The 205,806-nt window shown below is 50.4% G+C and overlaps 14 protein-coding genes and 1 long non-coding RNA gene across 36 annotated transcripts in view; 4 read left to right on the top strand and 11 right to left on the bottom strand.

Annotated features, from left to right (window-relative positions):
* LOC125702760 (uncharacterized) overlaps positions 1-6,281 on the bottom strand; it is a 6,859-nt gene extending 578 nt beyond the window's left edge. Inside the window, exons 1-7 of the mRNA XM_048966469.1 lie at positions 3,387-6,281; positions 2,808-2,961; positions 2,351-2,607; positions 2,068-2,153; positions 1,432-1,556; positions 804-915; positions 4-488 (exon numbers count right to left, since the gene is read on the bottom strand). Of these exons, the coding sequence (XP_048822426.1) occupies positions 4-488; positions 804-915; positions 1,432-1,556; positions 2,068-2,153; positions 2,351-2,607; positions 2,808-2,961; positions 3,387-3,725 (1,558 nt within the window). The 5' untranslated portion in view covers positions 3,726-6,281. The remainder of the gene's footprint in view (positions 1-3; positions 489-803; positions 916-1,431; positions 1,557-2,067; positions 2,154-2,350; positions 2,608-2,807; positions 2,962-3,386) is intronic.
* A 1,570-nt stretch (positions 6,282-7,851) lies between these two features.
* On the bottom strand, positions 7,852-11,982 carry LOC125702759 (uncharacterized). The gene is given in 15 exon segments (XM_048966468.1): positions 7,852-8,001; positions 8,003-8,234; positions 8,275-8,426; positions 8,428-8,461; positions 8,776-8,887; positions 9,412-9,536; positions 10,053-10,138; positions 10,336-10,368; positions 10,370-10,465; positions 10,467-10,594; positions 10,798-10,894; positions 10,896-10,952; positions 11,379-11,440; positions 11,601-11,656; positions 11,658-11,982. Coding segments are annotated over 15 exon segments (1,485 nt in total). The 5' UTR covers positions 11,723-11,982.
* A 3,330-nt stretch (positions 11,983-15,312) lies between these two features.
* Positions 15,313-20,316, bottom strand: LOC125702671 (uncharacterized). Its single transcript, XM_048966262.1, has 8 exons — positions 19,621-20,316; positions 19,403-19,464; positions 18,824-18,977; positions 18,367-18,623; positions 18,084-18,169; positions 17,448-17,572; positions 16,819-16,930; positions 15,313-16,504 (listed from the first exon to the last, which is right to left on the bottom strand). Exons 1-8 carry the CDS (start codon positions 19,739-19,741, stop codon positions 15,874-15,876), a joined length of 1,548 nt encoding a protein of 515 aa, XP_048822219.1. The 5' UTR covers positions 19,742-20,316; the 3' UTR covers positions 15,313-15,873.
* A 3,171-nt stretch (positions 20,317-23,487) lies between these two features.
* On the bottom strand, positions 23,488-30,290 carry LOC125702670 (uncharacterized). Of its 2 annotated transcripts, XM_048966260.1 has the most exons (8): positions 27,623-30,290; positions 27,405-27,466; positions 26,826-26,979; positions 26,369-26,625; positions 26,086-26,171; positions 25,450-25,574; positions 24,821-24,932; positions 23,488-24,506 (listed from the first exon to the last, which is right to left on the bottom strand). In XM_048966260.1, exons 1-8 carry the CDS (start codon positions 27,741-27,743, stop codon positions 23,876-23,878), a joined length of 1,548 nt encoding a protein of 515 aa, XP_048822217.1. In that variant the 5' UTR covers positions 27,744-30,290; the 3' UTR covers positions 23,488-23,875. The 2 variants fall into 2 exon arrangements, with proteins under 2 accessions (XP_048822217.1, XP_048822216.1); XM_048966259.1 differs by having other exon boundaries at positions 27,405-30,288.
* Positions 30,291-30,525: 235 nt separating this feature from the next.
* Positions 30,526-36,325, bottom strand: LOC125702758 (peripheral-type benzodiazepine receptor-associated protein 1-like). Its single transcript, XM_048966466.1, has 7 exons — positions 36,178-36,325; positions 35,357-35,421; positions 33,681-33,758; positions 33,284-33,343; positions 32,276-32,344; positions 31,475-31,640; positions 30,526-31,288 (listed from the first exon to the last, which is right to left on the bottom strand). The coding sequence occupies exons 5-7, from the start codon at positions 32,277-32,279 to the stop codon at positions 30,526-30,528; spliced, it is 933 nt and encodes a 310-aa protein (XP_048822423.1). The 5' UTR covers positions 32,280-32,344; positions 33,284-33,343; positions 33,681-33,758; positions 35,357-35,421; positions 36,178-36,325.
* A 38,609-nt stretch (positions 36,326-74,934) lies between these two features.
* Positions 74,935-78,594, top strand: PRF1 (perforin 1). The gene is given in 4 exon segments (XM_048966325.1): positions 74,935-75,151; positions 75,477-75,896; positions 75,898-76,019; positions 77,171-78,594. Coding segments are annotated over 3 exon segments (1,956 nt in total). The 5' UTR covers positions 74,935-75,151; positions 75,477-75,485; the 3' UTR covers position 78,594.
* A 1,090-nt stretch (positions 78,595-79,684) lies between these two features.
* On the bottom strand, positions 79,685-83,424 carry CFAP119 (cilia and flagella associated protein 119). Of its 6 annotated transcripts, XM_048966327.1 has the most exons (8): positions 83,359-83,424; positions 82,806-82,837; positions 82,458-82,523; positions 81,557-81,702; positions 81,415-81,485; positions 80,811-80,927; positions 80,610-80,724; positions 79,685-79,861 (listed from the first exon to the last, which is right to left on the bottom strand). In XM_048966327.1, the coding sequence occupies exons 1-8, from the start codon at positions 83,380-83,382 to the stop codon at positions 79,701-79,703; spliced, it is 732 nt and encodes a 243-aa protein (XP_048822284.1). In that variant the 5' UTR covers positions 83,383-83,424; the 3' UTR covers positions 79,685-79,700. The 6 variants fall into 6 exon arrangements, 5 of the variants coding, with proteins under 5 accessions (XP_048822284.1, XP_048822283.1, XP_048822285.1 ...); XM_048966326.1 differs by lacking the exon at positions 83,359-83,424 and having other exon boundaries at positions 82,806-83,352; XM_048966328.1 differs by lacking the exon at positions 83,359-83,424 and having other exon boundaries at positions 81,557-81,931.
* A 271-nt stretch (positions 83,425-83,695) lies between these two features.
* Positions 83,696-91,473, top strand: LOC125702701 (uncharacterized). The gene is made up of 3 exons (XR_007380662.1): positions 83,696-83,802; positions 87,985-88,109; positions 90,164-91,473. It is a non-coding gene; the product is annotated as an uncharacterized LOC125702701 (long non-coding RNA).
* Positions 83,795-109,395, bottom strand: LOC125702700 (ankyrin repeat and MYND domain-containing protein 1-like). 10 transcript variants are annotated; one of them, XM_048966315.1, is made up of 16 exons: positions 108,049-109,395; positions 107,394-107,540; positions 104,367-104,803; positions 103,204-103,420; positions 102,248-102,412; positions 99,971-100,029; positions 98,515-98,686; positions 98,020-98,160; positions 96,079-96,240; positions 95,331-95,438; positions 93,785-93,916; positions 92,945-93,058; positions 91,597-91,762; positions 90,121-90,187; positions 87,944-88,098; positions 84,670-84,956 (listed from the first exon to the last, which is right to left on the bottom strand). In XM_048966315.1, exons 1-16 carry the CDS (start codon positions 108,094-108,096, stop codon positions 84,793-84,795), a joined length of 2,454 nt encoding a protein of 817 aa, XP_048822272.1. In that variant the 5' UTR covers positions 108,097-109,395; the 3' UTR covers positions 84,670-84,792. The 10 variants fall into 10 exon arrangements, with proteins under 10 accessions (XP_048822273.1, XP_048822276.1, XP_048822272.1 ...); XM_048966316.1 differs by lacking the exon at positions 91,597-91,762 and having other exon boundaries at positions 83,795-84,956; XM_048966317.1 differs by lacking the exon at positions 87,944-88,098 and having other exon boundaries at positions 84,739-84,956.
* A 1,412-nt stretch (positions 109,396-110,807) lies between these two features.
* On the top strand, positions 110,808-116,881 carry LOC125702412 (ficolin-2-like). Of its 2 annotated transcripts, none has more exons than XM_048965607.1 (4): positions 110,808-112,646; positions 113,442-113,555; positions 114,077-114,130; positions 115,005-116,881. In XM_048965607.1, exons 1-4 carry the CDS (start codon positions 112,439-112,441, stop codon positions 115,151-115,153), a joined length of 525 nt encoding a protein of 174 aa, XP_048821564.1. In that variant the 5' UTR covers positions 110,808-112,438; the 3' UTR covers positions 115,154-116,881. The 2 variants fall into 2 exon arrangements, with proteins under 2 accessions (XP_048821564.1, XP_048821565.1); XM_048965608.1 differs by having other exon boundaries at positions 114,334-115,117.
* A 3,941-nt stretch (positions 116,882-120,822) lies between these two features.
* LOC125702410 (dual specificity testis-specific protein kinase 1-like) lies at positions 120,823-136,574 on the bottom strand. Of its 4 annotated transcripts, none has more exons than XM_048965602.1 (10): positions 133,666-133,714; positions 132,263-132,326; positions 128,380-128,638; positions 126,225-126,349; positions 126,035-126,083; positions 125,470-125,619; positions 124,243-124,416; positions 124,002-124,085; positions 122,120-122,206; positions 120,823-121,492 (listed from the first exon to the last, which is right to left on the bottom strand). In XM_048965602.1, the coding sequence occupies exons 3-10, from the start codon at positions 128,563-128,565 to the stop codon at positions 121,391-121,393; spliced, it is 957 nt and encodes a 318-aa protein (XP_048821559.1). In that variant the 5' UTR covers positions 128,566-128,638; positions 132,263-132,326; positions 133,666-133,714; the 3' UTR covers positions 120,823-121,390. The 4 variants fall into 4 exon arrangements, with proteins under 4 accessions (XP_048821559.1, XP_048821561.1, XP_048821562.1 ...); XM_048965604.1 differs by lacking the exon at positions 133,666-133,714 and adding an exon at positions 133,215-133,635; XM_048965605.1 differs by lacking the exons at positions 132,263-132,326; positions 133,666-133,714 and adding an exon at positions 136,552-136,574.
* Positions 136,575-141,575: 5,001 nt separating this feature from the next.
* Positions 141,576-161,366, top strand: DPP7 (dipeptidyl peptidase 7). The gene is given in 14 exon segments (XM_048965599.1): positions 141,576-141,719; positions 141,722-141,799; positions 141,979-142,092; positions 144,234-144,373; positions 144,741-144,904; positions 146,663-146,798; positions 149,121-149,202; positions 150,644-150,810; positions 151,872-151,932; positions 158,721-158,839; positions 158,915-159,071; positions 159,257-159,321; positions 160,228-160,298; positions 160,988-161,366. Coding segments are annotated over 14 exon segments (1,614 nt in total). The 5' UTR covers positions 141,576-141,601; the 3' UTR covers positions 161,130-161,366.
* Positions 151,942-158,714, bottom strand: LOC125702411 (kelch-like protein 9). Its single transcript, XM_048965606.1, has 4 exons — positions 156,960-158,714; positions 155,446-155,698; positions 153,942-154,102; positions 151,942-152,848 (listed from the first exon to the last, which is right to left on the bottom strand). The coding sequence occupies exons 1-4, from the start codon at positions 157,992-157,994 to the stop codon at positions 152,429-152,431; spliced, it is 1,869 nt and encodes a 622-aa protein (XP_048821563.1). The 5' UTR covers positions 157,995-158,714; the 3' UTR covers positions 151,942-152,428.
* Positions 161,367-162,034: 668 nt separating the features above from the next.
* MAN1B1 (mannosidase alpha class 1B member 1) lies at positions 162,035-184,142 on the bottom strand. Of its 3 annotated transcripts, none has more exons than XM_048965596.1 (13): positions 183,934-184,142; positions 182,699-182,807; positions 181,947-182,083; positions 181,019-181,179; positions 179,392-179,501; positions 177,098-177,283; positions 173,621-173,769; positions 172,820-173,008; positions 171,697-171,887; positions 170,351-170,471; positions 167,946-168,143; positions 167,516-167,647; positions 162,035-166,681 (listed from the first exon to the last, which is right to left on the bottom strand). In XM_048965596.1, exons 1-13 carry the CDS (start codon positions 184,066-184,068, stop codon positions 166,478-166,480), a joined length of 2,022 nt encoding a protein of 673 aa, XP_048821553.1. In that variant the 5' UTR covers positions 184,069-184,142; the 3' UTR covers positions 162,035-166,477. The 3 variants fall into 3 exon arrangements, with proteins under 3 accessions (XP_048821553.1, XP_048821554.1, XP_048821555.1); XM_048965597.1 differs by having other exon boundaries at positions 181,019-181,176; XM_048965598.1 differs by lacking the exon at positions 183,934-184,142 and adding an exon at positions 183,804-183,869.
* A 3,293-nt stretch (positions 184,143-187,435) lies between these two features.
* Positions 187,436-205,552, bottom strand: UAP1L1 (UDP-N-acetylglucosamine pyrophosphorylase 1 like 1). Its single transcript, XM_048965600.1, has 9 exons — positions 205,188-205,552; positions 198,989-199,193; positions 197,280-197,455; positions 195,922-196,094; positions 193,991-194,187; positions 192,798-192,938; positions 191,229-191,414; positions 190,445-190,511; positions 187,436-189,798 (listed from the first exon to the last, which is right to left on the bottom strand). Exons 1-9 carry the CDS (start codon positions 205,459-205,461, stop codon positions 189,712-189,714), a joined length of 1,506 nt encoding a protein of 501 aa, XP_048821557.1. The 5' UTR covers positions 205,462-205,552; the 3' UTR covers positions 187,436-189,711.
* Between the last annotated feature and the right edge of the window lie 254 nt (positions 205,553-205,806).

Genomic DNA, 205,806 nt, shown 5'->3' with positions numbered 1-205,806 from the left:
CGCGAGAGCCCGTTTCTTCTTTGATGGGTGGCAGCAATCCAGGTCGCTTGATGCCAGACTCCTCAGGCAGGCTGGACTCACCACGCAGTGGTGATGGTGTCATCTGCTTGAGCTCTTTCTGCACTCGCATGATCTTCCTTGCCCTCTTCCTGAGGAGTCTCACGGAGTCGCGTGCCCGAAGGAGCCTGGATGGTCTGCCTTGAGGCTGCGCAGAGTGAGCCCTTGAGGAAGATTCGGAACCTCTTCTGGAAGTCGGTCTTGGCCTCAAGGACATGTGATGGGGTGTGGCCTTGGCTGCCTGCAGTGTTTGCGCCGCACCCTCATGCTGGTCTTTTTCAGCCCCCTGTTGCTCAACAAGGAAGCTGACACGTTTGGTTCCCGGTGCTCGGGGCAGGTCTTGTTGGCTTGATGTGCCTGCCTCCCCCTGCAGCTGGCAGGTCACCGGCTGCTCTTGGGCTTCAGGCACCGTCCGGATCGCTGGCAGCAGACTGAAAGGACAGAGCGGGAGGGGTCCGCGTGAGTGGCTGATGGCTTCGGGGCTGCATGCCGCAAGCCTGAGCCAGGAGCCTTGGCTGCAACGCAGCCCTGCCCACAGACTGCTCACCGGCTGCCCCGTGGCTCCTGAGATGCGCAGAGGGGCAGCCCTGTGAGCTGGGGGGCTCCTGGCGTCCCCATCCCAGCACGGCCGGGTGCCGCGCTCAGCACTGTTGGGCGGCCACAAACAGGGACCCTTTGGGGCCTAGGGAATGGGCTCTCGTTGGGTCACCCCCGTGCACATGGCAGCCCGGGGCCCTCAGCCTCACCTGAACCTGGAGCTCTCCTTCCGCAGTAAGCTCCTGATCCGTCTGAATTCTCCTCCATCAATGCTGTCTGAGCTCAACCGTCTGATGAAGGATGGACGGCCAGTAAATCTCACTGCAATGGGGAAGCAGAGGAGATTCACCGTCAGCCCTTTGGCTCGCTCACCAGGGGCGCTCAGGCCTGTTCCCAGAACAGCCGAGAGGGCCGCTCTGCTCCCCCCGCTGCTGCCATCTGCGCCGCCCTCGGCCCCTCCCTGACAGCATCCCTGGCCCCACTCCTCCTCTCTGCCATTCAGCTCTGTTTTGGGACTGCATTAGTGGCGTTGGCTTTGGGAAAGAGGAGCTGGGTGGTGATGATGAGGTGGCAGGGTGACTTTTGGGGACCGTATCCTTGCACTGGGGGAGGGCAGGGCCTAAGATCCGCACATCCTCCCAACAAAGCCAGGGATGAGGGCACGTCACACCCAGCGCCTTAGTTAGGGAGAGGCCAACAATTCCTCATGGGAAGAGGCCGTGCTGAGCCGGCGTGAAGCTCTGACACAAGTCAGAGACCGTGGCTGATGGTCAGCAGGGGATTTCCCATCTCAAGTATGTTGCCCGTGCCACGGGAAGGAACCGGCAGCTGCTTTACCTTTCTTGCCCTGGTCCAGAGGTGGCAAAGTGCCTTCTTTCTTTGGTGTCCCCCAACTAGAGAGGCTTCCTGAGGACTTGCGGTGTATTGCGGGTGGTGGTTTGGGTACAAACTCCATTTGAAACCTGCACAACAGGAGAAGACAGCGAGCGGTGTGACACAGCGCTCCAGCAATCCTTGTTGCTCTCTCTGATTGTCTGCTCACAGGCACATTTTCATGCTGCATTAAGCACACTACTTTCGAAAGCCTTTTGCAGGGTCAGTCGGGATAGGTGAAGGGGAAACAGTTTCAAACGGCAGGAGGGAAGATTTAGGTTGGATATAAGGCAGAGGTTTTTGACAGAAGGGTGGCGAGGCACCGGAGCATCTTGCCCAGAGAGGTGGTGGGTGCCCGGATGGGCTTTCAAGGTGGGGCTGGACCAGGCTCAGAGCAACCTCCTCTGGGGGTAGGTGTCCCTGTTCCCTGCGGGGGAGTGGGACGAGGTGCCCTCTTGGGGTTCCTTCCAGCCCAAATCATTCTGTGATTCTGTGACACACACTCACGGGCAGGACAGTCACGGACACAAGGAACAAGCACTGCGGAACGAGAGCTGAGCAGCTGCGTCAAGCAGCAGCTACAGCCACCAACGTACTCACATGGGAAAGACCACAACGCAGCCGGAGAGCGCCAGGGAGGCCACCGGTGCCGCCCGGGACACCACCACGTCCAGCAGCCAGGGGGCCTGCAGGGGAGAAACGGGGAGGATGTGGGACGTCCTCGTCACGGCTGAGGCACAGCGGGCACGAGGAGCCCAAGGCAGGGAGAGCTGGCAGCAGCTCAGCACTCGCACGGCCCGAGCAGCCGGCAGCTCCTGGTGGGCCACAGCGGGCACAGCAAGGGTCACGGCAGTGCCTGGGCCACGGAGAAACTTCAGCTCACCCTGTGAGCAGCTCTTCTGAATTTCTTTTTCCCTGACAGCTTCTCCAGGAAGTCAAAGAAGTACTTCATTTCAAAGGTGAGTCCGTCAATGTGGAGCACGCCGACGTCCTTTAGGACAATGGCAACGTTCTCCCCATTCTGCAGGCAGCCGGCGACCAGGGACATGGTGCTTTGGATGCCTGTCCTGAGTGTCTCCCAGTTCAGAGAGGCAGCTGCGGCCGCCTTGCTGTATTTCATGGGCTCCACCTTCCTAAGGACTGAAAAATGCAAGGGACAGAGTTGATGATAGGGTTGGTTTTCCACAGGTGCTTCCCTAGAAGTGCTTCTGGTGGACATCAGCCAGAACGGCCCCACGTTTGGACGGGCTCCTCGGAGGGAGAGGTTTGCTTTTGAGAAGGGAGGCGGTGGCCGTTTGCCCTGTCCACGAAGCCAGCAAAAGTTTAATCCCCCCTCCTACCTGGCAGGGACTCCTTGTGGGGCTTGAGGTGGTGCGTGGCTGTGAGGTTTGAAGCCAGGTTAAACACGGGCCACTGCAGAGTCACGGTCCCTTCCTCAGTCCGGACGTCTTTGGGGACGGTGTCAAAGGTGCCGAAGGTGGGAATCCAGACCCCCTGCAAGTGGAAGAGAAAGGAAGGGCGGAAGGGTTATGGGACGGCCGGAGGAAGAGCCGGGGGGGGTCCGACGTAGGGGCAGAGCTCAGGAGCCCTCTCCCGCCGTTCAGAGGCACGAGCCAGGGCATTGGGCATGGCTTTGGGAAGGGGGCTGCACGGTCCTCTCCTTCCCCTCGCCCTCCCAGATGCAGCACAGCAGGCTGCAGGGCAGAAGCAGCCCCATGGGATCCAGAGGCTTCCAGAGAGCGGGATCAGCCCTGAGATGCGACAGGGCCCAGCACGAGTGATCGTGCATTTGCAGGAAGCCCGTGGGATGCCCAGGAGAGAAACGTGGGGGGAGTCTCCTGCTTTCTGCGGAGGGGAAGACGCAGAGGAAGTCCAGGCTGAGCCGCACAGGGACAGGAGGAACCCGACGGCCAACACACCTTCTGCACCAGGAGCTGCTCCCGTACGTAGGCGGCCACCGCTTCCCAGACGGCGACTCGCTCTGGAGGGCAAAGGAAAAGCAGGTCACACTCTGCATCTGCCGCTTCCCGGCACCGCCACCGCTGCCAGGCGGGAGCGAGGCGGCAGATGGAAAGGGTCGCCTCCGTGCCAGGGGTGGCTGCAGCACCGCTCCTGTGCCGGCCGTGGCCCCGCGTACCTTTGGTGTCGCTGCATGTCGGACTGGAGGCGCGCCCCGCTGCGGGGCCGACCTCGCTCCTGCCGTTCCGCCTGGTGCCGGCGGGTCGCTCCTCGTTGGCGCCAGCCATGCCGGAGCTCATCCTTCAGATGCGTCTGCTCTCTGCCAGATGCTCCTTCAGGATGCGGGACCCAGCGCCGCGCTCCGCCTTTTATACCCCTCCGGGTGCCCGTGTCACAAACGTCGCCACGGCGACGCGATGACAGCGTGGCCGGTGCTGGCCGCTGCCCATTGTGACGCGGGCACCGGCAGCGGCTGCCCGGCCCGGCTGGGAGTGCTGACCCCTCTCTGCTTTCTCTCTCTTCTCTCCTTTGCTCCCAGTGGGCTAGGACTCGCTCTCCTTCAGCGGCCGTTGCCTGCGTTGATCTTCAAGCAGGCGATACGGAAACGAGCACTGTTCCAAAGTGCCCTGCCCGGAACGTTGATGACCTGTTGTCAGGAAGTAGCTCAGTTTTGCGTGTTTTAGAAACATAATTGCTGAATTATGGGACTAAGTCTTTCCTGCAATCCTGCAATAGCTGTTAAACGTTCCAAGCAATGTGGGAATCGTGGTAGGGATTAGCAAACATCTTGTAGGGTTGTTCTGTTAGGATAAGCAGCTGCCAGCAGAAGAAAACAGATTGAACAAGCGTCAAAGAAGCCAGGGCCTCTACACGAGGCCGGACTGTCTGACTCCGGGAGAAGGTTGGGGTGTGACAGGCAGGCATGGAGATGCTCCCCTCTGTCCTCCTTCCGAGCTCATCTCTATGCAAGGGAGGACAGGCAGATACCCAGAAACAAGGACCAAGTGTGGAGTGAGGGTCAGAAGCTCATTAATTAGTTGGAAGTTTACGCTCAGCCAGCAGAGATCTCTGTTTGTCCAGTGTTTGACCTCACGGTCTATTGCTGATGGGAAGAGAGCAGACGTTTAGGGGGCATGGAAAATCCTGTGGTGATCACCATCAAAGAAGAGATTTAAACAAAAGAGAGTTATCATAACCTAGTATGGAGCATCCAGTGCAGAGACTGAGGGACATCATGGCTAATCTGTACAGGGGCAGTCTGGGGGGTACCTGGCAGTGTGCAAGTCAAAATAGATGGGGGTTTTTGTTGTTTTATTTGTTTGTTTCTTTGTTTTGAGGCTGTAGGTGTGAAAGATGTTATGTAATGTCCATAAGGAAGTTTGTCCACACAGTGGAAGAGCAAACCTCATTAGGAGACGCCTTGGATGAATGCTGACTGCAGCGTGCTGCCTGAATTTGCCTTCAATAGCGGAGAAAACATCCATAAATAAACAGACTCGTTAAATGTACTTTGGGCTCTTCCTCTTTAAGTGCACTCCTGATAGCTCTCCAGTTATCTGTACAGGTTCTGAAGGCTTGAGGAAGATGTCAGGACGGCGCAAGGCACTTGAGGGCTCTCTGGGTTGAACTGGTCTCCCTGGGGTATCTGGTGCGGAGTCCATACCCCAAAAGCACTTTTAGCACCTGTCCACAGAGTGAAGGTTCTTGTCAAGGCAGTTATTTCAGCCTTCTGAGTGGAAGCCCCCACAGGTAATGGCTTGGTGTCATGTACCTTGTCAGCAGCAGTTACTGCATGTGCTGCCTTACAGTTTCCTTGTCTCACAAAACTGCTTCCGCCCATGAACCCGGGAATCCTCAGCGTCGCCCAACGGTTCCTCCTGTAGCTCTGACCAGCTGGCACAGAGTCTCCGTGCAGTCGCACGCTGCTGGCTTGGAGGCAGCCCTCCGTTGGTGTTCTGGGTGTTCAGCAAATTGCTTCCCTCTCTTGGATCAGTGGTGCTTTCTGTTGAGAAACTCGATAGCCATTTAAATCAAGAAATTCAGCAAACTCAGTCCATTGCACACCGTCCTCCTTTGTTACTGTGGCATCCACGTACTGCAGTAAAGTTCCACCATGGCATAGAGGAACCCAAATCTCAGGCTCACAAGCTGACCGGTTCTCAGAAATCATCGGGCTGCTCTCACAACCCTGGCAAACGCTGTCCAGGTTAACTGACTTTTATTATGATCGGTATTCCCTGACCTCGGTCCGTGCACGAAGGTACCGGGTCGCAACGGCCAACACCCGTGCCTGCCTGCCCCTTGGCTTTCACAGAGCCCGTCCTTGTGTAACAGTCTCGGTTTCTGATCGGCTGTCCCAAGGAGTCAGCCCACCGCCCAGGCAGGACCGCTGCCATCAGCGGGGTGCCCCTGATGTGCGGAATCAAACTCTCTAGCCCACGTAAGGTTAGAAGAGCAGATAGGTTTTATCTCAGCGCTGCGCCACACGCCGGGTGCCAGGGGGATGGCTCCTCCGAGCTTGCACACCACAGCGTGGGGTCTCGATCCATTCCTTAGCCAGGCCATACCTGTTTGGTAGTATTACCCAAGACCCACTGACATATTCAGTACTTTCCCGGGAATTCATTTACATACTGTCCCCCCTCCCCGGGGCACGCGCAGTAGCTTCCATTGGATGAAGGCTCGACCTCTTCCTCCCCGTTCGGTGGTCGTTTGGGATGAAGTCAGTCGTCTACCTCGCCGACCTTTGTCCCAGTTCTGGGCTCTTCTCCTGCACTGCAGGCCTCAGCAATTTCCCCAGCAAACTCTCCCCCCGCCTCCCACCTCCAACTCCCCCATTCTCAGTGATGGAGTCCTCTTCCACCCGGCCCCTCAGTTCCTCCGTCAGCGTCTGCCCCTGTTCCCCATTCTGATTCCCAGGGTCCCCTGTCCGACCCCCTCCCGCCCGTTCCTTCCTCGGTCCCCCACTCCCATCCCTTGTGTCCCCTTTCCCGCCCCCCCACAAGTCTTGCCATTTTGTCCCCGACATTCATCTCCCCCCCCTCCCCCCCGTCCTCTCTGACACCCAGAATTCCCCGGGGGTCAGACCGAGGGACTCGGGGGGTTGTGGGCCACCCGTGGAGGGGGTGGGGCGAAGGCAGTAAAATACCCTGGAATGAGGGGTTGGGGGGAGGGAGGGCACAGGGCCTGAAGCCTGAGTGGCGCTCGAGGGGCAGCGGGGGGGGGGGGGGGGGTTGAAAAGAGTGGGGGGAGGGGAGGGAATGCTGGGTTAAAGCCTGCTGGCCGGGCAGGGCACCCTGCAGGGTTCAAAGTTGGGTTGCCGGCTGGCCTGGGTGATCCTGCCTGGCCGGCAGTATCGCGGCTGGCCGGGTGCCCTGCCAGGCCAACATCTGGCAGGCCAGCCAAAGTGGGGAGCCCTGCCTGGCCAAAAGCTGTCCTGCCAACTCAGCCGTCTAGCTTTGCCAGGCCAGAAGATTCCCAGCCAGCCGGGGGGATCCTGCCAAGCCAAAAGGCAGCAGGCCGGCCGGCCTGTGGATCCCTGCCTCCAAAAAGCCGGCTGGTCGGACAGGGGGGCCCTGCCAGGCCAAAAGATGTCAGGCTGACTGTCCCGGGTAGCCGTGCCATGCAGGAGTCTCCCAGCTGGTCAGGAGGTCATACTAGGCCAAAAGCCAGGGTCCCAGCATGGCCAACTGCCAGCCAGCAGCTTGGGAGGGCCCTGCCGGGCCAAAGGCTTGCCAGCCGGCCCAGCGGACGCTGCCAGGCCAAAAGATGGCCATCCGGCTGGCCGGGAGGGCCCTGTGAGGTTTAAAGGCGGCTGGCCCTTGAGGCCGTGCCAGGCCAGAAGTCTCCCGGCCGGCCGGGGGGCTCCGCCAGGCCAAAAGCTGGCTGGCATGAACAGGGGGACTGTGGCAGGTCAAGAGCGGATAAGCTTGTGATCCAGATAAGTCCAAAGAGACGCTGGATTTCCTTTGGCACCAAGTAAAGCATCGCGCGACGCTCTGATGCCCTCTCACAATTCTTTCTCCCTCCACCGGCATAAAAAGAGCCGGCATAAAAAGACGCAATGACACTGTCACAGGCATTCTGGAGATGTTTAAAGGAGGAGGCTTTATTGATGGTTTTGCCCCTCTACACTTCACTCTAGATCTCCTGACCTCATTGCAGCCTTCCAGTCCATGAAGGGAGCCTCCAAACAGGAGGGGAGTCAACTCTTTGATGGTGTAGCTAAGGTCAGGCCAAGGGGAAGTGGTGTTGAGTTGAAGATGGGATGTCAGGTTGGACTGTTGTTTACAGAGAGAGTGGTGAGATGGTGGGAACCGGATGCCCAGAGCGGTGGGGATGCCCCGTCCCTGGAGGTGTTCAAGGCCAGGTTGGATGGGGGCCCTGGGCAGCCTGGTTTACTATGAGCGGTGATGCCGATGGGATTCATGCCTCTGTCTTGCAGCCCTCCAGTCTGTCTGTCGTGTGCACCCCAGGCCTGAACCAGTGTGGGTAGGGTGTGTCCTTCCTGCGGCGTGGGGTTGGGCTGCTCGGAGGCTGACACTCGCGAGAGCCCGTTTCTTCTTTGATGGGTGGGCAGCAATCCAGGTCGCTTGATGCCAGACTCCTCAGGCAGGCTGGACTCACCACGCAGTGGTGATGGTGTCATCTGCTTGAGCTCTTTCTGCACTCGCATGATCTTCCTTGCCCTCTTCCTGAGGAGTCTCACGGAGTCGCGTGCCCGAAGGAGCCTGGATGGTCTGCCTTGAGGCTGCGCAGAGTGAGCCCTTGAGGAAGATTCGAACCTCTTCTGGAAGTCGGTCCTTGGCCTCAAGGACATGTGATGGGGTGTGGGCCTTGGCTGCCTGCTGTGTTTGCGCCGCACCCTCATGCTGGTCTTTTTCAGCCCCCTGTTGCTCAACAAGGAAGCTGACACGTTTGGTTCCCGGTGCTCGGGGCAGGTCTTGTTGGCTTGATGTGCCTGCCTTCCCCTGCAGCTGGCAGGTCACCGGCTGCTCTTGGGCTTTCAGGCACCGTCCGGATCGCTGGCAGCAGACTGAAAGGACAGAGCGGGAGGGGTCCGCGTGAGTGGCTGATGGCTTCGGGGCTGCATGCCGCAAGCCTGAGCCAGGAGCCTTGGCTGCAACGCAGCCCTGCCCACAGACTGCTCACCCGGCTGCCCCGTGGCTCCTGAGATGCGCAGAGGGGCAGCCCTGTGAGCTGGGGGGCTCCTGGCGTCCCCATCCCAGCACGCCGGGTGCCGCGCTCAGCACTGTTGGGCGGCCACAAACAGGGACCCTTTGGGGCTAGGGAATGGGCTCTCGTTGGGTCACCCCCGTGCACATGGCAGCCCGGGGCCCTCAGCCTCACCTGAACCTGGAGCTCTCCTTCCGCAGTAAGCTCCTGATCCGTCTGAATTCTCCTCCATCAATGCTGTCTGAGCTCAACCGTTTGATGAAGGATGGACGGCCAGTAAATCTCACTGCAATGGGGAAGGCAGAGGAGATTCACCGTCAGCCCTTTGGCTCGCTCACCAGGGGCGCTCAGGCCTGTTCCCAGAACAGCCGAGAGGGCCGCTCTGCTCCCCCCGCTGCTGCCCATCTGTGCCGCCCTCAGGCCCCTCCCTGACAGCATCCCCTGGCCCCACTCCTCCTCTCTGCCATTCAGCTCTGTTTTGGGACTGCATTAGTGGCGTTGGCTTTGGGAAAGAGGAGCTGGGTGGTGATGATGAGGTGGCAGGGTGACTTTTGGGGACCGTAATCCCTTGCACTGGGGGAGGGCAGGGCCTAAGATCCGCACATCCTCCCAACAAAGCCAGGGATGAGGGCACGTCACACCCAGCGCCTTAGTTAGGGAGAGGCCAACAATTCCTCATGGGAAGAGGCCGTGCTGAGCCCGGCGTGAAGCTCTGACACAAGTCAGAGACCGTGGCTGATGGTCAGCAGGGGATTTCCCATCTCAAGTATGTTGCCCCGTGCCACGGGAAGGAACCGGCAGCTGCTTTACCTTTCTTGCCCTGGTCCAGAGGTGGCAAAGTGCCTTCTTTCTTTGGTGTCCCCCAACTAGAGAGGCTTCCTGAGGACTTGCGGTGTATTGCGGGTGGTGGTTTGGGTACAAACTCCATTTGAAACCTGCACAACAGGAGAAGACAGCGAGCGGTGTGACACAGCGCTCCAGCAATCCTTGTTGCTCTCTTCTGATTGTCTGCTCACAGGCACATTTTCATGCTGCATTAAGCACACTACTTTCGAAAGCCTTTTGCAGGGTCAGTCGGGATAGGTGAAGGGGAAACAGTTTCAAACGCAGGAGGGAAGATTTAGGTTGGATATAAGGCAGAGGTTTTTTGACAGAAGGGTGGCGAGGCACCGGAGCATCTTGCCCTAGAGAGGTGGTGGGTGCCCGGATGGGCTTTCAAGGTGGGGCTGGACCAGGCTCAGAGCAACCTCCTCTGGGGGTAGGTGTCCCTGTTCCCTGCGGGGGGAGTGGGACGAGGTGCCCTCTTGGGGTTCCTTCCAGCCCAAATCATTCTGTGATTCTGTGACACACCGCCTCACGGGCAGGACAGTCACGGACACAAGGAACAAGCACTGCGGAACGAGAGCTGAGCAGCTGCGTCAAGCAGCAGCTACAGCCACCAACGTACTCACATGGGAAAGACCACAACGCAGCCGGAGAGCGCCAGGGAGGCCACCGGTGCCGCCCGGGACACCACCACGTCCAGCAGCCAGGGGGCCTGCAGGGGAGAAACGGGGAGGATGTGGGACGTCCTCGTCACGGCTGAGGCACAGCGGGCACGAGGAGCCCAAGGCAGGGAGAGCTGGCAGCAGCTCAGCACTCGCACGGCCCGAGCAGCCGGCAGCTCCTGGTGGGCCACAGCGGGCACAGCAAGGGTCACGGCAGTGCCTGGGCCACGGAGAAACTTCAGCTCACCCTGTGAGCAGCTCTTCTGAATTTCTTTTTCCCTGGACAGCTTCTCCAGGAAGTCAAAGAAGTACTTCATTTCAAAGGTGAGTCCGTCAATGTGGAGCACGCCGACGTCCTTTAGGACAATGGCAACGTTTCTCCCCATTCTGCAGGCAGCCGGCGACCAGGGACATGGTGCTTTGGATGCCTGTCCTGAGTGTCTCCCAGTTCAGAGAGGCAGCTGCGGCCGCCTTGCTGTATTTCATGGGCTCCACCTTCCTAAGGACTGAAAAATGCAAGGGACAGAGTTGATGATAGGGTTGGTTTTCCACAGGTGCTTCCCTAGAAGTGCTTCTGGTGGACATCAGCCAGAACGGCCCCACGTTTGGACGGGCTCCTCGGAGGGAGAGGTTTGCTTTTGAGAAGGGGAGGGGCGGTGGCCGTTTGCCCTGTCCACGAAGCCAGCAAAAGTTTAATCCCCCCTCCTACCTGGCAGGGACTCCTTGTGGGGCTTGAGGTGGTGCGTGGCTGTGAGGTTTGAAGCCAGGTTAAACACGGGCCACTGCAGAGTCACGGTCCCTTCCTCAGCTCCGGACGTCTTTGGGGACGGTGTCAAAGGTGCCGAAGGTGGGAATCCAGACCCCCTGCAAGTGGAAGAGAAAGGAAGGGCGGAAGGGTTATGGGACGGCCGGAGGAAGAGCCGGGGGGGGTCCGACGTAGGGGCAGAGCTCAGGAGCCCTCTTCCCGCCCGTTCAGAGGCACGAGCCAGGGCATTGGGCATGGCTTTGGGAAGGGGGCTGCACGGTCCTCTCCTTCCCCTCGCCCTCCCAGATGCAGCACAGCAGGCTGCAGGGCAGAAGCAGCCCCATGGGATCCAGAGGCTTCCAGAGAGCGGGATCAGCCCTGAGATGCGACAGGGCCCAGCACGAGTGATCGTGCATTTGCAGGAAGCCCGTGGGATGCCCAGGAGAGAAACGTGGGGGGAGTCTCCTGCTTTCTGCGGAGGGGAAGACGCAGAGGAAGTCCAGGCTGAGCGCACAGGGACAGGAGGAACCCGACGGCCAACACACCTTCTGCACCAGGAGCTGCTCCCGTACGTAGGCGGCCACCACTTCCCAGACGGCGACTCGCTCTGGAGGGCAAAGGAAAAGCAGGTCACACTCTGCATCTGCCGCTTCCCGGCACCACGCCACCGCTGCCAGGGCGGGAGCGAGGCGGCAGATGGAAAGGGTCGCCTCCGTGCCAGGGGTGGCTGCAGCACCCGCTCCTGTGCCGGCCGTGGCCCCGCGTACCTTTGGTGTCGCTGCATGTCGGACTGGAGGCGCGCCCCGCTGCGGGGGCCGACCTCGCTCCTGCCGTTCCGCCTGGTGCCGGCGGGTCGCTCCTCGTTGGCGCCAGCCATGCCGGAGCTCATCCTTCAGATGCGTCTGCTCTCTGCCAGATGCTCCTTCAGGATGCGGGACCCAGCGCCGCGCTCCGCCTTTTATACCCCTCCGGGTGCCCGTGTCACAAACGTCGCCACGGCGACGCGATGACAGCGTGGCCGGTGCTGGCCGCTGCCCATTGTGACGCGGGCACCGGCAGCGGCTGCCCGGCCCGGCTGGGAGTGCTGACCCCTCTCTGCTTTCTCTCTCTTCTCTCCTTTGCTCCCAGTGGGCTAGGACTCGCTCTCCTTCAGCGAGCCGTTGCCTGCGTTGATCTTCAAGCAGGCGATACGGAAACGAGCACTGTTCCAAAGTGCCCTGCCCGGAACGTTGATGACCTGTTGTCAGGAAGTAGCTCAGTTTTGCGTGTTTTAGAAACATAATTGCTGAATTATGGGACTAAGTCTTTCCTGCAATCCTGCAATAGCTGTTAAACGTTCCAAGCAATGTGGGAATCGTGGTAGGGATTAGCAAACATCTTGTAGGGTTGTTCTGTTAGGATAAGCAGCTGCCAGCAGAAGAAAACAGATTGAACAAGCGTCAAAGAAGCCAGGGCCTCTACACGAGGCCGGACTGTCTGACTCCGGGAGAAGGTTGGGGTGTGACAGGCAGGCATGGAGATGCTCCCCCTCTGTCCTCCTTCCGAGCTCATCTCTATGCAAGGGAGGACAGGCAGATACCCAGGAAACAAGGACCAAGTGTGGAGTGAGGGTCAGAAGCTCATTAATTAGTTGGAAGTTTACGCTCAGCCAGCAGAGATCTCTGTTTGTCCAGTGTTTGACCTCACGGTCTATTGCTGATGGGAAGAGAGCAGACGTTTAGGGGGCATGGAAAATCCTGTGGTGATCACCATCAAAGAAGAGATTTAAACAAAAGAGAGTTATCATAACCTAGTATGGAGCATCCAGTGCAGAGACTGAGGGACATCATGGCTAATCTGTACAGGGGCAGTCTGGGGGGTACCTGGCAGTGTGCAAGTCAAAATAGATGGGGGTTTTTGTTGTTTTATTTGTTTGTTTCTTTGTTTTGAGGCTGTAGGTGTGAAAGATGTTATGTAATGTCCATAAGGAAGTTTGTCCACACAGTGGAAGAGCAAACCTCATTAGGAGACGCCTTGGATGAATGCTGACTGCAGCGTGCTGCCTGAATTTGCCTTCAATAGCGGAGAAAACATCCATAAATAAACAGACTCGTTAAATGTACTTTGGGCTCTTCCTCTTTAAGTGCACTCCTGATAGCTCTCCAGTTATCTGTACAGGTTCTGAAGGCTTGAGGAAGATGTCAGGACGGCGCAAGGCACTTGAGGGCTCTCTGGGTTGAACTGGTCTCCCTGGGGTATCTGGTGCGGAGTCCATACCCCAAAAGCACTTTTAGCACCTGTCCACAGAGTGAAGGTTCTTGTCAAGGCAGTTATTTCAGCCTTCTGAGTGGAAGCCCCCACAGGTAATGGCTTGGTGTCATGTACCTTGTCAGCAGCAGTTACTGCATGTGCTGCCTTACAGTTTCCTTGTCTCACAAAACTGCTTCCGCCCATGAACCCGGGAATCCTCAGCGTCGCCCAACGGTTCTCCTGTAGCTCTGACCAGCTGGCACAGAGTCTCCGTGCAGTCGCACGCTGCTGGCTTGGAGGCAGCCCTCCGTTGGTGTTTCTGGGTGTTCAGCAAATTGCTTCCCTCTCTTGGATCAGTGGTGCTTTCTGTTGAGAAACTCGATAGCCATTTAAATCAAGAAATTCAGCAAACTCAGTCCATTGCACACCGCCCCGTCCCTCCTTTGTTACTGTGGCATCCACGTACTGCAGTAAAGTTCCACCATGGCATAGAGGAACCCAAATCTCAGGCTCACAAGCTGACCGGTTCTCAGAAATCATCGGGCTGCTCTCACAACCCTGGCAAACGCTGTCCAGGTTAACTGACTTTTATTATGATCGGTATTCCCTGACCTCGGTCCGTGCACGAAGGTACCGGGTCGCAACGGCCAACACCCGTGCCTGCCTGCCCCTTGGCTTTCACAGAGCCCGTCCTTGTGTAACAGTCTCGGTTTCTGATCGGCTGTCCCAAGGAGTCAGCCCACCGCCCAGGCAGGACCGCTGCCATCAGCGGGGTGCCCCCTGATGTGCGGAATCAAACTCTCTAGCCCACGTAAGGTTAGAAGAGCAGATAGGTTTTATCTCAGCGCTGCGCCACACGCCGGGTGCCAGGGGGATGGCTCCTCCGAGCTTGCACACCACAGCGTGGGGTCTCGATCCATTCCTTAGCCAGGCCATACCTGTTTGGTAGTATTACCCAAGACCCACTGACATATTCAGTACTTTCCCGGGAATTCATTTACATACTGTCCCCCCCTCCCCCGGGGCACCGCGCAGTAGCTTCCATTGGATGAAGGCTCGACCTCTTCCTCCCCGTTCGGTGGTCGTTTGGGATGAAGTCAGTCGTCTACCTCGCCGACCTTTGTCCCAGTTCTGGGCTCTTCTCCTGCACTGCAGGCCTCAGCAATTTCCCCAGCAAACTCTCCCCCCCGCCTCCCACCTCCAACTCCCCCATTCTCAGTGATGGAGTCCTCTTCCACCCGGGCCCCTCAGTTCCTCCGTCAGCGTCTGCCCCTGTTCCCCATTCTGATTCCCAGGGTCCCCCTGTCCGACCCCCTCCCGCCCGTTCCTTCCTCGGTCCCCCACTCCCATCCCTTGTGTCCCCTTTCCCGCCCCCCCACAAGTCTTGCCATTTTGTCCCCGACATTCATCTCCCCCCCCTCCCCCCCCGTCCTCTCTGACACCCAGAATTCCCCGGGGGTCAGACCGAGGGACTCGGGGGTTGTGGGCCACCCGTGGAGGGGGTGGGGCGAAGGCAGTAAAATACCCTGGAATGAGGGGTTGGGGGGAGGGAGGGCACAGGGCCTGAAGCCTGAGTGGGGCTCGAGGGGCAGCGGGGGGGGGGGGGGGGGGGTTGAAAAGAGTGGGGGGAGGGGAGGGAATGCTGGGTTAAAGCCTGCTGGCCGGGCAGGGCACCCTGCAGGGTTCAAAGTTGGGTTGCCGGCTGGCCTGGGTGATCCTGCCTGGCCGGCAGTATCGCGGCTGGCCGGGTGCCCTGCCAGGCCAACATCTGGCAGGCCAGCCAAAGTGGGGAGCCCTGCCTGGCCAAAAGCTGTCCTGCCAACTCAGCCGTCTAGCTTTGCCAGGCCAGAAGATTCCCAGCCAGCCGGGGGGATCCTGCCAAGCCAAAAGGCAGCAGGCCGGCCGGCCTGTGGATCCCTGCCTCCAAAAAAGCCGGCTGGTCGGACAGGGGGGCCCTGCCAGGCCAAAAGATGTCAGGCTGACTGTCCCGGGTAGCCGTGCCATGCAGGAGTCTCCCAGCTGGTCAGGAGGTCATACTAGGCCAAAAGCCAGGGTCCCAGCATGGCCAACTGCCAGCCAGCAGCTTGGGAGGGCCCTGCCGGGCCAAAGGCTTGCCAGCCGGCCCAGCGGACGCTGCCAGGCCAAAAGATGGCCATCCGGCTGGCCGGGAGGGCCCTGTGAGGTTTAAAGGCGGCTGGCCCTTGAGGCCGTGCCAGGCCAGAAGTCTCCCGGCCGGCCGGGGGGCTCCGCCAGGCCAAAAGCTGGCTGGCATGAACAGGGGGACTGTGGCAGGTCAAGAGCGGATAAGCTTGTGATCCAGATAAGTCCAAAGAGACGCTGGATTTCCTTTGGCACCAAGTAAAGCATCGCGCGACGCTCTGATGCCCTCTCACAATTCTTTCTCCCTCCACCGGCATAAAAAGAGCCGGCATAAAAAGACGCAATGACACTGTCACAGGCATTCTGGAGATGTTTAAAGGAGGAGGCTTTATTGATGGTTTTGCCCCTCTACACTTCACTCTAGATCTCCTTGTTTGGCCTGGAGAAGGGAAGGCTGCGCGGTGACCTCATTGCAGCCTTCCAGTCCATGAAGGGAGCCTCCAAACAGGAGGGGAGTCAACTCTTTGATGGTGTAGCTAAGGTCAGGCCAAGGGGAAGTGGTGTTGAGTTGAAGATGGGATGTCAGGTTGGACTGTTGTTTACAGAGAGAGTGGTGAGATGGTGGAACCGGATGCCCAGAGCGGTGGTGGATGCCCCGTCCCTGGAGGTGTTCAAGGCCAGGTTGGATGGGGCCCTGGGCAGCCTGGTTTACTATGAGCGGTGATGCCGATGGGATTCATGCCTCTGTCTTGCAGCCTCCAGTCTGTCTGTCGTGTGCACCCCAGGCCTGAACCAGTGTGGGTAGGGTGTGTCCTTCCTGCGGCGTGGGGTTGGGCTGCTCGGAGGCTGACACTCGCGAGAGCCCGTTTCTTCTTTGATGGGTGGCAGCAATCCAGGTCGCTTGATGCCAGACTCCTCAGGCAGGCTGGACTCACCACGCAGTGGTGATGGTGTCATCTGCTTGAGCTCTTTCTGCACTCGCATGATCTTCCTTGCCCTCTTCCTGAGGAGTCTCACGGAGTCGCGTGCCCGAAGGAGCCTGGATGGTCTGCCTTGAGGCTGCGCAGAGTGAGCCCTTGAGGAAGATTCGGAACCTCTTCTGGAAGTCGGTCTTGGCCTCAAGGACATGTGATGGGGTGTGGCCTTGGCTGCCTGCAGTGTTTGCGCCGCACCCTCATGCTGGTCTTTTTCAGCCCCCTGTTGCTCAACAAGGAAGCTGACACGTTTGGTTCCCGGTGCTCGGGGCAGGTCTTGTTGGCTTGATGTGCCTGCCTCCCCCTGCAGCTGGCAGGTCACCGGCTGCTCTTGGGCTTCAGGCACCGTCCGGATCGCTGGCAGCAGACTGAAAGGACAGAGCGGGAGGGGTCCGCGTGAGTGGCTGATGGCTTCGGGGCTGCATGCCGCAAGCCTGAGCCAGGAGCCTTGGCTGCAACGCAGCCCTGCCCACAGACTGCTCACCGGCTGCCCCGTGGCTCCTGAGATGCGCAGAGGGGCAGCCCTGTGAGCTGGGGGGCTCCTGGCGTCCCCATCCCAGCACGGCCGGGTGCCGCGCTCAGCACTGTTGGGCGGCCACAAACAGGGACCCTTTGGGGCTAGGGAATGGGCTCTCGTTGGGTCACCCCCGTGCACATGGCAGCCCGGGGCCCTCAGCCTCACCTGAACCTGGAGCTCTCCTTCCGCAGTAAGCTCCTGATCCGTCTGAATTCTCCTCCATCAATGCTGTCTGAGCTCAACCGTTTGATGAAGGATGGACGGCCAGTAAATCTCACTGCAATGGGGAAGGCAGAGGAGATTCACCGTCAGCCCTTTGGCTCGCTCACCAGGGGCGCTCAGGCCTGTTCCCAGAACAGCCGAGAGGGCCGCTCTGCTCCCCCCGCTGCTGCCATCTGTGCCGCCCTCGGCCCCTCCCTGACAGCATCCCTGGCCCCACTCCTCCTCTCTGCCATTCAGCTCTGTTTTGGGACTGCATTAGTGGCGTTGGCTTTGGGAAAGAGGAGCTGGGTGGTGATGATGAGGTGGCAGGGTGACTTTTGGGGACCGTATCCTTGCACTGGGGGAGGGCAGGGCCTAAGATCCGCACATCCTCCCAACAAAGCCAGGGATGAGGGCACGTCACACCCAGCGCCTTAGTTAGGGAGAGGCCAACAATTCCTCATGGGAAGAGGCCGTGCTGAGCCGGCGTGAAGCTCTGACACAAGTCAGAGACCGTGGCTGATGGTCAGCAGGGGATTTCCCATCTCAAGTATGTTGCCCGTGCCACGGGAAGGAACCGGCAGCTGCTTTACCTTTCTTGCCCTGGTCCAGAGGTGGCAAAGTGCCTTCTTTCTTTGGTGTCCCCCAACTAGAGAGGCTTCCTGAGGACTTGCGGTGTATTGCGGGTGGTGGTTTGGGTACAAACTCCATTTGAAACCTGCACAACAGGAGAAGACAGCGAGCGGTGTGACACAGCGCTCCAGCAATCCTTGTTGCTCTCTCTGATTGTCTGCTCACAGGCACATTTTCATGCTGCATTAAGCACACTACTTTCGAAAGCCTTTTGCAGGGTCAGTCGGGATAGGTGAAGGGGAAACAGTTTCAAACGGCAGGAGGGAAGATTTAGGTTGGATATAAGGCAGAGGTTTTTGACAGAAGGGTGGCGAGGCACCGGAGCATCTTGCCCAGAGAGGTGGTGGGTGCCCGGATGGGCTTTCAAGGTGGGGCTGGACCAGGCTCAGAGCAACCTCCTCTGGGGGTAGGTGTCCCTGTTCCCTGCGGGGGAGTGGGACGAGGTGCCCTCTTGGGGTTCCTTCCAGCCCAAATCATTCTGTGATTCTGTGACACACGCTCACGGGCAGGACAGTCACGGACACAAGGAACAAGCACTGCGGAACGAGAGCTGAGCAGCTGCGTCAAGCAGCAGCTACAGCCACCAACGTACTCACATGGGAAAGACCACAACGCAGCCGGAGAGCGCCAGGGAGGCCACCGGTGCCGCCCGGGACACCACCACGTCCAGCAGCCAGGGGGCCTGCAGGGGAGAAACGGGGAGGATGTGGGACGTCCTCGTCACGGCTGAGGCACAGCGGGCACGAGGAGCCCAAGGCAGGGAGAGCTGGCAGCAGCTCAGCACTCGCACGGCCCGAGCAGCCGGCAGCTCCTGGTGGGCCACAGCGGGCACAGCAAGGGTCACGGCAGTGCCTGGGCCACGGAGAAACTTCAGCTCACCCTGTGAGCAGCTCTTCTGAATTTCTTTTTCCCTGACAGCTTCTCCAGGAAGTCAAAGAAGTACTTCATTTCAAAGGTGAGTCCGTCAATGTGGAGCACGCCGACGTCCTTTAGGACAATGGCAACGTTCTCCCCATTCTGCAGGCAGCCGGCGACCAGGGACATGGTGCTTTGGATGCCTGTCCTGAGTGTCTCCCAGTTCAGAGAGGCAGCTGCGGCCGCCTTGCTGTATTTCATGGGCTCCACCTTCCTAAGGACTGAAAAATGCAAGGGACAGAGTTGATGATAGGGTTGGTTTTCCACAGGTGCTTCCCTAGAAGTGCTTCTGGTGGACATCAGCCAGAACGGCCCCACGTTTGGACGGGCTCCTCGGAGGGAGAGGTTTGCTTTTGAGAAGGGAGGCGGTGGCCGTTTGCCCTGTCCACGAAGCCAGCAAAAGTTTAATCCCCCCTCCTACCTGGCAGGGACTCCTTGTGGGGCTTGAGGTGGTGCGTGGCTGTGAGGTTTGAAGCCAGGTTAAACACGGGCCACTGCAGAGTCACGGTCCCTTCCTCAGTCCGGACGTCTTTGGGGACGGTGTCAAAGGTGCCGAAGGTGGGAATCCAGACCCCCTGCAAGTGGAAGAGAAAGGAAGGGCGGAAGGGTTATGGGACGGCCGGAGGAAGAGCCGGGGGGGGTCCGACGTAGGGGCAGAGCTCAGGAGCCCTCTCCCGCCGTTCAGAGGCACGAGCCAGGGCATTGGGCATGGCTTTGGGAAGGGGGCTGCACGGTCCTCTCCTTCCCCTCGCCCTCCCAGATGCAGCACAGCAGGCTGCAGGGCAGAAGCAGCCCCATGGGATCCAGAGGCTTCCAGAGAGCGGGATCAGCCCTGAGATGCGACAGGGCCCAGCACGAGTGATCGTGCATTTGCAGGAAGCCCGTGGGATGCCCAGGAGAGAAACGTGGGGGGAGTCTCCTGCTTTCTGCGGAGGGGAAGACGCAGAGGAAGTCCAGGCTGAGCCGCACAGGGACAGGAGGAACCCGACGGCCAACACACCTTCTGCACCAGGAGCTGCTCCCGTACGTAGGCGGCCACCGCTTCCCAGACGGCGACTCGCTCTGGAGGGCAAAGGAAAAGCAGGTCACACTCTGCATCTGCCGCTTCCCGGCACCGCCACCGCTGCCAGGCGGGAGCGAGGCGGCAGATGGAAAGGGTCGCCTCCGTGCCAGGGGTGGCTGCAGCACCGCTCCTGTGCCGGCCGTGGCCCCGCGTACCTTTGGTGTCGCTGCATGTCGGACTGGAGGCGCGCCCCGCTGCGGGGCCGACCTCGCTCCTGCCGTTCCGCCTGGTGCCGGCGGGTCGCTCCTCGTTGGCGCCAGCCATGCCGGAGCTCATCCTTCAGATGCGTCTGCTCTCTGCCAGATGCTCCTTCAGGATGCGGGACCCAGCGCCGCGCTCCGCCTTTTATACCCCTCCGGGTGCCCGTGTCACAAACGTCGCCACGGCGACGCGATGACAGCGTGGCCGGTGCTGGCCGCTGCCCATTGTGACGCGGGCACCGGCAGCGGCTGCCCGGCCCGGCTGGGAGTGCTGACCCCTCTCTGCTTTCTCTCTCTTCTCTCCTTTGCTCCCAGTGGGCTAGGACTCGCTCTCCTTCAGCGGCCGTTGCCTGCGTTGATCTTCAAGCAGGCGATACGGAAACGAGCACTGTTCCAAAGTGCCCTGCCCGGAACGTTGATGACCTGTTGTCAGGAAGTAGCTCAGTTTTGCGTGTTTTAGAAACATAATTGCTGAATTATGGGACTAAGTCTTTCCTGCAATCCTGCAATAGCTGTTAAACGTTCCAAGCAATGTGGGAATCGTGGTAGGGATTAGCAAACATCTTGTAGGGTTGTTCTGTTAGGATAAGCAGCTGCCAGCAGAAGAAAACAGATTGAACAAGCGTCAAAGAAGCCAGGGCCTCTACACGAGGCCGGACTGTCTGACGCCGGGAGAAGGTTGGGGTGTGACAGGCAGGCATGGAGATGCTCCCCTCTGTCCTCCTTCCGAGCTCATCTCTATGCAAGGGAGGACAGGCAGATACCCAGAAACAAGGACCAAGTGTGGAGTGAGGGTCAGAAGCTCATTAATTAGTTGGAAGTTTACGCTCAGCCAGCAGAGATCTCTGTTTGTCCAGTGTTTGACCTCACGGTCTATTGCTGATGGGAAGAGAGCAGACGTTTAGGGGGCATGGAAAATCCTGTGGTGATCACCATCAAAGAAGAGATTTCAACAAAAGAGAGTTATCATAACCTAGTATGGAGCATCCAGTGCAGAGACTGAGGGACATCATGGCTAATCTGTACAGGGGCAGTCTGGGGGGTACCTGGCAGTGTGCAAGTCAAAATAGATGGGGGTTTTTGTTGTTTTATTTGTTTGTTTCTTTGTTTTGAGGCTGTAGGTGTGAAAGATGTTATGTAATGTCCATAAGGAAGTTTGTCCACACAGTGGAAGAGCAAACCTCATTAGGAGACGCCTTGGATGAATGCTGACTGCAGCGTGCTGCCTGAATTTGCCTTCAATAGCGGAGAAAACATCCATAAATAAACAGACTCGTTAAATGTACTTTGGGCTCTTCCTCTTTAAGTGCACTCCTGATAGCTCTCCAGTTATCTGTACAGGTTCTGAAGGCTTGAGGAAGATGTCAGGACGGCGCAAGGCACTTGAGGGCTCTCTGGGTTGAACTGGTCTCCCTGGGGTATCTGGTGCGGAGTCCATACCCCAAAAGCACTTTTAGCACCTGTCCACAGAGTGAAGGTTCTTGTCAAGGCAGTTATTTCAGCCTTCTGAGTGGAAGCCCCCACAGGTAATGGCTTGGTGTCATGTACCTTGTCAGCAGCAGTTACTGCATGTGCTGCCTTACAGTTTCCTTGTCTCACAAAACTGCTTCCGCCCATGAACCCGGGAATCCTCAGCGTCGCCCAACGGTTCCTCCTGTAGCTCTGACCAGCTGGCACAGAGTCTCCGTGCAGTCGCACGCTGCTGGCTTGGAGGCAGCCCTCCGTTGGTGTTCTGGGTGTTCAGCAAATTGCTTCCCTCTCTTGGATCAGTGGTGCTTTCTGTTGAGAAACTCGATAGCCATTTAAATCAAGAAATTCAGCAAACTCAGTCCATTGCACACCGTCCTCCTTTGTTACTGTGGCATCCACGTACTGCAGTAAAGTTCCACCATGGCATAGAGGAACCCAAATCTCAGGCTCACAAGCTGACCGGTTCTCAGAAATCATCGGGCTGCTCTCACAACCCTGGCAAACGCTGTCCAGGTTAACTGACTTTTATTATGATCGGTATTCCCTGACCTCGGTCCGTGCACGAAGGTACCGGGTCGCAACGGCCAACACCCGTGCCTGCCTGCCCCTTGGCTTTCACAGAGCCCGTCCTTGTGTAACAGTCTCGGTTTCTGATCGGCTGTCCCAAGGAGTCAGCCCACCGCCCAGGCAGGACCGCTGCCATCAGCGGGGTGCCCCTGATGTGCGGAATCAAACTCTCTAGCCCACGTAAGGTTAGAAGAGCAGATAGGTTTTATCTCAGCGCTGCGCCACACGCCAGGTGCCAGGGGGATGGCTCCTCCGAGCTTGCACACCACAGCGTGGGGTCTCGATCCATTCCTTAGCCAGGCCATACCTGTTTGGTAGTATTACCCAAGACCCACTGACATATTCAGTACTTTCCCGGGAATTCATTTACATACTGTCCCCCCTCCCCGGGGCACGCGCAGTAGCTTCCATTGGATGAAGGCTCGACCTCTTCCTCCCCGTTCGGTGGTCGTTTGGGATGAAGTCAGTCGTCTACCTCGCCGACCTTTGTCCCAGTTCTGGGCTCTTCTCCTGCACTGCAGGCCTCAGCAATTTCCCCAGCAAACTCTCCCCCCGCCTCCCACCTCCAACTCCCCCATTCTCAGTGATGGAGTCCTCTTCCACCCGGCCCCTCAGTTCCTCCGTCAGCGTCTGCCCCTGTTCCCCATTCTGATTCCCAGGGTCCCCTGTCCGACCCCCTCCCGCCCGTTCCTTCCTCGGTCCCCCACTCCCATCCCTTGTGTCCCCTTTCCCGCCCCCCCACAAGTCTTGCCATTTTGTCCCCGACATTCATCTCCCCCCCCTCCCCCCCGTCCTCTCTGACACCCAGAATTCCCCGGGGGTCAGACCGAGGGACTCGGGGGGTTGTGGGCCACCCGTGGAGGGGGTGGGGCGAAGGCAGTAAAATACCCTGGAATGAGGGGTTGGGGGGAGGGAGGGCACAGGGCCTGAAGCCTGAGTGGCGCTCGAGGGGCAGCGGGGGGGGGGGGGGGGGGTTGAAAAGAGTGGGGGGAGGGGAGGGAATGCTGGGTTAAAGCCTGCTGGCCGGGCAGGGCACCCTGCAGGGTTCAAAGTTGGGTTGCCGGCTGGCCTGGGTGATCCTGCCTGGCCGGCAGTATCGCGGCTGGCCGGGTGCCCTGCCAGGCCAACATCTGGCAGGCCAGCCAAAGTGGGGAGCCCTGCCTGGCCAAAAGCTGTCCTGCCAACTCAGCCGTCTAGCTTTGCCAGGCCAGAAGATTCCCAGCCAGCCGGGGGGATCCTGCCAAGCCAAAAGGCAGCAGGCCGGCCGGCCTGTGGATCCCTGCCTCCAAAAAGCCGGCTGGTCGGACAGGGGGGCCCTGCCAGGCCAAAAGATGTCAGGCTGACTGTCCCGGGTAGCCGTGCCATGCAGGAGTCTCCCAGCTGGTCAGGAGGTCATACTAGGCCAAAAGCCAGGGTCCCAGCATGGCCAACTGCCAGCCAGCAGCTTGGGAGGGCCCTGCCGGGCCAAAGGCTTGCCAGCCGGCCCAGCGGACGCTGCCAGGCCAAAAGATGGCCATCCGGCTGGCCGGGAGGGCCCTGTGAGGTTTAAAGGCGGCTGGCCCTTGAGGCCGTGCCAGGCCAGAAGTCTCCCGGCCGGCCGGGGGGCTCCGCCAGGCCAAAAGCTGGCTGGCATGAACAGGGGGACTGTGGCAGGTCAAGAGCGGATAAGCTTGTGATCCAGATAAGTCCAAAGAGACGCTGGATTTCCTTTGGCACCAAGTAAAGCATCGCGCGACGCTCTGATGCCCTCTCACAATTCTTTCTCCCTCCACCGGCATAAAAAAGAGCCGGCATAAAAAGACGCAATGACACTGTCACAGGCATTCTGGAGATGTTTAAAGGAGGAGGCTTTATTGATGGTTTTGCCCCTCTACACTTCACTCTAGATCTCCTTGTTTGGCCTGGAGAAGGGAAGGCTGCGCGGTGACCTCATTGCAGCCTTCCAGTCCATGAAGGGAGCCTCCAAACAGGAGGGGAGTCAACTCTTTGATGGTGTAGCTAAGGTCAGGCCAAGGGGAAGTGGTGTTGAGTTGAAGATGGGATGTCAGGTTGGACTGTTGTTTACAGAGAGAGTGGTGAGATGGTGGAACCGGATGCCCAGAGCGGTGGTGGATGCCCCGTCCCTGGAGGTGTTCAAGGCCAGGTTGGATGGGGCCCTGGGCAGCCTGGTTTACTATGAGCGGTGATGCCGATGGGATTCATGCCTCTGTCTTGCAGCCTCCAGTCTGTCTGTCGTGTGCACCCCAGGCCTGAACCAGTGTGGGTAGGGTGTGTCCTTCCTGCGGCGTGGGGTTGGGCTGCTCGGAGGCTGACACTCGCGAGAGCCCGTTTCTTCTTTGATGGGTGGCAGCAATCCAGGTCGCTTGATGCCAGACTCCTCAGGCAGGCTGGACTCACCACGCAGTGGTGATGGTGTCATCTCCTTGAGCGCTTTCTGCACTCGCATGATCTTCCTTGCCCTCTTCCTGAGGAGTCTCACGGAGTCGCGTGCCCGAGGGAGCCTGGATGGTCTGCCTTGAGGCTGCGCAGAGTGAGCCCTTGAGGAAGATTCGGAACCTCTTCTGGAAGGCGGTCTTGGCCTCAAGGACATGTGATGGGGTGTGGCCTTGGCTGCCTGCAGTGTTTGCGCCGCACCCTCATGCTGGTCTTTTTCAGCCCCCTGTTGCTCAACAAGGAAGCTGACACGTTTGGTTCCCGGTGCTCGGGGCAGGTCTTGTTGGCTTGATGTGCCTGCCTTCCCCTGCAGCTGGCAGGTCACCGGCTGCTCTTGGGCTTCAGGCACCGTCCGGATCGCTGGCAGCAGACTGAAAGGACAGAGCGGGAGGGGTCCGCGTGAGTGGCTGATGGCTTCGGGGCTGCATGCCGCAAGCCTGAGCCAGGAGCCTTGGCTGCAACGCAGCCCTGCCCACAGACTGCTCACCGGCTGCCCCGTGGCTCCTGAGATGCGCAGAGGGGCAGCCCTGTGAGCTGGGGGGCTCCTGGCGTCCCCATCCCAGCACGGCCGGGTGCCGCGCTCAGCACTGTTGGGCGGCCACAAACAGGGACCCTTTGGGGCTAGGGAATGGGCTCTCGTTGGGTCACCCCCGTGCACATGGCAGCCCGGGGCCCTCAGCCTCACCTGAACCTGGAGCTCTCCTTCCGCAGTAAGCTCCTGATCCGTCTGAATTCTCCTCCATCAATGCTGTCTGAGCTCAACCGTTTGATGAAGGATGGACGGCCAGTAAATCTCACTGCAATGGGGAAGGCAGAGGAGATTCACCGTCAGCCCTTTGGCTCGCTCACCAGGGGCGCTCAGGCCTGTTCCCAGAACAGCCGAGAGGGCCGCTCTGCTCCCCCCGCTGCTGCCATCTGCGCCGCCCTCGGCCCCTCCCTGACAGCATCCCTGGCCCCACTCCTCCTCTCTGCCATTCAGCTCTGTTTTGGGACTGCATTAGTGGCGTTGGCTTTGGGAAAGAGGAGCTGGGTGGTGATGATGAGGTGGCAGGGTGACTTTTGGGGACCGTATCCTTGCACTGGGGGAGGGCAGGGCCTAAGATCCGCACATCCTCCCAACAAAGCCAGGGATGAGGGCACGTCACACCCAGCGCCTTAGTTAGGGAGAGGCCAACAATTCCTCATGGGAAGAGGCCGTGCTGAGCCGCCGTGAAGCTCTGACACAAGTCAGAGACCGTGGCTGATGGTCAGCAGGGGATTTCCCATCTCAAGTATGTTGCCCGTGCCACGGGAAGGAACCGGCAGCTGCTTTACCTTTCTTGCCCTGGTCCAGAGGTGGCAAAGTGCCTTCTTTCTTTGGTGTCCCCCAACTAGAGAGGCTTCCTGAGGACTTGCGGTGTATTGCGGGTGGTGGTTTGGGTACAAACTCCATTTGAAACCTGCACAACAGGAGAAGACAGCGAGCGGTGTGACACAGCGCTCCAGCAATCCTTGTTGCTCTCTCTGATTGTCTGCTCACAGGCACATTTTCATGCTGCATTAAGCACACTACTTTCGAAAGCCTTTTGCAGGGTCAGTCGGGATAGGTGAAGGGGAAACAGTTTCAAACGGCAGGAGGGAAGATTTAGGTTGGATATAAGGCAGAGGTTTTTGACAGAAGGGTGGCGAGGCACCGGAGCATCTTGCCCAGAGAGGTGGTGGGTGCCCGGATGGGCTTTCAAGGTGGGGCTGGACCAGGCTCAGAGCAACCTCCTCTGGGGGTAGGTGTCCCTGTTCCCTGCGGGGGAGTGGGACGAGGTGCCCTCTTGGGGTTCCTTCCAGCCCAAATCATTCTGTGATTCTGTGACACACGCTCACGGGCAGGACAGTCACGGACACAAGGAACAAGCACTGCGGAACGAGAGCTGAGCAGCTGCGTCAAGCAGCAGCTACAGCCACCAACGTACTCACATGGGAAAGACCACAACGCAGCCGGAGAGCGCCAGGGAGGCCACCGGTGCCGCCCGGGACACCACCACGTCCAGCAGCCAGGGGGCCTGCAGGGGAGAAACGGGGAGGATGTGGGACGTCCTCGTCACGGCTGAGGCACAGCGGGCACGAGGAGCCCAAGGCAGGGAGAGCTGGCAGCAGCTCAGCACTCGCACGGCCCGAGCAGCCGGCAGCTCCTGGTGGGCCACAGCGGGCACAGCAAGGGTCACGGCAGTGCCTGGGCCACGGAGAAACTTCAGCTCACCCTGTGAGCAGCTCTTCTGAATTTCTTTTTCCCTGACAGCTTCTCCAGGAAGTCAAAGAAGTACTTCATTTCAAAGGTGAGTCCGTCAATGTGGAGCACGCCGACGTCCTTTAGGACAATGGCAACGTTCTCCCCATTCTGCAGGCAGCCGGCGACCAGGGACATGGTGCTTTGGATGCCTGTCCTGAGTGTCTCCCAGTTCAGAGAGGCAGCTGCGGCCGCCTTGCTGTATTTCATGGGCTCCACCTTCCTAAGGACTGAAAAATGCAAGGGACAGAGTTGATGATAGGGTTGGTTTTCCACAGGTGCTTCCCTAGAAGTGCTTCTGGTGGACATCAGCCAGAACGGCCCCACGTTTGGACGGGCTCCTCGGAGGGAGAGGTTTGCTTTTGAGAAGGGAGGCGGTGGCCGTTTGCCCTGTCCACGAAGCCAGCAAAAGTTTAATCCCCCCTCCTACCTGGCAGGGACTCCTTGTGGGGCTTGAGGTGGTGCGTGGCTGTGAGGTTTGAAGCCAGGTTAAACACGGGCCACTGCAGAGTCACGGTCCCTTCCTCAGTCCGGACGTCTTTGGGGACGGTGTCAAAGGTGCCGAAGGTGGGAATCCAGACCCCCTGCAAGTGGAAGAGAAAGGAAGGGCGGAAGGGTTATGGGACGGCCGGAGGAAGAGCCGGGGGGGGTCCGACGTAGGGGCAGAGCTCAGGAGCCCTCTCCCGCCGTTCAGAGGCACGAGCCAGGGCATTGGGCATGGCTTTGGGAAGGGGGCTGCACGGTCCTCTCCTTCCCCTCGCCCTCCCAGATGCAGCACAGCAGGCTGCAGGGCAGAAGCAGCCCCATGGGATCCAGAGGCTTCCAGAGAGCGGGATCAGCCCTGAGATGCGACAGGGCCCAGCACGAGTGATCGTGCATTTGCAGGAAGCCCGTGGGATGCCCAGGAGAGAAACGTGGGGGGAGTCTCCTGCTTTCTGCGGAGGGGAAGACGCAGAGGAAGTCCAGGCTGAGCCGCACAGGGACAGGAGGAACCCGACGGCCAACACACCTTCTGCACCAGGAGCTGCTCCCGTACGTAGGCGGCCACCGCTTCCCAGACGGCGACTCGCTCTGGAGGGCAAAGGAAAAGCAGGTCACACTCTGCATCTGCCGCTTCCCGGCACCGCCACCGCTGCCAGGCGGGAGCGAGGCGGCAGATGGAAAGGGTCGCCTCCGTGCCAGGGGTGGCTGCAGCACCGCTCCTGTGCCGGCCGTGGCCCCGCGTACCTTTGGTGTCGCTGCATGTCGGACTGGAGGCGCGCCCCGCTGCGGGGCCGACCTCGCTCCTGCCGTTCCGCCTGGTGCCGGCGGGTCGCTCCTCGTTGGCGCCAGCCATGCCGGAGCTCATCCTTCAGATGCGTCTGCTCTCTGCCAGATGCTCCTTCAGGATGCGGGACCCAGCGCCGCGCTCCGCCTTTTATACCCCTCCGGGTGCCCGTGTCACAAACGTCGCCACGGCGACGCGATGACAGCGTGGCCGGTGCTGGCCGCTGCCCATTGTGACGCGGGCACCGGCAGCGGCTGCCCGGCCCGGCTGGGAGTGCTGACCCCTCTCTGCTTTCTCTCTCTTCTCTCCTTTGCTCCCAGTGGGCTAGGACTCGCTCTCCTTCAGTGGCCGTTGCCTGCGTTGATCTTCAAGCAGGCGATACGGAAACGAGCACTGTTCCAAAGTGCCCTGCCCGGAACGTTGATGACCTGTTGTCAGGAAGTAGCTCAGTTTTGCGTGTTTTAGAAACATAATTGCTGAATTATGGGACTAAGTCTTTCCTGCAATCCTGCAATAGCTGTTAAACGTTCCAAGCAATGTGGGAATCGTGGTAGGGATTAGCAAACATCTTGTAGGGTTGTTCTGTTAGGATAAGCAGCTGCCAGCAGAAGAAAACAGATTGAACAAGCGTCAAAGAAGCCAGGGCCTCTACACGAGGCCGGACTGTCTGACTCCGGGAGAAGGTTGGGGTGTGACAGGCAGGCATGGAGATGCTCCCCTCTGTCCTCCTTCCGAGCTCATCTCTATGCAAGGGAGGACAGGCAGATACCCAGAAACAAGGACCAAGTGTGGAGTGAGGGTCAGAAGCTCATTAATTAGTTGGAAGTTTACGCTCAGCCAGCAGAGATCTCTGTTTGTCCAGTGTTTGACCTCACGGTCTATTGCTGATGGGAAGAGAGCAGACGTTTAGGGGGCATGGAAAATCCTGTGGTGATCACCATCAAAGAAGAGATTTCAACAAAAGAGAGTTATCATAACCTAGTATGGAGCATCCAGTGCAGAGACTGAGGGACATCATGGCTAATCTGTACAGGGGCAGTCTGGGGGGTACCTGGCAGTGTGCAAGTCAAAATAGATGGGGGTTTTTGTTGTTTTATTTGTTTGTTTCTTTGTTTTGAGGCTGTAGGTGTGAAAGATGTTATGTAATGTCCATAAGGAAGTTTGTCCACACAGTGGAAGAGCAAACCTCATTAGGAGACGCCTTGGATGAATGCTGACTGCAGCGTGCTGCCTGAATTTGCCTTCAATAGCGGAGAAAACATCCATAAATAAACAGACTCGTTAAATGTACTTTGGGCTCTTCCTCTTTAAGTGCACTCCTGATAGCTCTCCAGTTATCTGTACAGGTTCTGAAGGCTTGAGGAAGATGTCAGGACGGCGCAAGGCACTTGAGGGCTCTCTGGGTTGAACTGGTCTCCCTGGGGTATCTGGTGCGGAGTCCATACCCCAAAAGCACTTTTAGCACCTGTCCACAGAGTGAAGGTTCTTGTCAAGGCAGTTATTTCAGCCTTCTGAGTGGAAGCCCCCACAGGTAATGGCTTGGTGTCATGTACCTTGTCAGCAGCAGTTACTGCATGTGCTGCCTTACAGTTTCCTTGTCTCACAAAACTGCTTCCGCCCATGAACCCGGGAATCCTCAGCGTCGCCCAACGGTTCCTCCTGTAGCTCTGACCAGCTGGCACAGAGTCTCCGTGCAGTCGCACGCTGCTGGCTTGGAGGCAGCCCTCTGTTGGTGTTCTGGGTGTTCAGCAAATTGCTTCCCTCTCTTGGATCAGTGGTGCTTTCTGTTGAGAAACTCGATAGCCATTTAAATCAAGAAATTCAGCAAACTCAGTCCATTGCACACCGTCCTCCTTTGTTACTGTGGCATCCACGTACTGCAGTAAAGTTCCACCATGGCATAGAGGAACCCAAATCTCAGGCTCACAAGCTGACCGGTTCTCAGAAATCATCGGGCTGCTCTCACAACCCTGGCAAACGCTGTCCAGGTTAACTGACTTTTATTATGATCGGTATTCCCTGACCTCGGTCCGTGCACGAAGGTACCGGGTCGCAACGGCCAACACCCGTGCCTGCCTGCCCCTTGGCTTTCACAGAGCCCGTCCTTGTGTAACAGTCTCGGTTTCTGATCGGCTGTCCCAAGGAGTCAGCCCACCGCCCAGGCAGGACCGCTGCCATCAGCGGGGTGCCCCTGATGTGCGGAATCAAACTCTCTAGCCCACGTAAGGTTAGAAGAGCAGATAGGTTTTATCTCAGCGCTGCGCCACACGCCGGGTGCCAGGGGGATGGCTCCTCCGAGCTTGCACACCACAGCGTGGGGTCTCGATCCATTCCTTAGCCAGGCCATACCTGTTTGGTAGTATTACCCAAGACCCACTGACATATTCAGTACTTTCCCGGGAATTCATTTACATACTGTCCCCCCTCCCCGGGGCACGCGCAGTAGCTTCCATTGGATGAAGGCTCGACCTCTTCCTCCCCGTTCGGTGGTCGTTTGGGATGAAGTCAGTCGTCTACCTCGCCGACCTTTGTCCCAGTTCTGGGCTCTTCTCCTGCACTGCAGGCCTCAGCAATTTCCCCAGCAAACTCTCCCCCCGCCTCCCACCTCCAACTCCCCCATTCTCAGTGATGGAGTCCTCTTCCACCCGGCCCCTCAGTTCCTCCGTCAGCGTCTGCCCCTGTTCCCCATTCTGATTCCCAGGGTCCCCTGTCCGACCCCCTCCCGCCCGTTCCTTCCTCGGTCCCCCACTCCCATCCCTTGTGTCCCCTTTCCCGCCCCCCCACAAGTCTTGCCATTTTGTCCCCGACATTCATCTCCCCCCCCTCCCCCCCGTCCTCTCTGACACCCAGAATTCCCCGGGGGTCAGACCGAGGGACTCGGGGGGTTGTGGGCCACCCGTGGAGGGGGTGGGGCGAAGGCAGTAAAATACCCTGGAATGAGGGGTTGGGGGGAGGGAGGGCACAGGGCCTGAAGCCTGAGTGGCGCTCGAGGGGCAGCATCGACATAATCATCCGTATCCAGCAGGAGATCACAAAGCTTTGGAGGCATCGTTGTCTCCAGCTCATCATCTGAAACCTCTGTCACCAAACTGGAAGGGACCACCCCTCTCGTGCCATCCGTCAGCTCTCCCAGAAACCAGCCGTCCTCATCCACATCTCCAATGACATAAACGTGCTGCCCGGCGGTCAGAGGAAGCTCGCTTTCTGTGTCCTCATTGGGACCCTCAAAAGGATTGTAGCTGTGGCGAGCTATGAACCTTCGAACTACTGGTGATACTCGTCCCGGGGAATGGAGGGTGAAGGACAAACGCTCTGCTGCTGATCCTCCACTCTCACTTTCAGGGCCGTCCTCTGACAGAAAGCAGCACTCACCACTGCCCCCATGGACCTCTTTCATGGCTGGGAGTTCACATTCCAGGTCTTTCAGATGACTGTGAAGATCTTTGGCCTCTGGGATGGCAGAATGGAACGGACTGGAACTACCGCTGAGGTTCTTGTTTGCTTGGGCAAGGATCTTGCTCGTTGCCTCTCCCAGCTCCACTCTCCCTTCATCTCCACTTGGAACTCCCTCCCAGTCGGTGTCAGGATGAGCTCGCTCTGCTGCTCTCTCTCCCCCCTTGCACACACTGTGAAAATGAGTTTCAGAAAGCACTACTCACTGACAGGAAATAAGGGCAAACTTAGAAGACCTTGCAACATAAATCCTGGCAGCGTACTGCCAGCAGCTGATCCGGCTGCCCAGGATCCCGGCACCACAAGTGCTTCATTGCCAAATGCAGCAACAAAGTGTTTGGGGGAAAAAGACAACTCACAGGCATTTTTTCCACAGCCATGATGCAGCAACGCAGGCCAGCACCAGCGCAGACAGCAGCACGGCTGAGAACAGCACCATCACTGCCACGTGGCGCTGCCGCACAGATCTGCCAACAGCAGCCTTTGTGCTTCCCTGCATCCTTTGCTGCTTCCCGGCATTCATCCCTGGAAGAAACGACAACGTCCCACCTTACCTTCACCTCAACACCCTCGGGCGGCTTCGTTCCCAAAAGGACAAAGCCCTCTGGGAACCAGGAGCGGTGAGAGGTGAGCAGCATCACACAGGCTTCTCTGGCACATGTGGAACACCGCTGCAGCACGGCTCTGAGCAATGCCCTGCTGCTGTGCAGGCTGCACACGTACATCAGACCTCAGCTTCACGAGTCTCACAGTGAACACACTCAAGTACACCCACCATGAACTGCCACTTCCATTCCCTTCAGCAATTCTTTTGGATGGTAAGACTCCTCAGAGAATTTTCCTCTTTCCGATTCATCCTTTCCCCTTTCCAGAACGCATGAAGTTAAATGCCACGAGCATGAGGTTTTGAAGACCACTGCTGAGTCAGCGCCATCGCTAAAACAAACCACCACCCCTGGGCATCCACCTGGGCTCCAGCGCAGGAACGAACCAGCGACTGAGCAAAGCCCTCCCTGGGGGCACTTCTGCAACCCATGAAAAGTTTCAGTCATGCACAACAGCATCGCTGAACAGCGGAGCGTATGGGGGAAGCAGTGCCATGAAATGGCACCGAAGTGGGCAGTGAGAGCTCTCCAAGGAATTACAGAGCAGTGACTTACCCATTCCATCCGCCCGAGTTTCAGTCTCGGAACTCAGAGGGGAAGCTGGATCACCTCCTCCACTCACATCTGCAAACAAACGCAGCACAGAGCAACTCTAATTAAACATCCTCCCAGTCGGAACGACGCGGGATGCAATTAAAGCAGGGGACTCCTTCATGACACTGCTCTCTCCCTTCCACATGGGAGCACCTCGGGAACAGTTCCCAGGTACGTGCAGGGGCACCACAATTGTACAGAACTTGCACCGTGTGGGGCTGCCCAGACAAATGCCCTCCTGGAGCTCAGCCCTCAGCTCGACTGCGTGGTGCCGCTGGCTCTGCACAAGGCACCGGGAGCAGCTCGGGGCTGGAGTGGCCAGCAAAGACAGCTTTGCAAGGCAAAGCACTGCACTCTGCACACAGCCTGACCCGTATCTTCCCTTCGCTTCCACAGAGGAAGCAGGAAGTCACACGTCACTCGGAAAGAAAATTAAAGCCTGAATGAAAACTAACAGCTCTCAGGGACTCAGCTGTGGGATCGCCCCGCGTCTCAGGGACCGGATTGAAGCTGGGCTTTGGTCAGCCGCTGCCTGGAGACACGGCTGGAATCCAGGACAGCTGAGAGATGTTCCCATGGCATGTGCCCACCTCTCCTCCTTACTGACCTGCAGTGATGGAAGGGGCTCAATTAATGACATGGGGCAAAAGTTCCAAAGCTGCAGAGGCCCGGTGACCTGACGGCTGGTATTCCACAGCTTTCAAAATACCTCCTCCAGGCCATGGGAAATAATTCTCAGAGACCTCCCAGAACAGCAATCAGCTCCTTCCAATTGTCTTACTGCGAGACCTCTGACATACAGAGGCAAAGCCAACACGACGCCGAGAGCACAGAGCACCCAGGAAACAACAACCCCCCATGCTTCCTGTGGAGAAGAACCCACTGGCCATTGAAAAGCAGAGCCCTTGCTGAACTATCCCAGCCACACATGAGCAAATATCAAGGAAACGAAGCCTGGAGGTGACTTACCTCCAGCATTCCCCTCAGGCTCATGGATAGGATTCCGTTCTGCTGATTCGCCAGCAGGGCCTGCAGGCACAAGTGTGGTCACACAGGTGAGGAGAGCTTCCAGTGCACGTGGGGGCCTTCTTTTTAACACTGGGAGACCTGTAAGGTCTGGCGGTGGGTCAGGGAATGGCATGGCCCAAATACGAAGCTCTGGGCTCTCTCAGCTGAAGAGGGGCAGCGGTGACCTTCCCACCAAAATGTGGCAGCTCTCCCAGCAAAGAAATACTCAAGGCTCATCTGTGCAAGCCCTTCAAGGCACAGACTTGGAAGACCTTGAGAGGATCCTAAGTAAAATTGCACCTGAGTAAACTATGAGGGCATGAATGTTTCTGACTTCAAGGAAACAGACACAACTTACCTCTGGGTTGTCCCTTGGGCACAGGCACGAAATCTGGATCCAGGTGATCATCCAGAAAGAGAGCACCGAGCTCATCATCTAGAATCAAGAACAGATGAGAGAAGTTCCCACTGCATGGCGTGATCTCCTTCCCCCATAGTAACTGGATGTGGGTTGGTTGTGGAACGGGGTGGGAGAGGGACTCGGGTCACGATTTCCAAAGTTGCAGAGCAACCTGCAGGCTGGCACCTGGCAGGGCACACAAGACTCCCTCCAGGCCACGTGCCGCATCCCTCACGGACCGCATGGAAGAAGATGCAGCCCCTCAGGGCTTTCTTACTGGGAGGTCTCTGATGTACACAAAGGAAGGCTGCACTGAAGCACTGGAGGAAAGCACATCTGTCTCCTCCTCTGAGCTGGGAGTCATCTATGGGGAGTACCACAAGCCTAGGGCAGAAAACGCTCACGTGTCTCCCAGCACGCATCTTCTGAGCTCTCCCCAGGACGCCTCCCTCCCAGGATGAAGGCTGTGCTCCAGCCAGCAAGGAGCAGAGCCACGGCCCAGCATGCTGGAGCCAGGCCTGGGGAGCAGCGCTGCCACGGGCTCCTGCCCAGCTCCTGCAGTGCTGCTCATCACCCCCTGCCCAACACCCCCCCACCCCCCCCGGAAGGCAGGCCCCAGGGAAGAGCAGCACAGGGCCGTGCGGACGCAGCCTGACTTCTTGCCCCCACTGCTGCTCAGTTTTGGTCCCATCTCTGCCCACCCACCTGCTCCCGGTGCTCGCCACGGAGCAGCACAGGTCTCCCAGAAACACACGGCCATCAGGAGGAAGAGGAAGACAAGGTGGGCAGGGGCCGTGGCCCCCCACACTCGCACCATGCTTCCACCACCACTGCTACAGCCACAGTGAGTCGCACAGAGCGATGCCTGCAGCACGGCGTGGCGTCACTGCCAGGCCTTGTGAGCTCAGCACAGCACCGCAGAGCACGGGGCACCGCGACCTCACGGCTCTGTGAAGCCGGGCGGAGGCTCCCCGCGGGCTGCTCCGACTGTGATGCACTGCACCAGGGCGGGGGATTGCATCACAGGAACGCAGAACAGCGGAATGGGTAGGGTTGGAAGGGATGGTAAAGAACTTACAAGCTCAAGCCCGATGCCCTGGGCAGGGATGCCACCCACTGGGTCATGCTGCCCAGCCTGGCCTTGAACACCTCCAGCGATGGAGCATCCATAGCTTCACTTGGCAAACCTTTATAGTAACACCACGAGGGCGTTATTTCCAGTTCGGTGCCCCTGTGACACCGCGGGCCATTGAGAAAGAGATGCAATATGGAAATGGGGTCTGCATCAAGGATGCTATAGCACAAGTTATCCACACGCGTGCAATGTGCTGCAATTAAGCACGCCAAGCGGGTAAAGCCTCTCCAGTATGGAGGACGGTGGCTGAAATATAAACACAGGGAGGCTGACCTTCCCACAAACCCGCCAACTCAAGCGCCGTGTGCTTTCCTTTTTGTTGGTACATCTGCAGTTTCATCCGTTTTCCTCCAGTTTTCCAGGACCTTGGCTAAGGACATCCCCTTTCCTACACCAGATCTATTTCCCATTTTTAGCGTGCTTCCAAGCCTGAATTGAGGAGTGGAAACTGAAGACTCGCTGGTTAGCACCTCCCATCCACAAAGTCCCAGGAACTCACCCACTGCTGGCTGCCGGACGCTTTGGGGCGGGGGGTCTGATGGCCAGCACCTGGAGGGTCCCACCCTGCGAGAAGGTAGAAGGAAAGAAAGTAGAGGAGAGGAAGAGAGAAGGTCAGAACAAACTGAGTTACCAAGAAAAGAAACAAAAGGAAGATGAATAATTCTTAAGTTCTACTCAAGTAAAATTCTTCTTAAGACAGATTTCTTTTTGCAGCGTTCGTATCCTAGACAATTCAGGAATATTCAGGAACATTTTCAGTACGTTTTTGTAAGGTCTGCTTCATCCCAGCTGCTCTAAACTACCCAACAGGTGTCAAGGGGGGATCAGTCTTTAAAGGCACTCAGAAAATCCCACTTTTTGTGTCTAACATCGACAAGTTTACCTTCATGAAGGTGTAGAGAGGCTTCCTATGGTCAGGAATCCTCTTCTGATATCCAGCACATCCATTTCGGAGCGGGACACCATCGCTCTGATCACAGTGCTGTCGCCTGTTCCCAGGCCCCGGAAAGCAAAGCAGCCACGTGCAGCCAACACAGAACTGCTGGAGAATCACCCGCAGACACAAAGGTCTCAGGGCCTGGTCCTGTGCAGGAGCTGCTCCTCATCACAGCATTTTTGCATTAATGGAGCAATCCATGAGCAGCAGCTTGCTCCTGAGTATGGCTGTTACCCTGATGTGCAGAAAAGCCTGACTTCCTGGAACAGCCAGTTTCCGGACTGGCTGCAGCTTCCATCTCATGACTGCCAAGGTGCTGCTGGCTGACTCGAGCACGGAAATGCAAGAAAGAAGCAAGCAATCTTACTCCACAATCTGTTTACCTCCATGGATTTACAGTCTTCCAGCAAAGCACGCAGGTTCGTTTCGCACGCCCTTGACTGTAAGGAGAGACAAGAACAAGAGAATTAAGGCCAGTAGAAGCAGGAGGTTTTCCACACAGCTGCAGCACTTTCTTGGTGCTGGTGTTTCTTCAGTCAAGATGCAACTCCAGGTTAACAAACAGCAGCTGCAGTGCAGGCATCCCGTCAGTGATGTGCTGTGAGCTGATGTCTCTGTGCCTGGCGCACAGCAGGATTTGCACAAAGGCCTTCATGTCTCCTGACAGCAAACCTCTGCTGACAAAGCTCCCTTTGGCCAAGCACACCGTGCCATAAAGCACAAAGCTTTCTCACCTGACTGGGTCTGTGAAGCACAGAACCATAGAGTGGTTTGGGTTGGAGGGGATCCCTAAGATCATCGAGTTCCAACCCCCCTGCAGTAGGCAGGGACACCTCCCTCTACACCAGGGCGCTCCAAGTCCCACCAGCCTGGCTTTGTGCCCACAAACAAAGACAAACCACGTCTGCCTCCTGAAACCACGTAACAGCCGCTCAAGGGCAGACACAGCACCTCTCATCGTTTCATTGCTTTGCAGAGAAGGTTTAAAAGCAGGGCGCTCACCCACAGCCAGCAAAGCACCTTCCAGGTCTCCTGACATCTCAGATTTAACGCTGTCTGTTATGTCCTTGTCAGCAGTGCCTCTGTACCATCAAAAACCAGGGGGAAGAATCCATGGCAGAAAGTCAGAGATTCAAAGGACCACTTTGCAACAACGAGCTCCTCATGTACTGCATGAACATTCTATCATTCCTGCAGCGCTGTCAGCTACATCAGGATCCTCCCACAGAAATAATTCCTTTTCATTGCTAACAGTCTTGCTAATTGGACTACCACAGCTATAACCATTTTCAAGACCTGCTGCTTTGCGCTGCCAATCAAGTTTTTAGCTCCTCTCCCCTCTACCCCAATGGCAGTCACAAGAACACACACACAGCATCTGTTATGAGCAGGGCCACCACCTGGGTGCTGCCCACAACATTTGCCAGCCATAACCTGCTAAGTGCAGAACTGGGCCCAGAGCTCTCAGCATCACTGCAGCGCTCCAGCCATCATCACCAGTGCTGCAGCCTCCAATTAAGAAGTGCAGACAGCAAGAAACTGGCAAGAGAGCCACACGTCCCCCGACAGACAGAATGCTCCTCCCCAGTTTAGTTACACCAGTTCAGTTCCTGGTGAAATTCCAGTCTAGCTTCTCTCTGGACAAACAGCAACACCCAGGTTGGCCAGTGCGTCACACCTAAAAGCTCCCCAGACTCCTTCCTCTCCACATCTGCCTGCACACACACACACTGACTGTCAGGCAGCAGGACAAGGCCTGGCCTTTTGCTCTGCTTACGAAGCTTGCAGTTCTCATCAAAGCCACAAATCTCTTCATTGCTGTGAAAAGCCACAGTTTCCATCAGGCAACCTTCACCTGTTCCTGCTCCCTGGGGAATTGCCAAGGCAAGATTTCAGATACCAGCAACTGCTCGTGACGTGCAACCAGGTTTCTTTAGGAGTTCAATCAATAAGAAGACGTACACAGCAAAGCAGTAAGTCCTTGGCCAGAACTTAAGCCATACGAAAGGAAGACTTCCAAACCTTCACCGCCCTCCTTAGTTCTGCACGTCAAACACGGTGCTGGCAGTCATCATCCCAGTGAGCACCCTCTCAGAATTCCCACTCAGCTCCGACTTCAAGTCATCAATCACATCCTGGAAGGCCAGGAGAGGAGAAAGGAGTTCTCGAAGGCACGGCCTTCGAGGACAGAAGGAACTGAGCTGTTCACCACTTCTCTTCAGGCTCCAACCCTCCTCGCATCGACTGCTGCTCTGAACTGAACAGGAACAAAACAACCTTGGTCAGGCAAAGTCTCTGCCGACCTTTCTCTTATGGTCATTAGGTCATTTTTCACTTTTCACCAAGTGACACAACCACGTTCACACATCTCTGCAGAGCACCTACCCTGCCAGGAGTGCTCTTGTAGGTGATCAGAACGCGCTGACGTTGGCAAACATTGAGTTTGGTCAAGATCTTGATGATGGCATCTTCATTCGTGCCTGCAAGAAACAAATGGAAGCTGGTCAGGCTGCTTGCACAAGAATCAGAAGTGCCCTCTGCTCTTGTGCCACCTCCTGTCCCCTACACAGCCGGCTCTCAACAGCCCCAGGACTCCATCTGTGCACACAAAGCTGCCAGGACCAACACCACCAGAGCAGCTGCATTTCGGGACATGAAGGGCACTTCTGTTTCCACTGCCCAACGATTTTTAGGGCAGTTGTGCAGCAGAGCAATGCAAGCAGCTACGCTTCCCTCTAACAAACCACCATTTCTGGTGCAGCCATTCCCAGTGCTGGGGAAAAAATAGAAGCTGGCCCGTGGAGGGAAGGAGATCAACTTACCAAAGCCCTTCATGGCCTTCCTGAGTGCCTGTGCTTCTTGCTCAGTGCTGAAACTTGAAACCCCCTTGATTGTTGCCTGAGGCCACAAGAAAAGGATTCAGCAAAGACAGACTGGCAACGTAGAGTTGAAATGAAACAAACAAACATAATAGATGAACACGGAGACAGTAAAACTCCACCCACACAAGCGATGTTGTATCAGGCCTGTGCCTCATGCAGCAGCCTATTCCAGTGGGACTTCCCAGGCACATCAGAAAGAAGCCACAGGGGCACAACTACATGGAGAACATTTCTCCACACTGCCAAACCCAAAGCAGGGCCACCTGTCTGTGCTGTGGCCAGACTGACTGCGGCCGCCTCACGGCACCTTTGTGCTGCTCCAGTCCCTGCCCTCAGTCAGCGCCATCCCCTCCATCTCACTTGGCCTCACTTGGATACTGAATCAATCACCACTAACTGTACCAAGGTTGAGACAGTCAACTCAAATAGAGACAGCTCTGTGTAAGTGTTGACAGCCTGGAACTAAGTCTTGTGGCTTGTGCTTTGTGTCAGCATAGAAGCTGGTATTTAGAATGTCCATATAGCTTGAAATTGTATAAAGCTTGTGAAAGAAGATCTCTTGATTTCTCATGTTAACTTAAAATCAGAACATTCAGAATGTCATAGGAGTGCATATCATCAGGATATGCCACAGAGGGCTTATCTTTTATGCTCGGATAGGCAACCTTTTCCTGCAAAACGTTTAATTGGGAGGATGTCTCTTTGCCTGCTGAGGCTCTCCTCTTCCATGAACTCATCTGTGAGCCTGTAGACATGTCAGTATTTCCACTGACATAACGCAGCAGCAGCCATTTGCTGCTTAATCTTGTGCTTTGTTGCTTTTTTTTTTTTTTTTTAATTGCAAATGTGGTGCTGTTTTCCTATTTTGATGTTGAGAAAAGGTATTGCCTGGGCCTGCTTCACTCTGGTCTGCCCAGTCAGATTTGGACCCAGGATTCAGTCATTTTATGTGGAAGTTTTGTACTTTTGCCCATGTCTGCTGCGGAAGAGATTTAAGCTACTGAATTTGTGGTGGAGAATTTTCTTCCATTAGCCCTTTCTCAAGCCATCAAACTGCCGTACCTGAGCACTGTTCCATGGCCAGGATCTGCATGCTGCGGTGCTGCCGTGCGGTGCTGCCGTGGCAAGGTTCCTTTCTGTGTCAGAAATTGAGCGTGAGCACTGGAAGATTTGAGTTTGCAAGCTTGATTTATGCAGCTTCAGTTACTCAACCTTTTTCTCATGCTACTGATATGTGAAGGAAAAATTGTATTTTTAGGTGTTTCACTGCTTGGTAGAAAAGGTAGAAAACCTGAATTTATTAGCATTTTTTGTAATAAATCTTGCACTCTGTGCTCTGCACCTCATGGTTTAGAGAGAACCCATACAGAATTTAGTCCGTTCACTTCAAAAGAAATTGTGGTCTCAGTGAAATGTAGTACTGAATTGGCAGCTTTTGCTGACAGATGTTCTGACAAGTCCTGCTTGTGAACTGGCACAGGTCAGTTTTAGATGTCAGGTTTCAGTAGGCCTGTGGCTTTTTGGAAATGGACGCATCGTGTTGGTGTGGCTTGTTCTCAGGCCGTGTCTGTCTGTAGAGGAGGTTTTAGTGTATGTACTAATGGGAGCGAGGAATTCTTGTTAGCCAGAAAGAGGCTCGGCCTAAATAGGAACAAGAAAGTCTCTGTGTGCTCCTTCCTTTCTGCCACTGTTGCAATGTACAGAACTCGTTTTAAGTTTTGCGTTGATCTGAGTCACTGCCAGTTTATCAAAGAATGATGTATTTCTCTGGGTAACTGCATGTTATTTCACTGACACAGTTGAAATTTAAAGCAAATGTTATGAACTCAGCCGTCATCCAACCCCAGCCGGTACGTTTTAAGAGCTTAAGGCTTTGGACATTGGAATGTTTTCTGCAAGCCTTGTGCTTGCAGCAAGCCAGTTGCTCTGAGTGCAGCAGGCACACAGCGAAGTGGTAGAAGTGATAAAGCTCATTGCAGCAAAGCCAGAGGCACGGGCCTCAGTTACTGCAGGACAGCAGCTGTAGTGCAGGTCTGTGTAGTTTGCCTTGCGTGAGCTGTCTGAGTGTCCAAACTCCTCCTCTCGTTTTCGCCCTCAGACCTGGAAAGATTGGAGCTTCAGCTGTCATTTTCTGTGCCAGCCAAGATGGCTGGGTGTGGGAGGTGGGAGGAAGCAACAGAACACGTGCTCTAGAAATACTGAACATGGAAGCCAGGCAAAGGATCTGGCACAAGTTTGGTTTAGGGAGCCAGAGGTGTACTCTGGCCTTTAAGAAATGTCTCTCCATCACTCAAGTACTGCTCAAGAAAAATAAAACCTGATATGCCTAACCAAAAGGGGCTTAAACTGTATGTCTGAAAGCTTCAGATGCAACTGTAGGAGCCTAATTTGCAATGCTTACACTTGACCTTTTTCCAGATGTTTCTTCCATAACATTATCTGCCTGTGCCAGTAGTCCATATGCTTCCCTATGCTGCTTGCAGATAACACTGCCAATGTCAGGACATTACTGCAGTTGGTACCTCTGTGGTCCCTCTGTGCTTAGGAAATTCTAGTCATGGCAAGATCCACAGAAGGGTGTCTAGGAAGGAATAGTTTTCTCTTGATGCATTTAATCTTATGTTTGCCTGTTTTTTGCATTTTCACCATCACAAAAAATAGGTCTTTATTCAATGTAATGCATGTACCTTATTTTTTGTTAGTGCAGTATTTTTATTCATACATCAGGGCAAACTGTTTTAATGCTAATGCGCACTTCTTCCATTTTCAACCTCAGTAAAGATATGCAAATAAATTGTTTCATTGGGGGACAATTTTTGCTCTATTCTTTTTCCAACATTTTGCAAGCCAAAATGTGTAGTTCCATTTTTCCAAGTAACAAAACAGTTGTGTTATGCAGTTACCAGCTGAACTGATGATGGTGTGTAGCCCTGCCCTCCCAGGACAAGGTACAAGGTACACTGTTAACAGAGTCCTCTTTTCTTAGGGGCACCTTGTGAGACAGGTTAGGATGTACATTTTGTTAAGGACAACCAGTCTATATGGGCAGATGAACTTCTGTTATGCTGTATTTATTTTTATTTTTACTGCTTTTGTTTTTATTTTTAGGTTTTTTAGATGTCTGTTCCAGTGCCCAGCCACTCTTTTGGAGAAGTTTTTCTTACTGTTGATGCTACAGTTTGGCTTGCTCTGATTGAATGATCCTATTCATCTCTTGCATTAGGCTGCAGCTGCAAAATGAATCAGCAGGCGTGTTAGCAGGGAAACACGGTAATGGAATTTGCTCCTGAAGAGGATGCTGCCAGCAGACCTTGGTTGCCTCGCTCAGGATTGGTCTGAGCTGATCTCTGCAGTTCTGTCAGGTGTCGTAGCCGTGTTACCGTGGCCGTGTTCTGTTCAAGAGAGGAAGGGTTGAAAGCCCTGTGGGGAAGGACCTGGGGGTCCTGGTGAATGAAAAACTGAGCATGGGCCAGCAGCGTGCTCTTGCAGCTCAGAGGGCCGATGGTTTCCTGGGCTTCATCAGAGGAGGGGTGGCCAGCAGGGACGGAGAGGTGATTGTCTCTGCTGTGCCCTCGTGAAGCCACGTCTGGAGAACTGTAAGCCTCTGTAAGCATGCTTTGTGCATCTGCTGGATGCAGTTCATCCAGTGTTCATGCAAAGGTGTATATTCCAGCATGGAACGTTTTTCACTTCCAGTCTATTCTTTATGGCATGTCCATGTGTATCTTTCTGTATTCAGAAGCCACTTTTTTGTATGTCTGTAGCTGAGTCTGACATTAGCTACCAGTCCACACCATAATGGAAGATAACACATTCATTTAGGTTATTTAATTGTGGAACTCCTGGTACAAAATGCATTCAAGGCTCTGATAATCGTTGGTTATAGCTAAGTAAACAAAAGCTCTTACCTCCTTTCCTTTTGCCTTCTCATTCAAATTTCTTTGGAAATACAATCCCGGTTGCTCTGAAATCCAGCCTATAGAGATTTCACTCTGTCCTTAGAAAGAAAAGAGCCCAAATAGTATACGTGAATGGCTTTTCAGTGTCTAGATTTTTTCTGCCAAAGGACCTGGGTAATCCAGAAGAAGCTAAAGGCATGCTAAGTGTAGTGGAGCTACCACAGCACTGCTGAAAAGTGAAGTCCAAAGATTGCTTCTCTCTGTATGTGGTTTGGTTCTGCAGGAGGGCACTGTTTGCAGGAGGAGGGGTGTGGATAGTTGCAGTGAAACTGAATACAGAGCTGGAATGGCTGGAAGTAGTATATTGTGCTTTGGGCTTGTTGCCTTTGCCTGTACAGTTGGTTGAGTCGTTCACTACCTTGTTTTCTAATTGCTATTTTAGTGACTCCGTTGCTTTCCAAATGTTGGTCTGAATAAATCATTTGCTCTCTTCTTTTTTGTCTTTTTCATCTGCACAGCTTTCATCGAGCTTGTGCTTGAAGATCTTCAAGCCTAATCTGCACCATGAAACCGAGCAAGAAGCCATTGAGTGTCAGACTGCCAAAGAGTGTTTATTTAAAGCAATCCTGAAGGCAGGACTTGGAGCATGGGTGCAGAAACCCATAGAACAGGATCCATTTTCACTCACTGTCTAATTCACAGTCTGCACGTCGTTTGGAAAGGGAATTGTTTTGGAAATCCTGGTGTCCAGCGTTGCTTTCTGGCATCTCCACACCTGTTAAAGCATCTTTTTACTGTTTGGAGTCATAACTTTTTCTTTTTTGAAACCTGAAGTATTGAAACTCGATGATAATCTGACACGTAATTGTGGTTTTTTTGTTATGGGAAGGTAATTTCTGGTGTATTTCTAGAAGTCCTTTTACTGTAGAAAATCTGCAGTGAGGCTGTCATTACAGTATACAGTGACTCATTTTTTCTGGGTTAAAATAATTGCTTTTGTAATTAAGTGTCATTGAGTGCACAAATAAATGAATATTTCTTTAGATTTGACGCTGCACTTGTAAGAAGGAGCTTAATTTTTTAAGAGGAAAATAGGCAACAAATTTGATTCTCCTCCTCTTTTAAGCTGTTTTTGAATTGCGGGTGTTGCTAGCATATAGACCGCTAAGACAGAATGGAGTCTGGCCAAGTAGTCTTCTCCACTTCCTTGCTATTTAAAACCAGCTCCTGAGAAATTCATGTCTTTGATGTATGTATTTATTAGCCTGTGATCCCATTGTTAACGTGCAGCTTTCTTTTCTGGTTTTAGAAATACATTTACCTCCCACCTACACACATTGTGACTTCTTTTTTTTTAAACCATTGTAAACTGAAAACAACAAAATGATCATTTGTAAGTTAAGGAGTTTAGTCTATGATGTGCAGACCTCTCTTTAGATGTAGGTGTTTTGTATATCCTTTGAACTCATTAGAGTGCAATAATAACTACAACATGGCAACTTAGAAAAATTTGCTCATTTTGAGGTCACACATAGGTGTGGATTAGAGAATGTCTGAAACCAGTTATCTGCTCCCACAGTCTGTGTCCAAACACATGCTGTGGCTCACACTTTTCCAAGTGTCACGCTTACTTTCTGGAAGGCCCCGTGGTGGTCATCGTTCTTTTGCAAACAGTGAAGGCGATGTTCCTTGACACAGAAGTTTCTGACACAAAACCCAAGCCAAGTGTGTCTAAGCTGAGGGGCCCTCATCTCTGCATCCCCACTTCTTGCCTGCGCTGCACTGGACACCAGATCTGTGGGCTGGGCCATACTTTGAAGTCAAGGTAAGGGTTTTTCTTAGACCTGCACTGGGTCAGAGACGCAGCTTTCGGTTGTGTTGGCACTTTTATGGAGGAAGGGAAGTGGAGCAAAGGAATCCCTTCAGCCAGCTCTATGGCATAAAGCTCTAAAGCCTGTGTCTCCTGAAGCTGTCACTGAAGTTACCATACCTCAAACCAAGAATCTCTGGGGGCGTTCCCAACTACTTGGGCCATTGGAGACTCTGTAGAAAGCCACCACTTCCCAGCCACCACTTCTGGCCTATCACGAATGTCAAGGAGATGTGATGCTTTTTTATTTCTCATGTAGGAACCCGTTCTCAACTTCAAAAAATAGTCAGGCCTGGTAACTCACTGTGTTAGTTTCAGCCTCTGGATGAGTGTCTTGGCAGTGGTGCATTGAGACACAATTGGTGTGCTTTTGATGGTAATATGGACAATAGCAAGCACTGCTGCAAGAAGGCAAGCAAATCCGTGGATCCCTTCAGAAAAGACTGCTGCTTCCAGAGGCTACCAAGTTTTCCAGGTGCCAGTGGAACAAATGTGCGCTGTGGTAGACAGGCTGTGCTGATTCAGCTGTGTTGGCAGCTTAAGCTGTCCTGCCTGTTTCTGCATTGAAACCAGGAGTGCTCTCATGGCCTCTGCCAGCCCCACAAACCAGGAGGGCAGCAGTTTCTTCCAAATGCAGTCTGGCCTTTGCCATTGGCATCTCACTGAGGCTCAGACTGACTTATTCTAAAGCTACAAGTAATCAAATGCTTTTTGGTCAGAATTTGCAAGTATTTGGGCATTTGCTATTGAGATCAGTCCCATCTTGTGAATGCTGCAGAAATGCCTTTATGGCTATATGTGTGTGCATATATTTTGCAGGATTGAGGGAAAGCTGATTGCTCTGTGTGCATTTTCTTGGGATCACTAGCGTTACTAAGTGAAACACGTTTTTAAGGGACTCAGTCTGTAGACAAATGAAGTCTGTTTGTAAGTTCAAAGAAATAACTTTTACCCACCTTTCTGAAGTACTCAATGAGCTCCAACTATTTTCTTTTACAAAGTCACAAATATGAGCAATATATTTAAGTATTATTATAGACAGTTTTTTAAGCTGTTCGAATGAATAATTTTAATGAAACTGCAAAGAAAGTCTATTCCATTCCATAACAAGGATGTGACTTGTCCCGCTGCCCCAGCCTCTGCTCTGCCCTTGGCTGTTCCACTCAGTGCCTTGGGCCAGGTGTGATTGCCAATGTGTGTCATTTCAAGCAACTATGAAGGATAAGACAACTCAGCTTCCAGCAGCGTTTTGGAAGGCTGATCTCTTTGTGAGAAGCATCACTGCGCTGCATGGGCTGCGTGTGCAGGAGCTGGCCTGAGCAGCAGTCTGCAGTGCCACTCTGTGAGCTGCTTTGGTTCTCTTATTTATGTTTTCACTCCTGTATTTGCCTCAGGATCTTCAAAGGATTTACATAAAGAGGAACAACTTTAATGCCAATGAGTACTTGAAGGCTAATTTGAGGTGCTTATCTTCACATGACAGCCCAGCTATAATAAAGTTCATCAGTAAAACAAGACATCTTTCATTTAGAAGTTTGATACGTATTTATTCTACTGTATCATTTTAAGAAATTTGACCAGCTCAACTTGCTTTCTGCTCCCTGCTGCTCTGTGCTGGAGAGCCGTCTGGGCAAGACTCAGGGAGCATGGGCCAAACAAACTAGCTGCTCACCCACCAGTGTTTCCTGGCCACCACCTTTACTGGAGAAGTCCCAGCTCAGCTGGTTCCCAATAGATCTGATGGTTTCAGGATGCACTGGATTTGTGGCAAATACCTAGAATGGAGCTGGTCCCAATGATCCTTCTTTATGAGATATTATCAAGAGGATCTGAGCAAATGTTTAATGACTGTGAAATTCCTTTTTGGAATTTCATTGAGGAATTTCTACTGATAATCAATAAAGTGTGTTTTTTTTGTTTCTTTGTTTGTTTGTTTCCCAACAGTGAATTGTGCTGATTCACGGAGTTGTGAAATAAACATGCTAAAATAAGCTTATCTGGAGTCGTAAATTCAGTAGTGCCATGCCAAGCAAAGTTGAAGCTCGAGGTAATTTTTAAATTATTACTTAATGAAAGTAAGGATTATTTAGAAAACAAACTCATGAAATCACACACAAAGGAAAAAAAACAACCAAACAAAAAAATGCAACCAATCCAGACTCCTATCTTATTTCATTGGAACTCACGTGCCAAGCATTAACCCTTGGCAGCTGGCTTTGCCGTAATTGCTTCCCAGAGCCAGGCCTGTGTTCTTCTTGAGAATATTGTGTTTGGGTGTTTGTTGCTGGCGATGTCAGTCCGCAGATCTGTTAAACTTCACACTTGGGTCAACACAGTTTTTGCAGGTCATCCTGGCTCACCAGCACTGCCTGCACTGTGGTACCATTCCTTTTGACCCCTTCATTCACTCCCTTTATCAACCTGATGATGCGACTCCTCCATGGTATATCCAACTTCCTAACAACTGGGAAATGAACCAAGGGCCCTATCTACTGCCCATTAGATGCGGTCACAGAAGAAACCCATCATCAAGCCCTTTGCAATGTGATGTAGAGTCATGGAGTCATTAATTGTGACACCAGTCCATCAGTTCCATTCGACACATGGTTGTTGGAAAGCAACTAAGCTTTGATAAGAGATGTGTACGTGCTGGGGTTGCCCCTCTTGTAGTTTATATTGTGGGCTACCCTACACACACTGCTCTCTGAAGTCCTATAGACTGCATCAACATCTGAGCTGGCCAAATCAGTTTTCATCCTGAACCATTTGAACTGCCTTGGAGATGCTCAGATGGAAAATTCTATTTGTGTTTAACCTTGGAGCAACGTGCAGAGTTGCAGCGTGGTACAGTAATACCTCTGCCCAAATGGAGTGTTCAGTTCAGAGCTGACTGCTGGACAGAGAATCTCTATGATATGAGAGAACATATTTGCTCTATATATGGTCCAGGCAAAACATCAAAAGGTCTTTGAAAACACCACCTGGCAAGTCCCCGTGTTGAACAATTGGACGAGACGTGCTTTTGGAGAGTTAAACTCTCAAGTGCCACAAGTACTGAAAATGGCACTGCAACACCAGTTAGGGCTTGATGTGCTGTCACTCGAGGCTTAGCAGAGTGCACGTGGCATGGTTGAGCTAACCAAAGGATAATGCCTTACTGTTCATAATGCCACAACCTCCATAGAAGAAGCTTTACACAAAATACAGTATTGTAATGTGGTCCGAGAGAGAGAGAGAGAGAGAGAGAATTACTTGTCCTCAAAACCTGGCCAAATTTAGAGCCTCTCGCAGGTAATCAGGACCAACAGGCTGTTGTCCCAGTGGTATAATGTCGTCTTGCTCTGACCTGTTTAGAACAAAACCCAAGTAGAGTAATAGGATACTCTGAATAAGGAAGTATTCTATCAGTTGTTCTTTGTCAAGCTTGTAAAGTGATTGCATTAAATTGCTCTAAATGACCAGCGAGCCTCAAACACAATAGCTCTTGCATGACTTCTCAGTTTTGTGTTTGCACAGACAGTTCATCTTAGTAGGTGATCAGCTAAGGAAAATAATGCACTGTGCCAAGGATACATAAGATAAGTGAGCAGCTTGGGATCTGTATAGTTGTACAGTGCTCATGTTCTTAGTCTTTGCTTAGTGAGGTCACCTATTGAATGAAAGCAAAATATATAATGAATGATAGTATGCCCAGGAGAAGAAGCCTCTGAGGCTTCTGAAGTGTCACTGCAGAAAGCATGAACTCTGTTGAAGCAAACTCTTCTGTTTTCTGTGTTATTCCAGGGAGGCCTTGATGACCATCTGAACATGTGCTGTGGAAGCCCAGCATGTGCAGCACCAGAGCTAATCCAGGGCAAAGCCTATATTGGCTCAGAGGTATGCAGACCAGAGTTTGTTTCTTTTGCACCTCTCCCCTCTTTCCCTCCCCAGAGAGCGTTTAAAGGCAGTGCAGCTCAGATACACTCACTTGGTTTCCCTCCTGAATTCTGCTGGGTTGCGTTGCTCAGCAGCTCTCAGAAGCTGTCAATGGCCACAGACTGAAAAGTGCAATGGGCCGCAGTTCACACAGCTGGCTGGTTTGTCTCTGGCTGATCCTCATCTGTCTCCACCAATTGTTCCCTACTTTGGGGCTCTATAAAACAGCAACTTCAGAGATCTCCTTCTATTAGTAAGTTTTTGAAAGAGCGATTTGCTCTGCTAATTGTCCATCATTGGTCAAACTCTTGTGCGGTCTCAGGATCTTACGTGTTTTGTTAGACTTGTCTTTAGCTTCCAAGTTGTGTGTGAAGTCTTGCTTCCACTGTAATGCACAATGTACTAAAAATTGAGAGACGAAAACGTGAAGAGTTTTTCCAGCTTTGATTTCATGTCCAGAATTTTGGAATCCACTACTTGCAGTTGTTCATCTGTCCAAACTGGTCTGGTTTGAAATGCCCTCGTATTTGTTGAATTGCTCTGCTGTTAAAGATGGAGCAATTCCAAATACCATTGCACCACTGTTGATGGCTTCTAATTCTTGCTTTATTTGTTTTCCCCAGACTGCTTTTCAAGCCTCCTTTTTCTTTACAGACAAAGTGAGAATTGCATTGTGAGGTGTAGAGCCTTGTTGTGCCTGTACATAAAGAGGACAGCAGCAGAGCCTCACAGCTGACTGCTGACAGCTCTCGTTGCAGCCAGTAACACTTAACTGTGCCAGATCCTTTGTGATGGGTTTGATTTCATTTTTGCCAGTGAAATCCTTGTAGGTATAAGGTACTGCAGAAGGGTGATGAGCTAAGATGAAGATATTGGTTTTAGTAGTGCTTTAAGTTGAGTGGAAGAACAATTGAAATGGGGTCATATGCTTTCTGTGGAACCATAAAGTTTTTTTCCTGAGGGAAAGATCCAGCTTTTCGTAGGCTGTATGTGGCCTTTGGCAAGGGCAGACAATACAATCTGTCAGTAAGCCATTTTAGGTGCTTCAGGTTTGTAAACTCGTCCTTTTATTTTTTAGGCAGATTTTTGGAGCATGGGTGCACTGCGGTACGCTCTGCTGTGTGGGTTTCTTCCTTTTGATGATGGCAGTGTGATGGCACTCTACAGGAGGATCACAGGAGGTATCAATGGTGCTAGAATACACTGAGAAGGGAAATAGCTGAGCATGACAAGAAGCCTTGCCTTTCTAATGGCAGAACATGCTGAGCTGTGCTGCGTGTGGAAAGGCCTGTCTGCTGAATATTGTCCCCTTTTTTGCTGCTTTGTCTACCAGTATTTTGTGGGTTTGGTTCTACACTTGGTTGGCCTATGCGGCACTGTAGCCTGATTATGAATATGATAGCATGCAGAGCTTAAGGAGAAGTATTTACTTGTCAATGGGCTAATTTTTGGATCTGGTTCTTCAACTGGCTGCTCCCTGTACTACCTGTAGTAAAAATACAAGTACATCGTTTGATTTACCAGAAATGAATGTTATGGAATGCCAGCTCTTCTCATGTCTAGGAAGAGCAAAGTTCTGCATCTGCTATCAGAATTTCCTCTTCCAGAATCAGGAGGAAATGTAGGACCCCATTGATTGCCTTCGAATTCAGCTGTTCGTTCTGTTTCCTTTCAGAGTGCACAACAACCTGAGCGTGTGAATCAAGTGACACGGCTTTTCAGTCTGGTGTGAACTGTGTTGTGCACTGAGCCTTTGTCCCTTTGTAATTAGGACATTGTCCATTTCTGCAGGACTGCAGAAAATCCTTTGTGCTAATCAATGCTCCAATTTGCAGAACGTGGCAAATGGAAAATGATCCACCTGCTTCAGGTGTACATTTCCTTAAAATTGTGGATAGTTTTGGACTGAGAGCTTGTAAGCAGAATGGAGCTCTTAAAGCTGTCCAAGATTGTTTCTGCACCATTTAGTTCTATCTGTCTGATGCACACAGGAGCTGAGGGCTGCAGTGCTTGAACTGGAGGAACTTGTTTAGGTGAACTGGGATGAGCAAGTTTCAGAACTGAGTCAGAATGCAGTAAAAAATGGATACTCTCACCAGTATTAAGATACTGGCTTGCTATTTCTGCGCTGAATTTGTTTTAATTTTATGTGGCTGTGATCTGAAAAGTGCTTGAAATGCAGACAACCAGGCGTTGTTGTGTAATTGACTGTCACACGTTACAGATCCTGAGATATCCTGGAATCTAAAGCTCAGAATTGGTTTAAGTCTGCTGCTTGAATCCAATCAGGATCACAGCATCTGTGTTCAGTGCTCTTTTCCTTGTAATGCTCCACATCACTTCATTTGGGAAATAGGGCATATAGTCCATTTCCTTAAGTAACTGCTGTTAGAACAAAGTATTTCTGGTGTGCTGTCAGGCATTTTGTAGCTCTTGTGAGCAGTTTCCCTTCCAGCATTGCCCTCAGCCAAGCACGTGTTAATTTTTACCATTAAATTTATTCAAGCTGTTCTTAAAGCAGAGTTTGTAATCTCTGTTCCTACACTTTGAAAGAAAAGAGATGTCAATATCATCCAAATAATTTAATAGTTCCTTTTGAGCTAGTTGTTCAAGGTTCATTCTCAATCCTCTCTTACTTGAGTTAAGAAAATAACTTTTTTATTGCAGAGAGGAAAAGACACTGTTCCAAAATGGCTTTCCCCTAGCAGCACGCTGCTACTTGACCAACTGCTACAGGTAAAAGAGCTGCTTCTATTCAGATTGATGTACAAAATGCTGTTGCATCAGCTCAAAGCATTGATGGAGTGCTTAGAAAATATGCAGTGTTTAAACAAGTTAAACTGCTCCACGCCTGATGTCCTTGAAGGAAAGGTTAGCATTGCCTTGTGCTGAAAATTCTCAATTAATAACATAGTACTAGTTGATGGTAATAGAAATAATGACAGTTTTAATAATTACACAGTCTTCAAGCAGCTTGCACTTGGATGTTCTTAATTGTGCTGTGTAATTAAGAGTGATCTGTACACAAAAGCTGTTTCATAAAGGAAGCTGAACGTACTGAGTGTGCCTTTGGGCTGTATCTACGCAGTCTCACATACAAAATGCTCGTGGAACATTTACCATAGGTGCTGTAACTGTTCTTCACAGCTCAGGTGTTTGACCTTCCTTCTGGTGAAGGGAATAAATACTGCTGGTCTCTATTTGTGCTTCCAGGCACCCTGAAGTTGTTAGGAAAAGAATAACTGTCTGCAGTTCTGCTCGGTGATATAAGAAACAGCTTGAATGTTGCTGCCCACTAGGCAGACCCAAAGAAGCAGATGACAGTTAAACTCCTGTGAAATCACCCTTGGCTCATGCAAGGTTATTCTGATGCTGTTCAGTGGCAAAGCAAATACCCAGTAAGTACATATACCTGAAGAAGCCTAAGTGTTTTCTGGAATCTTTTCTGGACCACTGGCATCCTCACAGAATGGGAGCAATAATACATTTCTTCAGAGGCTGCTGACAAGTGGTGACTCTCCGGGGTCCATTTTGGTGCCCTCGACGTCTTTGTCAGTGACAGAGAGAATGGAACTAGAGAGCACCTTCAGAAAGCTTGCAGGCAGCCCCGTGCTGAGAGGTGCGGTGGATCAAACAGGAGGTAGGGATCTCATCCTGGTGGTAATCAAGGCCGGGTTGGATGAGGCCCCGGACAATTTGATCTGGTGAGTTGCAGCTTTGCTACGTGGAGCTTGATGGTCTTTAAGGTCCCTTCCAACTCAAGCCGTTCTATGATTCTCTGAACTGTGCTTGTGCTCCTTATCTCTCAATTGTCTGACCTGTGTGAGAGGTTGGGGTAGCAGGGTTGGGGTGGGAGTGGGAACTGGATGTGTGAGGAAGATTCTTGCTGCAGATACTGAGAAGTTGCTGTGTATTTGCAGCCAATGGCTGCTGCTGGCCTCTGGGTGCCACTGTTTCTCTGAAGAACAGCTGTGCTGACTGTACAGCACTGTGTGCAACTGAATAATTAAGAGGGGATAGAGGTGTAACTTGTGCTCTAGTGAAAATCTCATCTGCTGACAGGCTTCTGTACTTGAATGCAGAACCTGTTGCCACAGAGGGACCATTTGCTGAAGTTTGGTGACTCTTTCTGTTTACTCCTTGCAGTATTTAGCCCTGAGACTATTTAAGATAGAAAATCTGAAATGGTGGCTAGCTATTGACTTGATTGCTGCACATCAGCAGACTATCATGGTGATATTGGCTCTGTGAGATGACTTGGAAGCTGTTTCTTCAGTACAGGTTTTGTTCTTGCAGCTGGGGCACCTTGATGAAGACTGTGCAACAGAACTTGCTGTGTTTCACAACCAGAGCAGAGAGAGTATATCAGCATTAATATCAGAGGTAATGAATGTATGTAACTCATTGTATTTAAGCTCACTACTGCAGTAAATAACCTTTCTGTATTAACAGACTCTAATGCTTGCTTCTTCTCAAACATGAAATATTTCATACCTTTCAGAGCTAAGGCATCCCTGCTGAACTCCATAGTCTATCTGTAGCTAATAACTACATTTCTGAAGTTCACATTTATTCTATTTTTCTCCTTTAATTTTGTTTTCTAAGCCTTTCTGTTATTTTTTACCACGTTAAAATCCTTATGAATCTCTGGCAGTCCAGACAGACTCAAAACAGAAACTTATGGATGCACAGCAGGTGTCAGGTGCTGGCTGAACTCACTGCTCTGAAATGTTTCATTAAGAAGTGGAAAATATCAACTCCTCACTCAGGCAACCAAACAAGTTTTGGGAATTACAACTCACAAACTCTTAAAGAAATGAATCCATCCCAGTAACTTTTGAAAATAAATGAGGAAAGCTAAACTGAGTGCTTGTAGAGATATTGTGTAAATGTCACTAATGGCATTCCAAGCTGCAGAAGAGATTTAAAACACGATGAGTACTCTGGCTTTAACCTGAATCTGAAAATTGTTTCTTGAAATTGAATTGTCTTTCTATTAAATAGAAAGTGGTAGAATTTGGAAGGATTGTTAAGATTTCCATATAACGTTAGTAGGAATAGATATAAAATGTAAGTTTTACCCAGGAGAGACATTTCTACTTTTTTCAGGTGCAGAAAATAATGAGAACAATCTACCTACAAGGGGAAGAAGTTCTTCCATGTTAGTCTGTGATATTTTCACAGTCCTTTATCAGAGGACTTCTGATGCCTTATAAGTAATTCAAGCTGATTGTACTGCACTGTGAGTCTATCAAGCATTTTACCCATGGTTCTCATAGTAGTCAAAAAGCTGCTGAAAATCAAGTTGAATGTTGATGCTCCTTGGAGCTGGGCTGAAACATGACCCCAAAAATGGGAGTTCAGATGGAATACTGTGCAAAATGCATTAACAGGAGCTTTGCCATTCACTCCAGTAGAGCCATTCTGGCACCAGCTTTACTTTTCACTTTCAGCAATTGTACTGCTCTTAAGCAAAAACAAGAGCAGTCTGCTTCTTTATCTTAAACTTGTTGTGTGAGCAGCTAAGGTCTGAAACTAGCCTGATGTGATCAGGTGTGAAGGTTGCACATCAGGGGGAAAATACTCCAGGCATGCAGAAACGTTTAGAAGCTAAGCTTTGTTTGTACTGGCAACTTCTCTGAAGACATCTAAATACTCTTGTTTTCAGGTGGAATTGTGACCAGATGGCACAACCTATCTCTTGCTTCAATCCAGGAAGGTTCGTGGAAGCGCATCCACTTAAGGATTCCATCACAAACGACGTGCAGTACAACGCAGCCAGCAAGCCAGGGGTAAGTGTTAGAGTTCAGCACAACATTCTGGTAAAAACACTCTGTGTGCTGAAGCTCTGCCTGGGTAAACAGCCTGGTGGCCTCAACATCTGTAAGAGAGATGTGTGCAGCCAGTCTTGGTCATCTTGTTCTATGATAAGGCCGCCCACTTTGTGTATGAAGGCAGAGGGTGTAATCTTTCTAGATTTCAGGGAGCCCTTTCATCCTGATACCCAACTCACAGCAGTGTCACAGGTAGTTCTGGTGGAGCTTTTCTGCACACAAATGCCCACTAACACCTAGATAGGGGCTATGGCTCACAGCACTGTGCTGCAGGTTTTCCTTCATGAAAGGAACCGTGAGTCTGTTCTGCAGGTGAGCCACGCTATTGGCTCTTTCCTGGATGAGACTTTCTCATCCAGAAGCTACTTACAGGGGCTACAACGATCCACAGCCCTTAACGCACGAACCAGAAGGATATACTCATCAGCATGGCTGACTAAGGTAGAAGTCTCTTCAGGCAGGGAAAGAATTGGGAATGTTTTCAATGAATTTCAAGGGTTAAAAATGTTACTAAATTTTTTCTGTTTCTGGTCAAGAACTTTTCAGATGCAAAATGACGTAAATGAGGAACACTTCACAGGAACATACGATGACAAACCTGACCAACAAATGCAAGGAAAGGCTGCAGTGTGAGCCCAGCCTGGTCAATGGCTTTCACTGACAGGTGTGCATAGAATGTGTGCCCATGGTCCAGGCCTGGTTCACCTGGTTCCGTGACTGATGGGCCGGGGGCCCACAGACCCACGCCTTGAGATGGGCCTAAAAAAACACAGCAGCAGTGAGATTTAAGTCCCTTAAACTTTAAAGCAAACAGTGATTGCCACAGAGTGAGATTTTACAGGTGGTACGACCAGCACAAGGGTTGAGCTTGATAATAACTGATTAAATTTTAAAAAAGGATAATAAATAGAGTTTGATAATTGCTGACAAAGTGTACATAACATACAGTTCCAACAAACTAAAGTTTTGTATCAGTGCTGAAATAACTTCTGTGCACGACCCCTCCTGCTGCAATATTAGGCCTCTGTTTGGTTTTCAGATGTAGAAATTTAAGCCTCCTAAATATCAGAAATCAGCTGACGATGCCAGCACTGCAGCTGAGGGCTGTAACTGGCCCATAGCTGCTGTGCAAGCTCTGATTTCTGCTTGCTTGCTCTGCTTTCTGGCTTGAACACAAACCTCTCCCAAGAGTTCAGATTCTCCCTGAGACTTGATTCATTCCATTACATTTTTTTTCACTTTGTTATGGTTTGAAACACAGCAGAAATCAGGTGATTTTTCATCTTGAAGATGCATGTTCCAATCATTTAAATGGGCTGTCAAATCCACCAAAAAGGCCAACTAGGTAAGCCATTTCTCACCTTCACCTTTAGGAACATTGAATTGGTGTTTTTTCATCAGACAGATAAGGTTTTAAGGGAAGATGCTGCTTTCCACAAAGCACAGAATTGATTTTTTTTTTATTTTTTTTTTAAATTAGTAAGCAGAATTGGATACATCCACAGCCCATAACAATTCCTGGACCATTGATTCCATTGTTGTTCTTTCACACCCTTACTAGGCTTGGGAATAATCCCCAATCCATAATCAGATACGGAAAAGCTGCAGTTAGGTTTGTCACAGGAAGAAACCTTCTGAAGTCCCTGCAGCAGTGCAGTACATCAGTGCTGTTCCCAGTTCTTTAAAGACACCCGTTGAGAAGTGAATGAAGGAGGTAGGAGCTCCTAAAAACCCTGCCAATCTGAAAAGGAAGCTCCTTACTGATCAGATCTGAACTACTACCTCTAAAAGTTTCTGACACCAAGCACCTTGCTCTAATTGTGTAGGCTGCCGCCCTCACACTGGGCACATGCAGAAGGAAGGAGCACATGTTTTAATGGCTCCACGAGCCCCAGCACGGGGACACAGCGGGGAGCAGGGGCAGCCTGGTGTTAGGTGTGAGCAGCAGAGTCTCTTGGGTCTTGGCACTACGTGGCAAATAAATGGCTCGCATCAAATGAGATCCCTGACAGATCTTTTCATTATGCAAGCTTCAATAGCAAATGGCACCGTTTCCTAAAAGAGTTTTATGGAAACGTGATATTACATTTACTTGGAACAATGAAAAGAACAAACCAGAGTGTTCATCCTTACGCACAAAAAGCACCATCCGTAAAGCAGCTACGCCTTTGTCTGAAGCATTTCTGTGAGAGTGGGTAATTAGTATTTCAAAACCTGCTCTGATCAGCCACTGGCAGCTCACAAGGCACGTGCTCAGCTGCTTGGCACCCCTGTCAGCAGAGCACAGGTGACCAACCAATAAACTCTATTATACTTCTAATAGAAAAGTGATTCCACTTATCTTTGCCTTGCTGGCAACACTGCTTCCTTTCAGTGCACTGAGTCCTATCTGTAGGAGTAGGATCTGAAACGACGTCATTTGCATCCCTACAAGTGCTGTGGATTACTTGGAATTTTAGGCCAGTTTGCTTCCTTCAGGAAAAAACAACTGGACATGGATAATCCCAGTCCAAGGATGGAGCCAGAGAATTATTTCCGTTACAAAATGTCCCCCCCCCAAAATGTGTGCATGTGAACAACTAAGCATTTTGATTTTTAATTTTATTCCATTGTCTTTTTAAACAAATAATTCATATGTTTACTAACACCCTGTGTCACCATTAATCCCAGCAGTGCTTTGCCAATATGTCACCGTTAAACCCAGCAGAGCTGTGCCAGTGGGCCACCATTAAACCCAGCAGAGCTGTGACAATACGTCACCGTCAAAGCCAGCAGAGCTGTGCCACTATAAAAGCCAGTAGATCTTTGCAAATGTGCCACCACTGAACACAGCTGAGGTATGCCACAATTAAACCCAGCAAAGCTGTGCGAATGCTTCACCATTTAACCCAGCAGATCTGTGCCAGTGTGTCACCATTAAAACCTGCAGAGCTGTGCCAGTGTGTCACATTAAATTCAGCAGAGCTGTGCAATGTGTCAGCACAAAAACCAGCAGAGCTTTATCAATGTGCCACCATGAAACCCAGATGTGCTGTGCCAATGTGTCAGCATTAAACCCACCAGAGCTGAGTCAGTGTTTCACCACTAAAGCCAGCAGAGCTCTGCCAGTGTGCCGAAATTAAACCCAGCAGAGCTGTGCCACCATTAAACCCAGAAAATGTTTACCACAGTGTCACCATTAAACCCAGCAGAGCTGTGCCATTATTAAACCCAACACAGCTGTGCCAATGCTTCACCATTAAACGCAGCAGAGCTTAGCCAGGGTGTCACCATTAAACCCAGCAGAGCTGTGCCAGTGGGTCACCCTTAAACTCAGCAGAGCTGTGCCAGTGTGCCACCTTTAAACCATAACAGATATTTCACCATTAAACCCAGCAGAGCTTTGCCAGGGTGTCACCATTAAACCAAGCAGAGCTGTCCCAATGTGCCACCATTAGATCTAGCAGAGATGTGCCAGTGGGTCACCATTAAACCTAGCAGAGATGTGCAATGAGTCAACATTGAACCCAACAGAGTTGTGCCTCTATTATACCCAGCAGAGCTGTGCCAAAGTGTCACCATTAAACCCAGCAGAGTTGTGACACCATTAAACCCAGCAGAGCTGTGCCAAAGTGTCACCATTAAACCCAGCAGAACTGTGCCAATGTGTAACCATTAAACTCAGCAGAGTTGTGCCAGTGTGAGCATCTCACATGCTGCTTGAAGCCTGCTTAAAAAGCAACACCAAGCCATTGCCTCCTTGGACAGTGGAAGTTTGACACTCACCCATGTATACCTGCTCATTCCTAGGTGAATCTAAGGGGTCACAACCCAGAAGACTCAGACCCAGCAGTGGTGCACTGTGTGCTTCCTTCAGCGCAGAGTTTTCAGGAAGCATGAATCGCTGCAGTTCTGATGACAACGTTCCACAGGACAACAGTGATGGGGATAAGGAGCTCATCCACGTTCCTGCCCTCACTTCTGGCTCTGCTGAAGATGCTGATCTGAGCCGAGCAGTTATTGCAGTCTCCAGCCTGGTTTGTGACCCAGTGTCTTTCCAGTGCAGCCCAGCCCAAGCAGAGTCCAAGTGCCAGGACAGCAGCAGCTCCACGAGGAGCAGGTGGGCATCACTGAGGAGCAGCCGAGCCTCTTGGAGGAGGACTTAGAATCAGGCAGCCGGTCCCAGGCAGCAGGCAGCACACACAGGTGTGGTGCAGTCATGCTTCTCTCCAAACTCTGGGCTTGGTTAAATCCGAGAAAGTTTTTATGCCATGACGAGCAAACCATGCTATCAACCAAACGATGTCAAAATATTCTTTCTCACCCTTCACCTCCCTTTCCTGCACTCGAAGCAGCAACCCGCTGATCATCGGGGCTCAGTCTGCCATCAGAGAGTGTCAGTGGTCCTCTGAAGGCTTTCTTGGCTGTCAGAGAACTCTGCTGATCATCAGAGATCTTCACTGACCGTCAGAGGGCTTCATTAATCAAGGGTGACATCGGTCATCAGAGAGGAGATTTGAGGTGCCTAAGGGAGGGGATTTGGGGACTCCATGTTGGGTGGTGATGGAGGGGAAGTGGGACTGAAGGAGGAGGGCTGAAGCGGATCCAAGTGAGGGGCAATTGGCTGCGATAAGGGAGGAGGTAAAAGGAGAGCGACCTGGAGACATCGTGGCTGTGGAGGTGGAACAAAGGGTGAAGGGTTTGGCAGGAACTGGAAGGAGGAATTGGGAGAGAGCAGGGGGAGGGTACTGGGGCTGCTTGGCAGCATGGGGTGCTCCGTCCTTGAGGATTTTGGAGGAGGCAGCACAAAGGAGATGGAGAGGTCCACGGGTGCAGGATGTGGGGTGCGGGACCCCTCCCACCACCTCGGGGTGGCCTCTGCCAGGCAGGGACAGATGTGAGCGGTTCCTGCTGAGCATGGTGACAAGGACACGGACACACAGAGCATGGCTTTGCTGAGGTCTTTATTGATCATTGGAGGATGTCAGCGATCATCAGCATCTTCATTCTTCTTCAGAGGGCTCCATTGGTCAGCAGAGGATGTCAGAAGGTGGCACTGACCATGGAGAAGCCTTGTCTGTGCAGGGTTTGTGCCCCAGGACTTTGGGCAGGAGGAGGGCTGGCAGCAGCCCAGGGCAGGATGTGGGTCCCCTGGGGCAGCAGCCACAGCCCCTGTCCCATCTCCACATGGCTCTGGTCTATCCCTAGGACGGCTCGAGACCCTGCTCCTCTGCACAGCCTCACAAAGCACGAGGTCTCGTGGCAGTGGGGATGGCAGTGGTCCCCTGAAAAGGGGTGGGGGGATGGTGCCCTCCATCCCATCCATCCCAGGCCCTGACGCCCAGTGCTCAGGGCTCCAGAGCGCCCCAGGGTCCCTCAGTGTCCCTGTTCCAGTGCCTCGCTTATTGTAACAGACTTCTTCCTTACGTCCAATCTAAAGACTCTGTCCCTTGCTTTCTTGCTGCCCTCCCTTGAGATACTGAAGGCCACCCTTAGGAGGTCTCCCTGGAGCCTTCTCCAGGCTGCCAAATTCGATGCATATCATGAAATGCATCATAAAGACAAAGCAGTGGAATGTCTTTAACCTCATGAAAATAATTTTAAAAAGGCAGATGGACTCTGCTATACAAGCTAGTTACATGACAGCAAATCTGACTGCAAGAAAATCAAAACCATTTCCTGGTGGTGACTGTAAAGCAATGTATGGAAAGCACAACAGGCATAATGTGTCCTGATTTAAAAAAAAAAAAGCAAAAAAAAGGAGCGGCAGGTGCCTGTATCAGATGTCCGTGGCTGCAGAGGCTCGTAAGGCAGCAGAACCTTATGCTCACACTGCATACAAATGCTACAGAAGCAGAAACAAACCGGGCAGCTCTGGGTTCCTCCTGGGTAGGCAAAACTGCACAGAGATGCACCAGCTGTGTTTGGCAGTGCCCTCCCAGCCTCAGATTTCTTGTTCCCCTGCTCCTCATCCAATCCCACTGCTAAGCCAGGAACGAGCTGCCCAGTGCCGCAGAGCATCGTGCAAAGCTGTGCTGGGACCTCCTGCCCTTCCTCTCCTGCAGCTCGGCATGCGACCTCCCCTCCTTCTCTGGCAGAGCAGCTGATCCTACACATGCCATCAGGATACTCCTCCAACCCAGAGCTCCTTCCCACCCTGACAAGAAAAAACAAACCAGCCCCACCACCGCCTGCACGGCCCGGCAGCAGGGAATGCACACAGTTTCATGCTGCTCCCCTTCCTCCAGTCCTAAACAAAGAGACCTGAGGAGCACTGATTTGGAAATTGGTACAAAACACAGCAGTGTCACATTAAAATGCAATTTATCTTTTCCTTGTCAGGGGTATTGCAGCCCAATAGTTGTTCTAAGTTCATATACAGGAAAATAAAATACAGATGTTCCATATACAAAAGCGAAGAGGAAAGCTTGTGATGGGCTTCCCCAGTGAGAAGTATGATTTCAGAAAGGAACACGTACAGAGAACCCAGAGTGACATCCAGGCAAATGTAGCAATGACTGCTACAAAACCAATGGCACAGAGAGAGAATTCACTGCCAGGAGTATTTCAGTGTCCAACGATAAAGATTCACAGTAGGTCTGCTCACAGGGCGTGCAAGGATGCAGATGCACGTCAGGATGTGCGCTGCATGTGGGAGTTCACAAGAAGGGGTTTGCAGGGAGTCTGTTGGCTTTGCACACGTGTGCACGCACATGTTTGTGTGCAGTGAGGTCTTTGCACAAGGCTGCACGGTAGGGGTGGCCCATGTGGGTGCGTGTTCATATGTGTGTGTACAAAGATGGACACGCACAGCCCTGTGCAAAGGGATGGGGCTGCAATGTCTGCACGTGGGTTTGCACAAGGGCAGGCCTGCACAGAGAACACCGCGTTCAAAGGCACGGGGGGGTGGAGCAGAGTGCAGTGGCCAGGTCCTGTGAGGCACCGAGCTCCACGGGCAACCTCAGGTGTCAGCAACAGCAGTAGCACTCAGAAAAGTGCCTCGAAGAACAGCGCCAGGATGGGAGCTTGGTGGGCTGAAGCTGCGGAGATGCTGCTCTGGACCTGAAGTTGTGCACGGAACACTGCTGGACAAATCGGGCCGTGTGCTCTTTGTGAATCTGTAATTGAGATCGTTTATTGATTGAGATAACCAGATAAGACACAGAGTGCCGAGTCGGGAGGCACTCGCAGCGCTGCCCTGGAACGCCATGCGCTGCAGCTGCTGCCTTCTGATGCTCTTCCTTTCAGTCATTCAGCTGCAGCTTCTGCATCATCTCCACTAGGTCGTTCATTGTGGAGGACTGGAAAGAAACAAAGCAAGGGTAGAAACAGGACAGAAACAATCTAGGGAGATCTCATTAAGAAGGTCTGATCAGTAAGATTCCAGAACGGCCCCATGCAGAACAGCATGCTCCTGCCATTCAGGGCAGTGTCATTACTTCCCACAACACGCTGCCTGTGGTAACATTCATGCTCTGCTCTGGGAACGCGGTTTCAAAGGTCGCAGTGCCTGACATGGCAAGCTACTTCATCACAGCAAAACCCTCCAGCCATTACCAACAGCATCCTTCTCAAGCAGGAGAAAGGCATCCAAGCTCCCCATGGCAGCTCTCACTGACAGTGTGATTTCCTCAAACACACAGCTGGGTGTTTTTCTGCGACATGGCTTCCCTTGGGATTCTTCAATCTCTTTGATGTCTGACAGACGGAGGCACTGAGAACAACAGGAGGGCGCAGGTCTGTGTTCACCAAGGACTCACCTCTGTACGTGCAGCGGCAGCTCTCAGAGCAGCCTTCATCATTTCCACTCTCCTCTCTTTTTGTCGTTGTCTTCTTGCTATAAGGCAAGAGAAAAGATGAATTCATTTTGTCAACAGCAAAACTGCAGAAACGTGGGTACGACAAAAACAAATGACAGAAAAAAGACAAAGGAAATTGGACTAGGAAGCTTGACAGTGAATGACATTTCCAGGGGGACGTGCAGAAGACCATCATGGAGTGGATGGAAAAAGATGGGCTTACATATTTTGCCCTTTGGACTTGATAGCCTTCAACTCTTTCCCCCTTGACGGAGAAAGAAAAAGCAAAGCCAACCCCAAGCAAACTCAGTGCCTCGCCAAGGGCAGCAGCTCACCAGGGCGGGTACCACAGCACCTTCTTACCTCTCCGCTTGGAGCTCCGCGCTGCGGCAGGCCCAGGCTGTGCTGCTGGAGCCGGCACGCTGCCTCGACGCGTTCTCATGGCGTTCTCCCCACTGCTCTCACTCCTCACTCTCTTATTGGCACAGAACGGCTCTGCCAGTTGTTTCTCTTGCTCCAAGCCCTTGCGCTTTCTTCCAGCCAGGGTCGTGGAGACAGAATGGGGGTCCACTGCAGGGAAGGGTCTTCCCCCTGCTCCGGGACCTCTCTTGGGTGCCATGTTATGCTCTGTATTCCTCCCCAGACTTTCCGCAAGGCTGCGCTTCGCTGGAAGGCCGCTTGCATCACCTTCTGACAGAAAGGAAACAAGACATCTTTTTGGAGCAAGATTTTAGCACAGCCAACTACTGACTTCTACTCTTCAACCTTAGTTTCTTAAATTGGCCTTGCTGCTGCTACAGCTCTGTGCCATTTCTGCAGTCAGCAGAGATCTGCAGTGTACTTTCTTCACTCCTCCACTACACACAGCCCTTTCTGCAGCCCTATTTAGCGGCAAGAACCCACACCACAGCTCACAAGAGCTTCTTACCTGTGGAGGCTTTCCGTTTCCCCCCATGCCCAGCACCATCCCATGGACGCGCAGGCTCCGTCCCTACAACAGATTGTGTGTTGATGTCAGAGACACCAGGAGCAGCATTGTCCTGTTAGCCCATGTCCAACCCCCAAAAAACAAAAGACACTCTTCTACAGACAGAACAGAAACTGATGTTTAAACCACAGTGTGCTAACAACAGCATTACTAGCCTCATTCCTGCTCAGATGGCAGCCAATGCACCCTACACTGCCTGACAGCTCTACATTCTGCAGAGCAATGGTGCTTCAGGAAACAAAATGCAGTCAGGTCAAAATGTTGCGACACATGTTTTGGCTCTAAAAGGAATTCACTCAACTCTAAACATTTATACACAGACTTCTGTCTCACTGCTGCCATCACCTGCCGCTGTCAGCCTCTCTAACAGTGGCTCACTTGACATCCCCTACAGCACTGCACCTGCTCACAAGTGATACTCAAAATTCATTCTTCTGTACTTCATGACAGAGGACTGAAGAAACTCACTTTTGCGTGGCAGTGAGGACGGTCCATCGCCATCACGTCCCTCTGCGCGCTGCAGGGCGCTGTGGGATCCCTGGCAGCCTGCTGGCTGCTGCTCCCCAACACGGGGAACCGCGCCGCGCTGCTTCTGAGGAGAGAAAGGAAGAAATGTCGGTGGGGACGGGCAGCCAAGCTTTGCAGAGAAGTTCCAGATTGTGCCACAGAGAGAACAGCAGAGTGCTAGGACATTGTTCATCTCTAAGGGAAAGCACCACAGCCTGAGCTGCGCCCATGCCATTAGCCCAGGCTGTCAGCAGGCAGTGCAGAACCCAACTGGTTATTGAGGTAACAAAAGACCAGTAGGGCTCCCCCTGCTCCACTCCTTCCCCTGAAAAATGCAAAAAAGGGAAGAAAAACGAAGCAAAAGAAACTGAGCCATACCTTTCCGCTCACAGAGCAGGAATTGGAAGCACGGTTGTCTCCTTGCTGAGACATGCCGCTGAAGTCTCCGAGGAAGCCCAAGTTCTGAGGCTCTCTCCACAGGAACTTCTCTCGCTCCTGGAAGGAGCTGGCTTCACTCTTCCTAGGGCTGCCTTGGTCCCCAAAATCTCCCTTTGGAGAAGAAACCTGCAGAAAGTATCAACCAGTAAAAATTAATGAGGAAGAAGCATTTTCCCAGCTTTCTTCCTTCATGCCATTCGGCCTCTTGAGGAGGGCAATGTCTGGAAACCAGCTGGCTGCAAGAGCTCCCGAATGCTCGCTCCAGCTTGTGTCTGACTGCCACGGCTCATGTCAGCAAGTGCTCTTCTCCATCTCCTCAGTAGCAATGCACCCAGCCATCCAGGGGGCAGTGAGGCACAAGTTGCTCTCTGTGAAGTTTGCACTCTTTTTGCTTTCTAATGTCTGACATGAAGGTGGAGGCCTGGCAGTGAACTTCCAGGGGAGTAACAACACTTCATCATCCTAACTGAAACACGGGATGGAACCTCAACAAAAACCCATTTCCCCTGGAAACAGCCATGCTGAGGGGCACTGCTGGAGCTGGCAACTCCTCCCCAGCTCAGCTTTTCTGCTGCCACACCTCCCGGCACCCATCCAGCACCAGCCCCAGCTCACCTGGGCAGCCTGCTCAGCCGGAGCTGTGCCCAGCTCACGCACACGCCGCAGCGGTGCTCCCAGTGGGCTCTCACAGGAAGATCTCTCGAGAAAAACACACAGCTCAGTCTCCGCGTGCAGGACGCTCACCAGAGCACTGGCTCTGCTCACCAGCTGTGGCACAAACGCTCCCAGCCCAGTGACGATTGTGACCTCAGCAAGCGCCTGCATCACTGCTGTGCTTTCATCATAAGTGAAGGAGGTGGACACCTCCCAGATCCAATTTGTAGGAAACCAACACCAGGGTCACCCAATGGGATTATTTGAAGTAAAAGAACGGAGAAGTGGAGATGATTCATGTGCAGCCCAATAAAAACCGGTAAACACCAATGTGGCCTCACTGTGGTCAATGGAGTCTCATAGGAACCAGTAGAAAAGAAAACCCAGTGGCTGGTGCTGGCATCTCTGACTGGGGCTTTAGGCCCCGCGGCCGATGTCATCCTCTCAGGCTGTGGCTCCAAGTCCCGGGGCCAGTGCCAGCCTCCCTGGCTGTGTCTGTGGCTTCAGGCCCTGGAGCCAGTGCCAGCCTCTCAGGCCGCAGCTGTGGCATTAAGCCCCGGGGCCGGCACTGGCCTCTCTGGCTGTGGATTTAATTCCCAGGGACGGTGCTTTCTTCCCCGGTTTTGGCTTTCAGCCCCAGCACCGGTGCCAGCCTCTCTGTGGCTGTAAGCCCCGGGCTGGTGCCCAGACAACTAGTAGGAATAGGAATGCACATCTGTATGCTCCGGGGCCGGTGCTGGCCTCTCAGGCTGTGGCTGTGGCTTTAAGTGCCTGGACCGGCTCCGGCCTCTCAGGCTGTGTCTTTGGTCCCCAGGGCTGGGACTGCCCTTCAGGCTTTGTCTTTAGGCCCCAGGGCTGCTATGGGCCAATGTGGCCGTAACTGTGGCTTTGCAGCCCAGGGATGGTGCCAGCCTCTCGGGTTGTGGCTGTGGGTTTGGGCCCAAAGCTGGTGTGGCCTCTTGTGCTGCGGCTATGGCTTTAGGCCCTGGGGCCAGTGGTGGCCTGTTGGGCTGTGACTGTGGCTTTAGGCCCTTGGCCTGCTTCTGGCCTCTCAGGCTGTGGCTGTGGCTTTAATCCCCAGGACTGCTTCTGGTCTCTCAGGCTGCGGCTGTAGCTTCAGGTGCCAAGGCCAATGCAGGTCTGTCTGGCTGAGGTTTCGGTCCTGGGGCCTATCTGGCTTTGGCTGTGGCTTCAGGCCTCACGGATGGTGTTGGCCCCTCCGGATGTGGCTTTGGGCCCTAGAGTTTGTGCCGGCCTCTAACAGCATGTGTTTTAAAATGGTTCATGTAAGCAAATTAAAGTGAGAGAGCACTGAGCTTTTCTGGGTCTTCCTAGAACTGAGACAGAAACAGGAGAGTGTGCTCAGCCTTGTGTGGTTGGTTGTATCCAGCAATCCCTACGCAGTTGAAAACATCACTACATCTTTGTTATCCTGCTACACAGGAGTAGAATGTGACCAGAAGTCAGTGACCATCAGTTTAGAGGAGGTAATGAATTCAAAGAGTCCCCTTTGTTTTTTCTTGTCCCATAGGTTACAGAGTTCTTCTATGCTATGTGCTTGTGTAATACCTCTGAGCCACAGTTTTGATGGGTTCTGCAAAGCTCATGGCAACAGGCTTGGTCATCCTCAGATCTACATGATGAGAGTGACAGAAAGTAAAAAGTACAAGGCAGTAGCCTTTTTTTTTTCTTGTAGTCAGCATGCCATAGCTAAACCTTCCATAGTAAGACATATGTCTTGATAGGGCTGTTCCCTTAACCTCACACCACTAGCGCAGCACTTTCTGTTGAGATTTCCACAAGTGAAGAAGTGTTAGTGCTACTCCACTGTCTGTCTCTTTTGATCTGTATTTTCTGGAATGCAGGGATTGCTTTTGGTGGCCCACAAACACTGCCAGGATAACCAAGTATAAATTATCACTTTTATTTACTGTCCTCAAGAGAAGATGGCTGTAGTCTGAGGGCAGGGATAAGGGTCAAGAGCAAAGGCAAAGTGGTTTCTTCCTTACTAAATGGAATGACAGTGTTTTCTGCAGGTGGATTTGCCATAGCATTTCTTACAAGGACTACCAGTGGGATGGAATGTACCCTGAAGTAGGTGTACAGCAAAAATACACTGATCAAAACGGGCTGCTCCTGCAGTATTTTACATTAGAAAAGAGGCTACTCCTTCTGACTGCTTTATTCCGTGTCATATTCAGATAAAGATGGGCAGTTTGAAGTTTGTTAAAAAATTCATCAGTTTCAACACCACATCCTTGAGCTCCTGGTTCCTCACACTATAGATGAGGGGCTTCAATGCTGGAGGCACCAACAAGTGCAAGGGAAGTGGAGGAGATGGAAGACGCTTCAGATTGGCAAACATACCTACATCACAAGTAATTAGGATACCCAGCCTGTATAGGAAGCTAACAGCTGCTTAACAATCCTGCTCTCAGCAGGGCTCCGTTCATAGTCATATACATAGTCTGTGTGAGTAGCCATGGGATGACGGGGAAAGTCAAGGAAAGTAGTGCTTTGACAACTGCCATCCTTCTGGCTGCAGAATGAGAGTGCCAGGCCCCTATGGATTCAGGGCAGGCAAAGAAATAGGGCTTGTTGGAGGAAAAGCCAAGAGTCAGCCCCAGTGAGGCTGAGAGCAGCCTGGGGAAAGGCTGCAAGGAGGTACCTGCACAGAAATGGCTCTTAGGTCAGAGCAGAGGTCCCAGCCAAGAGAGAGGGGCTGTGCAGGTGGTAATGACCATGATGAGCAGCAGCAGAGGCCTTTAGGGGAGGGGTCAGTAGGTCGGTTTGAGAACCAAAAGGAATTGCCCTCAAACAGTACTTGCCCATCAGCTTTCTGACACTTGGTTGCCTTAAGCAAGCCCGAGGCTACTTGCACTCCTGTGCAGGTGGAGGAATATCTCCAGAGCATTTCAGTAGTCTGGTCTCATCAGTGGCAGGGTGGTTGGCGCTTGATGATCCTTGAAGTCCGTTCCAACTCAAGCCATTCTATGTTTCAGTGATTCTATCATTTAGGACATAAGAAATCAAAAATGTCAGTAATGGTGCTGTACCACTGAACATTACATAAAGGCTTGGACTGCACTGTGCCTTTCATTAGTATGGCATGTGTCTGCTGGCTTTTTTTGTTAAATAAATAAATAATTTCTGAGAGGTTTTATCATGAATGATAGCACAGAGTTAGCAATGAGAGAAAAAGCAGTGTTCTAAAAACCTCCTGCTAAAGGCCAAGCTCTGAAAAAAAGAAAAAAAAAATTAGTTTTCTGGTACAGAAAGAAAGAATCATAGGAAATAAACTAAATTTTAAAAGTTTATCATAATCAGGAAGTAGACTAAATTAACTTTGTCCATGATTGGACAAGCTGTGTTAGTATTTTAGTGCAGCAGAAGAACAGGGATATGCATTTCAGCACTGGGACACGGAGACAAACGGCTGTGTAGGGGCTGGCATGTACTGTGATTGAGGAGCCATGGAAGAGCAATGAAATAAGCTGGGCAGGTTGCTGGGAACTCAGAAGCACTGCCAAATCCTCAGAAAGCCACAGCAGAGCACCTGGCAGCAACACCCCTCCACCCATGCTGACTGAGGCAAAGCATGAGGGAAAGGCTCTCCTTTAGCAGGTCCTGGAACTTAGGAGCGGGTCCTTCTGGTGATGAATGAACATCCAGGGCCCTCGTGGCATCAGAGCCACCTGCACGTCACCTTTGGCACCGTCTCCAGCAGTCTGCATTCTCTCTTGATCAGCCCCCAGGGTTTTGCTCCTGATGCCCCCATTGCCCTCAGAAACCTGGGACTGGCTTTGGTCTGTTATTTCCTCAGAGGTTTGTTCCTGATGCTTTCTGTGTCTGCAGTTCAGGAGCTGGGCATCAGAGGGCTCACCAACCTGCAATCTATACAAACAAGCCGAGTCTCTGGGTATCACATATCTTAATTCTTCAGGACCAGTGCAGCCGTTCTGGGAGCTTCCAGGAGTGCAGTCATTGCCATCATTAGCCACCTCGACCTTGCTTGCAGCTTGCCTTCTCAAATGTCAGTTTTGTACACTAAAGTTTCTAGCTGAATTTTACAGCTCATACCCACTATTAGCTTCCACTGGCTATTTTTGGGGAACCAGCTGCACATGGCCAAGAGAAGTAAAAGTTCATTACAGAGTAAAATTTTGTGCATTCATCAGCTATTAAGCCCAAGTCACCTCTGCTGAAGTCTTTTCACAGTGGGTAGTGGCACGAGCTGAGGCTGGCTGCTCGCCTCCTGTGGTTCAGGGTGTTTGAGTGAGCTATGCAGCGACCTTCTGGTATTGCGTTTTCATCCAGGCCCAGAGGTCACCTCTGTCTCATGAATGGATTTGCCAATGGCAGCGAGACATTCTGCAGTCATGAATGCCATCAGAGAGCAGCTTTCAGCCAGGTGACACTTTTTTGGTTGTCTAGGGGAGCTTGGGAGATGAAAGAGGGGCTTGACCAAGAGAGGTGAATAACTGAAGAACAGGGAGGAGTTCAAGTCCTGTTGAAGCTAGTGTGACACCGACAAGTAACCTTAATCTCTAATCCTACCTGTAAATGCAATCCCTCACCCCAACAAGGAGTCACTACTCTAAACCCCTACCTCAAATCTTGCTTTCACGACAAAGTCCAAACCCATAGGCCCTGACTCTTACTCTGACTCTGCTGGTCACTCTAACCAGTAGCCCTTATCCCTAGGACTGAAATGTGAGCTTGAGCTTTCTCCTTTGCCCCAGGCCGAAAAGAAAACAGCCTGCAAAGAAAGCCCATACCATAAAAAGTGACCAGGTACCCTAAGCAGCATGTTATACCATCTCTTGAAAATTTGCCTCATCCCCCATCTTTAAAGGTGAGCTTTAATCTTTAAATCCTGTCTGGATCATTTTAACTCCAAAGCTGTGGTGGGCTCATCCCGCCACCATCTGCATGTCTCCTACCCTAAGCTATTAGGCCCCTTAAGGAAGGGCAGTGATCCTAAGACTCCCATAGCTGCCATCTGTTGTTGGAAGGGAAATGTGGCTCATAGGCCAGAGGGAGTGTCTGTACCAGGGAAAGTGTGGGACAAGGCATGGACGCTGCACAATGGGACAGAGAGCAGTGTGAGAAGGGAACAGAGGAAAGGGAGTGCTGCACAGGGGGATCAGCAAAGGGAAACAGCAGCACGTGGCACTGAGGGGCAGAGAGGTACAAGATACAAGAGATAGCCAAGTGGCACTGAGAGCTGGAGGGGAGCACGGGGCCCGCTGGGAAATCAGGGCTAGCAAAAGCGGTGGAGTTCAGAGAACCCCCCATGGTGCCATCTATGGTCCAGATGAACGATGTGGAGGGACCCAAGGGGCAAATCACGTTTGTGACAGCTGATAAGTGGGGAAGGGATTGCAGTAATGAAAGGCAGGAAATACAGTGGATCAAGGAGGAAGAAACAGCTTGAAATATAGAGGAGATGGACGCAACTCAGTGTGGACGGTGGTTTGGTCAGTGCTTGCCTGCACAGACGCTGCCTGATCATTGTGCCTCCTTATTTGGCCCTGCTCCTGGGTATTTGCTGTGTGAGTGTGCTCGCTCTTGTGTGTGTTTAGGAGTGCATGCTTTGCTGTCCAAGAGCAGATGAGGCTGGCAGGTGGAGGAGGAGAACAGCCGAATCTGGAAAGATCCTGGGTTGAATCTCCCAAGTGGATAACAGCCCAGAGCCTGGGCAGGGCATCGGGGAGGCATCTGAACATTGTCATGGATTAGATGGACACCTGCATTTGAGGCAAACTTTGGAAGAAAAGGATTGCAAACATCGTTGCTGGGAAGAAATGTCTATCATGCTTTAGTAATATGAGGATATCCAAAAAAGTCACTCCAACCTGTGCTGTATGTGAAGCTGCAAGCTCACATGTAAATGGTACAGCAGGGTATTTGCACAATGTGTGTTTCTTGAAGAACAGGTATCTCAAGTTTCTGGAATCCATATGTTCCTATAAGGCCATGCCATATAGTTGCAAGAAATGAGAAGACCAATTACTTTTTAATTACAAACAGCAATAGCAATACTCTCACAGGAGATAAGATTAGGAGAAACTGTTTGTTTCTCATTAGTCTCATACTTACAAATCATACAGTGTTTGTAATGTGTCCTTCACTGCAGTGTGAAACATTTGGATTTGGATTTGCACTGTTTGCACAGGAGATTTGGTGTCATTTAGTGGCACACTGATGCTCAGCTGCTTTCTTTAGATATTGCAAGAATGCTTTTTGTCCAATGACGAAGGCGTCCTTTTTATCAGATGCCTGTGAGCCGATCTTAATGCATGGCAATAAGAAGAGGAATGTGAGAATTTCTGCTCTCTTTGGTGTGGGCTTTGGTTAAGATGTGTGAATGCAGATGAACAGTCCCATCAGGATCTGTGGGGTGCTGACATACAGGATCTAACGTGTCACTGCTTCTGATCACAGCAACAGCCGCTGCTCAGGAAGAGGGAAGAAGAGACAACCATCCCACAGTCAAAGAGAAATCTTTCTGGATTTCATGGCCTGGAAGTCTGAAACGAACTCTGCTGTGAAAATATTGCGCTTATTGTCTCCAGTCAGGGATGAATGACTGCACACTCCTTAAATCTGCAGTTGGAAAACCAAAGCAAACCATTGCTGCATAACTGAACTTGCACCTTTTACTAATGGAAACGATTCTGCTTAACTCATACAAATAAAGATGAAAAAGAAATACTAACTGAGCATGTGAAAAGTCTACAGGAAAAGCTTTGAGAAAAAGAGAAACTGGTTCTTGGAGCTGGAGCCCTTGATATGGCTCGATAACATGTATATAGCAGATCTCCTTCAGATTCGCCCCTGGAACCAAGCTGGGTAGGTCTGTTCCAGGTGCTGCTAACATCCCACACAACAGTAAAAGCACTGTGGATACATCATACTAGAGGTAAGAAGGTCCCTCGAACACAATGAGAACTGAAGTCAGCTGGACCCTTAGAACTGTGAATCCAAAGGCAGAAATGTGGGCTCTTGTAATTGTTAGAAATGTTGATTTGATGAGTGCAGCACTTGATGTAAATGCTTATGTATCTCTTATGGAAAACATCATTGCATATCAGTATTGTTTGGTATGTGGGCAAGCTAAGGATTTTAACTTTTCACTTGTTGTGCCATGAGCACCGCTGTGCTTCTCCCTTCTGTGTGGTTGTGTTTGGGGAGAGGAAGACCCAACGCCACCAACAGCAGGACAGCTCACCCCTGGCTTCTCTGTCATGCTTTTGTACAATGTGTGTTTCTGTTCTGCACCTCTCACAGAAGTGTGACAGTTAAGGTTTGGTTCTGAGGCCTTCACACAACTGTTGTGGCTGTTTTTAGTCACCAGTTGGCTGCAAGTCCAACCCATCAGGAGGGTGAGAAATCACCATGTTACAGTTCTATATGGTGTCATAGAGTCTGAGCCAGAAAGAAAAACATTGCTTTATTCCCACAACTTCCTTTATGCCTTCCCCTTCCCATGTCCCTTTACCCTTTCCTTCCCCTTTCCTTCTGTTTCCCATTCCACTGCCTCCTTCTCTGCCCACTTCCCTCCCACCTTCACCTTTCCCTTTCCCCTTTCACTTGCCTTTCCCTTCCCCCTTATCCTTTCCCATTCCCCTTCTACCTTCTATTTTCCCCTTCTCCTTCCCTTTCTCCTTCCACATCCCTTCTCTTTTTCTCTTACTTTCTCCTGCCCTTCCTCTTTCCTTTCCCTTCTCCTTTTCTCTTCCCCTCCCCTTCCCCTTTCTCCTTCCCCCTCCTGTTCAACTTCCACCTTTACCTTTACCTTTACCTTTCCCCTTCCCCTTACCTTCACCTTGCCCTTCTGTTTCCTGTGACTCTTAACCCCTCCCCTTTTCCCTTACAATTCCCCTTCCTCTCCCCTTCCCCTTCCACATCCCCTTCACCTTATCCTTACTTTTCTCTCAGTTCTCGTTTCCCCTTCCTGTTCCTTGCCCACCTTCCTCTTACACTTACCACTTTCCTTTCTCCTCTTCTTCCCTTTCCCTTCCCCTTCACTTTTCCCCTTCCCCTTCCGCTCCCCTTTCCTCTTCCACATCCCCTTCACCTCTCCTCTCCTCTTTTCCTTCCCCTTCCCTCCACCCCTGCCCCTTTCCATTCTCCTTCCATGTCCCTCCACCTCTTCCCTTTTCTTGCCCCTTCCCCTAACCACTTCCCTGCTACCTTTCTTTTTCTCCTTCCCCTTCCAATTTCTCTTCCCATTCCCTTTCCACCTGTCTTAACTCTTCCCCTTCCTATTACTGTCTCTTTCCCCCTTCCCCTTGCACTTCACCTTCCACTTCCCTTTCTCCTTACTCTTATCCTTCTCCCTTACCCTTACGCTTACCCTTACCCTTTGCCCTTCCCGTTCCTCTTTCCCCCTTACACTTACACTTTGCTCTTCCTTTACTCTTTCATTCTTTATTCATTCTCCTTCCCCTCTCCTTCCCTTTCTTCCACTTTCCTCTTTCCTTTGCACTTCACCTTCCCCTTCCCTTTCTCCTCCCCCTTACTTTTCCCCCTTATCCTTTGCCCTTCCCCTTTCACTTCCACCTTGTTCTTACTTCTACTCACTCCCCTTCCCTTCCCTTACTGATTTCCCCTCTCCCTTCTCCTGCTTCCTTTTCCTCCTGTGCTTCCCCTTCCCTTTTTCCTTCCCCTTTGCCCTCCCCTCCTCTTCTCTTTTCTTTCCATCTTTTCCTTGCTATATCCTCTTACTTTCCACCTCACATTCCCTTTTCTTTATCTCTTTCCCCTTCCAATTTCCCTTAGCCCTTTCCATTCAACTCCCATCTTCCCCTCTCCCCTTCTCACTCCCCTTCCTCTTCCTTTCCATTCCCCTTTCCCTTTTGCTTTGCTATCATCCTTCCCCTTTCCCATCTCCTCCTCCTTGCTTTCCAATTCCCCTTCCTGTTTCCCTCCCCCTCCATTCCACAATTCCCTGCTCCCCCCATTTCTCCTTTACCCTTCTGCTTTCATTTCCCCTTTAACCTTCCCCATTCCTTTCCCCTGCCCATCCTCTTCTCCCTTTCTGTTTCCCTTCCTCTTTCTCCATCCATTTCCCCTTCCTCCTTCCCTTTCTTCTTCCTCTCCACCCTTCCTCTTTCCTTTTCCTCTTCTCCCTTCCCCTACCTGTTCCCTTTCTACCTTCCCTTTCTCCTTCCTCTTCTCCCTTTCCCTTCTACTACCTGTTTCCTTCCCACCTTCCCCTTTCCCTTTCCCATTCTCCTTTCCTTCTCCTTCCTCTTTTCCCTTCCACCACCCGATCCCCTCTCACCTTCCCCTTCTTCTTGCCCTTGCCCTTCCCCTTCCCTCTTCTTGTCTTCCCCATCCCCTCTCCCTGCCCTTTACCCCTTTCTCCCTTCTCTTCCTTTTCTCCTTCCCCTCCCACTTCCTTTTCCACTTCCCACTTCCCACTCCCCTCCCCTTTCTCTTTCCTCTTCCTCTTCCTCCTTACCCTTTGCCCTTCCTTTCCTTTTCCTTTCCCCTCCTGTTCCACTCCTATTTCCCTTTCTTATTCCCCCTTCTCTTTCCCCCCACCCCCACCTCCTCCTGTTTCTCTTTCCCTCTCCCCTTTCTCTTCTTCCTTTACCATCCCTTCCACTCTTCTTACCCTTTCGCTCTTCCCTTCCTTTCCTCTCCCCCTTCAATGAATCCTTCATCTTCACTCTTCTACACCCTTCTCCTTCTCCTTCTCCTTTTCCTTCTCCTTCTCCTTCTCCTTCTCCTTCTCCTTCTCCTTCTCCTTCTCCTTCTCCTTCTCCTTCTCCTTCTCCTTCTCCTTCTCCTTCTCCTTCTCCTTCTCCTTCTCCTTCTCCTTCCCCTTCCCCTTCTCCTTCTCCTTCTCCTTCTCCTTCTCCTTCTCCTTCTCCTTCTCCCTTCCTCCTTTCCCTTCTCCATCCCCTTCCCCTTCACTTCCCCTTCCTCCTTTTTCTCCCCCTTCCCTATCCTCCTTCCCCATATCCTTTCCCCTTCCCCATCTCCATTCCACTGCCTCCTTCCCTTTCCCCCTTCTTCTTCTCCCTTCTCTTTCACCTGCCCCTTCTCTTCCTTTTTCCTTTCCCTTTGCCTCCCCCTTCCCTTCCCGTTCATCTTATTCCACCTTCTTCCATTTCCATTCCCCTTCCTCTTCTCCCTTACTCTTTGCCCTTCCCCTTCCCCAGCTGTCTCAAGTTCAGCCCCAACTTTGTCACTATGGTGCCATCTCTGTGTCCCCAGTGTCCCCAATGTCCCCACACCTCCCACTATCCCCAATGCCTACAGTGTCCCCGTTGCCCCCATTGCACACAACGTCCCTATTGTCCCCCTCCAAAAAAGCACTTTGCACCAGCCCCGTTGTCACCCCCATGCTGTGACCCACATCCTGTATCACCGTGGCTAGGAGGTGTATGTCACTCCCCCTCGGGGTGACTCATAGCTGCCGGGAACCTCACATATAATTATTTTAGAGGGGACAGGAAGTATCACCCCCCAACTTGTGGAGCGGGGACGTGTGAAGGGTGACGGTGGGGGTGGGGATGTTGGGGTAGGAGGTGTTGGAACGCACCCCACAGCAGCGGACACAGCAGAGAGGACAGGTGAGTGCCAGCGTCCCCTTGTTCCTTTGTCCCCTTGTCCCCATATACTTATGTCCCTGCGTCCCCACATCCCCATGTGCCCATTTGCCCACGACTCCTTGTCACTATGTCTCTGTGTCCCCGTGTTCCTATGTCCCCATGTCCCCATTTCCTTGTCCCTGTTCCCATGTTCCCGTCTCCATATCCCCATATTCCCAAGTCCCTGTATTCCCATATCCCCATGCCCCCCCCATTCCCATAGCCCTGTGTCCCCACCTCCTCCACCTCCCCCACCTTCTCCATGCCCACACCCCCGTGGACTCACCACATTTCCATTCCCCTGCAGCCGATCACCATGAAGTCCACTCCCCAATGTCTTGCCTTCTCAGTCCTCCTCCTCTTCCATCATCTCCCCACCATTTGCCCCCAGTGCCACCGTGCCGTTGGTAAATCCTGCCATGTCCCCCCGGCTCCTGGCACCAACATTCTGGGTTCAGGTTTGGATGTCACCACCATGTCCCTCACTGAGGGCCAAGTGTTGGCCATCACCAAACCCACCGGCAGGCACTGTGTGGTCTGCGTGGACCATCTCCACAAAGGACAGTCCCTCCTCCTCTACAATGGCGTCAGCAAGTGGCGAGCAGGGAGTAAGTGCCAGCGGAGGTCCTCACTGGCTGCTGGCAGCCAATCCATGAGGATGCTGGTGGCCCAGACAGAGAAGATGGCGCAGAATTGGAGAGTGGGGCTGGAAGCAGCCCTCGGCCCGGGGGGGGGGGGTCACCCTGGCCATGGCCGGGTCCCACTCACGCGTGGCAGAGTTCGGGATGCAGAAGGAGCGGGAGGACCGCTACTCATTCGCCAGCACCGAGCTGCGCTGCGTGCACTACTGGTAGGGCTCCAGCTCCCTCATCCTTTCTCCCTGCTTCTCCATCTCCTCTCCTCTTCCATCTCCCCAGCTCTTTCCATTTCTCCTCCAGTTCTCCTCCATCTCCTCCTTCTCTTCCCTCTCCACTGTGTCCTCCTCGTGCTCCTTGTCTTCCATCTTTCCTCCATCTCAACTTTGTCCTTCTTGTCCTCCATCTCCATCTCTTTTCTCTCTCCTTTCCCCCATCTCCTCATCCTCCATGTCTTCCTTCTTCTCCATCTCCTCCACCATTGTTCCCTCTCCTCCATCTCCCCCTTGTCCTTCTTGTTCTCCATCTTTCCTCCATCTCCTCCCTCTCCATTTCCCTCTCTTCCCTCTCCTCCATGTTCTCCATCTCTCCTCCTTTTCCTCTCCTATATCTCTTCCATCCCTCCACCTCCACCCTACAGATTCCTACAACCCCCCTCCAGCACCTCCACAACACCCCAAATTCCCCTAAAATTCCCCAGAGATTCCACACAATCACCCCATAGACCCCCTCCAGCACCCAAGGGCCCCCCACTGACTCCTCCAATCACCCCATAGCCTCTTGTAATCATCACATAAACAGCCCATACCCCCCACTGGTACTTCATAGACACCCCACAGACACCCCCAAATCATCCTGTAGCCTCGCCATAGACTCTCAAACCACGCCAGGGACACCCCAGGGACACTCCACAGAACCCCATAGAACTCACCCACAGATCCCTTCAATTACCCCATCTACAGAGTGTCTTGTGCTCCATCACTGCCATCCACTTTTGCCACACCGCTATGATGGGCACGGACACCCAAGAAGCAGTTGATTGTTTTGGTGCAGAAATGACCTCCATAGACACCCCATAGATCCCAATCACCCCACACATGGCTCAATCACCCCATAGGCCCCCCACAGACCCCCCTCCAGCACCCAGTCACCCCATAGACCACAAAGAATCCCTGCATAGACCCCTCCAGTCACCCCACAGCTTTCCTCCAACACTCCATAGACCCCTCAATCACCCCATAGGCACCTCAATCGCCCCTCCCCATATTCTCAATCCTCCCTCAATCACGCCTCCCCATAGATCCCCATTAACCACAAAGGCTCCATAGAGCCCCAATGACTTTTTCTCTCTCTCCCCCTGCTTCAGGATCTCAGCTTCACCTAAACCCAGACCGTCCCCCCACTTCCTCCATGCTGTTCGATCCCTCCCACCCGACTTCACCCCCGCCACCGCCCCAGATTATGCCGACCTCTTGGCCGCCTATGGCACCCACTACGTCCACTCGGCCCAACTGGGCGGCCTCCTCCGCTCCATCACTGCCATCCGCTTGTGCCGCGCCGCCATGATGGGCGCCGGCGCCCAAGAAGTGGCTGATTGTTTGGGTGCAGAAATGACAGCCAACGTGAAGTCAACCACGTTCAGCGCCATGTCCAGTGCGTGCCGCAAAGACAAATCAAAAAACAGCGCCCACAGCGCCTTCAATCAACTCTTTAATGAACGGATGGTGGAGGTGGAAGGTGGCGAGCAACATGGCGACCTCCTCTACGGCACATCACAGAACTATGCCGAGTGGTTGAGATCCCTGCAACGCCTGCCTGGGTTGGTTGCCTCTAACGTCAGGCCTCTGCACACCTTGCTGCCCCGCCAGGACCCACGCCGGGGAGCACTGAAGGCGGCCATCGGTCACTACATCTCATGGAGAGCATTGAGGGCAAACTGCAGCCAACAGTGCGCTGCTCACGGCATGGTTGGGTTGTGTCAGTGCGGGTGTGCAGCCAACAGCGTGGTCAATGCCGACTGCTGTTCCAAACACCATGGGATGGCACGGGTGACAGTGACAGTGCAGGAGGGCAGGGGGTGGCACGGTGACGTTTTCACCGCAACCGATGCGTATGTGCGGCTGTACTTCAATGGTCAGCGGCTACGGACAGCAACGGTGTGGAACAACAATCGGCCCAAGTGGGGTGCACAGTTCGATTTGGGGTGGGTGACACTGCACCCGCATCAAAAGATGAAGCTGGAGGTGTGGGATCAGGATCATGGGTGGAATGACCACCGCTTAGGGGTGTGCGAAGAACCGGTGCAGGCTACAGGCAAACAGCAGCGCAACGTTGTGTGTTTCCCAGGAGGCGGTGACCTGAGATTCAGCTACAGTGCCACGTGTGGGCCAAGCCTGGGGGGTTCTCAATGTTCAGAGTACATTCCACAGCCCCCCAAAAGACAAGGGGGGCTCTACAGGTTGTCACAGTGGCCACCAAAGACTGGAGGTGGTGGCCCTGTGGCATGGCCACAGCACAAGGAGGAAGAGGAGGCGGAGAATGAGGAGGAGGAGGAGGAAGTGGAAAAGGAAGAGGATGAGGAAGAGGAAGAGAATTTTTGGGAGGTACCAGGGGTTTCTGAGGACAATGAGATGATGGTTGAGAACAAGGACCACCAAAATCCATCACCAGATCTCCAAAATCCATCATTCAACCCTCAAAATCTATCAGTGGGTCTCAAGAAGGATCCAGATCCACAGATTGCATTTCCACGCTATGGAAATGCAATTCCAGCTCCTCCAATCCTATGACATCCATCCTTCATCTTGATGGAGGCTTTTAGTCCTCCAGCCCCAGCTCCTGCCCTGCAAGTTCTGGTGTCCCCCCACCGCTGGTACAGTGTAATCTGTGGGATGTATACATTTCCCTCTGCCCTCAGCTCCAAGCTATGGGCAGGATTAAATGCTTTTTGCTGCACCATCCCCTCTGACTTTGCTTTCTTGGGGGTACGCTATGGGTCTCTATGGGGCACTGTAGCGCTCTATGGCACCATGGGACTCTACAGGGCTATGTAGGCTATGGCTCTCTTTACTGTGACCTCACCCTCCATGGGACTCGTCGACGTTCCTCCCCATCCCCAGTTATGGTGGTGGCCGGGACACCGCCCCTCCTCCTATTGGCTGTGGAGAGGAGGGTGGGATCATGGGACTGTGGGAGGTGTGGGGCTGCTGTGGGGCCAAGGAATGCTACGGGGCTGCTATGGGGTGTTGTGGGGAAGCAGTCTGAATGTGCTATGGGGCTGAGAAAGGTGTGGAACACTATAGGGTCTATGGGGAGACTTGGGGCAAGGGACCATGGGGAGATGTGAGCGGAGCCACAGTGATGTGCCATGTACCTCCCCTCCCCCACCAGCTCCCCCCTAAGGGGTGGGGCTATCGTGACAAGGGGCGGGGACACAAGGGGGTGGGCAGAGAGGATGTGGGGCACTGGGAACCATAGAGCCCCACAGAGCACAGGGAGCGCCACAGAGCCCCACAGGGACCCATAGAGTCTGATCACATAATCACAGAATTGTAGGGGTTGGAGCAGACCTCCGGAGACCACGTTAGGCCACCCCAATAAAGCTGTTCCATACAGCCAGTTGCCCAGCTCCGGGCAATGCACCCTGGGGTCCCATTGTCATTCTCGGCCACCAAGGCACACTGCTGGCTCATGATCACCCTGCTGGACACGAGGACACCCAGGTCCTTCTCTGTAGAGACCCTCTCCAGCAGGTCATCCCCTAACCTATACTGATGTGTGCGGTCCTTCATGCCAATTCTGCAGGCATTTCTGTTTGTGCAACAGCACAAAACCAGGTCAAATAAGCAATGCACATATAATGGGTTCCAGAGATAACAGGGATGCTAAGGCACAGTCTAAGGCCTTTTATTTCCTTGGCGGGATCCCCGAGGTCTTCTAAGGTGTTTCTTGCTCCTAGGAGAGGCCCGGGGAGACACAGAGACATCCTCTTTACTCAAATGCATCTCTGCAGGAACCTGCATTAGCTCAGGTACTGCTGCCTCCTGTAACAGAGGCTCTGGGAACAGACACACACAGGTATTAGCAATGGGGGCACAGGGATGTGGGAAGACAGGGCTTAGGACCTGACACTAGGGGAACAGGTGACACAAGAGGCCCTGGGAATAAGGAGGAGATATAAGCAAGCAGAGGTCAGACACTAAAGCTGGGGGGACATGCAAACAGGGCACATAGGGTGACAGAAGCTACAGCTTGACTCCAGTGGCAAGGAAGTGCCTGGGGACACGTTAAGAACCTGGCACAGGGGACAGCAGAGACTCGGAACATAAGGGACACATGTCACCAGAAACACAGCAAGACATGGAGAAGAGAGGTCTCAAGACAAAGCTGCTGATGGACAAAAAAGGCCACAGAAGAACCATGGGAATTAATCAATGTATGTGCTGCTCTTGGGAGTTCCCAAAGCCACCCCTGATCTTGGGCTGCCTTCCAGACTTCTCCCAGAACCTCACAACCCTAAGGACTCCCCTTGATCATTCTGCATGCTGTCGTGCTTCACAAGGCCCTCATCATAATCACAACCACAAGATGCCCCTTTAATCCCACTAGACCACTGGGACCACTGCGTGCCCCCAGGAACCCATGGGCCTCCCATTACCCTCCCCATGACCTTCCAGCTCCCTGAGACCCCAAAGTATATCCCAGATATGAGGGAGCTCCTCCACTTACCCTACAGTCCCTTTCATTACCCTGTAGTCCCCTAGACTTAAAATCCCAGCACTTCCCTTGTAACCCCTCAGCCCCACCTGTGCTGGGATTCCCAGTGGTCTCTCCTTGCTCCTCGGGGAGGGTGGGAGGCATCTGTCCCTCTGGGCCATGCTCGGGGCTATCCACATAAACCAGGGTCAAGTCAAGGCAAGCCTGGGCTCAGGGACAGAAGACGGGCAGTGGAATCAGGGCAGGCCTGACCTCCATTGCACATTTACTTTCAACAGTGCTGAGCTCACCTGGGGCGTAAGGACGTAGGCATAAAGCTTGGCGTGCCGAAGGACAGTTCCAAAGAGGTGGGCTGCGATGCGGGCAACCTGGGTCAGCCCAAATACAGCCACACTGACCGGAGGATGCTACAGCAATGGCACCATGGCAGCAGCAGGCAAAAGAAAGTCAGTGGGCAAGAGAAAGTCAGTGGCTGGGAAGCACGCAGGGCACGTGGGAAAGGAGGGGAGGGTGTTGGGAGTCTGAGGGTGTAGAGCACAAGGAACATGCAGGTTCTGGTGAGGCTGCAGGAAGTGTGCAAGAGTGTGCTGGCTCAATCAAATACAAGGCAAAAGAGTACAGAACATGAAGGCGCCAACTTCATGTTGCCAGGAGTGCTGGGGACATAAGTAAGCATATGGAAAGCATGCAAGGAGCACAGGAGGCCCTACAAGTGCGTAGAGACAATGTGAGGACCATGCAGGCTTCAGTAAGCATAGATGGAGTGTGTCAATGCCAATAACTTCATGAGACATATTTAGGTTGCTGTGAGGATGCTGGGAAATATGGGGAGTGTGCAGGGGTTGTGCAAGGAGCACCTGGGGGCCAATAAGCGTGTGAGGGGTGAAGACTCACATGCACAGCATGGCACAGCAGCAGCTCGCTGAAGTAGGCATAGCATTCCTCCACATCAGGCAGGGGTGTCTCTGGGACAGTCAGTGGTGAATGAGACCTTCGCAGTTCTGTGCCCCCCGCCACCCCCCAGCCCTGCACTCACGGGTGCACATGGTGATGGCACAACGCACAATGCGCAGCAGGGCTGAGAGCGGCCCTGGGGCCAGCTCTAACTCCTGGCCCAGTTCCACAGCCGCCTCATAGGCATCCAGAAGGACAGGGGGACCCGGCAGGACCTCTGCCAGTACACTGGAAGAACAGGCATACCACTGGAGGGCCAGACAGGGACACCAGGGGGGACATGGACATGAAAGGGACAACTTGGGACAACACAGCAGGGAAACCAAAAGGGACTGGAACATCCTTCAGAGGTGCAATGCGGGCATTTTTAGGGAGAGGAAAAAGGATACATTGGGACGCTCTAAGAGGTAGGATACAGTGGTAACACCCTGTGGGGAAGACAAGGACACCTAGAGGGCTGTGAAGGAGAACAGCAACACCAGTGAGAGATATGGGAGCATCTTAGAAGGGAACAAATGCACTTAGGACTGGGTTCTAAGGTGTCCTGAGTGGGACACTGGGACTGACAGAGAACCAGGATACCACATGGATGAGAGGAAGACTATAGGAATGTGAAGGTGAATGGCATTAACCCAGTGACATCCCTGGGCATTCTGAGGTGGGGTACCAGGGTTGTCTCAGTGGACTAAAGCATGGTGTCTTTTTAGGGATTCCCAGAGGCATTCTTCAGGTGTCCCATGCATACTTTGAGCATGTTCTGGGGTTGTCCCACAAGTGTCCCACAATGTCCCAGTATGTTCCCAGCATGTCCCAGGTGTTCCAGAATGCTTCTACAGTGTCTCCAGCGTGCCCTGTTCTTGTTCTGGTGGCTGAGCCCATAGGCTTTTTCTCCTGAATGTCTCAAGTGACCCAGGTAGCCCAGGGTGTTCTAGAGTGTGCTAGGTGTCCAAGACCCCTACAGACAACCCTGTTCCCTCACTTACACACGTCGATCCTGCTGGGTTGGGGCTGCCTGAAGTCGTTCCATGACCACCACATCCAGGTCTGTCCTGCAGAGACAGAGATAAACCAGGGAATGGCAGGCAGGAGAGGACAAGGGACATGGGGACAGATAGAGACAGTAGAATCTGAGGAAGAAGGAAAATAGCTGGGGATGTGGGTGCCCAGATATGCAGTTGGGAGCCCACTGACATGAACAGTCCTGAAAGGAAGAATAAGGGACAGAAAGGAGGAAGGGGCAACTGTGGACAGCTGAGAATAGGAGACCTGAGCATGGCTGGGGACAGTAAAGCAGTTCCAGGGTGGATATTTCAGAACACGGCAATACTCACCAGGGACGGATCCCAGTTTCACAGCTGTCAGGCTGGGACAAAAAGAACAGGGCTGTGAGCACAGGCACTATCAAAGCCACCGCCCAAGCCCAAGTCCAGGAACGAGGGAGCCCCAGCATGGCCGGCACCATCCGCGGCACGGATGGGCACATGACATCCACAATCCAACCGGCAGAGCCATCGCCGTCTCAGCCCCGGGGAAAGGTGCAGCCCCACCCCGCCGAGCAGAGCCACTTCCATGCCCACACTTAGGCACAGCGACGGGGCGCCTTCGAGCTGCCAGCGCGGCCACAGCCGACCTCAGCACCGGGGCCTCTCCAGCCTCAATACATCCGCCTCAGAGCCCGACCCTGAGGACACGGGAAGGTCCCAAACCGCTGGCGGGACCTTATCGTCCATCACCGCAAGCCCTTCACTACAGCCCGCGGGCCGCACTACGGCTGCCACGGTGACACAACACCGGACAGGTGCTGCAGTGCGCGGCCGGCGCTGCCCGCCCACCGCAGTCGGCTGCACGGTCACGGCAGCCCCGAGCCGCTCCGCGGGCTCCCACCTCTCTGCTCCCTGCCGTTGCCATGACTGCCGCCGCGCCACCGCGCCGTAGGTAGCAGCCACTCGGCAGGAGGTTTGCTGCAAGGTGCGGAAAGCGATGGCCAATCAGAGAAGCTCTCACTGCTGTCCAACAGCGAGTGGAGAAAGGACGCCAGCCAATCCCCACCGCCGTCCTTCAGAGATGGCAGGGATTCTAACCAATCACAGAGTGACTTCTTAGCAGCACCCTGCTTTCGGTCCCCCATTGCACTTCCCGGAGCAGCAGCCAGACGGGGCCGGCAGTCACCCTTCCTTTCCCTTGACTAAACAGAGGAACTGAGGGCGCCTTCACCTACCATCATTGGTTATGAGGAAAAACGAACAGCACAAATATGAGGAGGCCGTTTAACAGAACCAGTCGGTGCATCCACGATATATGCTCATCTAAGAATTCTCTCTTCGAAAGGTGATGGAATATCGCTGGTATCCATAATAGAAAGAGGCAAATGTAAGATTGTGCAAGGCCAACAGATGTGCTTTCGTTTGGTTACTTGGTCAGAGAGCTACCTGAAGGTCCTGATGGATGAAAAACTTAACATGAGCCAGCAGTGGCATTGCAGCTCAGAAAGCAAATGGGATCCTGGGCTGCATCGGAAGAGGGGTGGCCAGCAGGAACAGGGAGGTGATCGTCCCCCTCTGCCCTGCTCTTGTGAGGCCCCATCTGCAGCACTGCGTCCAGGGCTGGAGCCCCCAGTACAAGAAAGACAGGGAGCTGTTGGAGAGGGTCCAGAGGAGCCACAGAGATGAGCAGGGGGCTGCAGCACCTCCCTACAAAGACAGGCTGAGGGAGCTGGGCTTGTTCAGCCTGGAAAAGAGAAGCTGCAGGGTGACCTCATGGCAGCCTTTCAGTATCTAAAGGGAGCCTGCAGACAGGAGGGGAATCAACTCTTTGAAAGGGGAGATAACAGCAGGACAAGGGGAAATGGTCTGAAGTTGAGGGAGGGAAGATTGAGGTTGGATGTCAGGGGGAAGTTCTTTACAGAGAGAGTGGTGAGGAGCTGGAACAGCTGCCCAGAGAGGCTGTGATGCCCCGTCCATCCCTGGAGGTGTTCAAGGCCAGGTTGGATGGGGCCCTGGGCAGCCTGGGCTGCTGTGAAATGTGGAGGTTGGTGGCCCTGCATGTGGCAGGGGGTTGGAGCTTCGTGATCCTTGAGGTCCCTTCCAACCTGAGCCATTCTGTGATTCTGTGAAGCGTAACATGGATGTACCCACATCCCACACACACCAGTTCTGATGGTATGGAGCTCGTGTGGCATCACGGAAAGATGCTTTCTCTTTATTTCCTCAAAGCTTGTCAGATTTTGTCACTTTTAATCTTATTAGAAGTGGAGTACAAGGCAGAAAGAAAATGGCATTCAAACATGGCCATACAATAGTACGTGGTACTTGAAACAAGTCAGCCATTCTTCTGGTGAGTCTCTCTTCCACCACTCCTAACCGTATCCTTTCTTCTACCTCTCTTTTCTCCACCTTCTCGTCCATTTTTGCAAATGATGTTCTTTTTGTGTCCTTTGTGACCTGCTGTGCTTGCAGATGGAAACGTCTGACCTGTACTCTTCTCTGAAAATAGATAAATAAAGTGAGCTTTGGTTTGTTGTTTTTTTTTTAATTAACCATAAACTGGGTATAAGATTTGAGAATATTCCTATTTTGGTACAAATGCATTGTTAACAGACAGCTGTCAATCCACTATTTGTACCTACTTACGTACCTATAAACTTCCCAGCAAACTGACCACATGCAACTGATACTTGCTGCTTCTTGTAAGCATCTTAAAACTGTTAGACCTGCTGCTAATGCTGCTAATTACTTCAGGACATTTGTTAAACATTGAGTTTTCCTCACAAGGTGCAAAAGAAATGCTAACTGTATTATCCCATAGTTAAGAGCACAGGAAGCAGAAAAAGGAAGCAGAAATCCAAGAGCAGAAAGCTTGTGGAGCAACAGACTGAATGGTTCAAACTGATGTAAGTTAGGGAATTTCACATCTTTTTATTTTGGAGAGAAGAAACAAAACAAAGAAACAAACAAAACAAAAATAAAAATAAATAAACCTTTTCACCTTGAAATTAACCAGAAAGGAACACAGTGTTTGAAAAGTGTTTGTTAGCAGTCCTCTCACATAAGCAAGCTTGTATGTTTTAATTATCACCGTTACTTAACACAGATCTGGGACAAACACATTTAACAATATAGCTGTAATTTTCCCATCAAAATGAGCATTAATTGACATTCTCTCAATTTCATACTGAGAGTGGTCACAGCCATTAGTAAGGCCGTCACCTCCTCTTTGGCACCACTAGAACAGTGCATAAAGGCACCTCAGGATACACAGGATGGACTACATCATCAGTGATGAAAGGGGATGATTCTCTTGTACATAAACCTACAAATTATCATGAGAAAGGTGCCAAACAGCTGTGTGCAGTGAGGTCTGTTTGGTTGGGCATTTGAGTGAAGGCCTTTACCAGAAACGTGGCAGATGGAAAATGCTTTATACAGCTCCAATGTTTAAGAATTGTTATTATATACATAGTAAAATTTAATTTATTTGGTTTTGCTTTTTAAGAATGAATTGTAACTACTCTGTGAGGTAGGAGAGGCTTGTTTGGCTTTGTTTGATTGCAGTTTCAATGTTTTGGACAATTACAAGAACTGCTCCAAACAAAACATCATTGGGCAAGTTGGAAAACGTTGAAATAATTTTCTGGATCTTACGCTCCTTTTCTTGGTGGGAAAAGTAACAAATTCACTGGAGAGTTTTTGCTCCTCTACTCCTTGAAAATGCAGTTTGCTGTTGGATGGATTGGTACAGGTCTGTACAGGATTCACCTACCACACTGGGGTGGTGTGCTTTGCAACTGTTTTTCTGTATCTCCTTCAGAACATTTTATAACAGTAATTCGTTCTTCAGACATAAACAGCTCTGGTGTGTGGCACCAGAGTCACCATTTCAAGTGTTCCCAAGGTGATAAAAGACTGAAAGTATCAAACTATGAACAACAAACATTTCACACTCTACTGCTACCCTAAATCAAACCGTTCCCCGTTCTATCTATATGCTTTCTCGTCTTCCTACTCCCATCACATCTCATTTCTTTCTCATCACAAAGCACAGTATGACTGAGATCAGAAGAGGCCACTTGAGCTGGCTGCCCAGGGCTCCGTCCAGGCCAGGGTCTGATGCCCTCTCAGAATGGAGACAACCTCTCCAGACAACCTGTATCACCACTTGTCCACCCTGACAGTAAAAACGTGTTTTCTTGTGTTCATGTGTCATTTCATGTGTTTTGTGTTTCCATCACCTCTGGTCTTGTCACAGTGAAGAATTTTTCATATTCATTAAGTCCTATTAGGTATATCTACATATTGATGAGATTCCACTACATCTTCTTCATATTGAGGATGGTGAATCTCACATCTCTGCCTCTCATCACAGCACAGACACTCCAAGCCATTAATCACCCCAGTGGTCCTTTGCTGGACTTAGTGCACTGAGTCCATCTTCCTTGCACAGAGGAGCTCAAAACACAGGTACCTTCACCCCAACAGGATTTCAGCCATGCTGAGCAGGGGTTCTCCTCTCTCAACGTGCTGGTGATGCATTTCCCAACACAGCCCAGTATGTTCTTGGTTTTCTTTGCTGCTTGTCCCCAGAATGGCCCTAAGGTCCTTTTCTGAAGAGCTGCTCTCCATCTGGTCACCCCCCTGCACTTATTGGCTCATTGAGTTGTTCCCCCCAGACGCAGGACTTTCCTTCATTGAATTTCATGAAGTCCCTCTCTTCCTGTTCCACTAGCCTGTCCAGCTCCTTCTGACTAGGAATGCCCCCATTTACATTGGCAGTCACTCTTCCCAATCACAGGCAGTTGCTGAAGGCACACACTGTCACTGCTGCCATTAACAAAGATGTTCAATACTATTGGCCCCAAGTCTGTGCCAGTGGTACAGTGCTCCATCCAGACTGTTTGATGCTGGTCACTGCTCTCTAGGCCCAGTCATTTTGTCAGTTTTCAGTCCACCTTGCTGTCTGCTTTTCTAACCCAAACTTCAATAGTTTGTCTGTGAGAAGACTGTTTGCTACAGAAGCCAGTGTCAAGAGCCTTAATAAAGGTGATGTAAACAACCTCCTCTGTTTTCCTCTCATCCACCCAAGCTCACTGTAAGAACCTATCAGTCTGGTTAGGTGTGATTTCCTACATTAAATCCTTGCTGACTGGAAATCCACACATCTGGAGGTTTCCAGCATTAATTGGCTCCACAAGCTTCACAGGGATTGAGGAGGGTGACTACCTGTTCTCTCCTCCCTGAAGCCACATCAGGTCCCCTCCAACCAACCACCCTGTGATTCTGTGCCAATCTTCTACTGCTTCTGTTGTGGGTTTGCGTAGTCTTAAAGCTGGTGGTTTTCCAAAACATTCAAGTGAATGTTCTTAAATTTCTACATAAAATGCATCTGAACAGTTCATTCAAAGGAAGGCATGCCCAGGTTATTATTACATACACACAAATCACCATGCTGACACAGCAATGGTGACTGAACCTACCCAGCAATCCTGAGCACTCACGACTGTGTCGTTCATTCCAGGATTTCCTTCTGCAAGCCTCACTGCAAGTAAAGACCTCATAACAGCGTTTGCAGGGTGACAGCTGGACACCAACAGAACGTCCACACTGATAGCAGTACTTAAAGATGGGCAGCCTGGAACAAAGGTACTTGTCAAACAGAAGTACATTACTGTTCTTTCTAGCCTTAGTCCTGACAATTATTCTGCAGTTGAAATATAAAACAAAGAGTACTTGGGCTGAGGCTGCTGGTGGGACTAGGAAGCAGACTGTTAGATCTAATTGCAAGCTGGGCTCTGCTCTTACAGGTTCTTTAAAAATTTAGGAACTCTTTACAGCACACAACTCCTTAGCATGACCTGTCCAAGCCAAACAGTTCTGTGCTTGTGAAATCTGACAGGACTAGATGTAAGCTAAAGCCAAAGGCTGTTCATGCAAAACCTTTCATTCCTGTGATAGAATTTTCTTAAAAGCTAAGATACATCTGAATACATCATAGCTTTCACAGGCAATACTGAATATATTTTATATGCTACCAATTTATTACAGCCTTCCAGCTACGTGATACAGACTCTATTAGAAACACTGCTTTATCCCTGCACAGCAGCAAGCAGGTTGCACTAACACTTCACCTCTGTCAGTAAGTCATTGCTGACTTTGTAAGATCTTTGTGTGCTTCAACCTTCCAGATTTTCTGTTCTTTTTATGCCCATGCTGGACACATTGGACACATGTCCAACCTGCTGGCTTGCCTGGGCCACGCTAAGTGAAGAGGAATTGTCTGGGGCCACATATAAAATATGTCGTTTGCTCCAAAAGTAATGCCTCCTATTTATTTCCCTGGAATCTACAACAGATACAGTGAGCACAGTAACACTGTTTGATAGAACAAATTATCAGCTACAAAACACAAATTTTCAACATAGTCACCACCATTAGCTCTGCATTTTTACCAGTGATGAACAAGAACCTGTATGCTGTGCTTGTATAAAGCTGCACTGGTAGAGGTGACCACTGTCACTGCCACCACTGCTGAAATGCACCACCCACCCCTCACTGTGCTCACATCCACTGCTCACATCCACTGGTTGGTCTCCATCAATGTTCACAAGCATCAATGAATGGCACTCACTGGCATTTTTTCTGCACAGAGGAATTCAATTCCACATGTTTGCTCCATACACACTCCCCTGTCATGCACCATTCTGTCACACTGCCCCTCTGCTGCCATCTGTCACACAGCAACAACACAATAGTTTATTGATGGGAAGGTTTGGCCTCTGCTGCCATCCCACCAACATCTGTTACTGGTCTTGTGGGCAAACATAAAACAGGAGGCAGTACTTTCAGAGCAGTCCCCAGATGCAATCTAAAGTATATGGGCAACAGAATTTATTTTCTTTATTAAAACATAAAATGAGAAAGCTACAAAGCCGTAAAACTAGTGGGATATGCGATCTTGTTTTTCTGCAACTAATGTCAGTCTGGTTGAGTGGCAGTAGCTGCAGTTCTCATTTAGCTCTCTTGGTCCTCAGATATATTTAATCTCATTTTACTCTTCTTGTACCCTTGAGAACAGCTGTTCATAAAAGTATGTACTGCCAAAAAGCAATGACATCAATAAGGCTGATTGTGAAGTGGGGCGTTTTCTCTCTGGTAAGAGAGGGCTTATAACATTTGGTAAAGATGAGATCAGATTTTTCTTCCAGCTGAATATCTGATTGCAAATCTACACATTCCATTTGAAAATTTGCATGTCATGTGTTCGTGTCAACTGAAAATGGAGTCCCAAATACACACCAAAAAATGTTTTTTCTTGACAGTCTTAAAACATCTTCTCAAATTCCTGTATCAAAATGGAAAGCATGGCTGCGTATTTCTCAGCATTTGCAGGGTACTCTATGGTACTGATGACTGAGTTTAAAAGATGCAGATATGCTGCTCCCACAAGATGACTGAATATTATGCCGACTCTTGTGGTAGAGTCTGAAGATGGAGTGATGTGATCAGGACAGAGAAAAAAGGCAACTGCAGCTGGTAAGACTGAATAGATGAAAGAAAAGTTATGAAAGACAAAAATGGCAGTGCTTGGAAAATATCAGGCCTTGTTATTTTTGACTAAGAACAGTAAATACTTGTATGCATATCTCTGTCCTACCTTCCCTGTTCCTCATGATGGTTCCTCTCTTTTTTCTTTGAAGCACATACACGAATGGCTGAATCCACTACAACAACATGACAGAGAGGAGACCAAAATCAGCGTTCCAACTACAGAAATAGAGCATTAGTCACAAAATCAACCTCTGTTAAAAATTTGGGGCACCACACACTACTTGGTGAACTGTCCACTGTATAAATCTTGAAGACACTGAATACAAAGCATCTCTTGTTAGTGAATCATAGAATTATTAAAGTTGGAAAAGACCCTGAAGATCATCAAGTCCAACCATCCAATTAAACTACTAAGTCCATCACTAACCATGTCCTGAACATCACTGCACTGTTAATAATACCTCCAAGCAGAGCGACTCCACCACTTCCTCAGGCAGCCTGATCCAATGCTTGATTATCCCTTATGTGAAGAAATTCTTCTTGTTCTCCTACTTAAACCAACCCTGGCACAACTTGAGCCTATTTCCTTTGCATCCTATCACTGTGTGGGAACAGAGATGAACCCCTGACTCACCACAACCTCCTTTCATGGAGTTGTACAGAGCCATAAGGTCTCCCCTGAGCCTCCTTTTCTTCAAACTGACCCATTCCAGCTCTCAGCCATTGCCCATAGATCTGTGCTCCAGAACCCTCACAGCTCCATTGCCTGTTTCTGGACGTGCTCCAGGGCCTCAACGTCTTTCTTGTAGTGAGGGGCCCAAAACTGAACACAGTACTCAAGGCGCAGCCTCACCAGCGCTGAGTACAGAGGACACCTGGGCACACTGCTGTCTCACGTTCAGCCCCAGATCCTTTTCCTCCATGCAGCTTTCCAACCACTCTGCCCAAAGCCTGTAGCGATGCATGGGGTTGTTGTGGCCAAAGTGCAGGATGTGGCACTTGCTCCTGTTCAACTTCATCCCACTGGCCTCAGCCCAGCAATCAGCCTGTCCCGATCTCCCTGTAGGGCCTTATCTGCAAAGTTTGTTACTGCAAAGGTAACAATCTGATATTCAGATGTCACTTTTCAAGTGTGATACATCTGCCTCAAAGACTGGTATCAGGAGCTTATAAGCCTCAGGAAGCATTTGAGAACTACTGAGGAAGACCATTTAGATCATCTTAACTTGTATAAATTCATTGTCACTAATTAACACATTAATTAGAGCATTAGCACAAAAGAGATGCTAGGAAAGCAAGCTCCCTCAACCACTCATTAATAAATGGTAATAGATCTTCTGTAGGAATCTACCAGGTAGCAACAGACAGTCACTAAGCTCATACTGAAATTTCTTCCTCCGTGCCTTTTTTGCTCCCTTTGGTGTTTGCAGGAACCCCAAACATTCTCCTTACCAAATATGTCAGCCCAGTTTTTACCGAGTTCCTTTTTCAGGCAGCAAAACCGGAACTCTAACAGTAAATTCCTCTTCACACCTGTTGATGCTACCCTTCATCTCGAAATACTCTTAAAGCCTTAACTAACATTTCTTGGACCTTCTCAGCTCTTCTTGATCCCACTCTTTCTCTTTCAGAATGACGCGCTCACGGAGCTTTGCTGTAATGTGCTCTAGCAGTGCCTGGCGTGCTTGAACAACTTCCTGCTCAGATGCTGACAGCATGTGGTACGGTGTGTTAGCAATTCTCCTGTCCTGAAACATAGTGTGAGTTAATCCACTGACGTATGGCAGCATTAAATCTAATGCATTTTTCTCAAAGCTAAACCAAGCCATTCCAAAAGCACAGCACTGTCCCTAATAGATCCTGGCTAGGAGCTTCACCTGCAGTGAGGGGCACGGGACATGCCCAGGTCTGAAGTTGTGGTTGTTGTGCTTATCAGTTTGGCGAGTACTCAGTGAGTCAACTAAAACAGTTTTCAAACGTTTCAATAAGGTGGAAGCTGCCCTCATCTTGCAGAGCTCCTCTCCCAGCACCTGTGAAAGTGCTGAGAAGCTTCCTGGAAATGGAAAGACATCCAGAGGGTGCTGCTTGCCCACTGTTATGTTTCTCCCTAAAAAAGCTATATATATGTATATGAATAAAGGCAGAATTGCTTCCAATTGGAACCATCAAAGAATCCTTGACTTTTTCAAAGCTTGTTTTCTGAATCAGGTAGGCCAGGATAAAAAGAATCCGGCAGAAATGTTCACTGCAAGATTAGTAAGTACGAGCTTTTACTACAGTAAAATCCCTTTTGAAAGGAACTAATGAATTACTGAGTTTCACTCTATTTCATGTATGTAGTAAACAAATAAACTCATTTTGTTTAGCAAATATACTTAGAATATGTTATAGATAATATACAACATACATATGCATACATACGTATCTTAACATGTTTTATTTAATTCCCTTATTTTTTAAATTCATTATTTTAAGGTTTGATTGATAAGGCATTTTCATAACTTGTAACACACTTCAAGTTATTATCATAAATATGTACTATATATTATTATTATTTATATGTATAATACCATGTTATATATAATAATCATATATATAGTACATCACAATACCTTCTCCTGATTTCATTGTAGCCTCACAGAAACAGATGTGACATTTGTGTTTAGTTTCTCAATGTATGATTACATTTAGCTTTCTCCAATTCAGTTCCGAATGGAGTGTTGTTGTAACAATTATCTGCACAGGCAAAATGCTTAAGAGACATTCAGACTTGAAATGGTGAACAGTTCAGAAGCAATGAAAGGAGAAAGCAAATTTCCATTGAGCATTTTCGAAGGCTGCCCTAGACAAACTGTGAGGATGAAGCAGAACACATATCTGAACGGATACAAAGAACACTGCATTTTTCAAGACAGAAATGTAAGTCATACCTGATAATATTTATAATAGGCAAAGTCAACAGCAGTTCCCACAGCTTTTCTCTTTCCCTCCTGAAGAGTCACTGGTGCAAGGATATCTGCGCCAGCTTCAAGCAGCTTATCAACCTGAAGACAAGAAACCATTGCACATCCCAGCAAAAACAAAAGCTCCCAAAAAAATCTCCTTCATGCTATGTCTAAAGAGACAGGACTGATTATCAGAGCTTAACATCTATTTGTGAGATTGCTTTGTGCATCAAACCACACATTTCTTCTGCTCCATTAAAGCTGTTCATCAGTTGATGATCTAAACATGTTTTCTAAGTAAAGCCTTCTTGCAGGCAGTTGCTATTTGGTTCTGGATATCTCAAAATCCTGCATTCTGAATGAGATCAGCTCTGTGCTTCCTGGGGTGAGAAGAAAAGTTCCAACTTTCATACACACAAACACTGCCATTGACCTCAACGTAGAGAGAAAGTGAGAGAGAAAGTGAGTGGGATTCCCCTATCCACAGTAGCACAACACACCTCTCTCCATGTGAATGGTGTGTTTACAAACAAGGAAACAGATCTTACAGAGCTGTGGGTTCTACAGTAATCCTATTTGCCTTTAATGACATTTTTTTCTTTTCTAAACCAAAAGGTTGTCATCCTCTTCAAACACAAAAACAAATGGCCACACAGATACCCTGCTCCACAGGACAGGAACAGGCAGTGTTAGGAATGCATATATATGAACTGTTCTTCATATATATTAACTGCTTATTACCCACTAAAGAGAAAGGGAATTAAATGCACGTGATAAATATCATTGCTTTTTCTGAAGTTAAAAAAAAAAAAGACATTTTCTCACCAAAGCAATCCTCTGTGCTGTTGTTCTCTGGTGTTCATATGCGGTACTGACAGCTGCACAGAGGGCACTTTCCACGGCTCCACTTAGTGGCAGATTTGGGTCAGCCCCATGTTTGAGGAGTTCAACCACTGCCTGCAAAGGTAAACGTTACAAATTAGTGGCTGAGGTAACCATTTTTGGCAGTTCCACAGCAGGAAAGTGAGATCCTAGTCACATCAGCCAAGGCCATAGAGCTTTAGAGTACACCTGGAACATCCACTAGTATTTGTCACAGAGCTGGGACGTGCACTCAGCACTGCTAAGGCCACAGAGTCCAGTTCTGGGCTCCCCCCTGCAGGAGACACGAAGCTCAAGGTGTACCTAATAATAGATATGTAATATCTATATTATCATGCAAACATAATTTATAGTATTATTATCATGTTGTATTATTATTATTTAAATATGTTTATCTATAAATAATACATAATGTCTATAGACATTACAGACAATAATATCAAAGTCTTTTACCGATGCATTTTTAGACATTATCAGTGTGTGCACAATGAGGTTGAATCCAAGCTCATTCCAGTGCCAATACAAGAACACACAATACAAGGCACAAATTGTAACAAAGGAGGTTCCATCTGAACATTAGGGAGTAACTCTGGGCTGTGCAGCTGCTGGAGCACTGGCACAGGATGCCAAAAGGGATTGTAGAGTCTCCCCACTCAGAGATCTTCATAAAACATCTGTAGGTGGTCCTGGGAATCCTCTTCTGTGTGTCCCTGCTTGAGCAGGAAGGCTGGAGCAGATGTCCTGCAGAGGTCACATCCAACCTGAACTGCTCTGTGATTGCACGTCCACCTGGACATAGAGCTGTGACCACATCTCTGACTGTGGCCATCCAGCCGACTCCTGACCCACTGTACAGTCAACCTTTCAAATCCATCTCACTCCAACTTAGAGACGCGGATGCTGTCAACACACATATCTGCTTCATTACCTGGTTTGGATGTACATCTGTTGCACCATGGTGTCAGCTGTGGACCTGCCCCAGAATGGGCAGAGGAAAGTACATTCCTTGCTCTGGGAAGATAGTTGCTGAATTCTACTGTGTCAACTACAAACCTTATTTGTGGAATGCTTAGTCTCATTAGCACCAAAATCACTTTGAAGTCTGATCATTGATCTTTTCACTTATCACCATATTTCACATATCACCAATGACTGCATTTTTGTCTTCTACCCAGAAAGAAGTGCTTTGATATTTGGTTGAATCACTCTGGGCAGGGAGATTGCACATTAGATGATTCTCATGAATTCACAAACATGAACACATTTATCAAAATATTAAGTCCTTCTGAATTCTACCCAAGTATTTGTGGCTACCTCATTCTGTAGTCATTAGTCATTTCAGCTCATGAAACACCCATGGGTTTAAAAGAAAAGTAAAAACATTCTTGCTAGAAATGTACACTGGCAAGCTCTGTGTAGCCTGGCTATCAGAGAAGGCCTACAGAAACGAGGAAGACATCAAAAACTGAAGATACTTTGAAATGCCCACCAAGTCATTGCCGCTGGCAATCGCTAAGGAAAGTGGCGAATGGCCGCTCCACAGCGTGTTTGGGTTTGCCTTGTGCTTCAAAAGGAGGCGGATAACATCTCTGGCATGCTTTGTAGGTAGGTGGCATGGAAAAAAGAAGAAACAGAACATAGTGAAGTCAACTTTTTAGTATCAGATCAGCATCATAATAATAGAGTAATTAATTAAACAAGCTGCGAAAAACACACTTAAAGCTTTCACAAATTGTGGTGTTATAGTAGAATTATATATCCGTTTTCATCAGATTGAGAGCCCAAGCACAGTAGTGTCAAACATAAACAACCAGATTCCCAAAAGTCATTAACCCTGCCACCAGGGGAATATGTAGGTTTGCTTTCGAGGAAGCACATCCCCTCTCTCATATACCACTCTCCAAGTGCATGCATCCTAAATCGATGACAAGAATCTTACAAAATCAAATTCGCAGAGGCACATGCCAACACTAAGACTGCCTAACTTCAAATTGGCCCTGTGGATGATAAAAGTTTATGGCCAACTAACAAATGGTAATTTGAGTACAGGAGTTTCCCATGCCAAATGGTACTCCACAGTTGAGTAAACTTTTTCACCTCACACATGAATAGATTTATGATCTGTACAACACTGATAGTTCAGTAGGAAAAGAATTTATTCCTGGAACTCAATCACCAACCTCAGAGATGAAGTGTCTTCACTGCCAAAGTTGGTTACTCAGATGCTGTGCTCTTACCTCACTGTTGCCCTCTCTTTGGCATGCAATATGCAGCGCACTCCTCCCACCTTCTTCTGGAACAGGACCGTTATAGGAGGCAAAGTACTCTTGTGGTGGTCCTGCTTCATTTTTCAGTGGCCAAGAGACATCAGCTGACAAACTGGATTCTTTGTCTTGAGGCTGAGAAATCAAAGTGAAATCATCTGCCTATTTGTAACAGAGTTTAAAGACAAGTTAACAAAAGTAAGCCTGTCTGGTAACTCATTGGTCTGGATCTTAAATATAGATAAGACACATTCCCTACAAAATCCACTGCTCCCCTTTTTCTGCTTTCTTCATTCGGTTTTCATCTGCCAGACTGCTTTAGGAGTGCACTCTAAAGAGTGCAGTAAAACCACTGAAGGAGTCCATGGAAAGAAAATTTTAGAGACAGAATAACTTACTGGGCCAAATTATATCGTGTGGGATGCAGGAAAAAAAGAAGCAAGCTCTTAGGCACAAGGGGGCTTCCTTGAGTCAAATTCATCCCAATGTCATTCAATTCAGGTCTATGCCTATAGGCTCACCAGACCAACATATAAATATAGATGATATAGGTATATATGATATGTATATACATGTATGCATATGTATATATGAGAAAGCAAATCTTACCTGCACAATGTCTGGGCATCCTGCAATTGAATAATATTTCTACTTACAGATAAAGTATAGAAATACAAACTGAAAAAGCCATCTAAATCTCCCTGTGCTACAGACATTCATCTTAGTCCTTGTCACAGCCAAATAAATGTTATCAAACTAGTTACACAAGCTGACTCCTTTTTAAGTGAATGAGACCTGATGGTATGCTAAGGAGCTGGACAATGCCCTTACAAGACCCTGCTTACCTCTGAGGAGACATTACTGAGGACTTACAAAAAGTAAACACCACTTTTATCTTATGGGCAAGGCTGAAGGGATCTCCAGGCTGGACAGCCTCACCTCAGCATATGGGAAGCTGAGGGAAAAATCTGAAAGACTATCTCCAAACATATTCCTTATGGGGAGCAGTCAAAATAGCTTTGCAATGGGGAGATCACACCTGACAAATACGTCCTTCTACAATGAGATGAGCAGCTCAGTGAAAGATAAGAAAACACTCACTGTTCTTTACCTTGAGTTTAGCAAGGCATTCAGTACTGCCTCAGACAGAGAGCTGGTTTGTGATCAGCAGCATGACATCCAGCAGTGCTGTGCCCCAGGGCAGATACCGTAGAGATACCCCTAGGGTAGATACTATAATAAAGCCCTAATGACCTCAATGCTGGGACAGCGTGCATGCTCTGCAAGATGATATAAAACTGCAGAGTGGCTGATACAGCAGGCAGTGCTGCTGCTGTTCTGAGGGAATTGGACAGTCTGGAGAACTGGGCAGAGGGAACCAGTACACCATGGAGGCTGAACAGATGGAAAACCTTCTAGAAAACCTTCTAGAAACCTTCTAGAGCAGGACCTGGAAGTCCTGGTGGACAACAAGTTGAACTTGAGCATACACACACCCCTGCAGCATAGGTCAGCAGCACCCTGGGCTGCATCACAAAGAACATTGCCACTGAACAGACTGTCCACAGAAGTTGTCCTTGGACATACTGAAAAAACAACAGGTCTAGATACTGAGCAACCTGCTGCAACTTTGAGCAGGGGTGCTGAACTACACAGTCTTCAGAGATCCCTTCCAATCTTTCAACTGTTCTTATAATAAAAATCACATAATCACAGAATTTAAAGTAATATCTCTAGTAACAAATGCAAATCAATATTATCAACTTCACATGAAATTTTCTTGTTTTTTAAAAGCTAGTCCAGTAAAATGCAAAGACTTCTCTGCAAGGAGGAAGGAGGCTCAGTTTCCTGCTTATGTCCTCTGCAGTCTGAACTTGAACAGGTGAAAGGAGATGAGATGGGAGAGAAACTGACCTCATCTGGACCATATACCTCATTTCCATCTTCTGCCCTTGCATCAAGATCTAGGGCAGAACTCAGGAGGTACTCTGTTATCTGGACTCCTTCCTCCCCAGGAATAGAGGCAGCTATGTGAAGAGGAGATAAACCCTGGAACTGAAAACACAAACACAGCATTAAGACTCCTGTTTATCATAGAATCCTAGAATGGCCTGGGTTGCAAAGGAGCACAGTGCTCACCCAGTGCCAACCCCCTGCTGTGTGCAGGTCACCAACCAGCAGCCCAGGCTGCCCAGAGCCACATCCAGCCTGGCCTTGAATGCCTGCAGGGATGGGGCATCCACAGCCTCCTTGGGCAGCCTGTGCCAGTGCGTCACAAGCAGGACTCAAACAATTTTTTGTTTGAAGAACAACCTGTTCAAACAGTTGAAGAACAGTCCAAGCTCACTCTTCACCCATGCTGTGTCTCACTGACAGTCACACACACTGTGAATTGCAATCCAGTAAAACCTTGGATGGAAGCCGCACATCAGTCCTGGCTCCCTTTTCCAAGAGGAGTTTCACTGCCTTTGCATCAGCAGCTTTAACAGCAAAGAAGAGAAGGTGTGATGGGACACAGGAGACGTTGGGATCTGCACCTCGCCGAAGCAGCAGTTGGATTGTTTCCCATCTCTTCTGTTGCCTAAAGTTGACATAAAAAAAACACCAGAATAACTACTACACTAAGATGAACCACAGGTAATAGAAATGAAAGCTGCCACATTGCAGAGGCAGGACGTGGCATCACAACTACCCTACAGCAACACCCAATGTTATGACCTGAAGAGGTGTACCTCAGCCCTCTGAGCTAAAGGAGCAGTTTGCTAAAGCAGCCCCTGTGATCATGAGAAGTCTGGCATGGGAACAGACAGGCAAAACTAGGCAAGATTCTCTGCACCTCCATCAGGTACTCACTTGTGACTGGAGTTTTTTTAAATCACAGAAGCAGATTTCCTGCTTCCTGGAGGGTTCTTTCCTCACTCACACCTCACTCATTTCCCTAAGGAATCAAGGCTGTAATGCTTCCCTTGATCAAAGACTGGTAAGTAGTTAGGCTAGACTAGGACCAGTATTTCCTTGACACACAGCTATCTATACATCCCACAAAAAAGCCTGACACCATCACAAACACTTTTTCTTTTTTTTTTTAAAGGCAAACTTGGGAGTCACCCAGAAACTCTACTGCAAATCATTCTCAGCAAAGACTCATCTTTTCAAGCATGGTATTAAATAAGCTTTGCTCAATTCAATGGATCTTTGTATACTAATCAACATCAGGTACTATACACGATATTTCAGACAGGACTCATGGAAAGACGTGCCACAAAAGGAAGGAGTCACGGCCAATGTCAATCAGGGAGTTTCAATTTGGGATTTTTAAGAAGGCAGAATTATCTATGGCAACATAAAACACAACACAAAAATGTCATTATGTTTGGTGACTGCCAGCAAAACAGAAGGGAGAATGTGGCCTTTTCCAGGATACACATAGCAAAAATAGTTGTGCCACATTTCAGTCAATACAAATGAACAGACACTTGCATAAAATAACCATTAAGTTCATATGGAGTCAAGACTTTGAGTGAATTAATTATTTTCCTTCCTCACATCTGCACTACATTGCACGTGTCACTGCATACTTAGCAGCTCTTCACGTCAAGCTAACTAGAAACCTTGTGTCCCCCAAGCATGAAGATCTTTGCTTCAGCAACACTTTTCAACTGCAGTCTCTCCCGCTGCCAGCCTGAACTATCAGTGTATAAACAGTGAGTGCCTTCTACAGCATGAAAACAGCATTTACCTATTTATACATACAAAAAATTAGCTTTCCCTGCAATGGATGCACCCTTCTGTGAAATACTATTACTACTCTGTACAAAAAGGTTTATGAGAATTTGTCTGCTTACACAGTAAGTGCAAGACTTACTCTGAGGTTACGCTCCCAGCCACACTGACCGCTTCTGAGGGTTCTGATCGTTTGTTCCACTTTCAAAGATTAAAAAAAGAAAAAAGAGAAAAGAAAGAGGTTACAAAAATAAAATAAAAGCTGGGCAGCATAGAGTTAAAATAGAATACGGTCGAGAGATCTTTTAGAAGTAATTTCTAGTTAATATTAAAAACTAAGAATAATACTCAAACACAGTATTCTTCTTGCCTAACTTTCTTGGTGACTCAAGTACATACAGAAAGATAAAGCTTCCCCCAGCATCCACCACCTGGCTTTAAAGAAAAAAAAAACTCTTTGAAATAAAACAAGACACAGATTTTCAACCTGCATTCGTTTGCATGAAACCTTTAAACTAGGAGCTCCTAACTTGTGTTTCCAGATCTGCAGGTATTTAACATTTAACAACTCTGTCAGTGACACGGACAGTGGGACTGAGTGCACGCTCAGCAAGTTTGTGGATGATACCAAGCTGAGCAGCTCACACCTTCACACCTCCACACCACAAAGGTCACCCTGATGTTCAGATGCATCCTCCTTTGTCCCAGTTTGTGCCTATTGCACCTTGTCCTGTCCATGGGCAGCACTGAAATGAGCCTGGAACCAGCCTTCTCTGCACCCTGCCTGCAGGTATTTGTGTATGTTGAGAAGATTCTCTCTGCGCCTCCTCTTCAGGCTGAACAATCCCAGCTTCTTCAGCCTCTCCTTACAGGAACGCTGCTCCAGTCCCTTCATCACCTTGGTGGCTCTCCATTGAACTCTTTCCAGTATGTCCATGTTTCCTTCTACTGGGGGCCCCAGAACCGGTCACAATGCTCCAGGTGCTTTGGACAGCTTAATTGGTGGCTGGCAACCCTGCTCTCAGCAAGTTTAAAACTAGATGATTTTTAAGATCCCTTCCAACCCATACCACCATATGATTCAACACAGAAAAAAAAGGGAAAGCAACGTGCATTTTTCTTGCTGAATCTCAAGAGACATGACAGGCACAAATAAACACAGAAAGATCTTCTCTCTATCCCAAATTACTTGGTATTATCTCTAAAATGAGAGATAATAGTTTCACATTTATTTTTCTGTGAAGCTTTGAGCACCTGTTGTATATTCATCTCTCACTCTCCTTCTTCCTTTCCCATAAAAATATTGCGACTTCAGCAGTGAACTACCACTCAGACATCCTCTTGTAACTGAAACAGGGACTTCAGAACATCCAGAGATCATGGAATCACAGAATCATTTGAGTCTGAAGGGGCCTTTGAAGGTCCCACTGTCAATGCCATCGATGAAGATGTTAAAGAGCACCAGTCCTGCTACTGAGCCCTGAGGGACACCACTTGTCACCAATCTCCATCCAGATATTGAGCAGAGACCACCACTCTCTGAGTACAACCTCACAAACATTCCTTGTCCATTGAACAGCCCACACACCAAATCCAGATCTTCCCAATCTGGAGAGAAGGATGTTGTGAGGGACCATGTCAAAGGCCTTTCTTTGTCCAGATAGATGGTATCAGTGTCTCTTCCCTTGTCCATCACAGAATGCCACAGGTAGGTGCTGATTTCCACAGAAGCTTCCACAGGACATGGGCCAGTACCTCTCTAGTTTATTTTGAACATCTCAGCACTACTCTTCCATTTTCAGCTTCCAAATACTTCCAACACCATGCAGTTCCTACTTGCCTAGTCCCCCTTCTTATCCATTTTCTCATCCTGGCTGGTGATTCCAGACATCCCTGTTTTCATTTTCGTTTTCATTTCCAGGTTTGCACTGTTACAAAATGCAATACTCCCAGATGAGAAGATTCAGAGCAGGTGTTTTTCTTTGCAGCAGACGGATTGGAGTTTTCCTTTTGTGATCCACCCCATAGCAATCAGACTTCTGACAAGCTTTTTGCTTGCCACCTTAACAATGCCAGCATGACTCCGTAGTACCAGGCGACCCACCTGTCTCCTATTGTTCTAATTACATTTTTGTAATTCCCACTAATTAGCTTGCTGCATCTTCACTGTCTGTAACACCAAGCAAACATGGCCTCACATATCTGTTATTGATACAATGCCTTATTTTGCTTGCAGAGAAAGCTTGTTACTAAGCCAAGCCTTTTAACTTCAGAGTCAGTAGTGACAGGAAGGATTACTATGCATCATTAGAGTGCAAAATGCAAAAAAAATCATTTTTCCTACACAGAACTTGAAAGCGCAAGCTTACAGCCTGAGGATATAATACATTATGTTTTGTCAAATTAGACAGAAACAAACCTGGTAACAGTGCAAGCTGCTCTCAGCAATGTTATCCTTAAAAGATTCTTCTGGATAATAGAGAATAAAGCACATGGAGAGAGCAGATAATCCCTCATCACTACACTTATTCACATCAGCTCCACTATCAAGAAGTAGATTCACAATATCACAGTGGGAATGAACCTGTAGAAGGGAAAAATCCATACTTGCACAATTCTAGCTTTAGACATTGAAAGAATTGACAATAGTTTTTAAATAGGGCTTTACACTGTTCAGCTAATTCAAATGTATGTTTCCCACAAAATAACATATACAATATAGAACCGTGTCTTACAGGGTTCAAACTATGCATCTTTCAACTAAATTCTGTCCTCAAGTATACACTTGCCCTTATTTCTTCCTTCTTTCTGAGAATGAGGGAGGATTTATGTACAGAAGGAGACCAAGATGTCTACAGAAAAACAGTGTTCTCAATTATTATCTTGATTTTGCTAGCAATTTGTAATGAATGCCAAGTATTCCAGAAACTGAAAAGGGCAGGAATAAAAAGATTAGGGGTGGATTTCATGCCCTTCCTACAGGAATTGAAGTTGTGCATGCATGGATTCTAGCCACTGTCACTTCTCAGCAAAAACAAAACAAATCCACCTGACTCTGATTTCAGCCAGGAGAAGAAATAAGGGCACAGTTCTAACCAAGAATGTAGGTCCAATGCACAGCTATAACCTGAAATCAAACCTGGCGTTTGAAGCCATCTCTAATACTTAATGAAGGACTTCCTTTAGATTATTTATTCACAGTGGGGTTTGGCATGATACCAATCACTACAGGCACTACTCATGCCACCCTCTTTTCTGTTCTTCTTGTTTACTGAGCATTCCTTTCATATTCTGTAACAAAACAAGACCAACATGTTATTCAGCCTACTATAGCAGGAATGTTACCGTGCAGTAGCACCATGCTTAGGGTCTTACAGCAGCAGCAGCAAGTGCAGTGTATCCCTGTTTATCAGCCACATCTGGATGAGCCAATCCATTCCTCAGAACTGCACAGACTCCATCAAAATCTCCTCTTGCTGCCTTCTCAATTAACTGCTTTGAGGCAAGTTCCCTGGGGCCTGGATGTCCACAATTACTGCGGACTCCTCTGAGAATGAGCTTCATATCTGAAGAGAACTCTGCTTGAGAGTGCCTAGAAAAAAGAGTGAAAAAACCACTGCACATTGAAGCACGCAGGTATTCCCTGACCACAAGGGCAGTTCAAAATGTGATGGTAAGAAGGGTGGACAAATCAGACCAGCAATCACTTTAAGATCCATTTCAAATAGCATGAACCTGCTGAAGGCAAACCAGAGTACAGGATGCTGGCAGCAGCATGTAGACGGTAATGAAGAGGAGTTCAAATATCCAGCCATCAAACATCAACTAAAAGAAGGAAACAAAATGTAACTTCCAATTATTTCAATGAACCAATTAGTTACACACACTCTTGCCATCAGTTTACAATTAAATTTCCATCACTTGCAGTAACTAGGACTATGAAATATGCTTATGCAGCCTGTGTTTCCATCAACAAAGCAAACAGCAGATACTCTGCCTGTCCGTGCAGTACTCCCATGTACAGCACCAAGTTAGCTGTTAGCCTAGCTGCAGCATATTTTATACTGCCTTGAGGAGAACAAGAGTCAGGATGCCCTCCAAAAGGTATCAGTGGCCAGATTCCCAGTTCTTTTGAAAAGCTGACACTGTTCTCCTTCATATTTACATCTTTGCAGAAAACACTGCTCTCAAAAGAGACGTGGTCGTTCCTCGCAGGTCTCTACAGCCTTTGCCTCCCTGTTGCTATCAAAACTGGACTTCCAGTAATTTCACAAGCAAAAAATTAATCAGACCAATTTTATAGATGTAGCCAGAAGAAAATTGAGGGTTAACTTAATGAATGACATTTAATTTAATTTGTGAGCTAAGAGATGAATATATTATTTGTTGGTTTTGTTTAAAAATTCAACTTGTAATCTCAAGGCCATAAAAAACATCTGGTGCACTGCATTCATGCAATGTAAATTTGAAAATAATGAATATTTGTAGATAAAAAATGCTAACAGTCCATATACCATAAACAAATCATCAAGCATTACCTGTGCTTATAAGCATGCATTTGTATCCTAACTAGCAAAGGAGTTCCATTTGCAACAGGCCAGAGGTCTTCTTCAGGCAGCTCTTTGGTGTTCTCGAAGTAATGAGCATCACAATCTTCCAGGAAAGAGTGAGTCAAGGTAAGATGATCCATGTTACAAGAATATGCAAGGACTCCTTCAGGGAAAATATCCTCATCATCAAAAGGAAGATGTTTGTAGCTACGGAGGAAAGGATCTTCCTTGACAGAAATATACTTCTTTGGAGAACTGTCATCAAAATATCTGTAATGCTCTGGATAATCCAAGACAGAAAAAGAACCAGGTACTTCAGTACACAGTTTAATGAGATGATTTCCAAGCCACAAGCCAACGTCCTGACAGCCATCTGGATAGCTCTCAATCCCTGGTCCAAATCGCTCGTCAGATTTGTACAGTCCCTTAGGAAACAAGTGAGCTCATTAGTATCAGAGATCAAACACAGCACACAACAGTCTGTTATACAACTGATCTGGCTAGTTCTGACTCTGCTGGACCAGTTCCTGTTGACACAGCAATAATAGCTGAAGCCATTCTGAACTTCAAAGCCCCCACATTCACTTGGGCACATTCAGTGGCAAACATCTTCAAGCTCACAAGCAATGGAAGGCCCTAACACTGAGATACAATGTTTAGATTAAACTCCCTGACCACTTTGTGCCCAGCCAAGATTTTCTTTTAATTTATTCAATGAGTAAATGGGGATTCATTAGCCAGGCCAGGACAGATTTTCATCTAGATTTTCCAAACAGAAACCAAGCACCTCTGATACACATCTGCACTGACATGGAAGATAGAATTGATAGCAGTTTATTTTCTTACAATGGTAACTAACAAACATGGTAGGAGACACCAACAGAATAGACTTGGTCACAAAACACTAGAGGAGAGGAGTTTTAATCTTCCTACAACAGTACCTCAGTTTGGCTGTGACACTATGGCAGGCAAGTGTAAGGTCTGATGGAAAACCTCCATCACTGGGGCACTGCTTACCAGAGAAAAACAAAATTGTGTTCTCAGCTGGCAGCTGGAATATGAAACCAGAAGTGCTTGCTGAAGAGCGTGCAGAGTACATGAGAGGGTGTGTATGGCTCTACCCAACGCAGACCTGAGCTAATTCTCCTGTTGCAAGAGACACCTACATGACCAACATGGTAAGGGACAGAGCTTCTGTGACCTCTGACTCAAATGGAGAAAAGGGTCAATGCTACACTTGCATGCAAGTGCAAAAGTTGAATTCCCCCATTCCTACCTTGTATGCAAACTATGAATGCAAATCTTTATCAATGACAGACATTGGAATCAAGTGCATCCTCAGCAGTTTGCTGACAACACCAAGGTGAGTGGTACAACTGATACAACAGCAGAAAGGGATGCCATCCAGAGGGACCTGGGCAGGCACGAAAGGTTGGCACATGTAAACCTAATGAGGATCAACAAGGCCAAGTGTGAGGTGCTGCATTGGGTTGGGGCAATGCCAGGCATTTATACAAACTGGGGGAAGATCCTGAGAGCAGCCGTGCAGAGAAGGACGTGGGGGTCCTGGTGGGCACAGAGCTGCACACGAGCAGCAGTGTGCGCCCGCAGCCCGGGAGGCCAGCAGCACCCTGGGCTGCACCAACAGAGGGCTGGCAGCGGGCAGGGAGGGGATTGTCCCCCTCTGCTCTGCCCTCGTGAGGCCCCATCTGCAGTACTGCGTCCAGGCCTGGGGCCCCCGGCGCAGGAAAGACGTGGGGCTGCTGGAGCGGGTCCAGAGGAGGCCACGAGGACACTCAGAGGGCTGCAGCACCTCTGCTGCAAAGACAGGCTGAGGAGCTGGGGGTGCTCAGCCTAGAGGAGAGCAGGCTGCAGGGAGACCGCATTGCAGCCTTCCAGTTCTTAGGGGGAGCTTATAAACAGGAGAGAAATTAACTCATTACATGGGTCGATAGTGACAGAACAAGGAGGAATGGTTTTAAACTAAAGGAGGGGAGAGTTACATTAAATATCATTTATATTAAATATTAAATATTTATATTAAATATTAAATATTTTCGCTGAGAGGATAGTGAGGCCCTAGAACTGCTGCCCAGAGAGCTGTGAGTGTCCCAATTCTGGAGGAGCCCAAGGCCATGGATGGTCTGATGTACTCTCTGGTTTAGTGGTTGGTAACCCTGTCTGCAGTTGGGGTTTGGAACTCGATGACCTTGAGGTCCCTTCCAACCCAAGCCATTCTATGGGTCTACGACTTCCCTTTAATTTAACCCAAAAGAATCTCAAAATCTCAACAATCCTGATCTGATCAGGTTGTGACAGTAAGGCATGAGCATTACCAAACTGAAGCAGCCTCATGCCTCTGCATCATACATATTGCTCACGGCAGGCTCATCCTGAGTTGCCACAATACCAGAACAGCTATTTGGAGTGAAAAGGCTCCAAAAAAAGTTAGACAAACTGTCTAACTGTAAAGAAACACGAGAAAAGAACTGACTGCCAACAGTACAGCTCTAAGTATGGCTATGATCTGAAGCTTCTCTATTTGCCTCTTCAGATTGTATGTTATCTACTGAAATTAAAGCTCTCCCAAATCCATAACTAGTAATACATCATCAATATTCAGGAAAAAATAAATTGCTATTACTGATCAACTCCCCACTGAAAAGACTGTACAATGGGAGGATTATTTTCCTCCACTCGAGGCTTTTCAGTAATACCTTGTGAGAAAACAAAGGAATGTAAGATTTTAGAAGAAACCACATTCACTCCTTCAAGATTTTCTTATGCAAAAGTTCAGTACAACATAAGGTGAGCAGTTGAAAAGAGCGCCCTAATTCACAGACCAAAGCATGAAGCTTTTGTTCTAAGCAAGAAAACCACTAAGAGCTACAGAGAGCTGTTTGGAAAAAAAAAAAGAGAGAGAGAGAAACATAAAAGAAAGGAAAAAGAAACTCCGTTTTCCTGTACTTACACCGACTTTGAAAGGAGAAGTCAAAATGGTAGGACAGCAGTTACCTGAAATGTTCTGCCATCCTTCCATTCCTGGGTCACATAGCCTTCTACGTGGCCAAGATAGAAAGCTCCTCGGAGTTGGGAGCCATCAGGACAGTAGCAAATGCCCTTTCCATGGCGATGGCTCACATAGAACTGCCCCACATATGTCTGTGATTCAGAACAGAGGAAAAGACAAGAATGATTTAACCGAGAAGACAGAAATAAGTCATTATTCAGCTCTTACTGGACTAACAAGGGGCAGTAAACTGAAACATGGAGAGATTTCAAGATCTCAACAGATCTCAAGTCCATTTTACTCACAAGCTTCAAAATTCGGGCAGAACTGGCCAGAATTGCCCCAGCCAGCAGCTGCTGCACCAAGCAGCCAGCAGCACTGCGTCACCACGGAACGACTCGGGACTTTTAAAAAAGCACAGATGATTGCTGCTCATCTGCACCTCCAACCTGCATGCAGTCCGCAGCTGCAGCTGAAGCCGCTGCAGATCCAACCTTTAGACACCACGCGTTTGTAATGAATACAGCTGCTACTCCAAGACACTTGCTCCTCATCAGCAAGCAGCGGTGAAATTTGACATCCCAAGCGAACAGTAATCATAGAACGACAGGGACCAACGGCTGTCACCGGCAGCTCCGGCACCTCCCGCGCCCGCAGTACCTCGCAGTGCCACCGCCGCTCCTCGGCCGCGGGCGGACCGTCCGCCATGGCCCCCGCTGCGGCACGGCGCGTTGCCCTGGGAACCGGCGGGGCGTCCGGAACGGCGGCGGCCCGTCACCTCAGAGCGGGGCCGGGCCGCGCGGCGGTCCTGCGGAAGCCGTGAGGGAGAACGCGGCGCAGAGGGAGGAGGCGGGGCGGGCCGGGCCGTGTGTGTGTGATTGCACGAAGGGCAACGGCTTCAAAGTAAAAGAGGGGAGATGTAGAGCGTAAGGAAAAAGCCCTTTAGCGTGAGGCGCTGCGCGGAGGGGCGGGGTGCTCCATCCTGCAGACAGGCCGCTGGGGCTGTGAGCTGCCGGCTGGCACCTGGTGGCTGCTGGGCGCCCACGGCCAGCGGCGGCTAGCATGGCACCGTGTGCCTCACGCAGCCTGTCCGTCTTCCTGCTGTACGCGGTCCTTTGGGCCGGGCCAGCTGGTGTGCGGGGGGTTGTAGCTCCGGGCCGGGGGTTCGGGCGGTCGGGAGGCCTTCGGGTGCGCCTTGGGGGCGTGCGGTGCGGTGAGCGTGCAGCAACACGAGTTGGAGCGGGCAGAGAATTGGGGCGGCAGGAGGGTCTGGGGCCAGGGCTGCTGGAGGAGGCTGCCTTCCCGCTTCTGAGCACAGCAGCTTGGGCTTGTCTTGTTCCTATTTCATCTGCTGAGTTATTCTGAATTACAGTGACTCGTGTGACACATTTTAAATCTGTACTGCATTCACTGCGTTCAGAAAACAGCTGCCCCCACACTTTGTCTCCCAAAGAGGGATGGTATTTTGGGTGATTGTAGTGATTTTAGGCACTGTGAGTCTAAGCAGAGACTTAAGGGCAAGAGGGGGAAAAATTGCAAGTGGAGTCATTTTTCCTCTTGATGAAGTGCAAGCAGAGAAAGAACGCCCTGTGCCTCCTCTTTAATTAAACAGACCCTTTTGTGGCAGGATTCCATGGTGCACGCGAGCAGCGCAGGAAGTCAAGCACTGCAGATCACTGGGTTGCGGGCTGTTGGCCTGGAGAGGTCACAGCGATTCAGAACGTATGTCATCTATGTCTTAAGCAATGCTGCTCCTAGGATGCCATGGGCTATCTTATTTGAGAAGCCAGCTCATACATTTTTATGTGAAAACGGTCAATCTGAAATGAATTTACAGTAAAACAAACAGGAGGTTTTCCTTAGCCTCCACTGAGCACTAAACCTGTGAAACAAGCTTTAAACAAAACTCTTAAGCTTTTTATCAACTTTTGTATTTCCTTTGTTTTTAATGAAAAATATACACTTTCAGTTTCCAGAATATCAGCAAAGAAAAAGGGCTTGGGAGATACCTTTTGGGGTTCATCATAGCATGGAGGGTTAAACGCTGCCTCTGCCTACCCTACAGGTAACAACTTTGCCTGTTCTACCTGCTCCTAGATGTTAAAAATGGAATGAAATAGAAAATACCCAGCTGAAGCAGAGTTTCACAAAGAGGCTGGTAGAAAAGGAACCACTAAAATGAAAGCCTTTCTTGTAGGCAACCTCTGTTTATCACCACAGGGAGAATTAAGCAACGGCTCCATGACAGCAGCTCTCAGAGGAAACGAAGCAAAGCAAATGCTCAGCAAGGCCACACAGCTGGCATGCAATAACTGAGAGATATGTGTCCTAACTGACTCTTGAAATGAGGAAACCACTGTGTCCTGAACAAACAATTTATGGAAATGTGGGGAAAGGAAGATGCAGGTTCAAGAGGATGCTTTATGTTCTAACATCACTGCACTGCCTGGCTGCTCAGTACAAAGACGTGCTACAGCAGACATCATTGGAGGGCAGTTATGTGGGCACCAGTCAAGACCAGTGAAACCACCAGCCCACTCTTCTGATAGCCCAGAACTTCCGTTGAAGTTTTCCTGGGAAAGCAGTGACACTTTGTTCAGCAGCACAGCATGTGAAGCCAAGGATACGAGCAGGAGGAAATTCCTCTTTGTTTCCCTGCATTTTCTCCCCCTGGTAAGGAAAACTGTCTTGAGAAACTCTGCCACTTACCTGTGCCTTTTTGGAGCCTCAGGATCTCCTGGAAGCTACGATGCACATCATGTGCAAACCAAAGGCACAGCACAGCCCCTAGCAGTGAAGCACTCGAGCACTTGAAGACACAGTGCAGTTACAAAACTCAGAAGCAGAAAGGCAAAACCAAGTAACATCCTTTGGAAAAAACTGCTTAGTTTGGGCAAATGTCCCCAGCACAGATGGTAAGATCAGTAGTGAAATAAATTATCCGTTGGAAATGTAAGTGTTCACAAAAAGACACCTGAAAACTTTGTTACTGGCACATAGTGAAGAGGTGTAAATAGCATAGAACAGGCAAGGGGAACCCGGATCTCCCGTTTTTGCTTTGGATGATACACTACCCTAGAAGGTTAGAGCACTCCATCCTAGCAGTGCAAGTCTCCCCAAAGGCACCTCCCATGGGGCTGACTCTGTCTCGCTCCAATTTATAGGAGGGAGGTGAGGTTCTTTTAATATCTGTATACCCGGCGTGAGATTAAGAAACAACCGTTCATGTGTTGGTCCAACCAGTTTATTACAAATCCTAATCGGGGGAGGGGGAAGGGAAGAAGGGCGATAGAAAAGATAGGAAAGGAGCAAGAATTGCGTAAAGCGGGGATGGTCAGCGCCAGGATCCAGCAGTGTCCCGCAGCACGGCGTGTGAAGGTCCGAGGCAGAAGCAGCGGGGGGGGGGGGGGGGAGGGGGGGGGGAGCAGCAGCATGGCGGCCTGGGGCAGCAAGCAGGCAGCAGGAGGCGGCCGCGGAGCCAGTGATGGTGGCCATCATCCTGAGGTAAGTCCACACAAAAGAGCACTTCACAGCCGTTCAGCTGCAGCTCATCTCTCCTCCTTGCCCCCGGCCTTGTCCATCTTGTCCCCCAGACAAAGGATTTCACAACCCTTGCCCAGGACTCGTCCATCAAAGTTCTCCAGAGAAAGGATTCCACAACCTTTGCTCAGGACTTGCCTGGACTCATTCATCTGTGTCCCCAGCAAGCTTTGAGACCATGATGTAAAAGAATCATCTCTTACTCTCTCAGGCGAGTTGCTATCTCACACTGCCTGGAGTTACTGATGACAGAGTTGCTCTTTCAGCTCCCCAGTCCCAGCTGTCAGCCCTTCTGGCAGCTGTAGGAGTCGCATAGCAATGTCCTTAGCTATGGGACAGAGCAGGACCCAAGCAGGAGCCAGGATTTCACCTATGACTTCACACTGACCAGTGCTAAATCCTCTGCTGCGTAGTTTTCATGTTCCCACACACACTTTTTGAAGATCTGTTGTCAATCTGTGCCTTCTGATTTGCTAAGCTTTGCTAAGCTTGCTTGAGGTTTTGCAAATCAGTTCAGTTCTGGAGACCTCGCTCTGGATGTTCACATCTCTGGAGTCGAAGAGATGACTGGCAGTGTTCAGAGGCAGTCCCTATTTCATGCAATGTGCTTTAAATTCCTTTCTGCATCTCCAAGGAGATATGGGGCTTTTGAGGTTGACAGGACATTTCCCAGGGCTCAAAGGAGAACACAGAAAAAAAAGACTTCTGATGGTGTAAACAGCAGCACTGTGTGATCTTCACTGGGCCACAGGGTGAGGAAAAGCAATTTAGGACATATTGATCACTAGGCCAATTTCAGAGACTACCTCCAGGGACCTGACCTACTTTGAACCTACATTGGCCAGTGATGCATTGCTTCCAAAAGTGTCTGTGTGTCCTGCAGCATGTGAGCCATTTGGGGATACCGAATTGAAGAGAGAACCACATACTTCTCTTGTCTCTCCCCTGCTTTCTCCCATTTGCTTAGTATTAAAGTAGGCTTTCATCTACATTTTGAGTTTGGAGTGTTGAAGTGGCTTCATTGCAAAAGGGAATGCTTGAGGAGAGCTTGAGGTTTTTCCTCTGATATCCTGATAGCTGTGAAAAGCTCCAAGAAGTCACTGTCTCCGCTGATCGGATGGAAGAATAAGGAGAAAAAGCTTAAATTAAACGCTCTGCTAATACTCATAAACTTTAAGGGCTTTGTATCCAAAGCTAGTAAGAATCTGATTTGCTTTGGCAGTCTGAGCCTCGTGTAGTGCTCCCACAAATGTGCATAATGTAGAAACAGCGAAGCAAAACAGAACACCTCACGTTTAACTCTGATTGGGAACTGGGGAGAATAAAAGCTGGGAAAAAGACATCAGCCATCCTCTTCCCACCTCACTGTCCCAGATCTGCAGAGTTTAAACACCAAATTAGTCTTGAATCCTGTGTGAACTGAAACATCTGCCTCAGAGCTTTCTGTGGGTCTGTGGGAAGCTGCTGGTCAAGGAAGAAGCTCTGCAGACACAGACTGGGAACACAGGCAATGGGCAAGCGCAGAAGTGGAGCTTACACGGGATTTTTTGGTCAGTGTAAAAGCCTGAGACAGCTCAGTACCAACCAGAGCTCCTGGGGCACAGAGAAAGGGAGCAGAGAGCAGAGCGCAGTGCTGGTGGTGGGGAGGGCAGCCGCCGTCCTCCTCGCCCTGCTCAGTGCATCAGCCACCACCTGTAGCACCCAGGATTCCTGTCCAGGTGAGTGCCACACCAGTCCTGCTGCCTGGGGCAGGCTGTTCAGTCCGCCCTCCTGGCACAAGGGCCATTACAAGGCCCTGGGGGAGAGCGGGGGATTTTTCCTTCTATGCACCTTTTTAATTCAGCTGCAGATGGAAGGCTGTGGGTGGGTGACGAAGCCTCAGCTGCGTCCTTACAAAGCTGCTGGCTCTGGTCAGAGGTCCCCTCAGCAGTGGGGTCTCCAGGAACAGGTTTCCCGATTCTTTCAATTCCCAGTGCAAGATGTCCATCTGTGGATCTGCCCCAGGCTCTGCCAGATGCAGAGCTGTATGAAGGGACAATCCAGTGCATGCTGTGTGCCTGGCACCTGGCAGCCCAGGGACACCACACCATGCAGTCTTCTGTCTGTGTTCCCCGGGAAGGCAAAAGGTGTGATTTGAAACTGATCTAGTGTCATAAAATGGGACAGAACATTTACAGTCCAGACCCGCCATTGCCATTTACTCTTTGCCATCAATACACCACAGGATGCCTCACATCTTTTGTTTTATCAAGCTATAGTACCTTTGTCATGCGTGTAATATCCCATATAACAGCCTTCTTCCCAGTAAACTCCTCTGAAGTTAGAGAGGTTCCATGCCTCTCTCTTCTAATGTTAACTCATACAATCATGCTGAGCTCCCATCCTCAGGTAGGACATGACTTCTGCCTGTCTTTGCCTTTCGCACTGTTTCTGAAGCCCAAAGGGCTCAACTTCTTATCCCAAACATTTCAGAATCGTAATAATCTCCAGGATGATTGTCTTCATTTACACAGAGCTGAAAATAGTGGGACTTGGAGAGGCAGACCGACTTGCTGTTCTTCAAGGGTGCCCAGGGATCTCAGGTGCAGCTGGCCGAAAGGGAGAACCAGGCCTTTCAGGTACAAAAGGTAAGATTCCAAAGATATCAGACTGCTTTTTCCTTTGTAGAAAGATGTGTGAAGGGGACACCCCTACCCATGGGAGTCCCTGGAGTTTTTCACAGCCAACTCATAGGGAAAGCGAATCACCTCAGTAAGGGAGCAGCTCCACTGCAGCAGAAGCCACAGACTGGCTCCAGAGTATGCAAAGTTCATAGGAATTCACATGTGAGCTGTAAATCAGGACTTGGACTGGCAATATCATAGAATCAGAGTCACAGAATGGCTTGAGTTGGAAGGTAACATAAAGATCATCACATTCCAACCCCTTGCTGTGGGCAGGCTTGCCAACCACCAGATCAGGCTGCCCAGTACCAATATAATATAGCTTCAGCAGAAGAAATGGAGTGAGATATGTTGTCAAGTATGATCTGATGAAAAAAAACTTTCTTGCTTTTGCAGAAGTTGAGGCCCAGCTGTCCCAACTTCTGTATTATCTTTCCTGTGGTCACACTGCATTGCACACATATGAACAGTGTTTTTTCTTGTAGGAGAAATGGGAATCAAGGGATCCCCTGGGAAAGCAGGACCGCCCGGTGCAAAAGGTAACCCGTAATATATTTAGCTTTAATCCAGAAAATCCAGGGTGTACATAGGATAACTGGATCTACAGAAATGAAACTCTTAAGAAACAGCTCTGAAGTCCTATAGGTTGGGCAGATTTGAGATGTGGATCTCGCATGGGATGGGTACTGGGAACTGCGTCCTTGGGTGGGATCTCAGAGTAAGATATTGCTCTTCTTTACAGAGTTTCTCTTGTCAGTTCCATAAAATCAGACCTCTCCTCATTCTCCTATTGCTGGAGTGGAGACAGCTGGTACGGGGTGAAGCAAGGAAGGAATGGGCTGACCACCTCCAAAATCAGGAGCTGACTTATTTCACCTCTGGCTCTGCACAAGCTGGGGGCACAACTTCATGAAAGCATGTTGGACTGAAGGATTCAAAGCCATGGCCCAGTCTCTGGAAACAAACTGCTACTTCCAGCTCCCAGCACAAGGTGCCACCTAGGAACTGAGTGTGACACACTGAACAGCTGGGAAAGCAGCCCCTTTGCATGTTGAATATGTGCATATTTCCTAGTCAAAAGAATCAAAGACTTCAGCAGAAACCCCCAGCAGGAGGTGGGTGAATGTATTGAATCAGCATCTGGGATCTTACAGATCCCAGACTGGAAACAGAAAGCCTACACAAGAAGGATGGGCACTTATCTCTTGCCTGCAACCTGCTGCAGATATGGGGAGCACTGCTGGCCCTGCCTTCAGCCAAGGCAGTTAGCAGAGAGCACCGTGGCTTTGCGCCATTTCCAGCATTCTCCTGTACATTTTGGGATGTACCTGGAGGAACAGGGGCAGCTGCCTGGGGAGCTGAATTCACTCCCTTTGAGCCACCTGTGATGAATTTTCCTCTTGTCTCTTGCAGGAGCAGCTGGAGACCCTGTATTGCCTGGACCAAAAGGTAAACAATGCAGAGCTGAATTTATGATGTGTGTTCAGTTCAGCTTCCACTCTGAGTCACTCTGGAAAAACACACCAGGTGGGAGCAGCTATAGAAAAATAAAGGCACCCTGAAGGGCAGTGGGTAGGGCCGTCTGACAACAGCCACCCCGCACTGCAGGGCCTGGGCTGCAGGGGCTCACTGCAGGGTCTTGCTGCTGCCCCAGGCATTGTGAGCAGCCCTTCTCCAAACCTGTCACCAACAAGAGCTTCCCACAGCATGGGAGCATGGTCACTAGTTTGCTCCATGTCACAGCTGCTCCCAGAACACCTCTTAAAGCCCTTCCCAGCAGTAGCTGTTCCCCTCTTGGAGCTTTTGATCCTGCTTCCCTCTCTAGGTGTTTCCAACTCCTTCCCACTCCCACCTATTCCTGTTCCATGTGTCCCATCACAGTGGGAGTGTGTGGCACAAAGTGTTGCACCCCGCTCAGTGGGCAGGCAGAGCATACAGGTCCAATAGAGACGTGTTATGTCAGCCTTGCCTTATGGACATCCTGACCCCTTACCAGCTGGTGGAGGAAAAAATCTCATTAGGGGTCCAACAGCCCCAGGCTCCATGTCCCAGGTCCAACTGGTAGTGAGGCTGAGGGTTCACTCCCAGTAGGCATACATATACTTAAAATAAATATAGATAATTTGCAAGGGCTGCTCTGAAAGTACTGCCTCCTGTTTTATGATGCTGGCCCACAACACCAGAAACAGACATTGGTGGGATGGCAGCAGAGGCCAAACCTTCCCATCAACATCCCGTTGTGTTGTTGCTGTGTGACAGAATGGTGCATGACATGGGAGTGTGTATGGAGCAGAGGGGTGTCATTAAATTCTTCTATGCAGAAGAAGTATCAGTGGGTGCCATTCGTTGATGCTGGTGAACACTGATGGAGACCAAAGAGGGGATGTGAGCACAGGGAGGGGTGGGTGCTGTGTTTCAGCAGTGGCAGTGGCTACAGTGGGTCACCTCTGCCAGTGCAAGTTTATACAAACACAGCATGCAGGTTCTTGTTCATCACTGGTGAAAAAGCAGAGCTAATGGTGACTATGCTGAAAATCTGTCTTTTGTAGCTGATAATTTGTTCTATCAAACAGTGTTACTATGCTCACTGTATCTGTTGTAGATTCCAGGGAAATAAATAGGAGGCATTACTTTTGGAGGAACTTACACAGATGTAGTGCATGCATATACAAACAGACACAAATACACATCCATACATGTCCATCTTCACAGACACTGAGCACTCAGATCAGCACAGGAAGCACCAACAGCTGAGCAGGACATACACAGAATGTTTCCGTTCACGTTTACTGACTCACACTGCCCTGTGCTCTGGGTTTATGAGCTTTGTCTGCTGCTGGTCCTGACCTCAGAAAGTGCAGAGAATGCAAGCGGTGCAAGAAAGTGGACACCTGTGTGACTGCAGGCAGAATCTGGCCCATGTGCTGCACAGCCATAGGTGGGTTCTCTCTGTGTTAGCAGTCCTAGCAGAACTCAGGATACCGCTCCTTTTCTGGGTGACCAAGGAGACTGTGCAGGCAACCAAGAGAATGGGATTCAAACAAACTGCCTTACATCCAACCAGGCCCCTGCTGCCCTGCAGTTGGTGCTCAGGAACACGAGGTTCCCTTCTGCACTACTGCAGTAACTGAGTGTGTTCTCCCTGCAGGAGACTCCTTATATAGCATGAGGCCATGTCATTTTCAACAGCAGATCAGGGCAATGACATGAGATCCTTCAACTGTGCCACAGTCTCCAAGGAGGGTGGGGGTGCAACGACTGCCACACATGCCTCTAACCTCAGCAGCACGTACCGGCTGGGTGCACGTGGGAGCTGTGCTGACAGCATCAACTGGAAGATGGGCAAAGAATGCCATGACTCCCATAAATGAACAGAAGTGAAATTCAGGCCAGTAGTGCAGGAGGATTGTCTGACTGGCACTGGCAGATGCCACCCAACAGAAGACAGAAAACATCACATTGTTTGAGGGCGAGATCAGACCAAGAAGGACACTGTAAGTTGTGCCTTTGGCCCAGAGCAGCTGTAGCCTTTAGAGATCAGAAAGGAACAGTACTGCTTTGAGCTTTTGTAAGCCCTGACTTTAATCCTGCTCTATCTCCAGCAGCCCTGCTGATGCTGAGTAAGCTTTTCTGAATGTAAAGATTTGATGTTTGACTACCTTGGTGGTAAGGCTACTGTTTTTCAGTAAAACTCTCAGATGGTCTGACCCTACGTGGCACATCCTGCTATTTTTGTCTCTAATCTACGTACACGAAACCTTCAGTGTTTTTACAGCCTTTTTTCCTGTTGGATCCAAGAGCTGTTGGAAAGGCACTGAATTCTCTTCCCCATTGCCCAACAAATCTCACAACAAACTGGAGCCAGCTCCAGCCATTCCCGTGTTTTCAGGATCTCTCTTTCGCCACTGTGGACCAAGAGCTGGAAAAAACAGTCTGTCCAGCAGTGAGTGGCACTAGGACAGTACAGCAGTTCCAAGTCAAGCCTCGTAGAAGGAGACACCATGGAAACCAAGTGTTAACTGCATTACAGTGACACATCAATCAGTGGAAATAGTGTATTTATTTGTGTGGGTTCTGCAGGATCCCGCATTTATCACACTTGGCACACAAGTGTGCAGCAAGCTGACCCCCAAGGTCAACTGAGCTGGGGCTGTCCCTTCCCAGCACCTCATGCCCACACCAGCAGCGCTGGGGGAGGTGGGTGGCGCCTGGCTGGAGAGGAGAATGATGCTCTCCTGCATCCCTCAGCCAGCACAGTGAGTTGGCACTGCAGCCCCTTCTGCAAGGCAGCAAAGCGCTCCCTGCAGTGATACAGCTGTGTGAAGGAGAGGGTCCTCAGGGCTTCACGGCCCTCCCCAAGTCCCATAGCTACAGCGGCCATGGAGAGGGCTTGCACAGACTCCAGCCAGGAAGAACTGAAGCACTAGGTCAGGATCCATCCCCCTGGGGAGACATACATCATATCCAATATGCACTAGTCCACGTGGATTTCCTCTGTAGTTATTCAGAACTTAGTGGAGTTGATGCAGTGTAGGGTACAGTGATCCTAAAGAAGCCACACAGCAAAGGTCCTGCTGCTTGGAGTTGCAGGGAAACATGGTGAGGAGAAGGAAGCAGACCCTGAGCACACAGGGCACTGCTGTAACTGCAGACAGGAAGAGCACCTTCCTCCATGCAGCCTCCAAGGTCTGGTGACTGTCACCAGAGATGTCACTGTCACCAACCCAGAGATCCCACTTCTCCAAGAGTGGTTCTTGCACCTCCATCAGCTCCTACACCTGACAGTGTGGAAGGTGCAGAGAGGAGTCCTGAGATGTTGTGAAGGACATGCCCTAAAGGAACATACCCCCAAACTGTCAGCATGCCATCTAGTGCCTCTTGCTAGCTGTCCTTCCCATGAGTCTCTCCAGAAGAAAAGCAGAATAGCTCCAGTCAGTCTCTGACTGATCCCGGTGGTCACTGCTCACCTCAGCTTTTCTGTGTCCCAGAAAGCTCAAGAATTTGGTTTGCATTTTGTTTTTGCTCTTCAGCAGCTCTGGAAAGGAGTGGCCCTGAAGACCAGGAATAACAGCATCCCTGGGTTCCTCCTGTTGTTCCCTCTGGTGTAAATCATGATGGACAAGGAAAGGGGATGAGGTGAGAACCTGCTTTCTGCTTCACTCCAGGGCAGGGAGCAAGGAGGTGAGCAGCTGGAAGCAGCTCTGATGGCTGGCTGGTGCCAAAAAGGGGAAGCAGCCCTGTAGCCAGTGAGAGCCACTTTCAGAGATATTCCTGTGCAGTCTGGGACAGCCCAACACCCATGGAATTGCTGCCAGCACCCAGGGGCTCTGCAGCAGTTCTTCGCAGGGAGGAACACGGCAGTTCTTCCACACGCCCAAGATTTCACAGCCAGAACTGAAAGATGACAGACTTTAAGGGATGGAGCTTTGGAAGGAGAGATCTCCTTCCTACCTAACACCAACAACTGCTCACATGGGAATGTAATAAAACAGCTTCAGCACCTCCATACAATTTGCATTTGGATGCACTGGATGTGGTGGTCTAAAAGAAAACATCTCCCTCTGACTTTTTAAGCTGTCCTTGTAAGGCAGCTGCACTGAAAAACAACCAGTGCCATTTATGAGTCAGCACAAAACAAGCTGCATCAGGGGAAGAGAAGTTATTTCACTGTGCTTTGATCCCTTCAGCTCATCATGGGCTGCTAGGATGGAAAAGATGAACCCACTGCCCTTTGCACGGTGCTTGTGCTGCTGCTGTGCCCCTAGTTGAAGCAACAGATGCTGTAAGGAGCCCCACGCCACGGGCACCAAGTGGCACCACAGGCAAAGCACCCCCTTCTCACAGCTAACAGTGCTCTGTCTTCACCAAGGTTTTATCCTGCCAGCTGTGCTGACAGAGCATGAAGATGTTCACTGTGTTTGGTACTGTGCCTCAGCAGCAGCACTCTGCACAGGATGAAATGGCCATGGAGCCAGGCAGCAGCAGAACCACAAGTCCTTCTAGCAAAGATCTCCTTTGTCACCTGAGACTCAGCATGGGGCTAGATGTCTCTTCTATGGGAGCGGATGGGGCAGACAGAAAGCCCAGCAGAAGCACAGCTCTGTACCCACCCATGGCTGCCCTCGGGATGCCAAGCAGATGCAGTCTCACAGCCATACAGATGCCAGCAGACAGAAAGTGTCATTCCCTGCTCTGAGCTGCATAACCCAGCCCAGCTGTGTCCAACCGCTGCCCTCTGCCTCCAGGAGAGCATGCAGACCCCCTGGCCCATGAGGCTCGCAATGACCCTCACATCATGTCCAAGGGACAGTGCTGGTGGTCGGGGGCAAGCCCACAGCAGAGGGACCAACTGCTGCAGTGCTGGTGGTGGCTGGCTGCCCCTGAAGACACAAGGGTACATCAGTGCTGTTTCCACTGCCGTTGCAGTCCATTTCACTCCACTGGTCAAATAAAAAAGTTGGAACTCTGCCTTCCACCAGGTTGAAAAGCTTCCATCCTTTTTGGTCTTCTGCTTCCCGAGGCTTCACTCCTCCTACTGGCAGCACTCCCCAGCAGGAAGCTGTTTGCTGGTGTGTTGCTGTCGAGCAGATTTCCTGTGCACAGCTGTCACAACCCAGAAAAGCACAACGGTAGCTCCAGGGATGGAGGATTCTCTGGACATGTGGCTGAGCCAATGGTCCTGGTGCCCTTCAGTGTGTTTCATCTTCCTTATCATGAGGAATCTCTGCTGAAAACACTGCACTCCACCACAACATCCATCTCGGCACACTACTGTCACTCCTTTATGTGGGTGCCAGGGCACAGAGACACTGAGCCACATGTGACACCAAGTTCTGCACGAGATCTCGAGATCAAGTCCACATGTAGATCTGCAATGCTATTTGCACACCTCATTATACAATCTTCAAGTGCTTTTTGGTGCACAAAGGGCCACTATTCCAAGAGCTTACAGTGTACAAGAAGAGACACAGCTCCACTGCCACAAAGCCATCACACCTACTGACAACCACAGATATTTTGGTCCTAAGTACAACACATCCCTCCCAATGAGGCCTGGCAACCAGCTGAACTGGAGACCTGTGGAAGGATAAGAGGTGCACCTCTCCCACCTCCAAACCCTGACAGAGGGCTGTGGGGAGAAATCCAGACAGCCGCAGCGCTGGGACAGAGCACAGCCCCAGTTCTGAGAGGAGATACTGGTTGGTTGGCTCACACCTCGGCGAGGCACACCTTCCACACTGCTCCCCAGAACCTCACTGAATGCTGGTGTGCCCCACCAGCATCTCTACACAATGCAGCCATCCCTGTGGGGCCACCCAAGGAGGGTTTTAAGGCTTTGCAGCGTACAGCAACTCTGAGGCTCTCTGTGAGCCTCAAAGCCCCCAGCTTTGCTCCACAGGGATTCCAGCCCCCACAGAGGTTCCCCAAGCACAGAGGAGACATGGAAGGAGAAGGCTATGAGCCCAGGGAGCGCAGGGAAGCAAGAGAGGGCTGCACTTCTGTAGAGGATTTGGAAAGCATCCTCTAAGGGAATCCAGGTCCCTGACTTGCCATCCAGGATCATTTACTTTTAACAAGCCAACAAAGGCTGTTTGCTGTCTGAATTACATCTGTTAAAAACCTCAGATAAGACCTTGGTTAAGTCTCCTCTCCATTTTTCAATCTCAGAAATTAGAGACTGAGACTATGATTAAATAAATACCAGTGGGTCACTTAGTTCTTCCGTTCTCCACCCTCTTTCTTCACTTCTGACCCTCCATTTACAGTCCATCCATCGGGCTTTGCAGGGGGCCCACAGCTCAGCTCAAAAGTGGATTGTCCTTCCTGGGCTCCAGGCTCTCTGCAACATCTTCCAACTCATCCAAGATATCGGAGAAATACGGCCTCTTGAATGCTTCCACCTGGAATGAGAAGGGAGAACTGAAGAGGACATCTCAGACAGGTGGGTACAGGGCAGCAGCTCTCCTGGGTCCCCCATGGCTGAGCAGCACTCACCCACTGCCAGAAATGCCCGGACTGTGCACCTGCACACAGAGCTTTCTGGCATCACACACTGAAAGCTGACATCTCCTGACATCAGTGGGGTGTGATAACTGCTCAGCCCAAAGGCAGTCTGAGCAGAACAGGATCAGGGGAAAAGCTAGAGAGGACACGTCTCCTCCCCACCTCTTTTGGGGTGTTCCCACAGCTGGGGTTCATTCCTTTTCCTTTTGAAGGACAGTGAGGTCCAGATCTGTATGCACTCCTTACAAGAGAAAAGCAAGCAACACGGTGGGGGCACCCCTTAGTCCAGGTCACCCCACTGTGCTGCCCTGGGGCTGCCCAGCCCCGGCACAGGAGCTCCAGCCCCCGCTCCAACCTGGGCACAGAGCAGTCCCAGCAACACTTTAGCAGAGCCATCACCAAACATCTTGCCTTAGGGGACGTCTGTCAGAGGTAGAACACCCCCACACAGATCACAGCCACTTGCTGCATCACTTGTGCTCTGACTCGGGGTGAGTTACTCAGGAGAAACAGGCAGGACTCACCCGACAGCAACAGGCAGCAAGGTCCAGCACCCGCCGAGGGCATCCGCTGACCATCCTGCAGAAAGCAGCGACATCCAGGCCATAGTCCTGAGGGAAGGAGAGGGCGCGGGGCAGCAGCCAGCCTGGCAGGAGGGATGGGGCCTCCCCAGGAAAAGGGGGAAAACAGGCTCCTCTCCTGCTCAACGTGTGTCCCACCTACTCCTCACTTACAGAGATGGGCCTTGTCTGGGTTTTACACTCCCCTAAGCTGGAATGCCATTCCTTCACCTCCCAGCCACCAGGATAAAAGGCAGGAGGGAGTATCTGGATGATCTTTTAGGTCCCCTGCCACCTAAGCCTATGCCACCTATGATTCTACATTCATGGACTGAAGCTTTTAGGGTCTCAATCACAGCTGTCTCCCTGATGGCACAAGGGAACCATCAGCTCTGCCAGGAGGGCACAGGTCGTCACTAAAAGAACAGGGAGACGTAGCAACACGTCTCCTTCTCCTTCTCTGGAGATGTTCAAGACCTGCCTGGATGCCGACCTGTGCGACCTACTGTAGGGAACCTGCTTTGGCAGGGGGTTGGACTCGATGATCTCTGGAGGTCCCTTCCAACCCCTACAATTCTGTGATTCTGTGATTCTGTGAACACCTTTCTGCTTGCTCTGTGCTCTCCTGCAGAGCAACGCACCCTCCAGGAAAAGCGCAGCAACAAGCAGCACAAAGCAGAACCAACATGTGGAGGACCATCCAGGCTTCCAACAGCTGCTGAGAGCCACCGGATTCACCAGCTGTTCCCATAGCACCGTGGAGCCTTTACTCTGCATGGAAAGCAGCAATTTGCTCTTTTCTCACTGGATTTTTCACTCTTGTTGTGGAAAACGCTTCCCTATCTCACTTTGCAGGAGGGAAATGTTGTAAATATTGAAATAAAAAGGCCACATTTCTAGAGAAGCCAACTGTCTTCAAATAACCTGTGAATTAGCCTCAATGAATCTGAAAATATACTAGGGCTGATCTGAAAGTACTGCTTCATGTTCTATGATGCTGGCCCACAACACCAGAAACAGACATTGGTGGGATGGCAGCAGAGGCCAAACCTCATCAACATCCCATTGTGTTGGTGCTGTGTGACAGAATGGTGCATGACATGGGAGTGTGTATGGAGCAAACATGTGGAATTGAATTCCTCCGTGCAGAAAAAATGCCAGTGAGTGCCATTCATTGATGCTTGTGAACACTGATGGAGACCAAAGAGGGGATGTGAGCACAGCGAGGGGTGGTGGTGCATTTCAGCAGTGGTGACAGCAGCAGTGGTCACCTCTGCTGGTGTGGGTTTGTACAGCACAGAATGCACCTCTTGCTCATCATTGGCAAAAATGCAGAGCTATTGGTGCTGCTATGTTGAAAAACAGTGTTTTGCAGCTGAGAATTTGCTCCATCAAACACTGTTACTCTGTTCACTGTATGTTTAACTTTCCATGGAAACAAACAGGAGGCATTACTTTCAGATCAACCTACATACTCCTGTGATGATGGTTGTGTTTCATCTGCCACTTCAACGTAGATATTGAAATGCCAATGCCAAATGGAGCATTGGCATTAAGACCTGTAAACAAAAGAGTCACTTCTCATTTTGTTGGTGCAACCAAAGTTTTGATAAGCAGATGATTCCATTTGTGTACTGAAAATTTTGTCATCAGATTTTCCCACAATTAAAACTCTGGAGTGACACCCCAGTATGCACACATATATGCGTGCAAGTCTGAATGGCCCAGAGAGAAGCTGCAGTCCAGAATCATGGAGCAACATGAACAAACAACAAAACAAAACAAAAGGAACAAAAAAGGAACAAAAGGAATGAACCCCAATACTGTTAAATTTGGGAATTATTACCTGAGTTCTGGGAAGTACTTCGGGATCTGCTGGGATCCTGCCCAGGATTTCACAGAGCACAATGCCAAAGGAAAACACATCCACCTGCAAGAAGGGTGGAAGAGGTGGGCTCAGGGCTGCATAGAAGGCAAACTGCAGGAAAGAGGAGCACCAACAGCAGCACGCTCCTCCATTAAGGGGATGCCTGTCATCTCGTGCAGGAGCTCTGCTGATGAGCCAGGAGCTGGCAGTGATGTCGTACCTTCCTGTCGTAGGGCTCTCCCCGCAGCATCTCAGGAGCCATCCAGAAGGCAGAGCCCACCAGGGACAGCTTCCTCTCTGCATATTGCACAGGCAGCTCCACCACTTCTCTGGCCAGCCCAAAGTCTGCCACCAGCGCCTCGCGGCCACGCGGTGTCACTCGGATGAGGCAGTTCTGAAAGGAGACCACAGGGATGTGGCACGGGCTGTGGCAAGGAAGGGGCCAGCTGCTACAGAGCCCTGCACACAGGCTGCAACCTGAGTGTGCAGCTGATCACATCCGGAGCCAGAAGTAGTGGGAAGGAGCCGTTCCTCAGCGCACCTCCATCAGTTCACTGCCCACCCCGTGCTCTCACAGTGCGGTCTGCCTGGCGCCACACAGCCCTCAGCGCTGCCCCATCCTGACACCTCTGCACTGAGATTCCCAAAGGCACTCAATATGGACACGGTGATCCACATCCTTTCATCTGAAAGAGACCTAGAAACGTGCACATCAGCTTTGCTCAGTCAGCCCAAGGCAGGCAAATCACAGCCACGGCCCTCCTCACTGTGCAGAGCTGTACATCCCTAATAATGGCTTCTGAAGGAATTTCTACAAAATCATCTTGAGGTTTCTCAAAAACCCCAGTCACTTTAACCTATTCAGATCCCTAGATTTTACTCCTTGGCACCTGCTCCCAGGGAGCCAGCAGAAACTGCAAACAGAAAATGGCTCCAATTGGAAGGGCCCCCACAGCCCCGAGCCCCAGTTCTGCCATGGGCTGGCTGCCCCCCAGCTCAGATTGCCCAGGGCCCATTCACGGCCTTGGGCACCTCCACAGCTCTGGGCAGTAATGCCGGGACCTCACCGCCCTCTGGGTAAAGGATTTCCCCCACATCTAACCTAAATCTTGCCTCTTTTAGCTTAAAGCCATTCTCCCTCGTCCTATCGCTGTCTGCCTGTGTAAAAAGCCCAGATGGCTCCAGTTCTCACTAACAGCCAGACACCAGGTAAAGGCTTCCATCTCTTCAGCCAGCCTCCCACCAGGTTTCCCAGGTTTCCCCAGAGAAGCACGAACTTCTTCCAGGGCTGCACCTCCGCAGTGAGACTGAAAGGTGAGGTGCAACCTGCCAGCACTCCTTGCCTTCCACCAGTAGGAGCAGAGGACCCACAACCTGAGGTCTCCAGGTCACTGCCCTACACAGCCTCTGCAGGGTCCCCTAACGCAGCTCCCCTCCAGCTGTGTACCTTGGAGTTGAGATCTCGGTGGTAGATGTTCTTGGAGTGCAGGTAGATCATGCCCCTGGTGATGTCAGAAGCTAAGTCCACCTTCTCCTTCCATGACAAAGCAACGTCTTTGCTGGCCAGGAGCTCCTCCAGGCAGCCCCCATTCACATACTGTGAAGAGACAAAAGGCAGCACCTGTGCAGCTGGACACAGGGTCTCCTGGAGCCCCCCACGTGTAGGAACAAAATAAGGCCTCCCAGTGCCAGCCCAGGCTTTCCCAGTCAGCCACAACACTGTGTCAGAGCCACCTCAAAGGTACTGCCAGGCTGCATCCCAATATGCCTACTCTTAAAATCCTGCTCCTCTGCTCCCCCACGCTGGCCTGTCCTGGTCCTCTGGTGGTACTGGGCCACCACGAAACCTTTCATGGCCATTCTGCCTGAACCTCACAGCACCTGTGCCCAGCTCCAGCCACGAGAGGCTGTGGGGCAGAGCAGACCAGAAGCCTCCCCAAGGCAGTCTGCTCATCCAGTCACTCACAGCTCCTTGCCTGCCCAAAGCACAATTAAAGGCAATAAACTTTTACCTCCAGAATGGGGTACAGCTTGTCATCCTTTACGCATATCCCAAGGTACCTAAGCAGAAGGATGCACCAAAACAAAGAAAACATGCCATCAAGGTTCCATTTGATCCCTCCCCATAGAACTGCCACAGAGACACTGAGGCAGCCCCAGCCCCCACCAGTGCCCCTGCCCACGGCCAGACGTCTTGCCTACCTGACGATGTTGGGGTGGGAGAGCTTCTGCAGCAGGCTGATCTCACGCACTATCACCTCCTGGTCCACATCATTCTTGTAGATCTTCACCACCATCACTTTACAAGCAGCAGCAGCCTGGGTCACCTGGAGCCAAGGGTGGAGCAGGACACACGTCAACCTCCAGGTGTCTGCCAGCCCCTCCAAACAGCTGCACCCCTTCCCAGCCAAAGCCCTGGCTCCTGTTTCCCTGCTGCCCAGAGCTTTGGACAGCCACCAGCACAAGTGCAAGGTACTGTCCTTCCCACACCAGTTCCACTTTGTGACACCTGACATGGTGGCTGGGGACAGCCAGCGCCCTCCTGCCTCAGCATACCAGGACACTCAGCCAAAATTTAAGTCACTTTGGCTGGAGCAGGTTCTCAGCCCACGCTGAGTTACAGAAGAGCCGACCTTCTCCCTTCCCCTTACTTCAGTGCCTCATCTGTCCATCTGCCCCTCTCCCTCCTGCTGGATCTCATCACTGCTGCTCACACCACACGTCCCCACTGCCGCCTGAGCCCACGTTTCACTTTCATTTAGAGCTTTGGGTTTTTTTTGTTTATTTTGATAGTGAAATAGCCCAAACACAGCCTGAGATGGCTTCAGAACAGCAGTCTGAGTCCCACAGCATCACCCACTGCTCTCTTTATGGCTGCTTTATGGCTAAGGTGACCAGCAGAGGTGAGGAGAACACAGAGATGCATGTTAAGACCTCACTGAGCTGAAAGGAGAGAAAGGTTCATTACCACCAGGACCACAAAACAAATCATCTTGGAAGTAACACAAGTTGCCTCCTCCTTCCTGATGGAACACAGCCTGGCAGCAGTCTGCAGAGGCCGAAAAGAGAGTAAGGCTCTGACAGCATCCCCTGATGGGACACTGTAACCACACCAACTTGCTGCTCGGGTGTCATCAATTATTAGTCACAACCACACAGCTGTAAGTGCAAAAGATGTAATGGATCACAGCCAAAGTTCAGCCCCCAAGGTCTCACACAATGTGCCTTGCAAAGCCATTTTTCCCTTTTCCAAACTGGAAGCCCAGCCCAAGTCATTGGGAATCAGACTTCAGGTGACACCAGCCTCTTGCAGAGGCCTCTTCCAAGCACACGGCCAGCGTTTGGTTCCTGCCAACTCAGAGTATTCCTCAGCCTGCCCCAAACAGCAGCCACACAGCACACTGTTCCCCAAGCAGAAGGCCATGCAGGACCTCTCGGCCTGAACCCTGTGCACAAGTGAATCTGTGCACAGCCAGTCTGCACACCAGGGACCCCAAGCGCAGGCTGAACCAGAGGACAAGGGCAGCACAAGCAGCACACAGCCCCTCTGTGCCAGCACCACAGGGCCAGGAGCTGGTGACCATAGGAGGGAGCACTTTGGAAAACAGCAGCTGTGGGCAGAAGGCTCTGCAGCCATCCATCCCTGTGGTGCTTCCCAGCAGCCGACCCCAGAGGAACGCCAGTAACCAGAGCATCCAGCTCGAGTTCCCAGCAAATGTCAAGTCACAACAAAGGCCTTGCCTTGTTCCAAGTCCTCCTCCACTGTCTTCTATGCGAGCCACAACATTTCACTCCTGCTTTATTTTTTGACATTTCCTTTTCACCTTCTATTGTGGAAAGTCATTGCATTTTCACTCAGAACCCATATCTCCAGCTGCAGCTTACCCAGCTTGGCTCCACTGGGTCCGCACCACAGCCCAGCAAACAAGCTCAGTGCCAGCAGCCACACGGAGGAGGAGGAGGATGTGGGCAGACCTGGTAGCACTGTACCCTCTGAAACGCTGCCTCAGTTGCCAGGTCTTCCCTTCTTTTTGTTGCTCAAAGAAATGGCTGAGGGTTGCAGGGAAGGAGCTCCCCACCCCCACCCGAAAGCGAGCAGTGGGGCGATGCTACAGCACTCATGGGCTGAGGAGCAGCACCGGAGAGGGGCAAAGCGAGCGGGACACCGGTTCTGTGCTTCCTGAGAGAGGATTAAAGACGCCCTCTGAGTAAAGGATCTCCAGCTCACATCTCACCTCAGTCGCCCCCTTCTAGCTCAAAGCCACACCCCCGTTCTGCCGCTATCACACCGCGCACAGTCGCTCTTCCCCATTTCCGAGTTCAGCCTCACGGTTCCGGTCGGCCCCAGCGCTCTCACCTTGTACACCTTGGAGAAGAAGCCGCTCCCGACCAGCTCGGCGCTGAAGCTTTCCCAGAACTCCAGCCTCCGGACGGCGGTGCGCAGCCTTTGCCAGCGGTCCATACGGCAGCAGGTGTCCGACGACTCGCCGTAGCGCCGCGCCGCCTCGCGGGGCTCCGGTGCCAGCAGCCCCGCCTCGCACATCGCGGGGCGGCAGCCGAAACGCAGCGCGTTCCGCAGGGAGCCGACAGCAGCACGTTGCGCTCCGACCCAGCGCCTGCACCGGGAAACAGAGCTGGACGAAGCCGGAACAACACGGGGAGAGCAGACATGCCGTGCTGCCCGCGGGCGCTATCTCTGTGGTGAGGCGCCCTGCCTCGTGTGGGTTGCGTTCGTACTCCTTCAGATGAGAATGTAAAGATGTCACGTTAATGTACGTTCACTTCTACCTTCTAGGACAGGCAGGATGCATTGCCTTCACGGCCTGACAGTGCAGCCCGAGGAAAACCTGGGGAACGCTGCTCGACCTGACCGGCTCACACTGGGCTACAAGACACCGTGTCAGAACTGCTCCTAACACAGCTCATGTGGCACTGACCAACGCCACATTCCTTACTGCAGGCCTCCAGACAAGCCTTCTGAGGGTGCCAATGCAAAACGTGCCATCTTAAAAGAGTCCTCGCTCAGCAGGTCCCCTCTGTTCAACAGAAGCCCTGAAGAATGATGTATGGGGGAAATGCCCCAGCAACTCCCTGCCTCTCTATGTATCCCAAATTTGTGTCTAACTCTCTCTATTAAATTGTCTCGCTGCTTCACTAATACTTTTCTCGACAGCCCTCTCCCCCCAGGCTCTTTCTGCCTTTGTTAGGACCGTGTTCAGAACCCTCCAAAGCAATGCCACCCCTACTTCCCCAACTGCATCACTTTCTCCCCAGATGCAGGGAAGGCAAATCCAGGAAAAGTGGAAAATGGGCTTCTGACACTGATGTCTAAGCCAGCACTACTTCTGGGTACCTCGCAAGCCACTGGTGCTTAACAGAGCCGTTTGAGCATTTTCCCCTCTCAGCACATGCTCAGACCATAACCAAAGGAGACAACAGTCGGCAGAAGGATGCTCCAAAGCTTCCAGCTGAAGCCAAGGAAGCTCTGCCCTCCCCGAGCTCCTGTCCCAGGTCTTGCACCACAACACTTGCACCAACATCCCCACCCTCCCACAGCCCTGCAACTGAGATGCAGGGAGAGCTGCCAAGGGAGCACGGGGGCAGAAACTCACCCTCCGTGCCTGCAGGGCGCCCGCACAAGCACGCACAGCTCCTCTCCAGTCAACCAGGCTGAGGGGAGCTGCCCCTGCAATGGGAATGGCTTCCTTCCCACTGCCCCCTCTGTTCCCTGCTTTTCCCACGTATCTCCTCCTGCTGTGACCCAGTTCATCAATTGTCCCTTTGTCCACAGAAGAATCCCCACAACGCCCTCGGCACGCTGGGATGCCCTGAATGTTATGCCAGCGAGTGGGAGCCAAGTCTTTATTTTCTTCCCAGAAACGCGTTTGTCCCAGATGAGGGCTGACAAGTAGTAGGCTGGGGAAGAAAATGGCCTTCCAAAATGCGAAGGTTTATGTCATGGCTTCTTTGGAGCCAGGGGAGAGGGGACGTGGAGCACTGAGGTCTTTCTCAAGGACCGCTGGCTGCAGGCAGCAGAGCTGAGAGCATCCCCACAGGGTTTGGAGCACCTGAAGCCGTGTGCTTGGCTGAGTGGGCACTACATGGGCACAGCTGCTTGTATTTTGAAAAGCAAACCTGAGGCACAGCCCTCCTCTGGGATTTCTCCATCTACAGGTGCTGGGACACCCGAGCATCCTAACAGACCCAGGCTGTCCTGCAAGAGTGCAAAACCCCAGGCTGCAAATCCCCCTTCCAGACACGTGGTCAGGGAGGAGCTCCATGCAAAGACAGCGTGCAGAGGATGCTACAGGGTGCTCCCCTCCTCCACAGAGCAATCGTGAAATCACAGAACGGCTCAGTTGGAAAGGACTTAAAAGACATCCGATTCCAACCCCCTGCTGTGGGCTGGGTGCCCCCTACTATCAGGCTGCCCGGAGCCACACGTGTGGCCTTGGGCACCTCCAAGGACCACCAATCCCCAGCTCAGACACATCCACACACACCAAACCAAGTCCCACTTTAAGTGGTTTCCATAAAACCACTCAGGTCCAAACACACTGAGATTTTGGGGCAGTCTGGCCTCCAGCAAGGTTAAGGATTTGGGCGCCATTTCAGTGTTATTTCATGGAGAGTTTGGCAAGTTTCAGCAGAGATTCACCAAACCACCTATGGAGGTCCCTGTGTGGATGACTCCCAGCAGCACTTCCCATGCTCACAAAGTGCCAAACCGCTGTCTGTCTGATGGGAAACCTGCGGGGGGTTCGAAGGAAGAGAAACGTGACAAAAATCAAAGGAAAACACTCCCCAAGACAGACAGCAGCAAAGGCTTTGATTGAGCTCGCTTTGCAAAATGGTGACTGATGAGGAGCACAGATCCCTTTGAAACAGAAATGGTGCAGAAGAAGAAAAAACGCCATAACAGCTCGGCAGTCACAAGGCCAATTCCACATGACTCCCTCTAAAAACACCGAACAGGACCACCACCAAACACCCTGCCCCATCTGGGGAATGTTTAGGGGGTACAAACAGGGCTTTGCACTCTGGAAGTCAGGTGGGGAGTGACTCAATTTTAAAGGTGGAAAGCTGTCAGCAAAGGGCTTGGTGACAAAATCTGCTTCGGAGAGGACCTGAGCCCCGTGCTCCACCTACATCTGCTCCTCAGAGATGGGGGAACAGGACAGGTGAAGCAGACAGCTCACATGGTCCCACCTCACCAACTGCTTCATCTCCTCTGCTGGGGGGTGATGGAAGAAGGGCCCCACGGGGCCAACGCAGCTGCTGGCTGCACTGGGGACAGGGGCAGATGGAAAGGACTGCAGAACCCTGCTCTTCTGAGGCTGTTCCTGGGAAAATTCTGACCGTGATAAGCCAAGTTAAAGCTTTCAAGGTCTTTGAAACCTGTGGGTGGGCAGATATTGTTTATCACTATGACTGTTCTCCTCCAGGAGATCATTTATTCATTACTCATTTGTTCCTCACAGCACTGCACTCCCCAGTGCCTGACAAAGGGCTCTCTGCTGACATTAGCCCAAAGCCCTGTTTGCATCAGGATGGGCAGGAAGGAAAGACAGCTTTGCATGACACATCACTGTCCTGTTTCTGTAGGAAAGCCACACAGTAGCACTGTACAGCTGAGATGGATGTGGAAAGCAGGGTGCTGGTGCCTGCAGGGCCACTCTAGAACCAGGTATGTTTGCATCAGGGCAAAAGCATCTGCCAGACCTCATCTTTGACTCCAGATGGCCTTTCAGCCCCACATCAACCTAGAAATTATGATTTCCCATTGCCTTCAGGATGCAGCAATGCAGGGTGCAACATGCTACATCCTCCAGTGACAGGACAAGAGGCGATGGCTTCAAATTGTGCCAGTGTGGTTCACATCAGATACTAGGAAACATTTATTCTCCAGAATAGTGGTCAGGCACTGGCACAGGCTGCCCAGGGAGCGGTGGAGTCACCATTCCTGGAGGTGTTCCAGGACTGAGGAGATGTGGCATTTGGGAACATGGTTAGTGGGCAGGATTGGTGGCAGTGGGTTGGACTGGGTGATCTTAGAAGTCTTTGCCAACCTTAATGATCTATGCCTTTGCTTTCAAGAGCCTACAGCATCAAGCAATCCATTGGATCTGGTCAAAACCAAAGGATATCAAGCAGCCTTGTCACGTGCCCCACTGACCCCAATGCCCTTCCCTGCTCAGCAATGATCAAGCTCTGCAAAACCTAAAGCAAAAACAACGCACCTGTTCTGTGAAGATCATTCACCCTGTTCCCTTCCCAGACCGCTTCTCCTCTCCACATTTGCAGCTGTTAAAGGAAAGAAAAAAAAAAAAAAAGGCCAAAGGTCTACAGGGAGGAGGCAGAAAGCTGTGTCTGCCCACACGGAGCCCAGCAGCAGCAGGCACACAGCACAGCAGGCGACTGAATGTTAAAACCCATTTCAGCACTGCCAGGGGAACTGGACTCACATTTCCTGACCCTGCCTCCAGTACAGGATGCATGTGCCACCCTGAGGCAGCAGCTCCAGTGCAAGGGATAAGCCTGATCCACCGTGAGAGGAAGGGCAAAGCTCCCCCGGGGTGAAGCACGCCAAAATGCATCTGCTCCCTGCCCCTGCACTTCATCTGCCTCTAATTAGGGTCCTTAAATGTGCCAAACTTGTTCCCCCCAGCATATTTTCCACTCTCCAGACCACAAAAGACCTCGGTAAAAATCCAGCAGATAAAGCTGAGGTCCAGTTAAACATCACAAACGTTATTTTTCCAAGCAGCAGCATTAAGGAAGGCAGGTACCCCTGCTAGGGAACTCAATCACTCTTGACCCGACTGAACCAGTTTATCCATCCATAAACAAGTAGTATTTGCTCTACAACATATGAACACATGTTTTGAGACAAGAAAGCTGCTTTCCCAGGCTCTGCATGCAGCAGCAGAGGCAGCAAACACCAGGAGCACTGACCGATCACAGAGGACCAAGGAAACTCAACGAGAGAACAGACTTGTACCTGAGATGCCCATTTTTGTAGCAGCATAGTGAAGTAGACTGAATCCTCAGGCAATGCCGGCTCTGCACAGATGTGCGCTCCAGCCTTTCTAGCCCTTGATTGCAAAGACCTTACTCTTGCTAAGAGATGGGAAAACGGAAGGCAAATCGTCCCATGCAGTCTCCCAGCACACAGACTCTTTCCAAACTCACCCACTCATCACAGCAGAGCGACACAAGTCGGAGCTGCCGGTGTGGTCGGCACCACGGGGCAGTGCCGGCAGTGCCATGGCTCGCTCGGTGCCCCGAAGTCTCCATCCGCCACCCGCGGCCCTCCGAGCCACCATCGGACGGGGCAGGAGCCACAGAGCTGCTGCCCCAGAAAACCCGAACCGCACGGCCTTCCTCTGTACCAGCTTTCTTCCCCCAGCCTTCCAAGCTGCCCACGGCCTGCCTTTAAATTAAAACCCCATGCACTATCAGAGACGTCGCTCTGCACGGAGGGGCTGCAGACGGGGAACGGCAGCCCAGCCCAGCTCCGCCGGGGCCACGCACAAAGCGGGCTCTCGAGCCCAGCATCAGCTCTGCCCCCTCCCGACGCCGCCAGCCGGCAAGGCGTCACTAACCGGCGGCCGCCCGCAGCCGTGTGACGGCCGGCACTCACCCGCTCGCCCCGCAGCTCCTCCGCACCCGCTCCCTCGGGCCGAGCAGCCCGCGGCCCCGCCCCGCCCCGCCCCGCGCACAGCCGGCTGCGGCTCCTCCCTCCGTGCCCCCCGGAGCTGGAGGCCGTTCCCCCCGCACCGCACCGGGGCTGCGGGTCATCCTGGGGCGAGGTGCGGAAACGCTGACGGACTCACGAGGACGCCGTTGTCGGACCCCACCGGTACTCGGAGACTGACCGGGACGACCCAGCACTTGCGCGAAGCCAGAGCCCGGGGAACCCCAACCTGAGGAGAGCGCTTTCTCTTCCTGTCTCTGGCAGCAGCTCACATCCCCTCCGCCGGCTCTGCCTCCCGTCCCAGCCCCGGCCCGGCCCCCCAAGGATCCATCTCTCCACGGACCCGCAGGGCATCAGCAGGGCAGCCCCCCTCCTTGCGCAGTGGGCGCTGCAAACCCCGCGGCCGGAGCACCCAGCAGCCGTTGGGGTTTTCCGCCGAGGGCAGACTGACCGAATCTGGGTCACACGCCAGATGGAGGCAGCTGGGACAGGGGACACAGCTGTGGCAATGGGGGCAGGTAGTGGCACGTGGACACGTGCAAAGGAACATCTCACCACTGCCAATGTCAAGGGAGCACTGTCCAGCTCTCCCCAGAGCCCAGCCACATCTTGCAGCCCCTTCTATCCCTATAAAATGATCCTTAACAAGGGGAACAACAGAAGTCCCCTTCCTGCAGGATGCTGAGCAGCTGTCCAGGGGTCACATAGCCATGTGATTCTGCAGAACACACCACCAAAAACTGCTGCTGAGCAAAGGACGGCATTTACACGTAACTGGTAATTAAGACTCTTGAAGGCTTCTAGATATCTGATCTGAAGAGGGTTTAAAGCCTATTTACTGCTGTCTTGCAAACACGGTTGCTAAGCAGCAGCTATAAGTAACGTCTCCAGCAGCATACCTCTGCTGCAGCACCAAGCAGAGGGCAGCCAGCTCTGCCATCACACAGGAGAGTCAGAGGCAGCAGCAAAAGCAGAGCTGCCCAGTGTGACCATGCTTAGCCAAACCACACTACAGCTTCAGGCTACACTGTTCCTACCAATCAGGGACATTTGGGGTACATCATCCTTGCAGCCAGCAGCAGAAATGCAAGGGATGCAAAGAGTAACAAGAAGGGATTCTGTAGGTACATTAGTCAAAAAATTAAAGGCAAAGAGAGTGCATCCCTTCTGATAAAGAAGAAAGGGAAAATGGCCAGTGAGCAAAATGAGCAAAATGAGCAGTGTTCCCCAGGGGGTCCGTCTTGGGACCAGAACTCTTGAACATCTTGATCAGTGACTTAGATGATGGGATTGAGTGCACCCTCAGCAAGTCTGCAGACAGCACCAAGGTGAGTGGTACAACTGATACAACAGCAGAAAGGGATGCCATCCAGAGGGACCTGGGCAGGCACGAAAGGTTGGCACATGTAAACCTAATGAGGATCAACAAGGCCAAGTGTGAGGTGCTGCATTGGGTTGGGGCAATGCCAGGCATTTATACAAACTGGGGGAAGATCCTGAGAGCAGCCGTGCAGAGAAGGACGTGGGGGTCCTGGTGGGCACAGAGCTGCACACGAGCAGCAGTGTGCGCCCACAGCCCGGGAGGCCAGCAGCACCCTGGGCTGCACCAACAGAGGGCTGGCAGCGGGCAGGGAGGGGATTGTCCCCCTCTGCTCTGCCCTCGTGAGGCCCCATCTGCAGTACTGCGTCCAGGCCTGGGGCCCCCGGCGCAGGAAAGACGTGGGGCTGCTGGAGCGGGTCCAGAGGAGGCCACGAGGACACTCAGAGGGCTGCAGCACCTCTGCTGCAAAGACAGGCTGAGGAGCTGGGGGTGCTCAGCCTGGAGGAGAGCAGGCTGCGGGGAGACCTTCCAGAAGTTGAAGGGAGCTTATAAGCAGAGGGGAAACCAGTTTGTAACATGTGCAGCTGGTGACAGGACAAGGGGGAATGGCTTTAAATGAAAAGAGGGGAAATTTAGGTTAGATGTTAGAAATTCTTTATCCAGAAAGTGGTGAGGTACCAAAACAGGTTGCCCAAAGACGTTGTGGGTGTCCCAACTCTGGAGGTACCCAAGGCCGTGGATGGGGCCCTGGGCAGCCTGAGCTTGGGAGGGCAGCCAGCCCACGGCAGGGATGGGGATGGATGATCTTTAAGGTCCCTTCCAATCTGAGCCATTTTATGATCTTATAATACTTTGGAGGTAAATCCCAGGCACATCCCTTCCCATTGCACTACAGGCTCCAGGTACTACAGGTACTACAGGCTACAGGCCTGCCTTGCTGCCCAGCCAGCACCGTGCTCTCACCATCTCACCTCCTACCTGCTCCTTCCAGACTGCCCATCAAGAGCAAATTACTCAGTGCTGGGGTAAAAGGAAAACTCCAGCTCTTTCTCCCTCTTTTGCTTTCCTGAGCACACAAACATGCCTTCACGGGCTGCATATTATTTTTATGCAGCAGCTCATGGCCACCTACACTTTGCTGTCCTTCCTCAAATTCACCCGTGAGCATGCACCACTTTCCCTGCCCTGTGCAAAATGCAGCACTGAGAGCAGCCCTGTCAGCAGCTGTCAGCTTGTACAGCTTGCAGGGAAGCTGTGAATTATCCAGTGATTGTTGGCAGGTGTCAGATTAGAGAGGCAGTGCTCAAGTCCAGTCCAGCTGAACAAGCAGCCGGATCGCTATGTGGCTCCAACGTCTGCATCGCGAAAGCAGATGAGCACTGCACAGGCTGGAAATGACACTTCCATGAGTACAAAGTGCCAGCAGCAAACCTCACAGCACTTCTTGATGCCCAAGAAGAACCTGCACTGCCAAACAGAAAGACACAAGACCCAAATGAATTGCCACTTACGTTTCCACTAGCAAGAATCTCCTTCCCTTGTCCAGGTGCTTTCATCGTCTAGCAGAGCTTTAAGTAATGCATCATCTCTCCGAGGCTCCATAGTATGCCCACAGCTCCTCGTGCCCACCAGCCATGGCACAGCAGGGGTTCCAGCATGTCCGTGGCAGCATTCAGGCAGCAGCTCTGCTTGAATTCCACCCCCACTGTCAATCGCTTTAGGATTATCAGGAATCCTGGAACATTTCCAAGGCTGCTCTATTCTGTGTGCATGCTGCCACTGATGTGATTAAACAAAGGTCAAAGGGTGTCCTGGAGGAGCTGAGAAGCCAGTTAAGCCTCAGCTGGTCTTTGATCTGACAGCCACCAAATGGTTGTGGGGCCTTCCACACCAGCTGGCAGCCCCCAAGAAACTGCAAGGTGAGAGCTGCCTGTAGTCAGCACTGGAGATCTCTGCAGGTGCATGCCACATATGGCAGAACCATATGTGTGACAACAGAGACGAGATTTGGTCCCAGAGCAACAGCCTTAAAAGGAGCCTACAGAAGGTGCAAACTGCCCTGATGGAAAAGGTCCAGTAATAGAAAATCCCTCTGGTGAGGTCTGACTTGAGGGCCCAGGTGTGTCTCATTGCATGGAAGAGCCACTGTGACCAGGGTAAGAACTCCTGGGAGACCCAGGCAAGTCTGTACACCAGGGCAACAGGGAGAGGGACTGGAGACGTCTAAGCACATGCAATTTTGAGCCCAAACTCGAGGGAAGGCCATACCCTACAGAGCACAGCCCTGCATCACTCCGTAGGTTGATGCTGTGCAAGATATTTGTTCTCTCTATGTACCTTGGGAGATACCTTCTAGAAATAAGACCCATGCAGTCATGCTGCCACTGGATTGAACCACCATGGATAACTCTTAGCTCATCTGCCACTTCAGCCACATCTGACAGAATGGCTAAGACCTTAGAAGTGCTTAGTTTTCTGAAAACAGGCAGCAGATAGGGAAGTGAGACCATGCCTGTGTTCTCCATGCAGGACATGCTTCAGCATGAATTCACCCCGTCACAGGCATTAAAAACCCTCACCCCAGAGCAATTGCTTTCAGATCCAGCAGTCAGAAAGGCTCTGTCAGGAGCTTGCATTTTCCTAGACAGTAAAACAGCACTGCAGAGTACCCAACTGGAATAAACCTTCAGACAAAGTCCAGAGACAGCACAGCAACTGCCCACATCTGCCAAGACATCTACTGCAGCTCTTTCTGGGTAACATGGAACAACCAGGAGACTGTTGGCAGCTGAGCAGAACACCAGGGAGCTGGGTGCTGCCAGAAGAGGAAGTTTATAGCCTGAGAAATGGTGTGCAGGAATTCTTCTCCCAGAGGAGAAAAATCACAAGGCAAGCATCACTCTGCAGGACACTATGACTTACTTTGGTGCTTTTAAAAAGCCTGAGGTTCCTGCTGAGCTCCTCTCCTGCCCCAAGGCATGCACCCACCTGCCCACTGCATACCAGGTCACAAACACCTGTGGCTGCCTCCAGGACCTCGTCCTTGGCCTTGTCTGAGAGCTGCTAACATCACTGCCTGTTCACTGTAGGTCTAAACCCTTACACAGGGACAGACTGCACCCTCCTGTGAAACACAAGAAATGAGCGGTGCCAGTTGTTGGCATACAGCCCCACTTCTGGCTGGGCTTAGGAGCATTGCTTGCAGAATGGATTTGGAGCAATGGATGCCTGCCAGTGCAGCACAGACTGCCCTGCTTAATAAAAGGCAACAGCACTTTCATCAGGACGCACAGCTCCCAGGTTCTCCTTCCTGACTGCAGTGTGAGGCTGTGGATCCTGGCAGCAGTGTCTAATCAGCACCTGCCCACATGCAGTGCTGGTAAACACAACAGAGGTGGCTGCTGGAGGCAGCCTTATGCATATGAGGGAAGCTCCAGGACCCTGCAGCTGTTCCCTCCCAGGCTGCACGAGCACTGTGGCAGCTCAGATCACTGCTGCTCAGCCAGCAGCCTTGTCAAGGTCACTGTGCTACCAAGCCTGACCTCCCAGAGCATCTTATCAGGAGGTCAATGCTGTAACATCACTTTGCCCAATCCACGTATGTTCCACTCTGGACAGGAATTGACATTCACACTTCGTTATCCAGCTGGCACAAACTGCACACTGCCTTCTGCACCTGGGCTCACCTCAGCATCACACAGTTCCCAGTTCACTGCACTTCTTGGAGACCTGGTTTTCCTGTACTTACAGCACTGCAGTGTTGAACTCTGGCTCAGAGCTGCAGCTAGCACAACCCCAAAAGCATCCGCTCAGAGCTTAAAGACAGAAGACCACTACCAGGCCTAGAACTGATTAGGTTGGCTGCAAGAAAAATGACATAAAAGGGCCTGCAGAATCAGGAAAGGTGCATTAACAAAGCCCTTGCTCTCTGCCAGAGCATTAGACCCCACTGGCTGCATATGGCCTTGCTGCAATTACAGGGCCAGCTTCCCACCTCTGCAGTACATGAGACAATGAACATTTTGAATCCCTGACCTCTTCCTCTAATGTTTTCTTCACTTATTCCACAAGCTGAAATATAGAACCCTTTTCCAAAATACAGACCATGTTTTTTGCTCCACACAATGCAGTGGGGGAAAGGATGGTGCCCAAATGCACCATATCCTCATTCCAAGAAAGACTGCTCCAGGCTAGCAGCGATGCTGTTCCCTGCTGCCAACAGCAAATGGTCACAAACTCACAGAGTAGGTGAGACCAGTCTGGTCCAAACCCTCTGCTCAAGCAGGGCCACCCAGAGCCACTTGCCCAGGACCTTGTTCAGATAGGCTTTGAATACACCCAAGGATGGAAGATGGTCCACAATCTCTCTTGGCAAGCTGTGCCAGTGCTCTGGCACCCAAACAGTACAGAAGTGCTTTCTGATGTTCAGATGGAACCTCCTGTGTTCCAGTCTTAGCCCATTGCATCTTGTTTGTCACTGAGCACCAGGGAAGAGCCCAGCTGCATCCTCTGTGCACCCCATCGTCCTGATTTTGGCTGGGATGGAGTTAATTTCCTTCACAGAGGCTCACATGACACTGTGTTTTGGATTTTTCATGAAAACAGCATGACAACACTGACGTTGTTCTTGTTGCAGAGCAGTGCTTACTCAGAGCCAAGGACTTCTCTGTGTCTTGTGCTGCCCTGCCTGCAAGGAGCTGGGGGTGTGCATGGAGCTGGAAGGGGGCACAGCTGACACGGACTGACTGGGGGACAGTCTGTGTCACCTGACATTGTGTTCAGCAATAAAACTGGGAGTGGAGAGGAAGAAGGAGAAGGAGGAGTACATTGGGAAGGATGGCATTGTCTTCCCAAAAAAACGTTACATACGATGAGCCCTGCTTTCCTGGAAGTGGTTGAACATCTGCCTGCAGGTGGGAAGAAGCAAATGAACTCTTGGTTTTGCCTTTGCTCGCATGCAACAACTTTTGCTTTACCTAGTAAGCTGTCTTCACCTCAAACCATGGTTTCTCACACTTGTACTGTTGATTCTCTACCCCACACCACCTGGGAGGCAGTGAGTGACGCAGTGCTGAGCTGCCTGCTGGGTTAAACCACACCACCTCCATCAGTACTGTGGATAAGATCCCCCTGAGCCACCTTCCCTGGGATGAGGGGTCACTGCAGAACGGGGCGGTGAACTGAGGCAGGCTGATAGGAGCTGTGCAGTCAGGGAGGCTGAACTGTCTTCCTCCAAAGAGATAACCCAAATTTACATAATTACTATGTGAAAGGCTGTTTAAATCTGACAATGTGCTCAACCTCTCTTCCTATTTTCACCCCTCTTCACATTTTCAAAAGGTTTACAAGTCCAATTTCCATGCTGTCAGGAGGCCTTTCATTCACATCAGCCGCCCTTTGGCTGACAACAGAGCCGATCCACAGCGCAGCACTGCGGCTTATGGGAGAACCACAGCTTATGGGATGCGGACACGGCGCTCCGTTCAGACAGAACGAGTCCCATACTTTCACAGAGCAAAAGCTGCAGAATAATCGGCCTGGGGCAGACGAGGACAGATTGATGTAATTTTAAGTGAAAGGCCAAAATACAAATACAGGCTCTTAAAACACAGGCCTGCAGGGATCAGTGGGGCCACAAGGTCACACTCAGCCCTGCTCCCTCCAAGGGGTGCTCAAGGAGCTGGCCCAGGGCGGGCAGTCTGAAAGTGACATGGTGCTTCTGTCTGTGTTTTGGGGGAAAAAAGTGAAAAGCTCAATAGTATTAGCTCTGCTACGAGGAAAGGTTGAGGGAACTGGGCTTGTTCAGCTTGCAGAAGAGAAGGCTGCAGGGAGACTTCATGGTGGCCTTCCAGTACTTGAAGGGAGCGTATGAACAGGAGGGGGAACGGCTGTTTGTGAGGGTGGATGGTGATGGGACAAGGGGAATGGCTTTAAACTGAGACAGGGGAGGTTGAGGATGGATATGAGGAGGAAGTTTTTGAACCAGAGGGTGGTGAGGCACTGGCACAGGTTGCCCAAGGAAGCTGTGGATGCCCCATCCCTGCAGGCATTCAAGGCCAGGCTGGATGTGGCTCTGGGCAGCCTGGGCTGCTGGTTGGCGACCTGCACACAGCAGGGGTTGGAACTGGATGAGCACTGTGCTCCTTTGCAACCCTGGCCATTCTATGATGCTGTGATTATTGACAGGGGAGAGACAAAACCGGATCATTTATTTCTCTTTACATGTTTCAGAAAGCTTTAGCTTTTTGTTCCACCCACAAGCAAGAACTTTCATTTCTGAAGATGCTTTTTGGCTGCGACAGTTACACAAAAGTCCTCACTGAAGAAACCTTCCACTCAGCCAGCCAACTTCATCCCTCAGCATCTCTGGATGCCCCACACTCTTCATAAAGGCCTGTAAGGAGAACAATTATGTTCCTCTTCTCTTAGAGCCCTGAACCTCAAGGCTCCACTCCAGCTCTGGCTTCACCCTGCGCTGCCCACTCGCACACGGGCGGCGATGGCCGGAAAAAAGACCCCGGCGGATGCCCCGGTAGACAACATGGCGGCGCCACGGTAGGCATGGCGCCCACGCGGTCACGTGAGGAGAGAGGTGTTGTCACGTGCTGCCGCCGGAGTCACGTGCGCAGCCGCCGGTCGTCTCCACGCGGGCGGTCAGGTCCGTGTGCGGAGCGAAGCGGGGCGCTGCTATGGGAACTCGCTCGCCTCTGCTGCTCCTCTTCCTTCTCTCGCTTCTGCCACCGCGCCGCGGCGCGCCCGGTACGTGCTCGAGCTGGGACCCCTCGTTTCCCCCCAACCCTGGGCACCGAGCCGCCCCTTCCAGGCTGGAGACTGCAGTCGGACCGGGTGGCGCCGGGCTGCTCCGCGCTGCGCCGGGCCGTGGGGCGGCAGCGGGCGCTGCCGGTGTCTCGGCGCTGATGGTTCGTTCCCTCCTGCAGCCGCCCGGCTGGCGGGGCCCGGCCTGGAGGAGCGGCTCTTCCCGCAGGTGCGGGACCATTTCCGCTTCGAGGCCGGCGGCAACGAGACCTTCCCGCAGCGGTACCTGCTGTCAGGTGGGTGCCGAGCCGGGGCGGGCTGTTGGGTGGGCGCCGAGCGGCGGGGTTGGGCGGGGCCGCGCGTTTCCCACTGCAAACCTCGGCCCCCTTCCCTTGCGCTCCCGGAGAGGCGCCTCCCCGCTCCGTGCTTCCCATCACTGACAGCCCTACAGCTGCAACGCTGCCCTCAGCTTCCCGCCCGAGCAGCGATCTTCTGGGACAGACGGAGAGAGGAGGCTTTTCCGACCGAAACGTCGTTGCTTTCATAATAACGTCATTAACCGGTGGCAGGTGTGCTTGAATCCCGTGTGCCTGGGGGAGATATGGAGCGGGAGAGCGGAGTTGTGAGCAGCACCGGTGCAGAGCTCAGGCAGTATGCCTGGCACACCTGCTGTACCTCACCTCACTGCCTGCCAACTCCTGTCACACAGCACAGTCTTCACTGACACCTGGTTATGTGAGTGGCACTCCAGGATCGGTTCAGCACAGAGATATCAAAGCACCAGGAGGGATTTTGATAGCGTGCCCAGGGCTGGAACTTCACAAATGGCCCTTTGGTAATGGAATCATCTGCTTCAGAGCATTCATTTTTTAAAGTCTTATGTTTTACCTACATATCCTGCTGGGGCAGATTCTGTAAATGCAGAGCTGAATAGCAGCTGTGAGAAAAAGCACACTGAACAGTTTCTTCTTCTGCTTCTTGTGCAACACAAGGCTTTTCGTGTTTCACAACCAGGCATCTGACTGGCTTGAGGTTAGCTGGCAGTTACCCCAGATTTCAACCTAAAAATAGGGATCTCTTTAAGCAACCTGTAACAGAATCACAGAATCCTTACAGTTGGAAGGGACCTTTAAAGGTCACACACTCCAGCTCCCCTGCAATGCACAGGGATGTGCACAGCTACATCAAGGTGCCCAGGGCCTGATCCAGCCTGGTCTTGAAAGTCTCCAGGGATGGAGCTTCCACCACATCTCTGGGCAGTCTTTTTGCCTCATGTTGTTGCTTACTACAAGTCAGGCTGGATAGTGGAAGAATCTCTTCTCCATAGGTGTGGTTGGGCACTGGCAAAGGCTGCCTGGGGAGCAGTGGGGTCGCTGTCCTTGGGGGCGTTCAGGCAGAAGGTGTGAGCTGACCCTGAGGGACGTGGTTAGTGGGCAGCACTGGTGGTAGGCAGACCGTTGAACTAAGTCATCTTAGAGGGCTTTTCCAACCTCAGTGGTTCCACGATTCTGTTGTCTGATACAGGAATCACGGAGCACATTGCAAGAAATACCAGAATAAGGACAGCACTTCAGTTTCCTGCCTTTCTAAAACCTGGCACTTTGTTAACAAAGAGTAGCAATTTCACTACCAAAGCATTTCAAACCCGTTTCTAAGCCGACACTCATTCTGGCAAATCTGCATTGAGAATGCCAAGAATTAAGCTCAGGAAATTCTTTGCTGCAGTTGTGTTTGTAGGACAACCTGTTGGAGGTTCCCCTTGGGTGATGAAATCTGCATTTAAATGACAGTCTGAGATCTGTTGTTGAAGAAGGCTGTTTATTAACCCCTTTAGTTCGTGTGCAATTCAAGGCTAAGCTAAAAATGTTTCCTGAAGCCAGCAGGCACCAAGGCAGTGGTGTGTTACACAAGCAAGCATCGCCTTGTCAGCCAGCTTATCCTGCTGGTCTCAGTTTGTGTTCAGTTACAGGCAGGTCAGAAGTTAAAGTAAGCATTGCTTACAGCTCTTCTCTGTGTTACACATCACAGTAAGAGCAATGTAAAGAGGCAGGCAGTTCTCCAACATTCATTTTGTAGGAAAAATGATCTGTGCCTGATCATTTGGGCTGAAAAAAGGTACGTCACATGGAAATGGAGGCAAAATTTTGGCTCATCTGGAGGCAGCCATTTCCAAATGTGTTGCAATACTGACACTTTTAAGGGTTTTTAGGCAGAAGTGGAAAATCAAAGCCACGTAGTGGTCTGATGGGAGCTCTCACCCCTGGGCAGGGGAGGGGTTTCTGTAGCATGGTCTCTCTGACACCTGCTTTCCGAGCACAGCCCTTGGGGATCAGCCTGTTCACAGTGTTTCCTTGTAAGCTTCTGTGCAGACACACCAAAATGAGTCCTTTTGTGCTCTGACACATTTCTCATGTCTTCTCTCAATTGTCTCATTCAGCAAAGTTCTGGAAGAAAGGATTTGGACCAATCTTCTTCTATACTGGCAATGAAGGCGACATCTGGACTTTTGCTGAAAACTCGGACTTCATATTTGAATTAGCAGAGCAGCAGCAAGCTCTTGTGATTTTTGCTGAGCATGTGAGTATGGCAGTCGTTGTGCATGCTGAAGAATTGTGCTAACGTTACCAACTTCAGCTTTCTCAGTGTCCAGAAGAATAGCAGCTTCTCTTGCCATGAAGCTGGGGCATAGTTGCCATGGGTTTTCTCATCATGGCAGCAGCTCTGGTTTTTTGTCCATCCTCTCTAGAGTCTAGAGAATACATCCTCGAGGTCTCTGTTTATCTCATATAAGACAGCTTCAGAGACAAGGCACTTGCTCAGTTACAAATGAATTAGTGGGTGCTGTGTGCTGTGTGCTGTTTCCACTTCCTGTCTGTGCACACTTCTCCCAGCTGTGAGGGCAGGGAGACACCAGCATTTCTGCAGAATCTCTCTTTTCTTTCAGAGGTACTATGGGAAATCTCTTCCATTTGGACTTGAGTCAATGCAGATAAAGAACACTCATCTGCTCACTGTGGAACAAGCCCTCGCTGACTACGCAGTGCTAATTACTGAGCTTAAGCAGCAGTATGGAGCTGCAGGCTGCCCTGTCATTGCTTTCGGAGGCAGGTAAATGTTGTGTATAGCTGTACCCCTCTCTGCATCCTTTCCCAGCCACAGTTGTGTTATTCTTATAGGTCTGCTTGCCTTTAAAGCTTGCTGGAGGGCCAGAGCTCTAAGCTGTTCTGTAGAGAGCAGATGTGCTTGTGGCTGAGCTCCTTGGGGGCTTATCCCCAGGGCACAGTCAGCTGTCCCATAAAGAATTAGTCTTGACTTAGCCTTTGAGAATCTTTGCTTTGGATACTGAAAGTTTCTAGGCATCTTCAGTGTCAGCCAGAACCCCAGAATGTGGGAAATTGTACCTGCAGGATCAGAACATTCTACTTAAAAAATACAGAAAAATAATAATCAGTAAAATATTCTTTTGAGAGACCATCTGGCTATTTATTGAAAGAAGCCTCTTTAGCAGCATGCAGACTTTTTCATTGTAGGCTCCTTTCTAATCCTGCTCTGCACTGTGCTGCCTGGTTGCTTCTGCTTCCTAGCAGATGTCCTTCCCCAGAGTGCCTGCTGTTTCAAGTCAGAGCTGCGTTGGTGTCGCGCACATCTCTTCCCATGTTCATATAGAGAGATGCTTCCCCTTAAAAGGTTTTCAAGGGAGGGGCTTCTCAGGCGTTGCAGCAAGTTAAAAAGCATTCAGTCACGGTTATGCTTCAGCAGACCATGGTGGTATCTGTGGTGGTATCTGTACCACGACCACCAGGACAGAGCTGGCGTGAAACACATCAGGAACAGTCCTGGGCAGGGAGGGGTGTGAACAGTCAGTCCTGCAAGCTGTTACACGGCAGCTCTTGGTGTGTAAACTAGAGCTAAATATGCAGCAGCCCTGAACAGCACCAAACCTGTCTGCAGAATATAGGAAGTATAGCAGTATTGGAGCAGAACATTTCCATAGGGAAGAAAATCCCCCTTCAGTTGCTTGTAGCTTTGCTAGACTTTAATCAGTGGAACCGAAATTTCTTGTCAGGTTTGAGCTACAACCTGTTTCCAAGGGTCAGCTTAGAGAAGAATCCATTGCTTTACAATTGAGTGGGACTTGAATACCTCTGAACTGTAAGTGAAGAGCTCAGAGTCAGACCAGTTGTTAGCTGGGTGTGAGGGCTGTAACACCCCCAGGAGTGTCCTGAGTAACTCCTCAGCAGTTTGCATCTGAGTAACCTTTGTGCCCTTGGGATTATCAAGCAGTCCAATACATCTGCAGATCTGTGGCCTTGCGGCTGAAGCTCTCGAGGTGGCTCTGAGATTTCATGTGACCCTTGTTAACATCTCTCATTCTTTGCTGTGCTGCTGCTATGTGGGCTGCCCAGGATGGCCACCACCCACCCCTTAGCACTGCAGAGTTGCCTATTCTGTACTGATCAGGAATGCCCTCTGCTTGTTAGCCCTTGCTTAGACAATCTTTATAATCCTGTGTGGGAAATGTGTCTTCTTCCCCCATTAAGCAATGACACTTGAGCCCCAGCTGGCTCTGTGCGGCAGCTGTCAGGTCTCAGAATGCAGTGGTGTTGGATATTGAGGCAGCATTTAGCTTTGTCTGTAGAAGCAAATTGGGCTCCTGTATTCCTGCAAGAATTGACTTGAGGGTCTAGGGGGCAGATGGTGAGAACACAGTGTGCTGCTCATCAGCCATACCTGGTTCTTTTTTTGTTCTCCACATGAGGATGGGTTTCCCTAAACTTGAGCTTGTGACTACAGGCCTGAACACCATCTTTATAACATTAACTGTCTGTTAAAAGAAATAACGCTTTTCTCTCTCTCCTGTTCCAGCTATGGAGGAATGCTGAGTGCTTACATGAGGATGAAATACCCAAATGTTGTGGATGGGGCATTAGCTGCCAGTGCTCCTGTGGTGTCTGTGGCTGGGCTTGGAGATCCCACTCAGTTCTTCAGAGATGTAACAGCAGTAAGTGGAAGCTCTCTTCAGGAACGTTATCCTTCTTCCTGTAAGAAGTCAGGGTTTTTCTTTCAGTGCCTTTAACCAGGCAGGTACTTTCACATTGACCACGGATTGCTGGGCAGACCTGTGAGGAAGAGCAGTGGCTGGAGCTGTGATGGCTGCTGGTTGCTGTGTTTGTGGCAGCTCAGGGCCCCAAGGCACTGCTCTTATGAGCAGCATAAATTGGTTCCAGCACCTTTAGTGCCAATAACAGTTCCCTTTCCCATTTCTAGTCACTTAGCCAAATTACAAGCCTGAAAGTTTCCCTTTGTGCCTGGCTGAAACCTTCGGATCATACATTCTTCAAACCCTCTTCCAAAAATATATTTTGCATTGGTATGGATTATTTACAGCAGGTCCTTAGTTCCAGAATTACATTTTTCAATGAAGAGTTTGAAAATCTTCATTTCACTAAAAAAAATCTGCAAAGTGTCCTAGGTTCACTTAAAACCAAATCTTAAATGTCTTTCCACATTCTGAGGAGATCAGGATACCCAGGAAGGTGCTATTGCTGATAACTGACTTGCATTTAGTTCACATGGATAGAAATTTACTAGCTGGTATGATTAAAAGCTTGTGGGAGTGCCTCTTTTGCCTGTTTCTGACATGAATTTCTAGATGTGGGTGACACACGTGGCTTTGTGTGAACTGTTATGAAATGGGGTCCTTGTGACCTTGTTGCATACATTAAACCTTATTTTAATGCAGGCATTTACAGCACACACAGCACTACTGGTAAGTGTAAAGAAAGAAGAGTTGTTGAAATAAACAAACTCAAGCACTTGGAACTTTTAAGTATTTAAAGAGCAAAATACATCTTGCCTTAAAATTGCACATTTTAAAGCAAAATATACAGTACTGCTCCATTATGTAACGGGCTTAGCAGTGGGAATTCTTCCCTGGAGGAAGGTAATTACTTCTAAGAAGCCCTGTTCAGCTGACAGCTCTTGCTTCAGTTATGAATGTGCTGTGAGTCATTACACCCCTGAAGGTGGGGCTTTTTTCCTCCGCACGAAAAGGTCAAAAATGTTTCTCATTCATTTTAAGATATATTCTCTGCAATGGTAACTCAGCCCCTGGGCTGGGATCCTAAACAAGCTCTTCATGCTGTTCTCAAAGTAATTCCTTCCACCTTCCGCATGTTTAAATTGCAGCAATCTGTACATCTGAAGGCTGAACTGTGCTCTTCTCGGTGAAAGAAGCAAACGAGTGCCCCAGAGATGTTGATGCTAATTGAGGCACAGAGCTTTCATGAATCATTGCAGGAGCTCTCTTCTGCTCTCTGCTTATGAGTGAGTGCCTTGTCTGAAAAGAACTTTCTCTGTGACTTCTATTGAGTCTCTCCAGTACATTTCATGATACTGCAGCTCACTGGGGAGGGGGAGCGAGCAAGGGCCATACATGTTATTTTTTATGGCATTTATGAGACCAGGTTCTATGTGCCCACTGTCCTCCCTACAGCCAGAGCAAAGGCTGCTGTGTAAGGACACTGTGCAGCAGCGTGCTGCAGAAGGGATGCCCATGTAAACTGCAGAGTGATTTCTGCAAGACTTTCAGACAGAGAGGAATCAAAGAGAGGTGCCACAACTGTTTTCATTTGAGGTGGTGTCATTTTGAGAAAAGTTCCTGGGTTACCTTCCATTGCTCTGAGGCTGAGGGCACTGTGAAGGAGCCCTGCTAGTTCCTGTTGTTACTATAAAGCGTGCATTGCTGGCAGATGGCAAACTGCCTTACAAACTGCTAGAAGAGAAAGAGTTTGGGTTGCTGGAGCCTTCAGCACAGGAATGGCTTGTGGCAGCAGCCGCAGCCCTTCAGACATGCCTTGAAGTGCTGCGTCAAGGGGTTTAGCAATGTTTTTCCCAAGAAAAAATGACAGCTTCCTCGGCCGTCTGGCTGGTTGTGGTTCTCAGCCCCTTGTGGCTCCTGCTTGTAGACACAGGGCAGTGTGAGGACAGTTGTGTTTTACAGCAGCAGCTCTGGGGCTGAGCAGCCAGCAGCTGTTGGTGTGATCTGATGGCTTCATGTTCAGTCTGACGGCTCCCCTGGGCACGCAGGGTTCTGTCTGACAGCAGATATCCGGTGCAGCAGCTGCTGCTCGCTGTGAGCTGTGCAGGTGTAGCTCATGCTGGGATGAACTGACTGCCCTGAGCTGGAGGCAGGAGCGCTGCTGTCACTGCCTCTGGAGGTGCAGGCTACGCTCCATCCTCTCCAGGCTGGTAAGCTGCCACCTCCCAGTACTGCTGCATGTCCTCTGTGCAGCTGTAACACTGCGACTGTTCTGCCCTTCAGGATTTTCAGAAGTCCATCCCAGGCTGCGCCACTGCTGTCCGCAGAGCCTTCCAGCAGATCAGAGATCTGTTCCTGAGCGGAGGTAAGGATAAAGAGCCGCGCAGCAGGCAGGCCAGGGCTGGGAAATGAAGTTGGTTCCATTTCACTTCTGATAGGTCTTAAACTGGTTTGGCTGAATTGGTGCAGATGCCCGCCTGACCTTTCTGCTCGTGTAATTGATATTTTTATTTGATGAATGGTTTTGGTTAGTGTCATGATCAGTAAGTAACACTAAAAAGAAAGCATCTCTATGGACTCTCGTTAATGAAACTAGTTTTTCTGCAGTAAAAAATAAAAAATAAAACAATCCACAGCATCTGTATTTTTATTTTTTTGTATTTTCATCTTTCAGCCAGTGCTTGTCCTCAACAGCTGTGCTGTTATGACTTGTTCTGGTGAGTGTGACCACAGCATGGTCCATGTCACTGGACGTACCTGAAAGGCAGCGTACGCCTTGTAGCAGCCAGCAGTCTCTTTCATTTCCAGCACTGGACAGTTAGGATCAAGAACAGAGACTGCAATTTCATCCCTTTAGACCAGACAGGTATTATGGTTCAGTGCAGCTTTTCCTGGGAGTCCTGCGTGCCCTTGGAGCCCCTGTGATGAGTTCATGGTCTGTTTGCTGGGCAGCCTCGAGCTGCCCTTGGTCCCAAACCACTTGTAGATGTGCATGACAGGAAGTACATTACTCTGCAGTGGCTGAGGTACTTGAGATCTGTCTGGCACTGTGCTTTCTGTAGCATGATGGTTGTACTTAAGGTTGTGTCACTCAAGTGAGTATCCAAACATAGGTCCAGTCGGGCTCCAGTGGGACAGCTCACTGAATAGAATGAGGACAGACAGGAGCTGACAGTGTGGAACATGGAAGATGGAAGGAGCACCTTCTCCCAGCAGAAATGCAAAACTATCCAAGTACATCTGGAACTAATTTCTTAAAAGGTAGATTTCCTGACTCCAGCTGAACTTTCTGTATCACGTCAGGGTTTGAAGGCCCATCTCAGGAGCCCTTGGCGGCTCTGTGAGGATTATTGTTGCCTGGCATCTTTTTCCTGCTGAGATATCTGTGCTGTACTCTGTTCTACTGCCTGAGCCCAGCTCCACAGCGAGCAATGGTGGGAGCCAGCAGTGCCAAAGGGAGCAAGAAGGAGCTTGCCAAGCAGGGTGCTGGGCAGGAAAGCCTTGTAGTGAGCAGTTTGGACTGCATCCATCTGGGACGTTCTGGATAGGAGCTGCTGCTGCCACTGTGTTCCCCAGGGAGGTTACTGTGAGATGAGAGCTGTGGATCAGCACAGGGTCAGGAAGCCATAGCGGAAGACTGTGCCTGAACATCTGTGTTTGTAAACTTAGGTGTAACGTATCCTCCCTGCTGGAAACCTCACCTATGTGTCCCAATATCACATTACTCCAAGTGAAACAAGATGCTGAAGCCTGATTACAATTTACTCTGTTGAAGTTTGTGCCTTTCATTTTCCTTCCTTCTGCAGCTTATGATGAAATCAGCAGCAAAATGGCCACATGCAACAAGATTTCTAGCAAGGAGGATGTTTACCAGCTTTTTGGCTTTGCTAGAAATGCCTTCACCATGATTGCCATGATGGACTATCCTTACAAGACTGATTTCATGGGGCACCTCCCTGCTAATCCGGTGAAGGTGAGTAGCAGGACGCAGGTGGGAATTGCTGTGAGTGCAGGCTGGGTTGTGCACCTCAGGGACCAGGGCTGGGGGCTGCACGGTGTGGAGCAGCACCAGCAATGGTGATGTGAGGAAGCAGTGGTGAATGTCACAGCCCTTCCACTCCAACAGTAAATCTGCATATTTTAATTGTCTCTGAAGTAGCGACTGCTGTTTGTAATGCAGTGCTGGAAGGCTTGCTGAGCCATACCTGTGCTCTGTGTTTGCTTTGAACGCAGAGGCCTGTGCAGCTGCACTGGCTTCAGTTTTTTGAAGGCAGAAAACCTGCAGCTTTTCAAAAGACTGTTTTGTTGTAGCCCACGTTGACACATTTCTATAGGCACGTTTTTCTTGGCAGAGGCCTGAAAATAAGGCTCCCTTTTCTAGAATCCCCAGGGAAGATGGCGTACGTCAGAGTGCAGTGTAGAGAAATGCCTGCCTCTGTGAGGGCCAAGTGTGGGGAAAGGTGCCTGGGAGGCTTACAAACACCAGTTTGTTTTGAAAAAGGACCCTGATCACCAGTCACCATCGCAACTCTTGGCTTCTGCTTTGCTGTCAGTCTGGTGCTGCTGATGGGTCTTGATGTGCCTCTGGCCTTGTGCCGAAGAGATCAGCTGGGATGTAGGTTCAGATCTTACCTGGAGCAAAATGCGTGCATGGAATCACACAGGCTGTGTTGTGCAGGGGCACAGAAGATGCTGGCCTGGCCATGCAGTTCCTTTCTAGGGTCTGTTTAAAAGTGGTAGAATGGAAGTAACTGTTCTAAGTTTGCTTGAGAAGGGACTTAAAATACTCTGATTGGAGGAGGAAGGATCTGTTGGTTATCACTGGCCTCTGCACAGCTGCTTTCTCCCTGTGCCTATGTATTTTTTTTACTGGAGGGAGAGAGAAAATAAAAAAATAAATGTTGCTTTTGGCCACTGGAAAGCTGCTGAACCATCAGCTGTGCAAGCAATGCTTTTAACTTCCAGCTTAGCCCCTCTGCAGGGTAGACTGTTGTGTGTCCTGTCTGCAATTTGCTTGTACCATGTCTCATGCAGGTTGGCTGTGAACAAATCCTTGCCCACACAGACCCAATTCAAGGCCTAGCAGCTCTTGTTGGTGAGTTACTCTTATCAGATGGATTTTTTTATGTAAAATGTTGTTCTCCAGAAGCACCTGTATGTAGAGTTGTCTCATTGTGTGGATTGTGTATTGTGGGAGCTGGTACAGCTCCAGTTTTCCCCTGGGATGTTTTGTACTGTATGAGTTTTGGCCATGGCAGCCCCTTACACTGCTGACAGTCCACGAGATGACTTCCCAGGCACTCCGTTCTGATGGGTTTACCCAGGCTCTGGTTGGAGCAGTTACTGGTCGAGTCGCAATCACTGAAGGAGGTTCTCTGCTGGTTGAGGGCAAGGCTGTTGTCACAGGGCCCTGCAGTTGCAGTTCTAACTGAGTGGCAAGACAGTCTTAATTACCTACACGAGTATTTAATTTGTCAGTCAGCAGTGTTAGTAAGGAAAATATTAGAGGCTGATTCCAAAGTTCTTTCAGGAGTATAAATTCAAAATCACAGCTAAAACCGTTTGGGGAGCTAGACAGGTAGGTAAGATACTCAGGTCTTGGCAAATGCTGTCCCATCTGACTGAGCTTTCCACATCCTACTTCTCCTCTTAGCAGCTGACAAGCTGAGGCTTGGTTTCTCCCTTCCGCTGGTGAGGCAGCACTCTGAGCCTCTCCCCAGCTCACCACCTGCGTTCGCTTGGGGCAGCTTAATCATGCAGGAGGCGTGATCAACCAGAGCTCGAGGCAGGGAGCTGGCTTTCTTCCATACCTGCCCTTTGGTGTCGTACAGGAAAATGCTGTTGTCTTTTTGCATGTGCTGCAGCAATCCACCCCCCGTGAGGTAAAGCATCGACCCGTGGGCTGTGATGCTGAACTGGCAGCGGCTGAACGGAGACAGCGTGAGCGTTGTCCACTGATCGCTGACAGGGCAGTAACACTCCGTCTCACTGACGTGAATCCATTGCTTCACCTGCAAGGAACCAGACCAAAGAGACCATCTGACTGTGCTTCAAGTGGTGCCACTGTCGTGTCAGGCTTATTTGCTCTGTGGTGAGGGAAGCCCAGTGTCTCAACACGCACTGAATGCGGTGGAGCTCAAGGTGCTGCATTTTACAGTCCAAATTTTGCAATCAGAGCATCAAAATAAATGGAATAAAATACCAAAGTTCCATTGAAGAATGCCCCAACAGAGCTTTGTTATTCTTGGAGAATGAATAGAATGAGCCATGGGGACCTACTGGGAGTGATTTAACTGAAGTCCTGCCTGCACTGCATAGACGTAACACATTACTGAGGACTCATCTGAAGACAGCTACAGTGAATTGAGTTGTGGGAGGCGACTGAGCTTGTGTGGTTGGAAGAATCGGATGTCAGATGTCATGAGCCGTTTGACTTTATGGATCTCTGTCAATTCTCAGTGAAGAAGTGCTTTAAGATACCTTTGTGCCTTTGAAACAAGCAGCATTAATGTTGGGCTGAGCCACAAGCCTTCATGTTTTCCAACAGGCATTGCTGAATGGCCTGTCAGAATTCACTTGTCCTGACTGCAGGGAAGGAGCATCTCCCTGATGGAGTGTGGGTCACCTCCCCAGCAGGCTGCACTGCTTTCATGGATGGGCAATCAGTCTGAAGGGGCTTCACTGGCATCCCAGGATTTAAACCCATCCCTCCTAAAATCTACTTGTGGTGTCCAGTGGTGGACTGGTGTCTTCACTGCAGTCCATTTCTCTCCTATTTGCCAACCCAGCACAACCAGAGCAGGCCAGGTAGCGTTTCTGGGACAGGTGCACAGCCAGTTACGTGGCATTCTCCTGCAGCAGCAGGCTGCATCTGCACCCTGTGCTTTGCTTTGTGCTCTTGCACATGGGGTGTGACAGCAGGGCAGCTCTTAATGTGCACAGCTGTAATGGCAAGCATGTTTTCTTAATATAGTGTGACTGATGTGCTGCTGTGCCAGTCCACCATCGTTACTGTCCATCCCTCTGGTGTAGTGCACCAGGGCCCAGCCGTACACAGACTCCATTTTGGATCAGTTCTGGTATTACAAGAGCAAAGGGACTTACTCCTTTCAGCGTCCTTCCTCCGATGCAAAAGATGCCATCTTTGGTGGCAGCCATCCCGTGATCACAGCGGGGGAAGGTCATGGCACAGTTGTGCCTCCAGCGCCGGAGGCGAGGGAAGAAGCTGAAGGTGTCTGCTAAGGTTCTGCCTGCTGAGAAACCGCCTGGGGGAAAAGCACAGGGCTGGAACTCTGTCTGTCAGTCTCAGGCATCCACCAAACCCTCTGCAATACCAGCAGGGCTGATGTCATGTGATATTAAAAAAAACAAAAAACAACAAAACCCTGAGCTTCCTGGATGTTTTAAAGGAAGGAACCGGTTCCAGTTCTGTCTGAAGACTGTTTTCCACAAAAAACTTTTCTGTTGGGGTATTCAGGGTGTAACCAGGAACCATGAGCCCCTCTCTTTAGGGGCTGCCACAGGATGCTTTTTTTTTTTTTTTTTTTGAAAGGAAACCACCTGAAATTCTCTGAGCTGTGGACCTTTGTCAGAAGGTCAGAGCCACTCTGCCATTGCTGTTGTCGTCTTTGTCTCTGCTAGGTCCTCCCTTTGTATTTTGGGGTTGTGTTACAAAAAGCTCCTTGCAGAACAAAGGTGCTGCTGCTGGAAGGGTAAATAGCTTTAATTTTCTGCTTGTTGAATTCCAACCTGCAAAGAGTCCTTGCAACCAGCAGAGATGACGCTCCAGTTTGGGCACATGCCCATCTCCCTGAGCTCTGTGCGTTCTCTGCGTGAGTTGTGGTTGAAGCCCAGTGTGCAGCTGAGCCCCATACAGATGCATGCTCACTCCCTACCAGTGGGAGGGGGAAGAGAAGCGTGTGGGGATAAAGATAAAACTCATGGATTGAGATGAAGACGGCTTGCTGCGTAAAGCAGAGGCTGTGCATGCAGACACGGCAAAAGGAAGAATTTGTTTGCTGCTTCCCATCAGCAGGGAGATGTTCCAGGAAAGCAGGGGATGTCATGTTTTCCTGAAAGGAAATGCCGTCGCTCCCTGTGACTGCCCTTCCTTCTTCTTTCCCCCCAGTCCCATTGCTGAGCACAGTGCTGTATGGTTTGGGATGCCCCTTTGGCCGCCCTGGATCTGCGGTCCTGTCCCCCCTGAGCTCCTCGTGCAGCCCCAGCCCCTCACCGGCAGGGGGATGCATCCCTGGCTCTGAGGGAGCCCTGCTCAGCAGCTCAGTGGGTTAGTGTCACATCTCCCATGTCCATTAACAGCTGAGTTTAATCCCATCTGCAGCACTATGGCTGCCTGCCCCTGCTCTGCCTTCCTGCCAGTGAGGCTTTGGGATTTTGGCAGGACTGCAAGGTCAGAGCTAAGCAGGAGTGTGAATTGCAAGCAGGAGGTGTTGCATTTAATGCTGTGGGAAGAAAACAGGTCAGGCCATTCAGGTTGGGAGGGGGTTTGTGTTTAATGGAGCTGGAAAAGGATGTGAGCTGTGCGTGTTACCGGGCTGGGTGCAGGCTTGGGCTCTGGCAATAAGCTGGTTTGGGATAGATTTCTCACCTGAAATGTAGAGGATTCCCTTGTGGGTTGCGCCTGCGTGGTCAGCAATAGGGATGGGGAGGGGAGCTGCAAACTCCCACTTGTTGGCAGCTGGCTGGTATGACTCCACGGTGTGGGTGAGGGTCCCCAGCAGCGTCCCACCCCCCACCACAAAGATGTGGTCAGACAGCACGTCTGCGTGGAAGCGCGTTCGCCGCTGCAGCATGCTGGCGAGCCGGAGCCAGGAAGCATCGCATGGGTTGAAGCGGAACACCTGGAATCACAGCACGTGGGAGACTGTGAGCTGAAGGCAGGCACCCGGCTTCAGGAACTGATGCAAGTTTTCTCGAGGCTGAAGGAGAGCTGAACAGCAGTGCCTCTGTTGGAGCTGACGCCCTGCAGCCCCGTGTGCCCTGAGCAAGCTCACGTGAGGCTCTGCTGCTTGGAATGGGCTGCCTTCCTACCTGCAGCAAGCAGGAGCTGGAACGCCTTGGTTTGATGGAAAAATGTTAAGCTACGAATGCCAGCCAGCACACATCTACTGAAAGCTGTTTTTTACACCTCTGCTTCTGTTGGAATGTGCAGTGAGGAGGGCAGCTGAGTTTTTTACATCTTACCCAACCTTAAACAACCCCCTGAGCTCCATCCTGTTGTCTTGATTAGTAAGCCCAGCTCATAGAAGGAGAGTCCTGTCTGCAGAACCAGGTGCTGTTGAAGCTGGGCATGGGCTGTGGCCCTGCTGCATCCCTGAATGTGTGCCACTGCTGCTTAGCCACCTCCTGACTTTGCCTCAGGGAAGGAAATGCCACTTGCAGCTGCAGAGTGCAGGAGGCTTCATTTTGTGCCCCCAATGGCAGCACCTGCCACAGCAGCAATGGGTTGGGGGTAACATTTGTGTGGCTGCTTGATGGACTGCAGAAGTGGCTGAGCTCATGACGGCTCTATTTGGGTTAGGGGGACAGCTTACAGTGGGAGCAGATGAGATGGGGCAGGAATTGACCACTTACCAGAGTTTGGAACCTGCGTTCCCAAGGGCTGCTAATACTGCACAGGGCTCTAGAAGGCAGTGTGAGCAGCAGTGTGCCCTGCAGCCCAAAGGGCCAGCTGTGCCGTTGGGTGCACCTGGGTGAGCACTGCCACTGGGAGAGGGGGGGGGGGGGCTGCCCCACTGTGCTCTGGAGACAGTGATAGGGGCAGGGAAACAGCATGGAGCTGTCAGGGGAGGCTCAGGTGGGGCTGAGGAATTGCTGTGCCCCATAGGGCTGGATACTGCACAGCTCCCAGGGCAGCGGGCACGGCCATGAGCTGCCGGAGCTTAGAGAGCGCAGGGACACCGCTTTGAGCCATAGGGCTGGGGGTTGGGTGGTGCTGCGTGGGAACGGGTTGGGCTTGGTGATCCCTGAGAGTCTGTTCCAATGCAGGATGTTCTGTGGTTGTAGCATTTTAACATGGAAAGGTGGGAAACCTACAGTGAGCAGCAGCAGGATCCCCTTCCTCCCCTGCCCCTTTCCGAGGCTGAAGGTTTCCTCGCTTACCTCGTTTGATGGCTGCTTTCCTGTGGGATCGAATGTGCTCTGCCCCCCCAAGACAAAGAGGAGGTCATCGATGGCAACTATGCAGTGGTTGTACAGGGGCACGCAGAGGTCCCCGACTTTGCGCCAGGCGCCGCAGCTCTGCTCTGCAGCCCACATCTCCCTGCAGATGCTGTTGGTGCTGGTTCTGCCGCCAGCGATGAGCAGTGCAGGGGAAGCGGAGCGGAGGGCGGTGTGTGGGCTCTGCCGGGACGGCCGGGTGCAGAGCTGGAGGTGGGGGGTCAGGGCGTCCTGGAGGAGCCGGCAGCAGCCCCAGTCCAGCCTCATCAAAGGGATTTCCTGGATGTAGCGCTGCAGATCGCGGAAAGGAATGAGAGGGAATCTGATGCGCTTTAAAATGTCCCCCATGTATTGCAGCCGCCTGCGGTCGTGCTGCAGCCAGCTCACAGCAGCTCTGAGCAGCTCCAGCTCACTGCTCCCCTCTGTGGTGGTCCTGTCTAAGATTTCACAGAGGGTTCCTCTGTCAAGATCCTTCAGGCTCTGGGGATTGGCCAGGAGCTGTTTGAAATGCTGCCCTACGCAGCGCATGGCCTTCTCTCTCAGCTGTGCGGGGCCAAGTTTTTTGGCAATGCGTAGAATGTCCATGCAGTTCTCACCGCTCAAGCAGCTTTCCAGAAATCGGAAACACAGGCTGATCACCTCTCCAACCAGCAGGGCTTCTGCAGCCTTGAATGTCTCCTCCACGTTCTGTAAGGAGAGATCTAATTTGTTGGAGTAAATGAAGCTGAGGACGTTGCTCAGCCCCGCGGCACTGACAGCATCGAGACGAATGCTTCCATCCACATTCCCTGTCCTTGTCGCGTTCCCAACAAATAGAATCTTGCAGTAATTACTTGCTGATGCTAAAATGATCTTGTGTGCTGGAAAGCAAACCCCTTCTGCCTCCAGTGTTACATCGCACAGTGCTTTCTGGGCGCGAAGCCTGCTGATGCCTTGCAGAAGTTTCTCCAGGTAGGTGTCAGACCCGAGGCTCCCCATGCTGCTCTGCAAGCCAGCAGCATTGCTCTAAAAGCACGCATGCCAGGAGCAGCCCCAGGTCTGCAGGTTCATGCTCCAGGACAGCCGAGGCGGTGCTGCCTGCACGCAGACCTCCCTGCAGTGCTGGGTCCCGCACGGTGCTTGTGGGTCCTTTGGCTCTGGCAGCAGTAGGCAGCCACTGGTGTAACTGCATTCCTGCCCTGCTGTCCGGTAACGGCCCCTCTGCACAAAAGCAGCCTGTTCCTCCAGCGCTCCCCAGCAGTGCTTTGCTGGGCAGGTGCTCTTTCATCAGGCAAGCCTGCACATGCCGGCCTTCCCTTTTTAAACAACAGTGAAACAAAATCCTGTCTAGGATGCACTCCCCCACATCGGCCCTCGTGTTCAATTCAATGCATTCACACAACGGCAGTTTTTAGGGAGTGGGGTGGTCGCAGCAGTTGCACCCATCGCGGTTGGGTCTCAGGACGATTCCCACGCACGGTGCTGGAGAGTTGGGTTGGAGGTGGAGGGGCTGAAGAATGGGTCACAGTTTCTGGGGTGAGCAGAGCTCATTGCAGAGTGGGCTGTAATACACAGGCAGCAGTGAGGTGTAAAGCTGGTGCTTTGCTCTGCGCCTGCCGCAGCCCCGGCCACCCCCCAGCTGGTGCTGGTCTGCAGGAAGCCTGCGGATGCAGCGGCAGAGGGCACCACACTGAGGGGTCTGTCTGTGCTCTTCCCACTTGGCAGGGGTGTTCTACAACTCCTCCGGCTCGGCGCGGTGCTATGATGTGTACCAGCTGTTCCGGTCCTGCGCCGACCCCACGGGCTGCGGCACTGGTGCGGATGCTGAGGCCTGGGACTACCAGGTGAGGCACTGGGGATGCCAGCAGGGATGCTGCGCCGCCAACTCCTCCTCCATGCCAGCTCGTGTTCTGTTTCAGGTGTGTACCGAGATCAACTTAACTTTCAACAGCAACAACGTGACAGACATGTTCCCTGAGATGCCCTTCACAGAGGCCATGAGAGAGCAGTACTGTTGGAGCCGATGGCGAGTGAGGCCGCGAGCGCAGTGGCTGCAAATCAACTTCTGGGGAGGAGGTGCGTCTGCTGCGGAGGTGCCGCCTGCTCGGCCCTTCGTGCTGCTGTGCAGCTCTCCCTGTGTTCCACCTGGCTGAGCTCTATGGGGACAGACACAGCTTGAGATGGAAACAGGAAGTTCTCGTCTGTGTTTGCTGCAGTTGCTGGGTAGGATGAGGCTCTCACGTGTCACCTTTGAATTTCAGACCTGAAAAGTGCAAGCAATATCATCTTTTCAAATGGAGACTTGGACCCGTGGGCTGGAGGTGGGGTAAGTGCACGCACTGCTGCTGCCAAGCAGAGAGAGCTGCCTTTTGGGCAGGCACTGCCCACAGCCCGTTCAAAGCAGCCCTGCTGGTCAGTGTGAGCCCTTGTGAGTTTCTGCATGCAGCTGTTTTATGCCGCAGTCTGTGGGGACATTAATAACAGGCACTTGGAGCAGTGAGATGCCACAGCCAGGAATGTTGCTGTGGCAGTGGTAGCTTCAGGAGCGGTAGGCTCAGTGGGAGCCCCAGAACCTGGTTGGCCTGCCCCAACCCTGGGGGTGCTCAGGGCTGGGTCAGATGCGGCCCTGGGCAGCCTGCTGGACGGGAGGTGCCCCGACTGTGGCAGGGCTTAAAACTGAATGGGCTTTAAGGTCTCTTCCAACCCAAACCACTCTGTGATCCTATAATTCTGAGAACCTGTTGCAGTTCTGTTTTGAGACAGTCTCGGTCAGTTCAGTGCTCTGTGATTTCTCCCCTCTCCACATACATTGTGAGATCAGGCTGTTGCTGTAACCAGCAGACAAAGCAAGAAGCATTTCAGTTTAGATTCAACAAAACTTCTGAGCTCTGGTTAAAAAGGACCCAAAGCAGGATGCAGAGTTAGTTGAGCTCTTAATTATATTGCAGGCATCCCTTGCTGCAGGCTGCCTTAGCAGCGCCAGCAGCAAAAGGAGCAGGTTGCTTAGAGCAGGTCACCATGAGGAGCCAGCATTTTCAGGCTGCCTGTGCTGGGTTAGGTTGACAGTTCCCATCTTGGCCCACACATCCTGTGAGCACGGTACTGGCTGCACCATGGATCTCTTTACATGCTTTTCCCCAGTCCTTCCCAGCTCTTCATCCAGTTTTCAGAACTGAGGTCTGGTTTTGCCTGGTCACCTGGTGAGAGTTTCTCCCTGCTGCTCTCATTCCAGATAAATAGCAGCCTGAGTCCTTCGCTGACTGCTGTGACCATTCAGGGAGGTGCTCATCACTTGGATCTGCGGTGAGTATGTGTGCACTGACAGCTTCTGGCACTGATCTTTGGCAAATTCCTGCTGCCCTGGGCCAAGGACCAAGGAGATAATATTATCTAAGCAGAACAGGATACCATGATGCTACAGCATCGCTCAAGAAGAATCCTTTTTTAAACCTAATACAAACGCTCTTAGAGTCTCAAAGAATAATAGAATGCCCTGGATTGAAAAGAACCTCAAAGGTCGTCCAGCTCCAACCCCCTGCTGTGTGCAGGTCACCAACCAGCAGCCCAGGCTGCCCAGAGCCACATCCAGCCTGGCCTTGAATGCCTGCAGGGATGGGGCATCCACAGCCTCCTTGGGCAGCCTGTGCCAGTGCCTCACCACCCTCTGATGAAAAACTTCCTCCTCATATCCAACCTCAACCTCCCCTGTCTCACTTTAAAACCATTCCCCTTGTCCCATCACCATCCACCCTCACAAACAGCCGTTCCCCCTCCTGTTCATACGCCCCCTTCAAGTACTGGAAGGCCACCATGAGGTCTCCCTGCAGCCTCCTCTTCCCCAAGCTCAACAAGCCCAGTTCCCTCAACCTTTCCTCACAGCAGAGCTGCTCCAGCCCTCTGCTCATCTCAGTGCCTCCTCTGGCTCGGTTTGGTGTCATCTGCAAACTTGCTGAGGGCGCACTCAATTTTTCTGATGCTTCTGTTGTCCCCAGGGGACACAACCCAGCTGACCCCCCATCTGTCATAGAGGCACGCAAGTTAGAAGCAAGCATCATCAGCAGCTGGGTGAAATCTGCAAGGATGGAAAGAGCATGGGAGAAACGCTCTGGAGCGCCGGGCAGCAGCTGGCAGTGAGCGCAGCCATGGGAGCCATGCTCAGGAGCTGCTGGGCTGCGGGCAGAGCAGAGCTGTGCTTCTGGAGGTGCTGCCTCCTCTGCCCCAGTAATGGAAATTCAAGCAGGAGAAGAAAACCAAAAAGCCAAATTACTGACTGAAGTCAGAATCATGTTGCATGGGTTTCGTGCTCTTCTGCTCATAATGGGAAGGTGCTTGAAATGGTGGAAACAATAAAATTTTCCTGAAGGCCAAGGAGTCATTGCTGTCCTGAAGAATGCGTTGGGTAGGATGAAGGTAAACTATTAGTCATCCCCTGTTTATTTTCTCTGTCTAGAGGAAAAGCGGAGGTATGGTCATTACATATTTGGCCTCACAGGTGACCAACTGCACATATTGCAGAATTACAGAACTGTAGGGGTTAGGAGGATCCACTGAAGATCCTGTTTGGTCCTACAGCAGGCTTTGAGCAGGCTGCACGGAAGACATCCAGGCAGGTTTGTGCCCATCTCCCCTTGTCCTGTCACTGAGTAGAGCCCCCGCATTCACTTACTTGACTCCTGCCCATTAAATACGTACAGTCACTGATCAGATCCCCTCTCCCCTTCCCTCCTGCAGCTGAACAGCCCCAGGGCTCTCAGCCTTTCCCCATCAGGAGGTGCTCCAGGCCCCCACCATCTCTGCACCCTGTGCTGGGCTCTGTGCTGCAGGTTGGTCTGCTCCAGTCCTCACCCGCTCAGCCCCATTCAGTGCTGTGGATTTTGGTGTTCTCTTTTGCTGTTGTTTCTTAAGAGACACAAGAAAATAAGACGACAAAACACAAGATCTGCTTGGTGAGAAACTGATCTGCAGAAATCCTGTTTTGTCCCACTGTCCCTCAGGAGCCACACGTTAGTGAGTAGAAGCACAGTTATACTTGAGACAGCTTCAGCTCTTTAAAATAAATAACAAGTTTATTTAAGTGTGTGACAATTTCATTGCTTGGTAAGTATAACCAAAGACAACAAAAAAGGATTGTTCTGATTTTTTAAAGCGGAGCAAACTATCTGTGCCCTTTAGCAGGTAGATTCTCACCTACTCGATGTGCTCTGTGCCAGTAAATAGCAGCAGAACTGTAAGAATACATGTTTTGGTCATCAGTTGGATGCCTCATTTAATCAGTGTGCAGTGCCTTTCAGGCAGTGGAGAAGCCTCTCTGCTCACCACAGGCTTGCACTGCTTACAGTCACAGCACTGCTCCAACTTACATCACGTGGCTCAAACACAAGTGCTTGCGCTGCCAGGTCCCCCCTGCTGTCACAGTGCACTGGTTCCCAGAGTTGGACTGTTGGTCTCTTATTTCACAACACTGAGGTGCTGATAAAAGGTCTGTGCTTCGTCTTCGTTGCTGTTGCTTTTTTGCATATGACCAACTTACCTCTTCCCTGTTCTTAAGCTCCAAAGGACAAAGCTTCTCTTGGAGGGGTATGAAGAGGAAGAACAGGACCACCAAATTATTTACCAATGGAGAGCAACCTACAGAACACCTCATTAGGCAAACTCCAGCCCCAAGCATAGGGCTTCATGACTGTTAATGGAACTACAACCTCAGTAAGAATTTTTTTCCCCTTGTGCTGTAGGAAAGTCTGCTACCTCTGCTAGATCTGTCAGCATGCCTTCGGCTCACACCCAAGTCAGGCTTCAGGTTGTCCTGCTGAAATTATGGCTCAATCAGCTCTGCCACCTCCAGCCACGTGGAGATGGAGTCCGGCATTCTCCCTCTGTGCACACAGACCCCAACTTCTGCACTGAGATGTGCTCTACCCTAGCAATGGTTCAGGATTAGCACCACATAAAAAAGGCAGGTAGCAGCAGGTGTCAGTGCAGACAGGATGACATCTTGCCTCGACTGCCTTTGTCCCTGCCTTAGCGCAGCTCCCAGCAAGCAGACACTCTAAACCAAGCCAGCAATGCATCACAGCAGCCAAATTCAGTATCAGTCTTTGGAGTAGGAGTCTGCAATTTACCATTTGGACAGTGCTTGCCTTGAGCCTTCCCATCAACAGGTTCCAAAGGTGTCTTCTCACCTTCCAGAGGGATACAAGTTCTTTAAGTCTTGCAGTGGACTACAAGAATCCCTCAGTTTCCTGCTGCAGACAGTACTTGCCCCAGAGGAGTCCAGTGTGAGGGATATGCATGAAGTGTTATATAAATAATTTTATAAGTCTTCAAGAGCAGAACTGCCACAAACTGTTCAAATATGGCAAAGAAATCCTTTATGCATCCCTTATCTCTGCAATATCACAGAATGGAATAGGAAAGAAAGCTGATTGCTCAAAGTTGGAGGTGCAAACACTGCAGTGTTTGAGCTTGGCACACAATGCTGAGAACCTCACAGTCAGAAGGCGGTGTGAAACACAAAAGCTCCCTGTAAGCCAATGCCATGGGCTTTGCCAAGCTGCTGGTTTCCATGTCTGGTATGGAAAGTTCCACGCTCAAGAAGGTTGAACAGACGAGATGCTAAATGTGCCCGCATCCAGATACTGAATTTTCTTTGAGCAAACAGGTTAAACTGCAAGCAGGATGCTGCCAGCCCTGATGGCTCTTACCCCATCCATTTCTCAATGAACGGTACAGCTGGGAAGGGCTGGACGTTTTTGCTTTATTTTAATCAGAAAAGGCACTCAAGCTCTTGGAGAGAAACCAAGGCGGCTCTTTGTGCAAAAGGAGGAAATCTTGGCTTGAATAGCTTTTCCCTGACGTTCAACCTGATCACAACCACACCACAGTGACAAAACCCCACAGTGGATTACAGACCCCAAAGTTAAGGCTTTGGTTCAAATAAGCACAAGAGTACAACCCCACACCATGGGGGAAAGGTAAGAATTTAAAGGTGTGCAAAGTTCCTGCTGGGCTTCAGGGAGGGCAGCGGGGAGACGTGAATAGGAGAAAGAAGGGCAAAGTTCATAGGCTGACAACACATTATGCTGAGGAAGCAAAAACAAGCCATTTGAAGGACCTTTGCAGAAGAACAGAAGAAGCAGATGAGCTCTTATCAGATTATTTAGCTTTGTATCATTTCATAGGTGATAGAGAAGTCGAGCATTTGCTTTCTAAACTAAACAGAGCTGAGCATCTTCATGTTTAAGGGATGTGTTCAGTAGAGACACTTTGCAAAGACAACTCAGTTTCCCAGGAAGAATTAGGTTGAGCAGAAATGAGCTGGGCCAGCAAGCTCAGCTGTGAGACAAGAAGCGTGTTTGGGAAAGGGCATCTTTACTCTTCTTCCTTCCTCCCATTCTACAATGGCTTAGCATTACCCTCACACGAGACAAAAGAAAATCAGCTGTAGAGTTAACTACACTAAGATTAGTACAGGATTCCACCAACTTACTTCTGGCAAGCTCTTCAATGCATTCCACATCGTAAGAATTATCTTTATTTCCTCTGTGGGGTTTGTGAAACACCGTAGGTGAAATGCCCCTTGTGGAATTTGTGTCCTTCACTGCCAAATGTGCAGCTCAGGGATCACCGTGAGCTGCTGCAGCAGCACAAGGCCAAGCACCACCTTCCAAAGTTACTGCTGTCCTTGGAGCAGGAGGAACACGAACCATCCGCACAGGTTTGTCCTCTAGGAAATCTCAGACCCCTTTGCTGACAGAAAAAAAGGTGCGTTTGTGTGATGTGCACCATTTCACCTCTGCCAGAAGCCCTCGTTAGTACCTGGAATGATAAATGTTCTTCAAAGGATTTACGAGTGGGCCAACGGACAAGTTCTGAATCCAGTGAACAGAACTTGACAGCACAGAACAAAGCAGCATTTTACTTTACAGATCAAAGGTTACAAAGGCTGTAAAACACACAGACACCCAAAGCGCTGGAGATCAACCAGTGGCGTCAGATTGGATTCGTTCTGTTTTGAAACCCTCGATTATAAGGGGCTGGGTCTCACCCCCAGCCCCACACTTTGTACTTCCCACTGCTCCCATTCATTCATCAGAGAGGAAAAAAGGTTTCAGCAAGAAGGATCTCTTAAAAACATACAAACGAGCACATTTCTGAGATTGGTGAAAGTAAGACTGTGCATACAGTTACAAAATCCAAAGATAGAAAGCTGCAGAATGCTGGAACAGAAGAACACTCAATTCCTAACTCGTGGTTTAAAACCTATCTTGCACATGTGAAAACAGAAGGTCCGAAGGCTCCCATAGGATTCTTTAAGAAGCAAGCCTAGCTCTGCTTTCTTTTCAAACGGAACAGATTGCAGTAACTGCTGTGACCAGAAGTTGTCACAACACGTGGAGGCTGTCTGCTCATAGAGCTCCTCGTGGAAATACTTCTACCCAAAGTACTCCTATCAAAAACAACAACCCCAAACCTGACAGCTTCTCCACAGTCCACAAACTGATGAGTAACATGAAGCTTGCTATACAGTTCTAAGCCTGCTGGGTCAATAAACACAATGCAAGATGTGAACAGGAGGGGATGGGAGGAGGCTGACGTGGAATTACACCTAATGCGTTCACAAGCTTTCCCAGTGCCCAACCTCACAAAGCAGCTTTCAGTCAGAATACCTGAGTCTAACTGATGCAATTAATACATAAAATGCACGTGTATTCACTTTTTTCACATTCTCTCCTGCATTGCTGCAGATAAGTTAAAAAACTGCAATATGTCTACAAAATTATATATCGTTTTGAGCCAAACCAGCAGCAAATTCTCTCCCACCATTCATTTCAGCCACCGCTTGAACAGACTGTTCAAAGTGCTCTATAAAACTAAGACACTGTGCTACAGACACTTTGCTGCCCCTTCCTCCTCCTAACAGATGCAGCATAGCTTGGTTGTTTGGAATGAGATCTGACCATCAGCACCACCACTGACAGCTTTAATTCCACCTGGGACAACATCCACTGTTTATTCCACTTACCATCTGAAACACCACGGGCACTACAAAGAAGTGGTGCCATAACCAGGTGTTTCATATGTTGGGAATAAACCAGAAACCTGTAGGCTTATTCCTTCTTTCCAGACACTCCTGTGCTTTAAGACAACTTTCTGCAGTCCTGGCATTTAATTAGCATTTAGTAAGACTGACAGCAGGGGTTCTGATCCACCGGAGCCCTGTGCCATGGTCCACGCTATGAATATTCTCTGAGCCTCACCACCAATACCAGGAAAAGCAGCTTCATATTGCACAGCTTTTTCATCCCAGGTCCAAAGCACAGGGATTAGGTTTAAGACTGACGTGACATCTCCAAATGAGAGATGCTTTCTCAAAGGTTTGTTTAAGCCGGAAAAGTGTCGTACAGCATCTCTCCACACACCCTGAAAAGTAAAGTGACTTGAAGGTAAAAACACCACCACTGGAAGCCCTGCTGTGATCCAGTCTATGCTGGCACCCAGATGGGGAGTGGATGAGCTTCTGTGTTAAATACGTATTTGTCAAGATTAATTAAGTCTATGTCATCTGAGAACAGCAGAAACATGTATTTGAGCGTTTCCCCAAGAAAGAAGCTCTCCATCTTATCTCGTGGCTCTGGGTTACTGGGGTTCTGAACGTTGTTAATAGAAGTATAGCCACCCGTAGGAACCTGCAGAAGAGAAAAAAGAGCACTTTGTATATTTCTTTTACCTGAAATATTGTTGTAACCTCTCAGCACGCAGGTGCTCTTGCAGAAAAACAAGTGCTAGTGAGCAGAATTTGTTCTTGCTTTTCGTTTGCACGTAAAAACCTGTTACAAAAATTCTGTGCAGTTCACTGAATTCTGGGCAAACCACTGAATGCAGAACACAGAACAAAACGAAGCAAAACGTCCACTTATGCTCAATTTGTAGAGATAGAGCAAAGCCTGCAGCACTAACATCTGTGGACAAAGGTACAGGAGATAACGGGCACTTACAGCTGGCCAGAGCACCACACTCATCTGTGGCCTCTTCTCAAGAAGACATTTAATCCCCATTGGCACTATGCTTTCTCAGCATGTCAAAATGGACTCTTAGCACTCTCATCAGCATGAATACACAAAAGCCCTCTATTATGGCATTAGTGCACTTCCCTTGGCAGTTTGTATCTGGCAACCAAAGTGCTGTTTCAATCCAGCGAGATCCTTCTCAGCTTCTGAACGTTAAAGATCACAGCACAGATTCTAACAGCTTCCAAGAAGACACAGAAAAGTTTTGGTAGTCTGCACAGAGCTGCTTTTACTTTTCAATTAGTGTAAAAGTACAGTCACTGAAATAACGTGCAACTATTTTGTGCACCCCCAACTGTAAGACTCTGCGTTACCTGACTTTCATTTTGCTCTTAAGAGATTCCCTGCAGATCTTTGATGGCTTTGCGAGACAAAGCGAGCTTTCAGCAGCTCTTGTTAGAGAGCAAGAGAGTTCAGTTCTGTAAGAACGAGAGCATTACGAGCTGACCTTACCCGTGTGTATTTATTGAAGTTCTGCAAGATCTCCCAGCCCCAGTCCTGGTATTTCTTATCTCCGGTGAATCTGTACATATAAAAAAGGCTTTCCACAGTTTCTGGTCGCAGTAAGTTGTGCCTGTCTGCAGGCTGCAAGAGAAAAATAAGAAAGCCAAGAATTCAGACCAGTAGTTCCTCCAAAAGCACACACAGGGGGAGAAACAGCAACTCCCATCCAACCCAAAAAGAGTTTTCTGTGCACAATTCAGAAGCTAAATCCTCTGCAGGGGTAATTAAAAACAAGGGCTAGGGTACACCTGCAAAGCAATGCAGCAACAGATCAAGCCACTTTACAAAGTACATCACCAACGTGTGGCTGGGATATTCAGCAGCAGAATCAAGATAAGAAGGGTCATCAAACTACAGCTGATGCCAGTTGGCTGCTCACCTTGATTTCTACATCTTTGTGGCCCTTTTGTGCATGGAGATTGAAGTGCACGATCTCTGGGCTCAGGCCCGTCTCTACTTGTGCATACATCTGGTAACACGTTTCTATCAGAGCTTCAGCCAGCTTCATGTGATCAGCAGTCAATCCATTGTGAGCTCCCAGAGCCAAAGTCCCAGGCAGAAAACAAACTAAGTGATCCTGTAAGACAAGACAACTCTTACTAGGAAGAGAGGTCACACAAATCAAGTGAAGTAGGATTCATTTGACACTACTGGAACACAGACTGTGACGTTTTTCCCCCTGACACGTCAGGTACCAAGATCTTGAGGGTAAATTTTAAGAACCTGCTGCAGTGCAATACAGAACAGGAAGCATTATGAGAGCACCAGCCCAAATCTGGAAAAAGTACAAGTCCACATGTCTTTATGTCAACTATCTCAAAGAAAGGTGGCAGGTAGGGGGGAGGGGAGAGGCAGGGATCACCTGAAGGGTTCTCAATAAAGAACATGTAAAGACAGGTATTGACATACATGTCAATATTTTAGAACAAAAACTGAGGTGGGACCACAGAGTGAGAAGAGTCAGCCACGAGAAAGGGCTCTGAGGAACGGGGAGAGCTGAGTCCCTGGCCTGAAATAATCACCTCAGTGTTACTGCAACACAGATAACGCTCACAGAGACACAACCGCCTTCACTCCATGCGCTGGTACAAGTGGAAAACACAGACAAGTTCTCAAACATATTTCTGCCTGAAGACTTACCCCCTTCTGTCATTTGGGCTGTGTTATTTCATGCTCACCTGCTACAAGCACCAAGCTTGTAGCACAGGAAGCAGCTGGCTCCCACTCCCAGCCCTGCCCACCTCTGCACTGCACTGCTAGCTGCGTGCAGGCACTGCAAACAAGGCACATCTGGCTCCTGTGTGTCACACAAGAGAGGCATCTGGGGGTGAGAGTGCATACACTCCTCCTGCTTGCTCCCCCAGCACAAAATGGGAGAGAAAGAACTCCAGGGACATTCCTTCCTCAGCTTTTCCACGCTACAGCAACAGTGCCTTCAAAGGATGGAAGGAACACTAGCTCCACAAGAGATGGGCCACGTCTGGAAGCAACAAAGTCTTCTCAGCTGCCCAAGTCAGCTGAACACGTTGGAAAACAGCTCCAGAAGTCAGCTGCAACAACTTTCAATGTGCACTACAGGACTGAACGTCCTCCTTCCAGGGGGAACCCACTGCTGATATTATGAATGTAGGAATTGTTACAGGGTTATCGGCACGTACTGAATTCCAAACGATTCTTAACATGTGAAATGAAAGCTCTGGTTTCCCACTTGAACACAGGACACGTGTCCTGGTGCTCAGGCAGCACTGGTACGAACTGCTGAACACTCTGTCCAATTCCATGGGCATTGGTTGAGGTTCAGCATAAGCACAGGAGCGTGGCATCATGCTGCAAAACAGAGCTGGACGCTATAAAGAAAACAAACAGACCAAAGAGTTCCTTAAAGCTCACTGCAGGTACTGAAGAAGTGCACACAAGGCCACACATACATCAGTGATGCACCACAAAAAAAATGCTACGTGTATTTGCATAAGATCCTTCACTGAAAGATTTTACAACCAGATTTTAAGGAGTGTGACTTTGCAGAGTAAGAGCAGGGAGTTCAGCTTAGCAAGTTTTCCCACCAGCAAATGGCTGCTTCAAACACTGCTTCAACTACGGAACACACATGCAGAAAAAGAAGTATCACAAATAGACAGAACCCTCCAAAATTCTCATTTTTTCATTTTTTACTACTAACAGAGCAAGATGAGGTCAACTGCTTGTTTTCAAAGTTAATCTACAAAGCCAGGTGTACCTTTAAATTTTTGTATCTCTGAATTATGGAGAAGCATTACACAGAACAGACATTGTCACAGCAGTTTCTGACACTGGGATTCTATGGCAATGGAGGTGCGTTGGGGCAGAATTCAAATCCAACACCAACATGTTAACTTTCACATGAATGTAAATGCAGTTGCTGGTGAAAGAGAAGGTCCCCAGGTAACCATTACCCTCAAACTAGTTGCTGTTACTGCATCCATACACATCCACAGAGCCTGCAGCCTTTGAAAACAGGCTGATGAGCCTGGTGGAGCTGCAGCAATTCCCCCAGTCTCTCTGCAGTGCTCCTCACACCTCAGCTACGTGTAAACTGTCCATGCTGTTGCTAATCATCTTCCAGTAGTGGCTCAAACAGCCAGAGGAAACATTTTTGCTCACAAAGTGATTGCTACAGGTCAGATTTTGTCTGAAAAGCCACACATGAGAGCATCCCAGCCTCACACTTGCATATGTTGGTTTTTTTTTGCTTTGTGGTGGTGGTTTTGCTCGTTTTCTTGTTGTTATGTGCAGGTGTTCTCTTACCATCTTGGCACTGAAATGGCCATGAGCAAGCTCTCCTACAAAGGTAAGCTTCTTGGGTTGTGACCTCTGAAGAAGATGCTTTTTCACGCCTTCTATGGCTCTCATGTAGTCCTCCAGCAGTCTGTAAATTAAAACCATTCCCAGTTGGCTCACATACACACAGGATCCATTTCATCACAGCTGATGATGTACGTTTATTAGCTACGTTGGGTTTGTTTTTCACGTAACTCCGAAGAAATAAAGCAAACATAACTCCAGCTCTGTTTCCAAACAACAACTAGACATCATTTCAGGAATCCTGAGGAGTACTGTAACCACAGGAAGCCCCAGCTGGTAATGATGTCCTGGACATCTGTAGTGCAGCCTCCTGCTCTGAAGCAATTGGGTTTTACCAAGTTGCTTGGACGGTTATCCAGTTAATTTCTGAGCATCTCCTAAGCAATGACTTTGAGCAATCTTTTCCAGTGTTTGACCACTCATTATGAATCACTTCTTCACAGTATTTAACTGGACTTTCCATTGTTCTAAACATTTTTAATGAGAAAGTCATTTTGTAATTCCCTTCTGAGGCTGGCAGAACACCATCACAGCCTGAAGACAATGGTTCTGTTTACAGTAAGGCATGGCTTGTAAAAAGTCATGATGCAAACTACACAGAGACAGATCAGGCCCTCAACAGGGCCTCACTGGGGCACACTGCCTCTCTGGATGAAGTGAACCCATTGACATGAGACACTTCCAACACAATTTGCTTATAAATACTGCTTGATTTTTCCCCCTTAGTTTTGGACGAAGCCTTCAAACATCTAACTTTTCTACTCCGTAAAAACATTCCTTTCCACTTATCCAAGGGCAGACAGGAGGAAGTCAAGAGACCTCAAGTAATGCTTAAACAAATGTTCAACCTCCTAAGAAGTTCCACCTCACAAACTCGCCTCCCACCACAACCATCCATAGGAGCTGTCCTTCCCCAGCAAACCCAGAGAACACTCGGACAGCTGGTGAGAGGCAGTATAGTTCCCAAAGGGAGCCTCATTTCCAAAGGCAGCCTGTTTATAGTCCATCTTTAGTGCAAAGACTTGAATCGCTTCTCCTGTCCGTAACATTTGTCACATCTGATGTGATGATGAAAAGATTTGTGAGGAGACATTTTGAGAGCAAGCCCAATTCTCCAGCTGTTTTAATCTCAACTTACCACAGGTCATCCTACACCCGTTTCTGCAAGTGAGCTACTTTAAGCTGGCTGTTACATATACATATTGTATTTCTTCCAGCATAAAACTACAACAGAAATGTTTACAACTTGTATCATTTTCACACCAGCGTGAGAAGCAGAAAGAACTTACTCATTTTCTTTTCTCCCACCCTGAATCCACTGCTTGAGCAAATACTCGTAGTAGCTGTCAGCTCTGGCTCCCAGAGTATAAACACCTAAGTGAGTGAACTGCCCACTGTTGGTGTTTATGAACATAGGCACCAGTCCATCATTTTTCCCTGAAAGGGTGTGAACGTGCTTCATCACCTCATCGACAGCTTTCTAGAAGAAAGAACAGCATAAACATAAATTGCACACACAAAAATGACACAAAAAACTGTGGCCAGTAGCTTCTGGCCAGTAACAAATCTTTAGTTATCCTTCTGCACGCAAGTTCAGCTCATGGGATTTAATAAACACAGCATTTCAAGCTTTCTGACTATCAAAGCCTGTGTTCCCAGTATGCCTAAGTACTCTGAAATAATTAAAACTCTTTCCTTCTCAAATACAAAGCTCAAGTGTATTCCTGAGTGCAGAAAGCCCACTCAAAAACCAGTACTTCAGTGTGAGGCTACGATCTGACTAAAACAACTGCAGGAACCGTGCTACCCCTGAAGAAATAACAGCACTACTCAAAGCATGAGCTCCAGATACCCCTTAAAAACAACAGAATAACATTACCAAAAAAATAACCATGAAAATTATTCTTTTCTATGAAATGATTTTTGTTTTAAATAAACTCTTCTTACACCATGACACACAATCTAATTTACAGCTATTTCAATTATGTGAAGGGTAATAAGAGTATTTTTTTTCCTTAGAATTTACATAATGACATAAAGAAGCCACACGCAGAATTCTAGAAGCATGAAGTTATGCACAGCTTTACAGCCCACGTTGAATTTTCTTGCCGAGCTGACAATGTACTGTCAAGCAGAAATACCATCCTAAGAGTGAAGGGACGGGTGTGAGGAGATGGCTGTCCTGGCTTTTTTCTACATAAAAAGCTGTTCCAAGGAAGAACAGCAACTGTCTCCACCATTACCTTCTGGTACTTCAGAAGATAACTGGAATGACTGGAATTCTCCTTTCTTCACATACAGTTCCACAACTCATTTAACATCAGGGAGACTACAGGTGCTGGCGGTGCCGTAGAGAACCACAGAGTAAGAAAAGAAGAAGAGAAGGGGTAACGTCAACCTGTTTTTCCATACCTGGTACTTTTCATCCCCAGTGAGGCGAGACAGCTCTCTGAACTCCAGCTGAATGCTGGTCACCTCTGCCACAGTGCTGTCCGACGTCCAGCGGGGCGGGTGAGCGGTGCCACGGCCAATGTTGACGTCGGAGTACGGGATTCTGGAAGGAGTCCTGAAGGCGGGCATGAGCCTGTCCCCAATGTCCTTCTGAAGGACACGGGAGAAAAAAGCAAACGTCAACACGTGCAAACTGCCAGGTTTGCTTTCAACAATCAGATGGGTGCAATAGCAGCCCAGCTCTTGATTGCGAGAGAAAGACAAGAATTCAAAGCGGTCCCGGATTAATTTGGAAGAATAGTTTCTACCTCCTTCCTGCACTGCATGCCTCAACCAAGCCCACAGTCCCTATATAACATGACTTAATGTTGAAATCATCGACTCTGTCTTATTTAAGGAGGTGGCTGATGCCGTCAAGATGCAGTGAAAAGGTGACAAAATCTACCAAATACTCTTTTCAAGACACTGAAAAGCCATTCAAGCTTTTGTTTCATAAAATTCCTTACAATGGTCAGCTCTTCATCAACAGAAGAATCTGAAAGGCCTATCTAAAATAGCACCTGATACAACACAGCAGAGCTCTAAGTTGATCCAGAGAGCAAACAAATACAGGTTTAAAAAACTAATGGTAAATTCCTCCCCCACCATTCTGATTATGAAACAGCTGCAAAACAGCAACATTTAACTTCCTGATGAACCCTTCCCCAACCTCTTCCACTATGATACACTGATCCAATTTACTTCCCAGGACTGATCACTCACAGCTTTTTCCAGGAAGAGGCTATCCCCAGAGAGATGGTAGGTGCTCAGCAAGCCTCCCAGGATACGAATAGTGCTCTCAAACAGGTTCACATCCACATTTTTATCAAAGGCTAAATCGTTTGCTACCCATTTTCTTGCTTCTTCAAACTCTGCAAAGTATAAAATATAGCACAGTTATGAACCTCTAGCATGTTCCAGCAACTGTACTAGAGACAGTAGCATATGATACTTGACAGTTATATATTTGTCTACAGGGATCATTATTTAGTTGGAAAACTAAAACAAAGAGCAGAAGCTGGGCCAAGTTTGATTACCATCACCTTCGAATTGCAGAACTGCTAAGGTTGGAAAAAGAACACTAAGATCATCCAATCCAACTATAAAACCATCCCCACCAATACTCTCTAACCACGTTCCTCACTGCCCCATCACCACAGTTCTTCAACACCTCCAAGGATGGTGATTCCACCACTATCTTCCTTCATTTGGGGGTAAATTGCCTTCACCTGTGCTCCCAGGGCTGACTCAGGTGATCAATCAGTGGTTAAGGCCGTGATTCAGGAGTTCCCATACAGGCCCAAAAAGCTCAGCTCTTATTCAGCACGCACCACAGACATACACAGAGAAATATCAGCCAAAAAAATAAAAAATCATAATTATTTAAGGGGAAAAAAAATTGGGAAAACTGAGGAACAGTTTATCAATCCTAGAATGGCCTGGGTTGCAAAGGAGCACAGTGCTCATCCAGTTCCAACCCTGGTCGCCAACAACTGGTCGCCAACCAGCAGCCCAGGCTGCCCAGAGCCACATCCAGCCTGGCCTTGAATGCCTGCAGGGATGGGGCATCCACAGCCTCCTTGGGCAACCTGTTCCAGTGCCTCACCACCCTCTGGCTCAAAAACTTCCTCCTCGTATCCAACCTCAACCTCCCCTGTCTCAGTTTAAAGCCATTCCCCTTGTCCTATCACCATCCACCCTCACAAACAGCCGTTCCCCCTCCTGTTCATATGCTCCCTCCAAGCACTGAAGGCCACCATGAGGTCTCCCTGCAGCCTTCTCTTCCCCAAGCTCAACAGGCCCAGTTCCCTCAACCTTTCCTCACACAGAGCTGCTCCAGCCCTCTGCTCATCTCATCCTCTGGACCCGCTCCCAGAGCTCCACGTCCTTCCTGTGCTGGGGGCCCCAGGCCTGGACGCAGCGCTGCAGATGGGGCCTCACAGGAGCCGATGGAGGGGGACGATCACCTCCCTCTCCTGCTGGCCGCCCCTTTTTCATGCAGCCCACAACACAGCTGGCCTTCAGGGCTGCAGGCGCTCACTGCTGCCTCACGGCCAGCTTCTCATCCACCAGGACCCCAAGTCCTTCTGCGCAGGGCTGCTCTCAAGGAATCTTCCCCCAGTCTGTATCAATACCTGGGATTGCCCCGACCCAATGCAGCACCCTGCACTTGGCTTTACAGACCCTCAATGGCTTCACATGGGCCCACTACTTCAGCCTGTCCAGCTCAATGTAGTCCTGAAATTGAGACCTTTCAAGTCCAGCTTGTCAGACAATTTGTTACACTTCCATTAACAGTCCTCAAAAATGTTAAATTGAATTTTTGTAAACCAATGTTGTCATCCATCAAGATAGCCATAACATTTCCAATTAACAGCCATTACTGCCTCTGGCCTCACAGTACCCTGGGCAGCCCTGCCTCCCAGCTCAGCATTTAACTCAGAAAACCCACACACAGAATTTCAGATTGTCTGCAGTGTTTTCCACAGAAACAAAAGTGGTAGTTTAGTACACTATTAATTCAGAAAGGCATTAAAAAAAAAAAAAGGGATGTTTTGTATTTGACTGTCAGCTTTTTGGCCGTACCACCTGATGATTGCTTTTGCACAGGTTTGACTCTGCGGTCCATGTGAGCTGGCTTACATCTCTAAGCCAAAGGCTGAGCTATCTTAAATCGTGTGCCTCACAAACTCTGGCTCGTGAGTCACAGAACAACCTGTTCCCCAGAAACGGAAGGTGTTCCACAGACCATTAAGCAAAAGGATGCCTATGTGTCCTTGGGAAGAAGGAGAAAGGAAAAAAAAACGTGAAACAGCCACGTGCTGTGTTCTAGAATAAGGCCTGGGCTGACCCAAATTCAGCAAAGGATTTCAACCAGAGCAGCCAGGATTGTTTATGCAGCATTTTTATGTGTTCACTGCTGACGTGTTTGGGATTTGTGGTAGATATTCTTCTCAGTCTACTTGAGAAGCATCACACAAAAGTCTGTGCTGTCCATTATTACCCAGCAGAATAATCAGAAACACAGCGTCCTCTGTCACAAAGGCATTAGCGTCCATCAGTGTGTAAGAAGAATCAGCTACCTCACACAGAACATTCATTTAGATAGCATTTGTTATTCAAAAGAAACCTCGAGAGCTTTCTGAGGCAATCAGCAAAAGAACTGCTGTAAAACAGAGCAATCTTCAATGAGAACCCATTCTCAACACATTTAAATTGCTAATAATTTAAAAGCTCTATGCAATTCCCAATTAATTTTTCATGAAAAAGCAGCATGCTGACAACCTGATGAAACTTCAAGACAATCTGCTCAAGACACAGCAGCAGCTATGATGCAGACTTCCTGTTTCATACAGTATTTTTGCACAAACTCCCAAGGAAGAAAAGACAGAAGCACGTATAATTTCACTGTTGAGCCCTCACTTGCAGCTCTGCTCTTCCCACCATGACACTGAGATGGCTGTGATTTACCTAAGCTTACGAAGAGGGCTATCTACCATCATTCAATAGCTACAGTTCCATACATTTTCAAATACCATCTTAAAAACAAAACAAAGAACAAAACAACCCATCCACACTTAAATATTGATCAAGCATATTTTCTCCAAGAGAATTACAGATTTTTTTGGCTTAGTTATTTAAAATCTGTTTGTAACACTTATTAAAGCAGCCTTACTTACAGAATATCTGAAAAAAACACGCAGACAGTAGAGCAGTTCAGAAAGGGGGAACTGATTACTCCTCCTCCATCCTTACATAAACTTCTTCAGTCCTGACACAAAATACTGATACTAGCTATGATCACACACAAGCTAGATCTCAGGAGATCTCATCAACCTAAGGCTGATGGCTGTGCAACAGCATCAACATAAATCAGTATAGAAACAAAACAAAGTGGCCTATCCACCCATTCCTCAGTTTCTAGCACACATATTATACACAATAGTTGAATACTCTTTTCTAGCTTAAACAAACTAACCCCAGAGCAATGGTGGCTGTTCATACAGGGCCGTAGGGTTACATATATATATAAATGCACATTGTTTGCGTGTGTTTAGAACTTTATATATATAAAATTGACAGAAAAACTACTCCTATCACCACGTGTAATAAACGTCCCCCTCAAAGATCTCTAACCACACACGGCTTGAATAGAAAACAAAGAGTTTCAGGGGTGAGAACAGAGAAGCAAGAGATTACCTTCTTTCAGGCCTAAAATCCACATAGTGTCCAAGGCATCAATTAAGGTGAGCCCAAGGCCAAACCACTCGCTGTAAGACTTGGACAACGGCTTCAGCTCATCATGGCCCCAGGCAAAATCTTTGTACCCCTTCCACGCGTGGCGGAATGCTTCTATCACAGCCTTCTGGCGTTCGTTTATGGGCACTGCAAAGGAGAACATCTTGCTCAGGAGTTCTGCAGCAACGTCAAACACCATTTCACCAAATCACACCCAAATAAAATAAATCTCTGTGAACTGTATTGTAAGAGAAGTTCACTGGAACAGGCTGCCCAGGGAGGTGGTGGAGTCTCCTTCTCTGGAGAAGTTCAAGACCTGCCTGGATGCTGACCTGTGTGACCTGCTGTAGGAACTGCTTTGGCAGGGGGTTGGACTCCATGATCCCTGGAGGTCCCTTCCAACCCCTGCAATTCTGTGACTCTGTGAAAACATGCTCAGCTTATTTTCAGCACAACCTTTTGTACGTGGGATAACTACTTGGTATCTGTGGTCAGCAAGGGAAGTAGGCACAGAGAATACACAGGGACATCATTTCTCCAAATGCATGTTAAAACATAACATGAGATGAGAATTGCTAAAGCTCAAAAACGGGAAAAATCAGGAAACACCAAAATTAAGACTTCAAATCAACTGTAATTCAGCTGCTGCACACGTGTGGCAACCAGTGAAGTCCTCATGTCATTTATCACACACACTTTTTCTTCACTTTCCCTAATTCATTAATTTCTGCTACTTTTTAAAGTCAGTTCCAAAAAAAAAGAAAAAAAAAATCACTTTTCTAGAGCTTTCCATTTAAAATCAGGAAAAAGAAAACTGATATCTCCTATTTTGGGCAAATCCACGTCTTTTTCCCCAGTTCAGCTGGAGTCTTATCTTGCAATTCGCCACAAAATTGAACTTACAGTCCATACTGAACAACTAAATTCTCAAGCTCACCAGCTGAAATTTCCAAAAGTTACAAACAGGATTCTAGAGGGGGAAACATCCAGCAGTGTAACCAACCCCATGACGATCACATCAGCCCACACCAAATACATCACTTTGTGCTGCGCCACATTTATCATACAGGAACTTCCTTACACGAACTCAGAAAGCAGCACAACGGGTTCTTGACTACACAAACAACTTCTGCAGCTTCCTGGCGAGCCTTAAAAATAGTTCAACTTCACTGAGGGAGGAAATCACTTTCCCTGGATTTGCAGAACAAAAGGAAACACTGCTGAAGAAAGGAGGGTGTCCCCTTTGAGCCTTCCCTCCTTGGATCATCTTTCCTGGCTCCTCCCACAGGAAAGATCACAAAGGTTTGGCACTAAAATTTGCTTTCAATACTACTGCAACTGTTTAAGAAAAGCAAAAAAGCTAGGAAAGAAAATCAGAATATAGTGTGTGTCCAAATAAAGCAGGAAAACATGTAGTTCAAGTATTTTGGTACATTGTTCTGGTTTCTCTTGTATGCGTTGAGATGAAATTGATGGGAGAGAGAAGCACCCAAAATTCAGAAGTCTCTGGTTTCATCCCTGAACATCTCCACTGTGCTCCCAGTGCATCAGGATCATCTCAAGGCAAGGAAACACAGAGGTCCCAAAGCAGAAGCCTCTCTCCCTTACCAGAACCTTGCTTCAGACTTTCAGAGGAAACAGCTGCACAGCAGAAGTGCACAGTTTGGGGGAAAAGCACCTACCTTTGCATGTAAGTAAATAAGCCCCCCTGTAGTTACTGTCCTGATAATGTATGCAGGAGAACATGCTATGCACCTAAAAGACAGGATGTCCAGAAGCAGACGGGCTGTTTGCAAGGCAGAGGTAGCAGTGAACTGCAAGCAATTGCACATACACAGCTCTGCAGGCTGCTCACGCACAGTCTGTCCACTGTAGCCACAGCAATCTGTTTCCTGCCACAGCACCAAACACGTGAGCTAAGTTTTACATGTGCAGCAGAATAATTCTTATTCAGCATTGAAAACTGAGACTCAACACTCAATCAAAATCAACACTGAGACTCAAAACTCAATCAAAATTCTGAAAACTAATGAGCAGGAAAGGTGTCATGGTGGAATGAGGACACTGAAAAGTTTGGTAAACGTCGCAGGTAAATCATCTTTCCCACAGTTTTCATTCCTGTGTCCTTTTGGCAGAATTCTATTTCCATAAAGGAAAAACAGAAACAAACAAAAATGACAACAAAAATGATGTGAGAGGAGGAGCTGGATAATTTCAACAGCAGAAGTGAACAGGAATAAGGGTGCTCCACTTACCTGGTTCTTTCTGGCTTTCACCTTCCACAGATGAAGGTTTTTCTGGTTCCTTTACTCTACTAGATGGAGGTTCACTGCTTTGGTCAGGTTCTATCACTGCTCCTCTCCAGCTGCAGATGCAAGAGGCTGACATCAGTGCTTCACTCGCTCACATTAAGTCATGCAAATGAATGAGACTTACTCACTATTTTTCAGTACACTTTGGATTTTGTATCAAGGGTCAAAACAACCATGTTGTCCACTCGACAACTTTTCCACTAAAAGAAAAGGTCATTTACACCAGAGAAATTGTGCTGGATTAAGAGAAGTGTCTTACAACAGGCTGCTGGAATTTCATTAAGATCTTAACAACAGAATTTAATAAACTTTAGAACTTTTCTTTAAAGCAGCAAGACATTTGAGATTGCTGCATTAAAGTACTTTGTTACCAACCCAATTCTGAAATGACCATAGCAGCCACTGACATTAGTGCCATAGAAATGAGAGCCAGCAATAAAGCTCACGAATAAAACAAGGGACTGGCCACTTACAGCAGTCACTTCCACACCAAGGGCTTACACACGTTTGCACACACAGAAGCCTACATCAACTGGAAGAGGTTTCCATTAAGAATCTCCAGAAGGAAAAGTCTTTCAGAACACACTTCCAGTCAAGCCAGGTCCACATCAAGATCAAACCACCTCAACCACTGTGGTTTGTACATACATACGTTAACTTTGATTCCACTGTACGACACGGGCAGACACTGATAGGACAAGATGGAATGATTAGATTAAAGCAAGGGAGATTTAGGTGAGATGTTATGAGGAAATCCTCTCCTCAATGGGCAGGGAGGCCCCAGCACTGCTGCCCAGAGCTGTGGATGCCCATCCCTGGAGGTGCCCAAGGCTGTGGATGGGCCCTGCTGGGAGCTGTACCCTAACTTACTGTTCCCAAATCTTAATTAAGCACATCTGCTCAACTACTGACAGCCTTTTCTATGTCCAACTTAAATCTTTTCAATTATTCCCAAACCAAAAGATTTCAGTGGTATCTTAGGGAATAACCCTTTATCAGTACAACACAGTTCTGTGTGAACAGCTGCACGCACGTCCACAGCTTCTGCCAGGTCCACCTGGCCTTAACTTTGTTGTCTGGCATGATATCCCTAACCAACACTCTGACCAGCACAGCTCCCCATGTGTCTGCAGAAACAGAGAGGTCGTGTTATAGTATTTATGCTGTTCCACCAAGTGCAAAACAAATGGAAGAAATGCACACGTGCTGAAAATTCTGCAGGGAATTAACAGTGTCAGAAGGCATTAGAAATGCAGACCATCTAGTAGGGCTCCAATGCTCTGCAGTTCTACAGTGCAAAGAATAAAAAAAGAAGGCCTGCACATTCCCCCTAATTCAATAAATGAAACTACCAATAGCAAAAGCTGTCACACCGAACTGAAGAACAAGCACACAGAAAAAAATCAACTTCAGACAGACAACAAAACACAGTTTTCACTCCAACAGCTGATGGATACCAATGGGGAGTGGGGGAATAAAACAAATAAAATAATAACAATCTTTAAAAAGAAAAAAAAAAAAGAAAATGAAAATGAAAAAAGAAAGTTGTGACTTGCTGAAACCCTCCTACCTGATAACAGACTTCTCTGTTTTCTCCTGTTTATCAGCCTGGACTGGCTCTTCTACGGCCTTGCTGGTGTCATGGCGGGTTTGCAGCCTCACATCCCCCCATGGGGGCTTGATCTGAAAATGGGAAGGATTACGCCGACCATGGGGTAATTTTGGTTTCTTCTGAGAAAAAGAAAAGAAGAAAAAAATGTGCTCAGTACTTCACACAAATGGTAAAATTCAAACCATAAGCCAAAAGCATCCATCCTGATATAATACCAGCATGCAAAATCTGCCTTGATGCTGCAGCATGTTTGTGTTGGTGGTGATGCTAGCTCTGATTTCTTTCTTCATTTAACAGTTCACAAGGAAAATAGACGAAGAGCCACACAAGCATATGTGCAGCACCCAGCAGTCCTCTGCTCTGCTAATCCAAACAGCCAATTGTTTCTTTCTCATCACACTGCACACAAATGTAATGCTTCACAACCCACTGAACACCCGTTCTGTTTGCTATTTTTCCAGCTACCACAGAAGCTGTGCTGATTCAGTGTGACACCGACTGCACCCTGCGTGTCACAGCCAGCCACTACGCCGCTCAGGCACCTCACAGCTGTGACACTGACATCCAGAGCATTCCAGGTGCAAACAAATTCATTACAGCACGTAGGTGAAGCCTCCAGTAAGAAGCCAACGTGGCACACAGTCCTATCGCTCTGACGTGTGTCACTGACGGTGAAGAAGTAAAATGAACACTCGGATCAAAAAGTTAAAGCCAGGACACAAAGACAGTGCCAAGAGCCGTTCCTGAGACGACAGCACTGAGCCCACAGCAGGTCTTTACTGAAAGCTGTAACATTCCTTCCCACAACCACCACTGGAAGGTATCGCTACCTGCACCTCCCACAAACTCCTTGGCAGTCTATAAATCCCATTTCTTCTCTTCATACCTGAGGTGAAAGCTCTGGGTAGTCTGCAGCGTTGGCATCTGCTTTCTGGGGCGCTGGGAGCACAGCTGGATTCGCCAGCTTTAATCCAGGAGCATCTGGTTCTGTTCCGTGCTCATCCGATGGGTTGTTTGTTAAACCTACACACATGAAAATGCTCAGCAAAGGCAATCAGCAACTTCTGCTCTGCTAGGGATTTCTAACAGCCTGCATTCCACGTGAGAGCTCCTCCAAACAGTTTTTTTTCATGAAACAGGGATGAAACATGCTACAGTTCTTAGATACAAAGTAGCACTTGGTATTAACAAATTCCTGAAGTCAAAGGAGGCTGCTTGTACGGCTGCCTTGTAATTGCCATTAACCTTGCTTCACAATACGGGCAAGAAGATTAAATCAAAGGTAAACATGCCTTTGTACTGTAGAAAACCTTGGAACTTCAAATCTTATAGACAATCAAAACCATCTTATCCTGCTGCTCAGGTTGGAGTTACTGATATCTACACACAAACGTTATGGAAAGAACATTCACAGCCTCCAAACCTTTATCAACTAAAACAAAATGTTCTTCAGTCAAGCCAACACAGAGGCATGAAAAATACTTCTGATTAAACAAACCCATTGAAACACGTCATAACTGTACTGCAATGGACAAAATCAGCCACTGTCACCACAATAAACACTGTTCAGAAGCACTACCAAAATCTCTTCAGTGTAACACTACGTTCGAGTAATTTACAGCCATACAGAACACGTACTTTTCCACGGTTCCCCCACACTTGTGTATGAAATGACTCCACAGACCGTCAAGAAGGCAAACAGGAAGAGAATTATGCTCCGCTGCAGTCGAGACAGCTGCTTCCATTTCTTCCAGAGAAAAAATAAGAGGAAGAAAATTTAGCACGACGTTAAGAACCCACTCCACCAAAACTAAACTCCTGTCTGTCCATTCAGAGCAAGGACCACAAAACTAAGTTTAATTTTACCCTCTTTTTCCAACAGAGAAGTTCACTGCTTATTTCCTCCAATGACAGAGAAAACAGAAATACAACATGTTGCCCTACAGCACAGCAAGTGTGGTGAAACAGGAGAGCTGCTTGCTGCAAGAGCCCTGGCGAATGCCACATGCTGAGACTGCCAGGCAGCAGCATCTGCAGCAAGCTGCCTTCCAGCACAGCCCTGCCTGAGCTGAGCATCTGCCCAGATGTCAACTTGGAAACACGCCACAAATCTCATCCCTTCCTGCCCAGCGCTACTAAAGAACTGACGTGCAAAATGAAAACAGAAAACGTGGCAGGAAAGCTAAAAATATTACTGCAGCAAAGAAGAAAGGCTTTAAATAAGCTTCATATCAGCTGCTGCCCAGGAAAAGTATGGCGCACTGCATCTCAAAAACACATCTGTAGAACTGTCATACATAATGGTTTGTCACCAGAAGAAAAGCCACCAACCCATACAAAATAAGGTGAGCCAACAGGATAATGAACAAAACCAAAACAGGACAAAAAATGAAGTACTTAGACCAAATCACTGAAAGCCAGACAGCAAATCCCACATCAACCTAACAGAGAAGTCAGACCCAAGAACTCCAATCCACAGACAAAGAGGTCGGAGTTAAACATTAACTTAAGCTACCATTCTGTTGCTTTTTCTAAGAACAGAAGCAAAATGCATCAGAGCAGGAATCTGCTTCCAGTTACTGCCTTTGGCAAACAGGGAGCTTCGGCATTAAAGCCACATCCCGCAGCTTCCTACGGACCTCCCGCACCTCACAGCGCTTCCTACAGCCCTCCCTCCATAAGGGCCAGAGGCCGTGGACGCCCCAGTGCAGACGATGCCGCCCCGCAGCTCCGCCCCACGCACCCCACAGAACGCTTCTCCTGCTCCGCCGCCTCCAGCTCCCCACCGTGACATCCCAACTGCGATGGAAGCCGCTCCCTTCACCCCTGCACGGCAGCCCCGTCCCGCACAGCCCGCGGCCCGCCGCCCTCACCCGCCAGCAGGAGCGCCGCCTCCAGGCCTTGCTGTTGTTGTAGCCGCCGACGCCCGGCGCCTCGTCCGAGCTGAGGGTGACGGAGATGAAGTCCCGCCTGGGCGGCGAGGCGGCGACGGCGGCGGCAGCGTACATGGCGGCAGCCTCAGAGGCCGCAGCCCGCCCGCCCCGCGCCCAGCCGCCCGCCGCCCCACGCGCCCACCGCCATTACCGCGCAGCCTCCCCGCACCGAGCGACGACCCAGCGGTTGCTTCCGGGTGCCGCTCTCTCACCCCGCAGCACTTCCGGGTGCCGCTCTCTCACCCCGCAGCACTTCCGGGTGCCGCTCTCTCACCCCGCAGCACTTCCGTGGCTCTATGGCGCCCCCAGCACGCGCCATAGCGACGGCGGGCCGGGCCTGAGCGGGAGCTGGGGGGAGGTGCGGGTCTGAAAGAAAGGCGGGGCGGGCGGGCGGGGCGGGGGAGCTGCCTTTACGTTAAGAAATGGAGGTTACGTGCAGAAGGCTGAGGTACTCAGCATTTCTTTTAGCTCAGTCTTCGCTGGCAGCCAGGCTTCTTGTGTCCGTCACATCCATGGCCCTCTGGGTGGGAGCAAAGTCCCCCTCAGTGTGAGTTCATGAGGCTGAGTAGAGCCTGCGTGCACGGGCCTTAAGGAGATGATTGCCGAGCCACTCTCCATCATATTACATGTCATGGCTGTCAAGCAGAAGTCCCTGGGGACTGGAAAAAGGGAAATGCCACCCCCATTTGTAAGGAAGTGAAAAAGGGCACGGTGAGCTACAGATCTTCCTAGAGAACATGTTAAGAGCATGTGAGGAATGAGCAGGTGATCTGAGACAGTGCAGCATCATCGAGGTCACACTGTGCAACACCCATCTGGTGGCCTTCTATAGTGGAGTGACGGTATTGGTGGACAGAGGGAGAGCCACTAATGTCGTCTTCCTAGATCTGCGAGGTTTCTGCAATGGACCTGCAATGGACCTGCACCACATCCTTATTTCTAAACTGGAGAGAGATGGATTTGAAGTCTGGGCCATTCTGTGGATAAGGAATTGCTTGGATTCATGGCCATGGATGGGCCTGGTCTGCCTGAGCTGGTGTTTGATCTAGAGGTTGGCAACCCTGCCCATGACAGATGATTGGAATTAGACAATCTTTTAAGTTCCTTCCAATCCAAGCCATTCTATGATATTCTGTCCCCCAGCATGAGAAATTAAGCAGAGGCAGGAAAGCAGCAAGGCTGAAAAAGGACCTATTGGTCAAACTAAGAGGAAGGAAGGACGTGTACAGGCAGTGGAAACAGGGATAGGTGGGAAGAATACAGAGATGCCATTCAGATGTGCAGAGTTAGGATCAGGAAAGTGAAGGTGCAGATGAAGCTGAACTTGGCAAGGGACTTGAAAAATAACGGGAAGAGAATCTACAGGTACGCTGGTCAGAAAAGGCAGAGCAAGGAGAGTCTACCTTTTCTGATAAGTGAAAAGGGAGAACTGGCTCCAGGAAAATCTCACTGTGGCCTTCTGGTACTTAAAAGTAGCTTATAAAGGGGAGGGAGACAGATTTTTTTACACAGTCTGATAGGAATTGGACAAGGGGGAGTTGGAAACCCCCCTGAAACTAAAAGAGAGGAGATTTAGGTCAGATATTAGGGTGAAACTCTCTACTCAGAGGGTGGTGAGTCCTTGGCATAGCTGCCCAGAGCTGTGGGTGCCCCATCCCTGGAGGTGCCCAATGCTGTGAATGGAGCCCCTGGCAGACTGATCTAGTGGTTGGTATCTCTGTCCATGGCGGGGGGCTTGGAACTAGATGGACTTTAAAGGTCTGTTCCAACCCAAGTCACTCGATGATATAATTCTCTGCTGCCCACTTCTACTGTCACATCCCCATTTTCTGTAATGCCCCCAGTCACCCTGATATGATCACTACTTTCAGGTCAGAGGAGCTTCAGGGATGTAAGGATTTCTTTCCTATCCTTGCCAGCCCTTGCCTTCTACATACTCTCTCTCACCACATGGCCTGACCTTGTCCAAGCAGAACTTCGGCATCTTGAACAGGAAATGAGATACAAGGAGATGTTGAGAGCCCTCCTGTTCTTCTGTGTTGTGGGATCACAGGACAGACCAGTCACAAGAAGAAAAGTGACCGAGCAATTGGAAGAAGGCTGAATGTGTCTGGGAAGGTGCATTTCCCACCTGCCTGGTAGGCTGTTCTGGTGGGGATGTGGGTGCAAAGAGTGCAGAAGTCACCATGTCTTGTCAGGAAGTGTCCTGGTGGGAGGATGGTACCAGGCCTGCGGTGCATTGCACACACCCTCTGCTCCAGCCCACCTGGAAGCTGAGCATGGCACAGGAGACCCAAAGTTCCTCTGAATCCCAGAGGACAGAGCAGTCTAAAACATGCATCCTAACAGCCTGCATCACTCATCCCCCCACCCCGGTCCAGGGCAGACATCACAGGAACTCTGTGCTAAAAGCTCAGGGGTGTGAAAAGGCATGAATGAGACTCTGAGAGGGCAGAGTTGACTGAAGGGATTTTCAAAATAGTTTGGTACACAGCAGGATCCATACAATCCCTTCCCTACCTGCTCCTTCACAGCCCCTCTGCCCTTTCTCACATGCCCCTTGCAAAGAGCATCTTCCTGAAGGAGGAGGAGGGGCAGCACCATTTAACATTGTACACATTTAGAGCCACATTGCCTGTGTTTCTGTATTACCCACCGCCACCTCCTACATTTGGGAACCAGGTTATGTTCACATCAAGTTCACAGTTCAACAGGGAGAAAGAGTGTGGAAGCAGGCATGGATACTGCTGTGAGTGCTGGCCTAGAATTCACCTCCCGGTGTGCCTAGATATTCAGTTAAGGACATCATTTGGACCTTTAAATTTGGACTCTCCTTCAGGTAGAGTCCCTAAGATAAAACTGAGAGCTAAGTTAACATCTCATGATTTAAAAAAGAAAATCACAGCTCCCAACAAATTGTTCTGGTAAGTATCAACACCGCACAAACAAGCAGAGAAACAATTCAGCAGAACCCTGACACACACATTCACATTTCAGTATTCATTTTCCTACCACAGCAAACTACCAATTCACATAGCTTAAAAAAGCATTAAAAAACTCCAGCAGCAGCAACCTTCATATGGGTGACAAGAGAAAAATGTGGAATGAAATAGGTAAAGCAGAAAGAACGTCTGCTTTGGGTCTTTGCTGGGTTCAGCACTGAGCCCCCAATAGGGAGGACAGCCTGTCACTGTGGAAAAACTACTCTGGGGGAGAATAGTGCTCTGTGAGCTGTCTGATGGAAAAACACAGCAGTGTCCAACTGCTTTGGGTATTTGCTGAGTTCCATGTCACCCTCCACATCAGCCATGGCCACTGCAGCCTCCAGCTGTGCCAGCAGTGGTGCCATGTCAGTGTCCCCCAGCTGTGTGACAGCACGGTGGTGCACAGGAACAAAACCACCTGCATTTCCTCACAAACAAGGCAGACGGACACACAGAAATCACAGTAACATCTTTATTATCAAATGCTTCATGGTCCAAAAATTTCTGGAAAACAAAACACACGAGGCATTCAGCATCCTAATTGCTCTTCTCCTCAAAGACAATCTCTAAAAACATATCAGCAGTTCAGTGTTCACACGATTAAAGCATCCACAAAATGAACTGCAGTTCAGTTTCAAAAAGCATTCTAGAAAGCATAGAAGAATCATCTTTCTTTATAGCACAGAGCAATTTAAAACAACCCGGGCCTGAACCGATGAGCAATGCTCTCAAAGATGTAATGCAATCAGGCTTGGATGCAAAACTCAACAGACAAGAATAGAAATGACCCATAAAAATGCACAATAAAAAATACAGAACTGAGCGTCAAAGACAAATGCTCAATTTCTACTAAAAATTCTACTAAAAATACTGGTTGCACACGCAGCGAGAGGTAACCAGAACTGTAATTAGCTGGTCTGCACATATAGCAGGTTAATTACTCATGTGTATGCAGATACACTTCGTATCTGTAAATTCTGCCATCAGCATTTAGGCGGTTTCTCTGTGAAACACGAGCCTACTTACACATGATAATTATTCTCAAAGCTATTTTTATTTCCTCCAACATTCTGAATACAGCTTCATAGGAAGAATTTCAGAAATTCAATTATATAAAGGATCAATGCTTAATATCAGCATTGACAATTCCATAGTAGAAGCAGAGACATGAAATGCCTCATCCGAAACATCTTCTCCCCTTCCAGTACTTGAAGGGAGTGCATAGACAGGAGGGGGAACGGCTGTTTGTGAGGGTGGATGGTGATGGGACAAGGGGAATGGCTTTAAACTGAGACAGGGGAGGTTTGGGTTGGATATGAGGAGGAAGTTTTTCATCCAAAGGGTGGTGAGGCACTGGCACAGGTTGCCCAAGGAGGCTGTGGATGCCCCATCCCTGCAGGCATTCAAGGCCAGGCTGGATGTGGCTCTGGGCAGCCTGGGCTGCTGGTTGGTGACCTGCACACAGCAGGGGGTTGTGCTGGATGAGCATCGTGCTCCTTTGCAGGCCATTCTGTGATTCTGTGATTCAACACCTTCCTTACAGCTGACTGGGGGAAATGCAGTGTGTGCTCATCAACCCAACTCCGCTCAGCAACGCACCTGAAGCGTCCTCCTGAGGTGTGAAATGACTTTGGTGTGTAGGATCTGCTGTTGCAGAGCAGGAGCTGTGAGGCACGGCCACCCTGTGACCCCTCCGCCAAGGCTGGGCTGCTGTGCTACTGAAATTGTGCAAATTACCTTCCTCAGTTAGTTGATATATCATAGTCTGTAACCTAGGATAAGAGCAAGGCATCTAAAGAGTTATTTCCTTAACTGAAAAAGTGCTGGAGAAGCGCTCCACTGGAAACTGCAGAAGCTGAGGCGTTTTACTGTTACATTGCTTACATTGGGATTAAGCCTCAAATTCTCCCTCACAGCTTGTTCCTCCTGTCACTGTCACCTTCAGGCACTTCACAGGAGCGCCTCCCTGAGGGATGGTATATGTACAAATGGAAAAATGGGAAGCAAAATAAGTGATTGTCCTAAGAGAGGAAGAGAAGGCTGTTGTGAAGAGTTCTCAGCCTTCTTCTTTGTCCTCCTCCCCACCTGCAGGTCACTGCAGCTGTAAAAAGCAATCACTCTGAGCTGCGTATTTACTTAGTTTTCTTGGAGTGCCACCACAGAGCCTACATATGCAAGCCAGTCTCACTGCTGCAGGGTCCACATCTCAAGCAAAACTTTAACACACAAGGCCCCAAGTGCAGCACACTCCTCCATACACACTGACTGTAGGATGTGAATGCTGAACTGCATCTCCTGACCAGCAGAGCTTAAAGCAAACAAGCAAACATACACAAAAAATAACAACAGCGCAAACAAGGTACAAAGGTGGGCACTGCAGAGATCTAATCTGCGTGAATGCAAAGCTGATGGATTAGATTCCAGCTGGCTCTGTTATAAATCTGTATGCACTAGAGAAAGGAAATATAAAATCTGTCTGGTACCTGGAAAGTATTAATTGTCATTCATATCACTGTTGACAAAACAGATCAAGGTAAAAGGCTCAGACTTCAAAGTCATCAAACGGATCTGCTGAGTGGGCACAGATGTGTATATGCAACTGTTGCAAGGATTTGGCATCAACCTAATACTGCAAAGCACGTTTTCATAAGGCACTTCATTTTAGTAGGGTCAGTTCTTATAACTGCTCTGACAGACAAGCATCTGATTTGAGGGGAGAAGACCTCCCTCCTCTTCAAGAACTTCCTAGCATTTCTGCTTTGTCTTCATCGAGTATAAAGGGAGAACAGAAGTCTTTGTTCTTCATGTACACCTCCAGACCCTGAGAACACATGAAAATCATCAGGTTAGGTTATAACACTTCGTATTGGCCACGTGTACTGTTTCAAAGTCTCTATAACATTTACAAAGAACGACTGACTCCCAAAGTTAAAGGCTGCACAAAGGACAGACAACAGAACTGCTCCCCAGGGAGAGCAGAAAGCACTTCAGCCATACAACCAGAGTTTGTGAAGGAGAGCATGGAGCTCAGGAACGAGCCCTGCTGAGAAGGGAGAGGTGAGGGGCAGGGTGTTCTGAACTCATACTGGAACGATCCTAGCAACAAAAATCACACCGACTCACCTCTGTTTTATTCTTATAAGGCACCAAGTGTGGTGAGCCAGCTCCCTGCAGACAGGAACTTAGCAAAGAAGGTTTTCATCCAGTGGATCTCAAAGTACTGATGAGTCCTAACGAAACTTCACCACCTCATTACATCTCTCATTTTAGAAATTGCTAAACCCAAGGTATGTGAAGACTGAACAAACTGCTCAAGAATAAGCCACAATGGAACCACAAATATAACACAAGTCCTAGCTCCCTTTGCCTTACCATTTCTGAGCAAGCACAGGCTAATGAAATCTCTCTTCTGTAAAGAAATCATGCATGCTCTTAAAAATTTTACTTCCATAGATAATTGTTCTCACCTCTCCAAAGTAAGACACTAATGGAGAAATCTCACACACAGCCGGAGGATCTTCGGTGCCTGAAAGACTGAACATGAGAACACCGGGTTAACTTCTTGCTCTGCTTACAAAACAGTCTGTTGTCTTCGAAGGCTTGTCAAGGGTAAGACATCCATTTGTTATATTCACATGCATCAGGTATCATTTGAATATAAACTATGAAAATGAAAGGGAATTAGCAGGTTCTCATCAAAACAATTACATGGCTTTTTAAAAGGTACTTTTCAAATAAAATGAACAGCTTCTGGGTTTATTAAGCTGTCATTTGATGAAGTAATTGTCCCATGTAGTAAAAGCAGGAAGTGTATGAATTGGTAATTGCTGTAATATCCATCTGAGACTCTGCTGGGCTTTAAAAACTGGGACCGCAATCAGAAGAGGCAGGGATGACCACAAATTGCAGTTCCTTGGGCTGCTTACATCCTGAGTGATAGAAAAGTCTGCTTCTATCTAAGGCAGCTGTCTGACTGTGTTCAAGTTGCTATAGGAGGAGTTGACTTGTGACCCCCAAGGCAGGAATCTCTGCCAGAGCTAAAGCAAAGGGTACTGTGCATTAAAGTACTCGCAGTACTAATGGAGCAGTAGCTGTAAGAGGATGTTTGGAGAAGGCCAGCTGAACAGAGCTCACACCAGTGTTCAGACAAATGCTCTGAACTGTGTAGCACAGTGTGCATCCATCAGCCAGCCGTCAGGCTCGGGAAGCCACAGGCAAAGAAGCTGCAGAGAACATCACTGAGGTTCACACCTGAGCTCCTCTGGTATCCTGCAGCCATCTGCATCCACAAACCTGGCCCCAGCCTTGAGAGCCCAGCGGTAGTGCTGGGCCAGGAGGGCCTGCCGAGCAGTGGTAGGGTTGTCTTTCTCAGCTGTGTCTGCATTTTTTAATGGCGAGAACTCCTCTTCTCTCAAAACTTCAAATGCCACAAAATTCCTATCAGCAAAGGAGAGAAAACAAGAATAATGAAAAACAAAGCCAGCTATCAGCTTTGTTCTCAGAAAAGATGCAAAACCAGCTTTCATAGGGAAGTGCTCACACATATTTTAACAGGCAGTGATGTACACAGCCTGGGGCAGAGTCAAGCTAAGGAAAGTCCATCTCCCATCTGAGGAGCAAATAAGAACCAGGGCTGTATGACAGAAAAACAGAAGGAGGTGCGATGCCTGACGCTTAGATACACGGCAGTGCTGCGCTGCTCACAGCAGAGCCCTGCACCCCTGCCTTAAAGAAAGTCACTCTGCGTGGCAGCCTGGGGGAAGCAGTGACTCAGGACAGCAGTTTCCAGGTGTGAGTAAGCAGAACGGGAGCACACACAGTCAGATGCATGTACAGAAGTTTACCAGAAAAGGGAATGCAAATAAAACCACAGCAGCACCTTCGTGTTTCTGTACTTGGCACACGAAGAGCACCTGCCATTTTTTTCCGTATTATCAACAAAGTATGAAGTAACATGAAAAAACCATGAAGTAACTGCTTGCAGTTGTTTCAAAATCCACAGCTCTGCATTATTTCCACCACACTGACTTTGCTTTTAAGTATGTTTCCTTACAGATTGCATGCCAGGAAATGGAGACCAGGGTTCAAACCTTATCTCCTTCACCTACAGTAAATCCTCTTAAAACAAAAACACTATCTCCAAACAAGATACTTCAGTTTGCCTAAGGTCTCTTTTTTGCTCTCGTTAATTTCAACCTAGAACAGAACCTTTGTTGCTGAATTCTGGGCTTTGGAAAAGAGGATTCATAAACTTACGGTGAATTCCTAAATTATTAGAAGTCCCCATTCACTGCACACAAAGTACTGTTAGCCCTACAGCACTGCTGTGCTGTGTCTGAGATTGGCAAGGCAGCTTTTCCAGTTCCTACAGCAACAGATCTTATCCCCAGGGGCTCGAGCGACCTGCTCTCTGAACACAAAGGTGTGAATTGGCCCCAGCTTCTCATGCACCTAAAACCCAACAAAAGCTGCAGTTGTTGTGGAAACCATGATTATGAAAGGTCCCATTTCTGAGAACCTGAACATTCCAACATGCCCTTGTATTAAATGCTGGCTATGCTCTGTGTTTCCTGCCTTATTTCTCTCCTAGGGCCAGCAGAAGGAGAGCCAAACAAACCATCCTCAGCAGAATGAACGATTCCCAAAGAACTGCACACAAGGGCTCAGTGAATGGGCCTGCAGTTACTGCCATGCTGAAGCCTGGTAGATCCAACAGGCTCTCTAACACAAACTACACACAATCTGTCAAGATCTTCTACAGCTTACAGTCATTCAAACAGAAAATGAAAAGGGGAAAAAAAGATCACTTCTGCCACTAACTTAGAGAACTGGAACACATCAAACACAAACTTCTCCAGCTTTATTCCATTCGGTTTTAGCGGTTTTACCAGATTTCCCTCCTCGTCAATGTAAGGCACCTTCTTTATGGCCACGTGGTGCTTCAGCTGGGACTCGTGTTTTCTGCAAAAAGGAGGACAAACAAGTTAATTTGCTTCGTGCCCAATAAAAAAGAGAAGTACATCTCTGGGAAGCTGATGGCTTATTACTACTCCAGGTCTTATCTCAACTATTGTGGATGCTGACTTGAAGTCACATCCAGGAAACACTTCACTGAGCAAAGTAGCCCAGACAGCTGCACGGCAGGCAGCCAAGGCACTCCACTGCTAATGACAGCATGACATCATAGGGTAAAGCAAAAGGTGACGGAGTGCACAGCTGCAATCACAGGCAGAGGGAAAAAAGGCAACCCAACTGTTATTTGACCAGAACGAAAATGGAGCAGGGCAGATCCTTCACACAAAGGGATCAAGCTCTTCTGGAATTCTGGAGTCTCCTTCTCTGGAGATGTTCAAGACCTGCCTGGATGCCGACCTGTGCGACCTGCTGTAGGGAACTGCTTTGGCAGGGGGTTGGACTCCATGATCTCTGGAGGTCCCTTCCAACCCCTGCAATTCTGTGATTCTGTGATTCTGCCTGCCTCAGGATTGACAGAAATGAAATTAGGTCTCCCTTAACTGTCCCCACACCGTTAGACTGCATCAGTTTCATATCCTCCCACAGCAACAACCCCCACAAGAACACAGTACCTCCAGCCCATGGTCAGAGCCATAACTAACAGAAGAAAGCTGCTCACTGAACCGGCTATCACATTCCTGTTTCCCAGCCACCCCCCCACCCAACTGTACAAAGGGACACAGCACGGCTGACATTCCTACTGAAAGTCCTCAAAGCTGTGCTCAGTGATGCGGCCCATGAGGCTGCTCCCCCCTGCAAGCCCAGGAAGGTCAAAGCACTGGTTTATCCCAGGTGATTTAGCTACAGCAAAGCACGCAAACCCTCCACTGGATAAGGCATAAAGACCATGCTGGGGTGACCAACAGCAGACACAGCTGTGTGGGACTGTCTGGAGGAGGGAGGAGGTGAAGAGCAGAGTAGGAAACATCCATAACTACGACATGGGAAACGGGAACATCCGCCATGCGCAGCTGCCTGGCAGTTCTGCTGGAACTTACTGGGCCACTGTCTGCAGAAAGTCAACAGTGAAGAAATGGTTGCAGATATTGCCAACGCTGTACATCAGCCCCCCATCAGGCCTTTGCTGCTGCGCGGTCTCCGGGCTGATCTCGCTGTACTCCACCACCACATGAGAGACCCCATCCACGCGGCACACCACCCCTATAGGCTCTGTGGGGTAGGCCTTCTCCACCACCTGCAGCCACAGGACAGAGGCTCATCACAAGGAGGAAGAAACCGCCAGCAACATTCCAACTGCCAAGCACAAACTGACCTGCAGTACTTGGCTGTACGCACGGTGCCTCACAAACACAAGTAAGATAATACTGAGTACACTGAGTAGCCTGGAGATGTATTCTTCCCAACAACCTGGTACAAAAAGCAGTACGTGACCACTCCATGGCACAACTGCTCAGAAGACAGTCTGCAGTTAAAAGAAAGCCACCTCCAGTCAGCTGGTTGGAGCAGCACACTGTGAGGCACTTTTCCTATCAAGGTCTTTTAACTGGGACTTGGGATTAAATGAAGAATGTTAAATCTATCAGCCTTTAGCTCCCTGCTTACATGAACAGTGTTGATTAAAGCAACAGAAACCTGTCTTGTACATCAGGAGACCTGCTGATTCTGAGTCACAAAACCAAACTCTTCTGGCTTTTGCCATCTATCACAGTGGGATATAAGCAGTGCCTTGATTAGAATTAAAGTTGTGTTTACAAAACAGAACCCAGTCCAATAAGGCTTCCAGATACCTCAGGAACACACAAAAGGGAAGCAATTTCAGTTTGTAGGGTTCCTTGTACAGTCCCTGCTTTAATAGAAGTTTAATTTTTCTGTTATGACTTGGATGAGGGGATTGATTGCCCTCAGTAAATGTGCAGATGACACCACCCTCCTAAGGAGGGATCTGAACAGACTGAGCTAAGGCCAATGGAATGAAGTTCAACAAGACCAAGTTCCAGGTCCTGCACTTTGGCCCCAGCAACCCCATACAGTGCTGCAAACTCGAGGGAGAGTGACTGGAAGACCGAGTGGAAGAAATGCACAAGGGGTCAATGCTGAACGAGCCAGCAGTGTGCCCAGGTGGCCAAGAAGGCCCACGGCAGCCTGCCTTGTGTCAGCAGCAGTGCAGCCAGCAGGAGCAGGAGGGCATCGTCCCTCTGTACGGCACTGGTGGGGCCGCAGCTCAGTGCTGTGCTCGGTGCTGAGCCCTCACTGCAGTGCAGACACGGAGGCCCTGAGGGTGTCCAGAGATGGGATGGAGCTGAGAGGGGTCTGGAGCACAGGTGTGATGGGGAGTGGCTGAGGGAGCTGGGATGGGTCAGCGTGGGGAAGGGGAGCTCAGGGGAGATGGCCGTGCTCTGCAGCTGCTGAGAGGAGGCTGTGTGAGGTGGGGTCAGCCTCTGCTCCCAGGTAACAACAACAGGACGAGAGGAAATGGACTCCAGTTGCACCAGGAGAGGTTCAGGCTGAATATTGGGAAACATTTCCTCTCCAAAAGCGTGTTCAGGTATTGGAACAGGCTGCCCAGGGTGGTGAAGGAGTCGCCGCCCCTGGAGGTGTTCAAGAAACATTTGGATGTTGTACTAAGGGACGTGGTTTAGTGGGGAAATGGATGGGGGTGGGAGGTGGATGGCTAGACTGGATGATCTTGGAGATCTTTTCCAACCTTAGCAACTCTGTGATTCTATGTTACCAAGCCTGTTTTCCATTCTACTCTGGGAAGAGGGAAGGGAGTGCTACAAGAACGCTCCCAGGAAGGGGACTGAGTTCAAAACAGGCATTTCAGACTGCCACGTCTAAGTCTGCCCTGAGCAAGCCACCACTGGGCAGAGATCTGAGCACACCCAAGCTCACCCTGAGATCTTAACTCTGCTCACCCCCCACGGTCTTAACTCTGCAGGCAATCAGCCCAGCATGAGCACCACCTCACCTTGGCACCACAATCTGCTCCTCTGGAAACACAGAAGCCTATGAAGACTGGATCTGCCATTTTGACAAGAATGTTGTCTACACAGTACACATGGACGTACTGGATACCACGCTGCTTCATGTCATCCAAGATCTTATTATCCACCAAAGCACGATACAAGCCACCATTGCCATCTATAACACAGGAGAAAAGAGGAGGCCCTGGTTAATTAGTGACTTTGCAAAGTTTATTTCGTGACTAATAGAGCAAAGGCTAAAAGCCCTAAAGAAATTTTCCTGAATAGCAGAGCAGGAAATGTTTTCTAGCCAAGAGTCAGTGCCAAGGGGTTTCACTCCCAGCTCTGATGCAGGCTCAGTTCAGACAAGGCTGTCTCCCTCCACAGCCCAGTTCCACATCTGCAAAGCAGGGCTATTGGTATCAGCCTCACAGGGAAGCATTACAAAAGTTGAAAGTGCTGTGAGACCCTCAGAGGAAAAACACTGAAGCTCAAAACACTATGCAGTGGGCTGTGACATTTCTTCTCTTCCAGTGCAGTGCAAAAGCACATTTAAAACAGGCTGGAGAAAGAAAGACTAAAGTCAGTCTTTTATCCTCTGTGTATTTCACCCTCCCACCGCCCCCCCCAACTCCATTTGCACATTTGTTCATCACAGACCATCCTTTCATGGCCACCCCGTTAGCACTCCTGTCTGCTCTGAAGAACCATTCTGCAGCCACAGAAGTCGCAATACTGCAACACAGCCCCAGAAGGACTGCCCTCCCCATCCCCGCACCTCTTGCCATGTCCAGGTCCAGAGAAAAGGAGAACTTTTCAACATGAAACATTTCAATAATTTTGGAAGGAGTTTGTCTTCTTGCTGCCTGCTGTTTTTTCCCCCATTTCTCACTATCAGCCCTGAAAAGGAGCCTTCAGCCAGGTGGGTTTTCTCCACAACCTGACAGCATCACTTCTGAGCAGCCAGAAGCTCCGAGCTGGGGGGGAATGGAGCTGCTCTACTGACAGCTTCATCCTGCAAGGCAGCACCCCAGGGACTGCATCCTGGGGCCTCTTCCCTTGAGTATACACACAGCCCTGCTCACACAGGCTGGTCCAACACCACAGCAATCCCACTCTTCCTAATCCTGCCAATATTCCCAAACTTTGATTTAAAGCCATGCAATGTGGACAAGACTCCAGCAAGAACTAAACAGAGGTTGCTACACTCCTGATTACCATCCCAAAACATCTAACAGAACTCTCCCATGCTAACTAGAGGCATTGACACTGACCTCCCAAAGCTGCTCCTGTGTGCCAAGGATGGCTAACAATGATTTTCAGCACAGGCTACTGCACCAAATAAGAGCTAACAGCAAGGTACCTGGAGCCATAGCAATTTTCCCCTTCTCCTCCAAGATGGCCTTCCCATCAAAGGTGACAGCTGGCAGCATCCTCTGTTCAAACATGATTACATTGGATTTATCCAGGTTGAAGTATCTGTGTTTTACAAAGAACTCCTCTGTTGGCCTCAGCGTGAACTCACTTGTCATGATGTACCTGGTAGGAGCAGGTGCAGAGCAAGGAACAAGAAAAAGAAAAAACTACAGGTGGGACATGGAAGGGAGAAAACCTCAGGATGTTAAATGAGAGACAGCAGGGTATCTTGAGATCTGCTGCTCAACTACGTGCCCTTTCTCCACAACCCATCCTGCAGGAAGGCTGTGCAAGGACTCAAGAGCAATCCTACCCAGGGGCTCAGCTCCACCCAGCACAGAAAAGCACTTCCCTAAATGTGCATAACATCTGCCAGTCAGCTCCAAAACAGTGCGCAGAATGGCACGAAAGATTCATTCACTTCAGTTTCAAATCAACACCAAGGACATCAGCTGCTCCTCATACTCCTTCCCTTCCAGACCCTCTCCCACCTCTGTAGCCCTCCAGTAGTTTTATGCCTTTATGCTGTGGCACTCAACCCTGCACACAGTGCTCCAGGAGAGGCTACACCAGTGCAGAGCAGAGAGCATCACATAGCTGCCAAGCCCTTCAACAGCTCAGTACAGGTGTATGTGGTCCTCTGCTAGCACAACAGAATATCCATAGTCTGCACAGGAGGGCCTCATACACACTGGTTTACATTTCTGCAGCACAGTAGATACTGTCCTCCAGGGTATTGCAGCAGCCAGCTGTCTCTTCAACCCAAGGGAGGAAAACTGTAAACATTATCAGCAGATGTTGCTGGTGGCTTCCAACAGCACCAGGCATGGATACATTTGCAATTTGGGTCATGTATACGTAGCTTTAGAAAGAAACATACAATCTGGAGTTGAATCACCTTCAGATTCCTACTTGTAAAACCATGTGTCATCCTGAAGACCTGAGACATACAGGCTCCTTCATTCTTCCCACACCCTGCCTCAGACCAGACAGGGACTTTGTAATGGTATCTCTATAAGCCAAGGGTGAGCACCCAGCAGAAAACATTCCCAGAGCCAGGCAGCAGTGCCTTTCTCTTCTCTCACCCACCCAATCTCAGAGGGAACTGATGTTCTGCACCTTGCAGAGCTAAGCTCTGTGGAAGCATGGAGGCTTTTGAAAGCTACGGGCATCCAGGAGAGAATGCAGACAGCTGCAAACAACAGCAGGAGGCAGCCTAAAAATGGAGCATGGCAAGGATTTACTACTGAGGACGGGAAGAGCTTTATGCTCTGCCTGAAGATACACGCAGAGCTTCTCAGTATGGTGTGATTTCTCTCTCCAGAGAGGAACCTGAGAAAGCACAGCACAAACGTACAAATCTCTCACTAGCGATCCGAAACAGGCACTGAAAAGTGCTGTTTCCTGCACTGTAAGGACTGTGCTTGAAACAGACACAGCACAGTGGTCAGTGACTGCAGGGCAGCGCTCGCTGCAGGCACTGTTGGTGTTCACTGCCCACCCCGAGCTCCTCTTCTAGCTGCTGGGATCACGCATGCTGCCAAAATCCCCTGGCATGTCTGCATGACAGCTGTCAAGGCACTTCTAGAAGACAAGGCAGGCAAGACTGCAAAGCAAAGACCCCCTTACAGCGGGTCCGTGGTTCAGCCCACCTACCAGGGCACGGTGCACTGGCAGCGCTGCCTCTGGCCAGCGAGTTGCTCCACTTTTCGGATTCTTTCTGCTTGGATCTGATACAAGGTTTTGCCACTGGGCAGTCCCACGTTGTACATGCCCTTGGGGTAGCTCACTCCCAGGCGGGTTCCTTGTCCTCCAGCCAGCAGCAGCACTGCCACTTTGTTCTGTGAGATCTGCTGCAAACCTTGAACGGGAGAAAGAAGCCAAAGAGAACATGAGAATCACAGAGACGGTCCACGTCCTGTGCCCTTCCCCTGAGCCCTTCTACAGAGCTCAGGCAACAGCCAGAAGCTGTTCCATGCCAACTGCTGGTAGTTCAGAGAGCAGAAGGGTGCTGTATGGCACATTAAAACAAATCTCCTCTCTGATACACTTTTCCCTTATCTGAAGCGGCAGATGGTGTAACAACAGGAAACAGCTCTGAGTGCAGCTCAGCATGTTCACACTGGATATTAGAAATGATTTACTGGGAAAGTGGTGCATCCCTGGAAAAGACCTGCAGAGAATGGGGGCAACTGTACCTTGGGGTTGTCAAGACTCAGACAAAGCCCTGCTGAGCTGCCCTAGGGCTGGGGCAGTTCTGTTTCAAACAGGGACATCTTTTAACACTCAGACTAAAAGACACAGGGACCAAAAACACTGCTTTAGAAAGAAATCAGAATCGTAATTTTTATGCTTTAAATAATCATCTGTTCAAATGAGCAGTAAGAAGGAAAAATACCAACTGCTGCTGGAAAAACATGTCTTGGTTTTAATTTTGTTTAAAAATCTAGCTTCCAGCACTAGGAACACAGATGTAAGTCTCCCCTGTCACTGTAGCAATACTGTCAACTCTCCCTGCAATGTAGGACAATGTTTCTGCCTCCATATTCTGCCTCCCTGCAGATCACCACGCTGGGTCAGGTGGCCTGCAGGAAGCCAATTACACAGCACTGCCATCACTGCTGCAAACAGGACTTGGAATTCATAGGATCACAAAACTTTGGTTGCAAGGGACCTCTAGAGATCTGTAGCCCAACCTCTGGCTTCAAGTGGGGTAGGAGAGCTTTCTAGCAGGAAGCCTGCACCTTGGGTCTGGGGGTTTCAAAGTTTCAGAAGGTTCTTGGCTAAACAGGAAAGCCTGAATGCTTTAAACTTAAAAAGGCACAGACAACGGTACTGTGAGAGCTGTACACTGAAACACGCAGCTCTACTACAGCAAACCTCCGACATCTGAGCTCCTTAGCAGTCATGAAAGCAAAACAAGCACACGTGTGTGTAACAAAGCCCAAACAATTTGTGGCTCCCCGGCACCTTTACTGCAAAAGATGTAACAAAGCACAGAGCAGCTCTCAGGTACTGGCTATGTCACTGCAGTTTGCTACCAGCTGCTGCTGAGTGCTTGGCACACTGTTTGCATTGGCTGCTGGACAGGTGCCTCATACAGCCCCTGCTGTAGCAGGAAACCTGCACACCAACCCAAAGGATGGAGGGACAAGCAGTTGAACACCAGTTCAGGGGTTGGCAGGGATGAGAAAATTATCAGCTGTGATTAGAAAGCAAAGCTAAACTCTGCTCAGTGTGGGTCACAGCGGTGGCAAGGCATGGAAAGTCACCCCTGTGACTGGAGCAGTGGGTATTACTGTGAGCGAAATGCAGCTGCACACATCCTGCTGTTGTCTCCCAGCCCTGTATCCCAGGAAAAGGGAAAACGACCATTATGGTTCTGTTGAGCTCAACCAGCACAGCTAGCTGCCACTTTGCAAACAAAGTGCTGCCTCTTGTGTTGTCAATTTATCCCTGGACAAACTTGACTGCGTCTCCACAGTAATGACAAGCCTCTCATAAAGCAAGATAAACAGTGGTGTCTGAGCAAAGAACAGCCCTCAGCCACTACCACTGGCAAGAGCAGGCTTCTTGTCACACCCGTGACCAAGGACTGCACAGAATGAATTATTCTCCAGTGACAGCTAACAACATTAAAAACCCAACAGCTGGTTGTGGGCACAGAGGCCGAGCAAAGCTCAGCAGCAGCAGGACAGAGCCGGCCATGGCTGTATAAGTGCCACAGAACTGCAGAATAAAACCTTCACTGCAGACAGTGCATAGGTACAACACCATGCAGGTGGCTCCAGAGACTTGCTTCTCTGGATACAAGAAGTGCCACTATGCTCATTCATAGCTGCACCAGCTGTGCTGAACTGCTGCCTCACTGGGACATAACCCAAGTCACAGAGCAGCTGCAGCGTGGGCTCACAGCCTCTGTCCCACATGGGGCATTTGGCTCCTCTGTCCTCCAAGCCTGAGAGCACACTAGTGTTTGTCCTTGCAGAGGGCAGGGATCTGTTATCTCTGAATTGGAGAGATGGACTATTTGGTGGAGAAGGAATGGGTTGGATGGTCGCGGCCAGATGGTTGTGGTCAGCGGCTCCATGTCCAGGTGAAGGCAGTGATGAGTGGTGCCCCCTGGGGGGCCAAAGTGGGACCAGAGCTCTTCATCATCTTTACCAGTAACACAGGCAGCGGGATTCAGTGCACCCTCTGCAGTTTGCAGATGGCACAAAGTTGAGTACAGCTGATACAACAGAAGGAAGGGATGCCATCCAGAGGGACCTGGACAGGCACGAAAGGTTGGCCCATGAAAACCTAATGAGGATCAACAAGGCCAAGTGTGAGGTGCTGCATTGGCTAGAGGCAATGCCAGGCATTTATACAAACTGGGGGAAGATCCTGAGAGCAGCCGTGCAGAGAAGGACGTGGGGGTCCTGGTGGGCACAGAGCTGCACACGAGCAGCAGTGTGCGCCCGCAGCCCGGGAGGCCAGCAGCACCCTGGGCTGCACCAACAGAGGGCTGGCAGCGGGCAGGGAGGGGATTGTCCCCCTCTGCTCTGCCCTCGTGAGGCCCCATCTGCAGTACTGTGTCCAGGCCTGGGGCCCCCGGCGCAGGAAAGACGTGGGGCTGCTGGAGCGGGTCCAGAGGAGGCCACGAGGACACTCAGAGGGCTGCAGCACCTCTGCTGCAAAGACAGGCTGAGGAGCTGGGGGTGCTCAGCCTGGAGGAGAGCAGGCTGCGGGGAGACCGCATTGCAGCCTTCCAGTTCTTAGGGGGAGCTTATAAACAGCAGAGAGAATGACTTCTTACACTGCGTGATAGTGGCAGGACAGGGGAGAATGATTTTAAACCAAAAGAAGAGAAATTTAGGTTAGATGTTAGAGGGAAATTCTTTACCCAAAGGGCAGTGAGGCCCCAGCACCGTGCCCAGAGCTGTGCTGCCTCATCCATGGAGGTGCCCAAAGCCGTGGATGGGGCCCTGGGCATCCTGAGCTGAGGGGCAACCAGCCCATGGCAGGGATGGGACTGGGAGCTGTGAGGTCTCTCCCATCCATCTGTGCTGCAATTCTGCGATGCTATGATTCTAAATAAAATAAGGACAGTATCTGAAAGCATCTGTGCTTGATTTATGTCATTATCCATAATACTGCCTAGAAAGTGTGACCACTTCATGTTTGTGTTTAAGGCCCAGAAAGCAAGTCTGTATGTGCTAAGAGTTATGTCTCAGAGACAATGACAGATGGAATTATTTTTTTTTAATCTTTTTAACTGCTTAAAAATATCTTGGGTGTTCTCAAGAATAATTTCTGCATTGATTGGATCCTCTGAGAATTGCTTTTTAATCCCAAAAGGGGGAAGAGGAAAGGTCAAGAGAACAGTGTTGTCACTCTTTGGTCTTCACCTGAAGATGACCTACTGCTGCAGGTGGGAGCTGCCGGGACTTCAAACGCCCACTCACAAAGCATGGCGAGCTCAGCTGAGGGGTGACACCAATCCGTGGGGGAAAGGCTGCACAGAGACATGCAGCCCCTGGTCAAGGCGGCTGGCAAGCTGGGCATGAAGGCCTGGCTGGGACCAGGTCCATTCTGCTCACGTCCCAGCTCAACACCACCAGAGGTTCACTCAAAAGGAAGGACCTTGGGAGCCTGCGTCCTCCCAGGGCACAGAGGGAGGAAAGCCAGAGCCAACGCCGCTCAGTGCCACTGAACGCAGCCTGGGCCCTGCAGCACACCCTGGGCAAAGGCACCGCTCGCATACCAGCCTCCAGGCCAACACTGCTGGAGGTCAGCACCACAAGGTCTCGCTCCCAGGGATTAAACTGCACCGTAAAAAGCAATGCTGTGTGAAATTTAAAAACTGCATCCCCCTCTCCTGGTGGAAATCAGAAGCGGCCTGCAGGCTAGATAGGGATCAGGGCAGTCTGGATTCTAGGCTCAAGTGACTTCTGTGGGGTGCTGGCAGTCAGTCCAGTCACATGGGGCCTTCCAAACTCCCACCGGTGAGAACAGCTTACAGCAAGGAAGGCCGGCCTCACACTTTGCCTTGCTCACTGCTGACACTGGCACAAGTCAGCTGGGCCTCTCTCTGGCCTGGAGCTGCAGACGAAGAGCCTAGCTGTCTAGTTTAGTAAAGCAGTTAAATTAACTGTGCAGCTCTGACCTAGATCAGTCCACCCCTAAAATTCACTGCTCCTCAATTTGACATGCTCAAGCCTGAAGCAGCAAGCACGATCCTCACAGGTCTGCTTCCAAGCCGTCCTTGGCACTCCTGTGTGGCTGCTGTGGTCTGCTGCTGCCACTCCACTCCGATCAGGGAGGCTCTGTGCAGAAAGGCCCGGTGGGACGTCAGCACCGCTGCTGGGTAACCTGGCTGGGCACAAACGCTGTGACCACTAACCAGGAGCCAGCCCAGGCACGCGGCAGAACTGATGCCGGACCCCAAAGAGCTATGCCCCAGCAGCAGGGCAGCTGCTTCATCACCACTCGGCCCCATCTGGGGAGTCTGACACATCAGAAAAGCTCTTCTGCCCTGGAACCTCATCACTTCTATTTCTGCATTTTTGTTTCCGTTTGGAAATTTTTACTCCTCTGCCCACGTGGCCCCACGTCTTCACTGGCTGTTGTGGGTCAGGACTGTGCAGATGGTTGCCACACTTCAGGACACTCCTTTGGCCACAGCTGTCTTTCTCTTGTTTTCTTTCAATTTTGCACTGATTTACTTATCAAACAGCACTGCTGTATTTTGTAAAGAAAAAGGGGATGTGGCTTTGAGAAGAAGCAGGATGTACGCTCAGAAAAAAAGCACGAGATGTGTAATACACACATGATGGGGAGGGGGAAACACAGCACCCCACTGCACACAGCCCAGGTCTGAGCACCACCTCTCCCATCAGCCCAATCCTTCATGGTCCCAGGACATGACCAGGGAAAGCTGCCAGCTCCAAAAACAGTGGCCTGGCAAGCCATGCAGTGCCCAGCAGCTCACCAGAGGGATGCAGGCAGGCCAGCTGGATCGGCCTGGCCAGGCACACGGTGTCTCCTACACTACCTGCCACGTCAGCACTTCTCTACTCTGCTCTCTAATCTCATCTTCCTCCCAGGACAGAGGCCCTGTGCTAATGCTGCACTGCCCTCAGCACAGCTGCAGCCCACTAGGCATCGTGTGCTCAGCTGCAGCTCTGGGTCCAGCAGCAAGGCTCACTGTCTATATTTTTGTGAACACGGCCGTTCCACATCCCACCAACCTCGTGCCTCTTCAGTCTGTGCTGCTGCATTTAATTGTTTGAAGCGTGAGTTAAATATGTTGATCCCAAGTGCCTCGGCAACCCTTGTTATGACCTGGGGACCCGACAGGCCATCTTCAGGGCTGGGCATGGCGATTCCCCACGCCAACAGAGCAGTCACCGTGCTGCCTGCCTCGCCGACATCCTGCCCTCGTGCACGTCGACACCACACTCTGTGACAGTCACCACGGCTACACAGCTCACACCGGCCCATGGCCGCCGCCCCGACGTGACGCCGCTCTGCCGCGGGGATCCCGCTGGGCGCAGCGCTGAGCCGGGAGCCATCGGGGCACCGCAGCCTCGAGCAGCGCCGGGGATGGCAGCGCACGGGCAGCACGGGGCGGCTCGCGGGCAGAGAACGCTCTCTATTTCTGGCATTCCGTCGTGCAAGCGCTGCGCTCGCGAGTCCGCCCTGACAGCACCTTCCTGCCAACCTCAGCAACAGCCGCGGCCTCCGCAGCCTCACCAAAACCAAGCGGTTCAAGAGACGACGTTTCTTCGCCGGGCCGAGCAGCACCGCCTGCGGCCGCTCCGATCCCCGCGCCCGCTCCCCCCGGCGGCGATCCCCCCCCCGGCCCGCTCACCTTCGTCCTCCCAGCGCCGCAGCGCGGCGGGGCCGCAGTGCCGGGCGCTGCCCAGGAGCGCGGCGGGCAGCGGCTCCATGCGGCCGTCCAGGCGCTCCGGGTTCTCCCGCTGCCGGGCGCAGGCCGCCGCCAGCCGGCAGTGCTCGCCCAGCCCGGACGGCAGCGCGGCCAGCAGCTCCGCGCGCTGCGCCGGGTCCAGCTCGGCCCAGAAGCGCAGCAGGTGGCCCTGCCCGGCCCGCTCCAGCCGCGCCCGCACCTCCTCGGGCGGCTCCATCCTCGCAGCGCTGCCGAGCGGCCGCGGCGCTCCCGGGAGGCTGCGGGGCGGGGCGGCCGCCTGCCCCTGCTCGGCTCTTCGGCTACCGCTCCGTCTCCTCTTCCTCTTCCTCTCCGTCTTCCTCCCCTCCCTCCGCGCGCCTCCCGCCCGTCCCTGCAGGGCACGCGGCTGTCGGCTCTGCGCCTGCTGAGGCGAAAGGCGTTTGGCTGCTCACGTCCTCCGCCGAGGATATTGGAGGAGCTGGGAACTTCGTGCTCGGGAAACTGACGACGATGGCACCCGTTCTTGCATTTCCACACGAAGCAGCAAGCTCTCGGCATTATTTCAACACGGTGCACGGCCTCT

Source organism: Lagopus muta, chromosome 19 (genome assembly GCF_023343835.1).
Source record: "Lagopus muta isolate bLagMut1 chromosome 19, bLagMut1 primary, whole genome shotgun sequence".
In the NCBI taxonomy this organism is placed as follows: Eukaryota; Metazoa; Chordata; class Aves; order Galliformes; family Phasianidae; genus Lagopus; species Lagopus muta.
The sequence above is the reverse complement of the archived record's forward strand: the minus strand, read 5'-3'. Positions and strand labels throughout refer to the sequence as shown.

Bases quoted from the DNA above. Each gene is read 5' to 3' on its own strand.
- LOC125702671 (XM_048966262.1), bottom strand. From the start codon at position 19,741: ATGAGCTCCGGCATGGCTGGCGCCAACGAGGAGCGACCCGCCGGCACC. The intron at 17,573-18,083 runs GTGAGTACGTTG...CCTGTTGTGCAG, and splicing joins TGCGTTGTGGTCTTTCCCAT to GTTTCAAATGGAGTTTGTAC. The intron at 16,505-16,818 runs GTGAGGCTGAGG...CTGTCCTTTCAG, and splicing joins AAGGAGAGCTCCAGGTTCAG to TCTGCTGCCAGCGATCCGGA.
- LOC125702670 (XM_048966259.1), bottom strand. From the start codon at position 27,743: ATGAGCTCCGGCATGGCTGGCGCCAACGAGGAGCGACCCGCCGGCACC. The intron at 26,172-26,368 runs GTGAGCTGAAGT...TCTCCCCTGCAG, and splicing joins TCAGAAGAGCTGCTCACAGG to GCCCCCTGGCTGCTGGACGT. The intron at 25,575-26,085 runs GTGAGTACGTTG...CCTGTTGTGCAG, and splicing joins TGCGTTGTGGTCTTTCCCAT to GTTTCAAATGGAGTTTGTAC.
- LOC125702758 (XM_048966466.1), bottom strand. The intron at 31,289-31,474 runs GTGAGTTGTCTT...TCATTTTCACAG, and splicing joins TGGCTGTGGAAAAAATGCCT to TGTGTGCAAGGGGGGAGAGA.
- CFAP119 (XM_048966326.1), bottom strand. From the start codon at position 82,957: ATGTGCCCATCCGTGCCGCGGATGGTGCCGGCCATGCTGGGGCTCCCT. The intron at 81,486-81,556 runs GTGAGTGCAGGG...TGACTGTCCCAG, and splicing joins TGCCATCACCATGTGCACCC to AGACACCCCTGCCTGATGTG. The intron at 80,725-80,810 runs GTGAGCTCAGCA...CCCTGAGCCCAG, and splicing joins CCTACGTCCTTACGCCCCAG to GCTTGCCTTGACTTGACCCT.
- LOC125702700 (XM_048966315.1), bottom strand. From the start codon at position 108,096: ATGGCGGACGGTCCGCCCGCGGCCGAGGAGCGGCGGTGGCACTGCGAG. The intron at 104,804-107,393 runs GTAACTGCTGTC...TTGTTTCCTAAG, and splicing joins AGGATGGCAGAACATTTCAG to GGACTGTACAAATCTGACGA. The intron at 93,917-95,330 runs GTGGGCATTTCA...TTACCTTTGCAG, and splicing joins TTGCCAGCGGCAATGACTTG to GCAGTGGTTGAACTCCTCAA.
- LOC125702412 (XM_048965607.1), top strand. From the start codon at position 112,439: ATGGGCAAGCGCAGAAGTGGAGCTTACACGGGATTTTTTGGTCAGTGT. The intron at 112,647-113,441 runs GTGAGTGCCACA...TCATTTACACAG, and splicing joins CACCCAGGATTCCTGTCCAG to AGCTGAAAATAGTGGGACTT. The intron at 114,131-115,004 runs GTAACCCGTAAT...TGTCTCTTGCAG, and splicing joins AGGACCGCCCGGTGCAAAAG to GAGCAGCTGGAGACCCTGTA.
- LOC125702410 (XM_048965605.1), bottom strand. From the start codon at position 128,565: ATGTGCGAGGCGGGGCTGCTGGCACCGGAGCCCCGCGAGGCGGCGCGG. The intron at 126,350-128,379 runs GTGAGAGCGCTG...CCTTGGCTCCAG, and splicing joins TCTTCTCCAAGGTGTACAAG to GTGACCCAGGCTGCTGCTGC. The intron at 124,417-125,469 runs GTACACAGCTGG...GTCTCCTTTCAG, and splicing joins ACCGAGATCTCAACTCCAAG to AACTGCCTCATCCGAGTGAC.
- LOC125702411 (XM_048965606.1), bottom strand. From the start codon at position 157,994: ATGGGGAGCCTCGGGTCTGACACCTACCTGGAGAAACTTCTGCAAGGC. The intron at 154,103-155,445 runs GTGAGAAATCTA...CTTTTCCCCCAG, and splicing joins GGGAATCCTCTACATTTCAG to GCGGTTTCTCAGCAGGCAGA. The intron at 152,849-153,941 runs GTAAGTCCCTTT...GGTTCCTTGCAG, and splicing joins GAGGAAGGACGCTGAAAGGA to GTGAAGCAATGGATTCACGT.
- MAN1B1 (XM_048965596.1), bottom strand. From the start codon at position 184,068: ATGTACGCTGCCGCCGCCGTCGCCGCCTCGCCGCCCAGGCGGGACTTC. The intron at 182,084-182,698 runs GTACGTGTTCTG...TCATGTGTGTAG, and splicing joins TGTGGGGGAACCGTGGAAAA to GTTTAACAAACAACCCATCG. The intron at 167,648-167,945 runs GTGAGCAGCCAA...TTTCTCTTGCAG, and splicing joins ACAAAGATGTAGAAATCAAG to CCTGCAGACAGGCACAACTT.
- UAP1L1 (XM_048965600.1), bottom strand. From the start codon at position 205,461: ATGGAGCCGCCCGAGGAGGTGCGGGCGCGGCTGGAGCGGGCCGGGCAG. The intron at 197,456-198,988 runs GTAGGTGGGCTG...TGCTCCTACCAG, and splicing joins TGCCAGTGCACCGTGCCCTG to GTACATCATGACAAGTGAGT. The intron at 191,415-192,797 runs GTTAGTGGCAGA...CTTTGCTGATAG, and splicing joins GATGTGTTCCAGTTCTCTAA to GAATTTTGTGGCATTTGAAG.